The sequence below is a fragment of the Harmonia axyridis genome, chromosome 2, assembly GCF_914767665.1.
Source record: "Harmonia axyridis chromosome 2, icHarAxyr1.1, whole genome shotgun sequence".
NCBI lineage: Eukaryota > Metazoa > Arthropoda > Insecta > Coleoptera > Coccinellidae > Harmonia > Harmonia axyridis.
The window spans coordinates 25,899,875-26,188,232 of NC_059502.1; the positions used below are offsets into that span (position 1 = coordinate 25,899,875).

At 33.5% G+C, this 288,358-nt stretch overlaps 10 protein-coding genes and 1 non-coding gene across 20 annotated transcripts; 6 read left to right on the top strand and 5 right to left on the bottom strand.

Annotated features, from left to right (window-relative positions):
* Positions 1–10,215: 10,215 nt before the first annotated feature.
* LOC123673963 (E3 ubiquitin-protein ligase CBL) lies at positions 10,216–17,090 on the bottom strand. The gene is made up of 5 exons (XM_045608746.1): positions 16,317–17,090; positions 16,073–16,219; positions 15,584–15,853; positions 15,258–15,480; positions 10,216–13,018 (listed from the first exon to the last, which is right to left on the bottom strand). Exons 1-5 carry the CDS (start codon positions 16,859–16,861, stop codon positions 12,806–12,808), a joined length of 1,398 nt encoding a protein of 465 aa, XP_045464702.1. The 5' UTR covers positions 16,862–17,090; the 3' UTR covers positions 10,216–12,805.
* A 7,466-nt stretch (positions 17,091–24,556) lies between these two features.
* On the top strand, positions 24,557–40,101 carry LOC123673964 (toll-like receptor Tollo). Its single transcript, XM_045608747.1, has 2 exons — positions 24,557–24,775; positions 38,394–40,101. The coding sequence occupies exons 1-2, from the start codon at positions 24,767–24,769 to the stop codon at positions 39,921–39,923; spliced, it is 1,539 nt and encodes a 512-aa protein (XP_045464703.1). The 5' UTR covers positions 24,557–24,766; the 3' UTR covers positions 39,924–40,101.
* A 7,259-nt stretch (positions 40,102–47,360) lies between these two features.
* On the bottom strand, positions 47,361–100,244 carry LOC123673968 (circadian locomoter output cycles protein kaput). 2 transcript variants are annotated; one of them, XM_045608757.1, is made up of 10 exons: positions 99,882–100,244; positions 68,803–68,844; positions 68,601–68,746; positions 59,509–59,690; positions 57,252–57,435; positions 55,049–55,115; positions 54,597–54,983; positions 52,762–52,936; positions 50,376–50,594; positions 47,361–47,665 (listed from the first exon to the last, which is right to left on the bottom strand). In XM_045608757.1, the coding sequence occupies exons 1-10, from the start codon at positions 99,953–99,955 to the stop codon at positions 47,471–47,473; spliced, it is 1,671 nt and encodes a 556-aa protein (XP_045464713.1). In that variant the 5' UTR covers positions 99,956–100,244; the 3' UTR covers positions 47,361–47,470. The 2 variants fall into 2 exon arrangements, with proteins under 2 accessions (XP_045464713.1, XP_045464714.1); XM_045608758.1 differs by lacking the exon at positions 99,882–100,244 and adding an exon at positions 87,435–87,807.
* On the top strand, positions 93,834–93,905 carry Trnaa-ugc. The gene has a single exon. It is a non-coding gene; the product is annotated as a tRNA-Ala (tRNA).
* On the top strand, positions 94,780–104,241 carry LOC123673969 (phospholipase A2-like). 2 transcript variants are annotated; one of them, XM_045608759.1, is made up of 4 exons: positions 94,780–94,952; positions 102,125–102,284; positions 103,774–103,932; positions 104,047–104,241. In XM_045608759.1, the coding sequence occupies exons 1-4, from the start codon at positions 94,814–94,816 to the stop codon at positions 104,123–104,125; spliced, it is 537 nt and encodes a 178-aa protein (XP_045464715.1). In that variant the 5' UTR covers positions 94,780–94,813; the 3' UTR covers positions 104,126–104,241. The 2 variants fall into 2 exon arrangements, with proteins under 2 accessions (XP_045464715.1, XP_045464716.1); XM_045608760.1 differs by lacking the exon at positions 94,780–94,952 and adding an exon at positions 95,467–95,592.
* Positions 104,242–105,330: 1,089 nt separating this feature from the next.
* Positions 105,331–129,730, bottom strand: LOC123673966 (JNK-interacting protein 3). Of its 3 annotated transcripts, none has more exons than XM_045608749.1 (18): positions 129,584–129,730; positions 129,152–129,530; positions 128,775–128,901; positions 125,849–126,233; positions 125,308–125,518; positions 123,401–123,434; positions 121,501–121,536; positions 121,400–121,417; positions 120,350–120,407; positions 120,020–120,299; positions 118,822–119,056; positions 115,548–116,233; positions 115,183–115,490; positions 111,872–112,124; positions 111,063–111,198; positions 110,265–110,561; positions 110,090–110,203; positions 105,331–106,772 (listed from the first exon to the last, which is right to left on the bottom strand). In XM_045608749.1, exons 2-18 carry the CDS (start codon positions 129,371–129,373, stop codon positions 106,663–106,665), a joined length of 3,510 nt encoding a protein of 1,169 aa, XP_045464705.1. In that variant the 5' UTR covers positions 129,374–129,530; positions 129,584–129,730; the 3' UTR covers positions 105,331–106,662. The 3 variants fall into 3 exon arrangements, with proteins under 3 accessions (XP_045464705.1, XP_045464706.1, XP_045464707.1); XM_045608750.1 differs by having other exon boundaries at positions 129,597–129,673; XM_045608751.1 differs by lacking the exon at positions 121,400–121,417.
* Positions 129,731–131,291: 1,561 nt separating this feature from the next.
* LOC123673967 (transcription initiation factor TFIID subunit 4) lies at positions 131,292–151,603 on the top strand. 4 transcript variants are annotated; one of them, XM_045608752.1, is made up of 9 exons: positions 131,292–132,115; positions 134,431–134,613; positions 136,912–136,998; positions 137,059–137,274; positions 142,191–142,575; positions 148,067–148,282; positions 148,395–148,655; positions 149,937–150,202; positions 150,265–151,603. In XM_045608752.1, the coding sequence occupies exons 1-9, from the start codon at positions 131,315–131,317 to the stop codon at positions 150,412–150,414; spliced, it is 2,565 nt and encodes an 854-aa protein (XP_045464708.1). In that variant the 5' UTR covers positions 131,292–131,314; the 3' UTR covers positions 150,415–151,603. The 4 variants fall into 4 exon arrangements, with proteins under 4 accessions (XP_045464708.1, XP_045464710.1, XP_045464711.1 ...); XM_045608754.1 differs by having other exon boundaries at positions 137,062–137,274; XM_045608755.1 differs by having other exon boundaries at positions 131,292–131,965.
* Positions 151,604–153,984: 2,381 nt separating this feature from the next.
* LOC123673970 lies at positions 153,985–155,535 on the bottom strand. The gene is made up of 3 exons (XM_045608761.1): positions 155,171–155,535; positions 154,688–155,032; positions 153,985–154,610 (listed from the first exon to the last, which is right to left on the bottom strand). Exons 1-3 carry the CDS (start codon positions 155,233–155,235, stop codon positions 154,322–154,324), a joined length of 699 nt encoding a protein of 232 aa, XP_045464717.1. The 5' UTR covers positions 155,236–155,535; the 3' UTR covers positions 153,985–154,321.
* Positions 155,536–161,860: 6,325 nt separating this feature from the next.
* On the top strand, positions 161,861–192,024 carry LOC123673971 (unconventional myosin-IXb). 2 transcript variants are annotated; one of them, XM_045608762.1, is made up of 6 exons: positions 161,861–162,114; positions 184,641–184,969; positions 186,377–186,548; positions 186,722–186,894; positions 188,903–189,153; positions 189,590–192,024. In XM_045608762.1, exons 1-6 carry the CDS (start codon positions 162,024–162,026, stop codon positions 191,622–191,624), a joined length of 3,051 nt encoding a protein of 1,016 aa, XP_045464718.1. In that variant the 5' UTR covers positions 161,861–162,023; the 3' UTR covers positions 191,625–192,024. The 2 variants fall into 2 exon arrangements, with proteins under 2 accessions (XP_045464718.1, XP_045464719.1); XM_045608763.1 differs by lacking the exon at positions 161,861–162,114 and adding an exon at positions 162,780–162,927.
* Positions 192,025–193,621: 1,597 nt separating this feature from the next.
* Positions 193,622–199,400, top strand: LOC123673972 (glycosyltransferase 25 family member). Of its 2 annotated transcripts, XM_045608764.1 has the most exons (7): positions 193,622–193,987; positions 194,048–194,276; positions 195,207–195,859; positions 196,230–196,298; positions 196,449–196,506; positions 196,557–196,681; positions 198,494–199,400. In XM_045608764.1, exons 1-7 carry the CDS (start codon positions 193,815–193,817, stop codon positions 198,852–198,854), a joined length of 1,668 nt encoding a protein of 555 aa, XP_045464720.1. In that variant the 5' UTR covers positions 193,622–193,814; the 3' UTR covers positions 198,855–199,400. The 2 variants fall into 2 exon arrangements, with proteins under 2 accessions (XP_045464720.1, XP_045464721.1); XM_045608765.1 differs by lacking the exon at positions 194,048–194,276.
* Positions 199,401–257,057: 57,657 nt separating this feature from the next.
* Positions 257,058–258,708, bottom strand: LOC123673973. Its single transcript, XM_045608766.1, has 2 exons — positions 258,555–258,708; positions 257,058–257,415 (listed from the first exon to the last, which is right to left on the bottom strand). The coding sequence occupies exons 1-2, from the start codon at positions 258,624–258,626 to the stop codon at positions 257,125–257,127; spliced, it is 363 nt and encodes a 120-aa protein (XP_045464722.1). The 5' UTR covers positions 258,627–258,708; the 3' UTR covers positions 257,058–257,124.
* Positions 258,709–288,358: the final 29,650 nt, after the last annotated feature.

Below are 288,358 nucleotides of genomic sequence, written 5' to 3' on the forward strand. Positions count from 1 at the left end.
AGGTACTATTGCGCCTGTGACAATATACAGGGTGGCCACTTTTTCAATGGGATTGTATTGGTAACTTTTAAACCATAAGAGTTAGAAGGTCGGTCAAATGGAGAAAAAGTTGCATGCATAGAAGCATTATCAAGCAGTTCAAACAAATCGAGATTATCAGGGTCGATTATTGAGATATCATAAGAAAAGTAAATTCTGTCATTTTGATTTTTCTTTTTTTCCCACTTTATTTCAAATATTATCAAAAAATGTTACAGGAATTTTTTATTCGACAGTATATTGTTCTCAATTTGACGTAATCAGATTTCGTATCCAACGTTTCGTGCTCTCTGGGCCACCCTCAACCTCATTTTTTTCAATACGGATCTGTATATTTTATGACACTTTTCTAAATAACTTTTAACGCTGAATTCAACGATATATCATACAATGTCATTCAAAGTTGATTTTCAAGGGATTTTGACCCTTATCCAATTTTCTTTGAGTCGGATCTGTAGTGAATGCAATTTATCAAAAACTGCTGTTAATAAAATAGTCCAGAGACGCGAATACAATGATTTCAAATTTGAATACCAAGCCTTGCAAAACTTATATCGTAATGATATCAAAATAAAGTTCGATTCTGTAATTTGTTTCAACGGAACAAATGACAAATCCAACAATAGTGATTTCTCGCGAGAAGATTGAGAATGTATTTGAAGGTATTCAAGAAGACGAAATAAGCAAATGTATAAGAAGTATGGATTCCAGAACCGTTAAGTGCATTTTACAAAATGGTGGACATTTCGAACACTTACTTCATTCATTTTCATTTACTTTCGAATAATCATTCGATTTTTCTTTCATTAAATGATAATTCGTTTAATTATTATGAATTGAGATATGTAAATAATTATTACTTGTTTCTTGATTTGATTCTGATATGTTCCATTTAGTTCAAGATGAGTAAGTTGATTTTTTCATCGAAATGTATTGCATGTTGTTAATTAAACTAAAAGTACCTGAATGTAATACAGATCCGACCCAAAGAAATTTGGATAAGGGTCAAAATCACCTGAAAATCAACTTTGAATGACATTGTATGATATATCGTTGAATTCAGCGTTAAAAGTTATTTCGAAAAGTGTCATAAAATATACAGGTCCGTATTGAAAAAAATGAGGTTGAGGGTGGCCCAGAGAGCACGAAACGTTGGATACGAAATCTGATTACATCAAATTGAGAACAATTTACTGTCGAATAAAAAAATTCCTGTGAAATTTTTTGATAATATTTGAAATAAAGTGGGAAAAAAAGAGAAATCAAAATGACATAATTTACTTTTCTTATGATATCTCAATAACCGGCCCTGATAATTTCGATTTGTTTGAACTACTTGATAATGCTTCTATGCATGCAACTTTTTTCCATTTGACCGACCTTCTAACTCTTATGGTTTAAAAGTTACCAATACAATCCCATTGAAAAAGTGGCCACCCTGTATAAGACAGCGCCCCTCATTTTCAAAGATTTTTTTTTATCCATTATATTTTCTTATAGTATTTTTTTGTTCATAACTTCAGTCATATATTTTCGTTTTATATTTATATTTAGGCTTAGTACGCAAATTCTAAGGAAGGCTAGCAATATTTTCAATGTTTCCAGATTCCTCGGCATGGTTCGTTGCGAGGCGTTTACATTAGGGATTCACGGCTTGACTTGATATTCAAGCTACTTGTCTTGGCTTGACTTGAAATCAAGTCATGTTCAAGTCAACCAATAGTTTTTCAATCTCAAGTCGAGTAAAGTATTTGTTTATGAAGTACTTGAATTCTATCAAGCTACTTGGTTTTTAGTATTCTGTAATGTCACATCAAAAATAAAATAATGAAATGAGAAGGAACCTTGCAAAAAGCACTTTACACATTTATTAAACTATTTTGTATAAAAGAACCAGAAATATCAACAATTTTAAAATGGGAACCAAAATTTAATCACTATAAATAATAATAATAACAATATAAAAAATACAGTTTCTTAATATTTAGAAACCTTCAAGCACTGTTTGATTACATGATTAGGATTTTAGATTTTGCTAGCTTAACGTTGAGCTAGCCGAAGCCGCGATTTCTCCGACAATAGAGAGGAAAAAAATTTCAATAGGATAATATGAATATTAGGCTAAAATTATGACCAAAAATAAATTTAAAATTCCAAAAGTGGTTCTGATAAATTTATTGGGGTAAGCAATAAATATCGCAAATCAAGTCAAGTCAAGTTCAAGTATGTATGTAATATTTCACGAGCTTGATTTTCAAGTCAAGTAGTTGGTTAAAATATCAAGCTACTTGGTTTGATGAATCCCTAGAATACATGAAAACTGAGTTGTGGTCTTTCGAATTATTTCGCCTGGTGCTTCAATATTTTTTCTCTTGATATTTTTGGGCGCCCCTGCGGACCTTGCGCCCGTAACAAGCCAAACTGTTGCCCTAACAGAAGTCGAATGTGTGGAATGCAAAAAAAAAATAATATTGGGTAATCAGGGTCTTCCATCGAGAGATGAATAAATTGCAGACATCTTTCTGGAAATATTTAATAATAGCATAGAGGAAATATTCATTAAAGCAACAATTTAAAACCTCACAAATTAATTTTAGGATTGGTAAGAAAAAAATAAACCTTTGTCCTTTCCCCTTATATTATTCGCATTATCGTATCCCTGTATAGGGTGTCCTAAATTGGATGCTAACTGAAAGCATCTCGAGAATTATAAAACTTAGAGACATCCGATCTCTTTTTCGAAAAAATAAGATATCAGATAGCAGATCATAGATATATTGATTCATTCTCGAGTTACAGGGCGTTTCTGAAAAATGTCTGTTTCAAACATTTCGATATACACTCCGTAAAATATGGAACAAATTCATTTTTAGCTAAAAAGAACATTTTAAGAGATAATCCTGAAACATGTCGATTTTCGATTTCAATTTACCGTATTTCAAAATAATAATCTAATATACAGGGTGAATTACTTTCGAGTAATGACGTCACCGTCATTTTTTTTTTTAAATGGAACAGCCCCATTTTGTCTCAATTTTGCGATTACTCTAGCTGAGTTGATTCCAAAAATGTATTACATGTTGATTCCAATTGGCACAGGATGGACAAAATACAATAGTTTTGTGTGTGCTCATAAAGTAACGCGTAACATTCTTCATTAGTTAAATTAAAAATATTATCTTTATCAAAAATACTTATTGTCTAGCGGCAATTGGTTTAAATGTAACACCCTGTAGTTTGTTACATTTTTAAATTAATGAAAATGAGCTGTTTCCTAATATATGATAATATTGTTGATTTAACTAATAAGCACACACAATACTATTTCATTTTTGTTCACAAGTAATTGGAATCAACATGTGATACATTATTGGAGAGTAATCGGAAAATTGAGACAAAATGGGGATGTTCCATTTGAAAAATGACGATGACGTCATTACTCGAAAGTAATTCACCCTGTATATTAGATTATTATTTTAAAATACGGTAAATTAAGATGAAAAATCGACGTGTTTCAGGATTATTTCTTGAAATGGTCTGTTTAGCTAAAAATGAATTTGTTCCATACTTTACGGACACAGTGAATCTTGATTTATCTTCGAGATATTCGAAAAATTTTAAGACGTTTTTTTCAGTAATTTTTATGGTTTACATGATACTCATTGCTGATCATAGAAATTAATTACCGTTCAAGAGATATAGAGGTGTTTTTTAAATGGGACTCTCCTCTATATCCCTAAAATGGTAATTGATTTCTATGACATGTTATGAGTATCATATAAACCATAAATGAGAACATGCCCGATGAAATTTATTATAATAAGTACCTATCTTATTTCATAATGCCCAAATTAGTCCAAAGTTTTTTATTAGGAATAAATAATAATCAACTTATATCCATTTTATTGATGAGATCTGGATGGAATTTGGTGTTTAAACTGCCTTGGTACTTAGAGTTCGATAAATAGGTTCAAAATCAAGACTCATGATTTTTTAAGAATAACATTCGAGAAATCAAGTTCTGAAACATTAAACATGCATTGCTATCATAGTACTGATTCACCTTATCAACTTTAGAATCAAGTCTTTGAATTTTCCTTGGGTTATTTACAGGGCGTCGAGGAAATACCTAGAAGAAAAAAAACAAAAAGGACTGAATTTTCGTGGGGTTTCGGGTTCATATAAAGAAGACGCGGCATTATTTCTTTTATAATTTGTGAATTTCAATAAAAATAGACAAATTTCAAAGCAGAATATCCTTCTTCGATAATGAGGTACTGATGAGAGCATAGCATATATCAAAAGAGGAAGAATTGAACCTTTCATGATTGCATCTATTATTTCATATGCTTTTTCGTTTCTTCAAGAAAATATTTTCACAGACCAGAAAGTTATAACTTCACATTTATGTTCAGAAAAATAATTGGAATTAAGTAGGTATATTGGTTTATCAAATTAAAAAATTATATCTAACTTTCGTGAAAAAATTACATGAATAACAATACGAACAAGCGCGCAAAAGCTCCTGACTTCTAGTAAGTGCCGGAACAGGGCCAGCGCGAAAAATGTTGGCGCTTGAAGCAAAGAATTTTTCGGCGCACCTGCTGAAACAGCATAAATAACATGACCCTCTTTGAATGAGGGTAAAAGGAAATTCCGTTTATATTGGTTGGGCTGCTAGGTTTTTTTTATTATGCACAGGCGGCTTAGTGCTTTTTATTGCAGGGAATGTTGACAAACGCAGCGGAGCGGAACAACCTCTGTTGTTCTTAAAAAACAAGGATGAAATAATCAAAGGTAGTCAGCAAACTGGGCTGAATTGCCGCCTCTCAAATAAAGGGCCTGAAACTGTCGCTGCACTGTTTCACCACTAACGCCGGCCCTGTGCCGGTGTCATGTCAGGGGAATACGGTGGTTGTTTGATGACCCTCATCAGATTACCACTTGTTTCATGTTCTGTACACAATGCGAAGCTGATCCAGGCGCGGATCCAGGGGGGGGGGGGGGGAACTGGGGGAACGTCCCCCCCCCCAAATGGCCCGGGCACCTCTTAAATTTTGCCTGCCCTCCTAGAATTTGACAAACTAAGGCTCAAATAATCACTATTTTTCTATGAATGCAGTTCTTAAATATTTTTGCCAATGGTGTTTTTATTGGGAGCTACTCAATTTATCATTCTCCAGAATTCCAGTATCTTTTGGCTTTTGAGTATCTAAAAGTTCCCCCCCCCCCCAAAAGTGGGGCCTGGATCCGCGCCTGAGCTGATCATCATCATATCGTCAGAACCATAGAAAATTCAATAAGAATATTGGAAAAAAATGTCTAATATAATATTTCGTTTGACCGCAAAGAAATGTATTGTATACACTGTGTCCGTAAAGTATGGAACAAATTCATTTTTAGCTAAACAGACCATTTTAAGAAATAATCCTGAAACACGTCGATTTTTTATTTTAATTTACAATTTTTTTTATTTTAATTTACCATATTTTAAAATAATAATCTAATAAACAGAGTGAATTACTTTCGAGTAATGAAGTCACTGTCATTTTTTATAAATGAAACCCCCCATTTTGTCTCAATTTTCCGATTACTCTAGTTCAGTTGATTGCAAAAATGTATCACATGTTGATTCTAATTGGTACAGGGTGGACTCATTTTCTCACCCAAAAATCACGGCGCTAAACAGCCGTCGCATTTTTTCAACGATAACAAAGGTTTATTTTAACGAAAATAAAGGTAACGAACCAATAGTAATCGAGTTTTCCATTTAATCTATTCTTATACCAAATGAAATCAAAAAGTATATGAGCGAGTAGGTACGTTGAAATCGATTCGTTTTCCTTAATATCGAGATAGGTTAGTCCCGTTCTGCTCGTTTTGTTGGTTGATGTTTTCATAAAACAACAAATTCATTGGTTTCAATATCACGAATTGATCGTGTGTTGAGAAGAGTTTCTGAAGCGTTAAACGCAATTTTTTCCAGGTACTTTCACAAGTAAAGACGAATTCTTGTCATCTTGTCATTACTATTTCAATTTGGGGCGCGAGATTCAGCCATTCTTCTCACTTGCACCTGACACACTTCAATCATTCTCGATTCTAATGTAGTAATGGTTTTCAAACTACATAGCTTATGAATAATAAAATATAAATAATATAAATAATAAAATATATATTCGTAAACACGATAAAAACGTATAATTATAGGGTGAATGCACTGGTTAGCCGACCGGCACTGGTTCTCGACCATTCCGTGATTTGAGATAAAATAATAATAAAAATATATCATGTAGTGCAAAATATTTTCGCGGTACGTGTTCTCGACCATTCTACCCTTCCAAGATAGTTTGCATAGTAGTGGTATAGGTCAAAGTTTTCGCGCTAAAAATTAGTTTATAATCGTCTATCATAGAAAAGGGTTCTTTCTCGTCCTCTCTTAGAAAAGTACTTTGTGATATATGACCAGAAAATAGTAATTATTTCTTATTTTAAATGTTCCATATCAACTATAAGATATATTTTTGAGTGTATTTCAATCAAGAAGCAAATAAATGTATATTTTTTTGTTCAATATTCGGCGGTCGCGAACTGGTATTGGAAAATTTGTATCTTTTATTTCTCGACCAAAGTGGTCGAGAACCAATATGTTACTTCAATAATTGTTTATTTCAACCGATATATTTCTGTTGGATCATTTTCGTTTTTTTTCGATACCCTGATTCATTTATATATCAACTGTCTGAATATTAGTTTGCGACCACCGAATTAACGTCGAAACACTTATTTTTACCCTTTATTTATTCGCGGTCGAGAACCAATTTGATTGTACTTAATTCTCGACCACTGGTGGTCGGTGTTTTATATTTTATTTACTCATTCACGGGCGTAGCCAGGGGGGGGGGGGTTTCGGGGTTCAAACCCCCCCCCGAAATGTTAAAGATGTCAAAAAAACTTTTTTTTTTTCAAAATCACGAAAATATTTTTTAATGGATTTTGTAAAAAGTGAATGAAATTATCACTCTCAGTTCAATTAATTTGTAATGTGAAATTTGAATTGAATCACCTCTACGTAATCCAGTCAATTTGTGCTCACATGTGCCCCTCAAAGGAAAGTTATGGGTTAGTTTGATTTTTTCGATCGTATGTAACGGGTGTTTTTTTTCGAGGTATATAACTTTAAGTTGGCATTACTGTTCAAGATAGCGACCGATTCAACAGCTGTCAAGTGAATTTATTCTCAGTTCGGTTTGGCAATTCCTCATGAATGGACTGACGCCTGAACAACGCTTGAAAATAGTGCAATTTTATTTCGAAAATAATGGTTCTGTGCGGAATATGTATCGCGCACTACTTCCATTAGCGATGAAGCGCACTTCTGGTTGAATGGCTACGTCAACAAACAAAACTGCCGCATTTGGAGTGAAGCTAATCCTCCAGTGTATGTCGAAACAGCGTTACATCCAGAAAAACTGACTGTTTGGTGCGCTTTATGGGCTGGTGGAATCATTGGTCCGTACTTCTTCAAAAACGATGATGGCCAGAACGTTACAGTCAATGGTGATCGGTATAGAGCCATGATTACTAACTTTTTCATTCCTGAATTGAACAACCATGATGTCCAGGAGCTGTGGTTCCAACAAGACGGCGCAATATGTCATACAGCTCGTGCCACAATCGATTTATTGGAAGACACGTTTGGTGACCGCCTAATTTCACGTTTTGGACCAATTGGCCTCCAAGATCTTGTGATTTAACACTGCTAGACTACTTTCTGTGGGGCTATGTAAAGTCATTGGTCTATGCGGATAAGCCACAAACCCTTGACCATTTGGAAGACAACATTCGCCGTGTTATTGCCGATATACGGCCACAAATGTTGGAAAAGTCATCGAAAATTGGACGTCCAGATTGGACTACATTCGAGCCAGCCGTGGTCATATGCCAGAAATCATATTTTAAATGTAATGCCACAAGATTATCTTGCGGATAAATAAAATTCATATCAATCGAATAATCCATCGTTGTTTTATTGCAATTTAAAGTTCTATAGCTCTAAAAAAAACACCCTTTATTTTTTTGGGTTCTGAATCCGAATCTGAGATTTAGCACCAAAATTCTGTGACGGAACATTAAAAAAAAATACAAAAAAAATTTAATCTTCTGACGTTTTCTTCCATAAAGTTTTTTGTCCGAAAAACCTGGCTCAAACGATAGTTCAAAATTGGCGTATTATATTTATCTCTGCTGAAACTCAGTTGATGGGGTAGTTTTAATTTCTTCGATTTATTATCTCTGTTTCTGGGGTACAGAATTCAAATCTGAAGTTTGCCACCAAAGTTTCATGATAAAACATTGAAAAAAATGCAAAAAAGGTGATAACTATCATTTTTTACCGGTTTTTTGCATATAAACTTTCTACTCATAAATTTGAATTTGAGTACTCTGTTGTATAAATACTACGACGGTATTTTTCTCCTAAATATATTCATAGGAATCGATGTAAAGAAATAAACTAAATTTCAAAAAGTGATTTTGAAAATGCTTTTTTTCTCAAAACATACTTGAAAAATAAAACTAGTGAAAATAGACTGAATGGGTTGGCTCTTTTAAAGTTGATATATTTAAAAAGAAAAACATAAGATTTTTTTTATAATATGTGCATCAGACCGGGGACTTTTCAATGGGCCTAATACATAGCTTATAAATAATAAAATAAATTATATTCGTAAACACGATAAAAGTATAATTATAAAGATTCCAGAAAAGGAAAACTTGGTATGACTTTTGAGTTCTCTTTCTTTCAAGCGCCTATTTTTCTAGGGGGCCATTTGAGTTTTTTTATATGACATTTGTTGTCGCAATCAAAACAAGATTTCATATTTCCAAAATTTCAACCCGGTCTGGTTTGATGTCCCTGAAATGTTGGATATTCCTCTTGAATTTTCTCTGGTTCCTAGATGACGCGATCATGTCGAAAATATCTTATAGATTTGAAACTACCAGAAAAACAAAATCCCAAACGGTCATACTCACGCCGAAATTCCTAGTCATTTTGTCCATTAACGAACTGGTCCACAGCAATCGAGAACATAATTAATACTCTAAAACTTTCAAGTTTCTATGTTTTTCCGTTTGAGTTTCGTATTTACGGACGGGCAGAATTTTACCTAAGCCCAGATTCGTTTCAGATCATTCAGACGAAATTAAAAATAGAACGATGTGTCGCTGTTGAACGAGGTACTCAAAAACACCGATATATTTTCATTGTTTTCGTTTCATTCTTATTGCGCTCTTGGAATATTTCGTCATATGGTTCCTATGGTGACCAGTCGTGACCATATACTATGTCAATAATTAAAATACCTAGTTGAAGAGGTTACCAAAATTATTTTTGTTGCTGAGTTTGGACCGCTATTATTTAAAATCAAATGATCATTTAAATATCGAACATAACATTTCAAGAATTACCCGGCTATGTTCAGTTTTTGTTTAAATTACACTAGAATTCATTGGACACAGCTTTTCCAAAATAAGGAATAGAAGATCCCGAAACTCTTATTATTATTAATCACAAATCCGAATCCTACATGGGTGCCGAAAGTTGAAAACTAAAAAAAAAATAAGAAAAGCACCGAATTCTGTACCCAAAATTTCCATGATTGCAGATACGATCGGGTGTGTATTTGAGCGCTAGTTATCATGCGTAATTTGCTCTCTTCGAGACCGCATGATACATATACATATCGGTCTACTGTTGTGAATTAGATGGTCTTTTAAGTCAATTTTTAGTTTTTTCAGTAAATCTCATCTTCAAAAATTTATTTAATTTTGATCCTTTCTTATGAACAAAGTCTCTGAATAATATTTGAAAGAGAAAACAACAAAGATGAGTTATATATTGAAGATGTTGGATATGTAAATTTTTTCGATATATTGTTGTCTTATAATGAAATTCTGCGTAGGCGTCGTCAATAGAATCCAAGCCAACAATGATCAATTGAAATGCAAAGTAACGGCAGGGGAAATATTTCATCTATCATGTGAAGATTAGATACATGTTATTGAACTATAGCTACCTAAATGCTTCAGAATTGAGTCATCAAAAAAGTGAAGAGGAATAAAGCATTCAGCTATATCAAACTATTCAATAGTGATGAAATAATATATCAAATATAATTTCGTTATAATTTATTAACGAAGTATAATTATAATAATGATAAAATATAGATACAGTATTCAGAAGATTAAAAATAAATAAATGATTTTTGCATAATAAATATCAGTACCTAAACGATTTCGTAATGTCCTGGCTCGAAGATGGAAAAGTCAGAAAGAAAGAACAAAAAAATTAGACAATCACTGATCAGAGTAATAAAGAAAATTCAATCATGAGAATATTGATTAAGGCTTCCAATTTGGTGTTTTCTTTCTGATTTTTCCATAACCTACTTGAAATCTACATCACATGAAGAAACAACTAGGAATCGAACGGAAACCCTAAGAAAAAAGAATATCAAAATTAAAGCAATATAGGTGAGAATAAATGCAGAATTGCATATTCTCTTGAATATTAGAGTCGAAACCCATTCAATTCTGGCCTCAGATAAGATACTATTAGGTACATACTCTACTTAATACAAAGAATATTTTACCTTTTCCCGCATAAAATGATCATTTACAATACATAAATGATGAATACTAAAACCAATAAATAATTGAAGGATGCGTAAGAAAATACATTTTATCGTCGAAATGAGTTTTAAAAAAATACATACAGAAGAAACAACATATCGTTGGACAATTTATTGCACTGAGAATTTTATCACGCCAAGTTGGAGTTATTAAGGAAATAGGTATGAATGCATTGAAAAAAGCAGAGTGTTTTTGAAAGTTTTCTTCTTGGAAGACACTACATGGTGTCCTCCCTCTTCTTGTTTGGAAATAATTCGTACAAATAACCTGCCTAGTGAACAAAAGAAACTACTTTTGTGTATTGTTATAAAAAGCTTTATCCAAGGGTCAGTGAAGAAAATGGCACATTTTTACAGCACTAGTATTTCACAATATGGATATAAACAAGACAAAATAGTATTTATTGATAATTGGGAAACTTTGTATTCCCTATTTTTACTAAGAGCATATTTATTTATGCTGCATTTGTAGCTACAAATGTTTATTTTGAAATTTTGATTATTTTTGTATAATTCCTGAATTTTTGAGTCATCTTGTTTTTTGGCAATTATGCTACACCTAGATTTTTAGATTACTTTCTAAAACACTCTCAAAGTTTCAATAAAATTCAAATACATGAAATTTAACACTGAGAAATACCTGCACTTGAAATATTATTTAGAATTTCTTTGAAGACTGCTGCAGTGCATCAGTTCCATTTCTTTTTCGATCTTCACAAAAAATACATCTTCATTACATTTGGGAAAAAAAATTCCTAACTTAATGCAAATAATATAATTTTTGATATGTTTCATAATTTATTACATCAAAGGTGAGTAGGTTTTGAATGATATGATTATTCCTCACTTTGTGTTTATTGTTTGTTTAAAAGATTGATTAAATATTATTTTTATTTCACTGATCCTGAAGAGCACTATTGAAATTTAACAATGTATTGAAGCAGTCTTCAATGACGTACCTGAACTTGAAATATACACATCATTGTATCAAGTATCTATTTGATTTTGAAAATATCTGAATTACGTTGAAATTTTTAGAAAATGATTGAAACGAATGTTATTTGATTTCATGTTGAAGGGTTTGATCTAAAATTAAAAATTTCACTTAGTCGGAATGCACCATAGTATGTAAGAAAATAAACAGCCTAACAGAATAGCAACCAATATTTCTTAATAGTCAAGCTGCAGCATTTTGCATCAGTCATTATTATGTCTGTTCTGCATCGACATACTAAGTGAACAAATATTGATGCAGAGCATGTGGTGAAAATCTACCTTACCACATAAGAGATTTATGAGAAACTTCAAAAATTGGTTGTTGTCAAATGATAATTTATTCAATGGATATCAGTAATATAAACTTAACAAATGAGATTTATTGGAAAATTATTCCATTTTGAAAACGGCAAAAACTTGTTCACTTTTGGATACTAATAATCAAAAATATATAATTATGATAATTTAGTTATTTCAAATGGAATCTGAACTGGAACTTTTAAATTTGGGAGTGTAAAAAAAAATTTTGATTGTTTCACTAAAAACATATTTTAAAGGAAAGAGTATAGAAAAGCATGACAAAAGACTTATTTATGAATAGAATCTGAATAGTTGATGTGTTTCATTTATTGTATTAGAATGAATTGCTAACACGATGAAAACATTATATTTAACCCTTTAACATAAAATGTTCTAAGAGGAAATGCCCTCAAATGAAAATCATATTATGAATTCCTATATTGATCGACCTGAAGAAAGAGTATCAATTTATAGAGGACAGTTGAAATAAAAGGATGAAGTTTGTACTTGTATCATAGTGTGGATCCAACGAAATTCTTGACATATATTTCCCTTAATATCTAAATGAACCTTTAGAAATCAGCATCAATGGATATTGAACTTTTTCAGCAAAGCAGTCCTGCTTAAACCAAACCAACCATTTTGTACATATACAAATGAATAATGTGGTATCCCTCTGAAAATTACCGTTACCTGTGTAAGGCCCCAATTAATAAAGAATGATTAAAATTGGCCTTTGCCAAAAGTAAAGGTACATCCTATAGTAGTACTTGAAGTCATTCAACATAGCTATGAGCATTGTTGTGAATATTATGATCGCTTGACATTTCCATCTCTACATCGTCTTCATCGAGTATACATACATTATTTGCATTCTGTGAAATCCTTTGTAAATTATGAGATTTTTTTGGGTCGAAAGGATCAACCACGATTTGTTCTGTGCCTTTAATTTCTGCTCTGCAAAATGGACAGCCCTGGCCTTCTGAATCCTGTAAAAAGTTTATCAAATGGATACAAAGTTTTTTCCACAAATAAGGTTCAAGTTGTAATTGCAAATTTTGTATTATTTTTTCCGTGATGTAGAGTTAATATTGTTTCTTCTTTATGGTCTATTTTTAATTCATATTTTATTTGTTGCGATGACATTCTTTATTAGGTCAGAGAATTGAAGCAGGTGTTCTAAACTAAATGGGGAAAATGCTCCATGAATTGAACTATAGTTTAAGATGAGGAGTAATTCTGTAGAAATGGGAATTCTGTACAATATCTATTTAAAAAAAGATGAGCAACATGTTGCGAAAATTTCTGGCCAAATAACATGTTGCCTCTTTTTCAATAGGTGTTTATACTGGTATGGGTAAACAGCCCTCATGCCAGCACGTTTTTTCCATAGTATGTAGATGTGTACTGTCAGAATTTTGGGCGCTCATTCCTATCGCAACTACCGAATGGATACCCTTAAGAACTTCCCAATTTTCATACTGAAAAATATAATGTACATCCATAATGAAAAGGATGATTTCTATTTACCTCAGATTTACATCATCATGGTAAAACTGGACTCGGGAGGTATATACCCTACCACAAACCTGGATTGCATTTTAAAGGAGTAAATAAAAATATTTTGAAAATCTTTCTTTGCGAAGCAGAATTTACAATTATCTTCATATATACAGGTATTCGAAAACAATGATATAGACCAAAGTCAACCTTTTTTCAATGTAACACCCTGTATATGAATTCAAAAATGGAATGGCAACTCAAGTAATCATGAGTTTCTTCAGATCACTTTATACCTTACAAACATCATTTACGAGGAAATGGCGAAACATTGAAAATATGGAATTTTTTCAATTGGTAATTAATAAAGAAACCAGTTATGCAGCCAATACAGACAATGTTTTTTCAAGTAAACATATTGGCTACTGCTATATAAAGAAAAAATAATAATTCTGGATCATACAGAATGATAATAATTAATATTAAAACATTTAACTACAAATAATGGCCAAAAACTTTCTTATTTCAAATGACACACCCAGTATTTCTATATCTTATTGAATGTAAAAATTAATTCTGAAACTATCTTTATTAGGTTTTCCTATACTCAAATCTCAAAGTTTTTCAAAGGATGCCATTTGAAAGAAGACTGTTTTTGGTCATTATATGTAGTTTCTGTTTGAATATTAATTATGATCACTCTGTATAATCCAGAATAGAAATTTTCTGTTCTATGTAGGAGTAGCCAATATGTCTACTTGATTCTTTTGAGCCATTTTCAGAAAAAACTTCATATGTTATGTCATAAACTTTTGATATACAACCACATTGCTATTGCGGATATTTGAATTGGGTATATGAAATTTAGTACATGTTTTCACTGTATCAAATTACATTTTCTGAAGGACAAACAATTTTATAATTTTCACCAGTGACGTCTGTATGGGTTTCACATTGAATATTTTTCAATCGAATTTGTTCAGGAATGAATGAGAATTTCAAAAATAATTTTTAATTTAAGAAAAAGCAGTGTAGTACCATTTTTTTCTCCAAATATATTCAATGCAAAACCCATACACACACCACTGGCAAAAATATTGTTTCTACATCAAGAAATTTATCTTGATAATATAGGTGAAAACATTACCAATTTTCATAAAAATATCTGCAATACCATCATTGTGGTTATAAAAAAAAAAATTTTTCTTGAAACTTCACCACCTTTTATCTCAAAAATTAGTATGTTTACGACATAAGTTCATATGAAGTTTTTTTAAATGGCCCTAATGAGTGCACCCTTAAATATTAGCATATCATTTAGGAACATGCTGTATATTATATGTAGTTGAAATCGTAAAATGGTGAGACCTAAATAAGTTGAAAATCAATAAAGTAAAGATAACAAAAAGAAGCTCTTTCCATTGAAATGTTAATCAGCCTAGTCTCGAGTAGCTCGGTATTCTGTTTTGTGATGTCTCCAAATTAAACAGGTCCTTTCTAATAAGAGATAACTAGAGGTATTATATGGCTTACAGATTATATGTACCAGGTGGTCCACCACAGACATGTATCTCATTTCAAGGGTGTATATATTTGGAATTTTTTTATGAATAATACACATTTTCCAACTTTAAAATGAAAGTATTATACCTCACTGGCAGAAATCTCTTTATATTTATTGGCCTTGGATTAAAATATTTTTTTGAGTAATAGTAGGTATGTACTTACAATTTGCCATGATGTGAGACAAGGTGTGCAGAGCAAATGTCCACATGGCTCTATTCGAATGTCCTTGTCATTTTCAGCACATATCTTACATAATTGGAATGTGCTTCCCATTTCACAGTAAAGTTCATATTGTTCTTGAGTGACAGCAATGTGGTCTTCTGGTGTAGGCTGAACCGCAAAGGATAGATCAGGATTTACAGGTCTACCATCTGGATATAAATAACTGAAAGACAAAAACTAATCAGAAAAAAAACCAATGAAACTATTAAGAACCCAAAACTAATCAACTGATTCTTCAATCAATCCTCATTCGATCATTTACTTACAATCTCTCTTTGTAACCATCTCTAAGTGCTTGTATCAAACTTTTGTTTTGTGGTATAGTTTGAAGTATATCTCCTTCTGGAGTTACATAACCAATAGCCCATTGACCTAACCTTGTACAAGAAAGTCGAAAAACGTAGCTCCCGGCCTTTCCTATGTATTTTTTCAGTCTTGCCTTTACTTCATCATAAGTCAGGAATGCAACATACCCTGGATGTGTTACCGCCAGTACCTGCCAGTTGCTTAACAGTGTACTCCATGGTTGGAATAGCCTGAAAAGAAATGCAAATCAGGATGTGGAAAATTACATCATTTTAAAATCTTTTATTTAAATTCAGTTGAAATATTAATTGAGCAGAAAACTATAACTTTATGAATTTCAATTATAAATCTAATAATGCTACAGTACAAATCAATGGGGTTTTTCTCCTAAAAAACCTCTTCATCAATAAGTTAAATATCAAAGTGAAAAATAAAATGAGAATACTAACCTTGTAAAAACATCAAACTCAAAATTTGATATAAAATCATTACATGTTAAATCTATTGTTGACTTCAACGCCATTGCTTCAAGTCCTGAACGAATAGGATGAACACTGTGAAGTTCTTGTTTGAATACTTTCCATGGAACAAGAGTGCTACAAAAATATTCAAAAATTATATAATTCAAGACATCTACAAACTGGTGCCTCAAAACATAGAATTATATATCAATCTGATGTAATATTAGCATACCTATTATTAAATCTAGTTCTCCAAAAGTCTGCAGCATCAGATTTAGTAATACGGAATTGGTCCCCTGCAAACACACCATTTGGAAACAAAGCTTTCAATTCACTCAACATGTGGCTAAATACAAGGCTTAATTTTGTGAGATTTCTTCGATAATGGGAGTTTTCATCAAACATCTTCTCTTTACCTTCTTTGAATAACTTTATAGCCTGTTTACATTTTCGTATCAAATTGATGATGAAGATATTGAAATATTCTATATTATGTAATACACTTATATTATCTTCATATTTAGAGTAAATGAGTCTTAATCTCTGGTAGGTATCAGGTAGAATATCCAATATAAACGGTGGAGAATTTTTCAATTTCATTTTGGGATGTTGACACAGTTTCACGACTCTATCCATTAATTTCCAGGTTTTGTCTAGAGATTGTTTATCAGTAACATATTTAGGATGACTGACGACATCTGAAAAAGCTCCTTGAAGTTTCCAAAATATCGTTGTTAGATTCTTATGGGGCACTTGACGATTTCTACCAGCCATCATAGGAAATACTGAACCAAATAATAACAACAAAACGAAATTCCAGTTACATTCAAAAACAAATAACTCAAATAAAGAATGATCAACGAAGAATATTAGATAGTTCCAACTTTGTATATCACAATAAAATCATTCAGTTGGAATAACATGAGGTTAGAATTTGTGTCAAATAATTAATTTTTGCTTATGCCAAGCTTCAGAATTCAGTTTTCATTTTCTGGACAAGTCGATCTAACGTTACATTTCGTTTCAGTGTTGCCAACTAAATTACTTAAAGCAATGTAAAATCTGGTATAATGACCAAATCAATAACGATTAACAATACGGATACTGCGATTAAATATGTAAAATGTTTATTTTATTGAATCAGAAACATTTTGATGATGTTACATTGATACATATTACTTAATGAAGAACAATCATTGAACTTATTACACTCAAAAACTAAGGCCAAGGAAGAAGAGCATGTTTAAATTAGTTGCGTTAATAAAATTTGTAGGAACTCAAACAAGATCTTTTTCAACAAAGTTTTTTCTATTAGTTATACTTTGTAACTTTGTAATTACAATATTTTCGCAATGAAATTTTATACATCTTTTCTGTACCACCAATATTTCTGATTGATATTATTTTTAGAAGATATTCATTGTAAGATAACATAAAATAAAATGTTTCTACCGAAACCTATTGAACTCATTAATTTACTGAATCATGAAATTCAATCAGAATCTTCGAATTGGAAGCTGGGTCCTGGCTGTTCTCTCGGTTTCAAATACTCGTGGAAGAAATTACGATTGTTCATTCATTATACAGAGTGTAACATAAGTGGTTGGCCATAGCCTAGTGATGAATACAGGATGAAGGTCATCCTGCCCTTTCAGAAACATAGCTTAATTGTTGTGTATCCTAAGTCTTAGTTCCGAAAATACAGGGTGATTAATGAAAATGGGCTTGAAATTTCTGATATCCATAACTTGAAAATCAGTATGTAGTTCGATTTTATTTAAATTTTGTGGGGTTTGTTCACTTCATACAACCCTTCGAAACATTTCATGTAATTTTAATCAGGGCCAGCTCTATATGCCGGAATTTTGCCGGGGCGGCAAATATTGGAGGGCGGTATTTTCTAATTCTTTCAAGAAATCCGAATTGCTAAAAGGATGTATTGAAATTTTTTTTTATTTCAACGAAATGTTCACTTCAGAATCGTGATATTTATCTCCTTAAGGAAATGAATATCACGATTCTTATTGCGGCGTGGTAATTACCACGCCGCAATAAGAATCTTTCGGTGCACAGAACTTCTTATCTTGTAAAAAATTTAATCTCGTTTCCAGATTTGTGATCAAATTTGATGTCGCTACAAGGATGACTGAAATATAATTGATTTAATGAAAAAACTTGAAATATTTCGTGAAATGAAAAAATTAACTAAAGAATAACCATCAACATTTCGACAATGTGTGACAAAATTTTTTGTTGCAAAAATCTTGTATGATCTTCCCTTGAAGTTTGGAATTTTTCAAAAGTAGACACCTTGTATATACATATAGCTTGCCTTAGAGATAGGCACATAAGCACATATCGAAATTATATAGAGTCCCCTATGATTGGTAAATATTTTTCACAAAAGAAATAAATTGTTGAAATGAAACACATTATTAGTGTTATCTGTGATTTGTCGTTTTATTCTCCTAAATGGGGAATTCCGCAATAACTAATAATATGTCTGCTGACACTCGCCGCGTGGTTTTCACATACGTCGTGTTGACCACTTTTAGGTGCTTGCTTATGTCAGAAAGAAGAGGTTTCTTTTATTGACTTTCGAAAGTTTTTCTAATAACTAGTCGGAATTATAAAGTAATTCGAAGTAATATGAGTTTTTTTTTTATGGAATTATTGGCCCTACAGTTATTTTGAAAATCTTTAAATCTCGAACATTCAATAATATACAGGGTACCTTAGGTACCTACCTACGTCTAAATGGAAGGGAACCATCCCAAATGTTTTTCATATATATTATGATGTTATTACTTGGTTATCATCCATTGTTATTTAATAAATAAGAAAATATTGGGAATATTGGACACAATTTTATTCTATTGTTTAATTTGTAACAACGCCGACGTTTCGAAACAGTTCGTTTCTTTTTCAAGGCTAAAAAATATAAATAAATATATAAGGCATACAATATGACATAACATGATAACACATTACCTAGTTACGACAAACAATATTGTACGTTTATTAAAATCATTAAGATAATCTTAAAGGAATCGAAATTCTTTTACACCGCAGATAATCAACATCAACATCCATTAAGTTATTTCCAATACGACAATGACATAAACATATGATTACGATAAAAATATTAAATGGACTTAACACTATTGACGTGGCCAGCACTCATCTTCTAATTATATTGTTATATATCGTGCTTAGGTGTTGTACATCTTCTCTATGATTAACTGTGTTATTTACTTTTATATTAATCATTTCGCTTATATTTCTTTTATAACCAACCTCTTCCCTATCAAGAATCTGTACATTATCAAAATCAAATTTATGGCCCGTAGTCATTTGATGTAAAGTTAAAGCTGTTTTATTAAAATTTATAACACTCTTACTATCATATTTATGTTGTTTAATTCTATCTCGTAAATATTGTTTAGTTTGGCCAATATAACACTTGTTACAGTCAGCGCAAGGTATCTTATATACTAATCCCGATTCTAAGCTATGAGGAGTTTTATATTTTAAATAGGTGAAAAATTTTTTTTTGTAGTGAGTAAATTATAGAAAGCACACTTGACATTTAATTCCCTCAACACCAAATTTACTTTATGAGAAAGGCCAGGTAAGTACGGAAACTTGAAGTACGAAGTAACAACTGCGTTGGAAGGAACATCAACTATATATCCAACATTAGAAGTGTGTTTACTTATTGTTCTATTTATCAAGTATAAGGGATAGTTATTCTGCTTCAAAATGTCTCTAACCCTATCTAAGTTCTTCGTATGAAATTTTTTGTTACTTAACTCTAATGATCTTTTTATCAAATTACCCATTATATTAATTTTTTGTTGCATGCTGTGATTGCTGAAGAAATTTATGCATCTATTAGTACTTATCGGTTTGGTGTACCAATCTGTGATAATATCAGAGTTTTTTCTAATTATTAACAAATCCAAAAAAGGTAAACTGAAGTAGAGAAAAATAATAGTTTACCTTTTTTGGATTTGTTAATAATTAGAAAAAACTCTGATATTATCACAGATTGGTACACCAAACCGATAAGTACTAATAGATGCATAAATTTCTTCAGCAATCACAGCATGCAACAAAAAATTAATATAATGGGTAATTTGATAAAAAGATCATTAGAGTTAAGTAACAAAAAATTTCATACGAAGAACTTAGATAGGGTTAGAGACATTTTGAAGCAGAATAACTATCCCTTATACTTGATAAATAGAACAATAAGTAAACACACTTCTAATGTTGGATATATAGTTGATGTTCCTTCCAACGCAGTTGTTACTTCGTACTTCAAGTTTCCGTACTTACCTGGCCTTTCTCATAAAGTAAATTTGGTGTTGAGGGAATTAAATGTCAAGTGTGCTTTCTATAATTTACTCACTACAAAAAAATTTTTCACCTATTTAAAATATAAAACTCCTCATAGCTTAGAATCGGGATTAGTATATAAGATACCTTGCGCTGACTGTAACAAGTGTTATATTGGCCAAACTAAACAATATTTACGAGATAGAATTAAACAACATAAATATGAGAGTAAGAGTGTTATAAATTTTAATAAAACAGCTTTAACTTTACATCAAATGACTACGGGCCATAAATTTGATTTTGATAATGTACAGATTCTTGATAGGGAAGAGGTTGGTTATAAAAGAAATATAAGCGAAATGATTAATATAAAAGTAAATAACACAGTTAATCATAGAGAAGATGTACAACACCTAAGCACGATATATAACAATATAATTAGAAGATGAGTGCTGGCCACGTCAATAGTGTTAAGTCCATTTAATATTTTTATCGTAATCATATGTTTATGTCATTGTCGTATTGGAAATAACTTAATGGATGTTGATGTTGATTATCTGCGGTGTAAAAGAATTTCGATTCCTTTAAGATTATCTTAATGATTTTAATAAACGTACAATATTGTTTGTCGTAACTAGGTAATGTGTTATCATGTTATGTCATATTGTATGCCTTATATATTTATTTATATTTTTTAGCCTTGAAAAAGAAACGAACTGTTTCGAAACGTCGGCGTTGTTACAAATTAAACAATAGAATAAAATTGTGTCCAATATTCCCAATATTTTCTTATTTATTATATTATGATGGTTAGTGAATGAGATATGTTCATTAATGTCCGTAGGAGAGGATGCAACATAATTCGATATGCATTTTGAAAGACTTCTTCTAGTCCTCCTGAATGATCTGTTCTTATGAGACTTTCATTTTCTTTCAAGTATTTTATAAGTGTGGTATCTACAAATTATTATTCTTGAAGAATTCTGTGGCGAAAAAGGAAAAGGATGATTCTCTCTGAACATTCTTGCAGCCGTCCTGGTCCTACATTTTTTATTTGATCTTTTCGATTTTTTTCGATTATTTGGAACAAGGGTTAGGGAGATCAGATTAGAAGAAGATAGAAAGACGGAATTTTCATCTGGTTTCAAGGACATGGCGAAAAGGCGCAGCACTAATTTTTTTAAAAATTTGTAAATTTCTTTATAGTGATAAGTAGAATGATTCCAGCTGTAGGTGTTCAAAAATCAACTGTTTGGAAAACATTAGGTTCATGTTGTTTTTTTTTCTTACGCCCCTGAATACATTTTCCTTTCGATCTAAACACCTTCAATGTCATATATCTCCTTCAATATATCATCTTTTTCATCTTATTCTCTCGAATAACTGTAAATGTTGAATTTTAGCTATATGTATTCTGTATGTCTATCTCCCAGTTGCAGGAAAGTGCATTGAAATTTAATGCCTTCATAAAAATTTCAATCTCCCACTAGGTATCCTATTGGCTACCTGGAGCGTTTAATGAATGATTAAAATTTTAATGCGGCATTAAATTTTAATGAAGATTCCTGCAACTGGGTGTATACTCATTAAATTCTGGGTAAATTCCCCATAATATTCATTCGGATAAATTTATTCCCCTTCAGTATCAACAGAGTGGTATTAGCAGATGAATCAGAATTAAATTCGCCTAATGGTATCTTTTTGTAATTGCTCTATCAGTTGGTCATCTTCGTGATATTTTCGATTCTCAAAACAGGTCATTCACACCAAATAGTAGCCAGCCTTCCTGTATAGCGCCTCTTACGGCAAAAAAGAGAAGCTTTTTCACTGTCGTTTTTCTGGCCATTTCATTATAACTCCACCTGTGGAAGGAAAAAGGAAATGCCAGCAATCCTGAGTTCGCGTCGTCTGTATTGTCAAAAAACCACAATAAGTGGACTCTCCAGTCCTATTTCACTCAATAATTCGCGAATCTAATAAGTAAAAACACTTAATCCTTAAAAATTCTACATTACCTATTCGTCAACAAAGTCGCATTCAAGAGTGATGCATCTACTTCAACGCTTCTCTATATAACTTTCAATAGGTACCTCTTCTATAGAAAGATGCCGGCATTTTGCCAGGGTGGCAAATATTGGATATAGAAAGATTCGAAGTAGGCTCATATTAGAGTCATATTTAAAATCAGCAAACTACTTTTTAACCATTGTTGTCGATGGAGAAGTATAAATATTTTTTTCATTAAAAAAAATATCTAATCAATATTCGTTTTATCCATTTTTCAAATAATAACAAATGTAGCTTTACTAAACTTCAATATCTTGATCCAGAATTGACTTTATGTTCCAATATATGCCACGCATCTTCTGAAACTAAGAACTAACAATATAAAAGTGGTATGGCACTGACCATGCCATCTAAAGGCCAGGCTTGGGACTTATTAAGTGACGTGTTACTTATTATTTCATGATATCTTAGTATTCTGGTACAATTATCCGTAGCCCACTGTTTAAAATATCGATGGCGTCATCATAAGCATGGTGTTCTCTCATTGCCGACTGGTAGCTCTATGTCTAGGTGATAGCCGAAGTACCCTTAAAGGTATTCTTGCCCTTAAATTTGATGTATGTAAACGTCTCCTTAAGGTTCTGGCGGTGACTACCCGTCTATAGGTCCTCAAAAATGACTTTGAAGGGCTGTTACAGATACCGTTCGATTCCTTCGAGTTAAATTTGCGATATAATAGTCTTCCTTTGTAGATGTTACTCTGGATCGACCAGGCCTTACTGAAGTCCGTGGAATATTCAAACGTTGCACAATCCAGTGGTTCGACAAAGCTTATTGCAGCAGGAGCCAGTGGCGTACCCAAGGGGGGGGATATATCCCCCCAGGAGGAATATCCATTATATGTAACAACCTCATATATCACAATCTTATTATAAGTAAGCAAACTTCTTCGGAAAACTTCTTCAAAAGAAGGAAAATTTGAATTTTTTTTCTTTATCACCCCTAAAGCTTATGTCTGGGTACGCCACTGAGCAGGACTACTATTTTTTGCCCGGTCCAACTGAGATATTGGATGTCCCGGCATTTTACATTTTACACGGAATATTTTCAATATTACAACTTCACTGAAAACTGATTAACATCGAATACACCTGTATTCTCCCGAACAAGAAACATTTTCACTGGTTTATTGTTTTCATTCAAGTGATAAGATAGTGCAGATTCCACACACAAAAGGTTGTCATGTTACATTGAATAAGTTGAGTATTGATAGGGGAGCGGGGGGTGAGTAAGACTTTTGACGATGTGTTTATATGATGAATATATATCATCTAATTCTGTGATAAATCTGATTATTCTGCCATGCCTTGTAGAACAAAAGCATGCGGGAATATCTCAAATTATCACAGATTTCATGGTTTTATTTTATTTTTGTATGTTGGTACACGGAACACCTCTGTCACGGATTTATCTGTCATCTCTCAAATTTGTGATAGAGAAAACAGTCCTGCCAATCAACATTTTTCAATGCAAAAATCACTAAACGATATTGATGGAAATATTCCGTTAATTCCTATAAAATTCAGTTAATTAGAGAAAATAATGTAAAGAAGGTTCATTCTACCACTCGCTCATTAAAAAACTCGACACTTCGTGGCTCGTTTTTGAATATTAAACTCGTGGAAGAATATCAATGCCTTCTGCACTTGCAGTATAAAAAACTATTCGCTACCAAGTTTTTTATGAAAATTTATCACCAGAAACCAAAATCATCTTTCATCTATCTAGGTCACTCTCGTACCTACTACCTATATTCATAGTTAAGGAGTTCTTTAGAAAATATAGGTATATGATATAAGAAGGTAAAGGTTCTTTAGGTATATAATGGTATATTATTGTTTTCCAACCGTTTTTGATAATCTCTCATGAGGAATTCGTTACGTCTTTACTTACTTCTAACATTGATAAATCGCATAATGCTTATTCGGTAGCAGATAAACATGTGGAAAAACGTATAGATTTCAGTGAAGAATGTTGTAGGTAGGTATACTAGTTTCTTCGACTTGTAGGAATACCGTCGCTATTTAGTTTTAGAGAAGAAATTATTATTCGCAGTTACAGAAATATTTGGGGCCAATATTCCTAATCAGCAATGATTAGACCCTCGTATGGGGCTCAGTCATCTTTTATCTCTTCTTTCTTCCTGTTGTGTGCCACAAGAAATGATCTCCTGTTAGTTGATAACAGTGCTTCAGCCTGAGTTCACTTCTGCTGATGGATTCCTCCTCCAACTATTTGTCTATTTCTGCTTGAAAGATCAAAGGACCAAAAAAAATGTATACGGTGAGTAGATTTTCATCTTACATAATTCAACAACTTTTTTGTCGATATTGATTATTTTCAATCAACACGTCACTTAGGTGATATACATAGGTACCTAACTACATTTTGTGATAACTCTTTCAACATTCCGCATTTTTTCTTGAATAGGTAAGCTATTATTATTAGATAAATATCCAAAATTAAATTATTCAATAATAATACGTGAATAAATATCGATTATTTATGGGCGTTTCTTCAATGAAGGTTGTAGCTTAAGCGCTTGGAGGTGTGGGAATGTTTTAAACTTGTGCACTTAGAATTTTTGATGTAGTTAGATTTTTTATACATAATAATATTGTGACGATAAAACATATGAGTTGGAGCAATTGATTTTTTGAAATTAAGAATGGCAAATGGTTTTTCTCCTGTAACTTTGTAAAAAAAAGTATTGACATGTGTCACCTAGTTTCATAATTCAATATATGTAGTACAAATGATCTTTTTTCAAATTTGGTGTTTTTGGCGCATCATATAACTTTTACATCGTCTTGATCCCTTTTGAATGCACTATAGTCTATACTAATCATAAGCACGTATATTCAAAAGATAATTTCGCAGTATATCAGCGATTCGATAGATAAAGCTTCATTTGCACCGCAAAATCTCTGTTAGATATATGTTACATTTATAGCATCTTGAAATATTAGGTATTATTGTTATCGGGATAATAAAATGACCTCTTTTCTGTGACCTCGAACCACATCGCTAATTCCATATATACCAATGTTAATAAATCATTTTCCATCTTTTTTTTTATAGGTAGGTTAAAAAAAACAATCAAGATGTCAATTTCACTTCCATTAGTCAACGAAAAACACGAAAGTACTGACTTGATATCAGGATCTTTGGGGCGCTTATTAATTTATGCGCCTATTAGATATCACAGGGTCTTTATGAATGATTGAAAAATCGTAGTGGCTTTTGAAATGTTTATTACCACTTTTCACTAATACTGGCAACAATTTTATAAGGATTATAAAATTTCATACTTGACAATTGAAAATTATGTAGGGATATACATTCTTATTCAAATTTCGTGAACTCCCTGTTTCCAAACCAGTGAACAGTAAGCACTAGCGCAGCTAGAGGGGGCTTTTGGAAAAACAGTGCAATTTTTGTGCCAAAATTAGAATTTTCTTTGAAATTTTATTTTTAACTTGAATTGTATTGCGCACGCAAGGACGTTGAAATGGGGGGGGGTACTGGAGGTAATTACCCCCCCCCCCAAGATTTTCAAACAATAAAATTTTAGAAACCTCGCAAAGACGAAGAATGAAAATTTCTCCATGAAATGAACCAATAATAATCATTTTACTTTCCTTTGAATCGACACGTCTTTAAAAAACCGGACCCCTTTACGGTTTATGAGTTTATTATAGCTTTCAAGATGAGTACTTTTATTGCACTACGAGCTCGTCTTTGTCCGAGGTTTATAATTTTCATTTATCTATCCGCTTTCTCGGCATCGCTCTTTATTTGTCGTCTGTGATTTTTGCATTCGTCATCGGTATACACTTACCCGTTGTTTTCGGTTTTTGTATCTTCTTGTCACAAACTTTCAATATGTAGTTATCAAAGAACTGAACTGAGTAATTCGTATCGAAAAATTGTCTGGGCTGTGTTGTACAATGTTCGTGTTTCATTCAAATTGCAATTTATATGTGAAGACATCAGTTTTGAATTGACTACAGATATCTACAGGGTGTTCCTAAATTGGAGGTACAAATGATAGATTTCTCGGATCATCTCAAGAGAAAAAGTCTTATAACATGAGTCCGCAAACGCTTTGTTTTTGAGACACTGGTGTTAAGGTTCAGGTTTTTCTCTCATATCACCTTCCCTTCACAAGATATTTAACTTGAATTGATACAGATATTCCAATTTAAAATTTTCATCATGTGGTATTCTAATCTTAAATGCAAATCTACAGGGTGCATTTTTTCTTCCAGAATTATTTTTTTGTGAACCACTGGTAGTTTAGAAAAATTCGAAAACAAACTCTAGTTCAGTACTACACTTTTTGGTTTGTTGTAGTTTTGTGGTATCTGCAATCGATTTCGAGAAAAAATTCAAACAGCTCTCTCTACAGCAATTCTCTGGAAAATCCAAACGAAGCGTTTGCGAGCTCTTGTTTATGGGCCATTTTATTTTTAAAATTATCCAAGGAATTTTCCTTCTTAACTCCAATTCAGGAACACCCAGTATAAGATAAGACCAATCGAATTGGTAATAAAAAAATTATTTCGAGTAATTTGGTTCAAACTTCGTTATCAAAGCTCTTCTTCTCATCTTATAAATACGAGTAAACAAAGTCGTTAAAAATTATTTTTTTTGATTACCCCCTCCAAGAAAAAAAAGATTGTGCGCACGACGATAATTTCGCATTGTCTTCTTGAGCGTAATTAGCGTCTCGACGCTAAAAGACACTCTCAATGATATAGTACAAATTTATCGTCTTGTACAATAAATAACTAATATGTAATTCCATATTTTATTCTTCTCGAATTATCTCTGGTTCTGGTAAAGCAATCAACATGAAATTTTGCATGGAGCTTGAATTTGTTATTTCACATCTAAATGTCAGACTTCATCAGGATCAAAAAGTAAAGTTTGAAATAATTGCCCATTAACCAACTCAACATCGAATTTCCAGACAAGAGTTCTAGTTTTTTTGTGAGTTTTCACGAACGTTTCGTCCAACGGACGGACATAATTGAATTTAATACGGATTCGTCATCAGAGAGTCAAATCTAATCGTTCGGGACCGTTTCAAGGGCAAAATTCGAAAAGATAGACATCGTGACGAAATAATAAAGCGCTCTGCTGAAATTTACAATTCAAAGGAAACTGCAAATATGTCATATATGTTTATTATTTCCATTTCAAACATTTTCTCCTATTTGATTACTATTTCTCCCATTATGTCAACTTATCATCCAGATAAAAATTCTCTGGAATAAAAAAACGGTTACACGTGTATCCGATGGATGGAGCAACGGAGCAAGAGAAATAGAGCTCTTCGCGATAAGAAATATTTCATTCATAAACATCCTACGGATACATCTTCTAAATTCCCCATTCATTTGTTGAACAGTTTTTCTGATCTTCATAGATAATCAAACTAAAAAGAAAAATATAAATTCTTGAAAATTTCAATTTTACACTGTTCACAGTTAAATCAGGGTTATGATATGCTTGACGAAACCACACCACAAAGTATGGTTAGCCACTGTTGTGGTGTGGTTATGTTCAACCTTAGGACATAACCAGTGGCGTACCCAGACATAAGCCTTGGGGGAGGGATAAAGAAAAAAAATTTCAAATTTTCAAAAGAAGTTTGCTTACTAATAATAAGATTGTGATATATAAGGTTGTTACATACAGGATGTCCCGTAAAGTCCACGTCAAACCGAGTGAGAATGTAGATCAGAGGATAACCCACCTGCTATGACCAAATTCCCATAATAAAAGTCTTACCGTTTTCGATATTTTTTTTTTTTGAGAATAATGAATTTTTGCCACTTTCAATAGTTTTGCCCTTACGGTTGGTACAATTTTACATCTTTCTGGTTAAATTTTTCACTAAAATATTGCTGAAGAATGATTTTAACGTTTACATTAAAATCAAAATAAAATGTTTTCAATGTAAATGTTAAAATCATTCTTCAGCAATATTTTACTGAAAAAATTAACCAGAAAGATGTAAAATTGTACCAACCGTAAGGGCACAACTATTAAAAGGGGCAAAAATTCATTATTTTCAAAAAAAAAAAAAAAATCTCGAAAACAGTAAGACTTTTATAATATGCTTTTGTCATAGCACGTGGGTTATCCTTTGATCTACATTCTCCCTCGGTTTGATGTGGTCTTTACAGGACACCCTGTATAATGGATGTTCCTCCTGGGGGGATATATCCCCCTAACGCCTCCGCTTGGGTACGCCACTGGACATAACATATATCCAAATTATTAAAAAAACGAAGCGCATTTTCAGCAATTGTCTCGTATGTTTTCTTTCCACTGAAAACGTGTGCCTTGACTGATAATTTTAAACCAGGATTGGTCTCAAACCAATAAATAATAAAGTTCAATTAACTGATGACGAATTCATCATCGAATTCAATTCTGTCATTACGTTAACATGATAACTCTGGATCGAAAAGACTTAGAAACTTGAAATTTTGTTTTCCTGCTAATTTCAAAACTGTTGATTCGATCGAACTGAAAATTTTCATTTCGATTCAAAGTGACAATTTCAAGCCCCTTACAATATGTGCAGACCACAATACCTATTAGGTGGTCTCCAGAACTGTCGCTAGGGGGTAGGCAAAGTAGGCGCCAGGCGGTCGCCTTGGGCGCCAAACTTCAGGGGCGGCATCAACAAAAATCCCATGTGTCGAAATTCAAAGTACCGAATTAGAAACAACAGGAAATATTACTGACAAAAACATCAAAAACTATTAGAGTTGCCGCATTATGCATTATAATACGCGCAAATGAAGAGAAAGAACAATAGTTCATTTTTTCTCACCAATCCTTAACTGAATTTAATTTTTTCTACAGGTTTGAAATTATGTTTGAAGTGATCATATCTCATTTGAATTAATTTGAAGATTAATTGATAAGAGAAGCTTTTCCTCCACAATTTCGTGCCAACGTACGGTTTGAAATTTTTGGTTTTTTGTCAATGAATACTTCCCCTATTATCAAAATTTTTAATTTGTTCATATGTCGGTAGAAGACCCTGATTACCCAATACCTGCATTCTTAAAAGATGAATTCTGTTAGAAGAGTAAATTGTGTCTCTGCCTAGAGCAACAGTTTAGCTAGCGACGGCTCTGGTGGTCTCCAAGGGCTCAATCAACTCTTGAAAAAGCTCCCGAATTGAAATCTTTCATCTTTTATCGATGCTTGTTTCAGATATAATTACAAAGCTGCGAACCTTCAAGGAATAATTGAGGTTATTCTTTGTTCATGACTATTTGAGAGATTACCTAATATCACATTAATTTATACTAGTACGCGCCGTAGATCTACCTTGTAGGTAGATCAATGTAGCCCATAGATCAATAGGTAGGTAGATCAATGTTGCTCATAGATCTACCTTGTAGGTAGATCAATGTTGCCCACAGATCCGCTTTGCCCGTAGATACACCTTGTAGGTAGATCTACATAGCCCATAGATCCTCTTTGTCCATAGATCCACATTGTCCATAGATCTGCATTGGCCACAGATCTAGATGTACACCCTATATAAAATTCATTCAAATACTGCATACCTCCTGTATTATCGATATCGGACTAATATACAGCGAGACTCAAAGGTTTCAGTAATTCCATAAATACGCGTTAGCAACGCACAGTCTCTATGTAATTTGAGGAATAATTTTGATCAAGTCGACATGAAACATCCTGTATATGAAGTTATTGTTGAAACACAAAAAAGGAACCAAAAACACCAATGGACATGCCCGACTCGTTAATCGAATACCTTCAAGATGGCAGAAAAAGCAAATGCTATGAAACCAATTTTCGAATTCCATGCAGAATGAATTCTTCAGGAATGTCTAATTGGGACATTCTAAATTGTACACACTGTATTAACTTCATTCATACTTATTTTCGCGAATTATGTAAAAGAAAGAAGACTAACCTAAAGCTGTTATCCAAATTTATAGATTTCAGGTTGCCTATTTTTCCAAAAATATCAAATTGGTATCCCAATTTTATACACCCTATATAATTTTAAATCAATTATTATATATTTTCTCACAAATTATGCAAAAGAAGAATAACCTTAAGCTGATAATCCGATGTTTCAATAGGTTACAATTTTGCATAAATGTCTGATTGCCACTCAAAAATAATACACCCTGTATGAAATCGTCAACCACTCAGTGTATACCTCCAAGAATTATGTAAAAAAAATAACCTGGATCTAAAATCTCAACAATCAGATTTCAACAGGTTTCAGTTATTCAGAGTCGTCCAATTGGAACTCGGAAATTGTGCACTCTGTATAAAAAATATTCATCGCACGTATATCTTCGCAAATTATGCAAAAGAAAACTAACCTGAAGCTCTACTTCCAATTTTCAGATTTATAAGGTCTCGATTTTCCAGAAATGTATAATTGACGCTTGAAAATTGTACCCCCTGTATGAATTGGGAATGTGGGAATCCCTATTATTTTAAAATCATCATTGACTTCATTTGATCCATTTCACTATTCCAAAGTATTCACTGCCAAATAATATAAAAATTAATAAGTGGCGAAAAAATACGAAAAAAATTTCAACCAGCAGCGAGATTTGAACTTGCAGCCCATAGAGGCTTCATATCATTCGACCGCATCATTAACCACCCGGCCACAATGGCATTGCGTAATATGGTGCATTTGTGCTACTCATAGGGAATCATCAAATTCACAGGTTTCAGAGATTCTATAAATAGGAATAATTTTCATGATTTTCGTACAAAAAACCGTTAGATATGAAGGAAATCGAATATTTATATCTGTAACTACCGATTTATCAGTCCTATATGAAAAATTCAAGTCTCTCCTTGACAACTTACATGAAATGGAATGCTATAAGATTTCACCAATTTCCATGAAAATCTCAACAAAATGCAAAAATACCATCAGAAAAAGACGTTTCCTACCATTTCCGTTCATTATTTGCTTGAATATCTCGTTGAAAACACTTCAAATAACCAAAATGACTCCTATAAAAGCTTCAGCAAACCAATGTATTCGACTGCCACAAAATGATTCTGTTTGAAAATATCATACCTCGAAAAACGGATCTGAATCGAATCTGAATCATCGTTTCTTGAATTTTCCCTCTGAATTCGTCCAAATTTCAATGTTTCTAGTCGAATATCATCTGACGTTTCGTATTTATATCATAATTATGGAAAGAAATCACGGCATGAATAAATTTTGACATTTGTCGTCTTCTGTCCAAGTATTGACTTATTGCAGCTTCTAAAATTCGAAAAGCATCCATCGGGGCATATTTAGTATCGATATTTCAGTCAAATATGGAATTTCTGTAATTGAATCGATATAATTAACTGAATTGATCATTATTTCTGGTTCGATCGACAATTAGAAATATTCTAGAAACGTCAATTGCCGCGGACGTTGCTAGGCCCGTTGCTACCCAAGGACATCGTAGTATTTTCCTATTGGTCGTTCACGTCGACGTGAATCTGGAAATTCGTCGGGAAATTTCCCAAACTTTATCCGTTCATTCCCAGGTAATCCCGAAAAATCGGGAAACGGGAATATCCGCGGGAGTTAATTCGACATTTTCTCTTTCTTCCCGTACTTTTAGTTTTTCTCGTATCTCTCCCGGAGCCGAGAACACTCGACCGCAAAATCGGTCCAAAATCGTTCGATTTTCGGTGGGAGGAGCGCTTACGAGTTTAATATAGTATACTAGTACGCGCCGTAGATCTACCTTGTAGGTAGATCAATGTAGCCCATAGATCAATAGGTAGGTAGATCAATGTTGCTCATAGATCTACCTTGTAGGTAGATCAATGTTGCCCACAGATCCGCTTTGCCCGTAGATACACCTTGTAGGTAGATCTACATAGCCCATAGATCCTCTTTGTCCATAGATCCACATTGTCCATAGATCTGCATTGGCCACAGATCTAGATGTACACCCTATATAAAATTCATTCAAATACTGCATACCTCCTGTATTATCGATATCGGACTAATATACAGCAAGACTCAAAGGTTTCAGTAATTCCATAAATACGCGTTAGCAACGCACAGTCTGTATGTAATTTGAGGAATAATTTTGATCAAGTCGACATGAAACATCCTGTATATGAAGTTATTGTTGAAACACAAAAAAGGAACCAAAAACACCAATGGACATGCCCGACTCGTTAATCGAATACCTTCAAGATGGCAGAAAAAGCAAATGCTATGAAACCAATTTTCGAATTCCATGCGGAATGAATTCTTCAGGAATGTCTAATTGGGACATTCTAAATTGTACACACTGTATTAACTTCATACTTATTTTCGCGAATTATGTAAAAGAAAGAAGACTAAGCTAAAGCTGTTATCCAAATTTATAGATTTCAGGTTGCCTATTTTTCCAAAAATATCAAATTGGTATCCCAATTTTATACACCCTATATAATTTTAAATCAATCATTATATATTTTCTCACAAATTATGCAAAAGAAGAATAACCTTAAGCTGATAATCCGATGTTTCAATAGGTTACAATTTTGCATAAATGTCTGATTGCCACTCAAAAATAATACACCCTGTATGAAATCGTCAACCACTCAGTGTATACCTCCAAGAATTATGTAAAAAAAATAACCTGGATCTAAGATCTCAACAATCAGATTTCAACAGGTTTCAGTTATTCAGAGTCGTCCAATTGGAACTCGGAAATTGTGCATTCTGTATAAAAAATATTCATCGCACGTATATCTTCGCAAATTATGCAAAAGAAAACTAACCTGAAGCTCTAATTCCAATTTTCAGATTTATAAGTTCTCGATTTTCCAGAAATGTATAATTGACGCTTGAAAATTGTACCCCCTGTATGAGATGGGAATGTGGGAATCCCTATTATTTTAAAATCATCATTGACTTCATTTGATCCATTTCACTATTCCAAAGTATTCACTGCCAAATAATATAAAAATTAATAAGTGGCGAAAAAATAAGAAAAAAATTTCAACCAGCAGCGAGATTTGAACTTGCAGCCATAGAGGCTTCATATCATTCGACCGCATCCTTAACCACCCGGCCACAATGGCATTGCGTAATTTGGTGCATTTGTGCTACTTATAGGGAATCATCAAAATCACAGGTTTCAGAGATTCTATAAATATGAATAATTTTCATGATTTTCGTCTAAAAAACCGTTAGATATGAAGGAAATCGAATATTTATATCTGTACCTACCGATTTATCAGTCCTATATGAAAAATTCAAGTCTCTCCTTGACAACTTACATGAAACGGAATGCTATAAGATTTCACCAATTTCCATGAAAATCTCAACAAAATGCAAAAATACCATCAGAAAAGGACGTTTCCTACCATTCGCGTTCATTATTTGCTTGAATATCTCGTTCAAAACACTTCAAATAACCAAAATGACTCCTATAGAAGCTTCAGCAAACCAATGTATTCGACTGCCACAAAATGATTCTGTTTGAAAATATCATCAAATATACCTCGAAAAACGGATCTGAATCGAATCTGAATCATCGTTTCTTGAATTTTCCCTCTGAATTCGTCCAAATTTCAATGTTTCTAGTCGAATATCATCTGACGTTTCGTATTTATATCATAATTATGGAAAGAAATCACGGCATGAATAAATTTTGACATTTGTCGTCTTCTGTCCAAGTATTGACTTATTGCAGCTTCTAAAATTCGAAAAGCATCCATCGGGGCATATTTAGTATCGATATTTTAGTCAAATATGGAATTTCTGTAATTGAATCGATATAATTAACTGAATTGATCATTATTTCTGGTTCGATCGACAATTAGAAATATTCTAGAAACGTCAATTGCCGCGGACGTTGCTAGGCCCGTTGCTACCCAAGGACATCGTAGTATTTTCCTATTGGTCGTTCACGTCGACGTGAATCTGGAAATTCGTCGGAAAATTTCCCAAACTTTATCCGTTCATTTCCAGGTAATCCCGAAAAATCGGGAAACGGGAATATCCGCGTTAGTTAATTCGACATTTTCTCTTTCTTTCCGTACTTTTAGTTTTTCTCGTATCTCTCCCAGAGTCGAGAACACTCGACCGCAAAATCGGTCCAAAATCGTTCGATTTTCGGTGGGAGGAGCGCTTACGAGTTTAATATAGTATAGATTAGCATTACATCTAACTTTTGAAGACACTAGAATATATTGAGTTATACATAGCAAATTGATTGCAGCCTTCTTTTTGCCTATGGAAGGTGGTTTACTTAATGTGTCTTATTTGTATAATTTTCAATTTGGGAAATGAAAATAAATATCATTAAATAACTAAAAACTGGTGAAGAAGTGATGGTCGACTTGCCTTTTAACATTTCAGGGGGAATATAACTTTTGAATTCCATGCTTGACTCAAGACATGCGCATTTCATACACACACCGGCATTCTCAGAAATTGACTTGTTTTATCATGACTCATGCCTTCAGCGACCTTTATGCGAGTTGATTACGAGTTTCTTACCAAAAAAAAACCACATCTTGACGCGTTTGAATGCATTGTGTCATTCATAGCTACGTATTTTCGATAAAGTAAATTCTTTGTGACCCTTTGCAAAATTTCTATTAATAAATACGAAATTTCAACAATCGTTTTCAGCGTGTTTTTGGATTGAGCATTTCTGTTATGAGTATGAATACTCAAACTGAATATTCATATTCCAATTTAAAAATGATTTTTCTGTTCAAATATGTTTATTATTTCCCACGATATTTTCTAACGCAAAGGCCGATCTTCAATAATTCAGGAGTTGTTTTTGAAAACGGCCTAAACCCTTGTATGGAAATATGATAGTGTTTTGATTTATTATTTTCAATGAAAAACGTTTGAAATCGGTCAAGGGAAATAGATTTACAGTCGCTGAGATTTTGACTGTTGACGTACGTTGTTCGTGCTTTCTTGGAAACTGTAAAAACTTGATTCTTCTAATATTTGGAATAAACCTTCGTATGGCAGTTTTATATCACTTTGAGAATTGAAGGTTTTTCAATCGTATCCCAATTATTTCAATGATTATGATTCAATTGTCTTTTATCGCTTTCTCATTTGTAATATTTCCATTTATTGATATTCTGAATTCTCAAATTGAAATACACGAGAGTTTTTTTGAGAAACTCTTAATGGCTTGTTTTTATTTTTTCATCAGAATTCAAAAATTTGGGAAATTTCGGAATCCATCCTTGAGATGATTGAATATTGAAATATATTAAAAAAAAGGGGAAATTATTATTATTTTTTGATTCAATACACATCTCGCAGAATCTTTCTGTGTGAAATTATTTCGAATAATTGGGGATATGAAAAGAAAATGAAATTGAAACATAAAACAATTCCTCATTAGGAATGCATTGTTCGTTATCGAAAACGGAAGGAATCATATCAATAAAATGTTAGTTTAATGCGATACTTCATTTTTAACATATCATTGATTCTGCATTGAATTCATGTTTTTTATTAACCTTCTGAGAATAGTTTTGTCATCCTCCCGTATCTATCAATATATTCATATCAACGTCATATAATATAATGTATGTTAATAATGAACGCATAACAATCCTTTACCTTGAAAATGACATTGGTAATTGCAACCCCTTCTTATAATGTTCAATAAAATAATGAAAATTATTTTCAAATATATTTCACCAAATGACCGTCAAGTTTCAATAATAAGTGAAAATTCATAAAATTCATATAGCTTCATCCGAAAAAAAGAAAACAAATCTACTTATACAACTGATTCATTTAAAAGAATCAACTGAAGCAACCAAATATATTTTATGGGGTTGAACGAGAAATATATTTCAAGGTTTGTTGGTGGATGATAAAATTTCACTAATCTGAGCCACCTTGCTTCAAATAAGATGATATGGGTTTGAATTCCTCTAATTTTTGGTTTCTACTCACCGACATTTTGAATAATCAGCACTTAAAGTTATTGATAAAAAGATTATTTTGACAAAAAAAATCAAGACAAATTTTCACAAAAAAAAAATTTGTAAAATAGGTAGCTACAAGCCGTCGCAAAATATTCACAAATGTAAGTTGAATATTATATCATCACAAGTTAACATTATATTCCATATTATTTTCATTTCTTTACTGAGTGAGGATGATATAAAATTAATCTATTTTCGATCCATTTTATGGATTTATGTTTGTTATTACCCATGAAAAACAGTTTGTGGATTTTCTTCCTACACTTCCTGGTTCCTCGCTTCCATGAAACGAATACTGGTAAATGAAGTCTAGTGTCAACTGAAAATATGCTCATTTCGGACCTTCAGAAACAAACCCTAACTAAATATCCATTAACATAGTCCAAATAACTCTGAAATGATACAATGAAACCTTGGATCAACTGATGATTTCAAATGATATCTTCCTCAAAAGCATGTATGGATTATCTTCTAATTGTACCTATATCTACATATGCGATGCGACTATTTCTTAACAGGTTTCTTCAATTAATTTTGTTAACTAATTTCTCAAGATAAAAAATATCTTTGGTTCCATATAGAAAGTTTATTTTTCAAATTGATACAAAGGCGAGTTTTAATTTTTTGTCTACAGTGCCTAGACATGGTACTCCCATAATTCAGTTTTTTTGTGATAACTTCCGAACGGCTCAACCGATTCTGGTAATTTTTTTAATGTGAGTTAATACAAAAATTAATAATGATTTATTTCCAATAATTTCCTCATACGTCTTCTAGCCCGCTAGGGACGGACTAACCCTAGCAAACTTATTTGTCAGAAACATTTTTATTTGGTTGAAAATATTTTTGAACCGGAAGTTTTCATTCGAATAAAAAAAAAATATTTTCATATTCATAAAATGCGTGTAATTCGAAAACGGTGAATAATTTCAATGTGGCACTGGTATACCTTTTTTGCTGAAGAAATGATAAAATACATATATGGAGGAATTTCACCGATATATTCAACCAAAAAAAAGTTTCTGACCATTAAGTTCTAGCGTCAGTCCGTTCTTGAATACGCATTAAGAAAGTATTGAAAACAAATCCTTACTGATATTTGTATTTATTCAAATTGAAAAATTATGAGAATTCGTTGTGTCGTTCGAAAGTTATCACAAAAAAACTGAATTATAGGAGTACACTTTATTCACACCTGAGAAAGAGTCACGTACTTTCAGGACAACCCTGTATGCACACATCATAAACTTACAAAATTGAAATACAAACATTCAATTAAGTTTATTTTATCATATCAAGAGAGGCAATTATGTTTTAATATAGTTCAAATAATAGTAAAATTATTATCTGATATTCTAATATTTGTTATAATATATAAAACATTGTGGATTTCACAAAATTAACATAAAAAAATAAATAACAAATTATGAGGTTTGAAATTCAAATTCCGAATGAACTTTTTGAAAATTAATCAGTTAAAAACTATTAATGCTGAAACTTTCGAGTAAAAACATTTAATCTAATAACAATATACCTATAGTCTGTCACCAGGAGTTTATCATTCAAAAGTAAAAAAAAATCCTCGGAAACTATCAACTTTTCTCTATATTTATATGTATTTTATGGAATTTTAGCCTCATACTATGTTTTCTACTTTGTATGAAGTGCTCCATGGTGTCAGTTCATACAATTGTCTTATGCACTTTCTCTAAGAATGCATCCTGCTTCAAGCCACTGCTATTCTTATTTTTTCCTTGACCGATTCCGAGTTGATTGTTGAAAATAATAGACCGAAATACAAATCTCATTATTTGTGTCCAGTACATATATTGAATGTCAATTTGCGAAAAATACCTGATTTGTGTTCAAAATTTTGTTACAGGCGAAATTATGGAAATACTGGGCGGTGTTTTTCCTGAGCCACCTTTACATTGCAGAATCCTACCGAATCTATATCGGACGAACCTCAAAAAGATGCTCTTATGGTGAAAGAGGATCTCTCACGGCAACATGTGAAAATATCGATACAGCCAGCTTCTTCAAGAGCACACCATACAGGTTCGACCATTTGGATGAAACCCTGCAATGCGTCAACTGCTCTCTAAAAACCGTCGAACCCAACACATTTGACATATCCGGAAATCAGATCAAACACTTGGTCCTGAAGAACAGCGGTATCGAGGAACTCCAACCAAGAGGATTCGTTGGTCTGGTGTTCGTCATGGATGTGGATTTGTCCAACAATAGAATAAAGAAGGTCAATGCAAGGACATTTTCCGGTATCAAAAAGATCGAATCGATCAATCTGAGAAATAATTCATTGGAATCGCTACTCAATGAAGGGTTTGGTGAATTGACCAATTTGGTTACCCTCACACTCAGTGAAAATAAAATAAGTGAAATGGAGCATTATGCTTTTCAAGGACTGAAGAGTCTGAAAGTTTTGAAACTGAACAATAATCTCATACGAAATGTAACTTATGTTTTCAATAATCTCACTACGCTTGAGCATTTGGACTTGTCAAATAACCGTATTAGTGCTATTACGAAAATAGAGTTCAGCAACTTAACTTCACTCCTCGAGTTGAAACTCGACAAAAACAAGATAAAGTATTTGCCATCATTGGTTTTCTACGGGGCGCCACAATTAGAATTATTAGGATTATCCTTCAATTTGCTGGAAGGCTACGATCCTGAAGCCTTCGAAGGTTTAAATAATTTGGAAACTCTAGATTTGGGTAGCAATCTTTTGACGGATATACAAGAGAAATCAATGACCAGTTTGCAAGGACTACTCAACTTGAATTTGACCGGAAATGGCTTTACCATTTTCCAAGTGAAAAGGTTTGCTGGTTTGCCAATACTGAGAGTCTTAGATTTGTCCAGCAACCAAATTGAAGATATTGATGTATCAGGGATATTTCCCTTACACGATTTACACACTTTGGACTTATCAAAAAATAAACTAGACGATTTCGACTACGTAAGTCTTTTACATAGGATGCCAAGGATCACATATCTATATTTACAAGGTAACAACTGGCGTTGTGATTTGGAAGATGAGATGGAAAAATATTTCGATGGAGAAAGCTTCAAGTTCCAACTTTTCGATAAGAAAAATGGTAGCGTGGTATGCAACGACAGCATCCAGAAAAAGAATCATTCTTTCCATGCAGCTCTTCCAATTCGTTCCGATACTTCCCTTTCAGCTGACAAGTCTGACTCCACTCAGCTGATGATTATTTTTGGTCTAGTCTTCTTAGCTTTCGCCGTCATACTGCTCAGTTATGGTCAATACCAGATTTCTAAAGAAATACGTTTCAATCCATTGATGACTAGAAAAAGGACTGTTTCGGAAGTGAAACTATTCCAATCAGAAATCCGTGATGACGACAGTGATTTTCCCAAGTAATGATTAGTCTATTTATTCGTGATATTTTTTTGATTTATTGTGTGTATTGTTTATTCAGTAAAGTTTAGTATTGATTAGAAATTTGCAATTATGTTCTTGTTAACCTCTCTGTTTTGATATATTGTAGATGTTTTGTTTGTATTGAATATTTTCAGAATAAATGTAGACATAGAAAATGGAGGGTGAGTCATGTCAAAATTTATGAGAAATGTTTTCTGCAAACATTGACTTCAATGTTAAGAGTTCGATTTCACAAACAGAAACATCGTATGAAATAGTATATTAAGTATATCAAGCATAATTTACCGATCGAAGACATTTGTCTTCTGACAACTTTCATAATGCTTATATTGCTTATTGCTTTTTTTTGGACGAATCTATTAGCTATTTATTCTAAACCAAACTTCCAAGTTTTAAATTCGGAATTGCAAAATGTCGAGTTATTCTATAATTTAAATATTTATAAGTCGAAATTTAACAGAGGATTTTTGTGGATTCCTCAATATTTCAGCTTCGAAATAGCCTAATAATTTCTTTCTTACCATGGAACATTGAGTGTAGCTATATTGGGTTATACCTCGGGTTCTACCTATTATTTAACCATAATAATAAAGTGAATAATATTTATTTACAAAATATATTTATAATATGTACCATGAAGTTCTCCGTGCATTGTAGGTATGTGATCTACTACATTCATGAATGAATTTTTGGTTGGAATGAGATTAAAATAGAAAAGTATTAATAAAGCTAATAAAGAGAATAAAATCAGTGAACTCCTAGATTGTTCGGTGGTATCCTTATTTTATATCAGTAAGACTTAAGTACAAGCGCGAATCCAGGGAAGGAACGTGTCCAGGTCCCCTTAAAATTTTGCTGACCCCTTCCTAGAAAAATTTAATTTGACTTAATTTCTGAAACAAAAGGATGTCTGAAATTTCCTTCCCCAAATTCGGGCCTCGATCCGCGCCTGCCTGCGTAGTAATACATAGACATACAACTTTGCTTCCGCCATTTTTTTGCAAAACTAGAAGCTTCATTGTAAAAAACTGGTTATACATTTATGATTCCAAGTATTTTCCATCGCTGGCCACTACTTTCTCCCATCTTTCGGGCAGCGAACGAATCCCGCATTGAAAAATATGGTCATCTTTTTTTTTAGCGATCCACGAAACGATCCAATTTTTCACTTCGTCAGACCGGAAATGCTGGTCAGCCCGGCCTTGTGCCATTGACCGAAACAAGTGATAGTCCGAGGGAGCAACGTCTGGAGAACACGGCGGGTAGGGTTGGACTTCCCATTTCAACGTTTTCAAGAATGTCTTGACCATTTTCGCAACATGGGGTCGAGCATTGTCGTGCTGTAAAATCAGTTTATTATCATGTCTCTCGTGGTATTGCGGCCGTTTGTCTTTCAATGCTCGGCTCGAAAGCATTAATTGCGTTCGATAACGATCGCCTGTGATTGTTTCAGTCGGTTTCAACAACTCATAATACACCACGCCGAGTATTCAGATTATTATTAGATAATACGTTTCCATTTGCTTTATCTATCAAATTCTCACTAATTTCTTTCTGTATTCTCTCTAAAATTTCGTTACCCGTGGCATTCTATTCATTCAAAATATCATCTCTTGCATATTAGCTGTAAAACTGGACACAGGTTGAAATTCAAGTTCACATTGCTGCATTGAAGTTACGTTCCCATGCCCCCTCTTTTTCCAAATTCTCCCTTATTTCTTTGTATATGCGGATCATTGTGACTTTACCGTGGGTTTATATCCCAAGCGGTTGCAGTCTTCCGAAATATGCGCTGCCCACTACACCATCCTTGGGTCAAGCAAAGGTTCACTACACTTTTTGGTTTAATGTGTCAAGTCATTTTATTAATGAATAAATCGAGTTTCTTATTTTCAGTTCTTATTTTTTGTGGAACTGAATATATTATTATGGAGGCGTCGGTAAGTAATATTGGCATCGGCATAATTCTTTACCGACGTTTTTGGCCTAGAAACCAGTAAAAAGGCCTTGGAAACGCGCACGGTCAAAAGTTATCCGCATTTCATTCCATGTTCCATAGTGTCAGTACTGTGACTAAAGTAATTCACGGCTAAGGACAAATAAGAGATATAAAAGAACGGGATAAAAATACATATTCAATTTATTTCCAACCCTCTAAAAATGTGTGAAGAAGATGATATTTACATCTAATCGTTTTTTAAGGGTAGCTGGACACTTGGGTCGTTGCGATTCGGTCGCAGGTACTTTTTCGCCGCTCTCGGGAACAGATGTGAAAATATTTACTCTTCTCGTTGTCGGTGCAAGTGTTGCACATATGTTGTAGTTGTAGACTGGACTGAACTCAATTGAATTATTCGCCCTGAAATGCCGCTTTTCATGGGCATTCAGGCCGTTCTCCATTCGACAGTTAGCGAAGCCTTTCTACAGATCCATTAGGGGTGTGGCTTTGATCATTCCAAGTTTTTACACCGAGTTCTTCTGTTTTTAGCATTTTGGTTCGAAATTTAACTCAACTCGAATATTTTCGAGGGAATCGATAGATTCCCTACAATAGATTGTTCAACATCCCTCTCAGTCCTACCAATTTTCAAAAGGAGTTGTTTATTATAAAACAGATTGAAGAAAGAAGTGGCTACCCAAAACACGCAATCGAGAGAATATACCAAAAGCACATGAACAGGCAGCTGTTCAAATCACTCACAGATGGAGTTCAACAGAAGACCTAAAGAAGCGTAAGGTTTTTTGGTCAGATATCAGGAAGCATCGCAAAACTGTTTGGTGCAGAAACCGAAAATACTCGGATCACTTTCAAGACGGTTAATACCCTCCCAATGCAATGTCACTTATTTAGGTCAAAGTGGGAGGAAGATAGAAACAAGGGTTGGTGAACATGTGAAACAGATAGAGAAAAACAAAGATAAAGAGATCGTCAACACCCCATCGCAGTTCGCCAATCACATTTTGGAGTCAGGACACAATTTCGACCCAAGAACTGGTGTCAAAGTGTTGCAAGTTTGTGAGAAAGGTCTTCAATCTTCTGGAGATCTTGAAGATCAACAGAGCGTTGAGGTCTCAATAGTACAACTCCGTCAATGAGCAGATTAACTTTGATTGTTCAGCATTTTTCAATTCCATACGAGGTGCCTGATTTTTGTTGAATTTTAATATTTTTGTTTGTTCGTGTACAAATCATTGTTGTAATTTTAGACAATATTGAAAAACGGAACGACATTAAGTTTTCTTTCTTGAATTTCATGTGTTTCCGCATGTTCCCTTTATTGAAAATGTGATTGTGGGTAAGTTTTATTTTGATTTTAATCGTTAAATATAGATGTCGTTATTAGTGTGATCTTTTCGTTTCTTGATGATTTTATTTGTTTTTATTTCATATTGCTCTTGATACATCGTTGACGTCTTAACCACTGTACCGGTAGGTTATAATTTATTTAATTTGTGTACCTTTAATTTGTTTGATACCATTTGTTTGATTTTAGAGCACCTGATGATGGCAAGTGTCCTTGCCGAAATGTATAGTGCATAAATTAAATATATATATAGTGGAGTAGACCATTTATTTACTTATACCTATTCTACAATGTGTATCCGATTCTGATGAAAATCTATGAATCATGATGAGAGAATAAACTAACTGCAGCAATCGAGATTCGAACCTACCCTGAAAATTTCTAGTTTCTAGGTGTTTAATAATAATAATAATAACACACATATTTATTGTTATAAAAAAAGAGAAAATAAGTCAACAATTCACAATTCAAAAGAAAGGAGAAAAAAACGAAAAATTCTTAATACACTTCAACATGCAGTATTCCTTGAACTCTGTTATAGAGTTCAATCCATAATCAATGAAAAAATTGCTACTTTGATAATATTTAAGTCTAATATATTAATTTCTCTAATTCTGTGGTTATTCCGTTCATTCTTCCACATCTTGTAGAACAAAATCGTGCGAGAATATGTCAGAAACGCACAGTTTTCATGGTTATATTTTATTATTCTATGTTGGTTCTCCGCACTTTCCGCCACGGCTTTATCTGTCAATTCATCAATTTGCCTTGAAGAAATCAGTTCTGCCAACCAACATTTTTCAATGCAAAAATCACTAAATTATATTTATAGAAATATTTCATTAATTTCAATGAAAATGCAATGAATTAGAGAAAATAATGTATAATACTCGTACAGAAGGCTCATTCTACCACTCGTTCATTCCAAAACTCGCCACTTCGTGGCTCGTTTTTGAATTTTGAACTCGTGGAAGAATATCAATGCCTTCTGCACTTGTATTATAAATAACTATTCTCTAATTCTGTGGTTATTCCGTTCATTCTTCCACATCTTGTAGAACAAAATCGTGCGAGAATATATCAGAAACGCACAGTTTTCATGGTTATATTTTATTATTCTATGTTGGTACTCCGAACTTTCCGCCACGGCTTTATCTGTCAATTCATCAATTTGCCTTAAAGAAATCAGTTCTGCCAACCAACATTTTTCAATGCAAAAATCACTAAGATATATTTATGGAAATATTTCATTAATTTCAATGAAAATGAATTGAATTAGAGAAAATAATGTATAATACTCGTACAGAAGGCTCATTCTACCACTCGTTCATTCCAAAACTCGCCACTTCGTGGCTCGTTTTTGAATTTTGAACTCGTGGAAGAATATCAATGCCTTCTACACTTGTATTATAAATAACTATTCTTAACATTCTAGACAGATAGTTGAACACTTTAAGGCACACGTAAAAAGTACCATGTTCAGTACCTGAGAGTTTGTGAGGTGGACAAAAATACTCGTATATTCTCCGAGTTAAATTCATATATTACAACTTTGGAAATATAATTTGTTCTTGTGAAACAATAATGAGAATCTATAAATATATGTATAGACCAGGCAAAGTACGAACTTTATTTTCTTTGATTACTCCACGACAAGATTACCGAAATTTCATGTGAAAAATTGTTCTTATAGCCAGTTTCTGAGTGGGGAAAACTTTCTGCAGAAGCACTGGCCCCCCAACAAATTATTCCATATGACATATTCGATTGAAAAATAGCGAAGTATATTATTTTCAATGTGTTAATATTCACTTGGTTTCTTAGAGCTCTTATAATATATATATAATTGAATTTAATCTGGTTGTTAGCCTTTCACAATGTACCAGTTCAAATGATTATCGATAAACTCAGAGGAGTTTGGTTTGGCAGCCTATCTCAACTGTTCCATTATGAAAAGTTATATTGTCAGGAACTTCCAAATTAGAACGACTACTAGAGAATATAAAGACACTTTTTTTGTTCATGTTTAGCTGCAAGTCGCAGTCATCACACCATTTTACGATCATAGACATAGATGTTGTCAAATTGATCATAACCCTTCCAATATCCGTGGAAGATACTATAATGTTGGTATCGTCAGCATATAGATAGGTATCTATGTACAACTTCTTCGGCTGTCAGTTCAAGCTATAGTGGCTGACTTTCTTCTTTTGTTTGGAAAATATTAGGTAAATCATTTATGTAAAGTATAAATAAAATGGGACCCAATATGGTCCCTTGTGGAACACCCTTTACAATTGTCCCTTCGTGAGACATATTATTACATATTTTCCCATCTCGCAATACAACGATCTGTTTTCAATTGATGAGGTAACTTTCGAATAGTTTGATCTCTTATCTCTTATGCCAGATCTTTCAAGTTTCGACAATAATATTTTATGATCGACGCTATCGAAGGCTTTAGAGAATAGTCCTGCAGGGATCTCACCTCTTTCCAGAGAAAGTGAACGAATTTTAGGTTTTCGACGAACATAATCGATTGTTTACTTTCGATGCCCACTGAAAATTAAGAAACTTTCTTTTAAGAAATTTTCGATCCAGGCTCTCTCCAAAGAGTTATTTCAGTGGAACTTTTAAAATAGGTCTCCCTGATAATTTCTTAAGCATCGTGTAAAAAACAATATCAAGCTTCTTGCGATATTTCATGTTGGCAGCATCGTCTGAGACATAGAACAAGAATATCGAGCAAAAAACGAGAAAAGCACTGACGTGAAGTCATAATTGCGTTCTTGGAAACCAATCGACTGTATACAGTTCTGTGGTCCCAAAGGGTTCTCTTCTCGTCAGAGTTCTGTTCGTTTCTTTAACGACTACATCTACCTTTTCTACTATCATAACATTACTAGCTGCTCGCCCCGGCATCGCAAGTTCTGTCAGTCAACAAAAAATACATCCTTCGAAGTGTCAAATATACTCTACGATTGTTTCTGTTCCGTACGATTTTTACGAAGATACACAACAAAAAGGAATTATCCAATTTTATGGAATCGTTCCAATGTGGTGCCCTTACATAATATCCATAGATCCTCTTTTATTCAAAAGATTATCCAAAAATAGTCCCGGGTTCCCGGGAGTAACTGTACAGGGTGGGCAAATTTCGATGTTATAGCACTACAACTTTTAAACCAGAAGAGATAGACAAAATCTGATACCCTATTCTCGGTCTCTTTTTCTAAGAAACTAACAAAAGTCGTATTCATTTTTGGCCGAGTTCTTTTGTTTTCGAGTTATAAGCGAAAATAGGAAAAATGGCGATATCGAAAAAATTTTATATCTCCGATAATAATGATGCTAGAGCTCTGATATTAAAACATTATATAGGCACTTTTCTACGTAGAATCCATTGGCGTGCTCGTATTTTCAAAAGGATTTTTAATAACGAAGCCATGACCGAAAGTTATGTTTTTTCAAATGGAAACACTAATTTTCTGTGCCCTTTTTTGAAAGCTTAATTTTTGCTGATTTCAAAAATATAAACATTGTATGGTTTGTATCAAAATAAAAAACAGAAAATGGTCAAAAACCTTTTTTTACCTAAGAGTCTCAATATTTCTATGGTTTCAACTGTTGATGAGCACATAAAAATTGAGCTTTCTATAACAAGAGCAGTGTCCTTCCGTCAATCTCATTATTTCTATGCTTTTCACTCATTTCTACAAAATTCGAATCTTTGAATTTTTGAAATCAGGAAAAATTAAGCTCCCAAAAAATAATGAGTCCAGTCCTGGAATATTGAAAAAATTAATATGTGCCTGACTCGACCTCGGCATGTCTCAATTACATTGCAAGTTTCAATAAATTCTGCCAATAATTTTGGTTCTGATGATGGTTTCATTATTTACATGAATATGCAAACTCACCATGTAGCTTTCTCAGGAAAGGCAGAAATTAATTTTTTGCAGTCAATCCGTACTCACCTAATCCGCTACCTCTGGTAAGAGTATGTACAGTTACTCCAGAGACACTCTGTATATAGATTTGGAATTATTCGATCGAAAATATTTAGGTTTAGGTATCTACCTAAACGTATAAAAAATAAAAAATTAGGGTATTTATTTATAGAATTAAAATAAATATTATCTTTATCAATGGTGTGGGGCTTACAATGAAATTAGTCTTCTGTTCATTTACTTTTTTTGATTTTACATTTTACGCAACGTATCACTCAGTCACATTTGTTTGCTGCTCAGGCTGGGATGGAAGAATACCAAGCCTGGCCATCACAAGCTGTTCAGAGATACGCCTCAATTCGGCTTGTTTCTGTTCTATTGACGCCTGCAGTTCGGCTTGTTTTCGTTGAAGGTCTGTCTGTACTTGATTTTGTGCAGGGGCTGACATCATTAAGTTGTTTCCAATCTGTAGGAAAAGTTATTTTACTAAGTATTATTATTTTCTAAAATTTAATTTTTTCAGTTAGTTTTTATTTAACCATCAGTGTTAAATGGTAAGTCAAAATAAACATATAAAAGGGTAATTCACAGAGAATTTGTAGAGCAACAACAGGTAACAAGGCACGATAACACATTAAAATTTTTGAAACTGAAATGTCATACCCTAATCAACAGAATGAAAGCTTTTTTCAATGAGAATGAAAATCTCTTCAATCACTTGCATAAGGTGAAGTGTTATAAACAAGTAACCTCTTTTCCTCGTATTAAATTGATGGAAATCCCCTAGAGGAAAACATTTTTGGCTATTTTTGAGAGTACCTATATAACAGAATACACACAGTATATACACAGAGGGTAGAGTATTCTTCTTAGAAAGGGTCTCTTCAGTTTGTTGTTCTTGAGACCCAACATAAGGCTGATATTGCTTCCTTTTGTTTGAGAAATACTCTCTTCCCTGCTGAGCTGTATCCCCACAGTAAAATACTGTAGGTTGCTATGGAACGGAAATTGGTGTAGTATGTTAGTCTGCAAACGTCCGGAAAAGATATAACCTTCATTCGTCTTACAGAAAAAATAGCCCTAGATAATTTATTTAACATCTCCTAAAGATGTTTCAAGAGAGGTAGTTGTCAAAAACTACTACAAGCAACTTTATCCTTTCAGTATCTCCGCCACATCAAGAATAAATTTTCTGCGATTTTCTTCGTTCAGCTTTAGTTCATTAGTAGCGAACCAATCCTCCGTCATCTGCAACGACAAAAATGACAAAGATGAAAGTTGTTTTAGTTAATTTGTTGAATTTTCCTTATTCGCTGGTAGATCGTTGGTATATAAATGATAAAAAGAAGTAGAAGAAGATGCAGCCCTGGGGTACACCTTGCAAAACCCGAAATCCTTCCAAAGTATTTCCCTTCCAATCAGTTATTACTACTATTTGAACTGCGACCATGTACATAGATCTTTTGTTCTCTACCCTACTCATTCATGGAAACCCAAGGAGGTCGTCAATGACGGTTATAAAACTGACAATCTCCTTAGGGCCCTTGACCGTTACCTCTCTGGTATCCAGGACCGGCTTACCCATGTGAATGGTTCTTAGGCCAGCCAGCTCCAAACACATGCATACCATGTGTTCGGCTGTTTCTGCTTCCGATCCACAGAGCCTGCAAATCTCGTCTGCTGACTTTTCCATACGGTACAAATGATGTTTTTACCGACAGTGCTCCGTCAGCAGTCCCACCATCCCACGAAGCTCGGCTCGTGACAGCTTCAAGAGCTTTTTGGCGTAGGTAGGTGAAATCGTTACGAATTTCTTTGTCTGAACAAGTCTAGGAGTGTTAGTCCAGTGGATTATCCTGTTGTTCAACTCCCAACGCTGGACCGCAGCTTTATATTGGTCTTTTCCTAGCCCACAGATAGGCTCAGGTCCAGCAGGTGTTAACCTTGATGCACTTTTTGCAAGTTCATCAGCTTTTTTATTTCCTTCAACCCCACAGTACCCTGGTTCCCATAGTAGAGTCACCTTATTGCCTCTGGCCAGTTGCTTTATGGTGTTACGGCACAAGGGGGTCATGAGCCCCCCCTTCCCAAAATGGAACCACTTAATATGCGTTTCTTCTTCTTCATACGTTAGGACAAAGTCCTGTGTTTTCCTCAATATTCCTCATTCCTGGGATGCAGAGGTCCAATTCTCATACCAACGCTTTGGAGGTTTCCCTGGAAGTCTTGCGGTGTTAGGCCTTTTCGTTTTTGCTATTTTGGGCAGTCGGTTATCAGGCATCCTATCCACATGGTCTCACCAATTTCTGCACCTTATCCTTGCCCATCTCACTAGATCTAGTATCCCGCAGATATCTCTAATCTCTTCATTTCTTTTATGGTCGAGTAATGAATAGCCTGCTATATGTCTATCACTCTCATCTCAGTTGTTCTTAGCTGTCTTTTAGTTTCGGCATTTTCGGCTCTTGTTTCAATACCATACGTCATGATTTTGCCTAACACAAGTCTTGTATATTCTGACCTTGCTAGATAGGCGCATATATTTGTTCCTCCATATTATGTCGGGCAAGTATCCCGATATCAACGGGGCTTTTGTAATTTGGTTGTTCACCTCCTCTTTCAGATTTCTTTAGATTTCTTTTACTTGTTATATTGGAACCAAGATATGTGTATGACATAACCTGCTCTATGCTTTCATTATATACCTCTAGCTTGCATCTTCTTGGTTCCCGTAGAGGAGTCTCTGGAGGTTATCTTCATCTTCTGAAATTATGACGGCATCGTCCGCATAACACAAAATTTTAATTTCTTTATTTCCCAATCTATATCCTCGGCCTTTGATCGTAACCTGTCCTATGATTTCGTCCAGAATAATGTTAAATAATATTGGACTATCTCCTTGTCTTATCCCTGTTACGATTGGTATTTCCTTCGTCTTTCCTGAGTCTGTCTCAATGAATGTTGACGCATCAGTATTAAGCTCACTAACGACCCTAATTATGCTTCGGTCTACTTTTCGTTGTTTCAGTAGCCTTACTATGTCGATTAGACGTACTCTATCGTTTCAAGCAGATAATGTACGAAATGGTCCCATCAAAAAACTTGAAGCCCATAACGGCAACCCCCCCAAAATTTAAGTCTAGGACCGCCCTTGAATACAACTGAATTTTACTTACAGTTAGGACGGTTGGAGCAGGAAAAGTTGCAATGACACTGGTCACGGGAATTGCCGCCACGTAATGTTTTGGCTCTAAAATCGGTTGAGGCGCAGGTGCAATGTGGACAACTTGATGCTCCACCTGTTGATCCTGGTATTGTACTTGATGAGGGGTTTGTATGCGTGATTGCGCTCGACGGATCTTACCATTAAAACCATCGAAGCTCTCTCCTGATTTCTAGATTGCACATAAAAACAATTCAGTCTGGGATATGAGTAGGTAAGTTTCTTTCAAAATATTTGAAGAATATAAAGAAAACAAAGGAATTACCGATATTATGCAGAGTGTGTATATTGGAGGTACAAATAAAAAGCGAAAAGGGAATATTTTAATAATTTTAACAGAAAATTGTTTTTCAAACATGGGATCGCGAACGTTTTGTTTTCGAGAGATTGGTCATTGTAGTCATATACTTTATTATGATGATTATCAAATCTTCGTTAATCTTCACTACAGTTTAGGTAACGTAGATACCAACACTTATAATTGATTTATTCATAACAGCTCACTAACTGGATCTTTATAATAACTTGGATTTTCTTCACGAAATCGGTAGCAGATACGACAAAACTACAAGAAACCAGAAAATGTAATACTGAACCAAAGTTTCTTTTTGAATTTTTCTAAAGTACCAGCGGCCCGCAAAAAAAAGATCTAGAGGAAAGAAGCGGGCACTGTTCCGGAAAAAAATTACCTTGCATTCAAAATAGGCATATCACATAATGAAAACCTTTTTGTCTAAGAGTCAGTGGACGGCAGACCAGACATATTTTAGGAAAGCCTAAAATTTCCTCAGTGAGTCTGTTGTACCTACTGACCATGATATGGGGCCTCAGCTACCATCAGGAGCGACAGGTGTGAAATTTGTATGAATCAAAAAAGAATTTTAGGAAAGCTGCCGATGTAATATATCAAAATACACTCTTATAGCTTTTCAAAAACGAAACGGCAGACGATTATCGCGGTGGTGGAGTGGCAGCAGAAATTGTCGAAATTAAAAAAAAAATTTCAAGTTACAATAGACGAAGCACTGAAGCAGCAAGAAGTTTGGAAGTAAATTTCAGGCGGAAAGTAACAACTGAAGAAATGAGAGAGAGGGCACGTACTTGTATAAGATATGGCGGATGTCATTTCAAATATAATTTATGAATACATTTTTTACTGAAATTTTGAGTTCAATTGAAATAAAAACTTTTCCTTCATTTACTTCTTTCCCCTTTCAAATCAAAATCTTCTGAAACAAAACTAGTGCATGCATTCTAACGAAAACTCTTTAGGAAAAATGAAGGAATTTGGCAAGATTTTCAAATAATTTTGTCATACATAAAATGTGGAATTCGAAAGTTTCAGTCGAAATTATATTAAAAATTTACTATTCTTTTTTTCAAATACCAACTTTTAAATTGAACCAATTCTTATTCAACATCAAATAGTATTGCTTTACATATTATATCCTTTTCTGATGAAAATAATCCAAAATTCAAAGTAAACTTGTTCAACGTAGATAAAATTGACGAAAAACGAAGTAAGGTGAGAAATTTTTTGAAGAACATAATAACTCAAATATCTCTAAAACTAGTGATTTTCGGTTATCAATGAATATGGCTCAATTGACAGCAAATGAGTAATACTAACACCTTCTCCAAGGTTCACGTTTAATTAGGAAACACCCTCTAAAGAGGATCTTCAAAAAATGCTTGCAAGCATACCTTTGGAGTCTGGTAGCTTTTTCGACAAAAGTTGATAACCATGATGAAACATGAATCTATGTTTGCTAGAAGTATTCTAACATTCACGGAATCCTTTCAGAATTGCCAATTCCATATTAATTCAAATGAAAAGTTTTCATAATTCGTTGAAATTTTGTTAATAAATCTTTTCAATAACCTACATATAACAATTATTTCTCTATTTACATTGTATTTATCAAGTGCTATAAACTATTCATATTATGCCCAAGGGTCTATAATGTACTCAATAATTATATTGGTAACGAAGGAATGAGAATCCAATAACGAACAGGAGTGACAAAAATATCAAATAAAATGAGCTTTGGCGCTTTGGTTAATCTAAATATAAATCTTTGTGAAGCCTCAAATAAAATCGAAACAGTAGGCATAATAATATTTCAGAACATAGTAGTCTGGATCTTCAAAAATCACATTTTACACAAAGGAACTGATTCGAAAATGCTGTTAAACAGTTTTGTTAGTTGCACATTATGTTTATCAGGCTTGAAAATCGATTTGAAAAATAATTGCGATATAATCAAAAGGTGTCGAGCAAATCAAATGGAAAAATTCATGAAAAAAAGGATAAGAAACAACTAGATGAACATATTTACCACTGAATTTTGAGTGAGGACAGAATGTCTAGAGCTAGGTGATTCAGCTGACATGGAGGTACAATCTGAAACCGTCTTCTTTTTGCTGGATTTACACCAAGGCGTTGATGAAGAACTTTCCTCGGTAAGAGGTTCATCATCCTTATCTGAGAAGCAATTCATTACGTCCAAATAACTAAAAAAAATTCACAAATTATGATGTTACTTACAAGGATATAAAACCAGTATAATGTTTATATATTTATGTTATGTTTTTGCTAAGTACAAATGAGGATCCCCATTATATAGGGTGATTCACCGGGATGGCCTATTAGATGTTTGTGCAAAACTAATCATTATTTTCAGCTGAAAATTTGCATATTGGGGTTTGAGACAATGATCTTTCTCCCTAAAATATTTTCAGATCTCTACAACTTCCGGTTGTATCGGAGACAGACTACTACTTCCTTATATCAAATTGCACACCCAGTATATTATTGCAACATAAGATAGCTTTTTTGACGACAATTTGGGCAATATGTAGATATTACCTTGGGTGAAAACTCATGTGTTAATAGGAATCTTATAAAAAAAAATTTTAATTCTTTCTGTGTTTTCCGGAAGTCACAGACTACTCCACACAGATATAAATTGCAGTTTTTCCTTATTTAAAGTTCTTCCTCGATAACTCTTGAAGTATTCATTTCAGTTATAGGGTTTGCTTAAGTAATCCCCACTATTTTTGTTCGTAGAATCGACTTTGAATAATGAAAAATATAGGTTCTAAGTGGAAAATCGTGATTTTTTTTTATGATTTTGGGTTGTCCAAGTTCATGATCTTCTGGTAAACACCCAGTACATTTTTGGTCCAAAACGCAAGCAGTTTTATAATACTACGTATCTATTTGCAGAATCGAAAAAAAAATTTTTTCTAAAAAAGCTTTTTCTGCTGAAACATTTAAAAAATGTGAGTCCTAATCGCCGCTATTTTTTTTATAAGAATCCTATTAACTCATGAATCGTTAAGTTTCTGCCCAAGGTATGGCATATTCCCGAAATTGATGTCAAAGAGGTATGTTATAATGTAATAATATACTGGGTGTGTCATTTGAAATAAGGAAGTAGTAGTCTGTATAACCAGAAGTTGTAGAGATCTGAAAAAACGATTTCGCCTAATAGAGTTTTTGGAAAACGACTTAGTGTCGCAGAGGTAGAGGAGCGTCTACACAAGGCACCGTGCCCTCGCGAAATAATTTCGCTAGGAAATTGTGTCTAGTGTAAACGCAGTTTTGGATTGTATAAAGCCCAATATTTTCTTGGTTTAAGTACTATGGTCTCGGTTTTGGAACTGTGTATTTCATCGCCATTATATTAAACTTAAACCCTCAACATTATTAGAGATGCCAAATTCACTTACACGTTCGTTTCGTTACACAAACTTTTCATGATAAAGCAGACTAAACTAAAACTAAAACAGACTACTTTCTACTTGAGCCAACTATACAGTTCATTTTCCAATGTCCTTATTGTTATTGGAGCGAAAAATGTACGAATTGAGACAAATTGAACAATCTCGAATCGCCCATGGTTTGAAGACCAAGAAATTTGAAGCATTTGACTGAATTGGCAATTACACATTATTATATTCATTTGCTGTTTTCGTCACTCATTATGCTTGCATTCAATCCTTCAACTGTTAATAAATAAAAAATTTGAATTGTTTCTTTAGAGCTATATCCCAATATAAGGTGTTTCAATTATTATGTTTCATGAATGTCACATCTTATATTTTCTCAGAACTGTTTTAACAGCCAACAGGTATTAGTTTACACCTTGTAATTAGAATTTTAACTTACCTAACAACCCTATGCGAACAAACAACAAACTCAGGTTTTGAATTCCACTGATGATAAGTTATATAAAATCTAGTTTGCAACCATATCCACTGTTGTCCCTTGGTCAAAAACCTATAGTAGCAAGATGTTCCCTCTCCTCTCTGCATTAACAGTTGATGACATTTCAAAACTTCGTTCAAATCATCAACATGGTAATAATCATAACCTGAGGTGCCCAGAAGTTCAAAAGGTAGGTATCCTATGATAGGCGGTGCCCTATGGTCTAGAAACAGAAACTTCCACTCAAGACTGTGCCTCGATATGAACTCCGCTTTGGTCGAATCCACAAGAGCAGTCTCTTTGATGAGCTGGGGGGTTTGTATCCTTCCTATACCCATAAAAATCAACCTGTAATTGGTGAATTACAAACAAAGCATAAGGAGAATACTTTAAATCATTTTTTAAACACACACCTCACATTGTTTTCATAGGAGTAGTCCTTGAATTCATTATCGTTGGCGAGTCTATTCTTTTCTGGACCTGAAGTGGAATAAATATTAGTAAAATTTAATATAATGCAGACAAATTTAGAGTCGTACGAACTGAGATATATAACTTGGCGAGACAATTTCTGATGTATCTAGTATTTTTGCAATTGCCACTACTCATCTTATGAATGAAAATGCAATATAAATCTGGAAAACGAGTCTACAGCATGCTTAGTGCCGAAGGAAAATCATTTAATCCGTAAACAATAATAAGATCTCTTCAGTCTGTGTCCCCAGTCTTTCATAAAATTTAGAAGCCAGTACAAGAGCTAAACAAGGAGCACAAATGCTTCTTACCGACTCCTATACCTTTCCTTACACCCATAAGGAAGTCATTTGAAGAAGAAAGCGAAAAAGAAATGCTTTCGTAGAATTTTCTAGGGATAGAACCCTCCAAAAAGTTCTGTTGGAATTTTAAGGTCGAAAAAGTATCTTGAGACCAGTAGAACACCTGCACACTAGTTTCTTTGCAGGAAATTTCCCGCTCCAGGAAGCATCTAATGTGAATGTATAAATCAGAAAATGTGAGTGGAAATTCAGTAGCGAGGAGGCAGAAACTTCTGATCATATGTTCAAAGAATACTCGACATTACAATGATCTGGACAAGAATTTTTTAGGTGCGAGGATATAACCTCTTTGAGGGCGAGTTGTAGATGGAGCATTGAGAAGAAGAGCTTTTATGGAGAGCACAATAGATTTTAAGGTCATGGTGCAATGTAACCCCTTAGACTTGGTTAATGGGCAGAAAAAGTCAAGATAGGAATTGGGTACCTACCTCAACATGGCAAGAAACTATAGGATATGTGAAATAGCGATACAATCCGATAGGCAGGCTGCAATTAAAAAGAAAAAAAAGAGTTTATTGGTGTTCTTACAATTTCAAGAATTATTTACACAGGTCATAACTATAATGAAAAATATGAAGGTACAAAATATCACAAAACTCAGAACAACACTAAAACAAGCAAAGAGCTCACATACCATCTATTCTAAGATGGTATTGGAGTTCCGAAGAACACTTAATGAAATGGGTAAAAATAAGAGGGTCTTTTTAATCTGGGTCCCCGGCCATTCGGGAATCAGAGGGAATGAGGAGGCCAATACACTTGCCAGAAAAGAAGCACAAACTTCTTTCATCGACCCGGAACCTTTCTGTCGTGTAGACAAATTCACCTACAAGAAAGAGTTTCAGGAAAAGTAGGTAACAGAAAGAGAAAAACTCTGGCGGATTCTTCCTGGTCTGGATCACTCCAAAAAGTTTCTTCGAAACTTTGACTCTACAAGATCCAAGAAGTATCTGGATCTTAGTAAGAATATGCTACACCTCCTCACTGGATTCCTCACAGGGCATTGCCGCCTTAGGAAACACCTCATCAGAATGGGTCTAACAGAAAATGACGAGTGGAGATTCTGTGGGGAGGAGGAAGAAACTCTGGATCACCTGGTGACGGAATGCCTTGCCATCGCTAGCCAACGCATAACCTGCCTTGGACACGAAACTTATAGAAGTGAGGAATTAGCCTCCTTAAAGCCATCCCAGATATTGGAGTTCAGAAGTGAGGAATTAGCCTCCTTAAAGCCATCCCAGATATTGGAGTTCATCAGAACTCTGGAATTGGAAGGCGAGCTGTAGATCACGTTATGGAGAGAATAGCTCTGATGGGGGGCACAATAGACCATTAGGTCGCAGTGAAAGGTAACCTCCTTAATTAAATCTAAATCTACCTCAATATGATATGGTGTGAGCTATTTGTATGAAATTAAGTAGGAACATTAATTATTGCTATACCCACCGCATTGATCTTTCTAGCTCGAGAATACGATTAATGAATTTTTCGAGTAAAGAGTTTTACAGAAATAAAATAAAAGAAACAATTTTTTGAAAACTTAACAAGGCATGAAATGAAAAAAACATTGCTAGAATGATACTGAATATAATATTTTTGATCACTTGTTTTCAACACATCTATAAAGTCCAGCTTGACAATATTTAGATTTTATGTTATTGAAATCGGAAGTGAAAGGTAGTGATAATAATAATTGTTCTTTATTGACCACTAATAATAGACATCGAACGAAGTGTCAAATATATTTTATTGCATTGAATTAAGTAAAAAAAATACATACGGAAATTTCCAACAAAATTGATTAATTCATAAGTCGTTCGGTTGCTATCGGAGCCTTTTCTTTGAATATAACATGAAAAAGAAACTTGCTCCTCCTCTTTTGGTGGATTCATCAAAATATTATACAAGTTGTTTCTTTCTGCCTCGTGCGTTATTTCGTATAATGTCATTTTGATGAGGTTTTCCTAAAAAAAGAGAAATGAAAAATTGAAGGAAAAAAAAGGTTACATCAAGGCATTATATTGTATATGGAGGATTCGGCAAAAAGTCATACGTATTAAAAAAAAAACTAGTATCCTTTTGTTAGTGAATGACAAAAATTTGTCTGAATTGTTTAGTTTTGAAATTTTATTATTGAATAAGGGACATATCTTATCAATGGATTCTTTGTGTAACAAGAGGGTCTTCACAAATTATTGAAACCTCGTTATGGTGCCTTTGAAATATTTTTGAATCGCTTTTCTCGGGTTTGGGACTCAAGAATTGAAAAAATGTTAATAAGAATTGTAAATATACATTTATTTATTATTGTCGAATCCGAGATTTTGTCCTATAAAGAATAGTTTGCCAGGATTAGGTGGTTCTTTGCTAGCCCGATAGATGGAATCGAATGCTGCGCAGTTCTCGGAAGGACGCTTGAGACATAAACCCAACCGTCCTACGGCAAAGTTACCACCACACTTCAACTGGCAACAATAACTGACCAAATAACAAAAAATTTTAACTACAATAAAATCACAACCATGCTTAATTTAGTTATAGAAAAAGCTTTCGACACCGTTTGGCACGAAGGTCTGATCTACAAACTCATAAAAATCAACTTTCCTCCACATCTAATTAAAATCATCCACTCATACCTCACAAATCGAACTTTTCAGGTAAGAGTAGAAAAAACGCTTTCAACTAAACTAGCATTAATAGCAGGGGTACCACAAGGGGTCTTACTATCCCAATCACTATTCAATTATTTTATTAACGACATTCCAAAAACAAATAGCACAAAACTAAAAATTTTTGCCGATGACACTGCAATAGTAGCCGAATCATCAAATTCTAATCAAGTGAATAAATACATTCGAAATCATTTGAACGAGTTAGAAAAATATTGTCAGAAATGGAAAATCAAAATTAATACGAGTAAAACTACCCTAATCCACTTCACGCTTAGAAATAAACTTGCACCAAATCCAAATCATCTAACATTCAACGGTGAAATAATAAACGAACAAAACACGGTCAAATATTTAGGTCTCACCCTAGACAGAAAATTAAATTTCAATGACCACATAAACAACATTAGACAGAAGTGCTACATACTACTTCGCAGTCTGTACCCACTTTTGTCTAAGGGAAGCAAACTCAGCAAAAAATCAAAAATTCGAATATACAAACAATGCATCCGTCCGGTATTCCTGTATGCAGATCCAATATGAAGCAAAACTTCATTGTCAAATTTAAGAACATTACAAGTATAACAAAATAAATTCCTTAGAATCATTCTAAATGAATCAAGGTATACACCAATCGAAGAAATTCATAAAACAGGAAACATTGAACTAATTCAGGACAAAATAAAAAACGATACTATAAAATTCTTTAAATATACTGCCAAGAAACTTGAGAAAACCAAATACCTAGGCACTACTACTTCACAAAATACTGATATCAGAAAACGACATAAATTGATACATCACATTACTCTAACGTAAGAAATTCTGAAAAAATGTATATCATCTGAGGCGAATATGTATTTTATTTGGCTCAACATACCTCTAGAAAGAAATTATACTAACCACCCAATATTGTTCATACATTATATTAATTAATTAATCAATAATAATTAATTAATACATTCAATTAATTTAATTTATATAAAAATATTAGGTGCGATCCCAGAGATCAGGTACTAATTTTTAATTGAAAATTTTTTATCTATCCTGTATATTTCTCCTTGTAAATATTCTTGTATATATAATTTAGGAAAATAATAATAAAAACGCTGAAAAGCAAAAAAAAATATATGCGTTTTATTTGGCAAAGGTACCAAGCTCCGATATGAAGATGGCAGCGTTATATGGCAGGGACCACTGAGTGGTCATACCAATTCCATCAGTGATGAAATACCTACCGCAAACCCCTGATTGTGAGATCACACCATAAAAATTGGCTGGAGAATGCCTATCCAAGAGGGAAACTGGTAAAGAACATTTCAATGGACACTACGATGTCACAATCATTCACAAAAACCCTTAACTTACTGGTAGGTATCCTAAAAGAGATATCACACTTTCAGATGTATAAAAAATTTGTCCTGACGTTGAAAATAGGATCATAAAACCATCTATGGCTTCCAGCTGTAGATATATGAATTCTTCATTCGTTAAGAATGTTGGCTTCCAATACTCCTCAATCTCCGTTACTTTAGATTTGGTAGTCAATTCTGAAATAAAAGTTCCATACTTGAGGGTATATTTGCTTGAGTCCTTAAAAACTAATATGAAACTAGATTTAGATGTTCTTCTAAACCAAAGATCAGATCTGAAGTACAGATAAAATCCAGGATAATCAGGTATAATAATAATAAAGGCCTTTATTTATAGAAATTATGATATAAAAATGCAACAGATTTGGGGGCGAGATTTAGTTCGCGCTGTCTCAGGTATTATAACTTGAAAATAAAACCTACTAAAAGTCCTGAGACCTCACGTCTATTCTTCCACCTAACCCTCTGTAATTGAACTAGAAACAAGATAAAAAAAGAAAGAAAAATATGTTCGAACATAAGCCAGTAACTTAAATCGAATGAGCTCACCAATGCAGCAAAACAAGCAAATCTTTGTTATAGTTTTTTTTTTCTGAAAATCTAAGAAAAAACCAGATATTAGAATGATAGAACTGATTTGATTCATAATACGAAAGTAGATTATAGAAAGGGAGAATAATATCAATTTACTTCGCTCGATCTGGATGGAATTGAAATACCTCCAATGTAAATGTGTGATTCTCGTCTTTCGCTCCAGAAAAATTTAGCAAGTGGGCTGCTTCGGTTTTATAACACTAGTTTCTACCGACAAGTTCTAATTTACACTAGATTTTTGCATTCATCATCGGTTCACCTACCAATTGTTTTCGGTTTTGTGTTCATTCTAGATATCAGAGATCAAAGACTGAACTGAGTTATTCGCATTCGAAAAATTTATTGGGTCTCATTCAAATTACAATTTATTTCTACAGTTTTGAATCGATTATACAGGTTGTTCCTTAATTGGAGGTACAAACAAATTGACAAAATGACAGTTTCCTCGGATCATTTTAAAAAAATTCCCATAACATGGGCCTTCGAATGCATTGTTTTCGAGATGTAGGATGTTAAAGTTGGATTATTTTTCAAGTTTTTTTCCCCTAGCACCTTACCCTCACAAGATATTTAACTTAAATTTGGCATAGATATTCCAATTCGAAGTGTTCGTCATGTGATATGCTAATTTTCAATGCAAATTTACAGATTGATATTTTTTTCTGGAAGATTGCTCACTATCAAAAAAATCTCTGGTCCAGTACTAAACTTTTTGGTTTCTTGTAGTTTTGTCGTATCTATGTAGGCTTGGTTAATCGATCGTCTAGAGGTATGATTCGATTACCTGGCCTTTCGTCTTCTTCTTCGTTACTTTGTCGGATTTGTAATAATCAAACTCTTTTCAATTATATACATCTATTTACAAAGCCACACTTATACAGTACAAACTCAGTATTGAGAAGATCCTAATTAGGTCTTAATTACAAGTTTCTCACTACGGTACTGAATTTCGTATTTAACTCGTTTGTTGATTACTCGAAACGTCTTCGTTTATCACGTCTTCGTCGTACTTCAAGTTTTCGGTCGTCACGTCTCCAACTCGTTCGCGACTCGTCTTAATCTAGTCCGCGAACCATCTTTTCATCTTACGTCTTAAGTTGACCGACCGAACTTGACTCGTCTTAGACTTGCCTTGAACTCTTCCCGTCTCCGGCTTAATTTGAACTAACTCTCTGCCGATTTGAACTTACCCTGTCTCGAATATCGACCTCCCTTCTTTCGGCTTGACCACACCCTTAGGGAAAGTACCATCCCCTAGTCCAATAAAAATTTTGCCGTACCGCCCACAAAGTTCTTCGCGGATTCCTGGAAATCGAATATTCTCGAAGGACTAGAACCTGATACACAGATGTGACACATCTGGTACGACCGTATTGTCTTCGAACTTTCCAAACCCCCCAGTAAATCTCTTCAAGATTTACAACTCCATGACATATCTTCGACACCTCGAAGAATAACACATCCTTTTTACATTATATGTACAATAACAATTCGTTCCCTGTAAATTGTTATTGAAATTGTCATGCCCTCGACACTTGAAGAACTAATAGGTCTTCAAGCATCCGGTTGACCATCTCAATTACTGGATCCTACATATATACTACCGATTTCGAGAAAATAAATTCAAACGGCTTTCTGGTAATTCTCAGGAAAGTCCAAATTATTTCAAAGATCCAGTTAGTAAGCTGTGATTAATGAATTAATTATAAGTTTTGATTTTTAATTACCAAATCTGTAGCGAAATTAATAAAGATTCGATAAACATTCGATAAGCATCACAAAAAAGAAGGTACAAGTAACACCCTGTATTTGTTTGCGGACCCGAGGTTCAAGAACTTTTTATTCTTAGAATTATCCAAGTAATCTTCCAATTCCTTCGTTCCTTCAATTCAGGAACACCCTGAATAAGGAACGAACAATCGAATCGGTAATCAAAAACATGCTATTATTTCAATTATACAACTCATGTTCTGATGAACCAATAGAATCCGTGAATTTCCCATAGTTACGGCGTATTGATAAGTGAATACATAATATACTAATTGTCGACGTGGTTTAATCGTTTTGGTGTTTCGCCTCCTGCCATATTGTGATCATTTGCATTTCCATAGTACGATTCATGGACGTTCGCCGAAAAATAAAAGTCAAGCTCAGTGAAATGTAATTGAATTATCAAAATGCAGTGCTTTGGTTATAGTTATTGAATTTATTCGTTATACACGGTGTTCCAAATCAAGTCGGCACCATTGCCAACTCCGTTATTATTAATGCTACGATGTCGTTTAAATGGGCAAACTGGTAGCATTTTTAGTGGCCTTCTCGATGCAGAAAACAAAACAAAAATTGACAATCGCGTTGTCATAATATTTCATAAAATGAAATTTTTTTCATGCATTTCGATTCGTTATAACATTCTCAACAACAAAGCTCATATCACCTTTCTTCCTAAAGTGGAAAATGATCGAATTATTTTGAAATATTCATTTCTTTCACTAGTACAAAAAATTTATTTGTTTCGGCGAATAACAACTCATGATTGTCCAAACACCCATTTTTTGCACGATATAAAGAAAAAATTGCGCTGGGATGTGAACTCGTGAAGCCCATGATCATCATGTCGCACCACTTAATTTGCACCACTAAGCTATTTTGCACTATTTGGTATTAATATACAAAACGGTAATTTCCATCTTAAAGCCATTTCGCTAGCCGCATTCATTTTGTGAATCAATAGTGTCAATAGAAGGGCCCAAATATGTGTTCAACAAGAAGGCGGTGTTTTTGAACATTTACTCGATATTTTATAGCGTTTCCTATTAATACAACTGTTTTATTTTCACCTTTACGAAAAAAAGTCAAATGAACTTTGTTGTTGAGAATGTTATAACGAATCGAAATGCATGAAAAAATATAGGGTGTTCCATTGAAAAAAATATCATTTTATGAAATATTATGACAACGCGACTGTCAATTCCTTTTTTGTTTTCGGCATCGAGAAGACCACTGAAAATACTACCAGTTTTCCCATTTAACCGACATCGTAGCATCAATAATAACGGAGTTGGCAATGGTGCCGACTTAATTTGGAACACGAATGTATAACACCCGGTGTAACGAATACCACTCGAGCATAGACAATATATTTCGATTATAGGAACCTCTTCACTCGACGTAGTTGTCAAAAAAAATTCCGATGTCGGCCACGGGAACGTTTGCAGCAGTCTAGAGATGAGCGATATTTCACGAACTGTGATTTAATCACTGATATCAGACTGTCACAGGTAGTCACAGTTCCGCAAAACGAATACAGAGCGTGACGGGATCACTGTTTGAACATTTCACAGATATTTTCAGGGCGTATCAACGTCCGTGGCAATCGTAAATTATGAAGCCCGCCTGATGTTTTTATTGCTTCGGAACTTATGTCGGTAACTTCGCAGGAAGTATTTTTGTAGGACTTGTTAAACAAAAATACTTGCTACAAAGAAATAATAACTACTGAATTACTACATAATTGGTACTGTATTATAAAAAATAAACGAAAACACGTTAGAGACGTTATGGTTTTTCTATTGACAAACTTTCTTCGAATCGTCGGTATCTTTGAGGGGGGCTGCAGCCCCTGATATCCCTCTTCTAGCTGCTAGTGGATTTGAATTGATATTATTTCACAGTTCATTTTAAAATATTTGAGCTGCTGAATATTAGAAGTGTTAGAATTGACCATATTCACCGTCGCCATATTGTTATGCGACAATACCAACTACCCAGTGTTCCCAACGAAGAAATATTGAGTTTACTAGAAAAATTCCACAATATAAAGTTTATAAGTGAAGTTTATGTGTACCTTTTCTGGCTGCTACGCCAGATAGGCTTGTTTGGGACAACATTGTGCAAAAATTTCACCTTTTGAAAATAAAAAGATTAGTGAAAGGTGGTTTTCTGAACAAATTAATTGTGGCCGAGTGTATAAATGAATGCTTCGCTCCATTTTTGGAAATAGTCAGTGGAAGAATAGTCTTTATGGCTGATAGTATTTTTGATATTAGCGGTATTTTTGTAGTAAACTCAATATTTCTCCGTTGGGAACACTGGGTAGTTGGTATTGTCGCATAACTATATGGCGACGGTGAATATGGTCAATTGGCACTGATATTGATTTCGCAGTATTCTCTGTTGATAATCGAAGTTAATATTCGTTAACGTTATCGTTCGTTAGTCGTGAATTTGTGAATTTTCACTATTAGAGTTGGTGTGTGCGATTTGTGTGAACCAGTTCTAAAAAATGAATAGGCGAAAGACCAGCGATCTTTGGGCTTTCTTCACAGAAGTTGATGGATTATGCTACTTGCAATTTATGCAAGTTGAAATTATCTTATTATTATTATCACTTCAAATTTAAGGAAACATTTGAAAAATCGGCATCCTTCTGTTACGTTCCAAACCAAAGCTGAAACAACGAAAAGAGTTGAAAATGTAAGAAAAATGAATGTTTTCATAATGATTTTTCATTAATTTTGCTTTCAATTCTATACAGCTCCCAACAGTTGAAGCAAGAAAAGTGATATTTGCAGTATCAGATAATGCTGCGAACATCCAAAAAGCAATTCAAGATATAGGATGGAAACATATCGGCTGTCTAGCGCACACAATAAATCTGCTAGTGAAAGATGGACTCAAAAATGGGGACATCGAAAAAACTATTGATAAAGTTCGGGGAATAGTTAAGCATTTCAAAAAAAGTAACATTTCATTCCAAAAATTAATAAAATATGAAAAAAACGTAGGAAAAACGCCCTTAAAATTAATATTGGAAGTTCCGACCCGATGGAATTCCCCGTTTGGCATGCTAGAAAGGTTTATTTTTCTAGAAGAGGCTGTGAAAAGTACTGTAGCCATTATTGAAAAAGAACTGCCTGTACTTACAGCTACAGAGTGGAACATTAAAAAAGAACTGTGTCAGATATTAAAACCTTTTGAAGAAGCCACAAAATCTCTGAGTGGGGAAAATTATTGCACCTCTTCGTTAGTGATCCCCATTTGTAATGGATTGAAGAATATTTTGGAAGAGTTACTGAGGAAAGAGTTATCGGAAACTGTGACGAATATAGTGCAACGACTTCGAGGCAGTTTTCAGGAACGTTTAGGGAATGTGGAAAACAATAACACATTAGCAGTGAGTACTTTTCTTGATCCCAAATTCAAACAATTTGCATTTTTGAATCCGTCTATGGCTGAAAATACGAAAGAAAATATAATGAAAATGATTGTAGAAAAATTCTCCGAAGAGTCAAGTGAGTTATACCTATGCAAGTACCGCAGCAAAAGAATCAAACGATAAACCCATGGAAGAAATCGAGAATGCGAATTGTATGTCTATTAGGGGTACTTTCGATAAAACCATTGCTTCTGTGCAACCTAAAGGCACACACAATTCTCGTGCAATTATTGAAATGCAGGGATACATTGAAGAGGGTGTTATATCTCGCCATCAGAATTCACTCTCGTCGTGGCAAAAGCACTTAGAAAGGTTACTAAAATCGCACGAGATCAATTATGCACTCTAGCAACATCAGTTCCGTGCGAACGATTGTTTTCGAAAGCCGGACAAATATTGACAGAACGTCGAAGCAGGCTAACTAATAAAAAAACTCAAATGATTCTCTTCCCCAATTGTAATATGTCGTTGGTGGAGAATGAATAGGAATAATTGTATTTTCTTCTCGAAAAATTTGTCAAATATAGTTAGGAAATTCGATAATTCAGAGACTGTTTTTACTACCCATTTCTGAGTTTTTTGTTGTAAAATTTTTAATTTTTCTCTTATCTTTTGTTACAGTATTAGCCCCTTAACTATTTTGATATATAAAATTATAAAATGAGTGTATTTTGTTTGGAGGTTGATTACTCATCATTATTATTAAATAAATAAATAAACATCTGAATATATGCATATGGCTTATTATTTATTATTCGATGTCCTAAAAATCATACCTTTTCATTTAGAAATTTCACAATTTGATTAGCTCAGAAATTAATAGAAAATATCAAATATATTTAGGAATTTAATTATTCAATAACTGGTTTTACTATATTTTTGTACATTTCTGATTGTTGCTTTTTCGTTTTTCTCTTATTTTATTTGATGCAGTATCAGCCACTTAATATTATCAATATATATTCACATGTGAATTATTGTATGTGTAGGCATTATTTATTTTTCGATGTCCAAAATTATTCATATCCATATTCTACAAATCTGTTACCTCTAAAGAATTAACAGAAAGACAAAAGAGCTGAGGTTCGGGTGATCCATACACATAATAATAACGAGCACGGTCCGTGCTTAGCCCCGGTGCACACATACGACTTTTGCAGTTACGACACCGTTGCTGTGTCGTACTTGCGGCCTGTGGTACAGAGAATCAAATGGGAGCATGCACACTACCCGCCGTGCCGTTCCGACGTCGTAACTGCCATCATGCGGGCTGTGGTACAACGCCCGCAACGGTGTCGCAACTGCAAATGTCGGATGTGTGCACCGGGGCTTAGGCCCGGTGCACACATCCGACTTTTGCAGTTACGACACCCGTTGCGGTGTCGTACCTATTGAATGCACACTACATACTACACCGGTGTGGTTACGGAGCCGGATCAATTCAATGAGCACTAGTTTCCCATTCAGCATCATGAATGTAATACTTTCTGGACTTATTTGATTATAATCAAATATATGTGTGCACAGGCCAATATAGAAAAGGGTACTGAGAGATCGCATGTACGACTGCGGCACAGTTGCGGCCTAGAGGGACATGCTACCAAAAAACGACCGTATGCTGGCAGTTACGACGTCGCAACTGCACGGCGGGTAGTGTGCATACTCCCATTTGATTCTTTGTACCACAGGCCGCAAGTACGACACAGCAACGGTGTCGTAACTGCAAAAGTCGGATGTGTGCACCGGGCCTTATGATATCAGTACAGCACGGACCCCAGTGCTGCACGGACGCTAACCGAATCCGATACCTAAACAGTGATCACGTCATGCTTTAATTTCACTGATATCATAAAGGAACGTTCACGTTTCACAACGTGATCTAGAAATCACGGTAACGCACATCTCTATGCAGCACCATATCCTTTTCATGAAATTTTCCATGGCCAAATCAAATTGCGGCAATATTTCTTCGATATCTTCCATCTTTTTTGATTTTGAAATTGTAGAGCATGGGCACAAACCTCATCCTTCACATGGACCCAAAAAAAATCTAAAGGTGTTAAATCACAAGATGAACTTGTAAAAAGTGCATCAAGGTTAACACCTGCTGGACCTGAGCCTTTCTGTGGGCTAGGAAAAGACCAATATAAAGCTGCGGTCCAGCTAAGGGAATTGAATAACAGGATAATCCACTGGAATAACACTCCTGGACTTGCTTAGGCACAGAAATTCATGACGATTTCACCTACCTACGCCAAGAAGCTCTTGAAGCTGTCACGAGCCGAGCTTCGAGTGATGGTGGGACTGCTGACGGGGCACTGTCGGAACAAACATCATTTATACCGCATCGGAAAGTCAGCAGATGGGATTTGCAGGCTCTGTGGATCGGAGAAGAAACAGCCGAATACATGGTATGCAAGTATCCAGAGCTGGCTGGCCTAAGAACCATTCATATGGGTAAGCCGGTCCTGGATACCAGAGAGGTAACGGCCAAGGCTCCTTAGGAGGTTGTCAGTTTCATTAACGTCATTGACGACCTCCTTGGGTTTCCTTGAATGAGTAGGGTAGAGAACAAAAGATCTACATGGTCGCAGTTCCCGGAAGGCTTTCCGAACCACAACGACCCCAGTTCAAATAATAATAATAATAAATCACAAGATCGGTAGCCAATTGTGATCGCCAATTTGAAAAAAAACACGCCAAAAAAAATTTTCTTGCAAAATTGCTATAATACGGTGAAATATCGTTTGGGAAATGCCTTATTCTCAAAATTCAGGAGGAATCGACAAACCTGGGTTTTCGTCAACTATACGTGCTACACAGCAGCAAAATGATCACTTGTTCTTGAGCGATGTAAACGTTTTCGATTCTTCACATCACTAACTTATCTTAACACTTTAAATTTTTCCACCAGTTCCACTATTGGCAGCAGAGAATGTGTTTCACGACAAAAGTACTTTAGTTTCGCGAATTGTGACTACAAAAATTTTTTGTAGTGAAGTTTAACAATTTCAATGCGTAGTTGAAGCTTGTATCTTTCCATTTTTAATAAAGGTGTAATTTCTACTTGCCAAATGTCAGAAGATGACAGCTTCAAAGTGACAGCTGCCTCGAAAGCGGGCTATTCAAAATGAAATATTTCATTCAAAAACCCTTTACCAATATAAATCGTATAAAAAAGTTTTATAACTTCTGAAAAGGCTCAGGATCAGTTTTGAACAACGAAGAATCGATGTCTGACTTAATAATTAAATTTACTAGTAGGATTTACTCACCATTGTGCTTTTTCAACAGAGATATAGCTGTCTTAAGAACAGAGGATTTGTCCATTTTTCGATCAGGTGACACCATTGCATTCAATTCACTGACTAAAGTGTTGAACTGATCTCTCCGTTTCTTCTCGCTTAAATTTCTAGATCTTCTGTGAATAATGGAATATAATAAGAACTGAGCAAAAGCGTTCAGATGAATAATCACCTTTTGGAATCCTTGTCATCGGATCCGTCATCCATGTTATCACTAAAAAAGTATAAAACCATATAATTATTGATTTACTTTTCAAAAAATTTTGTTTTTCTTTGCATTCATTCACATCATCTGATGTCCTCTCTTTTGATTTCATTTAATTCATTCATACCATGTCATACCATATTGTTTTTTTTTATTCAATATATCTGTTCATTCTATTCTGTTCATTCTATTCATTTCATATATTCATTAATGTGTTATGTTATTATGTATTATTATTCTTAGCTTTTTGGAACATCAAAAATGAAACGCGTTCAGAATCAACAGATGAAGGGTTGTATTCCTCTGAATAAATTATGATTGATTTTTCACCATTTTCCTATAAATTTCAAAATCCCCAAAAAAGTTATAAACACCACAAATTTTATATTACCGACATTGAAACATGGATCATTTTTCAAGTATGATATTCGTAGAAGTTCATGAATTTTTTCATACATTCATGAAACTATATTGATAATCATTTATATGTGAGATAGCAACGGAATTCGAAATACTTGGAAAATGGCAATTAAACCATCAAAAATATTATCAGAAAGACATCAAAACTAACTCAACCAAGGTATTCGAAATATTGTAACGAAGTCTTATCACAAAATAGACCAAAACGCAATCACTTTGTTAACACTTCATTCGGAATATGCAGATATTCGAATTCTATAAAAAATATGGAATATCTAACGTTCCATTTGAATTTTTTCTCTGCAGATAGCATAAATCATATAGGTCGCAAAAAATAATTTTCAGACCGAAAATTAACTAAGCAAAATGATCCTTCTTTTGAGTAGAATATTTTTAACTCCCTTTAAATATAAGTTGTATTATATTATTCAAATTATTACATTAATTTTTGAGACAGGAAATATTTCATTCATAAAAGTTGAATAAAAATCATCATATACAAACATATGTTTGTACTTCTATTTGTGAAAATAAAGTTCATTATTATTATTACTATTATTATTATATCTTTATTATTTATTAAATGCAAAGCCCCAGTTTCCTAATGAGGGAATTCCCTAGATCCCTTGATGCCCTTGACATACTCAATTGAAGGATGTTGGCAATGTTCCAAGGTTAGTTGTACGTTTGTGTCAAATGCACGTTCATTATCTGAATAGAAGAATACAATCGAGCAATTATCTTCAACTTAATGTGTACTACGAAATATAAGAAAAATTTCACTGCTGGAACTCTGATAGAATTTGGTAGTTCTCAGAATGAATTAGAAGAGCACAAAAATATCATTTGATGTTTGTTCTCTTCGACATTACGTTTGAATAATAAATTCTTGACGAAGAAACTTTAAAAAAAAGTTGTCTGGAAAATTTAAGTAAGTTTAAAGTATGTAACCTGATTATCAGAAACTAAGTACCTAATAAATGTAGAATCTTTTATTATTCTGAATATTTCGTCATATACGCCATTTTGGAAAACTGTAATATTCATTCAACTTATGGTGATTAAATGAATATCAGTAGAGCAAATAATAGGTAAATTAATCCCAATAGTTCTTTTTTCAAATTTCGATCCCCTAACAGGGCACTCTATCATTTCGTCACGATGAATGTATTTTTAGAATTTTGAGACGAGATTGGCCTCAATCGATAAGACTTGAATCACTGATGACGAATCCGTCCTCAAATTCGATTACGTCAGTTTTTCCGGTGCGTTACGAAATGAACACGATAATTCTCGAAGGGAAAAACCAAAGAACTTGGCTTTTTCAGGTTTATTGAAAATCATAAACCATTTGGGTAATCGATTTTTACCAACCACAGATTTGATTGAAATAAAATTAGCACTTAGATGCAAAATAACATTATAAATCTTCGTGCAAAATACCTTGTTGATCACGTTAACATAACTAAGAGATAATTCAAAAAATATTTTAGAAAAATAATAGTCAATTTTCGATTCAGATCGAGTTGTATGCATAAAATGAAAATTTCAATCTTTGAATCTCGCACAGAATTTCGTATTGATGGTATTGATTATTTCAACAGAATATAAAATCAAGCAGTCTCGAAAAAAAAGCTAATATTTCCATAACAACAGATGCGACCGAATTGAAAATTTATAATAGATTTGATCGAAGGTTGAAATATACTCCCCATGAGCAAAATAATTCCCGATTGTTAATACCAAATTTCATGAGGAACTTCTCATCCAGATTAAATAATCGACAACAATAACATCGTAATAAACCAAATATCATATAATACATAGAACAGTTTTTCGCATAAAAAAACGACCACTCAAAAGCTGAGAAATGAATTCGGTATTCAGCGAACATGACTCACGTTCAGGGTGAAATAATTGGTTGGTTGTGATTTAAAAAAAGACTATTCAGCAAAAAAAGAAAAAAATATCAGAAATTGGACTCGAAATTCAAATTAACAAAAATATCATTGGAAGAACTCCAACAACAATTTTTGATAGGAAAGTAGTTATTTAACAGAAAAAGATCTATAATTTTCCCAAATATTGTCAAAAAATTGATATAATAGAATGACTTATTATATTAAACACTAATAAAAGAATGTTTCGAACTGAATTTGTAATCGTTTAGAATCTACGACCTAAAAACCTCTGAAGACGACTACCATATTTCTAGAAGGAGGTGAAAAACCGACCAACCCACAGCTAAGACATACCAAGAATTTTCTAACTCTGTTGAACAATCTATCCATGAAAGCGTTCAGTATTAGAATAAATTAGTTTCATCAACATAACGGGGAAAACCATATCAGTAAGAAGGTGAAATTCCCAACTATATAGAAAATTTTGATTTTGATTGCATTCTTCGAAATTTTATAACCATTTCAATTAGAGGTTATAGAACTCGACATGAGATGTATAAGATGAGAGTCGAGGATTATGGAATGGAAGTATGAAAAAAAGTATGCACTACGCAAATCTAGTAACGCACCATTAAAAATTCGGCAAATGTTTAAGATACATTTTCCTCAAAACTACTTATCCGATTCGGACGGTTTTTTTTTAATGACAAGTTATTTTCTCCTGAACTTTAGTGTGCGCAAACTCTATGTTTGAAATACGGGGTGTCGCAATTATAGTATGTTTTTTTCATGAGATTTGTAAGATTCTGTAGAGTGTAACAGTTACATTATCAAGTTGGAATTAGAGTTACACTTCAGCTTTATCTTTTTTCAACATTTTCATTCATGATTCACTTCATTATCTTTCTTTCTACTCGAGAAACACCATTTTATATCATAACATGATTTTTATGGAAAATTAAAATCTAAATTTAACAACGAAACAAATTTTTAAAAAATGAGTTAAACGATAGTGTCAGTTTCGAGTATTTCCATATCTGGCACGAATAACTTCTTGGCAACGACGGCCCATACTTAAAATAAGAGAGAGACTTTACGTCATTTTGGTCTAGCAATCGGTATCTGCCGTACGTATTCCAAAGTATTCAAGACACGTTCCTCTCTTAATCTTCTCCCAAGAATATCCCAGAGATTCTTTATGGGATTTAAATCTGGGCTCCGCGCTGGCCATACCCTGGTAACGACACCGCCTTTCTTCTAGATAATTTCTCACAACTTGAGCGGCGGGAGTCCTGGCCTGGTATCATCTTGCATCAGCAAACATCCATGCTCTATATAAGGCGCAAATGCCATTACATGTGGCTTTAAAAGCTCCGTGCGACCAGTCAACAGGCGCGGATCCACGGGGGGGAGGGGGTTGGGTGAACTGGGGGAATATCTAATTTCTAATTTCAACGACAAAAATCACAAATGAAACTACCCCGTTCAGTATCGACGCACAATTCGTGTGAATTATCAATATGCAGTGTTTTGGTTATAGTTATTGAAATTATTCGAAATACATGGTGGCCAAGAGAATGACGTCATAAAGAAAAAACAGGTCCCTCGTTTCAAGGGCTATTCGAATCACCCCCACGTATGTTATGCGATTTTTCACGGTTTTCGAGTTATGAACTTTGAGAATTTTCGACTTGACCATTTAAAAAAAAATATATTAAAAAAAAAGTACAAGACTTCTCTGTTAAATTTTTTTTTGTAACTTAATCTCCATCAACTGTACTTTTATACATAAAATTATCAGCTTCGTAACTTTTATAAAAGTTATGGAAATGTTGGTCTCAAGTGACAAAGTTACGTGAATTGGATTATGATCTGAATTTTCGAATGGAAATTAAAAATGTAAAAAGGCTAATTCACGGTTTCTCAGTATGCTTAAAAACTGCGCTCAACAGTCAGATTTTAGAATCATTAATAAAAAAAGTACTTAACAATCTACTTTTGCTAGAATTAGCCTTCAAAGTCAACGAGGTGGAAAAAATCAAAGAAGTAGAAATTTACTCAAAAATTATATTTTGCCATTTTGAGATTTTTCTGATCAAGTTATGATAGAAAATGCTGAAAATTAATGAAAATCAGCTTTAGATGTTGGTCAAGAAAAGTTTTAGATAAAAAACAGAAAAAGGTATGGCAATAAATCTCACATCATAATGTAAATAAAAAGAAATGTGTTAGAATATTACTTCATCCGAACAGATTACGAGAGAGACAACCAACCCTACACTTGAAAGTATTACTTCATGTCGTACGGTGGCGCGGCGAGTCTGCGCGTGGCGAGGCCATCGAGGGCCATCGAGAGAGAAAACAAGAATAGATCTTCGATGATCGAGAGCGAACGCCAGGGACATAACCTTAGTGTTTCAGTCCTTCTGCCCGGCCTTCTTACAGGCCTTCGGTTCTGCCTTCTGAACTGTACTTGTTTTAGAGATAGAGTTAGACTTACTAGAGTGTCTTGAGAATGAACGATTAATATCATCATCTGTGTTTTAGTGAATACTCTGTATTTTATATAACCCAAATATTCCAATAGGTTATGGGCCCAGTGCATGCTTAACTGCGTGACCAGGTAAACAATTATTCTGAAAATCTATTGTATACACAACGAGAAAAATATTGAGGTAAGTTGAAATTTCAACTTAATTAACGGGGCTAGAGGAGATATTTTATTAAGTTCAGTGAATGGAAATGATTTATTTCATATTCATTGCTGAAATAGAGAAATCCTGTTATACAGTATATATTGTATTTGGAAATAATGTGTTTACCTATCTATTAGAGTTAAATCATGTTCACAACCTAGGAAGTTGATTTCAAGTGTAGAGACCTTGCAAATCTGATTCTTAACGGTTATTGAACGTTGATGTTTAGAGAAATGAGATATTTTACTATACACGGGTTTTAATAGAATTAAATCATGTTCACAACCTAGGAAGTCAATTTCAAGTGTAAGAGACCTTGCAAATTTGATTCTTAACGGTTATTGAACGTTGATGTTAAGAGAAATGAGATATTTTACTATACACATGTCTTATAGATTTAGATTATGCAGATGTAGAGATTCTGCATACTCATTGTATCAAATCGATTTAGATGTTCGTGAATTCAGAGATTTACATTCAGCATTTGAGAAAATTATGTGAATTTAGAGTTTTTCAGAGTCATAATTTGGGAGATGTACATACATCATTCGAGAGGTATCGATGAGAAAATTTCAGAGACTTTGCTAACATACTTTCTGTTTTAGATTGGATAATTTTAGAGAATTTACATACCACACCCAGAGAATTGGAGCATGTAGATTTGAAGATTCTACATACATTGCTTGGAGCATGTAAAATTGGATGTTTCACATTCCATAAAGATAATCCAGAGATTGAGATATTTTGAGAGTATATATATTGATGAAAAATTTGGGGAACTATTTATTTCACTAAACTACAAAAACTGCAGTATGGTAAGATAAGTGATAATCAATATTTCAGGGCTTCTTTCATACAATGCTTGCTGTGCTGTGTTGTTTGTTTGTAAACTAGGGATATTATAGGATTCAAGTATTCATCCCGTACATGCACAATGGCCATACCTAACTCAATAGGTTTTCATTGCAGTGCGTGATACCGCTTTTGTAGTAAGGTGTACATGTACGAGGTGGTGTTGCTTGAAAACTTGATAGTCCTGTTTCGAATTGTATCAGATTGCTGTGCGTCTGAGGTAATTCAGAAGCACGAAACAAAATTTTATATCTTATACCTGGTAGTAGATGTACTAAGAGAGCATATAATGCACAAAAATCTTAAAATACATAATATAAATATTTTGTTTCATAAATCCTGAAATAGATGACAGCCAAAGGAAATCAAGGAAAAACATTGGTGGAGTATGATAGCGATTCCACCATTTCCGTAAGTGCAGAAGATATAGGTTTCACGCATTACGAGGAAAGAGAGAATTGTCAGAACCAATTAAGTTTTTCATGCAATTAATAATTGCCATTTCCTTGATTTTAGCTGACTAGAGCAGTATCAACGAGTGATACGTAAGAGACTAGATGAGAGATGCTAGAGAAATTTTAGAGTCATTACACAAAACCCCCTTTTGAGAAATTAGAGATCTGAGAGAGGAGAAATTGTCGACAATGGAGAGAGTACAATAGAGAGAGTAGAGAAGAGAATTTTAGAGTATGAGAAAACCCAGGTATATATAAAAATTAATCCATGTTACAGAGGTAATTAGAGTTATGAAAATATTTTTGAGGTTGAATTTTAGAGATTTTGGAGTACGAGAAAACCCAGCTATATTTAAAATTTATTCATGTCACAGAGGTAATTAGAGATATGAGAATATTTTTGAAGTTAAATTTCAGAATTTGAGAAAACCCAGGTATTCAAAAATTAATTCATTCAACAGAGGTGATTAGAGTTAAGAGAATACATTTTTGGGGTTAAATTCTAGAGTATTAGAAAACCCAGGTATTTAAAATTAATCCATGTTACAGAGCAGAATTCAAATTTTAAGATCTGGATGGACAGTCTATGATCAGAGCTTTTTTACAAACGATTTGTTGGATGTCATAGAGCCAAGTACGAGTAACCAAACTTTTTCAGAGGCCAACAAATCCAAGAGAAGTAATTAAGTACGAGACATTATCATAAACAGAATTGAGGAGAATTATTAAAAGAAAACTTTCAATATCCGAGACCCTGTTGAAGTAAGTAGAGGTTTGAGGTTCTCCAGGAAGTGCAAGTCAAATGCGACACACACTTCAGGTAAGAGCCCACTTGTAATCCATTAAAATGGAGAAACACGAATCGGTCGATGATTTCTGTGAAAGATTCGACTCGATAGTATGAGAGTATGAAGCATGTGAGGTGTGATTGAGCTAACTGCTCAAAAGATAAGATCTGCACTTTATCATGCTGTATTACCAGTCATATCCGAGTTACGAGATGCAGATCTGACCAGGAGACAGACCCCAAACCAAGAAGGTAATTTAGACGAGATCAAGACCTTCATCAGAGAGAGAGAGAGAGAGAGAGAGATCAGAGAGATTAGAGGTTGAGAAGAGGTCTGAAATTGAAGAGGATATTCAAAAAGTTCAACGGGAACATAAATTAAAATGCTTCCGTTGTAACAAAGAGAGACACTGGTCAACTGATTGCAATTTGAGGCAACAGAGTAAGTAAGTGATTCTGCTTCGGTTGTAGGACAATCAAGTTAGAGGATTGCATTAACAATGGTGGCACGAACGAGACTAGGCCCGTTAAATTTAGAGGATCGAGTAAAGGTAGGTTGAACAAGCCAAGTTTCAACACTAAGAGACGAAGCCATGTAAACCAGAGGAGAATGAGAGAGAGTAAGAGATTCAACAAAGAGGGTCGCTCCAAGGCAAGAAGGGTTGGAAGTATAGAGCATAGAGAAACTAGAACAGGTAAACTTGATCCAATCATTAACTTCTTTGCAGATTCTGGAGCAACAGACCATATCGTAAATGGTTGTCTGATTTTGAGAAACTTTGAGAGATATCAAAATATGAGTATAGAGAGCGAATAAAACGAGATAGCAGTCATTGTAATCGATGAGGACAATTCCAAATTCTAAGAGTTTACAATAAAGTTAATAATGAGATTGTTTTAGAGAATCAAGCAACGATAAGCGAAGAAGATGAGATGAGCTTGCAATCGCAGACACATTCCAATAACGAGTTATTAGGTTCGGAGGGAGAACCGGAATCTGCGATTGGGAGGGAGAAAGAGTATGATCTCATCTTTTCACCTAAAGAGAAAAATCACTAGTTTCAACTGACAAAACAGATGAAACACAATCTGAGCAACAAGAAAAATTGGGATTGCAGTCATATCAGTAGAGAGGCAATTTAGATCGATAACTTGGAATCAATCCAAAACTTAGAACGTGAAGTATGTATCATATCGACAATGGAGAAATTACACTTTAAAGAGACAGAATGAGAGCTGAGAAACAACCAGTTGACACACACTGACACGATGGGACTTATTAAACCACCATCTCATCCAGGTCAGTAAAGATTCATTAATGTCTACATAGAAGACTATTGGAGACTTGCTAAAGCATATTCATTAAAACAGAAGATGAGTTGGCTGAAGCATTAGAGAAATTCTTAATATCAACAAGAAACTTGTTGGAGAAAAATGAGAAGGTATATTATATCACGTCAGATCAAGGTACAGATTTACCGAAAGGAAATTCCTAGAAGTACTGAGTAGAGAAAATATAGAGAACGAGAGAGCGGAGAGGTTTAACTCGACGATCCAAAAGAAGGTTCGTACATACATGTTTGATTCCAGACTACCTAAGAGTATGTGGGAGATTGGTGTTGATGCATCTATAGATGTGTACAACAGAACACACAAGTCTATCAGATATCAAACACCATTGACAAAGTTTGCACCAAATGCAAAATGCCACTTTGATCAAATTGAGAGATGTGGATGTATTGGATGTATTTGTAAGTATTATCATGTATTGTGATGTTCGCATACATTAAGATTCCAAAACCCAGCTTGAAATTTGGAGAATGTGCCCTGAAAGCTCCCAGTGGGTTATACCGTGGTTACTTGACGTGGCATTCAAGCTCGAAAAAGTCCTTTGAATCTCAACATGTGAGATTTAACAAGAAACTTGCCTACAAAGATGTTTATAGAAATAAACAACTTGATGACACTAGAGAAAAATTAGAGACCCAGGAAAATATAATTGACTGGGATTGGATGAAAAACTCGAAAGAGCCAAAATAAGGGAACTGCCGATAAAAAGTGTTTGATTGTCTCAGTCTTTACTTGTCGGAAATTCATCTTGATGATTAAAAAGTAAAATAACTTATTTCCGCTTATAAAAAGGCCAGTAACCTGCTACACTTAGAGAAAACTGTAGAGGACGTAAGCTATGCAAGGTTTTTTAATTACTCAGAGAATAGTATTTTAGAAAGTGGGCTGAACGACCTCGGTCGATTGCCTTTGGATAACTAGTTATCAATAAAGATTAGCTATTAATATTATTATTTTAGGTAAATATGAGAAAACCGATAGAGAAGAAGATATGAGACTTTGTCTTATTTCTTCATCAAATAGAGAACCAAAAATTTCGAGGAAGCTATAAAAGAAGAAATTGATTCCATGAACAAAATAAGGTTTGGATATTGGTAGATAAAAAGTATCCTCAAATATCTGGAAAACAAGCTAATATTATAGACCCGAAATGGTATTCGAGAGAAAATTAGAGGCAAATGGTCTTATACGATACAAAGTAAGATTAGCCATACGATTCTTTAAGGTCAAAAATATCTATGACACTAGACTTCCTGTAATTAGAGCTACAATAATTAATGAGTATGATTTACATGCTTGTCAATCAGAAGTAAAAACCTGATTGGCACTATAGAGGAGATCTATATGGAGATTCTTGATGGAGGAGACATCGACAATGAGATCAAACGATGTAATAAGAGATTCACCGAAGAGATCTAGAAACTTGGTTCAGAGAATGATATACATGGACCTTGTCTATATACTTGGAGGGGAAATGATATAAATATAAAGAGAAACTGAGGAGAGAGGTATATAAATCGATCAATAAAATTATACCAATAATATGTTAGAGAGATTAGATATGAATGACTGCAATGCTCAAAATATTCATAGGGTAACCAGACAGATTAAAAATAGGATTAAGAGAAATCAAGCAGAGAATTTACAAGATGACTCAGATAAACTAGAGGTGAAAAGAGTTCCTTATAGAGATGAAAAGAGTTCCTTATAGAGATGAAAAGAGTTCCGCTTAGAAATAAAAAGAGTTCCTTATAGAGATGAAAAGAGTTCCTTATAGAGAAGCGATTGGTAGCTTAATGTATCCATCAAATGGTAGACACTTCGTTTACTGTTAACTATTCAACGAGAAAACAAATGAAGCTGATTGGAAAGGTGTAAAGAGAATCTTCAGGTATTTGAAAAGTACTGTTTGAATTCACAGCTCAAACTGAATACTAAGAGGCATTTACCGATGCAACAATTAGAGACCATACCGACTTTTCATCAACTGAAAGGTATGTTATTAGATTGTTTGAAGATGTAATAGCTTGGAGAAGCCATAATCAAACCTATGTCACATTGTCCACTTGTAGAGCCGAATACCTAGCCATGAATAATGCCTATCAAGAATTAATAATTCTTGACAAGGTACTTAGATTTGTGGTAGGAAAACTGATGTTTCCTATAACAGTCTGGTGTGATAACAAATCCACTGGAGACTGCACCAAGAAAGATGGTAGTCACAAACTAAAAGTATTTGATGATCATTTAGAGGTAATAAATGACGACCTACTAGATAGAAAGAAATCTGGACCTAGACGACATATGGTTGAAACAAATGGTGATTTCAAACAATGTGTTGAGCATAAGAGAACCACAGTGAGGTGGACTCCAACGAAAGAGAATGTGTCAGAGATATCATCAGACGGTCATAAGAGATTAACTCAAGAACTAATGATTTATTACTAACTCATTGAATTTTTGTTTTCAGAGTATTTCTAGAGACTAGAGTATAAACTAATTGAGTTCAGTTTATAGATTAGACTTGGAGTGGAGAATGCTGGTTGTAGTTCGATGAAGGGAGGAAGTGTTAGAATATTACTTCATCCGAACAGATTACGAGAGAGACAACCAACCCTACACTTGAAAGTATTACTTCATGTCGTACGGTGGCGCGGCGAGTCTGCGCGTGGCGAGGCCATCGAGGGCCATCGAGAGAGAAAACAAGAATATATCTTCGATGATCGAGAGCGAACGTCAGGGACATAACCTTAGTGATTCAGTCCTTCTGCCCGGCCTTCTTACAGGCCTTCGGTTCTGCCTTCTGAACTGTACTTGTTTTAGAGATAGAGTTAGACTTACTAGAGTGTCTTGAGAATAAAGGATTAATATCATCATCTGTGTATTAGTGAATACTCTGTATTTTATATAACCCAAATATTCCAATAAAATGTATTTATAAAATTCACAGTAGGTTTCAAAAGTGGCCACCTCGAGCCTCAATGCACATCTTACACTTTCTTAGAAAATTTTCTTTAAATCGATTAAAAGCTGCCCTGTTTTCTATTAGGACATGTTCGGCTTCTCTTAAATTAACCATGCTCTGGGCATTCCAAGAACTTCTATCCAAGATATACTTCACGCAGTAGGATACCACGCATTCCACATTCAACAAAAAGAGAGAGAAGATCCTGGGTATTTTAATAAAATTTTGTGGACAGATGAGTCCAGATTTCAGCTATGAGAAATCTTCAATATTCACAACTACCACACGTGGGCGATTGAAAATCCTCATGATGTGAGAGCATCAAATTTCCAACAACGCTTTAGCGTTAATTTGTGGTCTGGTGTCCTCAATGGTGAACTAATTGGTCCATATGAATAACCGTCCAGACTTGATGGAGAAACGTACAAAAATTTCTTCGAGCATGAACTTCCTTCGCTCCTGGAAGATGTGAGTTTAATGTGGAATGCGTGGTATCCTACTGCGTGAAGTATATCTTGGATAGAAGTTCTTGGAATGCCCAGAGCATGGTTAACTCAAGAAAAGCCGAACACGTCCTAAGAGAAAACGGGGCAGCTTTTCATCGATTAAAAGAAAATTTTCTAAAAAAGTGTAAAATGTGTATTGAGGCTCGAGGTGGCCACTTTGAAACCCTACTGTAAATTTTATAAATACATTTCTTTTTATTTACATTATGATGTGTGATTTATTGCCATACCTTTTTCTTTTTTTTATCTAAAACTTTTCTTGACCAACATCTAAAGCTAATTTCCATTAATTTCCAGCATTTTCTATCATAACTTGTTCAGAAAAATCTTAAAATGGCAAAAAATAATTTTTGAGTAAATATCTACTTTTTTGATTTTTTCCACCTCGCTGAATTTGAAGGCTAATTCTAGCAAAAGTAGATTGTTAAGTACATTTTTTATTAATGATTCTAAAATCTGACTCTTGAGCGCAGTTTTTAAGCACACTGAGAAACCGTGAATTAGCCTTTTCACATTTTAATTTCCGTTCGAAAATTCAGATCATAATCCAATTCACGTAACTTTGTCACTTGAGACCAACATTTCCATCATTTTTATAAAAGTTACGAAGCTGGTTATTTTATGTACGAAAGTATAGTTCATGGAGATTAAGTTACAAAAAAAATTTCACAGAAAAGTCTTGTACTTTTTTTTTATATCTTTTTTAAGATGGTCAAGTCGAAAATTCTCAAAGTTCGTAAAAAAATTCATAACTCGAAAACCGTGAAAAATCGCATAACATACATGGGGGTGATTCGAATAGCCCATGAGACGAGGGACCTGTTTTTTCTTTTTGACGTCAATCTCTATCTATAATCGTAATGAATACCAACTCGAGCTTTGCGCTCTCGTGATGTTTCGCGAACTACGTCGCGTTCCTAATTGGTTTAGAAAACTGGTTTTTTTTTTTAGGTTTCTGAAAAATTAATCACGGCGTTCCAAAACGATTTAGTAGATCTAATGACGCTTCCCTACTATGCCCTGCTATCCCACAATACTCCTTTTTTTTATTCTTCCTCCTCATTTTAAGACTAATTTCTTGTTATTTTTCATTCTCCAACTCTCATACCAACTTCTTGGTGCTCGGCCGGGTGGGCGTCTCGAATTTGGACTTTTGCTCTTATACTTCCAGTCCCAATACTGAAAAAACTTTTATAGTATCTACCTAATCCTAGATCTGCGAAATTTTTTGAGCGCTCTATCCGTAAACACGATAAAGAGAAGCCTTAAAAATTTTTCAAGCTTCATGCAAAAGGAGTTTGAAATTTCAGTTGAAGATATAAGATAACAATTTAAATTTAGTGGATAATTTTGCGTTCATTGGGCCAGCAGAACCATAAAAAATTGTAGTAGGATATCGAAAAGAATCCTGAGCAACAGATCTGAAGTTGAAATTTAGTTCGTAATACCTAAAATAATCACACGAATTCATGCCTAATTTTAGGAGGATCATCTTCAAGGTCTCCAAGAACTCAATAGGCACATGATAAATAAATAGATAGATAGATAGACAGATAAATCTTCTTTATTTCAGATCTTACAAAGTTGTTACATAAGAAATGAAATGACTTCAAAATACAGAACAAATATATCCTATGACAGACTATTGGAATTAAAATATTCATCAAGATTATAGGTTTCCAATCGAACCAGCATTTTCCTTATTGAGTTCTTAAAAGTCCCTACATAATTACATCTCTTAACGTTATCAGGAAGTTTATTGAATAGTTTTGTGCACATATATAGTATGGACCCCTCTCTGCCATGGTTAATCTGTTGCGGAAACAGAAGATCTAGATTTTCTGTATTATAACTACATTCTCTATTAAATTCAAAAAAATTTTTATCATTGAAAACAAAAATTTAACATTCATAAATATATAAACCATAAATGGTAAATAAATTATTTTGGCGGAAATTTGCTCTACAAGATTCCCTAAAATTCAATCTGTACATAACATACATCTCAAAGTTCTTTTTTGAATGACAAATATCGAATTAACATTATAACGACCCAAAAAAATTATTCCATACCTCATGACTGATTCGAAATTAGCATGATATATCATTTTCACAATACTCTCATCCAAGTGATCCTTATTCCACAGCCATCACTGGATAATTTGAGACAGACTCTATCTATATGAATTTCTCAATTAAGGAATTCATCCATATGAACACCCAAGAATCTGGTGTCTGATGAAAGTGTAACACTGTTACCATCCAGAATAATACAGTCTAGCGATGTGTTCAGAGTTTGTTCACGATAAAAGAGTACCAGATGGTTTTTTCCCCATTAATCACTAATTTGTTCATATCAAACCAATATTTCACCTTAAAGAACTCATCTTTTGTTTTGTAAACAGTCTTCTTTAAATCACTTCCTTCAATTTAAACATAATTAATATAAAATATAAACAATATTGGAACAGCTATAGTACCCTGAGCAACTCCCAATTCCACATCCAGAATATCTGATTTTACATCACCACCGAGAATAACCTGCTGCTTCCTATTTGACAAAAAGGATTGTATCCAATCATTCGCTTTTCCCCTTATTCCACATTTATCCAACTTCCGAAGTAGAAGCTCATGAACAACTCAATCAAAATCTTTGCTTATCAAGAAAAAGACCCAATGCCAAATTCTTATTCTCTGTCTGGTGATCATATCTAATTCAAAAATCTTGAGAGAATACAGGTAATAAACTAATTGGTCTATAGTTACTCAAGACGAGTGGATCACCCTTCTTAAGCAATGGTTTTATCAAAGCAAATTTCAACTGATCTGGATAAATAGAGTACTTCATGGAATTATTAATTATGTAACACAGCACATCTGATATTGTCATGAATGAACGAGCGCTCGAAATCTGAAACTAGTCAGTGCTTTCCACGATTCTTTTGTTTGAATACTCTCTAGACTCTAGGAGAAAAGGCCTGTCCTGAAAACTATCGTGGTATAAGCCTTCTTAGCTCAGTATCCAAGGTCTTTACAAAAATTATATCAGAGGAGATAAAATCAACAGGAATATCTGAGGAACAGCAAGGCTTCAGAAAAAAACAGATCGACAATCGACGCCATATTTACCATTAGGCAGATCACTGAAAAAGCCATAGAACTCAACAAAACGGCATTTATGTGTTTTATTGACCTTACCCAGGCATTCGATAGAGTACGTCTAATCGACATAGTAAGGCTACTGAAACAACGAAAAGTAGACCGAAGCATAATTAGGGTCGTTAGAGAGCTCAATAATGATGCGTCAACATTCATCAAGACAGACTCAGAAATGACGAAAGAAATACCAATCGTAACAAGGATACGACAAGGAGATAGCCTGAGTCCAATATTATTTAACATTATTATGAACGAAATCATAGGACAGGTTAAGATCAAAGGCGGAGGATATAGAATGGGAAATGAAGAAATTAAAATTTTGTGTTATGTGGACGATGCCGTCATAATTTCAGAAGATGAAGATAACCTCCAGAGACTCCTCTACGCCTTCGAAAGAGCAGCTGATTCATTCAACATGATTATTTCCACCAACAAAACCCTATGCCTCTCAATATCCAGGGAACCAAGAAGATGCAAGCTAGCGGTATATAACAAAAGCATAGAGCAGGTTATGTCATACACATACCTTGGTTCCAATATAACAAGTAGAAAAAATCTGAAAGAGGAGGTGAACAGCCAAATTCCAAAAGCCTCGTTGATATCGGGATACTTGCGCGACATAATATGGAGGAACAAATATATGAGCCTATCTAGCAAGGTCAGAATATACAAGACTTGTGTTAGACCAATCATGACGTATGGTATTGAAACAAGTGGATAGGATGCCTGATAACCGACTGCCCAAAATAGCAAAAACGGAAAGGCCTAACACCGCAAGACTTCCAGGGACACCACCAAAGCGCTGGTATGAAAGTTGGACCTTTGCATCCCAGGAATGAGGAATATTGTGGAAAACACAGGACTTTGTCCTAACGTATGAAGAAGAAGACTCTCTAGACATTATAGGCAAAACAAGAAATTCTAATGGTAACCCCCTTCATTCAAAAGCTCGTGAAGAATACTTCTCAATGATAAAAGCGGAGCTAGAAAGGTTATTTAAATAAGAATTCAAATGTTAGACTAATCGTGAATTTATTTCTTGTCGCTGTATAAAAATACAAGCACTGTACCTAATAACTTTCCAAAACGTAATTAAAGACATTCTTGACAATTTTTGTAGAATTCACTCGTACCAGTGATTGCCTAAGAAAAAAGTGATGATTGATAGATCCTTTCAAATTTCACGAAATGACCAGAATTTACAATGTTTTTTCAGATTTTTCATTTATTATTCTGAAGTATTCTTTACGAGCTATTAAATGATGCAGTTTTTCAGAGGGGTTACGGAGCGCATTACCCCTTCCGAAATATAACCGATACCTCCTGTAGTAAAAACACTTTCTCCCGAAATCAAAACTAATTTTTGACTACCCTCTATAGATATTGAAATTGCACCCAGAGAAAATTGCCTGGACACAAGGAGGGGGTTGCCATAAGAATATTTTGCTTTGGGGTGGTTGGAGCGCAGGGGGTTGGCTCAGCTCCTAAAGGTGTTGTTATTGTTCCCCATCTATACTATTGAAAGATTTTCAACTGTTTTTTATAACACTTATAATTTTGTAGGCATATCAAGTTTTTAAAAACCCACCCTGTATATTGATTCTAATGTTTCGTGCTGTACAGGATGTCTCAAATTCCATGATCCCAGATCTCTTTCTTCAAAATAATCAGGTATCAAAAGGCAGATCATAAATATCTTGATTAATTCTCGAGTTTCAGGGCGTTTCTGCAAAATTACTGTTTCAAATAAATATTAAGTATAACGAAACAGTTATACTGGGTTTCTATTCGAGATATTAAAAAAACTCTAAAAACGTTATTTTTTTTTGTAGATAATTTTCGAAATAAATTAACCGATAAATTCAAGATTACTTGATGAAATTTCTTTCATAATCTTTCAGTTCATTGATCACCCTGTATGACGGTGCCAAGCAGAGATTTCGAATTTTGATTATGAACTAATTCTTTATGGTTACGAAAACGAAAAAAAATTATAATATTAACGGACAGGGTGATTCAATATTCACGAAAATATAAAAAATTAAAAATTTTCCTAGTCCGGATCTGATTCATTCGATTTCAGAAATATTGAAGGAAGGCGATAGTAAAGGGTGACTAAACTTCAAAATTTGGAATTATTCGGTAGATTAGTTGAAGAGTTATTGAAAACAAAAAATTTCATTCATAAGAGAATGTTAATTGATCACCCTATATGACGATGCCAAGCTAAGATTAAAAATTTTCATCATGAATTAATTCTTTATGGTTGAGAAAACGAAAAAATATACATTATGTTCACGTACCGTGTGAGCCAAATAGAAAAAGTCTGAAATTTTCCTAGGCCGGATCAGATTTATTCGATTTAAGAAATATTGAGGTAAGACGATAGTAAACGGTGACAAAACTACAAAATTTTAAATTATTCGGTCGATTAGTCAAAGAGTTATTGAACTGTAAAATTTCAATTATAAGGTGAACATCACCCTGTATATCCTAATATCTGAAACGAAGGCACTCAAGCGATTGAAATCTCTTAATATAAGTACTCCTGGAAGACCTTCATTCATAGTATCCGTTTATCGTTCTTACCGGGACACCTTGTACTTATATAAATATTTTTTATTTATTTCGAAATTTATATTATCCATTGTATCAATTGTATAATTGTAATCAAGTCATATTTAGAGTATCCCATATGAACAACATCAACTCTCTATTTATCTCTAAAACGATAATTAATTTTTCATTAAATGGGACACTCTATATATGAGTTGAATACAATTATGCAATGGATACAATAACAATTAAATTCCGAAATAAATAAAAAATATTTATATAGGTAAGCTGTCCCATCAAAAAAATTATGATGACGAAAAACGCAACATTTTTGAAACGGATGACATTTTTGAAAAACCGATAATGGGATTTTTTTCTACGAATCTGCGGTTAAAGAACTGAATTGTAGAGTAAAGGATTAATAATTAATAAAACACCAACTCTTGTTTATATCTCTAAAACGGTATCTGATTTTTATTATCTGTTTCGAGTATCGTATAAGCCATAAAAATTACTGAAAAAAAACATTTAAGAATTTTTTGAATATCTCGAACAGAAACCAGATATGGCGTAATATTTAAAACATTTCATTTTTAAGAAACGCTATCTAACTCGAGAACGAATCGAGATATCTATGATCTACTTTCTAATAGCTTATTATTTCGGAAAAAGAGATCGGAGTCCTCGAAGATTTTTTCTCATAGTCTCATAGTTCTTGATATGCTTTCAGCGAGAATCGAATTTGGGACAGCCTGTACTTATTGTTAGACAATAAGGAATCAACGGATCAAGGGTAAACATTGACCTAGCAGAGGTTGTGTCCCAGCAGTTAAACGAAAGAGAATAAAACGTTAAGATAAATTACATAAAGTGTCAAACTAATCGTGGTACGTTACAGAGAGTTTGAGCACAACAGATTTTACATTCCTCCACTCCAATTTCATTATTTTACCTCTCCCCTAATGCATATTGCCATTCGTCATTGGTCATTGTGGGCTGATGGGCATATCTGGCACCACTGGGACGATACTCACTTGAAGCAATTTTCCGAAACGCGGGTCAGACAAGTCATCACTGCACATACTGTAAACAGTAACTGGCGTCAGTTATACTCGGAGCGATGGGTTTTTCGTGCTTGGCAAAAAATCTTGTCTGCGAAAGGAAAAAACTAAAATCCGAACCCATTCCAGTTGAAAAACTGAACCGATACGTAATATCCCGTCCTGGATTAAACGGACGCAGGAGGACCTGTTGCACCGTCGAATGGCGTCGTTTGGCGTCTTTCTGTCAAAGAGCCAATTACTTTCAAGGATTCGCCGTCTATTGAGTCCATTTCAATAAGTGAGAATACCTGTACACCGAACATTTTACCTGTGCTTGGGCGCAGACGCAGGAAGATGTATTCTTTGTTTCCAATCGATGCGGTAATAAAGATGTAAATAGTCAATAATTGGCATTGTCTTGCGGTCTCTACCCAGGCAACGCCAAATTCACTCACGGCGGTGTTATCCACCCCAAATCGAGGGTGTGAATTTCTAAACTGGGTCGGTTATTCGCCGGTAATCTTATTTTCGCCTACTTGGCTCAAGCTTCTTCGCGATAATTAGTCGATATTGGAAACAAGGATGTGTGGTATACACTGTGTCCGTAAAGTATGGAACAAATTCATTTTTAGCTAAACAGACCATTTTAAGAAATAATACTGAAACACGTCGATTTTTTATTTTAATTTACCGTATTTTAATAATAATAATGTTTATATAATATCATAATCTAATATACAGGGTGAATTACTTTCGAGTAATGATGTCACCGTCATTTTTCTTAAATGGAACACCCCCATTCACGCATACCAAAAATATTGTAGTACTAAACTGTCATTGAACATCAATAAATTTCTAAACAAATAATGACATTTCACAAAAAACTAGACTTTCATATTCTGTCTGCTAGACCACAAGTACCAAACATGTTTGGAAACAGCTCATTTTTATTGATCTAAAAATTTAACAAACTACAGGGTGTTACATTCAAACCAATTGCCACTAGGCAATAAGTATTGTTGATAATATTGTTAATTTAACTAATAAAGAATGTTACGCGTTACTTTATGAGCACACGCAAAACTGTTGTATTTTTGCCCACCCTGTACCTATTGGAATCAACATGTGATACATTTTTGGAATCAGCTCCGCTAGAGTAATCGAAAAATTGAGACAAAATGGGGGTGTCCTTTGAAAAAAATGACGGTGACGTCATTACCCGAAAATAATTCACCCTGTATATTAGATTATTATTTTAAAATACGGTAAATTAAAATCAAAAATCGATGTGTTTCAGGATTATTCATAAAAATGGTCTGTTTAGCTAAAAATGAATTTATTCCATACTTTACGGACACAGTGTATGTAGTTCTTCCAATCTTACCTGAACGATTCTATAGAAACGCTTGTCCAGTTTTCATTTGATGCCATACCGCAACCATGGACGCACGCTTTTTAAACCCTAGAATTAAAAATATAATTTATGCGATTGTATTAAATTCTGGTGTCAGTTCTCTTTCAGATAATTTGAGACGTGAATAGCTCTTTTTATCACATCATTAATTCTTCTGTGTTGAAAATTGATTTTTCTATATTCTCGACTTGTATAGACCATGGGCCACCTATATGAATGTGAATATAAGATTTCTTTTTTTTTGTGATTTTACCTACCAGTTAAAAAATTCAATTATTTGCCTTTTTAAATTTCAGCATTTTCCAGAAAATAAAAAAAACTGAAAAATCAAAAAAAAATATTTTTTCTCCGATTGACAGCAAATATTAATTTTGCAGACACATATCAATCAGCGAATTATTACTTTTCCTGCCTAGGCAGCAAAATGATTATTCTCAATGGGAATAAAATATTCGACATTTTTTGACAATCAATTATTTTTTGCCACCTCCCTTATTTTTGGAGGAGTAAGTACTTACTTCTATGTCGCTATCACTGTCCATAATATAAATATACCCGATATTTTTCCAAAAAGCTGTCAGATATTTCATCAGTTGTCAAACTATACAGTAACCAACCATTGCAACGATTGCTGATTTCTGTCAAACTTCGTTTCAATTTATCACTACAGGAAAAATAAAAAGATTGTGGAAATTGTAATAATTTGCAAATACAATATCCTACATTTATCATTATAAACAATCGAAGGAAAAATTATATGTTCAACTCGGCAGTAAGTAGATTGACTGCCTTGGCTGAATTCCTAGCCTCGCTACGCTCGCTATACATATACTATCAGCCGCGGCAGTCAATCTACTTCTCTTCTATAGTAAAACAAATAACTATTGTTCAATTTTAAACTACGAGGGGTACATTAATTACCATATTTTTTATGTACATATTTAGTTTTCAAGGTGTTAATAAAAAAATTTTCCATAAAAAACTCAACTAACAGCATATGATTTTATAGTAATTTTATTGTGATCAATATCCAATTATGCAGGGCCCCCGCAACCGCGCGTGCACCGCAAAAAGGGCGCCAAAACCTCTTATAGACCGCATGAAGAACCGATAGACCAAAGGTTTTCGAAAAAGATTCTTTCAAATTTTTCAAAAATTTTTTTTTCCAAACTTCTTTCTTGCAATTTATACAAGTTTCCGAACGTCGCAATCGGCATGAAATAGCCAGATATTGGTTTACAAAAACGCATACTCGATGCTAATCCTAGGGCATTTTTTGCGCTATGTGCTGCACACAGCTTAAATTTAACTGAAAATGATGCTGCTAAAGTTTCAAATAAAACAGTGGACTCTTTTGATATTGTAAAAGAACTTTATATATTTTCTCTTCATCCACAAAAAGATTGGAATGTTACAAAAAAGTATGATCCTCAGTTACGTCTAAAACCCCTAAGTGATACTAGATGGTCAAGTAGAATTGATGCTAAAATTTCATTTTATTCAAATATGTGATAGCCTTTTAGAAATAGCAGAAAATGATACTTTTAACATAAAAACTAGACATAAAGCAAGTTCTCTTTTATTAACTATTCATTCTTTTAAATTTATTTGAAGTATCATAATTTCTTATGATGTTTCATTCCAGATTAATATTGTAAGCAACATGATGCAAAGTGTAGCGATTGACATCAAAGTATGCCAAAACCATTTGAAGAATTCAGTTGATCATTTCAAAAATTATAGGGATGATAATGTTCTCGAGGAAAAACTTGTGAGAGCTGGAAAACTAGCGGCTGTTCTCGAGATAGATCAAGGTTTTTCTCCATTATATGCTATAAGACGAAAGTATAAACCAAAATTGTTGGATTATGAACAGACGGAAGATCCAAAAATCGCTTTTAAAATAAATTTCTTTTAGAAAATAATTGATCAAACACTAAGTTCCTTAAATAGTAGATAACGTTAACGTTTTTTGTTTTATTTGTGATATTCTTAAATTAAATGACAAATATCTATTGAAATGTTGTCACGCTCTTCAACAAAAGCTAACTGACGACAGGAAAAAAATAGACTGACGTGAAAGAAAATGATTTATTCAACGAGATAAAAGCCCTAAGATTGTTTTCATTATCTGAAGAGAAAATCCTCTTGAAATTCTACAATATATTTTTGAAAATAATCTAACTTCTTCTCTACCGAATCTTAGTATTGCCTCAAGAATCCTTCTCACTTTACCTGTGTCCTGTGTCTGTTGCTTCTGGTGAGAGATCATTCACTGAATTAAAAATTTTTAAAAACTATTTGAAGTCTACCAAAGATTTTCTGGATTGGCAATCTTAGATGTAGAGCAAGAGATACTCGATAAAATTGATTGATTGATAATATAAAAGAATTTGCAGCCAAATCTAGAAAAACATCCATTCAATTTCTGGATTGATCCTAATTAAATGTTTATGCCTTTATGAATAATTTATAGAAGAATACAGCTTAAGTTTTGAAACACATTTGAAATGTATTATGTTACAAATAACACCATAAAGTTCTTAAGGCAATGAAGGTTGCTGATAGATTTTCAACCATTCTACACTAAATTCTCAACAAAACTTCCGATTATACAGTAGTCCTTTTCTCCACCTCCCTCCTTTAAGGGGCGCCAAAATATGTTCCGCACGCGGGCGTTGATTTCCCTTGCGGGGGCCCTGCAATTATGCAATCATTTTCTTCATCCTCGTTTATTATGTCATCTAAGTTCAGTATCTCTGGTTCATCTTCATCTCCGAATTCATCCAGTGTTAAATCCAGAGGGTTCCCGGGGAGGGGGAGGAGGAGGTGGTTGTTAATACCCCCGGAACATTACCGATCCCCCCTCCTGAGCACGATCGATACCCCTCCGAAGAAAAAACTATTTCCCAAAATCAAAACAAATTTTTGACAACCCCCTAGATATTCAAATTCTAATGACGTTTTGCATGGGGGCAGTAGACTTAAATCCACACCTTGATTGTTTGGCAGAGAAAATTCAGTTGTGTGAGGATACTCCTCATTACTGTTCAAGCAACCGACGAATTCCTTTTTGCCGGTCGATAACGAGTCTGTAATTGTCGCTGATGATTGTAATGATGTTAGGATAGGTACAAACTTTGCGAATTTTTTCAATTTAGATTTCACAGACAACCGTTCCATGACGAACAAAGAAACTGTGAATATGTACCAGATAAAGAGTTCCTTCCAGTTAGCTAAGTTAGCAATTTTTGTGAAGTAGATAAACAGGTTGTAAGTTGGTAAATTCAGTTAGTGTTTTCGAAATATAAGGCTATGATGATTATAAATAAAATAAATAAATTGTATAAAAAAAATTCCGAAACGTAATTCCGTTTAGTTTAATTTATTAATTTTTTTTACCGTTTACACGATTTTTACAGTTTTGGATATTTTGAATTTTTTTGGTTGGTCATTGATATTTTGCCTTTTTGGAATTGTATTTTGAGATAATAATCGTATATTCCATAAAGGTATATCATATTCTGAAATTCAATTTTCCTTTTCTGAAATACAATTTGCCTTTTCTGAAATTGCATTCACTATTTTGAATTTCAACTTTGATTTTCTGAATTCCAACTTCCTGATCTGAATTTCAATTTCGTTTTTCTGAAATTAAATTAGTTATTCTGAAATCCAATTTTTTTTACAATTATACTCATCTATACTCAAATACATGTTCCCTTTTCTGAAATTGAACTTCAATTTCCTGAACCATAATTGAAAATTGTGTAGTATTGAAATTGATCAGAAAATGTTGTGGAAATTTTGGTGGTTAATCTCACGTAGTGCTTTTCATATTTTCATATTGGCGTATCATCACCAACTTTGAAAGTAACCAGAGAAATAGATTTGATCGTTAAATATTCATTTTGTGTTTTTTAACATGCGTCACAAAATTTAGCCAAACATCATCATCGAAATCATTAAAAACCGCTCTCATTTTCCTACCCTCCACTATATACTTATTAGCGTTTGAAACTTTCAGCCCCTTTCAGTATATGGCTCAGAACTTTTCGATGGATTGATATTGAGACAATTCTAGCACAAGTGCACAATTCAGGACATTTTAAAATTGCCAGTCATCTTTCATTTCTAACTCAAAAGCAATATTTTTCGAGTATATCAAAGCAGTACAAAAATCTAACTTAATCCTTAACTTTATAGTTAAGGATTAAGTTAGATTTTTGACACCTTGAGATCTTATGATCTCAAGGTGTCACAAATCGTCAGTATTTGATTGAATTTTACCCAAATCAATTTTAAAGATGAACACAACTGCCGCCAATAAGAGTGATCAAATTTCCACGCGATAACACATGTTCTATTTCGGGCAATGAAAGTGACCAAATCGACACATACTTTTCCATATAACGATCAACTAGCATACTTGGATATATTCGAAAAGACTGGTGAGACAATGAATTCCCTGCTGACCTTGCTGCCTACTAAATTTCTGGTAACTTGGAAAACTATTGAATATTAGAAATATTCTGGCCTTTTCGAGTGAGTTCGGATTTAATTCATCCAAATAAAAAAAAAATCAGTTACACACGAAATAAAACCGAGTAAAACTCATTTTATCAATCCAGCTACGAATCGCACTGTTCTATGCAAATCATTAAAAAAATAATCAACAAGTGCCAATGAAAGTAACCAAATCGAAATGTGGTGGAACGTAGACAATATTAGCCAATAGAAACAACCAAATTAACATTCTCCAAAGACTTAATCTATGGGTGAGCCGTGAGCCATTGCCCACTGGTATCATGTCAAAGTATTTTTTGAGCAGAAGAAACAAAAGTAGTTTTCTCTACAGATTCAGATATATATAAAATCACAAGAATATTATCTAGGGGATGTAGCTCAGTGGTAGAGCGTTCGCTTTGCATGTGAAAGGCCCCGGGTTCGATCCCCGGCATCTCCAATGAAATTTTTATTGACTAATATCAAATTACGTTGATTCGAATATTATAGAAAACTCTATTGAATATATTTTAAGAAATCAAGAAATATTTATACCCCATTTATTGACGGAATTACATTTTATTTTCAACGGCTAATTATTAACACTAAGGGCCAGTTGCACCATTTGCCTAAACATTGATTAAAAATTTAAACGTTGATTACTCTATGATTTCTTAAGAGAAATCAGAAATTAATCGACGTTTAAATTTTAATCAATGTTTAGGCAAATGGTGCAAATGACCCTATGTAGTTCACAAAGTATTGAGTAATCAGATTTAGAAATAACAATCTAGCGAGTATCACTGAGCAGGAATTCAATCCCAAATTCTGTGTCTAGTGAGGTGATCTCAGAATCCCTTTGGGCCATTTTTGAGAGAATTAATTTGGTGAAAACCGAAACCTCATAGGTTCAACAGTTTTCAAGCTATTAGAGAAAATTGGAAAATGGCATGAAATGAAATTCATTTTTTTCTATTTCATAGGGATTCTGAGATACCCTCACTGGACAACAAGTTTGGAACACCCGATATGTGTTCGTATCATAAATATTGTGTCGACGAGTAATTTTTCCCTTTTTCCTATTTCCATTAAAGGTCACAACCACAAAGTAATAAACATAGATGTTTATAACTCTGAGGTCACAACTTAAAATAATCTTGAAAATGACAGTTTTGATTAGGTGGGATAAATATTATATAAGTAGGTACATTGAAATAGAGAATTCCCACTTGACCGCGCAAAAATGTGGAATGCTGATAAAACCGCAGAGAAAATTTTCAAAATGGCAAGTATTTATGTGATCATAAATTTTTTCCATATAAATAAACGTGAATGGGTTACTTGACAATACTGTCCGGTATTATCAAAATGATTTTAGTTGTATTTATACTTTTTGCTCAACTGGTCGCAAAAAGTTGTGAATCTGATATCATCTTCAAAAGAAAGGTTGAGAATACTGGCGATGAAGACAAATCTAGAGAAGGGAGGATAAACATTATTTTTCCAGGTAAATTATCAGACAAAATCGAAGTAATAGACTTATTTTTCACAGTGACATGATAATTATTATGATTAACGATCAAAAACGGACAGTTATGAACAAGTCTATAGGGAGAAAACCAAGAATTGGTCATGCAAATAGCACTGAAGATATTGTATCTATAGGTTTTCTTTTGCTTCTCAATCAGCCAGAGCTAGAGGAAGCTTTGTACTCACTTTGAGGGTCATCCTTAACAATTTTGATTTCGTGTCTGTCTATCCGTGTGTTCCCAAATCTTCGTAACGGCCTTAACTTTTACAATTTATGTCTGATTAAATTAGTTACAGTCATTCAGGCCGTAGATTGACCTCTACTGAATTCAGATTTTTTCAGATTAAACATGCGCAAGCATGAAATCCCCAATATTTTCACCATATCTCGTTCTACTAGTTGGATGTTAATGAATATTGCTATGGATATTTACCTACTCGTTAGTAGGTATTTAACTAAGTGGTTCAGCTCCTTCGAATATAGGTACGGTGTGCGTTGTGAATATGTAAATTATAACTTCTCGTGAGAGAATAGTGTTGAGTTAGGCCCTAAATGACGTATGTAGTGTTGACCTTTCCAAATACAAGGACCAGGAAGCATAGTGCTACAAACTTTGGTAAAGTTTTCATTTGTCGCTAAGTTGTGATAACTCTAGACTACTACTACTACTAGAGTTTACTAGAGTCTAGAAGACTGGAGTTTGTACGTGATTTAGTTTGGTTAAAATGTTCTCTCTTGTGAATTTATTTCAAGTGAGTGACATATTTAATCGAAAAAGACTGGATTCTTGGAAAAAAATCATAGAGTTTGTACCACGATTAAGAATATCTAACCAATAATACTCAACAAAACTGTTAATAATAATAATAATAATAAACTTAATTTAGCACTCGGCTATTGAAAACAATACAAACAAACAACTATTGCCGTATTCCTCTGAAAAGACTACAGATTTTCAATTAATTTCACTCTTAAAAACTTGAAACCTATGCATAAGAATAAAGGGTCTTCTATTTAAAAAAAAAACACTAACTTTCCTTTATAGATCTTTTATGGGTTTTCCAAAAAAACTTTCATTTTGATATTGAAAAAAAATTGGTGTTTTTCATGAGAAACCAATGGATTTTTATTTCATTGTTAAGAGGAAGGTATGTCCTTAACCACGAAAAAAGATATCAGCCAAATGGCCGCGGTTGCAGCACCATATCTTTTTCATGAAAATTTCCATGACCAATTGCCTCATTTTCGATTGTATGTCCTCGATAACTTCACGAATTCCATTTTTAAGGTAGTGAATCGATTATGGAGCATTGGTATAGACCTTATCTGTCCAGTGGCCTCAAAGAAAGAAGTCTAAAAGTGTTATATCACAAGAGGTCGGTGGCCAATTGTGATTTTTTCTTGCTAAATTGCGATTGTTTCGTCACTTATGTGATACGTAGTTCACAACAATACCTTCCGATTCAGGCCATAAAAAAAACATTAATCATAGCTAATTCCCGATCGACAAACCTGGGTTTGTCACACAGGCCACAACATCAATATTCTCAATATTGTTCTTGAGCGACACACATGGTTTCGATTCTTTACATCACTAACATTTACTTGTGCCAACAGTTCAAATTTGTCCACCAGTTTCACTATTGCCGATCGATCTGCTTTAGTTTTTCGAACTTTGACTGTGAACTTTTCACTATTTATTTAGTGAATTTCAACAATTTCATAACCTTGTTGAAGCATGTATCGTTCCATCTTCAGTAAAACCGTAGTTTTCAATTGTCAAATGTCAAAAACGACAGTTTCAAAAGTGACTGCTGTCCAGATAGCGGGCTATTCAAAATGAAACATGTTTTTGGAAAAGCTTCTACCTAATATTTGAGTGATTAGATGCATTCTTTATTTTCAAATATAGTTTTTTCAGCCTCAGATTCGTAGAAAAACCTCAATTTAATGGTTTTTCGAAAATGTCATCTACTTCGTATTTATAGTGTTTCGATTAGAGGGAAGAATGCTTCCACTACATAAAAAGTGAAAACCAAGAGATCACATTTGTACAGGGTGAGCAAATAAGCGAGGTAAGCGGCTATATCTCAGGAACCACTCATCGTAGAGACTTGCGGTAAAAAATTTTACCACTAAAGTAAACCAAAGAAAACACTGGAAATTGTTTTGAGGTTCATACCTCCACCGCTAGGGGGCGTAATAGTTATCGTCAAGTAGAAAAATGCATTTTACTCGAAAAATTTTCATATTAAGTTGGAAAAAAAATATCATCACTGTGAACCTTGGAAAATTCTCTATCTGTTTGAATTGTCACTTTCGATTTTGCGACATCGAATAAGGGTGGGGGAAAGATAGAAATCTGACTGATTGAAATGTCTGTAACTTCAGTTTGGCTCAACATTTTTGAGCAAATTAGATCTTATTTGAGAGACAACATCTTGTTGATCAAGGAAAAAATATACTCATGATGAATTTGATTCAGCTGCTTCCGATAGGGAGCGCTAAGTCAGAAGTTCATTGTTTTGTTCATTTTTCTCTGAAATTTCAAATGTAATGATAGGATTTTCTTAACAGAAACAAAAATTTCATTGAATTTGCATGAAAAAACCTAAAGGTCGCAAAGCGATAATTTCAGGCGTTCTGAAGTGATGGCCGAAAGAAGATATTCTTCAACTGATGCACTGCGAAAAACCAAATTGAGTCTTCAAGTTCTAACAGAAACATAAATCCCATCCAATTTGTATGAAAAAACCAAAAGGTCGCAAAGCGATAGCTTCAGGGGTTCTGGAGTTATGGACGAAAAAAGATATTCTTCAACTGATGCACTGAAAAACTAAATTGTGTCTTCTTTCGGCCATAACTCCAGAACGCCTGAAGCTATCGCTTTGCGACCTTTTGGTTTTTTCATACAGATTTGATGGGATTTCTGTTTCTGTCAGAACCTAAAGACACAATTTGGTTTTTCGCAATGTATCAGTTGAAGAATATCTTCTTTCGGCCATAACTTCAGAACGCCTGAAATGATCGCATTGCGACCTTCAGGTTTTTTCATGCAAATTCAATGAAATTTTTGTTTCTGTTAAGAAAATCCTATCATTACATTTGAAATTTCAGAGAAAAATGAACAAAACAATGAACTTCTGACTTAGCGCCCCCTTTCGGAAGCAGCTGAATCAAATTCATCATGTTTGTTTGGATTCCGAACACTGACAGGAGAACTAAAATGGCGGTGTGTGACGTCATCACTATAGAGCGTATTCCGTTAGGAAACGCCTCAACATTTCGTTCCCTGGTTTACGCACCTCATACGCCCTCTGCGTACATGCAAAAATATGTATCGGGTGTCCCTAATTCGTTCTTTAGCGCGGGGATCTCAGAATCTCTTCTAGAAAAAATAAATGGCACAAAAATTTTCATTTACTGCATATGATACAAATCACTTATTAGGCCAATTGAAAAGTCCCCGGTCTGATGCACAGACAGCGGTGCTAAAATTTGACAGCAATCCTACCATTAGTTTGTGAGATATTGCGTTGAGTGTTGCTACTTTTGATATTTGAAGAAAGATGAAAAAAAAGAATTTCGTGTGCTAACAAAATATTGCTTTTTGAAGGGAAAAAAATACAGATGAAGCAAAATCTTGGCTTGATGAAGAGTTTCCTGGGTCTGCACCAGGAAAATCAACCATCATTTATTGGTGTGCTAAGTTTATACGTAATGAAATGAGCACCGAAGACGGCGAACGCAGTGGACGCCCAAAAGAGGCTTTCACCGACGAAAAAATCAAAAAAGTTCACAAATTAATTTTAAATGACCCTGAAGTGGAGTTGATCGAGATAGCAGACATTGTGAAGATATCATCTGAACGTGTACATCATATCATTCACGAATATTTGTGAATGAGAAAGTTGTGTGCAAAATGGGTGCCGCGCGAGCTCACAATCGATCAAAAGCAACGTGTTAATGATTCTGAACAGTGTTTGAAGCTGTTTAAGTGCAATAAACCTGAAATTTTTCGTCGATAGGTGAAAATGGATGAAACATAGCTCAATCATTTCACTCCGGAGTCCAGTCGACAGTCAGCTGAGTGGACTGCACACGATGAACCGAATCAAAAAGCGAGGGAAAATACAACTGTCAGCTGGAAAGGTGATGGCATCAGTATTCTGGAATGAGCTCAAGGTTTAATATTCATTGATTACCTCCAAAAAGGCCAGACCATCAACAGCGATTATTATATAGCGTTATTGGATCGTTTAAAGAATGAAATCTTTAAAAAACGGCCCCATTTGAAGGAAAAAAGGTGCTATTTCATCAAGATAATCCGCCGTGTCCCAAATCAATGAAAACAATGGCAAAATTGCATGAATTGGGGTTCGAATTGCTTCTGCATCCACCGTATTCGCCAGATCTGGCCCCCAGCGACATTTTTCTGTTCTCAGACCTCAAAATAATGCTCGCTGGAATAAATTTAGCGCTAATGAAGAAGTGATCGCAGCAACTGAAGCCTATTTTGAAGAAAAAAAAAGTTGAAAGAACGCTATAATCGCTGTATCGCCCTCGAAGGCAACTATGTCGAATAACAAAATCGAATGTGTTTTACTATGGTAGACCGGGGACTTTTCAATTGGCCTGTTAGTAACGAACCAAGAACCAATATTTTTAACTACATATTCCCCTCAAAACATTTCAACAAATCATATTAACGAATATGATACAAATCTACGCCCGTTTGCACGGCCTTTTTTTTGAGACAGTCATCTAACAATTAAATTAATTAAACTAATTAAACCCACAGCTTAGGGTGCCATATCAATTCATTGGCTTTGAATTGAATAACTCAATAAATAAATAAAAAATGAACTCAAGTTTCATTACTGTAGGCTTTGTTATCCTACCTACCTTCTGAAGAAGTCCATTTGCGACATCTCCTCATAGTAATTTGGCCTGATGAATGTTCGTCTTGGATAATCCATCTTAACAAAATCAAGGACCTCTAAATATCCTTCAAAGAAACACTTCGTTAGAACCTGAGCAAAAGTTCCATTTAAGGGTCGAAAATAGGTCAGTTAGCTGAGGCTGGTTTAATGGGTGCTTTAAGAGTCTCTTAAAGTCGGTGCAACACATTTTGACCACTAAATGTGACGTTTTAAACCTTCGAAAACTTTCTGGATGATTGTCAAATAGTATATTCTAAAACAAGTTGCAGAATGGGCTCCTATTCCAACACGAATGCGAAATTCGAAAACGAGCGACGAAGGAGCGAGTTTTGGAACGCATGAGTGTTGGAATTGCCTTCTGCAACGAGTATTAGACGATATTTTCTCTATTTCAGTCAAGTTTTGCGAAATATTGTCGAAATTCAATGAAAAATTCAGTGACTTTTGTATTGTATCTTTGGCAGTTGGTGTGACTGTTACGAAAATTGACAGATTATGGAATTTGAATATGAATTGTATGTTTCGAATTTAGACATAATTTACAATTACACATTAAATTCGTGAATTATGTCTGACGAAATCGATTGCACACTACCAAAATTATGAGAATTTGCGAATATGTAGCAAATCATTTCTCTATATCCCCAAATTATATAATATTGACAATTATTGACGTTTGTTGATATTTGATAGGATTGGAAGTCAGCATAGACAACCACAAAACGAAAAATATATCTGAAAACGATGCTGTAATGAGTTCATTACATCACTGTTTTTTAGAACTGTAATGAACTCATTACGATACAGAAATAGAGAAAAGATTTTATTTATTCAAATTAAAAGTTAATATTTGAACAATAAATTGAGCGAAATTTTTTTCCGGAAATAGGCCTTTAAAGGTACCCCTTGTCCTTGTGCTTGCCAAATTATTTATTTAGTATTTGGCAATAACTCAAGATCAGGGCCGGCGCGAGTAATTTTGGCGCCTGAAGCAAAGAGTATTGCAGCAGCTTGCATCCCTGCTGAAAAAGCATCAATGACAATATGACCTCCCTCATTATTTATTATCAATACTTACCAGCAATTAACTACAATTGAGTCAGTTTATGACCAAATTAAGTGGAATATTTATGGATGCCAATTTTTTTACTGCATAAATTATTAGTCTGAATTCTAAAGAAATATTGGCAAAGCATAACAATCTGATAACAATAATTTATTCATATTCCTGAACTAGTTGTTATGAAAGGAAAAATTATCTTGTTGTCGATAAGAAAAGTATAAAAGAAAAACAATCATTAAAAAACTAGGTTGATAATATTTTTTTGTTTTCGATACATGGATTACGACGTATATTCCACTTCCTGTCTCATTAACAACAAAACGCCAGTGGTATATTTGCCTTAGGTACAAAGCAATATCTGAGTAACACATAGCGTGAGATGCCATCTATTGAGCGGATAACAAAATTGTAGTTACCACTAATTAGCTTCCAGATAATATAAATTTTCCGAGGAATTTAGATTTTAACTTCATTATATTAATAAATACCTATGTTCTATATCTTAGTAAGTGAGGTTTGGAATTCATTTTTCACTTCTATGTGAAATTCAGTGTAAGTCAGGTTTTTGTTTTCTCAACAGATATTTTAAAATTTCGTGAAATTAAATAATATGTAATTAAGAAGATATATGTTCAAAGAAAACTCTTTGTTCATGAATAAAATAAAAACAAAGTGATTTCTACTACTCTTTGTTCGTTTTGTTCTGAACATATAAGTTTACATAGGTTTTATTCTGCTTAATTTTAAGTGAAATTCCAATGATCACGGTTCCTTATTAATTCAAGCGATGCGTGTATTTTTCAAATTATATTGCATTTTTTTTATTCGTGAAAATGAACTCCCTGTGAGGATTTTTGCACTCCTCTGTTGCCAAAAATCTTTATTTTTTTCCAATCATATTTTTATCTGTTATTCTGAATAGTACTTATGTAACCTATAATATATAATTCTAACCCAACATGGAAATAACAGATTCAAAATTTTCTTCTGAAAATTAATATAGAATAAATGAACAAAGTATGCACCTAACGCTTCAAAATTTTTTTAAATATTTTTCATCTATTCTCATCCCCTAATTCGATTTTCGAACTACTTATTTATTGTATTCCTTTTGATTGATTTGACATTAAATCCAATTGAAGGAACGAAATGGTGTGGAAAAGGAGATATAGCTAGAGGTGAAGAAGATCTTGGGTTGTTCAAGAAAACCGACGCATGTTGTCGGACGCACGATAACTGTCCAGATTTTATGAATGGGCACCAGACAGTGCATAATTTAACAAATCCAAATTTTTTCACTCGGTAAGAATGCTTTTCTTTAATTTATATATAAATAATATTTATAATTGGCTAATCATCTGTATCTTGGCCACATTATTGTGTATGTACATAATATATGGCCAAGATACGGATGATAAGCATTGCATAAAGACATATAGTAGATACGTATTTGCCTTAACTTTCGGCTTTCGAATCTAACAAAGGTGGGAGAGGCTTTATGATCACATTTAGGATAAAACCAATTTTTACTTTCCTATTTAAAAATTTAAGCTCGAAAAATTCTTTTTAGATCGTCCTGAAAAACTTTTAATTGACGTTTCTGTATGTCCGCAAATCCTTGTAACAGCCTCAACTTCTTCGAAATTCGGTAAATGTATAGTTATCGCACTCCACGCCAAAATTGTGTTAAATGGAACTTACGTATTTTGGTCTCCCGAACAAAAACTTCCAATGAAAATTTTTGTAGTCTCGACTAGTTTCGGAGAAATGGCCCCCAAAGTCAGGAGAACGGGGTTTTTCACGTATCTTTTTCTCTATCAAATTTAGCACAAATTTCTTCTTTCTTTTCATCAACACAATATTAGGCAAAAGTCCCCGGTCTCGTGCACAGATGGCGGTGCTATTATTAAACCCATATGATTGTTAGTCTCAAAAAGAGCCGTCACCGAAGAAAAAATCAAAAAAGTTCACAAAATAATTTTGGATGGTCCTGAAGTGGAGTTGGTCGAAATAGCAGACATTGTGAAGATATCATCTGAACGTGTACATCATATTATTCACAAATATTTGTACATGAGAAAGCTGTGTGCAAAATGGGTCCCGCGCGAGATCACAATCGATCAAAAGCAACAACGTATTAATGATTCTGAGCAGTGTTTGAAGCTGTTTGAGTGCAATTAACCTGAATTTTTGCGTCGATATGTGACAATGGATGAAACATGGCTCAATCATTTCAATCCGGAGTCCAATCGACAGTCAGCTGAGTGGACTCCAAACGATGAACCGAATCCAAAGGGCGGAAAAACACAACGGTCAGCTGGCAAGGTTATGGCATCAGTATTCTGGGATGCGCAAGGTATATTCATTGATTACCTCCAAAAGGACCAGACCATCAACATCGATTATTATATAAGTAGCGTTATTGGATCGTTTGAAGGATGAAATCGTTAAAAAACAGCTGATTTGAAGAAAAAAAGGTGCTGTTTCATCAAGAAAATGCGCCGTGTCACAAATCAATGGAAACAATGGCAAAATTGCATGAATTGGGCTTCGACTTGGCCAATTTTTTTTTCCTTTAAACCGTGCGTTGTCACAAATTTTCCAATTACTCTGAATGCTAGACACTTATTTTCAACGTTTTGATTGTCTCTTTGTTAATTGCTGAATCACAAATCAGTTTTTCTGATTTTTTTCACTATTTGACACGTGGAGTCGTGTCATTATCGATTATTTACCGAATACTACTTTGTCAATGAATATTTCGTCTCATCGGAAGTAAATTTGATTTTAGTTTGTCCTGCGACTGCGATATGAAATTCTACAATTGCTTGAAAGATGCTGGTGGTCCAGTATCTCGAGATATCGGAGTGCTTTATTTCAACTTGCTGAATACACAATGCTATAAAGAAGATTTCCCTATAAAAGGATGCAGAAAACATTCATATTTTCCGTGAGTATTAAATATTATGAATTACGAAATGTCAAAATTAGATTCTATAATTGTAAACTTCTTTTCAAAATTCGATTGATCAAATCTATATAAAAATTTCTCATTTTTTTTCAGACGAAAGAAATGCCTGGATTATGTACTAGATGGGAGTAAAGAAAAGGTGTACCAATTCTTTGATTTGCCGAGATATTGAAGTGACAATGATAACATTTAGAGAATGTATTCCAATAATAACAAACAATTTGATGAAAAATATTTCAATTTGACGATATGCTCAAATTATAATCGACTTTCAGCATTAAAAGAAAACCTCTTATTAAATCCCATTCATTCACAATAAATAATTTCTGGTTCACTCACATGAATATTAAAATGGTAAAATTAATTCAAAATTGATTAGGGGTTGTCCATTAATCACGTGAGGCTTGAAAGGGGGGGGAGGGGTTTGATAAAAATCACGAAAATATCACAAGGGGGAGGGGCGGTGTAGTAAAATATCACGTGTATTTATTTTTTCGTCAAACGCGCGATTTTTAAACAAATATTAAGCGGCACGGCGCGGCGTGTAGTGACCTTGACTACATTAAATATATTCATGTACTAGTACAATACATGTTTTTCCTATGATTACACTTTACGTTTATTATTATTGTTATGGCAATCAAAAAAAACTTGCAACCTGGTGTAGACATTTTTATTATGGTCCTTAATTTCAGAAGAAAGATTATAGTTTATACCTGTATTTAAATTGAGTTAATATTCAGAAAATTTTAAGATTCGTTGTAGGTACTAAAAATACACGTGATGTTGAGAAGGGGGAGGGGGGGTGGTCTTAAACCTCACTACGTATCACCAATGGGGGAGGGGGGTTTAAAAAATGCTAAAAAAAGATCACGTGATTAATGGACAACCCCTTATAGATTTTGGAGCCTCAATGGTGTAATCTGACACTCTTCATTGACCTTCAGATAATAACAAAACCTTTTTTTTTATTATATATTTGTGTTATAACAATATTTACACTCAATTCAATATTATACACACTAAAAATCGGTATACAATACAATAAATATCACTTTACTCTAGCTGTATATTGATCCTATATATTAACATTCAAAAACAACAAAATTTACAAAAGCACAATTCAATAATTAACATGAAATGATAACCTTCTAGTTTTCAAAGATGAAAATGTTATTTACTGATAAGGAATAAATTTTATCGGCAATCATTATCATAATATAAAAATTTGTTACTAATTTTCAAGCTAAATTAGATCATAACAATACTGCACTAGTTCGCCAGTTATATCAGGTTGGAAAATTTAGAAAAAATTACATCTACTCAGGATAAGCATGAAGTATTGATCTGTGTGTAAGAAAAATGTATTTTTTTTTATTCAATCACCTTTCAATTTTATATGACAGCTTTTCACAGTCCAATTATATTTTATCTGTATATGTGTACTATTTATCAGTTAACATTTAGGAGATTGATTATAATTCGATCATTGTTTCGAAAAATTATTCAAGGAAAACAAAAAACTAAAATCAATCAATACACACACAACCTATAAATAAATTCACGCAGTATATTGTGGAAATTAATTATAATAAGCATATAAGGCTTCATCATCATTTAAAAAATGTATATACCTATTGGTTATTATGTAATAAAAATTGTTAAATAATTATGAGTATTCTGTTCGAAAGTTAGCTGCAAGTGGAATTAAATTCTGAATGAATGTTAATACTCACTTTTATTATTGACTAGTCACGAGTATATTTCCAATGCTTCGAGAAATGAAATTACCAACTTCCCTTCACATAATAAAATGTATAAATTACACTATTAACTCCAAAGTGAGTAGTGTGCATTAGAATTTCACTATGAAACACTACCAAACTAGATTTTTTTTTTCGATATATCCATAATAAATATTACATTTTGGCACCTGCAGATTATTATCAAATATCGAACAAAAATTTTGATTTACGAAATTGATGATTGTCACTGTTTGTTTTCGAAAACAAGAGGGTATGTTTTTTGTAAATACAAACTGATCAAGGCATATTAGGTCTTTCATCTAAACCTAATCTCATCAAGTTTTTTCAAAGTAGAAATTTCAATTATAATTCTAATGGAAACTTTGAATTTTATGAGCATAACTTCCCAACAAAAACAATTATTTCGCAACAGAACTAATCCATTTGTACATTATCACCAAGATTAGCTTTGAATTTTCGGATATAAGATCCTCTGCTTTATGCTTCTTTTAGTCACTTGAGGGGCTGATGTAATGAGTGATATATTTATAACGTTTGATGAAATAAATATTTAAAAAAATTCAATTATAAATCACAGACTGACGATATTGCTTTGAAAATTCCTTATAATGTGATAAATACAACAATAAAAATATATTGCTAAAATTCAAATAAACTAAAATATTCTTCAGTCAATAAAGAATATGTAATCAAATGATTTCCATATTCTGAAACTTGAGCAATATTCAACTCTTTGATCCTGAAGATAACAGAATAAAAACAGCATTACATACTTGTACAGCATGAAATCAATGTCGGATAAATACAATCAAAAATTACAAGTCTAAAAACAAAATATTCTTTCCACACAGAACAATAACACATCAATCTTATTCTTGGCAAGATGCCAGTATTGTTACTATAATGTTTTGATGGTTTTTCATGAAAAATATCTTGAATCCCCTCAAAGTTTGGAAGTTGATACTTGCCATACAATTAAATGACTCATTAAAGAAGAGTTTTCTTCCTGAGCAATTACCTCACCTTTAGTTGAAATGTCAGAATCTTCATCACCTGCAATAATCAAATACAGAGCACTGAAGAATAAGAGTTAAAAAAACCAGAGAAATTAATTAATGGAGAAAATATAATGGGAATGTTTCTCTTTTCTTTATACATTATATAATAAACGTATATACATTTAATGAATCAATCAAAAAAATAATGGGGGACAAAGGGACAAATAAAAGAAGTAAACTTTTATCTGTCTGTAAGTACATCGAATTTCCGAGAATACGGATTTTGTTGCGGTTTTGACAGGTAGTCGTATGAATGTAAAAAAATTAACGTCCTTCACACGGACAGAGTCCCACGCTGAAACCAGAGCCGTATCTAGGTACTATTGCGCCTGTGGCAAAATATTAGACATCGCCCCCCATATTCAAAGATTTTTTTTCATCCATTACCTATATTTTCTTGTAGTATTTTTTTGTGACATATTTTTGTTTTGCTGATCTTGTGATTATTTTAGGCTTAGTACGCAAATTCTAGGGAAGGCTTGCAATATTTTAAATGTTTCCAGATTTCTCGGCATCGCTCATTGCCAGGCGTATACATGAAAACCCAGTTGTGATCTTTCGAATTATTTCGCCTGGAGCTCCAATATTTTTTTTTTTATACTTTTGGGCGCCCCTGCGGACCTTGAGCCTGTGGCAAGTATGTACCACCTTTGCCACGCCCTAGATATGGCCCTGGCCGAAACTAGTCTATATATACATAAACTAAATCAGTTGAAACACCGATCTATGAAAGTACTGAACAGATTTTTCTCGCAATTTTAACATGTAGATTCACCTCCGCTTGGAACAGCATTTCGGCTTTGTTTCATTGGAATAGGAAGAAAGTGAAAAATGTTATCATCATTTAAACTTCACACCAACAAAGTCGTGAGAGAAACTAGTAATAAAATATGAGAAAAATTTTGAAAATTATATTCTTCATTTTGCAGCGGAATATGAACTCACATATTATTTTATAGTTATGAAATGGACTGAAAACCAGTAATATAAACTCACATGAAAAAAAACGCAACCAGTTGGTACATATTTGATAAAATTTGAAGTCTCATAAGTTTTTAATTTTAGTTCAATTTTCAACATTTCTTCGGAGAACTGTAGATAAAATCATTAATTTCCACTTGCATAATCACTATTTTCCCAGAAAACAGAATGTTGAAAAGAAATTCTTCTCAATGAAAATTGTTAATTTAAAAATATTTGACAAGGAAATTATTTCACAAGATGTTTCAAAATTAGGCCTTAAAACAGACTTCCGATTAACCCTGTATAATAACTAATTAGCCAGCATTTAACCAGAGAGTGGAAGGTTGCAGGTTAATAGTTTTGACGATAGTTTAAAGAGAAAAAATTGAAAAATGAACTGAAAAAAAACTATGAGACCTCACATTTTACCAAATATCAACTGGTTAGGTTTTTTTTTTGCACGAGTGTGTATATTATTGGTTTTCAGTTCCATTTCATAACTATAAAATAATTTGGTCTGCGTATGACACTTATGCAAATAAAAAATTGCAATTAAGAAGTAACAAATAGCCAAAATGTTACCATTTATGCACATCAAATAACAATTTGAAGAGATTTTTGCGTTTGCATTGCTACTGATAAATATTTTTTTGTATTGAACCCTTGATACGAGCACCAACACGAAATGTAAAAATAATATAATTTATGTTAAGAGGGAATACCACCACGTGACTTCTCGTGATATTCCAATATTTTCCCAGAGGAGGAGAATAAAATTAATGTTCGATGTTGGAAGGGCGATTGAACGATCATTATAAGTTAGGAATATTATTTAGTTTAATAGCTTCAACTTTCGTCGAAAGGAAATGCTTCATTAGTCCTTTCAAAATTTTCCACAAAATTAGATGTAATGATTTTTTGTAGTTTTTTTTTACGAATATTTTTTAATTACATTAGTGGTTTGTTGGAATATCATATCATCACTTATTTTGCGAAAAACGAAAAGTTACCAACATTTCTTTTTCATTCGCAAATTGAAAATATTGAAATACTACAATGTAGGTTATTGTTTAAAAAAATCATGAGAAAAAACCCATAAAAATCGGTGATTTCTATGAAGAAATATCTCTAATTTCGTTTTGAATTGAGCAGTCACACGTGATGGTGTTCCCTCTTAACAGAATTTCTGTCAATCTTCCTGTATTTGCGTAATTGCCAGTCAACTTCAATTTTCAAATGTTAATTAATAACTTGGTTGCATAAGCACTGTCATTGAAAAATAACTATAAAAAGTAAATATGTTTATGGTTCGTATTTCGCTGATAAATTCATGGCGGTTACTAGCGTTCAATGTTTCATGCTTCGTATACAGATTCTTAAAGTTTTACAGTGAATTTAACTATAGCTTCCTCTTACAAAATAAAACACTTTTTTCCCTTTTTTTTGGGAGGGAAGAGATAAGGAGAATAATCTTCCGGTTTCAAAAGTATCTGTTGAACTGATATAAATTGATAGTGTTAGTGTAGCTAGAGGGTGAATTTCATAGGAAACGTCAAAAAGTACTGATAGAGATAAAGCAAGAAGTAGACAAAGATGGAGGTATGTCCGCCTTCTTGGATTGGTTACCCTCTAGCTACACTAGCGCCACCAATTTAGGTCAGTTCAATGGACACCTTCTCAATAGTTCTACCATAGTATAAGGAAATATATACTATGGTTCTACCATAAGAGATTATTCTCCTGATCTCTACCGTCCATATCTCTGCAAATTGGACCTTGCGAAATATCTCCAAGGTGGGCATGTATAAGTCATGACCGGACGAGTGGTGGACTTGTGGAGAAGAAGATTGTTGGAAAGAGACATTTTGTTATTTTTGAAAGGTAGCGATTGCAATGACGCCGCTGTTGACTTTCCCTACGCCACAGCTGATCTGACGTCTTGTTCCAGGTGAGTTTCTTGTCATGTATCACTCCTAGATACTTGACCTCGTTTTTCCATTCGATTTTCCAGCCGAACATTACAACGTGACCGTGGGGATATTTTCTCTTACAGTCAACTACCGATTCTTTTTAGAATTGCTTTTATGGATAAATCAGCTTCATGCAACCCTACATTTCGACCCCTTTCAAAGTCACGAACTAACTTGACAAATTCTTCGCCCTCTAGGTATTTCGATAGAATCAAAACAAATTTCTGGCAAATCTCTTAATCACTGAAGATCATTCAGCCACCTCCCAATTCATTGGCTTGTTCATGATTTCTCAACATGCAGAAATGATTCAAATCTGATAAATATATAGGAGTATTTCCCTTTTTTTACTCAGAATATGTATAAATATGTCACTTACCTATCCGGAAATCGATATATCCCTCCCCACCGGACATAACCAACATGTTATTTGAGTGCTTCAAAGATACAGGTGAATCTGAAGGCGAGGCCGGTTTTGATGATGGACTTGACCCTGAAATAATTTTAAATAAGTGAACCAAGACAAACGATCCAGAGGACTCTATGTTACTCACCAACATTACCAGGGACCGCAATGAAAAATTTGACATTTGTCTTGTGTCCGTGAAAACTGAGCTGAGCATGGGATAAAGAACAGTAGGGAATGAAGCCAGTTGTTGGTACCGGGGGCACGCATTCCCATTCGCTTGACGCATTTGGTAAATCGGTGGAATGAATAATTTTCTCATTGGGATATTCTCCTGATAGTGGGACTGATATTATGACTCCATTAGAAGTTCCTATCCAAAGCCTGTACGATGATACCATCAGGCAAGTGATTCGGACAAATGTGAAACCTAATTTTCCTGTACCTAAAATATATTTTTCAGAGAATGTAATCTTCAGTAGTTGTTAGTGTGTAAATATAATTTGATATTCGAAACCCTTCACCAAATAGCCTATTCTTGTCTAAGCCGAGAATCTAAAACTTTCTGTCTCAAAATATCAGGTACATTGTGAGAAGTGAAACAATTTAGGTGACATAATTTTTTTTTGAATAATCGTTCAACTTATGTGTGTTAAAAAATGAAATTAATTTCATGGCATTCAGACAATTTTTTAATTCTGAAAAAAGTACCTCCCCGAGCGGAACTCGAACCCGCAACCTCCGAATTACTAGTTCGAACTTGTAATTTGTGAACTCTGAAAATTTTATGTTTTAAGTATCTTTTCAAAGATTTTGTTCACCTAATCTCAAAATTAGTAACTCATTATCAACAATAATGCTTCATGCTTTTTCAAATGAGAAATATACTATTGTGAGTTTCACACAATCAGTTCCATTCCAACTCATAATTTTGATAATTGCTTACCCAACATTTTACTGACATATGGTTCGATATCGACGTCTTGCAAATGTTGATGGGTTTCTGCATGATACAACCTCAGGGTGGAGTCTAACCGTATTGAAATCCATACACCAACTCCTAAACATGCCATATGTCTCACCTAAAACAAACACTTTCTTAATGAAATATTCATTCATTTCATAATATTTATAGACTAATGAGGGTGTCGCCAATGAGTTCGCCTCTAGAGACGTTAGTGTAGCGTAAGGTATCGGATATTTCAAATTTTCAAATGTCATTGTGTTGATGGTCAATCATAACACTGTTGTGTGTAGTTTTCAATAAATATTTAGAATAAGTGTAATGAATGTAATGAATAATGGTTCAATGAATATCTTTTCAAATGCCAAATTAAGCGGAATAAAGGAACATCTAATTCAAAGGTACGTTTGTTGTGTTTCAAAACACATTTATTGTCGGAAGTATTCTAATTTACCGAGTTTACAGCTATGGTTTTCACTATGTCAAACCGTAGAAAATATATTTGATTTGTTGAGTGGCCCTCTGATAGTTTATATAGTAGTGTTGCGTAGCTAGCGGAGATATAATTTTTTTTCGATATCGCTATTTTTCCAATATTCGCTTATACATAATTCGAAAACAAAAGAAGGTGGCCAAAAATGGATACAACTCATCTTAGTTTCTCAGAAAAAGATTACGAGAATGGAGTATCAGATTTTTTCGATCTCCTCTGGTTTTAAAGTTGTAGTGCTACACCATCGAAATTTGTCCACCCTGTGAAAGAATCATCCTGAATAGTATATATCACTTACAAGACTTTCCGTTCTTGGATGTGCTTCTATAGTGTTGATAATTTTCAATCCATTCGGTTGAAGAATATGTATTTTATTCCTATAGCCACACCAAACCGTATTATCCACAACTTGCAGGCATCTGATGGGTTGCTGAGGAAAACCAACTTGCACCAAATAATAATTTGACAGGTCCCACTCTCCTTCAGCATTTCTCTTGAAGACAGCCATCATTCCACAAGCCAAAGCTACCACAACTTGGCCTTTGATGTGCCTTTATAATGACAAATTAATTAAATTATGGTTTAAGATCAATGAAATACTGCTCAAAATTTATAGGACAAAAGCTTGTGGACGTCATTCTTACGTCTTAGTATAAAATCTGAAAGTTTTTCAAGGCCATGTCCCCAACGTGGGCAGACACAGATACCTGAAATGATAATTAACAAAAATCTGAACATACGGGGCTAACTTTTGATTGGTCCTGTTAGGAAGATTACGTTGAAAAAATTCGGCTTGTATACTATGACGTACGTCCACAGGCTCTTAAGGTTGGAATACACTGCTATCCTATCACGTGAGCTCAAGTCATATCATGTGCTGCATTACTTAAAGTAACGTCATGCTTTAAGAGCGTAATGGTATCACTTGTCAAAGTGCGGTGTGTAAGTAGACGCTAAGCTGTGCCGAACACTAATGGAAATGCACCTAAGCAGCAAAAAAGTGCGCCGGAAACGAGGTTTCCGGCGCACTTTTTTGCTTTTAGCATGAAGGTTACTGAACACTTTCAGAATGTAATTGTTGACGTCTTTCTCAAAATATGAAAACAATAAGCATTCTGATCAAAAATAAGGGATCACCTTTCAGCAATTTTTTAGCATAGTGAAGGGATTGAAAGATGCTTCAATCAATAAAAGTTCATGTGAATGATTAATGGAACAGATATTAAGGTCGTTTAGACAGAAAGTTCAAACTCGATTGCAAAGTCATATTTGGCGATTGACGATTTAAAAAATTTTTCGTGCAATACTTTTGTATTTTTTGTCATAGAATACGAATCTGCAATAAAAAACAGGGGTTTTCATTTTGAATTCCAAAGTTGACCCCCGCAGCCCCCACAAGGGGGAATTCACTGGAAGAGGTTCTGGCATAAGTGGACTTCCCCCGCAAAACCATTAACCTTTTATTCGCAAAATTTTTCCATAAGATGATTCCTTTTCGAGGTTTTTGAATGATTCAACTTGAAAAAATCACCTATTATAGGATAATTTTATAGTTTTGTACAGTTTTATTTATTCACGTATATATATATTTATTTTTCATACTTCTAATATTTAACTTATCATGGAATTATTCATGTTATGACTACTTCATTTTGCGAGAACTTCAACTAATTAATCATAAAAAGTGGCCCGGAGCCCAGCTGTGCTCGGTAACACTTTTGGGGATTACTAAGATTTTTCGGTAAACCCTTGAAACATTAAGCACTGGTTCAAAATTGTGCTTTAGAGCACAAAAGTGTCTGAGTACTTTCAGGAGCACTAAGAATTAGGGGAATTTCATAAATCGTACCTACAGCTGTTGAAAGACTGAATCGTTTTCGAATGTAATGGGTAAAGCAGATTGAGGTAATGCTTATATGTAGTTAGTATTGCACCGAAAGTTATATCTCTTTCCTTTTTTAATAAGAAGTTCTTCTAACATTTCGACAAACCTACTTAATAATAAAAAATTGAGAGATAAAGGGTGTTTTTTTTAGAGCTATAGAACTTTAAATTGCAATAAAACAACGATGGATTATTCGATTGACATGAATTTTATTTATCCGCAAGATAATCTTGTGGCATAACATTTTAAATATGATTTCTGGCATATGACCGCCACGGCTGGCTCGGATGTAGTCCAATCTGGACGTCCAATTTTCGATGACTTTTTCCAACATTTGTGGCCGTATACCAGCAATAACACGGCGAATGTTGTCTTCCAAATGGTCAAGGGTTTGTGGCTTATCCGCATAGACCAATGACTTTACATAACCCCACAGAAAGTAGTCTAGCGGTGTTAAATCACAAGATTTTGGAGGCCAATTCACAGGTCCAAAACGTGAAATTAGGCGGTCACCAAAGGTGTCTTTCAATAAATCGCTTGTGGCACGAGCTGTGTGACATGTTGCGCCGTCTTGTTGGAACCGCAGCTCCTGGACATCACGGTTGTTCAATTCAGGAATGAAAAAGTTAATAATCATGGCTCTATACCGATCACCATTGACTGTAACGTTCTGGCCAACATCGTTTTTGAAGAAGTACGGACCAATGATTCCACCAGCCCATAAAGCGCACCAAACAGTCAGTTTTTCTGGATGTAACGGTGTTTCGACATACACTTGAGGATTAGCTTCACTCCAAATGCGGCAGTTTTGTTTGTTGACGAAGCCATTCAACCAGAAGTGCGCTTCATCGCTAAACAAAATAAAATGGACGTAGTGCGCGATACGTATTCCGCACAGAACCATTATTTTAGAAATAAAATTGCACTATTTGCAAGCGTTGTTCAGGCGTGAGTCTATTCATGATGAATTGCCAAACCAAATTGAGAATAAATCACTTGACAGCTGTTAAATCGGTCGCCACCTTGAACAGTAATGCCAACTTAAAGTTGTATACCTCGAAAAAAACACCCGTTATAAGGTCAAGCCAAGATGTGTTTTCCCAGATTTCTAATCGCGTCATCTGACGCGTGAATATGATGACATAAGATACCGCCAATGTAGCTCTCGACACATTAAATACATCATATTTATAATGTGACACGACTCCAAAATGACACGTGAGAGAATCACGGAAAATCATGGAAAAAACTGAATTGTAGAAAAAAATTGTGGTTGGAAAGATAAATCATAACTGTTTTATGTTCGAGCATATGAAGTAACATAAGTACATATTATGCTAAAAATGTTGAAGCATAAATACATTAATACTATATGTATATTGATATAATGCATGTTGACTCTTTAAAGAAAATTAGATATCAGTAATGCAATTACTGGTCGAGCAGCTGTCAAAAAAGCAATAGTTGTCAACATGATAGCCAACATGATGACCAACGATCGTTGAATAGTCATGGTACCAGAAGAAGAAGAATGCAATTTCAATTTTCTTCTATATTTTTGAAGAAAACTGTCAATAGACGATTTATTATAATTTGATTTTGAAAGTCCACTATTTCTAAAATACGTCCCTTGACATGTGAATTCCATTAGGAGTTTCAAAATAATGTTTTAACAAATTTGCAGAATCACTTCAGATAGCAAACAAGAAATTGCAAATACTTACACAATGCTCATGATAGTATCTCTCAATCTAACAGAATGTAAACATCTCCTACACTGAGTTACAGCTGAATGGACATAAAGAGAGCCATTTTCAGTACCAATCCACATAGTAGTTAATTTACTTGAAACAACATTTTGCTGTGGTTCAGTTTCACTTTCTACAGCATCTTCTGTTTTCACATCCTCATCGACTGGTTTTGTCTCTTCTGTTTCCATCTGTTCTTCAGTACTCACTTGTTCTGCACTTACTGAAGAATTTCTTTTTCTACTTATACTTGGTTCATTTTGAACATAATAAATTTTTCCAAGCTAAAAATTACAATGTAAAGACCAATGAAAAGACGACTAAAAATATAGACAACTTACATATTTCTTTTCTTCTTGTAGTTCAGCATCTTTATCAATTTGTTTAGCTCCTTCAGTGATGATGGTGGGAATCGAGACAAAATCATCTGGTTCAGTTTTAGTCTCTTCCACTTCTTTAATTGGAGAACTCAAACTGCTGACACTCAAGGGGGTGTTACTCACACTATCTGTTGAACTTGCAGAGGGTACACTAGCAATACATAAGATCCTAGATGTACAGACACCAAAGCTGTCTAATATCTCAGCAGGATTATTAGCATCAATTATAGTTACTATGCTAGCAGTATGTGTAAAACTACATATCCAAACTTGTGAGGATAATGGTGTCTTCTGCTCCTCTCTTTTGAACTGTTCGTAGTAACTATCATCACTTGCTTCTCTAGCCGAATCTAGTTCTTCTTTGTCCAGATCGCTTATTTCATTCAAATATCCTTCCATTGAAGTGACCCCAGCTGCACACCAAACATTCATTTCAGGACTTGCCTCTGTTAAGGGCCTACAATAAACAGGAATGGGGACAGGAACGCCAGTAACACTGCCTTTTGTTGCAGGCGTTATTTTTCCTGGGAGGCTCCAACCGTAAGCGTGCATTCGTCCATCTTCTTTCCTTACATGGGCTTTGAGGCTTCGATACTGATCTGGTTTATCGATGGCTCTCTTCAACGCCAGTTTATCAGAAATCAACCCTATCAAAGAATAGTGTAAGTTCATTAATTATTCTATTAAAATAGAAGCAATTAAAATTAAAAATGATTCTAATTACACATTTTGTTTAATACAGTTTTTTCAACAATTCCAGTTTAAGAAAAAGAAAGTAACATAAGTATATATGACTAGTGAACTGAATTTGAATATACAGTTTTAACATACATAATTGTGATAGTATTAAAAATATATTGAATAAATAATCTATTATAAGAAGTGAAATTTGAAGTAGAGAAAAACTAAGTTTGCTTTGTGATAACTTTGAATAATCAATAAAATAGAAAATTCTTTGTTATTCAGATTCAATTCTTAACGCTGCTATCATTTGAAGGAATAGTAAATGTATTGATATCTTATCAGAATAATAATAATATAAATTTTTTCTCCATTGAAGTTTTCATGCTAACAGAAAGACAACAAGCTCGCAAATACGACAACATTCACATAAAGTTCAATCATTTTTACACATTGAGGTATTTCTTTTGCTAAACTTTTTGCTCAATCAATGTTTAAAATATCAAAACTCACAAACCATTGAATTTTGACGGAAGTTTTTTCAGAAAGTTTCGCTAAATCTTTAAGAATTCTAATTTAATGGTTCTGTTTCCGCCATGAATATTTCTGAATTTATTTCCTTTGAGTTTTTGTTTCATTGCAAAGAGTTGATGATAATAAAAATGATAGAACGAAATACTAAAATAAGAAGATACTGCGTAAGGTTATAGGGAAAATTATGTTAAAGAAAAATACTATTTTATAAACATGAAAACAAATAGTATTTTTCTTTCGGATAATTCTGCTATCTGTGAACATTCTGGTATAGATATGATTAACAAAAATTTGTTTATTTGTATGTTTTATCATTTCAACTATCCAAGCCTAAGAGATTTGTAGAAATCCAGATGATTTGGCATTGAAAAATGTTGTTATGACAAGAAAACACAATGAATTTACCTTTGAAAAAGCAAAAAGAAACTATCCTTTATTTACTATATATCGTATTGATATATTTTATCCAGTTCAGAAACAATCTATTCTTCCATTAATTTTCTTCAAGCAAGTAATACTCTATTATTTTATATCTTTGTACAAATTCCTGTTTATTTCGAAGTATCCTTTATTTTTCTTTTATTCTTTTTTCTTTTCGCCCTATTTATATTTCCTCTGCTAATATATATCGAGATTTTATCTACACATGCTTTATTGTTTGAAGTTAATAATTTTTTTGTATTGCTCTATCTCAAAAGAATATATACTTCTTTTCATGCAGGAAATGGTGTTTCTTTTAGTTCTCATTACAAAAATAATCATCAAAGCTGAAGTCAAATAAATCCATCTAACAAAATATCTGAAGAGAAGCAATATATTCATCAATTCTCAAATTTCTTACTCAAAAATGAATGTCAGTAAGAATTGTAATGATTAATTATAGAATATTTTTGTTCTCAATAGATCAATATTTCATATGAAAATGTTGATTTGATAGACACATTTAATGAAGAAATCATATCAAGGAAATTGATATCAAACTGAATATGTCTTCAATGAACAGGTACTTTATTTTTATTTGAGGTATTCACAGCCAATAGTCAATAATTAACAAAATATAAAAAATAAAATATAAACAAAACATTCATGGTATCTACTAAGAAAGACTAGATTAGGGGATATAAATAATTTCAAACTGAAAACAAATTTGGCTAAGCTGTTCACTCCTTTCAGTTGTCAGGGTAACTATATGATACCTTACATCTAGTGAGTATTCTTTATTCAGTTGTTGAAGTTTTAATAAATAAACTGAGAATATGTTTAGGATCTAAAATTATCTTCAACAACTTTTCAATTCGATTAGGATAAAAATTCCTTGGAAAAAATTCAATACCATTCTGTTTTTTTATTTCCATTTACAAAATATTAATCAACTTTCTGAACCTATCAACATATTCCAATGATTTCATAAAATACATCAATTTATTTTTATGAATAAATCTTTGGATGACAATTACATTTTTTTCAATTTATTGACCAATTTGATACCTCTAAAATTCAATGATTTGATGCAGTAGGAATAAAATCAAGACTTTCTAATAAAATTTCTTACTCCTCTGATTGAACGTAATTTTTTTTTATGATTTCATTCATGAATTTTTGGCATGTAGGTAGATTAAAAAAAAAAGTTTCTAAATTGACAGGAGCATCCTAACCATTCTTAACAGCAAATTGAGGAATACATAAAAGAACGACTGAAACTTCATCTTTCACACATAGGTAATACAGATTATGAAATTTCACAGTTCAAGAGGATACAACGACTTCCAATAGAAATTGTCACCCATCAATGTTCGATACTCAATTCAATATGTATTAAAAAATTATGAAAGATTTTACACTACCCACTAGGAAATTTCCAAGTATGGCAACTGTGTGGCAGTCAAGTTTGTGTCATTGCAAACTTATTCACTTAGTAGGAGATTACCCCAACCAAAAGAATTGAATGCTTTCTATAATAAGATTTTCATAAAATAAAGGCTATAAAAGTATAATGATAATTATTCAGTTAATTCCATACCCATTTCTGTTTCGATTGTGTCTTGTCCTGATCTTGGCAATGCTCTCATACTAGGTGATGCGTTAGTCGATGAACTTTGGTAAGGTAGATTCGATCTTGGCCTATCAGAGCCATTAAATAATTTGTTGAAGAATCTCCAGATACCTTGACTCTGCTTTTTGTCGTAAGCTTCGCCTTTTTGGGCTCGTATCATCTCTGTCCAACGTAGGGCGTCTTGAAGTTCCATAAATCTTTCCTATGAATGGAAATGTATTATATACAGGGTGTTCGTAAATAGAGGAGCAACGAAATGTCGGTGATAGAGGGGGTTATTAAGAACACGGAATAATCAATTTTATTATCCTAGGCCCATAAGAACAGTTCCCGTGTCTCACTCTGAACATGATTTGAAAGATTTGAAATAATGGAAATATTGGGTATTTGTATTCCGATATTCTTCTTGAATTTTCTTTGTCTGATAATATGGATCATCTTGAAATTTTGCATGGATCTTCAAACTGTTATTTCATATCAAGACTCAAAATCGCAAGTTCGTCATTTTATGTGTTCATGAAAATATTGGATAATTTTTTGCTTAGATTCATCTTGAATTTTCTATGGTTCTGGTTCTGTGATAAACATGAAATTCTGCATGGAGCTTTAAATTGTCATTCTACATCTGCTCTCTGAACAGATCGCTGTATTATTTCATCACAATGTTTGTAAGACAGTCTCAAACGATAAGGTTCAACATTTTATTCACTTTCATCACCCACTACTTTCCAAAGCAACAAACATCTAAATTTTTAGTGGCCATTTCTACTTGGGATATAGACAAAATGGAAAATGTGATCGCAACCATTCGTTAACGGATAGCATACAAAGAAGAAGAATTTCTACTTGACCCCATTGGAAACACTATGCACAGAAACTTTCAGCATTTATACTAAGTCTGGTGTCCACAGGCTCTTAGACTAATAGTCAAAATTTCAGGTGTATTTACGTCAGATAGTAAGTATTAAAGCTGAATTTTGCATATGTTGCAACTATCAAGAGATTTATATTACACACTTTGAATAGTGAAAACTCTATGATGATCTAATTTTTTAAGATGCCATTTCTAGATTATTCTTTTTGGGATATTGAGTACAGAAACTTTCAGCTTTCATACTTTAACATAAATCTGGCATGTACAGGTTCTTACTGTAAAAGCAATTACCTTGTACTGATTACGTTCCATCAACACTCTTGCCATTTCTACCCTAGTAAACCTCTTTCTTTGAGCCATTGGCACATCAGAATTATCCTCTCCAGCTTCTATCCTAGCTTCATTAGCCTCTTTAACCTTCTTCAGTTCTTCCTCCAATTCGCTTACTCTCTCTTTTAATTTGGTCCTAGACATTTTCAAGGACAATATCTCCTCCCTCAACATTTCTTGTTCACCAGTCAATTCATCAACTTTGGCAATTAAATCGTCTTTGACGACATTTAAGGCGTTTCTGAAATAATCATTTTTTAGGTTTTTTCTTCTCAGAATATTGTAACTTACTTGGTGGCAAGAAGTTCATTATTTTCCATTATAAGATTCTCGACTTCCTTACCCATACCTTCAACAAAAGTAATTATGAAAATTGCAATGTGTCATTATTCAATTGTTTTAGAAATTAGATATTCGAATTTATTTGAGTATTGTAAAAAGTAAAATCAGAATGAGATAGGCTAAGGCTCATTTTAAATTCATAAAAAAGAATATTTCTTTGTATAAGAATAGAAATTCAATAATCAGATAACATACATTATCAAAAGTTTGTTTGCAAAAAGCATGGCCGTATCATGCTGCTATACGAGGTGACGTTAAAATAAACATATAGTAATAGTTTATTAGACTTGATATCTGATCAATCAATAATTCAAAAGAGTACTGACTTGAATCAGGAGCTTTGAGCACTCGTTCATTCACCAACAATAATGATATAATACCTCACATCTTGTATATCCTACATATAGTTCTTTTGGTGCCCAAGTACACAATAGATGCATGAATGAACGAATGCGTGAAAACTCCTTACGCCAAATCAGTGTTTATCTGGAATTTTCATCTCATGATATATTTTTGTGAAAATGAATCTCTGAAAAATTTGAATTCTCAATTTTTGTTCTAGGAAGAATAAATACGGTCAGAGTACAATTTTTAGTTGAATTTTAAAGCAAGTGCAGCCATAAATTCCAAGGAAAAAAGGTCTATACATGCATGGAGTACCATTTCAATCGATTTTTGGATTCTACATACTCCCAAAACAAATAAAATAAGAAAATTACAGAAGGATAGATTTTTTTTATGAATGAATCTTGAGTTATATTCATTCAATCAATATTATGATGTTCAATATTTGAAGTAGAATAGAATATTTATAATATTGAGTTTCGTAAAAATAATCATGTGCCTTTATAGTTGAATATTAGTTCTAGCATATGGCTGCGCTGTTAACTGTTATAATATAGCATGTTATTTGATTTTTAGAGCATCCAGTATTCATTTTCCAAAAATTGAATGAAAGGCATGATATTTAAAATACTGAAGCAAATGCAATAAGCTTACCATAAAAATTATCGTTGACTGGAGCATTAGCAGATGAATGAATGAAAGAAACAAAAAACAAGTTAGTATGTTATATGCATTCAAAAGCTCGTTTTTTTTACCTGATGATGCATAGTCCCCTGGATGGACCCAACCACCTATAAAAAACATAATTTCAATTTATAATCACTTCAACTATGTATAGTTATAAAAGGCTAGTTAGTTATATGTGCTGAAGCGGCACCGGGCGACCAACTACCTAATCATGACTCAAGAACTAGATAACTGCCTACATTCTTCTTTACATGGTGTCAAGGGCGTAGAAATGGGGTGACTGGGGGTAATTACTTCCCCTTCCTCATGATTTCCAAAATATTAAAATTCAGAATTCTCGCTGAGACGAAGAATGAAATTTTTTTTCATAAAATGAAAATTTACTTTTCTTTGAAATAGACAATGCAGTTAAAAGTCCTTTTACGTTTTACGAGTTCATCATCGCTTCCAAGATTATTATGCTCGTCTATGTCCGAGGTTTATTATTTTCCTTTATCTATCTATCCGCTTTTTCGACGTCGCCCCTTGTTTTGCCATCTGTGATTTTAGCATTCGTCATCGGTTTACACTTACCCGTTGTTTTCGGTTTTTTATATCATTCTCGTCACAAAATTTCAATACTGTACTGCAGTTATCAAAGAACTGAACTGAGTTATTCACATCGAAAAATTGTCTGTGCTGTGTTGTACAATTTAATGTATTTCATTCAAATTGCAATTTATTTGTGAAAACATCAGTTTTAAATTGACTATACAGGGTGTTCCTAAATTAGAGGTACAAACGAAAATGATAGATTCCTTGAATCAATTTAAGAAAATTCCTATAACACGGGCTTGCAAACTCTTTGTTTTCGAGCTACAGGTGGTTGCAGGGTGTTTGATTTTTTCCTCATAGCACCTTCCCTTTAAAGTTTTCATCATGTTTTATGCAAATTTTTATAACAAATCTGAAAGGTGATATTTTTTTTGGAAGAGTGTCCGCTTCTTTCCTCCAGAACTTTTTTTTGGAGAACCACCGGTAGTTTAAAAATATGAAAAAAGAAACTCTGGTCCAGTACTACACTTTTTGGTTTTTCGTAGTTGTATTGTATCTGCTATCGATTTCGAGAAAAAAATTTCAAGCAGTTCTCTAGAAATCCTCAGAAAAATTCAAATTATTATAAAGATCCAGTTAGTATAAGCTGGCAGGTTAACATTAATTTTAAGTTTTGGTTCTTATTTACCCAATCTGTAGTAAAGGCTAAGAAAGATTTGATAAACTGGTATAAGCATCACAAAAAAGAAAACTACAAGAAACATCCTGAGCCTTGAAAACAAAGCGTTTGCGGGCCCATGTTTATAGGATTTTTTATTCTTAAAATTGTCCAAGGAATCTCTCATTTTCCTTCGTACCTCCTATTTAGGAACACCCTGTATAAGGCAAGATGGTAAGACAATCGAATATGTAATCAAAAAAATGCTATTATTTCGAGTAATTTGGTCCAAACTTCGTTATCAAATCTCTTTTCTCACATTGCAGATATGAGTCAAAAAATTTTTTTACTCCCCACCCAAAAAAAAGATCTTCCCCTTGCATAGTGTGTTCAAGTACTCATATTGAGTTTATAATGCTTTTTACCTTTAGGAGATTAAATACGTTAGACAGGTAAGTTATATTTATAATACGCATACATTAATAAAATTGAAAAATTGTGAAAATAAAATTCTTGATTTCGAATTAAATAATGTAAGATATAGCAGAAAGACCTGCATAATAAGGAAACATTCACATTACTAGATGTAATTGTTTGATATTTGTTTTTCCATCTGTTATACTTTTTCTAGGTTAATAAGCATGAATCATTCAACTTGAAAAATAATTTTTTTATAACTATATTGCACTACCAACCGGTGCTTTAATTGACTTATTTATAAGGTTAGTGCTGATGAGAAATCTGACTACTCAATTATTTTTGGTTTATTAACTCACCTGTAATTTCAGAATCTTCCTCTGCATCAGCATCCTAAAAAACAAATAATAAAAAATCAGAACAAACTTCATTATTTTGATAATTACTATTTTTTTTTTATAACAGATGAAATTTCAGAAGACTGACTTTATTATACAATGTGTATTAGAAACATAATACAGGATGTCAATCTTCAAATAACATACTCCTCGAAACAAATGAATTTTTTTGTGAAAATGAGTTTCATTAACACCTATGGAATTTCAATTACTAATGTTATGGAACCATTACAAGTGATCTATAATTTCACTATACATTTCATTGCTATACTATAATTACATAAAAACACAACAAGTTATGATTTATCAATTCATTCTCATAGAATATCCAAATCGTTGAAAAAAATAAGTGTATTTTCTTTTGGGACCACTCAGAATTTCTGGTCCAATGCAACCATTTGGATACGGAAGCAGTAACATACGTTGGGTATGCAGAAGGTATTCCAATACTTTGAATTCAATTTGTTTATGAAGTCAATTTTTGAGATGCAAATCTTCAAAAAAATGCAAATTTAATTACTTTATTTTTTGCCTTTGAAATTCATCATGTTTTCAAGCCAGGAGGCTTAAAAATTTCATGCAAACGGTTTGGATTACTGAACTTACTGAACTCGACACCGCAGTTAACAAATAAAATAATTACAATAAGATAAATAGCACTATCTCACTCTCAGATGAACAACAGGGCTTCAGAACGGGCAGATCTTGCACTGATGCAGTCTTTGTTATAAGGCAAATTGTCGAGAAATCTATTGAGTATAATAGACCTGCCTACATGTGTTTCATCGACCTACAGAAAGCATTTGACCGGGTAAAGTTACAGGATGTGGTCCATTTGCTATATAGTAGACGGGTGCCCTTCAATTTGATTAAGGTGATTGAAAATATCTATAGGGCCAACAAAATACAAGCCAGAATTGAGGGAGAAGTGACCGAATTAATCCCTGTAGACAAGGGAATACGTCAGGACGATTCACTCAGCCCACTCCTTTTCAACATAATCATGGACGAAATCATAAAACAAGTACGCCATTTGAAAGGTTATAAAATGGGTAACCGTAATATAACTATCCTATGTTACGCCGATGACGCTGTGCTTATTGCTGAAAATGAAGACGATCTTCAGAGGTTGCTGTATCGCTTTAACTGTGTAGCCAAGTCCTTGAACATGGTCATTTCTGCATCCAAAACAAAAAGCTTGACAACATCTAAAATACCAATCAGATGCAAACTTGTTGTCGATGATAAAATTATTCAACAGAAAATGAAGTTTAAATACCTAGGTATTGAACTCTTTGGATATGGGGACATTGAGTTGGAAGTTAGACAACAAACAAACAAAGCACTGAGGGTTGCTGGTTGTTTGAATGACACGATATGGAAAAACAAATATCTACACACTGAGACTAAGGCACGAATATATAAATCTGTCATAAGACCCATAATGACGTACACAGCGGAAACACGACCAGATACAGCAAAAACAAAAAGGATCTTGGAGGTCGGCGAAATGAAGATTATGCGGAAAATCGCTGGAAAGACTTTATTCGACAGAGAACGAAGTAACATTCCCTTCCCCCATTGGAAGAAGAAGTTTGGGAAGACCACGAAAGCGATGGAGTGATAATCTCAGGGTCCATTGAGAGTAGGCGAGTTATGAAGTATAAACAGGCAATTGTGCCCATCATAGAGAAAGAAGAAGAAGAAGGTTTGGATTCGGATTCTACACATTCCAAGACAAACCTTTTTCCTCAAATGATTTTCTAGATTTATTATTAGACATAATAAACCAATTTCTATATAAAACAACAGTCAAGATGAAAAATCACTGAAACTCATCAAATATGCAAGAAGGAATTTCAATTTACCTGAAATGTTAGTTCTTCGTACAAGGTGTTGCCACTCCGATGTTCTTTTTTTGTCTGAATTCGGCTTGGAACATTGTTTATAGATGGTGGGGGACATTCTGGACTAGTTGGTGAGGTAACTGTACTTTTGGCTTCTGGTGATAATTGATTACTACTGGGTTCATCTGTAGGATTTATGTCTTTGGGAGGAATATCAGCTTCACTATGTAGACTGGAATGAAAATCATCAAATATAGATATCAGAGTGATGCACATGTTGAAAATAAAACTAAGTCTCAAAAAAAGTACTAGGGGTGATATCTAAATCATTGAACAACCATTTCTAAACGACAATGTGTTTCACTAGGTAACAATTATTCATTTTAACAAACTTTTGCTTCAGAAAAATGGCGGGAAAGTTTCATATTATGTTTTCATAATTTGAAAATCCGCCCTTCTAAGAATAGTCCCCACTAAGCAATTTTTGGATTAAAAATACTACTCAAAACCCCGAATTTGGAAACTTTGAAGGTTGTTGAAGATAAAAAATTTTAAAGCTTACCTAGGTGATGACTGTGTGCTACTTATTGGTGACGATGGTACACTATCTACGATTTCTGCATTTTCTAATGAAGCAAATCCAAAGGATATTGGTCCTGAGCTTCGTCCAACAATATTAAGTCTATTACTATTTAGTCTATTTATCTCAGCTTTTTCATTGGCTAATTGTTGACCCGAAAGCAAAATTTTGGTACGTTCCATGTAATCTACATGTGTTTTGAACAATTCAGAATATCTATCATGCAATTTGGAAAATTCCTTTTTCAAATCGGCTTCTCTTTCTTCTAATCGACCAGCATGTTCCAATGAATTCTTATGTTTCAGTTCCAACATACGCACAATACTTTCTAAGGACTCCAAACGAGTAGTAAGATCTTTTCTTTCCCCTATAAAAGCAAATATATTGATAAATATTTATTTTGATGCATTTGACAGAATCATGAAAAAGATTGTTCTTCTTTTCTCTATTCCCAAAAATTCCCTAGGATTTGTGAAACTGTTTTCTATTATTTGCCAACTGTCACTTATTTCTGTTTCAAACGCCAAATCAAAGAATGAGTGAATTAATACCAAATACCAGGTGTCAACAATGTATGTAAAATTGATTTTACAGATTCTACAGGGTATTTTAAAGGTAAATGTACATGCGGCAACCTGAGATAAAGCTCCAATAGGTCCAAAAGACCTATATATGATAGGTCTAATCAACTACATAGCGGAGATACAAGGTCGTTCATGAATTCACCAATATTTTCAATTCCTTATAACTTTTGAACCACACAGTACATTCGATCGATATTAGAAACATATGATTCACTCCATTTGGTCCATCAATTCATCTTCAAACTGATCAAAAAAATTCAGGTCTGTATTGGAAAAGTACAGAACTTTTCTCAAGCTGAGAATATAGTGGAATTTTGGAATTTGATAGAAAATTTTGAGGCATAAAATTTTCAATGGGTTGCAGTAGATTTAAGTTGTCCAATAGTGAAGTTAGCACAAAGTGAAAACTTCATTGGGTTTGAATATATTAACTAACTGAGCACCATCCACTTCACTGGCAAGAGCATTCCATACACCAAATATTTGGTTTGGAAGAAAGTGCTTCCTCTGCCTTGGTCAAAAACATTTCCTTTTTATTTCTAATTTGGTCATTTTCAGAACTGATAGAGTTTAGAAGATTATCACGTAAACAAAATAGGAAAAATAAAGAGATACCTTGATTTTTCTCCTTTTTAAGATAATCAAATAACGAACTATGTATTTTGTAATAATGCTTAAAGTTCTTGGAGATCACTTATTCTGAATTAACCCTGACTCAAAAGGTATTAACCGCCTGTTTTCACCACTAAATATCTCACAATTGTAAAACTAAAATAAATTCCAAACTTGTCCTTATACAGAGTGGGCCATTGAAAACGAAACAGCGGCTCTGTAGGTCGGCAGAACCGAGTTATATAAAAACGCTCGGACACGTCAACAACATTTTCGAGGGGGACATCGTTCGCGATGAAATTCACCCGAAATACATTCCATCCCTCGGAGCTGTGACCGCCACCCCTAAATTTTTAAATGACATCATATGGCAAGTGATACCTCATTTGAAAGGTAGTTTCCTTCTCAATATCAATCAACAAAAATAAATTTATTTTATCGATTCATTTTCGAGATATAGGAACTTGAAGTTGGGAAATAACTTTTTATTCACTCAATCAATAAAAATAAGATCTAACATTGCAACTGTTGAAAGATAATTATCATTGTCAATGAATTAAATGTTCAAACTGTCTACCACCCATTTCCATACAATAGTACAAGTTTTGTTCAAAATGAGACCTCACATTTTGCAGCATTTCCGGCGTTATTCGACGGCATTCTTCAATAATTCTACGTCGTAAATCTTCCAGAGATTCTGGTTCGGTTGCATAGATTTTGTTTTTCAAGTGACCCCACAGGAAAAAGTCGAGTGGGGTTAAATCTGGAGATCTGGCTGGCCACTCTATAGCGCCTCTTCTTCCAATCCAACTTCCAGGAAACATTCTATCTAAAAACGCCCTAACAGTTATTTCCCAACTTCAAGTTCCTATATCTCGAAAACGAATGGATAGAATTTATTTATTTTTGTTGTTTGATATTGAGAAGGAAACTACCTTTCAAATGAGGTATCACTTGCCATATGATGCCATTTAAAAATTTAGGGGTGGCGGTCACAGCTCCGAGGGATGGAATGTATTTCGGGTGAATTTCATCGCGAACGATGTCCCCCTCGAAAATGTTGTTGACGTGTCCGAGCGTTTTTATATAACTCGGGTCTGCCGACTTACAGAGCCGCTGTTTCGTTTTCAATGGCCCTCTCTGTATAAATTTCTTGTGTGTCCTGTAATGTGCAATAATACATGATTTTTTTCTCAGAAACTTAGGAAAAATAAGTAAAAAGTTTCTTCTTAATGTATTAATTCACAAAAATCTGTAACATACATATCGTATTCTCAAAATTAGGAGTTGCTCAGGATATATGGAGATTAATAAAATGAATAGACTTAAGGCTAAATGATCTCAACTCCTCAAAAAGCACTTCCTAATTATAACAAAATGGGATAAAGACACTCTGTGTCCTGGAATGAAACATACAAACTTGTGTTAATGGAAACTTTTGTTTTGAAATTACTCTTCCTTTGTTGACTTTATTGTATATTAATAACATTTTTCAATGCTGAGGGCATTTTATACATACATAAAAACGTTAGATTTTAAACAAGAAAAGCAAATTGTTTATAATTACTTTCATTTTCTTCTATCATAAATAGAACTATTGTAAAAACCCAAAGCTCTCTTAATTTTTTTCTATTTGATAATATTACCAGCAAAAGTAAAATTTTATCAAATTTATCACCCAGTTAGATTTGATAATATGAAATTGAGCATACCTTCAGCAGCATCTTCAAATTCTAATAATTTTTGTTCAGCAACTTTTCTTGCTGATTTTTCTCTTTCATATTGGGTAACTAATTGTTCATTGTCTTCACGTAGTAGTTCCAGTTCAACATCATGTTCCTTTAAAAAATTATAATTATTTTATTATTTACAACCATGGTTTATGAAACATGAATAATTCAACCGACTAACAACTAATGACAGAATATAAACAAAATCAATATATGTATTTATTTCTTATAAGAATATCAAGTACAAAATGGAATGAAACTCATGGTGTAATAATACAACCCCTAGTTTTATGACTAATATCAATTATATCTTGGTCAAATTCAAATAGTTTTATTTATTCAATTAAGTAGATATCTACCTGATTTTGTTGATAGGCTGCATCCAAGCATTCTAATACATTAACCAAGAGAGGCATTAATGACTTGACAACATCTTCATCATATCTAGCAATCATTTTTTCGAATTCCTGGTATATACTACCAGCTAATGACTGAACTTTTTCAGACATAACTAAAGGGGAATCTTCTTGTGTTACATAAACAGTTTCGGGGCCCACACACCCACTGTCACTCAGTTCCATGATGGAGTTTAGATTAATTTTAACAAAGAAACAAATTCAGAAAGTTGATCCTACAGATTAAAATGTTTATACAATTGTCCATTTAACATGATAAATCATCAATTCGAGTATGGTATGAACCATTACAACGAAAGGAATGAAGACCAAAAATGCAATTCTGAAAGAGTGAACATCATAAATAGTTATAAAGCAAATAATTCGAAAATCCACCTTCAATTTTTACCATTGCGACAAGATATTTTTCCTATACAAAAATACAAATGTTGAAACTGATAGACAGCTCAGTTGTCAGATCTGAAGCTGTCAGTTTCATAGAAGGAGGAGAATGGTTTATTTTCTTTTTATACCAATCTAATTTCGTACCTAAGCGCTTAATATTTTCCGCTCTCTCATTTCGTCACAATTTTAGAATGTTGGGACGGAAATGGTCTCAAACGTTATGGTTTGACTCACTGATGATGAACCCGTCCTCAAATTCGATTCTCTTCGTCTGGCCGGCCGTCCGATTGTCCGAAACGGATAGTTTTTGAGCGGACGCACCTAAAAACTTGAAATTACATTTATAAAATAAATTGCAACAGAGCAAATGGTGTTCAAGCTCTTCTTCAATTACTCTTTGTATACTAGTAAGCATGAAGGAATTGAATAAGGCATTTTTTCTCTTTTTATGGAAATTATCAATTTTCTGGACTAGTGGAAATCAATGGCACAGCCAGGATTACTAAAGATAATAAAATTAAGATAATTTTAAATATTCCGTTTTCTTTCAGATATCTTATACATTCTCAATCTCAATTCTGGGTTGTCTCATTTTAGTTTAGTCCATATTTTTATCAATATTATTTGGAAAAATAATATACATATATTTATAACTAGAAAATAAGAGTTGTTAACGTCTTTAATGATTAAATAATAATATATCACGGCATAGCAGACAAATTTTCAATTCCGGAAAAATAAATAAAATATTGAAACTTGATTGAAAGTCCATACTTCAGCATGTAAGGCTCAAATAAACTAAATAGCAGCATCGATGAAAAATAGAGGTTTCAAATTTCTTGGCATTATGGAGAATTCAAGCAACGCGAACTCAGCGAAACTTCCTATCCTTCTGACGGTTGCGGTATTCAATCAAACGGCCATTCCACATTTATGTTAATGATGCTCCATCAAAATATTGCAGACAATTTTCTCCCGGGACTCCTAAGCCGAAGGTTACCAGGTCGAGCCCCAGAGCGGAAAAAATTTTTTTGGTTACGGGGGACCGTCCAACAATTTACCACTGTTGGATAAAAAATTAATAGTGCTGTACCTGAAGGGCACCGTAACAAAGACTACAAGAACACAACCAGTTATTCTAACTAGTACAATCTATAAGCTTCTGAGAGGTCTAGGAGAGTTGGGATAGAAAAACATGAACATTAATACGTTTACAATTTAGTTAAATGATCTTCAAATTGATCTATTGCTGATAATTAGTTAGGGTCAGGGATGAAGGAAATCAATTAGTTGAAAATTCCTTCATCCCTGAGCTCAACCAATTAACAGCAATAGATTAATTTAATACGTTCTTTCCTCTTATCAGATGTCTTTCGATTGGAATTTGATTAAAAGACGTTTTGAATCAAAACAAAACATCAAAAAAGGTTACCCCGATTTCTTTTGCAACCTTCATTAAGACTAAAGCGCCGCTAACGGCGTTTGTGTTCACTAATATAAATTTTTCCAAATATATCATTTTTAGAATCAGTGGAAGCAATAAATAAAACTGTTGTGCATTTTGTCCTTGCATTTTTGTTCTCAAAAAAAAAATACATTATTCAAAATCAGGGAGGTATTTGAAAAAAGAAAAACAAATTGCATTATCACCATTATCAAGTATGCATAGAATTTTCTTCTACATTGTTATGAAACGCTTGCGCATTCTGTGGACTCACAAAAATGGCGTCTGCTAAGTTTCTTGAGGAAGCTCTAAGTACAGACGTTGATGAATCAGTTGTGAGTGCCATTGTAGGCTCTCTAGAAACTCAGTTAGTTACTTCAGCACCTCATGTATCAAGTCAAAGCGGTTCACCTATAGTGATAAATCATAATCATATAAATAGTGGTATATCAAACGGTGGAACGGTTGTCCGACAGAAACTCGGTACTAGTGCCAACGATGAATCTATGGATGTGGTTTCTACAGACACAAATGAACAAGTGATAAATAATGCAATGCAAATAAGTGGTACCCATGTGCAAACTGTCGGAGGGGCAGTGACTACAAATTATATTCAACAAAATCCTAATTCTATAGATGCCACTAATAAGTGTAATGATGGTGTTAGGGTAGTTTATAGTCAAGGAAACCAAACAATATCTAGTGCTGGTGCTATTATGACGAATAGAGTAGCAGTTTCGGGGCAATCTTTGCCAAATGGAACTATTGGGATTTCCCCACACCAGGTTCTTCAATCTTCCTCAAATATACAAACTCTACAAAATAAACAACCTACTTTAGTGATAAAGACAAGTGGAGCCCCTGTTGGCACCCCTGGCTTAGTGACTGTGCCTATGAATGTTACCTCTTCGGTTCCACAAGCAAATAATGTAGGTAACCCGAGCACTCAATCTCCAAATGTCTTATCCAATCTTCAAGTTGTTAATGTTCGACCGAGTGTTTCTACTGCACAGAAAGGACAACCAGCTCGTGTGGTGCTCAGTACACCTCAAATTGTAGGGTCTAGGCCCGGACCTGCAGTAAGTGAGGAAAAAATGTTAGAATGGGAAGCTTCTCTATACCTACCTTGCAATTGAAGGCAAGGTATAGACGTTCTCTTGTGTGCATGTATAGATCTTTGTTCTAGTAGGTCTGGATGTCCTGCTTCTAGCATTGTTTACTGTTTTTAATTTTGAGCAACAATTCATTTTTGTTCTCCCCTTATTTGATTCTGATGTCTATAGTTGTTTTTTGTTGGGTAGTTCAGTAGATCTAGGAATATTTTAGTTGTCGTTTATGTTTTGTTTTTGTATGTTCAACAAACATCTGGGATGTCCATGGTTGATTCTTCAAATATATTTTGTTGATCCCATGATTTCCTTGTATTATGTGTAGTTAGATATTCTTGAATTGCTCAGTTTCTATCGACTCTCAAATTCTTCGGAAATTCAATTCCTTTCAGTTTTTTTAGAATATTTTCAGGATTTGAGGTTAGAGATTCAATTACATGGATACTTCTAAATCTCTTTGGTTATGTTTACCACATTCTGATTAGTTTTTGACATTGGTTCATTCTAATACTCGCAATATTGTATTTCTACAGTTATATATTTAGTTACACCATTCAATCTTCATCAAAATGAAAATAGCTCTTGTTTTTTATCATTCTATCATATTTTTCCACACTTCCATTTGTTTGTGATGACTTATAAGTTTAAGCCAAAGTTATAGGAGTGAAATTCTTCTTATATTTGTGTTATTTTGGTTTATACGAAAACCTATAATTTTTCAAATTGTATTTGAATTAGTTCTTTTTAATTATTATTTTGGTAAAGTATCTTGTTTGAAAAGTTTTCGACCTGAAACTAACATAAAAATACTAATTTTGAAATGCTATAGTTTTCAGTTAATAATGGTGCTCCCTACTTTTCTGACATTTTTCTCCCTTTTTTTTTTTTAATTTGTTATTGACTGCTTTTTTTACTTATGCATTGGCTTTGCTTGTTTCACAAGATGCTTCAGTATTAAACAAAAAAAAGAGTTTAATTTTATGAAATATTACGAGTTCACAGTGGACTAGCACTCTTGTCCATAGAATTTGTACAAATGTTTATCCCAATGACAATATCGTTGTCAAACAGTATTTAAACATAACTAAAAATTCTCTGTGAACAAGAGTGTGAATACTTCGATCTTAATGACTTTTTGTTTTGTTGATGTTTTATTGCTTTTTTGTTGTGTGAGCTTTCTTACTTATTTAATAATCAATAATAATTGGTACTTATTTGGCTTTTGAACTTTTTGAGGTTATTAAAATTTTCAGTTTTTTTTCTTGAAAATAAATATTTGCTACTTCTACTAATTCATTAAAATAATTATCTTCACATAATAACATGAATACTTGCTAGAATGACTAAATAATTAATATTACCAAGACTTATCGAAGACATTGCTTATTCCAATTTTATTATATCTCTGGTGCTTAAGTTGATGGGTATTTATTTTATAGAAAATCTTCTATTTTCTAGAATATATTCTATTAGCTTAGATTTATTTGTTCATTTTGAGAAAGTAAAATATCTCATTGTTTAAATAGTGATAAAAATATATTCTGATCTATGGTTTCTCCAGTTTTTACTGTTACATATTGGTGTGATCTTCATTTTGTTTCCGAGGAAAATGCATCTGAATGGGAAATTTTTGAGATTAATTTTGAAGGTAGTGCTACTTCAAAAATTTGAGACTTGGTCAGAATCTTAGAATCCCATCTGGCAGAAAAATATGTTTTGATTATGATTTGAAGGGGCATTGAATTATTGATTTTGATTATATCTAATGAGATATTCAAGCTCCAACTGTATCAATTATATTCCATCGAAATGCCACTACTAAGAACTTCGATATATTGAAGGATAAAGTCAAATATGTTATTGAGAATCTTGATTCCTTTTACTTTCTTCTTTAAAAATGAAATGTATCATAATTCATTTATCTTTATTTATTTCTCAATCACTTCTCGAAATTGAAATGTCTCTTTTCGTTTTACAATGTGTATTGTTGAGCTAACTAGGTCAGAGATAATTTTGTATGAGCAATGTCACTCACATTTGCTCATCACATTTCTGGAATCGTTGACATTTGAGTGTCAGTTATAAAGTACTCTTCTATCAAGGCATATTTTAGAGAGATAAGCAGTTCCAATTCTTATGGGTTTTTGTTCCGAAGCAATATGTAGAGATTGTTAGAGGTACTGAGCGGCTGGTATTGTAAATATTTAGAATTATTTTGTGAAGTAGAAACAGCGTCCTGATCATTTAGTATTTTCATAATATCAATGGTTATTTATTTCTTTCAGCAAATTACACTACAGTCATTCCATGGGTTGCAACCAGGTCAGCAAGGTCATTTGCTATTAAAGACTGAAAATGGGCAGTATCAATTACTACGAGTAGGACCTGCTCCAGCATCTGCTAATATTGCAGGTAGCTCAAACCCTGGTGGACAGCCTGTTACTTTTCGTATGCAGACAGTTGCTCAGGTAAGCAGAATTTAATTTTAATTAGAAGTATTGCTCTTTTTACCATGTATCTAATATTTTACTAACACCAATATCAAAATATTGATACATATTTCCCAAAGTATTGTGACAACATATGTTTTTTTACAGGACCAACATTTTTTTGTTATGGTGGGAAGCATTTATGTACATTAATCCCAAATATTTTTTTTAGTCCTTTAGAGGCATATTATACCCTCTAATGAACTACCTTACATATGCTTTCCGCAGTAACAAAAAAGGTTGGTCCTGTAAAAAATGTATGGTTACATTAGTTACGTTACTTTGGCAAATATGTATCGATATATTTCCAATTTTAAAAAAATTATTAATGGAAAAAATAATTAAGCAGAATTTGATTTAAATTAGAAGTATTGTTTTTTTTACCAAGTATCTAATATTTTACTTACTCCAATATCTCAAAATATTGATACATATTTCCCAAAGTATTGTGACAACATATGTTTTTTTACAGGACCAACATTTTTTTGTTATGGTGGGAAGCATTTATGTACATAAATCCCAAATATTTTTTTTAGTCCTTTAGGGGCATATTATACCATCTAATGAACTACCTTACATATGCTTTCCGCAGTAACAAAAAAAGGTTGGTCCTGTAAAAAATGTATGGTTACATTAGTTACGATACTTTGGCAAATATGTGTCGATATATTTCCTATTTTAAAAAAATTATTAATGGGAAAAATAATTAAGTATGATGATCTAATGTCTACTAATTCACCAGTGTTAATGGAAGTTAGACAAAAGTATTTATTTTGAGTATTATTTTTTACTTAAATATTAACTTTGAGTTTTTCCTCAGATTTTCAAAATCCATACTGAATATCTTTTAGTCAATATAACTCACGACATATATTATGTCTAATATTGACTCGTAAGGAAGTATCTCTTCAGAGTTTCTGAAGAATATTTTGAGCATGGAGTCCCTTTGAGGGCTTCAGAGCTATCAGTTATAATATGTAGTATGTATGCTTCAAGCACATTTGCAGTACAGTTTTAATATTTTCAAGTTATAAGTAATTAATGCACAAATGATATCATGTTTTCAAATAAACAGAATATCACTTAAAGACCAAATTGTGTTCCTTCATCTTTTTACTAGATTCATATATGATTTGAATGGTATTTGTCTTAGAACAAGTTGTCCATAAATCTAGAACTAGATAAGTTAATTTATCTTTGGTAACACTTCACTCAATAACCCCCGGGCCTAACCAGTAAAAAACCTTTTTTCTTGAAAATTCAACTTTATTTGTCAACATAGTCTTCAAGAGTGATACATGTAGGTACTTCAACGCTCCTAACTGTTCAGTACCTTTTCTGTAAAAAGATTTGTCTTTGCTTTGAAAATAGTCTTTAACTATGGCAATCACTTCTTCATTAGAGCCAAATTTTTACCTCTGGAGCACCTTTTAACTGTTGTTGTCGAGGTTTTTTTCCAGATCCTCATTAGAGCTTCTGGAAAACGCCTCTGCTCTGAGAAGTCTGAATAGTACTTATCAACCTATTGCTTTTCTTACACAATATTTTTTCTCATCAAAAACAGTTTTTATAATTTCTTACATTTCCTCTGCTAATACTGTGTTTTTATTTACACATGCTTTTTTGTTTGAAGTTAATAATTTTTTGTTTTATCCATTTTCCAAACAACAAATGTAGCATCCCTTAACCTTCAATATCAGGATCCAGATTTAACTCTCTCGAAATTTTAACGCTCATCTTCTGGAGCTTGGTACTAACCAGAAAAAATGATTTGGCACTGGCGGCGCCATCTGTGGCGCCAGACCCAATATTTATTGAGTGACCCGTTACAATGAATATCCAATAAAATACATTCGGCTATGATCGTTTTGGAACTGAGTAAATAATAGTGATTCAGATAAATTCAGATTACCTTCAATTCAATTCCAATAATTTTTTCATCTTGTTGTTAAACAGTAAACTACAATTCGGTGCTTTATAATATAACTGGTCTTAAAATCCTCACATTATCCTATTATTCTTATATATTCTGTTGTGGATTTCTTTTCTCAAGTAGTTCCACATAAATAGTTGGGGAATAATAAGTAGTAAGCCACCACCAGATTAAAATGAAGTAAATCCCATTGTTTAATGAATTATCGGAAATATGTGATCTCCAATGCCAGTAACTATTAAACATACAGGTAATTTTTGAGTCTCCTATTAATTAATGAATTTCTGAGGCAAATTGTTAAAATCAATACTGTCCAGAAATGAGGGATATATACTAATTTACAGGCAACAACCACAGCAGCAGCTACTACTCCTAATCAGCAGGCTCCAGGTACCATTAGTGTAACCTCAACCGGGCAAATTGCGGTTCAAGTGAGTTAGTTAATCAAAATAATATCGACATTTGTTCACTTACGCAATTTTTTATAAAAGCAGAGAACGGCCAATGACAATACCAAAGAGAAATGTCGAAAATTCCTCGCGAATTTACTTGAATTGTCAAGTAGGGAACCTAAAGCTGTTGAGCGCAATGTTAGGACTTTGATTCAAGAATTGATAGACATGAAAGTCGAGCCAGAAGATTTTTGTGATAAACTGGAGAAATTGCTAAATGCTTCTCCTCAACCTTGTCTAATAGGATTTTTGAAGGTATGTTAATACAAGAATCTGTTGCATGTGAAAAAGTTTCTGAATCCATTTTGGGCATTGGTGTTTCGGAATTGATATTTTTATTGTACAAAGATGAATCAAACAAAAAAGACAAAACCATTATTAAGGTACCGACTAATGTAGCAGTTATGATTTGAGAAGAAAGTAAGTACCTGCAGCTTTCGTAATGTCTTCCATATGATAATGAACGACATAGATGACAGAGAAGAGCTGCAGAAAATCCAAAGATTAATTCGATTGCAACAGCACCAAATAGTAAATTGGATTAACTTAAGAAGGCAGTCTTCAAGAAGTGTTGGTTATTGACATCACTAAACTTAATAATGGTTTGGTCAGGCTACACAACAGAATTTCAAATATATCCTTCATGTATTCATTGCCATATTGAATCTTCATTTTTTCCATCTATGAAATGTTTCATCATTATGTAGCAATTTAAATTTTTTTATCAAAATAAAAATTTTGTTTACTGCATTTTTATGGTGGTTTGGGTTGATTTCTTTGAAGAAAAAAGCTTGATGTTTAAGTAAATAAATATGGAGTATGTATCTTTTACTTGTTCTTGTATGAGGAAATAATTTTCCATTTGCCATTTTCTCAAACTGAGCTAACACTGCATGATATTCTATTATGTAAAGGCATCAAAAATATATTATTTTATTTGTATATAATATACTTATATGGGTGCATCAATAGTTCTCAATCGGTCGATAACTCCTGTAAATTTTGGGCTTGGAGAATGATTCAAATTTTGACGGAATCTACAGCATTCATCGCATAGACTTAAATTATTTTTGACTCTACAGGCTGGTCCGAAAGTGGTGAAAGACGATACCACCTTGTTTTTTTTAATGCCCAATTCTTATATCATACTCATAATGAATAAATAAATAATATCCATGAAATTCTGAATTCGTAATACTCGAATTGTTATCATTAATCTGTGGTACTTTTTGACGAAGGCCACTTTTTTCGAAAAATTTCATGGGTATGATGGTTTAAACTAGGGATCATATCTTGAAAATCCTTCGAGATATTTGTACGATTTATTTTTAATTGAATTCCTAAAAAGTTTTCAAGTCTTCTGCAAATTTACGCATCACTATACAGGTATTCCGAAAGAAATAATATCATTATTATTTCTGAATCGGGGTCGTTGTGGCTCGGTAAGCTTTCCGGGAACTGCGACCATGTTCTCTACCCTACTCATTCATGGAAACCCAAGGAGGTCACAGTCACCGTCGGCGTAAGCCTGGGCGTTAAAGCCACCTGCCGTAAGCCTCTCCAAGAGACCGTCCACGACCAAGCTCCACAGCGAGGGTGAAAAACCCCTCCTTAAGGGCATCCCCCGCACGTTAGCACGGTAACTTCGGTTACTCCCAGATAGGCTGTAACATAGCTGATATCCACTTAACAGTGGAGGGTTCTATCCCTATCCGTTTGGCAACATTGCATAACGAAATATGTAGGGTATTATCAAAGGCACCACACCCCCCCCTTTCTGAAAACCTACTCTGGTGGAGTTGTTTACCTCCTCAGCGGGAGCTTCATCTTCAATGGTTAACTGCTTGGAGCCAGAAAAGCAGAGCTTTTAGGCTCTCTTTAGGATCATTCGTAAAGTCCCACATGGCTAAGAAGCCATGTGGAAGACCTGAAATACAACAGCAGCTCTAATGAGGATCTGGAAAACGCCTCTGCTCACTTCACATCATGTCTGAAGAGAACATTCGAAAACTGTTGCCCACTCAGGAAGGAAACGATCTCAAGAGACGTCCCCTGGTGGAATAATCATCTTGAAAACCTCAAAAGAACGGCTAGGAGAGCCTTCAACAAGGCTAAGCGAGAAGGCAGCTGGAATGCCTATCGACTGGCCTTGACCAATTATAATAAAGAGGTCAGGAAAACCAAAAGGGAGTCATGGAGAAGTTTCTCCAAAGAATAGATAAAACAGCAGCCAAAACTTCAAAAGATACTATCTAAGGATCACTTCAACCCAATTGGCCAAATAAAGATCTTTGGCCAATTGGGTTGGTGATTAGGATCTCCGGGTGAGGCAGTTCTGCCTCTTGGGAGATCCTCAGATCAGCTCTCTCCCAGGGTTTAAGTTTGGGCTGGGTGCTCCTGAGCCACTCAACTGTGGCTTTATCAGAGCATGTCAGACCAAGCCAGCCTGGCCTCATGTGGGATTGCTGGATCTTAGGCTTTATAGAGTCCTCTTTTCGCAGCGCCATAATTTTCTCCAGAATTGCAACCTAATGGCCTTCAGTTGGTCCATTTAGGGATCACCTCTGGATATTTCTTGTCCATTATGCCCACTTTCAGACCAGCAGCAACCTGGCCATAGGTGGCACAATTCGTGCAGAAGCCTTGGAAGCTCCTGAGGACTATGAAGCTACTATCCTCCGACCTGTTTCTTTTGGTTGCCTGGCTTGTTGTCGACATGGGACCAATTGGTTTGGAGGCTACTGTCCTGGCTTCATCAGGCGCCATCGCCTCCTTTATGAGGAACTTCATCCTCTTTCTGGCAGCCCTAGAGAGTCTGGGTCTCTTTTCGAGGCCATTTACGACCTCTTCATCGCTGCTCCTCAGCAGCATTTCCTGTTTCCCAGGCTGTATGAGGCTTTGTTAGATGAGATTACTCAACTCTACTTAATGCCTACTAGTGATAACAATAATTCTGAATTCTCTCAAGGAGTTCGAAATGATTGCATATTTTGAGCAATTTATCACAGGAATTTATTATTTCTGTACAAATTCCTGTGATAAATTGCTCAATTTTGAACATGGACGTGAATAGTACAGAATCTTTTATTGCATATTTTCAGCTGAAAAAGTCCTATCAATATTTATCGTTCATATGATCTCTTCAGATGTCTTCAAATTTTTCTAATAATTTCAATATTGTTGAAATGAGGTGTAATTCGATCTGAAAAAAGTTTGCAGACATCTGAGCAGATCATATGAGCGATAAATATTAATAATAATTTTCCAGCTGAAAATATGCAGTCATTTTGAACTCCTTAAGAGAATTCAGACAATGTTCCTGTTTTTCATGGGGTCTCTATTTCATTTTGTCAAAATGAATGTTTCCAAAAGTGTTGACGATTTCTTTGATTTGGCTTATTGATATTACTAGTAGGTATTAAGTAGAGTTGAGTAATCTAATCCATTTGAAATTGCATGAGTGAAAAGTATGCTGCCAATCCCAGTACAAAACATAAAATGCGAAGCATTTTGAAAATGATTCATTTTGGACATATGTCTAGACAAAAAATGAAGACTATTATTATTATTATTTGAACTGGGGTCTTCGTGGCTAGGTAAGCCTTCCGGGAACTGCGACCATATGGATATTTTGTTCTCTACCCTACTTATTCATGGAAACCCAAGGAGGTCGTCGATGGCGTTGATAAAACTGTTACTTCTCGGGTATCCAAGACCGGCTTACCCATATGAATGGTTCTTAGGCCAGCCAGCTCTGGACACTTGCATACCATGTGTTCAGCTGTTTCTGATTCTGATCCAAAGAGCCTGCAAATCTCATCTGCTGACTTTCCGATACGGTACAAATGATGTTTGTACCGACAGTGCCCCGTCTCACCATCACCCGAAGCTCGGCTCGTGACAGCTTCAAAAGCTTTCTGACGTAGGTAGGTGAAATCATCACGAATTTCTTGGCCTGGGTAAGTCCAGGAGTGTTTGTCCAGTAGGTTATCCTGTTATTCAACTCCCATTGCTAGACCACTGCCTTATATTGGTCTTTTCCTAGCTCACAGAAAGGCTCAGGTCCAGCAGGTGTTAACCTTGATATACTTTTTGCAAGTTCATCAGCTTTTTTGTTTCCTTCAACACCACAGTGCCCTGGTACCCATATTAAATTCACTTTATTGCCTCTAGCCAGTTGCCTTATGGTGTTACGGCACTCCCAGGTCAACAGAGACCCCTGGCAGTACGATTCCAGGGATCTCAGCGTGGTCTGGCTGTCCGAGGTGATGTAGACATGTGCCCCCTTGAGGTTCATTTTAAGACAATCCTGAGCGCATACGTAAACAGCCAGTATCTCGGTCTCTAAAATAGAGGGCTTACTTCCTATGGCTTTAGAGATCCTCAGTTTAGGTCCATATAACTCAATGCCAGTACCTCTCTCTGATTTTGATCCATCGGTGAACCATGTGGATGACTTTTTGTTCAAACGATTTACGATATTTATTACAGTAGGACGGTCAGTTATGACCGTTTCAAAAATAATTTCAGGTTATGTGCTGGGTTAAAATTTGAAACATTTTCCTAGCCCAAAATTTACTAGAGTTATCGACCGATCAAGCAGTGTAAAACATTGCCTAGATGTATTTATGAATATACATAAATTGGTATCAGTCGTCACTCATTCCATACTTAATTTTATTATATATATATTCAACTATGTAGTGGCAAATAAAGAGGCAAATATATACATTTTGTCTCATTAACATTTTATGGCATGGTTCGCTTTTCCTAAATGACTAGCTTAGTTTTCAAATATTGAAGATGCCTATGGAGATCACAACCACTTCTCTTAATTTTCATAACCTCTTAGCTTCTTAAAAGTCTCAAAGAAACTTTTAAGTGTCTAGATAAAAAAGCATAGTAAAACCATGACCAAGCCATCTCTTTATAATTTCTCTTCAAAAAAAGCTATTTTTTTTTCATGCAGAAACCAATTTTATGCGAATTATACATGAAAAAATTGTTTCATTAATTGAGTATTGTACTATATACATACTAGTAAAAGTTACATAAGCCATATCTTCTTCAACATTCTTCCTTGTAGTGTAAGCATGTTTCTTGGGTTCTTACTAACGCAATCAACAAAATATTCTTAGATCTGAATTAACACTTTTCGTTTAATTTCACAGAAAAGCTTACCACTGCTACGACACTCGTTGGCAACAAAGGAATTATCAATTGATGGCATTCGACCTCCTCCATCTAATTTAGTGTATTCTGGGAGTAATTCGGCAGGAACAATTCAAACACAAATTCGACCCGGTATAGCTTCTAATCCTGTAAGAATAGTTGCCCCTGGTACCACTGTAGTTCGTGGAGCAAATCAAGTTTTGCAACCAAGATTGGTTGCTCCTATCAGAGGCCAAACTGCCACAAGGATGGTAACTGCCATAAGACAACCGGGTGTTTCTAACAATGTTATTGTTACAAATTCTCAGCCACCTGCTCTACATCCTGTATATCCAAATACTCAGATACGGCCAGGTGTTGTTCGACAGCCATTGCAGAAAATAGGTCAGTTTTTTAGTTACTTCAATACATTTTTATGGGTTCCTCATAATTTATTGGGTTTGAAAGAACATCAACCTTAAAATTAGGAATATTATAAATTAAGAATTCAAAGAATATTCTCATAACGGCTGATAAAACTTACCAAAGTTGCCATTTACAAATATACAAATAAGTTTATTCCCAAAACATCACAAAAAAATTTACAAGTCGTCAAAATATCTCATTATGTATATTGGTTTATTCAGCAATAGTTTGATGATTTTTTTTCTACACTTGTACTGTAATAATACACACATGCCCAATATCTGTTATAATGAGATCCATTAGATACAGATTTTTAACCAATAGAAACTAATAATTTTTTAATGAAGCATGCTGTTCTTTTGAGTTGTGTCCAAATTGTTTCATTTGTCAAAATGTATTGAATTTTCATGAAATTTGGCTAAACTTCGATTATTATATCAACAAAATGTCTAATACCAGCGATATAGAAGAATTACCATCGACAAGTCTTAATTGTATATTATGCAACGATCATGTAATGATGGTTATACATACTGAAGCAATAACCTATAGACGAAACTCTCCTTCAGCTCATTTCGTATCGTTAATAACCATTACATGAGAGTTGCATGGCTATTTTTTCTACACCTAATATATGTATATCGGATGTAGAAAAATAGCGTATGCAACTCTCATGTATTGGTTGGCTTTGAGTCGATGATATGGTACTAGCAAGTCATCTCTCTTCCAATATATTGGACAGCGATTTTCATCTTTGTTCTTATGAACGTATAATATACATTTTTTTTTAAACATTTACTTCAGACCTCAAATCAGTTGAACAAAACTGGCACCCAGGCCTTTAACTAACAAACTATAATAAGTTTAAAAATATCAAGAAATAAGCAAATCAATAAATTATTCTTGAAATTAACTTAACTTATTTTCTGTTCTTGAAATATACTCTTAAATTTCAAAACACAGCCCTTTTATTTCCACTCAACAATGTCTTTGGTATGTTGTTGTATGTTTATACACTTCGATAGATTGGCGAGTTTTGTGACTGGAATAGTCATTTCTCATTCTATCCCTTGTTCTCAGGTTATAATCATGATAGTCCACATTCTGCTTTAACTTTGTGTTGACTTTCATTCATTTTGCATCTTATAGATAAGCTTGAACTGTTCAAGCATTTTTAGGATTTTATCTTCAACATTGAATACTTCCTATACAACACTTCACTAATTTCTATTGCCTTGGTCTGCAGTCTTTCTAATTTAGTCATCACATTTTTCGGAGTATTTCCAAAACATGTCGTTAGATACATACCTTAAATGCGGCTCACTTGACAAGATATAATAGTATTATGTGAATATCCTAGCATCTGAAATAATTCTCTACGGCACATTCTTGTTGGCCTTTTACATTTAATCCTCGCATATTTTTTTGTGACTTCAATATGGTATCAATGTTTTTTCTGTTGCCCCACAATATGACACCATAACTGATTCTGCTATGAAAATTGCTGTAGTACTTGCTGAAAGCGGCTTCCAGTGTAGCTTACTCTATGATCCTCTTAATCCTGTATGTCACTTTTGACATTTTTTTGCCAGCACCTCTATATGGCAGCATAGTATAAGGAAAGGATAGTAAGCCAACCGCCGTTTGACGGCAAGGAAATAGTCACCAGAGGTCGCTACTGTAGTTGGATTTCGTGACTACCCAAAGTGGAGAAGTAACTCGATAATAGATGGCGCTGAATCATGAGCTATAGATGGCGCAGAAATAATACGATAATTCATTCAGTGGTGTGGTTGAAAAGGGGTCGCATGACATTGCCAACAATTTTTATGTTATTATTAAGTTACCACTACATTTGAATATTTGAATATTCATTGAATATTTATTCAAAATATAGAAATCTTTTGACCACTCTATTTCAAATATTTTAGTTTTTCAAAATAACACAAATTTTTTCAGAGGGCTCCACTTTACGGACCAATTTTTGACAGTAAAATTCGAGTTAAACGTGAGTACAACTAGATGGCGCTCAACATCAACAAAATCGAAAAAAGCACTACACTGGCTTACTATCCTTTCCTTATACTATGATGGCAGTTCCATTTGAAATTTTGTTGGTTCATAATGTATTGTCAGCATGTATAATTTTTTGTATAATTTGAAAAAGTCGTTTTGGATATAAACCAAAAAGCTGTTTTTACCAAATTCAGTATTTATTTGGGAATATAGACCATATGTATATGCCGGATATAGCTCAATCTAAATCTGCATTAACTCATAATTGAAATAGAATAAAACTATGACCTATCCAGTGTATAATAGGTCTATACCCATATATAAATGGAAAAGAAAGACGTAAATATATTGTTAAACTTGCTTTTATTATTTGAAAGTAACAGCTTTTTTTCAATATTCAAAATAATTCAACTAAAATCTCACTCCTTGAATTAACATATTTTCTTATTACACAGTAGTTTTAAAGAATAGAATGACATACTAGATAAGGCACCCTTAACTGATTATTCTTTGATGATTTATTTGGAATTTTCTTTGGACTATTTGGAGGATTTGGCTATTGTCTTGACTTAGTTATATCATTTTCGTCAGTTTCAATTCCTGATGGACCTTCCCTATCATCCTTCTTTTTCAATGGTTTCGTTTTCTTTGCTCTTGTGCAATTTCTCTTTCCATTAGTTATGATTGTAACTCTTTTTCCTACGTGTTCGTACTTCTTCCGGTCCCTGTGTCGCTGTGTGTCTGGTGTCCTCCCAATTTACTGGTGATATCTTTCTCTGTGTCACTTCCGGTTTTCTTAGTATGTGTTTTCAAAAACTACTATGTACAGGTTACCCGAGTTCTTCTTGTAAGATTTCTAGATCTTTTGCATGTGGTGAAATTAAGAAATACTGAAGAGTGATGGTCATAATATAATTCTTGTTTTGTGGAACACAACTGTCTGACCACAATATAATTTTGTTATCATTCTTATTATAATTATAATTCTGGTTATCATTCATAACTTCTCGAATTTTCACCTAAGCACATGATTGCAACCACAAGTTACTTCGTGCCCCACTGCGTTATAAACTACTTTTGACTTAATTAAGTGGGCGATTAGGTTATAGACACATAATTTTGATTTGTAATAAAAATTACTGATGTTCGATGAAATATTTATTCAATTGAAGGAAATTTCCTGTATTTTTAGATGGAGAATGATTATTCTAATTACATTTTGATGTATACAACTCAATTCTTCGAAAAAGTGGAGATAGACCAATCTAGGCGACGTTATGTCAATGTTGAAATCACCACAGACATAAAGATATTTTTGGTTATATCTCCTGGTAATATAATCAAGAAGGTTATCTATTTTTCCAAATTCTGCCCCACAACCAAGTTTATCAGATAGACTTTTGCACGCCATCAAAGCTTTTACTGATTTACAAGTTGTGGTCTCATTATGCTTATTCCACAGAAACTTGCGGTCTAGGATTATTCCTATCATATGTATCTATTGAACTTCAGACTTCCTTTTTGAAGCATGTGTTTAGGGAGAGAGTTCTCTGGGAATTTAGTTAGTTCTTTAAAATAAATATTAGTAATCTACAAATCCACGACACCATTTGTATTAGCTGATATGCAGGGTGCATATCGTAATTTATTTTTCTGCTCATTGAATTTAGCGGCCCAAAAAAGCTATGAAACAATTAATTTTAATATACTGATCTATTCCAGTTATCACAGTGAAGTAAGACTGTACCATTCCTTTCAAAGCTGATATATTCTACAAGATCAATAACTTTTATTCAATGTCAATGTGCGGTATAAAATGATTGTAAATGTTTATATTTATTATAAAATTCTAAAGTTCTGTCCCTTGATTTCCAGTTGATATGATTCCAAGTCTCTGATAATTATATAAGTGATGTATATCGTAGCTTTATTGGACTGGTTATGTCTTGAGAGAAAAACTTATATATGAAAAGAAAAAGGAAGTGTGACATGCATGCACCCTGTATATTAATACATTTGATGTCATAGATAAATTGAAATTATTGAGAACAAAGGTGTATCATACTGAAATATGTATCACCAAATTCTATCAATGCTTAGAATCCTTCTTATAGACGTGCCTAGTCTTGTATTACAGTAATTATTATGTGTTTGTTATACAGTAAAACCTCGATTATCCGTTCTCCTATTATCCGTTTTACTCTGTAATCCGTGCTCGTCGACATTTTCACTCATCCGTTCCTACGAGCAGACATCCACTCGATTATCCGGGATTCAATTCATTACGCATGCGCCATAGTAATAATTTGGTATAATTTGAAAATGTTTTAGTCGATGTTGTTGAGGAATGGCTAAATTCGGATTTAAATGAACCCGGTTATCAGATACTGGATGATTCAGAAATCGCATCAAAATTTTCCCAACCTAACCACTGTATGGATACAGACGATTGTCGATTAAAGTGTTGAAGAATTTTCCACGCAGGAAATAGAAATTCATAATACAAGTGCAGAAGGCATTGATATTCTTCCACGAGCTCAAAATTCAAAAACGAGCCACGAAGTGGCGAGTTTTTGAATGGACGAGTGGTAGAATGAGCCTTCTGTACGAGTATTATACATTATTTTCTCTAATTCATTGCATTTTTATTGAAATTAATGAAATATTTCCATAAATATCTTTTAGTGATTTTTGCATTGAAAAATGTTGGTTGGGTGAACTGATTTCTTCAAGGCAAATTGATGAATCGACACATAAAGCCGTGGCGGAAAGTTCGGAGTACCAACATATAATAATAAAATATAACCATGAAAACTGTGCGTTTCAGATATATTCTCGCACGATTTTCTTCTAAAAGATGTGGAAGAATGAACGGAATAACCACAGAATTAGAGAAACACTGTTTCTGCCAAAGACGCGTTGAGATTTGCAAATGGTCTGATGCACTATTTAGAGCAGGAAAATGATACGGATTATATTGATGTCCTCCACTTGAGGAAAATTCGGGCTCACATTTGTCTCAAGATGAATAATAAAAAAAAGACAGACAAAAATTACATAATTTTTCAACTGAAATATATACATTCGATGTATTATAGGTACCAATGCAATGATTTGTTTTTCATTTGTATATTTTTATATGGTATTATGATTCTATTGATTTTGTTGCTTAATAAATAATTGTACCGCATACATTTCTCTAATTTTCATAGTTGTTGTGCGTATTTTGAGGAATTTCGATTGTCCGTGTTTTTCGATTATCCGGGAACCGTTTCCCCTCCATTAGGCCGGATGATCGAGGTTCTACTGTATCTATGTTTTTTCTCTTTCGAGATTGATTTGTTGCAAATGTCAAAATGTGTTTTATGAATTATCAATATAGTGTGGGAATTGTGACGATTTGTCAAAAATGATCAGTTTTATCAATTCACTTATATATTTTATTTTGATATAGGTGTTTCTACAATCCGACAGCCTATAACTGTTCGTACCGCAGTGCCTGCAAACAAAATGCAAGGCATAAGACCATTAGTGCCTTCTATCAGTTCACGACCTACCACAAAGGATAAAGAAAAAAATTCGTTTTCTACGTATGCTGGTGATGATGATATCAATGATGTGGCAGCCATGGGTGGAGTGAATTTGGCCGAAGAAAGTCAGAAAATATTAGGTATGTTTGACTATTATATAATTATTGATAATTTGCACGGATTTTTTATGACCAGTCAGATGATTTGCAACGTCAAAAATTTATCTGAAATTGAATGTAATTTTTTATGTAGGTTCTACAGAATTTGTTGGAACTCAAATACGATCTTGTAAAGAAGAGATGATGTGCTCCATTGGTCCTTTACAGCAAAGGATTAAACAAGCCTTATTAAAGCATGGTTTGGATGAACCAAATCCAGAGGTGGCAGCCTGTATTTCACACGCTGCTCAAGAAAAATTAAAGAATCTTCTGGAAAAGTTGGCAATTATAACTGAACATAGAGCAGATCTTATAAAAACCGAAAGACGATATGAAGCCTCAAATGACATTAAAGGTAAGATTTGATATTTTCTTTTTAATTGGAAATGTTAATATAAACTGGTGTGAATTCATTCATTTATTAACTTAGGTTAACATACTGCGCGAATATTTAGAAGAAGAATGTTATTATTTTTGAGTAAATAACGGTGATACTGTGCACGAAAATGTCCAATCCAATATGACAAAAAAGGTAAATTAGTAATAACCATAGAGTATTAAAAATAGATAGAAGAAGTGTACGCAATTTTTGCATGTCCCAACATGGTTAGATTACGTTGTCGGATTGTGATATAATAATAATGAAGGCTTTTATACTGGAAACAAAATATATATTACCTCGCAGAATGGGCAAGATCCAGTGCATCCAGGCCGGATGCACTGTTCTATCTAACCCTAAATATATATATTTTCAAATCCACAATTTTACTGCATCATTATGAATGTATTGAATGAAATATATTTATTTAAGTGATTCCCGATTAAATGCAAATTTGAATATTTGGAATTCGATAATTTTCCTGATTGTCGAATTTATAGTCGAATATTTATTATTTTCTGTAGATACTTGCTGAAATCCAAGGTTTGGTAACTATTGCCTCCTTGTGTCATCGGTTGTTTCACGTCGTTTGGTTGAAGTTTGGTTTCTGAATTTCTGATATATGTAGATATTTATCTCAATATATTTTAAGTAGATATGAAATTTAGTGAAACATCGTATAACTGATGAGCTTTCATTTCCGCTCCACTTATGTCAAATTTGATATTTTGTGTTGGGAACAAAATTCTCTCACTGAAAATGACTTATGCTCCCTCTAGCTATGTTTGATACTCTGAAGCAATAACAATTAACTAATATTCTTCTTGTATAATGTCTGTAAATTTCTATTATCACTGAAATTTGTAAAATGTTTTAATTGCTATTTGTAACCGGTGTGATTTTAGCATCATTGAATGGACTTTTTGTAGTTTGGGGCATTTTTTACCCTTATAATGAGGTTTATTAGTTTTGGTTCGGGATGTATTTTCCTTATGATATAAAGAGTACTTTGTATAAAGTTTATATGACAGAATGGTTTGTATATAACCATTTATACCGCATTCCACTCTGATTACGCATTTTACAACGCCACTGATAGTTCGGAAATTGGCTGCCAAAATTGATAAATTATACTGGTATATTTAAATTCTTGATTGCAAAATTTTTTTTAAGACAAAATATGAAATGTACTTGCATGTGAAAATACTACTTCTAGAAATAATTAAAAAATATATTTTCTCCATTTTCAATTTTCAGGTCAATTAAAATTTCTGGAAGAAGTGGATAGAGCAGAAAGAAAAAGGCATGAAGAATTAGAAAGAGAGATGCTTCTGAGAGCAGCAAAAAGTCGATCAAAAACGGAAGACCCTGAACAGGCAAAATTGAAAGCTAAAGCAAAAGAAATGCAAAGGGTTGAGATGGAAGAAATGAGGCAGAGGGAAGCTAATGCTACTGCCCTCAAAGCGATAGGTCCAAGGAAAAAACCTAGATTAGATTTTGATTCACAACATAACGGAGTACAGGTATGTAACTTCAAAAACTTGGTGGTTTCTTCAGGTGTTCATTGTTTTTTTTTTTTTTCAAGAACAATTTAAATGGCGGAAACAACTTCAGAACTGGGCAACCATTACGACAAAGGATGAAAAAAATCACTCTGAGAGATATTCAATTTCTTTTAGAAACAGATAGAGAAACGTGTAGGAGCAAGTTACTTTTCAAGTCATATCTCAAGTGATGTCGGCTCCTCAACTTTGTGCTGTCAAAAAATAATAGGGAAAAATGGATTTTCATTTGGAGGATTACATTTATAAAAACGTCAGTACTTTTTCCAGAAGTTGATGTGAATCTTGACCACTCAGATATTATGCTCAACAAGACCATACATGAGTAATTCTGTTGAATTTTTCATTAAGAAATAGAAATGACTTTGAATTTTTTTTATCGAGAGAAGACTTATAAAATTTTAAATAACTACAAAATCTGTTAACAGTTTATAACAAAAATCTGAGTTACTTGAATAGAAGTAAATAACGCTCATCATTTTTAAAATCCACTAAGACATGCATTGCAAATAGCCGCATTTTAATCAAGAAAATATGAGGAATTGAAAGTAAACACAATATCATAAACTTATTTTTTTACAATAATTTTTGTAATGCTAATTTGCATTGATTGAAAAAAGTTTCCTCATAAATTTATATATCTCTTACTTTTGAACATAATAAATTAAATTAAATATTGTTATTGATAGGTTCTTGATTGAATTGTATTATTCTGAAGAATATTATATTAATATTCAAAAATATTGAGGAGAGGAAAAGAAAATTGAGTTTAGAAATATATAGAATAAGTGCACTCTGCCGAGAAAGTGATATATTATATAATCTTCATTCAGAAATCTAACACAAACTCAATTTTCTATTCCCTACCTTCTCTTTATCATCATATATGAAAAGATATCATTTCATTCAGAGACAAAAATGCCTAAAATATTTTTAAAATCAGACAAAATTGTGTACGACCTACATTAGAAATGAAGTTTGGGGTTTTTGAATGAAAGCTTCATAGGATTTATACTTTCCTTGAGTATGATTAAAATTGTTACAATTTCGAAATCAAGATTATTTTCAATGTTAATTTGTTGTTATTATGGGGGCCATTGATGACAAAGTATATGTTTATCACTTTTGTTATTTTCATTTCTTATACGTAAATCTATACCTTGTAAAGTGTATTTTAAAAGATGTCTATGTGCGATAGGTCTATATTGAGAGGCTAAAGATTTTGTGTACTTTAGTACAAGAACTATTGAATTATTCGATGTATATAATATTGTTTGTATATATATAATATAGATTGTATATATGTAAATAACTGTATTGCTATTAATTAGAAAAAAACATCGAATATAATTTTTGTTAATATGTTTGTGTTTGATTCGGTGAGTTTTGGAAAGCCCCTCCCTAGAAAAGATCGCTCCATTATTTCGCCACGATGTGTATAATTTTCGAATATCGAGTCGGCAATAGTGTCAAACCATAAAATTCGACTATGATGAATCCTTGGCATAATTTAATTATGTCGGTCCGGCCGTAAACACGATAGTAATCGAACGGAAAGATCTAGAAACTTGAAATTTCGGGTTTCATATGCCGCGCTTCGTTTGTTAATAATAATAGTTTATTTTACCCAACAGGAAATTTCCCAATAACAGGGTAACATATTGATAATATGAACTAATGAACTAAACCCGACCAAGAGTTACTTACACATAATCGTTCGAAATTTTGTTTTCTTGTAAATTATAAAACCAGATTTGTTTCAAATGAAAATTTGTATTTGGAGGTAAAATAACAATTTCAAGCTGCGTGCGAAATTTCATATTCATCATGGAAATTCAAGAATATCGAAAAAAATTAACCTAAATTTCTGCGACCACAAAAATGAGAAATTTAAGATTTACTTAAATTTATTAATTGTTCACTATATTTACTAATTTTATGGGCCAAAAATTTGGGAAGGGTGCCTTTGCTTTGACGGCCCTAGAGCAAAAATTATACATTCGATTTCTGCTGTTATGCTGATGTTGATCATGTACGAGGAAGAATCATGGGAAGATCTAAAAAAAAGGTTACACATGATCTGAAAATTTCAAAGAAATGATTTCAATCGAATGACTTACTTTAAATAAACTAAATACTTAACTTTCTCATTCAATATGGCTGGACTTCAAGTATTGGGGATACTTGGTGTGGACCAACTGTTGGATATTCCGAAGACAAGTTCAACAAAATATCTTCGTATTTTTACAGACCAACATTCAAAATGGGATGACCATCCTTATTATTTGATTAAAAAACTGATAGGTATCGTGTATAGATTACGATTCGTAAGGAAGAACAAAATCTTTAAAACATCTTCGAATACGACGCATTAGTACAATCGCAGCTTACATATGGCATTGTTACATGGGGCTTAGATGTTATTCAGAAGTGCATCCTGAAAATTATATATGAAAAAAAATACACATTTTCTAGTAAAGAGATATACAAGATATCCGAATTGAACTAGATATGAGACACATATATGCTCAGACTATATAAGTGATATATAGTCTAAGCTAGTAAAAGGGTAATAAATATTCACTAGAAAAACACACGTACCTCTTATAATGTAAGCATGTAAATATTCAACCATAACAGAAAGGGACAATTAAGAAAGACCAATAACGGAAAAGAGAATAGGACAAAGATGCAGTATACAACACAGGTATGTATCAAGACTACCTAAAAATACCAAGAGAAATAAGGAAAAAGTTCAAGAAAGAAATTATAAACTTGTTAATCATAGAAGAACAAAAATATTGGTATACACAGACTAATCAACTCTTCACAGCAATGAATTAAACCTCGCTGCCGTGGAGTCTCCTGAAATGGGCGTCTTGTGTTTATTACTTGGATGTTATGTTATGAAAAGTCTCGAGATTTACATGCGAGATTAATTCATAAATTGTTGGTGCTAAAATAATCTGAGTTAATATAATAATGATATAATATGTCAGGTAGGTATTTCAAAGGGTAGATTAACATAAATATTGATAATTCAATTTTTGTAGTTCGTTTTTAGGTTAGGACCTTAGATTATTTACAACAAGATGGAGCAATCCCTTACTAGATGAACTGAATGTTTTGTTCCCATAATAAACACTGTTTGTTTACAAACAAAGTGTGTTGTCGTAAATAGAAGTCAGTGGCGTGGATCTAAAAATTTGTTAAGAATAGAAATAAATCCTTCAAAGGTTATCGAATCTTTAATTATTATTTCATTGGATGCATAATTAATGTCATTATTTTTATGAATTTTGTTAACCTTCCCGATGTTTTCATCTTATTCTAAATCATTGTTATACGCAGAATTTTTATAGTGCAGGCATATTTTCGATTCGAAAAAATATTCAATATGAAAAGAGATTTGAAATAGCAAATATGATATTCAAATATTGTTGTTCTGGTTTTAATAATTACAAATACCTATACAATTGAATGTTATATCATTATCAATGATTTTATTAACAATCCTATTATATCGAATACATCTATTCAGGTCACTTTTCAATAAGGCTGCATGGTAGGTTATTACCATACAAGATGATGCTGTATCTAAATTTGGATTTTAACACAGCTTGATATCTTGTTCTGAGGTGAGTCCAGATTTTTATTGGGGACCACCATGTTATTACAAATGGAGCTCATTTGACTGCAAAGGTTTGAAATTTAAGGGTATTACACCTGAATACTATGTTAAATTGAATAACAAAAATAACAATAAATTTATTGATCCAGTTCGACATGAAAATGTATTAGATAGGTCAGTTTTACATCAAGTGTGAAGTATAATCATATCAGTTCTCATTAATGCTGTAATAGGCCTTACTTACTTACTGAAACCTTGTCCATCCATTACCTGCACCTTTGAGAGCAAATGATATTATGAATGTATAGTTTTGTTCCACTATATAAGATAGATGATTGGAATTTTGTGAGTTTTGCAATGGAATGGACGGAGAATCAGTATTTATAGTGGAATAGCAATTGAAACTTGAAAGCCTGCATAATCAGGATTGATTATCAAGCAAGGATGTATTAATAACTTCCATAAAAAATAACATGTAACATAAAATAAATGATTTTTACAATAATGATTTGAAGAAATACGATATTCAGTAGTCCTGAAATATCTGAAATTTTCTGTTGCAGTCTTCTGTTCTTCATCCTCAATGCTTTCAGTTTCTTTTTCTGTTCTGCAATTTTTCGTTTAGCAAGGGAGAAGGCAAATTTTCCTTGTTTTGGTGTCCTGAAATCTTCATCCCTTACATCACCAACAAAACATTTTCTTTTTCTTGGTCTTGGTACAGAACTTTTAGCTTCAGAACTGAAATAAGAAGGTTTTATATAATGAACCAGAATATATTTTGCAATATTATAAATATAAAATTAAGTAAAACTTACGTAGTTGGATGTGCTACTGTTAATACTTCCGAGGATACCAAGTTGCTTGACGATTCTGAAGCTGTCATAGTACCGGACAATTCTGAAACTGTCAAAGCACCAGAGGATTCTGTATCGGTCAAAAAAGCAGATAAATCTGAAGCGGTTAATGTATCAGATAAATCTGAAGCAGTCAATGTAGCAGATAAATCTGAAGTAGTCAGTGTAGCAGACAAATCACTAGCTGTTAAAGTTCTGGATAGTTCAGAATTACTCAGTTTTGAGGATTCCCTGACACTACCTAGCTTATTAGTATCTAATGGTTCTGGAGTCACAGGCCTTTCATCTGGAGATGTGCTACTGGAACTGAAATTAGAAATATTATATTTAGATGTTCATATTATCCAAATCAAATTTTAAAATAAGTTTACAATATGCTTATATTGAGAGCTAGGTATTCCTAGCTACGCCTATGGTAAATTATTATTTGTTGTGTTTACTTACCGATGTATGGATCGCCCGCAGTCTTTACTGGTGCTTTTTTTACATATCACACAGGAATTAACCATTTTTCAGCTTAATACAGCAAATAATTATTGTCCAACCTCGTTTTCACTACAAAAATCACTTGGTTAACTCAAAACGATGAGTTTGAACTTGTTGCACCTAAGCATCAGCTGTCAAAGAAGGCGGCCATAATGAAATTCATTCGCACGTCCAGGTCACGTGGTAGAAAGCCACCAATAGGGAGCTGCGGGAATGTGTTTTGATTTTGACGAAAATAATAAACATATTGCTATCTTATTTCGGCCACGTTTTCTCTCTCACTATGCTCTATCTTGGTGTAAATAATCTAAGGTTAGGACCCTTAATAACCTGCCTACGGGGCAAGTGCGATACGGTAAGTGTGTTTGCAAGCGCACTTGCCCGAAACATTTTTGTATGTTGAATGAATAAGTAATCTTGAGCACGAATACTTGTTGTTTGCAGAATTTAAGTGGTGCGCAACTATAAAAGAAAAAGTTATCGTGGCTGCATATATTCGAAAGAGAGACTAAAACGAGCAGTGTATGAAATGATGGCAGCAGGTCTTCCCTACAGGGATGGCTAGAAGGATATTATATCATATTCCAGAAACTACATTTAAAGATCATGCTAAATGAAAAAAGGATGTAAAAAGGTCTATATTTATGGTCGTCATACTGATCTATTTCCAGATATAGAATCATTTCTAGCATTTCATCGTCATCATAAAGCTTATCCGTCCACTGCTGAACGAAAGCCTCCCTTAAACTCTAGCCATCTGAATCCAGTTTCCAGCATACTCTTTTTATATCGTCAGTCCACCGACTAGGAGGTCGTCCTCTACTTCTATATGCCTCATGTCTAGGTCTCCACTCCACAAGTTTCTTCGTCCACCATCCATCACTCATTCTCGCCACATGTCCAGCCCAGCTCCACTGTAGCTGTAAGCTAGCTTCAACTGCGTCTCTTACTCATGTTCGGCTCCTTATGGTTTGGTTAGGTATCCCATCTCTGAGGGTAACTCCCGCCAGCATTGACCTTTCCATTCTCTGTTGCATCACTTTGTATTCTGCAGATGTTCCTTTTTGTTAATGTAAGTGTCTCAGCTCCATACGTGAGAACAGGCAAAATACACTGATTGAAGATTATCCTATTTAAGCACAGTGGGACATCAGCTGTTTTCAGTACATGTCGGATTTTACCGAAAGCCGCCCACATCAAACCTATTCTTCTTTGGATTTCGTGAGTCTGATTATCTCTTCTAATGCCGATCTCATGGCCAAAATACTTTAATATATGCACTTGTTTTGAGTTAAGTCTTAAGTTGTTGTTAATTTTTAGAGGGCTACTCAGTACCTACCAAGTTTGTCATCTACTGAGTTTTTGATAGATTCATTTTTAAACCGCAAGCAAATCCAACATGTATTGTGCTTCTCGTATGTTGTTGGTTATAAGCACAATATCATCCGCAAAGCAGAGATGGTTTATCTGCTCACCATCGATGTTTACTCCTGTTGTACCCCAGTTCACTCTCTTCAACATACTCTCCATCAACGCAACAAACAATTTATCAGTGCTCTGATCTATGGATACTCTAACGTTTGGTGTAGCATTGTTATAGCTTTTGATGTATGGAAAAGTGAGGATTTGGTCTTTCTAGAACAGACATTTTAGACCTTGTAAAGCAGTATGTAAAAGTTAATAAAACAAAACGCAACTTAAGAATAATAGACCAGGACCAGATTGGTATTAATTTCATAAAAACTTTCATAATTGAAGCCTATTTGAGGCTTTTCAATAAGAGCCTCAAAATTTTGAGATGGCTCGAAGAAGTATTAATCCATTTTTCATTTAAAAGTACTTTGATCTTTCAAAATCAAGAATGAGTTAGGACTCCATGATGAACCAGCTCAAATATGAAATCTCGACGAATCAAGCTTTATCACTGATACCTCAAGAACAAAAGTGGTTAAAAAATTAGCGTTCCTGCTGCAAGAACAACCAGTGGACCAGGACGCGAGAATATTACTATTTTGCTGGCTGCTGATGGAGACAAGGCACTCCCGTATAAAGGAAAAAGTATTTGGAGTGAATGGGTGGGGACTGAAGGGCTTGAATAACCAGGAACATTGTATGCAGCCATAAAGAAAGGCTGGATGGGAACCGATGTATTTACCAATTAAATCAGGAACACATTCATCAAGAACATTGGGGACAAACGGCCAGTACTTTTGATCTACGATGGCTTAAAACCATGATTTCAAAAGAGTAAATATATATCAACTTTTTCTTAAGTTCCCTAACTTTTGAAGAGCAGTATATTTTTGTATCCGTTCCTCCCATATTCTGACATCCTCATTTCGTACTATACCTGAAGGTGAAATTCTAGATGATCGTCTTAGTGCATCCATTTCCTTATTCTTCAGAATTATTTTATTCTTTTCGTTATTCTCTCGGAATTTTATATAAATTCCGTGAAATCAAGAAATGTTAAATTGAAGAATAACCGCCAACATTTCGACCATGTGTTTTATGACATTTTTTATTGCAAATTACTTGTAAAATCTCCCCTCAAAGTGGAGCATGTAAACTCTTAATTATTGCATTGAAGTTGTGTATATACCTACTTTTCTTTCCTACGTCTTGTTAACTGATTACTCCATAGAATTCATTTAAGGCAAATTGTTCTCCTTGTCTATATAATTATATCTCTTATTTCCTTATATCTCATATCTGTTCCGGTCTAATCGAATATTACTTCAAAATACTTGTAATTATCACATTCATGCTTCTATCACTTCTGAGCCACTCAGTTGTAAGTTTCAGTATCTGGCTACCGATGCTCAGTTATTTGGTTTTTTTAATGTTCATCGTATTCCTTCTACTTGCGAATGCGAGTCATATACTGAAAGTAATCCAAATCTGCTTGATCGTCTTACGTCTGCAAGTTAAGAACTATAAACTGTCATAAGTTCTAGTTATATTCCCTTATTCCAGCATTTTTGTTCATTTCAAGGGTGCTACTTTATTAAATATTTTGAATAAAAAACAGTGTTTTTGGAGACCTTTTGATATATGGAAACGGTGTTGAAATAGTTATTTATAATACAAGTGCAGAAGGCATTGGTATTCTTCCACGAGTTCAAAATTCAAAAACGAGCCACGAAGTGGCGAGTTTTGGAATGAACGAGTGGTAGAATGAGCCTTCTGTACGAGTATTATACATTATTTTCTCTAATTCATTGCATTTTCATTGAAATTAATGAAATATTTCCATAAATATAATTAAGTGATTTTTGCATTGAAAAATGTTGGTTGGCAGAACTGATTTCTTTAAGGCAAATTGATGAATTGACAGATAAAGCCGTGGCGGAAAGTTCGGAGTACCAACATAGAATAATAAAATATAACCATGAAAACTGTGCGTTTCTGATATATTCTCGCACGATTTTGTTCTACAAGATGTGGAAGAATGAACGGAATAACCACAGAATTAGAGAAAATTGTTTACTAATATATAAAATACACTATTAGGTTTGGGAATTAATTTCTTATACATAATGTCGTCTTAGGGATTCATCAAGCCAAGCAGCTTGATATTTTAACCCACTACTTGACTTGAAAATCAAGCTCGTGAAAAATTACTTACTTGACTTGGCTTGATTTGAGATATTTATTGCTTGACTTGATATCAAGCTACTTGATATTACTTTAGCTTGATACGCACGAGTCGCACGGCATATATATCTGCTCGTGCGCGCTTAAACAAAGTAAGGGGATTCCCCAAGCTCCGAGATGAACTGAAGCGATCGCCGGCAGTGGCGCAACTAGAGTTCACTCATGGGGGGGGGGGGTTTACCACACAATTTTTCAAAATTTATAAAAAAAAATTTAATTGTTATTCAGATTTTTTTTATAATATAATATAATAACCCCCTCTCGTCACGCCTATGATCGCCATTGTGAATTTTTCAGTAGTTTTCTCAAATTTATATAAAATTTTTAGTATTCAGAAATCTCTTGGTAGATGTTGCTAGTTTTAGAAATCTCACATTTTGCGTATAAGCTGTAGCAAAACAAAGGTACAGGGACGGTTGGGAATTGAGATGCCCAGACTGTTCCCATGAATCAACTCATTGTTCATTGAGGTTCTGCGTGATTCTAGAAGAATCTACGCAAACATAATAGCATAAACTTCTTTTACGGAGGGCACCTCATTAAAGATAGATGGTGTGAATTTCAGTAGAGAATAATAGAATTTTGCCATTGTTTTCATTGATTTGTGACCCGGCACATTGTCTTGATGAAACAGCACCTTTTTTTTCAAATGGGGCCGTTTTTTAACGATTTCATCCTTTGAACGATCCAATAACGGTATATAATAATCGCTCTTGATGGTCTGGACCTTTTGGGGGTAATCAATGAATATATCGGGCGTCGCCGGGACTCGGACCCGGCACCTTTTCGCATTTCGGTGAGTAAGTCTACACACTTACCCACTAGGCCACCGAGTGCGCTGTGTTTATAGTTGCTACGTGGAGCTTTATGAGAAGCCGCCACATGACTCCCTCCCCAGTGACGGAGGAACGAAACTTATGCGTGTTACGAGGTCATCGGTGCAGCCGGGTGATTGCCGCCTAATCAGAGCTGCACCTCGCGGTATCGTGCGGACGGTGAATGCCGCCTATTCAGGTCCGTTATACCGCGGCAGACCAAGGAGCACGTATTGCACGTCATGGGAATGGGCGTCTAGAGTTTCGTTTGGAAATTGCAGATATATGGGAGCTACGCATCAACCTTCTGCTTTCCAGGACACATCGTTAAGATGGCCATTCCCATCACGTCGGGCTTGCATGCTGTGACGACGGAAACACGAGGCTCGGCGTGCCATCGGCTCTAGTGTCCGACGGACACCCCAGTAGCCGTAACGTTGAGCGGGGCAGTGAGTCGCCTCTGCGCTCCAACGCCGCAGTTTTCCGCCATCACGTCGGGGTCACCAATGTAGGATTTCACGTATACCTACTTATGCGTTTCGTCCCTGGCACACACACCGGACTCATCAGTGTGACTTTGGTATAATTGTGTGTGCCGTGTCACAGACGCTTGGGGAATTTATTATTATCGGGCGTCGCCGGGACTCGAACCCGGCACCTTTTCGCATCTCGGTGAGTAAGTCTACACACTTACCCACTAGGCCACCGAGTGCTGTGTTTATAGTTGCAACGTGGAGCTTTATGAGAAGCCGCCACAAATATTATACCTTGCGCATCCCAGAATACTGATGCCATAACCTTGCCAGCTGACTGTTGTGTTTTTCCTCACTTAGGATTCGGTTTATCGTGTGCAGTCCATTCAGTTATTGAATCACGTTATTTACTCTTCTCATTCATTCATCCGATCTTGTCACTTATACCTCAGATCTTCTTTTTGTATAAGGACTGGAATTTTATTTCTTACGCCTCTACCTTCATTTCTCATATTTCCTACCGTTGTCTGATTGGGAGACTTTCCTCCCTACTGCATGTCACAGTTGTCTTCTATTTGATTCTTTGAAAGAGGTATTTCCTCTTATCTGTTATTCTTATTTTGGTTTGTAGCATCTTTCTTAATTCCTTATTATCTTGCTCTTTCAGCGTCTCTATTGTCTTCTTTCTCTGTTTGTTAACTATTTACTCAATAGTTTCAATTTTCAATTCTTCTCCGAAATATACCATGGGGCGCCAACCGCTGTTCTCATTAATGTATTTAGCGTACTTTGCAAATTATTATTGTCTTTCGTATTAAACCAGTTTACTCCTGTATACGTAATACTTGGTACGTATTAGCACTATTTTTATTATCTTCAGCTTGTTTTCTATAAGGAAAGTTTACTTTTAGGGTTGAGCAGCGGGTACAGTCTCCAGTGCAATTGCCTTGCCTTCTTTCTGGTTTCTTCTATCTGTTTGTTAAAGTTCATTCCTTCATCTAGTATTACTCCCAGATATTTTGCTTCCTTTTTTCATTTTATCGTCTGATTTTCTATCTTACTATTTTATCGTAACTTATACCTTTTTAGAAAACTAATGAATTTAGTAATTGAAGTGCGTCATTTTGGACGCCAAGTTCTTCAGCAGATCCCATCTAATATTTTTTTCTCAAGCAATGTTAGGTTATATTAGGTTAGGTTTGGTTAAAATTATCTTCTAGACTACAAGCTCAATTGGAATTTCCACCTCTACTGAATGTTTCTCTATATTGAGGCAAGAAACATTAGCTTCCAATAAAGGCGTTCAATTTAGGATATCTAATGAGCAATCTATTTTCATTTTTAGTCGCACCTTATATTTTGTCGTTGGGTCATTATTGAAATTTGCTCTCATTAAGAAACTTCCCTATATCGAGAAAATAAGTATCATTTACTTTCAATAAAGTGGAAATTTCACCCTTTATTACAAGGGGTGAGGTGTATAAGTTTCACGTGTACCTTGTAAGTTGTAGGAATAAGATATAGTAACATACATTCCTGAAGGCGCGTGTTATCCAAGCACGCGCCTCTGTACCACCGGTCAAGCTTCCAGTTGAAGCGCTCCCCCATTCTAATTACACGTTTTTTTTGGACGATGAGCGCTAGTTACCGAATGCTCATCTAAAATATGCAGGTGTTGAGATTTGAGAGTGCAACGGCACAGGTGAGCGGCGAAGGGCAGATACATAGAGAGTAACGTCGATTGGTCGCAGGTAGTACCTGTTGGATCGACTATACCACGGTGTTGTTTCTGTGTTTGTCTAGTTCCAAGTGGACTATGTCTGAAATATGGCGGTGTGTGTTTCTATTCAGCCCTGATTGAGTAATATGGCTACCTTAGGATTAAGTAAAGTATTTATATTAGACAAGTACTTTACGGAACTCCAGAAGTTCTGGGAAACGGAAAAGAAGCTGCAAGGTTGGTTTACTTTGTTTATACTGCCATCTCGGCTCTTCCTTCTCTTAAGTCTAGTCAGTTTATGCTAAGTAGGGTGATTATGAAGATGACAGCATCGCTTGACCACTGTACACGAAGTCATCTCCAGAATATATTCGTATAATCGACATATGATCTCAACAGATCTCTCTTTCACCAGTAATAATTCAAATTATAACGTTATCTATTGAGCCTCCTTATAAATCTAGCTATATTCCTGAAGGATCTCTATTCGTTTGGGAACTCTGTATGAAACTATATTTGAAAAAAATAGACAGTAGATTGAAAGTAAATATAACCCTAATTTCAAATGAAATCTGGATAGATTTGAGCTATAAGAAAATCTATACACACATATGATATGGGCAGATACTCAAAAAAACTTTTTTGAAGAACGTTTGAATATCATAAGAACTCATGATGCCTACTATTAGAAAATCATAGCTCAATAAATATAGATAGAATGTCTGAATTACTCTTAATTACATTGTCAACAAACTAGAAATACCGTTATATTAACGAATTTTTAGGAATTAACCTTGAAATGTTGGTTCAATTTCATACTTGTCGAAAATAGAACATCCATAAAAAACAGTTCATTGATAAAAATACGAATAAGCCATGAAGTAATTCACACAATCAAATTCAATATTATAATAATATGTGTGGGTACCTATGTGTGATACGGATACACAACAGATACAACAAAAAAGTTACTGACGTTACTGAGTGTAAATATAAATAATAATTAGTAATTTAGATTATTATGATTTGAAGACCAACTTTATTAAATGGGTATGTATCTATTCCATGATTAATATTCTCGTTCAATCGGAAATGTTACATGAATCAATTTTTTCATACTCGAAAGTAATTAGACGATAATGTTACCATCTTTTAACGTTTTTCTCAGATATCTCGTTGTATTTTCTTCTACCCCAGATAATCTTTTAAGTTGGTTGGAATCTTTAGAGAACTGGATTTGTATCCACTATCCACTCAAAGGAATCGAGCATCCCTTGTCAAGGACTTCTTGACGAAATGAGGTTGGGTCTCATACTTCACCTACATGATAGAGGTGAATGAAGATTCCAAGAAATGTGAAATAATACTACCTGCTACCTTTGCTATCTTTCGACATTCAATACTAGCGAAATTAGTACAACAAAAAAAATGAAAGGTCGAAATGTTTTTGAATTATCGTCTGACCAAAGGTACTTGAAAATGAATGGTTTCTTGCGAATTTTGAAGGATACCGTAAAAAATTATTTGTTGTTGAAGTGCGTGGTAAACTGTGCTAGGCTATAAAAAGTTTACCTTTTTTGTTGAAGGATGTTCTACCTTTCGAGTTTTGCATTTCCTTTGAGAGTCAATAATTATGAAAAATAATAAGGAATTTATTTCGATTACCTACATTGAAAAATATTGTAGAAAAAAATGTCAAAATGTGTTTATTGGGAGTCTTCATTACCTACGCATGTATCAATTCTGGTTTATTATTTTTTATTATTAAACTTGAGATTCGTTTCAATTAAACATTTTTCTAACCCAGCTGAAACTTAAATATGTCAAGTCTGAGCTTTATCGTAGACTATAAGAGCTAAAATTTGCATTGAATTTGGTATTGCGAATCCATTGTTATATTGTGTTTATCATGCTAAAAATTGTCGATTTATTGAAAATGCTACTGAATTAAATATTTTCAAAGAAAATCACTTCTCACTTTTTTCGTTATTATGAATTTTATGTCAATCGTGCCATCAAAATCAGGGAAAATTCAAGCAGAATATCGATACGATTAGATTCAATTCTTAGTTTGTACAATTTTTACAAAGATCATTTAAATATTTATGCCGAATTTTGGGAGAACTCCTCTCTACATAACCGACATTAAATTTAATCATATTTCTTCAAATATTTATATACATCAGTTATGTGGTCTCCAACAGTCCCATGAATGAAAGAACGCTCAAAAGCTCCTGAAACCAACTTATGCTTCTTAAATTTGTTCATGCGAGTTTGGTGGAAACATTTGAGGAATTGCGAAAAATTTGTATTGTGTTTTGATACGTTATCAAACTATAACTAAACTAAAATTGTTTCTTCGAAGATTCAATAAGTAAAACTGCCTTCCCTTATGAAATCAAAAACAATACATCTAGTAGGCACGTTGGCACGCCAATGCGCTATCACAATATTACGTTGGTAGTTGTAGGTGAGAAATTTAACGAGAAAAGGCATATTTCACAGCTGTGATTGTACCTACATGTTACCACACCCTAGGACTCATAACTGGAGCTTTGAATATACAGCATTAATCAGATGTTTAGATGAAAGCAAGTTGTAGTTTGAAATATACTTACGAATCCTACATCTTTTCATAGGTATACATGAATTCTTGATAGATTGATGCCAGGTTTACTTGCTTTCTCTTGATTCCTTAAAAACTCCTTGATAATCTTTCTGTTTTTTTTCGGTTAGAAATCCCCTTCAAATTTGGCCAGTTCACTTTTAAGCAGTCTGTAGCCAACCAGATTGCCGATTTTAAACATTTTAAACTCAGTTGCCTATTTTAAACATGGTTTTTTCGTGTTTTCTCACAAAACAGTTTCACTCATGTGAAAAAAATTCTTAGTTTTCAAATGATTTATTGCGACATACAAATTATAAGGTCTAAAACTTTATAAAAAATGTTTATCTCATGTCTCCAACATACATTCATGTATGTTCTTTTTTTTCGCTAATAAATCCCCTTCAGATTTAGCCAGTTTACTTTTTAGCAGTCTGTAACCAACTCTATTGTCGATTTAAAATATTTTAGACATTGTTTCTTCGTGTAATTTTGCAGAACACTTTTACTTATATGAAAAAAAATTCTTAGTTTTCAAATTATTTGTTGCGACATACAAATTATAAGGGCTGAAACTTTATAAAAAATGTTCATCTCATGTCTCCAACATACATTCATGTATTGTTCTACCTACGAATTCAAGATGATAGTATTTTTCATGTTTTTTAAGTGGACAATAGGAGTCAACTGATATAATCGAAACGTCAGCAGAGATTTTCATCTAATTGATTTCCTTCACCCTTAAAAAAAATTAGGCAATTAATGCATAAACAAATTAAAAAAAAAAAAGACTTGCGGACTCACAGACCGATAAGGAGACATAGAAAAAACCAAAGATGGTTGGAATTGCCTGAAATGCATTTTGAGAGAGAAAATTTTGAATTTAAAGATATAAAAAATTTTATATGGCAAGCCACACCATCATTTGTAAATAAAAGCTAAATAAATATGAAAAAAAATTAAAAAAGGTAAACCCTTTTCTAAAGATAAATATCCAATTTCCGAGTAGAACGATAAAACGCAGATAAATAATGTTTTTTTCCTATAATATCCAAGTCCTTGATACAACATATCTTTTCAAAGCAATATGATATTTTTGCACATTACAGAATACAATGAGGAAAACTTTCATTTTTATATCAGAACATTATTTCTTATTGGTTTGGTAAATGTTTATCTTCAGAAGTGCGAGTAGTGATTACAAAGCTTCCTTCTGTCTTCGGTAGACTCGCAAAAAATTACGAATGAAAACAATATTTTACTGCCGCTATTTTTATTTCTACCATGACTTCTTCTGGTGAGTATCACTGGATACTGATTTTACAAATTTTGGGCATGTCTATAAATCCTGAAAATGTGTACAAAACTGTGGTAGAGGGAACTGAAGAGGTGAAGGGGATTCTTTAAAAAATGTTTAGTAGAGGGGATCGGTTCAAGTCTATTTATTCATTCAATAAAATTTGTTTTTTATGACATCTATTAATTTCGAAAGTTTCTAATAGGTTGAGCCTAAGGTTTTTATTTCAATGTTTGAAATTTCAGAATTATGATCAGAATTATGTGCTGTATCTAATAAATGTTCTGCATATGTGGAATTTCTTTTTTATTAATGTAACATTTTTCGTGTTCCTTAATTCTTATTTGGCCAACACATACATATGGCCAAGTACCACAGATCAACTTTACAGGGTATGTCCTAATTGTGAGGAAAACTTCAGGGGGTGATGACACTCATCAAAATAAAAAAAAGTTACTATCAACATATGTCCGAAAATGCTTCATCCTTTTTGAATTACAGCCATCCGAAGACTTCATTTTAATCATACATGCTGTAACTTTTGAACACTTCGATAGGATGAGCCGTTCGAATAAAGGCTTCTGAAAAAATTATGTCTTCTTTAATTCACTGAAGAAGTTAGCCAAAATTAACGTAGTGGGTAAATAACCATTGTAATCACTTCAACATAATAAATACAGAAGCCTATGTCTCGAGAATAGCTCATCCTATCGAAAAAACACAAGATAAATTTTCTTGAAAAACTGTCGAAATTTTTCTCGTATGTCAGAAAAATAGTAAACAGAAGTTTTATGCATTACCATTCAATTTTTTTCAGAAAACTACCCCTAAAATTTGTTTGTGAAGAAAATATAATCAGTATAAGATTTTTTTGGGAAAAGTAGCGTCTATGACCAAATTTCCATTCAAATAAATTGAAGCGTTCAAATGTTATAGGAGAAAATGTTTGAAGATTTGGCATGGCTGAATTTGAAGAGGAAGCATTTTTGGACATATGTTTATAAGAACTTTTTCTCATTTTGATCGGTACTTTCGCCTCTTGCAGTTTTGCCCCACAATTAGAAAACACCCATTGAAAATAACAACTTTAGACTTATCCTATTAGAAATTTTAGAAATTAATGGATACCATGAAAAGCAAATTTTATTGAATGAACAAATAGACTTGAATCGATCCCCTCTACTGAACATCTTTTAAGATTCAGAAAAATTTTCAACCCAGTCAGCCTCGTCTACTACATTTTTGTACAACTGTTTAGTATTTATAGATATGCCCAAGATTTGTTAAATTGTTATCTAGTGATACTCATCTGAAGAAATCATGGTATTACGAAACAATCGTCATAGAAATAAAAATAGCGGAAGTAAAATAAATATACAAATATTTGTATTCATAATTTAAAAATAAACTTTCGTCAAGTAAAGACCGAATCAATCAAATACCAGGAAACTTATATTCTTTTCTTCTTTTATTCATAGCTTACCAAAAGCATGGATCGATTTCTCCAGGAAGAATTTAATGTGAATTGCTCTCATAGTTTGCAAACAAAGCTCTGAATGACATAATTTAGCTCTCGTTCTGCGAACATATCATTCTATCATTTCGTCGCAATGTCTGTAATTCTCGAATACCCATACCAAATTTCATTAAAATTGGACCAGGGACCAGTGGAACGCGAGACATGGAAATTCCTGGAATTTCAACTTTGCGCATGTTCGACACAAGCATAATAACCGTACCAAATTTCATTAAAATCGGATTAGGATTGAATGAGTTGAGGCTGTTACAAGGGGTATTCGAAAAAAAATTTTTTTACAACAACGTTTACTCATATTTGTTATGTGAAAAAAGAGGTTTGATAACGAAGATTGAACCAAATTACTCCAATTAATTTTTTTTATTACCAATTTGATTGTTGTTAACTTATACTGAGTTTTCCCCAAATGGAGTTACGGAGGAAAATGAAAGATTCCTTAAATAATTTTAAGAATAAAATGTCCCATAAACATGAGCCCGCGAACGCTTTGTTTTCGAGATAGAGGGTGTTTCTTGTAGTCCTAATTTTTTGTGATGCTTAACCAGTTTATCAAATCTTCATTAGGTAATATTCGCTACATAATGGGTAAATAAGTAAGATAATTTATAATTGATTCATTCATCACAGCTTACTAACTGGATGTTTATAATAATTTGGATTTTCCTGAGTATTACTACAGAGCTATTTGAATTTTTTTTCTCGAAACTGATAGTAGATACGACAAAACTACAACAAACCAAAAAGTGTAGTACTAGTCCAGAGTTTCTTTTTACATGTTTCTGAAGTACCATAGCTTCACCAAAAAGTTCTGGAGGAAAGAAGAGGGTACCCTTCCAGAAAAAATATCACCCTGTAGATTTGCATGCAAAATAAGCATATCACAAAATGAAAACTTTAAATTGGAATATCTATGCCAATTCAAGTTAAATATCTTGTGAAGGAAAGGTGCCTTGAGAAAAAAAATTGAACTCCAACACCGGTATCTCAAAAACAAAGCGTTTGCGGCATGTTACAGGACTTTTTTCCTTAGAATGATCCGAGAAATCTCATTTTTATTTGTACCTTCAATTCGGGAACACCGTTAAGATTCAATCAATTCAAAATTGATATTTGCACAAATGAATTGCAATTTGAATGAAATACAATAAATTGTATAACACAGCTAAGACAATTTTCGATGCGAATTACTCAGTTCAGTTCTTTGATAACTACAATATTGAAATTTTTTGACAAAAATGATGCCAAAAACCGAAATGAATCCGAGAAAGCGGATAGATAAAGAAAATAATGAACGTCGGACATAGAAGTGCTCGTAGTGCAATAAAAGTACTAATTTCGAAAGCGATAATAAACTCATTAACCAAAAAAGGGTCCGATTTTTTACTAACGTGTCGAATTTAAAGGAAAGAAAAATTATTATTGGCCCATTTCTTGGAAAAATTTTCGTTTTTCGTCTTTGCGAAAATACTGAAATTTTATGTTTTGGAAATCTTGGAGTGGGGTAATTACCCCCAGTACCCATTTCTACGCCCTTGGGCTGTTACATGGATATGCAAACACACAATTGTTCAGGATAGTCTGAAATGCAAGTTGCAAGTGGAATATTTCAAATAGAAGACCTATAATATTTCCCAAAAGTTAATACAATGCTTTTTCTACCTTAGGTAGACTACGAAGTTAAAACCGTTCATTCTCTTATGAAATGAGTATGACGTGCTATATTGAAAACTCCTATTTTAGACATACAGATAGCTTATAATTGAGTATATGTATAGGTAATACGCTAAATTAATTTCACGGCTTATCAGACAATTAAAAATTAATCAATAAATTTCATATTATATTAACACACAGACGTGAAAACTATTATTTATTGTATACTTAGGTAATGTTTTTGAAACAATTTCAAGCAAATTTCAATTCCAAAAAAGCAAGTCCTGTGTCGGCAAACGGTAGTTGAGATTAGAGGTCAAAACATATTTCAAAGAATATGTTGAATTGAGGAGTTTTGCAGAACTGGTATGATGCTACCATTAGAGCAAGTACTCGAGATCGTACATAATCTTCATCGCATACTAGCGACCAGATTTTTTTACTGAATAGTCCAACATTTTCAAGAGACACTCCTTTGAATCCCTCTCCAGAGTAAATTACCAAGAAAGATTAAGATAGTTTCGAGAAATTCAAAACTTAGATGACAAGTACAGTCGCTGGATAAAATCTAAATGATATGCTTCCATCTGATTGTCGTTGAATGAAAAATGTTGAAAGAACCGGTTGTAAAGAACGTTTCCAACATATCCAAGAGGCTCAAAACTGAAGAGGTGTCCCGTATATTGAATAAGCTGGATTTAGGACCTAAATTTATTTATTGGACGTCGGAAGAATTTGAATGAATGGTAGATACGAATGTTATTGAAATTAGATCCGTTGTTTATGATCTAGTGCCTAGGGGAATAGAAGAAAGTCATTTAGGTTTTTCTTTTTCATAAATTATTCACTGAGTATTTTGACTTATCACCGAAAAAATTACTGAATAGCTGAATCCAAAATTATCAAATGATGAAATATTGAATTGGGATGAAATTTCCAGATTTTCAATCTTTGAAATCCGACGACAGTACAAATAATTTCAATGGCGTACTCAGGATTTTGTTTTGGAGGGGTTGAACCCAATGTTCAGACGACAGAGGGGGCAGGGTTGTTGGTTTTTGGTTGCATACAAAAAAATTAATATGAAAAATTCATTCTATAACTCGGAGTAATTACTGAAGATAATACAAATGAATAATTTTAAATATTCAGTATCCTTTAAGATGTTCCTAGGATATCTAATACATTCATTATATTGAATTCAAAATCATAAATAAATATTCAACAGAGCAAGCCCAGTTATTCTCTCATTTCACATTCTACTTATTAAATACGTTTCAGTTTAGTTTAGGAACATTCTGTATACACGCGAAATCTCAGCTCGATCGGATATGTTGATAGGGAATTAGGTATTTCTTTTCCTATATTCCTCTTGAATTTTCTATGGATCTGAAGATCTGATCAGCTTGAAATTCGCCAATAAGTTTGAAATTGTCATTTTATATCTACACTCATGAATGCTATGATATCTTCGTCACGGAAATATTGAGTAATTTTTTTTTCGATATTGCTTTGAATTTTCTCTGGTTCTGGTCAAGCAATTAACATGAAAGTTTGTATGAAGCTTAAAATTGTTATTTTGAATCTAAATACAATATATCTTTCTTATCGGATTTGCAGTTTTGAAAATATCAGGAGGACGAAATTTCGAACGACCATATTTCCGGAATATCTAGTCGGATTTTCACAATAAAAGAACTTGACTGCAACATTCAAAATTCAAACCTACTTAGAAAATTTCAAACTTCTAGGTCCTTCCGTTCGAAAGTTATCATGTTTACGGTCGCATCGACGCCGACGGACAAAATCGAATTTAGGGACTAGAGCTCGGACTAGGGTCTAACCTTATTATTCGTGACCATTCTCGACTCAGAATTCGAAAAAAAAGACATTCTGACGAAGCGATTTGTTCAAAGGAAGCAACGAATTTTTTTTTTTTTTTGGATACCGGATATTTGCATCATTTTGGTGTTCAATTAACCCGCATTCTGTATGAATTACCTACAGATAATCTGCGGTTTGGTAAAATCAATTTTCTCCATCGAATATCATGTTTTCTTCAGAGGATTCACACAATCAATATATAACATACTTCTTGCGGAACCTGGTGGTATGCACTAACTAGATATTTACCAAATTATCAGTTGAATACCAATTCAATAACTTGGCTGTTACTTTGGGAGCGATAGCAAAATTCGAATCAAGTCCATCATCTAATTGGGGAAGAACCACAAATTCGATTCTAATTTCATTATAAAATATTTCTTTGAATTGAATTTGTGGGAAGTCTTCGATATCAGCATGAACAAACATGAACATGAATTATTTGAAACAACTGGAAAACGATCAGATCGAAATAGAAAATATACCGTTATTCGATATATTTCAGAATTAATTAGGTAAAATTTGAATAGATAAGACTGAACGATAATTGTGAAAACATCAACGAAACTTGAAAACTTCGTTTAGTTAAATGGTTGATTTGGTATTCGAAATACCGAAAACATGTCCACTATTTAAAACTAATTGAGATTGGATTCGAAATGTACATGGTCCTTTGGGCCACACCATTTCATTGACCTTTGTGACAATCTTTATTTTATGTTCGATAATCTTCATATTCAATATTTTACTACTACCTATATGTAAAAAAATGAGGAAAACACTGAAAGTATAAAGTTAGGAGTTTTTGAACGCTCGTTATTCATGCGCCAAATGCCTCCTTGAATACCAAATAAATGTAAATAGCTCCTGGCATCAAGTCAGTACTTTTGTCAATTTTTTTCGGTGTTACACTTGTTTTTTTATATGGTTGTGACGGCGCTCTAAAGACGAAATTTTTCACAGATCTTGGAATGGTTATTCTTGATGTAGACTCAAAATCAGAACCCGATCAGATCTGTAATCACAGAAATATCGAATTCTATTTTCCAATATTCTTCAAGAATTTTCTATGGCTTTGGCGATGTTATCAGCTCCGAATTTTGCGAGGAACTTGGAATTGTTATTTCATCAATGTCTTCTTCTTGTGACCACTGAAATATTGATTTTTTTTTCGATTTTCTCCTCAGACTTTCTATGATTCAGGTTGAGCTATCAACATGAAATTTTGCATGAGGTTTGAAACTGTCATTCTTCAAATTTATTTAATCTCAGCTTTAAAATTAACAGGAAAACAACATTTTGAGCCGCCATATTTACAGAACCGCTAGTCAAAACTTGCCCATTTAATTAACGAACTTAAACTGAAATTTTTGAGTTTCTACGTCCTTCTGTTCGAAAGTTATCGTGTAGATATGTCGACAGACAAAATCGAATCAGATTCGGATAGTCAAACATTATAGTTCGAGACCATTCCCTGCTAAAAGTTTAAAAATATCGACAGAAATTAATGAGATGACAGATCGATCGGCTCAAAGACGAGTGAAGCTTTTGAGCGTTCGTTTATTGATTCGCCAATTGCGCCCTTGGGGACCACATAACTATATAGGTATATATGTGATCTACCTATTTAGTCAGTGCTTTCCTCATTCTTGTTGCCATTAGGTCCTTTTTTCGATAATCTGTTTGGATTAAGTAGTTCTGATGACTCTATCAACACAAAATTTGTCGTGATTATTCTTCATAAAGGTACACTTCAAATTTCAACCCAATCGGATTCCCAATCGCGGAAATATTGGTTATTTCTTTTCCAATATTCTTCTTCAATTTTATGTTGTTCTGGTCATGTGATTAGTTTGGAAGTTTGTTCGAAGCTTGAAATTGTTTTTTCATATCAACAGTCAAAATTCCAATTTTGAGTTCCGGCGGTTTTGTGGTAACGGAAATATAGGATTTTTTTCCAATATTCTTCTTGAATTCATTTTGACATTTTGCGAAAAACTTGGAATTGTTATTTCGTATCAACACTAAAAATCTCAACTTCGTCAGTTTTGTGGTCACGAAAATATTGGATAATTTTTTCGATATTATTCTTGAATTTTCTGTGGTTCTCGTATTGCGATCAATATAAAATTCTTATGAAGCTTTGAATTGTCGTTTTACATATAAATGGAAAATTTCAACCCGATCGAATCTGCAGTATTGAAATTGAAAGGAAAACAAAATTTAGAACGATCATATTCACAAAACCAATAGTCCGATTTTGCTCAAGATAAGAACCTACCCAGTATATTTTCCTGAGTCTTTCCGTTAGAAAGTTAGTGTAGGTATAGTATACCCAAAGTCACTTGAACTAGTCCATAAAAACGCTTGGCTATAGATATCTTTTTGAAGTGGACACCGCAATCCGCTAAATACCCGGGTTCATTTGCAGGGCCCCCGCAAGGGTCATCAACGCCCGCGTGCCGAAAATATTTTGGCGCCCTTTAAAGGGGGGAAGTGGAGAAAAACGTCACAGGATAATTAGCAAAAAATGTTTCAGTTTTTGTTAGGAATTTTTTTGTAGAAGGGTTAAAAAAACTATCAGCAACCTTTATTGAATGCCTTAAGAACTTAATGCTGTCAGTCGTTGCATAATAGTAATACATTTTTTGAATTTTTCATTATTTTATTCAAGCATTCGATCAAAGCAGCATTTTATTTTAATTTTGTAATGAAACTACAGAATTTTCAAAACCTGAGCTTTTTTCTTCTTTAAATTATTCATAAATATATAAACCAAACAAATAACAAATGAAATATTCAATTATAGGATCGAATTAAAAGGAGGTTTTTCTAGATTTGGCTGCTGCGAATTCGTTTATTATATCATCAAAATCAATTTTATCGAATATCTCTTGCTCTATAGCTAAGATGGCCAAACCAGATAATCTTTCTTGTGACATAGTAGACCTCAAATAATTTTTAAATATTTTTAATTTAGAGAATGATCTCTCACCAGAAGCAACAGACACAGGTAAAATCAGAAGGATTCATAAGGCAATACTTATATTATTATATTATATATAAGATTCGGTAGAAAAGAAGTTAGATTATTTTCAAAAATATATTGTAGAATTTCAAGAGGATTTGACGCTTCAGGTAATGAAAACACTCTTAGGGCTTTTATATCGTTTAATAAGTCATTTTCTTCCACGTCAGCCTCCTTCTTTTCCTGATCAGTAAGCTTTTGTTGAAGAGCATGACAGCATTTTAATAGATCTTCGTCATTTAATTCAAGAATATCACAAATAAAACCAACAACGTTATCGTATTCAGATATCATATCGAACCTACTATTTAAAGAACTTTGATCAATTATTTTCAAAAAGAAATTAATTTTGAAAGCGATTTTTGGATCTTGAGGTGCCTCATCCGTGTGTTCATAATCGAACAATTTTGGTTTATACTTTCGTCTTACACTATATAATGGAGGAAAACTTTGCTCAAGAGCAGCCGCTAGTTTTCCAGCTTCAGAAAGTTTTTCCTCAAAAACATCTCTATAATTTTTAAAATGATCAACTTGATTCTTTAAATAGTTTTGGCACATTTTAATGTCAATCGCTACACTCTGCATCATTTTGCTCACAATATTAATTTGGAATAAAACATCATACCAAATTATTACACTACAAATAAATTTGAAAGTTTGAATATTTGATAAAAGAGAATTTGCTTTATGTCTAGTTTCTATGGTGAAAGTATCATTTTCAGCTAATTCTAAAAGGCTATCACATATTTGAATTAAATGAAATTTTAGCGGTTTTATAGCATCAATCCTACTTGACCATCTAGTATCACTTAGGGGTTTTAGATGTAACTGAGGAACATGCTTTTTTATAACATCCCATCTTTTTGTGGATGATGAGAAAAATGTATATAGTTCTTGTACAATATTAAAAAAAATTCAGTGTTTCATTTGAAATCTTAGCAGCATCATTTACAGTTAAATTCAAGCTGTGTGAAGCACATGGCACAAAAAAAGCCCTAGAATTAGCATCGAGTATGCGTTTTTGTAAACCAATATGTTTTCCGCGCATATTCGCCCCATTATCATACCCTTGACCTCTCATGTCTTTGATATCTAAATTTAAATTTTGCAAAAATCCCATAACAAAATTGAATAGCCCTTCCCCTGTAGAGTCGAATATTGGACTAAACACTATAAAACTTTCTTGTATTTGAACCATTTAAGAACTATCATTTAAACAACATAACGCAAAACAAGGCTTATTTGCTCTGTATGGCCTGCATCCGGTGTACAATCTAAAATTATTGAATAATATTTGGAACTTCGAACCATATCCAAAATATTATTTTTTACTTTAGAAGCCATCAATTCAGTAATTTCATTTTGTATCTGGTAGCCTAAATAATGGGTCATCCTTAAAGAATTTTTTTGTGAGTTTTGCACTCGACTAATGTGCTCTCTCATCACAGGATCAAAAGATGAAATCATTTCGACAGTTTTAAGGAAGTTCCCATTATCATTTTCAAAAAGTTTTTTAGAAGAACCTTGAAAAGCTAGACACTGTCTGGATAAAAATTTAACAATTGAAATTAAGCATATAATATGATGGTGGCCCCAGGTAACCAATTTAAAATATCAAAGTCGATTCAATTTTTTCACGACAAACAATACTTCCCTATTTGAAGCAAATAAAAATAATATTATAGTATATAGGTATGGGCTAATTTAGGATGTGCACTATTTCAAACAGAAAAAAAAATATCGAATTTTATAGACTAATAGAAATGCTAATACTGTATGTGGATAGGTACTTACCATTTCATAAAATTTAATTTAATCACCACAAGAAACAGTAAAACAAACCACAATTACACAAAATACAAATCTTCTCAATTATCTGAGTATTTTAATTTTTTGCGTCTTGACCTCAACCCCTAAACGTTTCGAAACAAAAAAACTATTCTTTGGATAGGCTTCTACTGTTATAGCATAGCAAGCAGATTTTGGTAGTTTCAGCATAGTATAAGAAATCCTTATACTATGGTTTCAGAAATTCTCTGTAACCTGTAGTATTTTTCTACAGATGGTGGCGAAATTTTCAGTAATTCCTCTGGCTAAAAGCTATCGCTTCGGTATTTATGATTGTTTATGTGTACCATATGCGTTTTAGTGATGATCGAAGAAATGGTGCCCGCCGTCCGGTGCAGGTGGTCCATAAAGAAATCCCGTACCGACAAAGGGATGATTATTTATGATTTGTTTACTCGAAAAGAATCGTATAATTGCAATCTGTGGCCGAGGTTATTTTATAGGGATTGCGACGTTCAGGAACTTGCATAAATTGGAAAAAAGGAGTTTGGATGTGTAATAGATGTCTTTGCACGTTGAAAATTGTTGAAAAAATAAAAAAAAAAATTTCAAAAACCTTTGGTCTTTCGGTTTTTCATGCGGTCTATAAGAGATTTTGGCGCCCCTTTAGAGTGGCGCCCGCGTGCGGTGCACGCGCTGAACGCGCGGTTGCGGGGGCCCTGTTCATTTGAAAGTATTGCTAGGCAATAAATTTCTGGAAACTTGGACAAGCCAAATATAATCGAAATATTCAGCTTCCTCCAAGTGACTTTGGATATACTATACCTAGGTATACACTGTGTCCGTAAAGTATGAACAAATTAATTTTTAGCTAAACAGACCATTTTAAAAAATAATCCTGAAACACGTCGATTTTTTATTTTAATTTACTGTATTTCAAAATAATAATCTGATATACACGGTGAATTTTTTTCGAGTAATGACGTCAACGTCATTTTTTTTAATGGATGCCCATTTTGTCTCAATTGCAATGTTGATTCCAATTGGTACAGGGTAGACAAAAATACAACATCTAATACAATAGATCTAAAAATGTCACAAACTACAGGGTGTTACATTCAAACCATTTGCAGCTAGACAATAAGTATTTTTGATAATAATTTTAATTTAACTAATAAAGAATTTTTCGCGTTACTTTATGGGCACACACAAAACTATTGTATTTTTGTCCACCGTGTACCAATTAGAATCAACATGTGATACATTTTTGGAATCAGCTCAGCTAGAGTAATCGGAAAATTGGTACAAAATGGAGGTGTTCCATTTAAAAAAAAATGACGGTGACGTCATAACTTGAAAGTAATTCAACCTGTATATTAGATTATTATTTCAAAATACGTTAACTTAAAATAAAAATCGACGTGTTTCAGGATTATTTATAAAAATGGTCTGTTTAGCTAAAAATGAATTTGTTCCATACTTTACGAACACAGTGTATACATACGGTCGGTCGCACATAATTGAATTCAAGAGCAGATTTGTCATCAGTTAGTCGAATCTTATCATTTGAGTTCATTCCCTGCTCAAAAAGGAATGGATCTATTAAAAAAATAAAAGAATATTATTCATCCTAATTTATAGTATCCATCTTTCGAAATCATAGACAGATTCACTCACGTTAATGATTAATCTAAACGTGAAAACATTTTTTGTACGCATTCTCGTTAAAGCCTCATAACATCCATTTTAGAAAGAACACCATTTTTGTGATTTGCCAATAATTGGCCAGAGGAGAAAAAATAAGAGGAAATAAAAATAATGTTGCCAGAAAGATTGAATGATCAGTAGAAGTTAGGAATATTACAATAGTTCCAACTATTTGGGGAACCATGACTGATGATAGAATCCTCAGAGAGATTCTGCATACTCGTTTTTATGCTCGATAATACCCGACTTTTTCCCACCAGAGCTGAGAATGAGTATCTTGAAACTGAAGGCATCAATCGTTTCGACTCTATCTCCAGACAATAATCCCATAGTACATGCTTGGCTGGTCAGTAGCAGCACGGAGGAACCTGCCCAAAAATTTACAGGACCTTGCTCAAGCCGCTCAGGAGAAATGGCTTACATAATATTTTTGACGATGTGTGTATGTATATATATACAATTTTCAATTGCATTTTAATACATAATTGCATATCAAATTTCAAAAACTTTTCTGCGATAGTGCGAATATAAACTACTATTACCTACAACAAAAGTTGTATCGAAATGGTTCATTTGTTCCCTCAACAGCTGTGTAGAGAAGTCAGAGATTTGGAATTCGACCTCACCATATTAAATGCATATTTCTTAGAATTCAATCAATTTGGCCACTTTGCTGACTTCTTATTTAGACTGATTTGAAACCCTGTCTATAGGTATGTGGTTTGAGTAGCGAACATTTCCTGGATTGCTAGATATAAATTAATAAGAAGCTCTCCTTCCTTGTGAAGCTACCGCAGGTTATAGTAATCGTCAGCCTTAGGAGAAAACACAGTGTATCTCAACTATTATTATGAAGAATATACTTATTCATTACTTAGGAGCGAGTCCTTGGAATTCACTCACGTGTTGTCGAGGATAATATGTACGGCTTAATTATTATTCATTTGTCTACTCGTTATCATGGAAAGACGTTGGCTGCGAAAAATATGAATTTTCATGTAGGTAATTGAAGTTCATTTCACTTTGCTTCCAATTTGAAATAATTTTAATCTATTCAAAACTATTTTAAATTATTAGAATATAATCAATCAATTATCAGTAATTGATTAATGATAATGAATTACCTTTGTGAATTATAAATTTGAAACGTTACAAAAAGTGAGAAATGCGCTATCTGAAGTAAGAAGCTTCGGTGACAAGCCACTGAAGTAGTGGTAGGAGCTTTTGAGTGCTCGTTTATTCATGCGGGAATTGTCCCCTTGGGTACCCCATTCACATATATTTTTGTGGTCTCCAAAGTTTTTTTTTATATAATTCTGATATGATATGGTTATTAAGAAATTTTAAATGAAGCTTAAAATTTATATTTATTTGCAAAATCTCAAGAAGGTCGAATCTGTTGTAAGGAAATTATTGGATAGTTTTTAGTATATTATTTGATTTTCTATGGTTTAAATAAGGCTATCAACATGAAATTTTGCATATGAAGCTTGAAATGTATATTCAATTGGTATATAGGCATAATCTCAAGACGGATCGGATCTGTAATAATGATGATATTGGGTCTTTCTTTTCCAATAATCTTCTTGAATTTTGTATGGCTTCGATAAGGTGATAAGCTTGAAATTTGCATTTTATATCAACATCCGAAATTTCAACTTCATCCGTTCTGTGTTCACGGAAATAGTGGGTAATTTACTTTCGATATTGTTCTTGAATTTTTATGGTTCTACTTAGGAGATCACCATGAAATTTCGCAGGAAGCTCTGAATTGCCATTCTTTATTTTCACCTCTATAAATATTGCGTTTTGAAATTTACAGAAATACTAAATTTCGAAAGGTCATATTTACGGAACCCCTAGTCTTAATTTGGCCATTAACGAAATTAACAGTGGCATTCGAGATCCGAACATATCCTGAAAGTTTCTAGGTCATCTGTTCGAAAGTTACTGTCTAAATGACCGGATGGACGGAGAGAATCAAATTTGACATTACAGACATTGTCACGAAATGATGAAGAGATCGGTATGGAGAACAAGGGCTTAAAAAGTGAAATATGAAATTTATCATGGCATGCTTTAAATATCAATATAATTCAAGTTCAAAGATTATTAGTTTTGGATTTCACACTTATAAATTCGATATTTTTCCTAATTGTCGAATTTATAGTATGCAGAATATTTATTATTTTCTGTATCTACCTGCTGAAATCCAAGGTTTGGCAACTTTTGCTCTCCTAGTGTCATCGGTGGTTTCACGTCGTTTGGCGCGCTTGAAGTTTGTTTTCTGAATTTCTGATATATTTAGGTATTTATTCCAATATATTTTGAGTTAATATGAAACTTTGATTCAATATGAGACATAAAAAGTGCGTTCTTTGTGGAGAAACTTGGGAATTGAGTGAAATATCGTATCACTGATATGTTTTCATTTCCGCGCGCTTCGTGTCAAATTTGATAGTTCATGTTGGGGACAAAATTTGCTTACGGAAAATGACATATGCTCCCTCTATCTATGTTTATTACTCTGAGATATACCTTTACATTTTTGTCTAGAGATATCATTTCAACTGATTATTAAAACCAATCAAAAGAAAAATAAATTATCCAAAACTGTACAAATTGAGTAAACGGTTAATAAATTGAATAACTACATTAATACGAAGACGGACATACGTTTCAGAATTTTTGTATTCTTTCATACAATATTTTTTATCGGATAGTGAAGTTTTTCGCAGATTGATGTCATAATTTTGATATTTAGATTAGATTGCCTTCATAAAGCAGACTCATTTGACCTGTGTTCACAATATTGAAATACCTACCTGTAAAACCTCAATAATTTCAGCCTACTCAGCTGGATCAATAATAACCTCACAATTCAAATGAATAAATTTATAGATCTTGGATAGAGGAACATAAAAAGACGTTCTAAGTTTCAGTGATTGTGAGAGGCAAATAAATAAACGACTTCCCATTAATAATTCCTAAAGTACCACATCCTCTTTGAATTCTCAAATCTGTTGCGACACATCGACAAAATTCTCATAATGTTTGATTTTTGTTTATGAGCCTCTTTGTCCATATCCGTTTCTTTCGAGCCTATTCTGAATTCTTTTAACAACTGTACGACCTAATTCATTGATGATTTCATTTAACGGTCCATCGTGTCCAGTGCTTATCCGTTGATATTAATTATGGTTCGTGGTGTTTGAAGATCTAACCTTTCATTAACGATTGAACAATCTATGAAGTTCCTGTCGGTTTTGAATGCGCTTAGGAAGGCACGCAATCTTACAGCGTAAGGACCTTGTGAAATGTGCGATTGACGTGAAGATGTAAATACCAGGAGAATACCAGATAATAGTATTTTGCTAGTTCCATTAATGTTCTAGTAGATGCTTTTCCATAGTGAACATGCAAATTTTGTTAAATTTGTAGTATGCAAAATTGTTTACAGATCGTGTTACGAGAACCATAAAAATTCCAGCGGAATATCGAATATCGAAAAAAAAAACAATATTCTTCAACAACACACTCTCCAGGTCGAAATTTAGTTTGTGAAATCAAAATAAGATTTTAATTTTCAATGAAAGACCGCTCAAGAAACCTTGCTCAGGAGTTTAAAATTCATACAATATTTTGTTCAAAACCTTACCCCAAGAGCAGAAAAACGAATAGGTCAGAGATGCTTTGCCTACCTAGCCCCAAGAATATATGCGGCTGTTCCAAAGGACCTGAAAAATATCAGAGAACTCATTAAAAAGAGGAAAAAATTGAAAAATTGGGTAATTGACAAAGGCAGAAAATATTTCAATTTAATAATAAATCCCCAATAACTCACATCATTTTCGATGATTTTTACTGAAAGAAATAAATGGATAACTTACTTACCGAAGACAACCTTCCTCCATGTAAATATGTTGACGCAACTTGCAGTAAAAAAAAATGAGCTTGTGTTAGTGATATATTATATGTATAAAATTTGCACTCATCAGTGATCATTATCCTGTGGATGATGTACTCTTAAGTTTTTGTTGATTATTATATCTTTTGTTAGGATATGTTGTTGGAATTTGATTTTGATTTGTGGAATTATTTGAATACCGGCTATTGTATTATATTTTGTTGATTTAGAAGTCACGTACAGGCTCACGCCTCTGTGATTATATGTTTATACCCTGTAGCTTATTAATTAAGAATCAAATTCAAAAGTATTTTTGGCTATTATTGGGCTTCGAGGATTCCCAAATATAATTAACACACATTTCCAAATTTATTTTCTTGTGAAGGAATCATTTTAACAGCACAATTATATTGTATCTCCATCTATTCAGTGTCAATATAGCAAGAAGCCTTGAATTCGATGAAGTCCAATTGAACATGATATTGACCTGGTCAGAATTGTTGCCCATATAGTTGTTGTTTTTTTCTATCGCAAATTTGATCAGATTTTTTATTGTACACTAATAACAATAATACAAGTGTCCGGTAGAGACAGAAAAATAAGGGAATACGAATAAAATCAACTACTTAACCAAAGCGTAGGTACGTACTACCGATTATCAATCCTTACAGAGCCTTATGTGAGACTTTGTACTTTTCTTGTACTTTTCTTGTTCTTTGACTGCAAACTACTGGTTCAACGTTTAAACTTTTGAACAGAACGGCAGCATTAAGAGGCAAAATGGTATTATATCAGGGTAAACGCAGAAAAGTCGTGAAGGGTGACATCATTGACTATTGCGAGTGCTATCAAGAGTGAATAAATTTTGAAGTTGTGATTTGTCTAGGGTAGCCAATGTTCTCTCATCTTTATAAGGGGTTGTATGACAGATGCGCTTCATCTGTACCACAAGTACTTCAGTAGACAAAAAGCAGGAATTATTCGTTCAATTCCGGACAAGGTGCCACAAAAAAAATAGGGTAGCAGTTCTGCTTCGCATTGGCCTGTTGGCAAGTGACAATCAGACATACACAGTGCAAATGTCTAGAACTATCCAGTCCAGTATTTCTGGACAATAAAGTTCTAAATAGTCAAGGCTCCAATAGACGCTATGTCAGACTTACCATTCCCAAGATTATATCTTCTTGGGAATTGTGAAGCGTGGTATGGACCTACTTGTCTTGATTCTGGAAAGCTTCTTTTTGGTCAATTGACAGCTACAATCATAGTAAAGGACTACTATTGGATACGAACGATCTCATATTAATGATGTCTAGGTGTATACAAAAACCTTACCTAATCTTTTTTTTTAATGGTGGATTTAATAATCCACCTTATGGACATCCAACAAATCTCAACAAGTGTAAAACACCTGTCGGCACCTGTTGGGTAATGTAGGCTCTCCTGAAGGGCATACTGAATGAAAACCTCCATTACATCTTCGCCGAACCCATAGAGAAAGTTTCCAAGGACGCCAATCTTCCTCTTATGCGTTCAACCTCAGTGCGGCCGGCTCACTCACTGTTTGGTATTCTACAGCGGAATGTCCTTCTTGTTTCACGCTATCCTACCCTAGTGCTGTGTGGAATAGGCCAGGAACAATTCATTGAAGGTAGTAGAGTTATCTAGCAGATAGCCTGAAAAATGTGAGGCTTTTACTCCTTCTCACCTATGACCTCCCTCGTTCCGTGGTTTCCCCCAAAGCTCTGATTACGGAACTCAAGACTGAAGTAGTTCCCCGCAGGGACTTGATCGACAAGCCTCCTCCCTTAGAACTGATCCCAACAAGGAGACGCCTCTTGACCTTGGTCTTGCGACCTTCGCGAACATTCACAACTAACGCAAACCCTAAGTCCTCACATCATAGAATAAGCCTCAGTTTGTGAAGGGAAGTTATAAGGATGGCGGCTTTTGCAGGGAGTTTAGTAGTTATGACTGTGAGCAGTGGGGTTGAGCAGAGTGCTAACATACTTTGTTGTTATCCTCGTTTCCTAAGATTCGAGGGCATTAAAGTCAAAGTTACTCCTCGAATAGTATACCGAGAATAACAGTCTAGGTCCTGAACTGGTGGCCGCGGAAACATAAGTAGCTCCTATTCTACCACGTATTCACAACCAAATGTTGGCATCTTCTTACTTCCTTCTAGGCCTCTTGTTTCTCGTTCTGCTAGACCTATTAATGATATCCACCTACCGTTATGGCCTTCGTCTGGTCTGTTCTACGCCTCTATCTTCCTTTTGGTGGACTCAGTCGGTCGGCTGGCTGACTGCTCTGCTTCTCTTCTCGTGTTGTTCGTTCTATTCAGGTATACGCAGGAATTTGGTGTTTGGGGGAACATGGGGTTGTTGATGTATGGGGAATGTAGCAGTCTTAGTTTCACTGTCTATTTTATAGTTTTCAGTTACTACAAGCCCTCCCACCATGACAAGTGCTGACCTCGGAAGAGGACCAAACCTAACCTTCCCTTTTTTTTCCGAGTATATGTTAATGAAATTTCACGACGATGTTATGGTTTCATAGAAATATCATAAAAAGAATTATTGAATATTTTTATTTCGATACTAAGAAGTACAAAGTCTCACTCCTTTATATAAAGCTGACTACAAAACTGGATCTACCTAAAGGTGGTGCTTATCAGGGTTGATAATATGTATGGCACAAGTTATATATATGTAGGGTTTTTATATCGTTGTATAGGGGTTTATATAAAAAGGCCGCCGGTACTTAACTATTGTTTATTTACACTATGTACAATTCAACGTCAATTGAATGTACAGCCACTGAACTTTCGTCTATCGAACTATCGAAGTTATTTTATTTCGTATAATTCTTAATCGTCTAATTGTCTGATTATTCGAGTAGATCCGTCTATATCTAACGTCGAATTATCTAACTAGCTGCGTCTACTATTTTACGTCGAATCATTTGCGTCTATCACGTCGAATTCTTACTATGAATGTCCGTCTATTCACTTACGTCGAATTCCTCAACCTTTTCCGTCTAATCGGTAACGCCGAATACCACCTTCGTCCCCATGTATCGTGCTCCAGTCTCAGTCTTAAGTCTCAAGTACCTCTTCCCCTTACGTCTCCCTATATCGATAAGAACTGCATGGTCCCCCGTTTTAGGATCGATCGCGTAGTTTTCGTCTCGTAAAGTCAGTAGCGTATCATTCAGTTGGGTGTTAAGAATTTGGATCCCACATATATTCCTATTTTTGTAAAAATTTCTGAAAAATTTCGAAAGATGCATGTGAACGGAAAAACTTATTTAGTTGCTCACATTTACAAATTTCATGTGAGATTTCCTATTTTACAGATGCTTCATCCTCAAACGAAGCCGTTCATTTGCAACAGCGCCTCCAAAGTCTCAGCACGGAATTGTTAACCCTCAGAAACCGGCTACATGTTCAGGGATCAACTACGCCAACACCAACCACCTTGAAGCCTTCGCCACCTCTGACGGCTTCACAGCCACTATTACCAACCAGATTGCCGACTCCTGAGTTCTCTGCCATACCAGAATTGAGGGACCATATACCAAATGTGGGATCTGATTTGGACGACCTGATACACCTTCAGGGTCCACTGACGGAGGATGCTGTTATGAAATGTCTTCAAGCCAGGTTTGCAGTATCGAATTTTTATGTGAGTATTCGTCTTACATCTTTGCCGCTCGTTCTTCGAACCCTGTATAATGGCATACAGTGTGGTTCAACGAAAACTTAACAGCTCGATTTTCCGGCTTAAAATGAAAACGTGGAAATTCGCTCGGACCTGTCAATTTCTTATTCGAGGTGGAACAACTTTTCTGCTGTTCGCATCCCTGTAAGTGCAACCCCCTGACGGGGTTTAGTACAACCCCATCACTTTGAATAGGTATGAGGGGTGTTGCAATACCTCATATCGATGAACTTATCGAGTACTCTCTGATCCTGAAATTTCGCTGCAAAATGTTCATCGATAAAGAAATTACAGGTAAAATAGAAGAAGAGTACCTTTGAAATGTGTCGGATATGAATAATATTCTCGAGATAAATTCTACACTCCTCTTTCACTAATTTCGCTGTTATTTCATTATCGATAGATATTTTGAAGATACATTTTCGGGTCAGATATTGTCAATCAAAGAGTTGCTCACCCCCGTTAGGGGGTTGAAGTAACGGAGATCAAAAAAGTGAAAAAGTTATTCCTCTTCGAATCAAAAATTGATGGGTAGGTACGAGCGATTTTCCACATTTTCATTTCAAAGTTGGGAAATCGAGTGCATAATGAGATGCTGATTGCATGTAGGGCTCTTCTTTGAACTCATTGAGAAAAGATTTGAAGAATGCTTTATTTTCGAGCCAGTTACAGATTTTGTAGATGAGTTTCATTTTTGGTGATATTCATGATATATTATTTATGTTGTATTTCCTTTCATTGTTTTTGATTTTGTTTTTTTCTTTATTTGTATTTTGTTGGGGGTTGAGTGGATTAGCCTTGGCTAGACTTCGCCCCTAGAATTTGCCAAATGAAGACTCTTTTTTTTATTATTATTAAATTTTCGTTGGACCACCCTGAATATCGAAAGCGGAAAATCGAACCTTCTAAGCAAGAATTTATCATTTTTAAGCGCCGATTTTCGAACCGATTGCTCTTTTATTTCTTCAAAATGTGTGTAATATTCGAATTTTGAGCCGATACTGGTCTCGAACGAAATAGTTTGAGTCTCCGATGACGAATACGTACTCAAATTCGATTGAGTTATCTCAACAAAACCCGAAACTCTGAATGAAAACATAAGACATATTGTATCAACCAAATAACCAATTAATACTCAATCGCTGAAATTTTGAATATATCGATAATAGAAAAAAGTATCGTATACTTCAGGACGTTAAGACTAAAATTGATCATTGTTACCACTTGTATCTCTCTGAAAACTACTGAAAAATCACTTAACTACAAAAACAAAGAGTTTCGTCTTCTCTGAATGGCCTTGAATATCCTTTTGCACAAAAAAAATGAAGGGTAGATATGTTTAAATATAAAACGTTTATTATTTATTTTCAGACCAATGTGGGACCTATCCTTCTTTGCATCAATCCTTACCGAGATGTGGGAAACCCTTTAACCCTTAGTAGCACAAGAGGATTAGCTCTGAGCGCCCAACTCAGTAGCGTGGTACAAGAGGCTATAAGACAACAATCTGAAACTGGGTACCCACAAGCCATTATTCTTTCTGGTGAGTGAAAAAAACAATCTCAATAAATCATCGTACTCCACATTTTCTAATGATGTTAATTATAATCGGTAACAATGGGAATTTATGCATGAGGAAGCACTAATTTGTCTCGAATGGGAATATTAAATATTAAATTGTATTAGTTGATTTTAATTATTCCATTCTTGTTTTAGGCACCAGCGGTTCTGGCAAAACTCACGCCTCTATGCTGTTGCTGCGACAGCTGTTCCAGGTCGCTGGAGGTGGTCCAGAGACTGATGCCTTCAAACATTTAGCTGCTGCCTTTACAGTATTACGTTCCTTAGGCTCTGCCAAGACCAGGGCCAATTCAGAGTCTAGTAGAATTGTGAGTTTAATTTAGTAGCGAATAGCGATAAAGGCATCTGGGTGAAAGAAATTCAAAATAAGCTCGGCTTTTGAAATAATCCATATTTTTCAATCTTATTTTAGTAGAACATAGTTTTTTAAATAATTTTCAGCCCTTCCATTGTGAAGTTGAAATTTAAGTTTTTAATCATTCACAAGTATGTACCGGGTTTTTCACCATAATTTGACCTTCAACTTATAGAGAAATATACAGGGTGTTCCATTTGAAAAAATGAAATTGCAATCAATATGTTGCCCACCCTGTATATATTTCGTTTTGTGAAATCATTTAAAAAAATACTAGTCGAGTTCGTGATACTTTTGTAGAAAACATTTTTTTGTAGTAACAAAGTTAAAGGGGGGTCAAATTATGGTGAAAAACCCGGTACCTACTACACAGGTGTACAACTCTGCTTCCGCCGTTTTAATCGAAATTCGAGACCTTATAGTCTAAGATCCCTATATAAAACGACCTTCACCGAGATGCTTATTTGATAAAACGTATTTTATATTTAATTTAACATGTCAATAAATATATCACATATGGGTTGCCTAACAAATTTCAGTCCAGAGTAGGTTTAATTAATAATTAAAAAAAATTTTTTTTTAAACATTTCACCGCTTTGATTATTAGATAAATTCTATACCAATCGAAAGTATGAAGCCCATAGAATGTGCAAACGTTAGGTTGCCTATTTTTTTCCGGTCACAACTCTCCGGTAGCCAGGTATAAACAGGTAAATCTATAGTAGCATTTTGCAACGGCCTGATTATTGAATCAAAATCGATAAAATTAAAGATTATTTTATTATGAACACGGTGGTATAGGGTTGCCTGCGAAAAATCAGTCCCGAATCCCGGTTGTCGAATTTTAAAAAGTTAAATATTGCTGCGAGTGAATGTGTGCGACTGAGAGGTCCCAATCAACCATCTCATGCGATAGAAGACACAGCATAGCAGCTGTTTGAAGTCCGTCCAGTGAAAGAAAGAGATTGCGCATGCTATTTGTTCTTCTATTTTTTTCGGATTTCCTAAAAACGTTCTTTTCATACGAATTGAGGTACCTATTCCATTATCTATGAGGAAATAATAAATCATAGTGTAAAATTAGCAATGCAATATCCCATGAGAGAGAATATTTTCTCGATTCAAGTTGGGATATGGAACATTTATAGTGAATTAATTTTGAGAGGTTTATATTCAAATCACAATAATCTTTTGCCCTATAGCACGGTCTAACGTCGACACTTGAAGAATATATTTTTTGAGTTATTTAAATCTTTTTGTTACTTTGCAAATTACCAGTTCATAACGAGAATGTGTGGTTAGGCTCTGAAGAAAATGTAATAATGTTTTTATAATTTTCTTTGGAAAACCCAATGTCGTCAAGATCGACTGTAATAGCCATCCTTGAATATACCGTGACTCATTACCATTGAAATAACTGTTCTATCTGAGTACACATCCGAATTAAATTGATGTTTTCTTATTTATTTATACTATTAGTATGATTCATTACTAGACAAGATGTGAATTGTCTTTAGAGAAATTTCAGAATCACTATAATACCGGAATCATTATTATTTATTGTTGTCTTTCAATCATGTTGCATATTTGCTGTAGGTAATTTTTTTTAACACATCTCTATCTTTCGAATTTGAATAATATTGAATTTGAGTATCTTATATCATCACTTAATTTTAGTGATTTAAAATACTTACGTACATTAGATTTCTGAAAACAAGGGGGTCATGACCTCCTTGACCCCCCCTGGGACCGCGCTTGTAGTCTGGAAGGCTAGAGTTTCATAAAAAAGGAATAGATTCAATAATATATAGTTTTATTAGTAGAGTAATAGATGTTCTTATATTCATTTCAAATATATTTTGTTCATTATTTGTGAGCAAAACCTTCGGATAAAAAGCAATTTATAATATGAGAGAAATATTCCATTGAAACTTGAATTTAGTTGAATCATTTCCTTTCAGGGCCAGTTTATAGAAGTACAAGTAACAGATGGAGCCCTGTATAGAACAAAGATCCATTGTTATTTTCTGGACCAAACTCGCGTTATCAAACCACTCGCTGGTGAAAAAAATTACCATATATTTTACCAAATGTTAGCCGGGTTGTCCAATGAAGAAAGGGCTAAACTCAACCTTGAAGGTCACAAGCCGTCAACCTTGAAGTATTTGATGAGTGGAGATACCAGGCAAGATTTAGCAGAAGATGCTTCCAGGTAAACAACTTTCAAATTTCATAGAAATCTGAATAAATTCTGAAATACCAACTCAAAAAAATAAATAAAATAATTTACTGTTCAATGTCTTGATGTTCATTTATGTATTTTCTCAAGTGTATCATTTATGAGGTAGATATCACCTTCATCCTTTATTCTTTCTGATGTACTTTCTGCCTTTTTCGTTTTCTTTTTACTTGAGTGTTGCTATTCCGTAACTTGATTCATAATTTGCTTGTCAAGCTCTATTACAACTTTTATCACGTTTTATGAATGTGAGGTCATAACTAGTTCATTCTTTAGGTTGCCTTTTTAATGATCATTTGCATCATTGAATTCTTCAACATTGAACTGTTTTTTGTTATATTTTTCTGCTTCAATATTCATTTCGATCCTATCAGTACTTCTCAAATATTCACGTTTTTCCATATTTCAGATTTCTGGCTTGGAAAACATGCCTCGGCATCCTAGGCATACCATTTTTGGACGTAGTCAGAGTACTGGCGGCAGTTCTTCTCTTGGGCAATGTGCAATTCATCGACGGTAAAGGACTGGAAGTGGACGTCAAAGGAGAATCCGAGCTCAACGCTGTTGCCGGACTGTTGGGAGTATCTGGAGCAACCCTCTTCAAAGGTCTCACCACGCGGACCCACAACGCAAGAGGCCAACTTGTCAAATCTGTTTGTGACGCCAACATGTCGAATATGACGAGAGATTGCCTGGCTAAAGCTCTATATTGCCGCACTGTTGCTACAATCGTAAGAAGAGCGAATAGTTTAAAGAAACTCGGTTCCACCTTGGGTACTTTAAGTTCAGACTCCAATGAATCTGTACATAACCAAGCGGAAGTCACTAGCCAACACGCTTCAACATCTGGAGGAAGCACTAATGCAGGTAGCAAGTCGATGGCAGCACTGAACAACGCTGTGCGACATGCTACGGACGGCTTCATCGGTATTCTCGATATGTTCGGTTTCGAAGATTCGGAACCTAGCCAGTTGGAACATCTATGCATCAATCTGTGCGCTGAAACGATGCAGCACTTCTACAATACTCATATTTTCAAATCGAGCATAGAATCTTGCCGAGACGAGGGGATAAACTGCGAAATAGAGGTCGATTACATCGACAACGTGCCTTGCATAGATCTCATATCCTCCTTACGCACCGGTCTGCTGAGCATGTTGGACGTCGAGTGTTCCATCAGAGGCACTGCAGAATCGTATGTGTCTAAAATCAAAGTACAGCACAAACAGAATTCTAGATTGTTCGATCCTAAGGGCTCCCGCTTGTTTGGCATCCAGCACTTCGCAGGTCGTGTGGTCTACGATTCGACTCTCTTCCTCGACACCAACAAAGACGTGGTGCCAGACGATTTGGTAGCTGTGTTCTACAAGCACAGCTGTAATTTCGGATTTGCTACCCATTTGTTTGGGAGTGAGTTGAAAGCTTTATACGCCACTGAGAACGTACCACGTGGGGTTAGTTTCAGGATATCTCCCACCTCCCACACTGACTTATTGAATGGAGATGAACCAGTGTCGACTCTAACTCAAGACTTCCACACCCGTTTAGACAACTTATTGAGAACTCTGGTCCACGCTAGGCCACACTTTGTGCGCTGCATTCGCAGCAACTCACAAGAGATTCCAAATAGGTTTGATAGGCATGTAGTGTTTCGACAAGTGAGATCTTTGCAAGTTTTGGAAACTGTTAACTTGATGGCAGGTGGTTACCCTCATAGGATGCGTTTCAAAGCTTTTTGCGCCAGATATAGACTACTTGCACCCTTCACTAGAATGCACAGGACTGAAGAAAAGATTATAGAAGATTGCAACTTCATTTTGCAGCACGTTATAGAGGCTATCAGTAAAACCCAGTTAATGTCTACAAGTTGGGCAATGGGTAAGCGACATATCTTCTTGAGCGAAGGTCTTAGGCAGTACCTGGAAAATCTTCGAACGGAAACACGTCAAAAAGCGGCTTATCTCATACAGGCTGTGTGGAGAGGCTACAGATGTCGAGTGAGGTTATCCACAACCAAACGTGAGAAAAACAATCAGAACAATAAGAAAGCAATGAATAGATCCACAAATAATGGCACCATACGTCCAAGACCCCAACCAATAGCTGGAACCCCACCACCAGACATGAATGAGAAGTGTGACGCTAAAATCATTCAGCAGACTTGCACACTCTTCGGGTTGGACTTGGAACGACCTCCGCCAGTACCACCAAGTCGTTCTTACACGGTAGCTGGCAATACCAAGCTGGGTTATCCGCAAACGCGTATAATGAAAATGTCTTTTCCCGAAAATAATAGTAGTAGCGGTGTTATACTTGCAAAAGGTGATACAGTATTAGTTGTTGGTGCTTCTCATAGGAGAGGACATCTTATAGTGGAACATGACAACACTACCCTTCATGTTCCCTTCCAGTTTCTGGAGTTGAAGCAAAGTGTTAGTATCTGATACAATGTAACTGATGTGTAATAAGTTGAGCTTTTTAATCGTTATTCCTATACGACAAGGTGCCAAACTCTGACGGAAGAAATTTTATCAATGAATATGGAGGACCCCAATGAAATTGACTTATTGAGAGAAACATTTTCATATTTGTTTTGATACTCACCCAAATGTTTTGTAGATCAGTCCACAATTGGTCTTAAAATTCAGAAATCTCCATTTTTCGCATAACCATTCATATTCTGTCGGAGAAAATTTTAACGTAGTTCTTAAATATTTATTCCTCTACTATATTATATGTAGATCCTTGCCAGAATTCCATATATCCATAAGTTATTAATGATTTACTCATTTTGTACAAATTATCTACTATAAGAGAAGAGATAAATATATCCTTTTGATTTGATTTCATTGTATGTCTTTATTGTAACCTATTTTTTCAACATTCAATTAATATCCATCAATTTATTCATTTTTACGCTTTATTAAAATTGCTCAAACAATTTCAATATAATAAAAATAACATAGTATTGACAACCGTCGTGCTGCCCCTTTTTAGAAGTAGATGAATTTACAAAATCCTAATCCATACTATACAAATAATGTAAACAATAATTCTTATTGCACGTTTTTTCTACATTTTTTTCAATGATGGCACAGAGGAACGTTTGAATACAATTGCTTTCGAGTCTTCTAGATCACTTTTGGAATTTTTTTTTTTTACAGAGGGCAATAATTGCCACGATAAGATATGAATGGAGACATAAAACAAATAGTCAATGACTATATTCAAATTAAACGAATTTATTCAATCATAGCCATCTAAATGCATTTATTATATTAACTTTGTCGAATATGATGTAGATGTAGCTATATATCGGGAATAGTACAGGATTTTAGTGGTCAAAAATATACAGGGTGATCCTCAAATCACTATTACTTATTTCGAAGAGCTCTTATTCTCAACGCGATAATTGGATAAATAATCTTTATAGCTTAAAATTCTAAATTCTAAAATTCTAAAAATTGAAAACTGGGAATGACGCCATAGTTTAAATTTGGCGCTGTTGATATTCAGTTTGCACCCCGTTCTCAGAGGATGTTTTTTTGGCGTTAACTCTACTTAGGAAGGTATCACTTCTTCTAAGGGCCGATTTCACCAAACATCTAAAACCAAGTTTAGTTCTTCTAATCTTCGTTTTCTATTCCACCAAGAATATAAAAGGAGGTAAGAAAAATAACTCGTCGATTTTGGCCGTTTAGGCATCTTAACTTTGTTAACGATTGGTTGTGATATTCGAGTTGACATTTGTTATCTTTATCTCACATTACATTTCAATATTAATTTCGATTCAAGAATCACTGAAATTGTTTTTTTCTTACAATATAACCCCTGTTATTAGCGATTTAAATTCATCATCAAGCCACCTATCGGCGGAAACGGTAATTTCATACGTAGGATATATTTTAGTAGAAATATTTTAGTGTTCAGCGAGTTTCCGAGTTATAAGAGTTAATTTCCAGCTTTTGTTTTATATATATGTGAACATTATAAGTGATTATTGGCCTAAAATGTTGAAATCAATGGTATATTGTCCAATTACAAGTGCTGATTCAGACATCAGTTAAATGAAATTATACAACCTGGTATAATGTAATAGTGTAGCTGAGATATGTTTACATCATGCTTCTGGACCAGCCTTATAAGAATAGCTAAAATCTGATATCGCAGATCCTTTATGAATATTATGTTTCCTCTAATTTTCTGAGAATCAGTTGAGGGGGCTGAAGTTAATAAACATAAACCGAATAACTCTAAGCAGCGCTTACTCTCTTCCAAACCTGCATTCAAGACCTTTCTTCCTAAGATGTTCGTTTTTTGGATTGAATGTATGAGGACATTTTTTCGAGATCAAAAGCTTCGTTTGGATTTGGAACTTACCCTGTGTGATCATAGATAGCATTTCTATGGTTTTCCCTTAAATGTTAAATTGACACGAAGTATCAACATTAACCTAGAATTTTCAAATGAAAACAAATATTTGATTACGTTACAATTTATGCTACGACTGCTTTTCTCATTACTCATTTATTCTTCATAGCACCGGAATAATCTTTAGTAGTTGAAAAGAATGTTATGTTGAATTTTCACAGTTTATTGAGTTGGTGGTTCCTTGAGTTGATATTACAAGAACTATGTTATTTTTTAAACTGTTTTTATTAGTTTTCATAACAACACATACATCTGCTGAAAATAAAAGACCTACTATATTAATATCTATATTAGCTAGAAATAAGGCTCATACACTGCCATATTTCCTAAGTTACCTTGAGAACTTGAACTATCCAAAAGATAGGTTGTCATTATGGTAAGTATAGAAGATAGGACAGACAATGTTTGTTTATTACTGTAAAACTTGACTTTAAAGGATACAAAGTGATCATAATAGTGATGCAACCATAGAAATACTGGAAACTTGGATTTCTTCGGTTCAAAATAAATATCATTCCATAAAAAAAGATTTTATTGTTACTCCTCTTCGATATGAGGGAGAAATAGGTTTTGCACATTGGACAGAAGAACGATTTCAATATATAATCTCATTGAGAGAATCAGCACTTGAATATGCTAGGAGTTTGTGGGCTGATTATTATTTGGTGAGCTTAACTGGATGCATACTAGAGCTCGTTTTATGCATGATGCTTTCTAACCACTGCTAATATATTGCATAATTTTATTTACGTTTAACTTCTATAAGATTTGATTCGAAAATGGAATTTCTGTTATAAGAAATGAAATTTTTTTCATCAGTGGAAAAAGATTGCTCACTTGTATGTGTTATGCCAAAAAATATGTCTGGAAAGGTTTTTTCCAGAAACAAATATCTATCAACTGGTGATAATTCTAAATATGGATCAAATTCAGTTTGCCCCTACATGTTACTTCACAAGTATAAAATTGAAATAATAAATAAAAAGGAAACAACACAAAAATTCACGTATAGGTATATAGAATTGATAGAATTATTATTTTTGTATTTTTATAACGAAGCCCATATCGGAGTAAAAGTAGATCGTTCTAAAGTAAAGGATTTGCTTTGAATGAAAACTTTATGTTGTATAAGTTTTCAGTGGTGAATTCAAACTTAAATATAATACAGGTATCCAATTTCCTTCTATGAGAATATTTTCACCATACACAAATGTAATATCCAAGGATATAAATTCCTTTCCAAACTGAATAGCAAATAATTTGGTGAATCATTGCACTCCAGTTGAATATTTGTGTAGTATGTGATTTTTAATTATCCTCACTCCTCTTTTACCTTGTTCTAGACATTTTTGATCTAGTAGGATAAGTGAATATTATTTTCACTGAAACATTTTAGTTGTTGTAGATACAGATTTCTCCACGATTCTATCGGTTCGAATGTTCACGAATAGATGGCGCCATAATCAGTTTGTGTAGGCAATTTAAATATAACTAAGTCATATTCATTAGGTACTCACAAACACAATTTTAAATTAAACCATGCATGGAATAACTTTATTGATCAGTTCTTCATAAAATGAAAACATTTTTTTCAGACCCTGGACTGTGATGTCTTCTTAACCAATCCTGAAACTTTAAATTATCTCTTATCGAAAGATTTTGTAGTAGTGGCTCCAATGCTCAGATCAGCTGAATTATATTCAAACTTTTGGCACGGAATGACAAGTGACTATTATTATTACAGAACTGAAGAATACAAACCGATTTTATATAGAGAAAATAAGGGTTGCTTAGATGTTCCTATGATACATTCTTGTGTTCTCGTCAATCTGAAAAAAACACAGTCTGATTATTTAACCTATGTTCCTAATAAAGTTGCCCACTTTGATGGCCCTACTGATGATATAATAACATTTGCAATTAGTGCTAATCGTAGCAACATACCTCTTAAATTATGTAATGAAGAAGTGTTTGGCTTCATAACAACTCCTATAGAGAAAGAAGATAACGTTGAGATTGATAAGGAACAGGTGACTAATATAAAAATGGAAATATTAACTTATGAAGAGAATTTACTAGTGTCAAAAGTATTGAAGAAATATGTAAAGTTTCCTAGTAAGGATTTGATGGGATTTGATAGAATTTTCATGATCAATTTGTTGCGAAGACCTGAAAGGAGAAGGAGAATGGTTCAGTGTTTTGATGAGTTAGGTTTAGATGTGACAATTATTGATGCTGTCGATGGCAGGTGAGGAATGAAAAAATTAATCCACAATCACAAGAAGTTTATTCCACACTGATTCAATTCCTTAGAAATCACCTGCATTTAATCCCCAAAATTCATATTGAAATACTGAACTTAGTTGATGACCCAATTTCATGTACTATGTGGTCTACACTATATTCGATCTTAAGGATTTTTCATTAAGGAATATATATGTATTATAACATGAGATATGAATTCATATCACTTTCAATAGTACCCTTTTGGGTACAGATATAACATATTATCTTGTGCTAGAAATTCTATCGCCAGATGGGATTGAATATACTAATATAATATTCCGTAATGAAAAGCAATCTTAATATTCTCATCTTCATCTCTGCTAATTTTTCAGAGAACTGAATGATACTACTTTGAAGAGCATTTCATTCATGCCAGATTTTATTGATCCGTATCATAAAAGGTGAGTGTTGAATTCAGTTCTTCTATAATGTAATGAATTAGATAATTGACAAATTATTGCATTTAAAATTTTGGATTAATTTCCTTCACAAATGAGGCTCAATGATATATATGTATATATAGTGTATTTTTGAAAAGATCAATTTTTCAGACCAATGACTTTGGGTGAAATAGGATGTTTTTTGAGTCATTATAACATCTGGAAAGAGGTAAATGAATGATGATATTGTTTTAGAATGATTTATTGATTTAAATTTAGATTGTAGCAAATAAGTATGAGAAGACACTAGTGTTGGAAGACGATATAAGGTTTGAACCTTATTTCCGATTGAAAGTGAAAAATCTTATGAATGAGATTAATGTGAGACCAGATTGGGATTTGATGTAAGTATGAACATGGACTTGCCTGTTTGACCTTGAAAAAATGCAATGAGCAAAAATTGCTGTTGAATTTTCAAATAACTCGGAGTTATTGGACTAAAAATTAAATTTGCATAGAGGCAATACCTAATAGATGACTTCATACTATTTGTTAGTTCTCCAGAATTCGATCTTTTGATGCTTTTCGATTTCGAACAATTTTTCTCATTATTATCATTGTATAATAGTATATTCTGAAACAAGTTGCAGAATGGGCTCCTATTTCAAAACGAATGCGAAATTCAAAAACGAGCGACGGAGCAGCAAGTTTTCGAACGCATGAGCGTTGGAATTGCCTTCTGCAACGAGTATTAGACGATATTTTTTCTATTTCAGTCAAGTTTTGGGAAATATTGTCGAAATTCAATGAAAAATTCAGATTATACATCTTAGTGGCTTTTGTTTTGTATCTTGAAAGTTGGTGTGACTGTAACTAAAATTGACAGATTACGAAATTTGAATCGTACATTCCGAATTTTGAAATAATTTATAATCACGCATTAAAATTGTGAATTATGTATGAAGAAATCGATCGAACATCACCAAAATCAAAAAAAAATTGCGAATCAAGTTGTAAATCATTTCACTATATCCAAATTATATTAAATTGACAATTGATCATATTCACCGTCGCCATATTGTTGTGCGACAATACCAACTACCCAGTGTTCCCAACGAAGAAATATTGAGTTTACTAGAAAAATTCCACAATATAAAGTTTATAAATGAAGTTTATGTGTACCTTTTCTGGCTGCTACGCCAGATAGGCTTGTTTGGGACAATATTTTGCAAAAATTTCACCTTTTGGAAATAAAAACATTAGTGAAAGGTGGTTTTCTGAACAAATTAATTGTGGCCGAGTGTATACATGAAGGCTTCGCTCCATTTTTGGAAATAGTCAGTGGAAGAATAGTCTCTATGGCTGATAGTATTTTTGATATTAGCGGTATTTTTCTAGTAAACTCAATATTTCTCCGTTGGGAACACTGGGTAGTTGGTATTGTCGCACAACAATATGGCGACGGTGAATGTGGTCAATTGAAGTGTGTTAAAATTTGATAGGATCGAAAGTCAGTGTAGACAACTACAAAACGAAAAATATAACTGAAAACGATATCTGTAGCTACTCCAAAAGCATCTAGAAAGCTCCGTTCGAGAGTAATCGTGTTTACGACCGGCGCCTTAGAACTGTCATCGTGATAAAGCGATATGTTCGTGGAATGACCGCTCAAAAAGGCAGCAAAACAAAAACCGCATACTCTAAAATAGATTCATAAATTGGGTAAAATACCGGGTGGCGATTATACCCCTTTGGAGAGTATATTTTTTTGCTTTACTTTTTCAAGTGATAAACTTAGGGAAATGCAGTTTTCGGATGTGTAGATTAGAATCTAAGAATCAAATGGAAAATCCAGAACCTTGAAACTATAAGAACTATTTTGCATCAAAATTGTTATACAAATAGGTTGTTATCATAAACAAACTATGAATTTTGAAGGATTAAAAAAATAAATCAAAATTAAATGTAACCAAATTTGAATTGTTTTTTTTGGAACTATGACTACTTTACTTAGACGGAAACTCTGAGCTCCTATGCTTTCGAAGTATTAAATTTTTGAACATTTCATTCGGATTTCATATGGAATAACTTCAGAGTCATACACCGCTATTTTTAATAATTTTTAGAATGACGAAAGAATAACTCAAAACCATAATACATTATATAAAGTTTGTATTATTTTTTACTATCAAAATTTTTTCATTTTGAATTCACAGATATTTTGGCAGAAAACGTCTTCAAGAGAACGATGAGCCTTGGGTGGAAGGTTCCTATTTCCTAGTCCAGGCTGGATATTCCTACTGGACCTTAGGATATGCCTTGAGCTACAGAGGAGCCAAGAAATTATTAGACGCTGATCCTTTATCACGTCTTGTTCCAGTTGATGAATACCTTCCGATTTTGTTCGATAAACATCCCCAAACAAACTACAAAAAATATTTTCCGCAGAGAGATCTTGTTGCCTTATCTGTGGCACCATTGCTCTTATATCCCACTCACTATACTGGCGAAGACGGCTACGTAAGTGATACAGAAGATTCTAAAATTATAAAGAGGCCAGGTAGGGAAGAACTATGAACAAAAACAAGATAAGTCACTGATACACCTGATTAATGTACACATATGCTTGAGATGTTCAATTTGAATTAATGAAGGAAAAAGTAGCATTTTTTTCGATTCTTTACGTGCAATTAATATGATTTTTGTATATTCATCGATATATTCCACTGTGAAGTATTCATCCTGAATCACATTTACTAAAAGACTTTCAAAATCATGACTCAAAATAAAATAAATATCATTTGAAACTTTGAACTTTTGAGAATGTTTCAGAATTCTTTGCTATTAATTAATATTTGATTTATTTTATTATTACAAGTTAATATAATTTCTCTAGAGTGTTAGAACTCGAATGTTATAATGTAATGTTATAATTACTGATTTGAGTGCCATATTTTTAATATATTTATTCACAGTTTAATTTGGGTGCCATATAACTGCCTGCCATGTATTTTTGAAAATAATCAAAGTTAACATGTTAACTTGTGCCTTCACAATTTTATTACTGAAAAACTTTTCACTTTTACTATACTGATATTTTCTTAATAAATAATTTTGAGAAAATCCGTTTCTTTTTGAACCTTAATATAAAGATAAGGTGAATATAGCAAAAGAAGGAGATGCACTCTGTCAATGGTTGTGGGACTATGCTTCCTCTTCTTTCTCTACTTAAAAGTGAGTACTCCTTGGTAAGTTGTGTTTGCTGTTCCAATACTATGATCTTCCCAGGATATTTTACATACCAAATTTCTCAACAAAATCGGAAGTATAACGCGAAATATTGATATCCTGTGCATTCAAAATTTGTGCATATTTATATCCAAAAAAAAAGAGATGAATTGTTCACAGAATCAGTTATTCCTCTGTCAAAAGATTCATGTCAATTTTAATTAACATCGGATCAGTAGGACGGGAGATATGGAAATATGTCCAAGGAATTTCATGCTTGTGCATGCTCAACGCCGCCGCCAGACATTTTGGCGCCCTGCTTTGCCTTATTTATGTGAATTTTCTTTGAATGAGCTTGTGTTATTCCTCTCAGGCATCATTTCAATTTCACATTATATTTAATCATTTTTTTAACTTGAAATCACCTTGTCGAATTTATCAAAGGAGGTTTTGTCGATTCCTTCAGAAAACGTCCTGAATTGTTTCAAAGTACGATGCTCTATATATTTATAGTGAAAATACAATATAGTTTTTAAAGATGCATTTTAATGCCTATTTGTATTTTCATGACTATAGTTGAGAGCGCGTATTTGATTTCTAAAAAATTGGCCCTTTGGAAATTTTATTTTGTTACTACTAAGAAAACATGTTTGTGTCTTGTTTTATCAATTGACTTTGCGCCCCTAAAATTTGGTGCCCCGGCAAAATATCCGGTTTGCCGGTCTTGAATTTTATATTTTCGACTGAAACCGAATAAGAACTTATACCAAATTTTATCAGAATCAAATGTGAATTCTAGAATATACTTAAGGCTGTTAAAGGGATTTGAGGACACAGCCTGATAGATAGATACGAAACCAAAGTTGGATGTTTTGAAAGACATTTTGCGCTAGGAAATTTCCAAATCGGTATTCAGTAGAGTTGATGAGTGATCTTAACCCTTTGAAACTGTATGCGTGGAATCTCGGAATAATGAACATAGCTAGAGGGAGCATACGTCATTTTCAGTAAGCGAATTTTGTCCCCATACATGAACCACAGCTGTTTTTATAATAAAGAATGAATGAACTATCAAATTTGACATAAAAGGCGCGCAAATGTAAACATATCAGAGATACGATATTTCACTTAATTTGTAGGTTTCCCCAAAAAGAAAAAGCTTCTTATATCACATAATGAATCAACTTTTTATATTAACTCAAAATACCTATATTGAGATAAATACCTAAATATATTAGAAATTCAGGAAACAAACTTCAAGCTCGCCAAATGACGTGAAACAACTGATGACACACACTATAGGAGTGCATTAGTTTCCAAACCTTGGATTTCAGCATACAGATACAGAAAATAAAACATATTCTGCTTACCATAAATTCGACAATTAGGGAAAATATCCAATTTCAAATTTTCATATATGTAATCGGGAATCACATATTTCATTCAATACTGGCTGATTCACTGCGATGACCTATTATACGTTAATGGAAAACCAATCATAATTTCGTGCTGAAAATTTGCATATTGGGGTTTGAGACAATGATTTGTCTCTCTAAAATATTTTCAGATATCTTCAACTTCCGGTTATAACTGAAACAGACTACTACTTCCTTATTTCAAATGACACACCCAGTATATTATTGCATCATTGCTTTTTTTGATGGCAAATTTCAGCAATATGCCATACCTTGGGTATAAACTCAACGGTTCTCCATTAGGCTGCTATCTAGTGCCTGGCCCATTGTTGAAAAAATGGCCTACGTCAAAAAGTACCACTGATAAGTGATGATAATGGGGTATTTCGAAATCATAATTTCATGGGGATTATAAGTATGTTATAAAAATTCATTTTCATTTGAAAAAAACAAGGTGGTATCTTGTTTCACCACTCTCAGACCAGCCTGTGAAGTCATACATAATTTTTTGGTTTACGCTGAGTTTTGTAGATTCCGGCAAAATTTGAATAATTCTCCTAGCCCAAAATTTGCAAGATTTACCGATTGATCGAGCACTATTGGCTCATCCACCTGTATATTTAATAACAATTTCGAACTTCTTGCAAAATTTCCTATCGATCACCTAGTCACAACCATAGAATACCGAAAAAAAAACTTAATATTTCATAGTGACAACAGATCCGAACAAGTTGAAAAAAATAACAATTTCAATGAATGTATGGGATGTTTCCATGGGCGCCCGCAGGGGGGGGGCAGGGGGGGCCATGGCCCCCCCTGAGATTTTGATTGCCTCATTTTTCAGCACAACACCCCCATTATAACCTTCTCAATCCAAAGGGCAAGGAAAAACGGAGAGTAATGGATTCACAACAATTTTCCGGTTTTCAATGACAATCATGGACGCCTTATCGTTCCTCAATAATTTTCATTTTGCCCCCCCCTGAGAAATATTTCTGCGGGCGCCCATGGATGTTTCAGAAAACTTTCAAACTAACAAATATTCACAAAAATCTCACACAATCACTTATGTTTTAAGAATCTTAATCTACAAAAATGTGTCACTTTTAATAATAACTAACTACTCTTGAAGATTTCAGTCTTTTCTTGGTTAATTGAACAAATCTATTATCATCAAATTCACTTATCGTAAGTTGAAAATGCTACCAGGAAACAAGAAACCAATCAGAATCACAAAATCGGGTAATTTTTTCACTATTTCAAAGAATTTTATATGAGTTGTGTTTCAAAAAACCTTCGAACTTTCAAATATTCACAAAAATCACACACAAAATCAGGTAATTTTTTCACTATTTCAAAGAATTTTATATGAGTTGTGTTTCAAAAAACCTTCGAACTTTCAAATATTCACAAAAATCACACACAATCACTTATGTTTCAATGATCTCAATATACACAAGTGCGTCACATTTAATTATAACTAACCACTCTTGAAGATTTCAGTCTTTTTATTGCTTTGGATAATTTTATTTTCATTACATTCACTAATCATAAGTTGAAAAATTATATCAGGGATTGGCTCTTCTGTATATGAAGAGGCAACCAATCAGAACATAGTATCTTTTTCACCATTTCAAAATATGATTCTGCTACTCCACTTCTAAAAAGCCTACAAACGTAAAACAATCGAATTAGCATATTCTGACGGGAAGTGGTAGAAACAATATGTTACCTACCAACGAAAAAACTAATTGAATTTCTGTTGTGAAATTTTTTTTAACACACCCTTTTTGTTTCAATATCTTTTGTCTTGGGAACGTTACTTTCTGTTCGCAGGCTAAAACTGTTACCGGTCAGGGAGGAACTCATTCATGAAACAATTGTCACTGCATCGAATCACACATAAAAAACTTTTATCAGTTAAAACTAAAGCAAAAAAAGTCTTCCGCATTTGCATAACATGCATAGCTAACGATTCGTTCGAGAAGGGTGCTGCTAGGGGAAGGAAGGTCCCTTTTGTCTTTCGAAAGAGTTGAAAGGGAACACGGACTCTTTCTCAGAGCCGTGGACGGGCGAATCAAGAACATGTCCGGTTTTGAATTCGTACAGCTGCTGTTCCTGCAAAAAAAAAACATAAATAGAAAAGGTTTCGGCCAAGGTAGACCGGCTACTAATCATTCGTAACAATTGGATACTGTAACTGGGGTACTACCATCAGCGATCCCCTATGGATGTTCTGTTTTAAATTAATATTTTGAATAGGTGCACGACACGCAGGTGATTTGAATTTCATTTCCTATTCAATGATGTAGCAGTGAATAGTGACATTTCATTTTTTGCGAAATGCTTGGATCTGCGATAGGTGAGATGTGGTATTGTAGAATGGCAGGCACTTCGGATTGTACAGGGTGGGCAAATTTCGATGTTTTAGCACTACAACATTTAAACCAGATGAGATAGACAAAATCTGATACCCCATTCTCGGTCTCTTTTTCTGAGAAACTAACAAGGGTAGTATTCATTTTTGGCCACCTACTTTTGTTTTCGAGTTATAAGCGAAAATTGGAAAAATGGCGATATCGAAAAACATTTATGGTTTCAACTGTTGATGAACACAGAAAAATTGAGCTTTCTATAACAAGAGCAGTGTCCTTCCGTCAATTCGATTATTTCTATGCTTTTCACTTATTTCGACAAAATACGAATCTTGATATGTTTTATAAATTTTTTATCTAAAAATTGATTTGGAAATAACGGAGAAACCACAAGATCGAATTTTTCAATCGAAAGAGTTGTATTGAGATGCATGTATCAGAAGATTATTTTCATAGGTCTCCAGAATCAATACGCACAAGTCCAATCCATTTTAAACAGCATATGAAACAATGCATATATGATTGAACTCAACAATTTAATTACGAAGGGACAAACAAGAAATAATATTTAACCTAATAATGACAATTGCACAATGCACAGTCGACACCTCTTCTCGATATTTCAATAGATGAATATTTTAAACTGTGTTCGAGCTACCTAGGAAACTTTTTCCAAGTTCGTTTATTTTGTATTTGTATAAAATAAATATAGATTCGAATTTTGTAGAAATAAGTGAAAAGCTCGGTGAAAAGTATACAAATAATCAGATTTCCGGAAGGACACTGCTCTTGTTATAGAAAGCTCAATTTTTCTGTGCTCATCAACAGTTGAAACCATAGATATATTGAGACTCTTAAGTAAAAAAAGGTTTTTGACCATTTTCTGTTATTTATTTTGATACGAGTCATACGATGTTATATATTTTTGAAATCAGGAAAAATTAAGCTTTCAGAAAATGGCACAAAAATCTAGTGTTCCTATTTGAAAAAACATAACTTTGGGTCATAGCTTCGTAATTAGGAACCCTTTTGAAAATACGAGCACGCCACTGGATTCTACGTAAAAAAGTGCCTCTGTAATGTTTTAATTTCAGAACTCTATCATCAGTATTAGCGGAGATATAAATGTTTTTCGATATCGCCATTTTTCCAATTTTCGCTTACAACTCGAAAACAAAAGGAAGTGGCCAAAAATGAATACTAACGAAAATTGGCAAAATGGCGATAGCGAAAAAAAATTATATCTCCGCTAGTACTGATGATAGAGCTCTGAAATTCAAACATAATACAGGCACTTTTTCACGTAGTATTCCCAGATTTGCACTAAAAATTGGCATATCATGTGATTTAAACTATAAATTGGAATATCTATAGGACCAGTTTCAGATGAATATCTTTCGAAGTGCAGATGATATGGGAAAAAAACTTGAAGAGAAAATCAAAATTAAACACCCTGTTTTAAGAAAATAAAATGTTTATAGCACTTTTTTTCAAATTATCCGGGGAATCTCCCCCCCTCAGTTCGTACCTTTAATTTAGGAACACGCAGTATAGCTGAATTTTTAGAGACCTCACTTTATCCATTAACTTCATATAGGATGTTTTTAATTTGATGCAGCAGATAAGAAGGTGAGGCTTCGACTTTGAACCTTTGAAATTATGGAAAAAAAAATTTTTTAAGGAAAATCTTTTTTTATAGTATTTTCAATTCCAAAATTTCATCATAAAGGGGTGGAAAAATCAACTCCTACTATATTTTGCATCAGAAATTGTTGATGATTCAACATTATTTTAATTGAAAAATTTTTCAAGAAGACAAATTCAATAAGAAACTTTTTTGTAACATGGCTATTCATCCTGAAGTTGTTAGTCTGATTACATACAAAAGAAATAATGTTCAGACTTTCACCTTTAAAATATTTTACATGAATTTAGCTCTGTATACGTATACACACAAATTATTATTAAATGTCTTAAAAAGTATAGATAATTTTGAATTATTACAAGAAGATATTGAAAATGTCAGCATATGGTGTAAGGAAATTAAATGCATTTCAATATCGAAAAGTGCTGCGATTCAATAGAATAGAATCTCCGATCTAATATGATTATACTCTGGACTATGTAAAAAGTTGAATTCATATTTGATTAAAAAAGACTTAGTAAGACACCTCGACTTTAAATTGGATTTTATGCAGCATATTAATATAAATATAAATATAAATCAAAGAGCGTTGCTTTAGGATTGATTAAGAGTCAGATGAATGATTTCAAGAATATTTCTGTTTTAAAAATGTGAGACGTATTTTAGAATATTCTCCAGTAGTTTGCTCACCTTATTGCGAAATTGACAAGAATAATATTGAAATTGTACATTGAATGTTTCTCAAATGGGTCGGCTACCAAATGGACATCTACCAGGGCTTTATAAACTACGATTTTCTTCTTGATTGTTTAACTCTCAAATTTCGTGTGTATTGTATAGATATTTTCTTGTAAATTTAAAATGAATTATGTATAATTGGCTCAGCCGTATGTCGTAAATGAATAAACTAAAATCAGCCCCTACTATATTTTGTCAGAACTTTTTGAAGATTTAAAATTTTCAAATTGAAAAATTGTTTCAAGAAGACAAATTCAAATGGAACTTTTTGCAACAACCCTACTATTTATCCTGAAATTGTTAATTTGAATCCAAAAAGAAAAAAAGTATATCGCCCAGTCTCCCATATCCAAAAATACTTTACATGAATTTAGCTCTGTACACACAAAGTATGTCAATAAAAATTGAAATATAGATTCAGAGATAAGTAAATTTAAATCTCCCAATTATTCGATACTCACGAAATTTCCTCCGAACATTTTTCGTTACTATTTTGCAAAAGATTTTTCAATTTCAGTTCGATTATTGTGAAATTTAAGAAGAATAAATGCGGAACCTTTGAACTTTTTTTTGTACATTCCTTTCGACAGTTATCGTGTACATTCAAGGCATCAAGGCAGACTGATGGAATTTACTTTGAACTCAATCTCTTTATCATATAGCCAAACCCAATTATTTGAGACCACTATCGGCTCAAAATTTTAACCAAGACTTCAAGTCTCCATTCTCCAGACAGCAATTATAAAGAATTGCCAAAACATTAAGACAAAACTTTAAAATCCTGTTCAAAATTTATGTGTGAACGTTATAAGTTCAGAATGGTTGCAGAATGATGAATTTGTGACGTTCATTCGGTAGAAAAAAAATTCAATATGTATAGTTTTATTAGCAATTTTATGAAGGAAGCAACAGATGGCTCACGCAATAGTTATAAATAAACTCTATCCAGCTGAACAATGATGGACGAATAAATGGCAAGATATTTTTGCACAAAATAATTTTCGAAAAGTTGATAGTATCTGCCAATTACATATAAAATATACCAGCGGTTCTATTATCGCGTAATTTGCATATACTACAAACAAACAGGTGTTGCAAATTGCCACGAACTAGTTATACGACTTATTGCGAATAAAAATCATGAAAACAGATGCCACCTCATGATACCTGCCACATGAGTTTTTCTGCTTCAATAAATATATTACGATTCATCAGCATACGAATATTCTTTATTTGTTCAAGTACAAACGTACAGGTGAATTTTTTGACAGGTTCGCTTGGAGGCGTATCTGAAATGCTGTGCTAATTAAGGAAGGGTTTTATTGGCACAAGAACCAAATTACTTAATTTACTGCCGATCAGGAAGTGTTTGAACAGTCATTTAAACTTTCAGTTCTATATCGTTAGTGGAAATGCTTATCGCTAAATTTCAACCGGTGTCTGTAGACGAATGATGAACATTGATCTGGACTCTAGAAGATTTAGTTTAGTTTATTTAGCAATACAGCATCGACAACTAAGGTCGCTCTCGGTTTTTTGAAGATTCATACCTAGATACTTTTCAAGTAAGATCATTCCATGCTCAAAATTGGAAAAATTGTGACGAAATGATTTAGTCTTGGGAATGAGATTAAAAAACAAAGTACTGAAATCAATTATGTATACACTGTATCCGTAAAGTATGGAACAAATTAATTTTTACCTAAACAGACCATTTTAAGAAATAATCCTGAAACACTTCGATTTTTTATTTTAATTTACCGTATTTTAAAATAATAATTTAATATAGAGGGTGAATTACTTTCGAGTAATGACGTCACCGTCATTTTTTTCAAATAGAACACCCCCATTTTGTCTCAATTTTACGATTACTCTAGCTGAGCTGATTCCAAAAATGTATCACATGTTGATTCCAATTGGTACAGGGTGGACAAAAATACAATTGTTTTGTGTGTGTGCTCATAAAGTAATGCGTAACATTCTTTATGAGTTAAATTAACAATATTATCAAAAATACTTATTGTCTAGCGGTAATTGGTTTGAATGTAACACCCTGTAGTTTGCTACATTTTTAGATTAATAAAAATGTATAAAAATAAGAAATAATTTCTTTCATATTCTGTCTGCTAAACCACAAGTACCAAACATGTTTGGAAACAGCTCATTTTTATTAATCTAAAAATGTAGCAAACTACAGGTTGTTGCATTCAAACCAATTGTCGCTAGGCAATAAGTATTTTTGATAATATTGTTAATTTAACTCATAAAGAATGTTACGCGTTACTTTATGAGCACACAAAACTGTTGTATTTTTGTCCACCTGTTCCAATTGGAATCAACATGTGATACATTTTTGGGATCAGCTTTCATTAACTCGTCATTACTCGAAAGTAATTCACCCCGTATATTAGATTATTATTTTAAAATACGGTAAATTAAAATGAAAAATCGACGTGTTTCAGGATTATTTCTTGAAATGGTCTGTTTAGCTAAAAATGAATTTGTTGCATACTTTACGGACACAGCGTTAGTGGAAAGCTTATCGTCAAATTTCACCCGGTGTCTAAAAACGAATGAGGGACATTGAGTACTTGATTGAGTATTTACTCTCAGTTTGTTGAAGATTCATACCTACTTTTCAAGTGAGACCGTTCTGTACTCCAAATTCGAAAAACTGAAATCAATCATTTGCCAGGATTCATAATTCCTTGACAGTTCTTTTCGATAACTTCTTGTGCGTGAAAACAAGAGCAGCAGATTTATATTCTTGTTGTATAAATCATCTAGTGGCAAATTACCATTGGATTTTCATCTAGTGAAAGTAATAATAGCCTAGTCAATATATATTTTTCATAGGAAAGTTTTGGGGTAGTTTTGATTTCTTCGATTTTATATATTTTTTGGGGTGATGAATCCGAATCGAAAGTTTGCCACTAGAATTTCTTGTCGGAACATTGAAAAAAAGTGAAAATTCGAAAAATATCAATTTTTCGTGAATGACCTTTCTATACAAAAACAAAGTATATAAAATTTCCTACGAATTTCTTTCCTAAAGTTTATGGGGCGTGAAAGGGCTCGACCCCTGAAAAAATATCTCTCTTCAGCTTGTTACAATCACCAGGCATACTGGATGATGTAAACCCTAAAATGTAAACTATATTTCAAATTTGATCTTAATATCTCAAAAACTTAAAAAGCTATGAAAAAAAAACAAAAATTTTGAAACCTTAAACGAAGCGTTTGCGATAAAAAGGTCCTGAAATCTTGATACTGAATTTTGAATCATCTTGTAGTTATTGATAGTTTTCGAGGAGAACAAAGTATATAAAATTTCCTACAAATTTCTTTCCTAAAGGTTTTTCGTCCGATAAACCGTTCTGGCTCAAACGATAGTAGAAAATGTGCGTATTTTATCTGTATCTACTAAAACCCACTTTTCTCCCCTCCAAAAATTCAATTTATCATTAATGCCATATCTTCTACTCCATAATTTCTTCTTCCAATACAATCCAGATGGGTTTAATCGATTCGACAATTCTTCTTTCGTCGATATATTTGAATGTTCCTCGTTTTACATCCAGATCAAATTCAACTTTTTTTATTGATGTACCTACCTAATATTCAGCATAATTTTTATTGTCCACTTATGTCAATGTGAAGGAGTTAAAAAATATTCAGAGTGTGGATATATTTTTCTTGTCATTATACCAATTTAGGCATTCATTGTTCAGTGCACTTCAGAATTAAATTATATTTTTGAATATTTTTGTAGTAAGCTTATCATGATTTGTTTCTTTTTTTTTGGTAATATAATTATTGTATAATTTTATAAGATAGTTTAATTATGTACTACTGTAATTGGGTATTGGATGTATTAATTTCAAAATAAAATAAAATAAACCATAGTCATAATTTTTTTAGAAAAAAGCATTTTTAAAATCACTTTTTGAAATTCAGTTTATTTCTTTATATTGATTTCTATGAACATATCGAAGAAATAATACCATCGTAGTATTTCTACAATATGGTACTTCAAACTTTCGTATAGGAAGGTCATTCACGAAAAATTGATATTTACCGAGTTCTATGCAAAAACCTTCAAAAAATGATATTTTTCACTTTTTTTGCATTTTTTTTAAAGTTCCGTCATGAAATGATGATGGCAAACCTCAGATTCGGATTTAGTATCCTCAAAAATATATAGAATCGAAGAAATCAAAACTACACAAAAAAATGGGTTATCGCAGAAACAGATGAAATACTCCAATTTTCAACTATCGTTTGAGCTGGAAAGGTTTATCGGAAAAAAAAACTAAAGAAAAAATTCTTACTAAATTTTATATGTTTTGTTTTTGTATAGGAAGGTCATTTACGAAAAATTGATATTTTCCGAGTAATATGAAAAAACACCAAAAAATTATATTTTTTAATTTTTTTGTATTTTTTTTAATGTTCCGTCACGAATTTTGGTGGCAAACCTCAGATTTGGATTCAGTAACTCAAAAAACATATATAATCGATGAAATCATCAAAACTACCCCAAAACCTTCCCGTGAGGGTCCTTGTAAACACAAGTTGACTGGACTATAAATCTTTGTGAAAAATGTGCAGCGTTTTTGGAAGATGAACTCCTGACATTCAAGTAGGGTTCCTAAATCTGGAATTTCCATCGTTTAATCAATATCAAAAGCCTCCCCGATTTGTACACTAATCATGAAAATCAGCGATGTTATACATTCACCCCTAAAAAAGGGAAGAAAAACCTACAGGCAGTGAACTTCTCCCCAGATTTCCATTTCCTGAACGCGACGTGTTGTCAGGGTTACAAATAGATTTTTCTGCCATCTTTACTTAGTCACTCTTCCATACCACGCAAATATATTGGGGGCGGCCCTAATAAGTCGCCGAAGCGACCCTCCACCCCCTGCCCGCTGGGGTAGTTCGCTCAAGGCAAAGGCGTAGAAATGATGGGGTACTGGGGGTAATTACCCCCCAAGATTTCCAAATTACCAAATCGCGAATTCTTGCAAAGACGAAGAACGAAAATTTTTCCATAAAATGAACCAATAATCATTTTACTTTTCTTCGAAATCCACACGGCAGTAAAAAATCGGACCCTTTCACGGTTTGAACACTTACCCGTTGTTTTCGTTGTTCTCGTCACAAAATTTCAATAGTGCAGTTATTAAAGAACTGAACTGAGTAATTCGCCTAGAAAATTTGTGTGGGATGTGTTGTACCATTTTGTGTTTCATTCAAATTGCAATTTATTTGTGAATTCCTAAATTAGAGGTACAAATGAAAATGATAGATTTCTCGGATCATTTCAAGAAAAAAGTTCTGAGTCCTCAAACACTTTGATTTTGAGAGGCAGGTGTTAAAGTTCAAGTTTTTCTCTCATAGCACCTTCCCTTCACAAGATATTTAAGTTGAATTGGCATAGATATTCCAATTCAAAGTTTACATCATGAGATATCCTAATTTTGAATGCAAATCTACAGGGTGAATTTTTTCTGGAAGGGTGCCCGCTTCTTTCCTCCAGAATTGTTTTTTATGAACCACTAGTTTTGTCGTATCTGCAATCGATTTCGAGAAAAAAATTCAAACAGCTCTCTATAGTAATTCTCGGGAAAATCCAAAGTATTATGAAGATCCAGTAAGTTAGCTGTGATGAATAAATTAATTATAAGTTTTGGTACTTATTTAACAACTCTCTAGCGAAGATTAATACTGATAAGGATAAGGATAAACTGGCTAAGCATTACAAAAATTCGGACTACAAGAAACACCATGTATCTCGAAAGCAAAGCGTTTGGGGGGTTTATGAGCCATTTCATTTTTAAAATTATCCAAGGGGAACACCCAGTATGAGATAAGAACAATCGAATTGGTATTAAAAAAATTATTTCGAGTAATTTGGTTCAAACTTCGTTATCAAACCTCTTTTCTCACATTATAGATACACTAGGAGAAATCCATATTTTTTTATTAATAAAGCACTTATTTGGAGGTTATTTATTCACAACTATTACAGCAGATTTACATTTAATATATTCATTAATAGTTAAATTATGCATTCAAAAAAGTTTATTAATAGAGAATAAAATATTTGTTTACAAGGTAATTTGATAATATTTAATATATTTCGGTGATAAATATAATATTTATTTCCATTAAACTAATACCTATTTGTTTGTCCATATATCCAATAAATGATTTATTAACTATTATGCATTTTCGATAATATCAAATAAACACTTCTCTCAGTGTATGAGCAAACGATGTCGTCAAAAAATTTTTTTCGATTACCCCTCCCAAGAAAAAAAAGATCTACGCCCTTGCTCCACCCCCTGCCCGCTGGGGTAGATCGCTCAAGGGGGAGATATATTTTTCGGATAATAAATAAGTTACGAATTAAACTGGGAATAAGACGGTGGACGATTAAATTTAATTTATTGGAACATTTGTACTTGCAGAGTAGCGGGAATTTTATCGTTCAATTCATTTGTCTTTTTTACGGGGTCGTCTTCATTAGACTGCTTCTTGTGGAAGTGATGAAGCGGCATAATTGGGATATTTCATCTTGGCGACGGGAAAACTATTCCAGTCCACCCGTTTTTTATGTTGGTTACAATCCGGGGGTGCTTGATGATTGAAAATTATTAATTAGTTACATTTTTCGGATTACGGAGCACGGAAGTCGATGTAAATGTCGGAATGGAGATATATTTTTAATTAGGAAGCTCTGGAATTTGTCGAGAAGTAATATTTCACGGTTCACGTATTTGGTGTATACGGTCCTGCAACAGTGAATGCTGGATGCTCCATATTTCTTGTTGGCTAAGAGAAACAAATCTTATTTTTTCCTAAAGTTACAGGTTGTTCAGGTTCTAACTTTGTTTTATCCATACTTCATACCAACCCTTATTTTGAATATACAGGGTTATTCAAGATTGAGTAACAAGATTTCAGTTGAAAATAAGACTTTTTTTCATAAACAAACTCCGTAAATCTTCGTTACCGAAATGCAGAGTGTTAATGTTTCAAGATTTTTTAGTTGAAGTCGTTTTAGTCTTCATAGATCTTTTAGTTTTTGAGATATTGAGATTCAGTTCGAGATATAGGTTCGATAGTTTTCGCATTTTTTCAAAAAAACTTCTCATTCGAATACTTTTTTTTCATTTTGAGAATAGTTTCCTACCTTTTGTTGAAATTTTTCATTGAATATAGCGAATTCAATTCAATTCAATTCAATTCAATTTTATTCATCAATATATACAATAGATTAAAAGTTAAAACTGAATTACTAAAATGATTCTACCTTCTTATAAATAAAGTTCGGAGATGCGACAAAACAATTTATGAACAAAATATAGAATTAATTTCATATGTTAGAATCCACCAATGTCGTACTAAAAAAAGTTTATGATGCGTAGAAGTGCTCGATCTCTGAAAATTTATCTCTCTTAGCTTTGTTGCAATCAATTGGCATACTGCATAATGTAAACTCTAAAACGTAACCTATACAGGGTGTTAGTGCGAAAAACTTCAGGAGGTGATACTGATTATTAATCAATAATATATGAGGTATTCATTTCGAATATAGTACAAATACTCTATTTCTGATCAAAATCAGAAATAGAAATAGAATTCGCCAAAACTTTCTTTTTCCCTCTTCTCAATTTTCATCAATTACAAACGCGCAATTTTGAATTACAAATGGTTTCTAGATGGAAAAACTGTATGACAGCACATGTCAGCAGTTTTTTCGAGTTCACCAGCTTGACAGCAGTTGTCACCAAAAATTAAAATATCTTTGAAAGCAAGTAATTATTTAGTCTAGTGGAATGCCATTCGTGCATCTAATTTTTCCTTCGAAAAAAATCGAAAATAATGGAAAGTAGCTACAATTTTCAATTGTCAAAAAGCATTCTTGCAAGTGCAGAAATTTTCTTCTTTGACTCGGATTGTTGAAATAATACCTACTTAGCAACGTGTTTTTTCGTTTTTTTTTCGGAAAAATTAGATGTTCTATGATATTACTTATGAAAAAACACGTTTTTCATTGAAGAAACAAAGTTTGAACCAGACCAGGAAACACTGAACACTCTGTGTGACCGGAAGACCGGAAGCCAATAAGGTAACTTTATAAAAAAATGATTTTCTCTTGTATGTATTCCATAAAATCACTAACACTGGGTAAGGAGTTTTGGATTGCTCGTCAGCAATAGTTGAAATAATTTCACTGATGAAGTAAATTGAAAGATAATCTTTCCAATTATATGGTTGCAGAAAAAGTAGTTACTATCTACAAGTCCCTATTCAGCACCATGACGCCAGGCCAACAAATAGCAATATCCACAGATTCACTATCATCAATTATTTCGATATTCAACTTTTCCTCTTATAACCCACTACCTAATACAAAACATTCAGGAACAATGTCTTATACTCAAAACGTCAAAACCAACAAAAACATCTCTACGATCATAATTTGGATACCATCCAGGGCCGCCGCCAGACATTTTGGGGCCCCGGCAAAATAAAATTTCGCCGCCCTGCTTTGTCTAATTTCTCTGAATTTCGTTGAAGGAGCCTCTCTAATTCCCCTCAGGCATCTTTTCAATTTCATATGAAATCTTATTTTTATGTTAAACTCACCTTGTCAATTTCATCTAAGGACTTTTTGTCGATTTCATTAAAAAACGTCCTGCATTGTTTAAAAGTACTACGCTCTATAGGTCTCCATATAGTGGAAAGACGATGAAGTTCTTATAGGTGCATTTAAGGTTATATATATTTGTATTTTTAAAACAATAGTTGAGAGCGCCTATTTGATGAAAAAAATTGCCATTGATATTTTATTATTTTACTATTGTGGAATTTTCACTAAGTAATCAGTTTTGTTCCAAAAAATATGTCTTGTTTTATCAACTGACTGCGCCCCTAAAATTTGGCGCCCCGGCAAAATGTCCGGTTTGCCGGTCCTGGCGGCGGCCCTGATACCATCTCATAAAAGGAAATGAAGCTGCAGACCAAACCGCGAAAGTGGCACCATCCTCTGATCTTCTCACCACAAACTTTCAGATGCACTCAGACCTAAAGGCGACAATTAAGTTGAAATCCCTTCAAGACTGGCAAACCAGATGGAATAGCAGTAATAACAAGCTACATGCAATCCAACCTGAAATCGATTCCCCGATAAAAATGAGTTCAATAGAAAAGACAAAATATTAATGAGGAGAATAAGAATAGCACCTGGCTGACACACGATTACTAGATGTCATCAGAATATATCTCGGTGTCCCCATTATGATGAACTCCGTCGTCGAATGGGACTCAAAGAAAATTTAAAGGACAATCTCAGCTCAGAAACACAAATGAAGCAACACTAAAATTTCTTAAAGAATCAATTGTATAGTGATATCTAATTGATGTAATTTTATTACAACCTCTCTTTTTCTGTAAAAATTTTATAATTATTACCTGTAACACTTAGAGGAATAGTACATTGTACCATGTGTCAATGGCCACAGTTGTCGAGACACGTTAATTTAAATAAAAAAAAATATAATTTCCTTTGTATTAATGTGTTAAATATCAAATTGCTATAGTAAATATGCTTATAAACATAATGCTTTTATGATATTATTATGAAAATAAAATCCATCCAGAAAAACTTTTCCCAAAAACTATAAGAACCAGTTGCCGTATCGATGTTACCAACTTGAATTCATTGGTTTGAAGACTAGAAATCAATGGATCAAACAAGGAAAAATTAATTTCAAAGAATGTTTATGAAAGTCTAACCTAAAAATTTAAAACAAGTATCGATAAAATGATCCTGCATACAATATTTTCCACCGTTAAATCTGAATAACCAATATATAGGTAAAGAAAACAAAAAAAAGTTTGAGGTAATCTAACATTGAATAATAAAATAATGTTTGTAGTTAAACACGAATATTGACTCGACAAGTGAATAACACTTAAAAAGTTAGAATACTATTTTTAAATCAATTGATCAGGTGGTATTGTAGTGTAAATAATAGAATGGTTTTATTACCTGATAAAAGGTACGTTGAAAAACGTTCCACCCGAGCTTGAAGGTACCTACTTTATGCAAATTTGAATGAAGAATAAAGGTAAAGATAGTCGAACAAAAAGTTATCAATTAACATAGAAAATATCGCTTCTGAATTAATAAAAATATGTTGCATTCAATATTCTAATTAAAAACAATGTAATTTTCCCAGCCATTTTTGAACGCTCGTTCATAGTGTCATATGATAACCTTTCATTATAATATACGATAGATTCGTATGTGATAAATCTACCAAAAGTCGCATTAGTTAATTTTTGCGATTGCAATCCAAATCCTTTGTTGAATTTGTACCTGATAGAAAAGCTACAAAATTCAGGCAAATAATCGATTTAATCTTGTTTTGAAATATTCAGAAATAAAAATGTTGCTGTTGTTCTGTTGTATTAAATCATTTACTACCATTCCAAATTTCCAAACTTTCAATTAGATGGATTCATTATCTTTAGTATCAAACTTAATGAAACGAATTATGCAACTCGAAACAATTTCGTAGAATAGACGATATTATTTAGCATACTTCTATTTCACCATAGATAGCTGGTATCATTTTTAAGAGATTGTTGTTCAGAATACAGTCATTTTTTTCAAAAGTGGGAATGTAAAATATTAAATATTATAATAAATAATTTTTTGCCAGATTTGGCTAATTGTCTTCTCAAATACATGTATCAATTTTATTTTCACATTTGGTGAGAATATATTCACTGTACAAATAGGAAGGGATACCTAATATGGAGAAGTATTTCTTATTTCCTGAGTGGTTTTATTGGAAAATAGTGAATAATGAAAATTCCGATATACTGAAATCCATTTTTTATGTTCCACGGATCATAATAATATCAAATCGTTATGTTCATTTATTGATTAAGATTTGATTAACCAAAGATCAAGTTTCAGGGAAGAACGAATAAAAAAAGGACCAAACCCGCAAATTTTATATTTCATAATAGTTGTGGAAACGTTTTCAAGAAAAAGCTCATGAAATAATCTTAGTCTCTGAAGCATTCAATACAACAGATTTAGATATAAACCCCGAATTGTTACATTTCATAAAATAATTTTGTCTTTCTCAGAATTTCATATACCTAGCTCTTCATTTCATAAACATTCTGTCAACTGCTAAATAAATCAAAATATTGGCCTTATATAAGAACTTCATAAGGTTTCTCTAATGAACTTCCTAATGAAAAGTTTTCTACTTTTTTAGAATGTTTTGCGCTACAAAACTCAGAGAATGATCATAGGTTTTCATATTATGTTTTGGTTTATCTTCAAGAAGCAGCTCTTATATTGAATTTTTTCCACGTGCTTATGATTAACATAATTGAGAATATTTTAATACGAAATATTAAAACATTGATTCATTCAACGCGTCCCAAAATTATATGGATACGTCAATAAGTGATTTAAAAGTCGCCAAAATCTGCAGCTCATTATAAAATTGCAATTAGTTTCAGGGAGTTATTGCATCTCAACATTTTTTGGAGGATTTTTGTTATTTGGTGAATATCTTTCAATTTTAAATTATAATTTGCCTCATTCTGCTTCCCTTGATATATTTGCTAATATCTAATTCATGTGTGTTATTCAGTAATGAATTCATCATGAAATATTAGGATCACCTTGTTGAACTCCTCATTTTCAATTTGGTTGCCAATTCACAAGAATAAGCTTGAAGTATATTTCCGAATAGTATAATCATTTTTTTTAATTGATCCTAGAATGTATGTACATTCTGGTACTTAATAATGGAAATTTTGCATTTTGAGGCTTTGAATTAGGGCTGGGAATCATGAATGAATGATTTGAATATTCGAATAATCATTGAATAATTATTCGAATAATTGCATTTTGCATTATTCGAACAATCATGAATATTCACTGAATAGTTGAATAATCAATGACTACTTTTCTATTCATGAATAATCAGTGAATAGTCGAGTATTCACTGAACAGTTGAATAATCAATGACTACTTTTCTATTCATGAATAATAATCAGTGAATAGTTGAGTATTCACTGATTATTCAGTGAATAGTTTTCTATTCAGTGAGTAATTGGATATTTATGAAGTTACGAATGAAAGTTTGAATGATCACTTGACTCACTATTCAGGAATGATTAAAACAAGGTTTTGTGATTCACTACGGACAAATCGTTTTATTAATATTAAAATTACTGGAAATTACATAATATTGAAATTGATAGATACAATTGAATTAAAATTATAAATAAACTCCTGTCAGTGTTCGGAATCCAAACAAACAAATTGTCATTCAAATTAGTACGTTGTCGTTGAAGAAATTGGCTAATTTTGATAAATAAGATTATTTGAGGAACGGTTTTACTATTAATTGATAAACAGAAGAAACGAGATTAATGCCGTAAGTTCGAAATTGAGGTTCAACTAATGAACACGGCTTTTTACAAAATCTGGGGAATGATACAGGATTCAAAGTTACTGGTATTAACCTCGTTCCTTCGATCTATCAATTAATACTGAAATCGTTCCTCAAATACTCTTATTTATGAAAATAAGCCAATTCCTTCAACGAGACCGTACTAATTTGAATGACAATTTATTTGTTTGGATTCCGAACACTGACAGGAGAACCAAAAATGGCGGTGTGTGACGTCACACTAATAGATCGTATATGGCGAGAGGCAAAACACCAAAACGATTATACCACGTCGCAAAGGGTATATTCACTCATCAAAACGCTCGGATTTTATTGATTCATTAAAACATGAGTTCAATCACTGAATATTGACTGAATATTCATTGAATAATCATTGAATAATCACTGAATAATCACTGAATAATCAACGAATAGTTGAATATTCATGACTACTCATGAATAATCAAGCATGAATAGTTGTTTGAATGAATTATTCGAATAATCGAATAAATTTATGGATGAATATTCGATACAAAAAGGCGAAAAAGTCCCAGCCCTACTTTGAATAACTGACAATTACCTATACAGTTTCTGCAGGGCATGGTTCTCCATATTTTCAGTTATTGCTTAAGCAGTACTAACGTGTTAAAAATATTTTCGGTTACACAGGGTGTTGAGTTTTTCCTGGGCAGGTCCTAACAGGTTTTTCAATGTGTAACCTATTTTTCCACACATTCATTGATATTCGTTTAAATATTTGGGCCAGTGCAACAAATCGAAAACCAATCGATTCAAAACACCCTTCACATGCACCCGAGCTACTACCTACCATCGGAGGGTGTCCATCCGCCATTTTGTGCGCCCCCATCTTGTCGACCCTAGCGAAAAATATGCAAACAATCGAACGTGTGCAAACAAAAGTTGGACATTTCAATAACGCAGAATTTATCGATTTTCCGAACCCCTAAACAGCCCCCGCAGCAGCGGCCGTGCCTCAATTTTCAATTTCTTCATAATTATCCGACTGTAAATGAAAACGAAGCAAGGAACTCCGCGTGACTTTAAAAATGGAAACTGCGATTTAACGCCAATATTAGGGGGTGGTTAAAAGAGTAAGGTCGCTAGAAAAAGGGTAGCCATGGCAACCGACTAGGGTGAGAGTCAGAGTTGAATTGAACTTAAAGAACGTGGGAGGATGGCGTAGGTACGGCCAACGCCCTTATTCACGCCATCTCAGTTTTTGCCTCAATCTCCTCCTGCGATATTTCAATTATTTCAGATTGAATTCCATGACAACACGTCCGACTGAAGCCGATGTTCCAATTATTGGATATTATCGTTTTTTTTTTCAATTCCATCAACGTTTCCCACTTTGGGGTATTTTAATTTGGTGCTCCGAATAATCCTCAGAAATAACTAATTTTCTTTTCCCAAGACGTTTCGTGAAATATTACTGGAAGGGCAATTAGGTTAACAAGATGACATAAGTTCTGAATAAGTGAACACAACTAAACAATATAAATGTGCTGCTACATAACTTGCCTCCTTTCAAAACATAGTAAATCTTCGATTATTTCTGAGCGCTCACCACAGAGGTAATATTTTTATGAGCAAAGTCTGCCATTATCGAATTTTGAGCCGAAAATATTTCAATATTAGAATAAGGCATTACAAATTCAGGAATAACAAAATTTTCTTAAAACAAAGCTAAAGAAAGTAAACAACTCGTATCGGATGCAAAATACTCAATAAAAGTACGTGAATATCATATGAAAACCCAATGTTTTATGACAGCTGTGATTTTTCCAATGAACCGACTGAAAAACATTTTAATTGTTAGTTCAGTAAACAAGACATCTGATGAAAGATGAAAATAAATCGAATATCATATTTGTTTGCTCTAGAAAAGTTGATTTGAAAACCAAAAATATCTCCAAAACGTCTCTATCGCGGACCGATGGTTATATGAATTTTTTGACTTATGTTGAGGCCTATATTCAGCTACCAAAATATTAAAAATTTGAAATTTCAGCATAATATTTCCTAAATTGAAAGTACAAAGGAAAATGATTGATTCCTTGGATATTTTGAAGAAAAAAAGTCCTTTGAACATGAGACCGCAAACGCTTTGTTTTCGAGATACAGGATGTTTCTCGTAGTCCTACTTTTTGCGATCATTTAGTTTGTCGAATCTTTATTAATCATCGCTACATATTGCCTAACTGAGTATCAAAAATTTATTCATCACAGCTGACTAACTGGATCTCTATAATAATTTGAATTTTCCTGAGGATTAGGTACTAGAGAATTGTTTGAATTTTTTTCACGAAATTTGTAGCAAATACGACAAAACTTCAGGAAACCAAAAATTGTAGTACTGGACCAAAGTTTCTCCTGACATTTTTCTAAACTACTAGTGTCCATCAAAAAAAAATTCTGGAGGAACGGTTAGCGAGCATTGTTCCAGAAAAATATCACCCTGTAGATTTGTATTCAAAATTACCATATCACATGATGGAAACTTCAAATTGGAATATCTATGTGAAATTTCAGTTGAATATTTTGTGCAGAGAAATTGCTATGAGAAAAAAAACTTGAAAATCTTCAACAGCCTGTATATCTCGAACACAAATCGTTTATGGGACTTTTTTTTCTCAAAATGGTCCAAAGAATCTGTCATTTTTGTTAGTAACTCCTATTTAGGAGCACCCTGTGAATCAAAAAGAAAATTTCTTATAAATATCGTTTAAGTTCTGAGCACAAGCAAAGAATGAATATCACTGCTTTTTCAATGGCTACCTATGTCATTCGAGTATCTACATGGGCGCCCGAAGGGGGGGCCATGATTTTGATTACCTCATTTTTCAGCACAACACCCTCAATATTATTTTGTCAATCTAAAGGGCATGGAAAAAAGGAAATTAATGGATTCACAACATTTTCCGGTTTTCAATGACGATCGTGGACACGCCTTATCGTTTTTCAATAATTTTCATTTTGCCCCCCCTGAGAAAAATTTCTGCGGGCGCCCATGAGTATCTAGTTATATCTAATGGAAAAACTATCATCCCGTAGGCCGGCTTTTTATTACAAGATTTCCTTACGTGTTATTATTTCTTTAAACTCATATAAAAATTAATTGAATGGGTTCAACCCGTTTTGTAAATTACAAATAATAATTCAGTAATGAAACAAAACAAATGGCTATAGCAGCTATAGCTGCTCAACATTAGGATTGGGAGAATCGAGCTTGCAAAATCACTCTCTTACTAAATTAAATCGATTATTTTTAAATCTACTTCAAAGACAACTCAGGTCAACGCAAGAATTTTCATTTAGAAACCGCAATGTTCTAAGTAAATAAAAATGTTTGCGTAAATAAGTTCGCAGTACAGTAAACAAATGGGTATATCTCGTTCTCCTGACTGGAACATAAAAACATACTCTTTCTAATAATGGAGAAGAAAATACAAGTCCATTAATCAATTTTATATAAAAAAAGAACATCAGTAACTAATCTCCTATTGTTGTCTTTCAGTCTAGTTTATCTATGACATACGAATAGGTTTCTTGCTAACAGCAACCAATGGAATGAATACGATTGGAATACTCTGAGCTCTCGAATAAGTTAATACCAAACATCACAGGTTTTTATGGTCTGAAGGGAATAATGTCCTCAATTTCGCTATGTAGATTAGAATAAGAACTCTCATAAAGCCCTCCTTCTTAAAGTATTTAAATGTAAATTAAATGTCAGCTCCGAATTCAATGTGTTTTCAAGATTTGCACTTTGCAGAGTTCATAAACATTCGGTTAAGCGCACATCACGTAGACAACCTATCGAGATTATCCTGAAGTAATAACCAAGTGAGTTATTATTATATAAATTTCAAGATCATGAGCGAAAAAAAGAAACATACTTAGCTTAAAATCGAATGAATATCGTTTATAAATAAAAGTACCCAAATGGGACCCTTGCGGAGCACCTGAGAGGACGGGAAACTATTACGGACAAACTTTCTTGTAACTCACCACTTCAATTGAACCTCATATTTCTAAGACAAACAATATGCTTGTATAGATATTATAGAAGGAAGATACCTATTATTACCGATGATAAACGGTTTCAAGTGTGCGGAGCTCGTAAAAAAATTGGCGGTCTATCATTCGTCACGTTCTAGCTTTGAAGTTACCTCAGGTTCATTCTAACAAACCAACCACCATCACCGATAACAAATGCCCAAAGGCCGAAATTGGACATTATATCACCTTAAACTTTTTATATTGGAGATTTCATAAGACAATGAATATAACAAAGCTTGCTATATACAAAATATTTTTTTTTATTAAATCTTTCTTGCTCTTTAAATCTTCTTGATTTTAATTTGTCTCTATTCTCAGAAATGTAGATTGTATCCGACCATCGGTCTATAAATAATTATAATGTAGGTACTGAGAGTGGTTAATAAAGTACCTAGTAGTACCTACATTATTTGCATAAATGCGAAAAAACTTCAATGAATGAGATTTTTTTGAAGGACTTCTTCAGAAACTAACAGAGGTGGTAGTAGAGTATACTGAGTGAATCTTCTATAAAACAATTCAAAATATAACGGATATTCTATGCTCATAAGAAGATCATGCTTGATTATTTTTTCTTATGAAAAGCGAAAACGAATACTTTCTCCACTCAGTATATCAAATATAAAATAAATATCTCCAGAATAAAATCATATTGAACGATCAAATCAAATTCATAGTTCCAATATGGAAGTTATTTCGAAACAATATTCAAATTGTGAAAAATCTAAGAATTATTTCATGTGAAACGAATGAAAAAGGTCCTTAAAGAATTTTCTCGTTCCTTTAAACTTAATTATTCCACAGTGAGCTATTGGTTCGTAAGTAAATGACGAATTAATGCTAGCTCCATGTTAATTATCTATCCGGAAATCAGTAATTTTTGCTGAATAGAAGTGGAAATCCCAATGAATCTATATTCTGCTCTCATAATCTTCAGTTGATTAATTTCCACCTACAGAGCATTGGAGAGCTGTCAAAGGATCTGAACTTTTCTTATTAATTTTGAGCTTCTTTGATGTCTTCATTAGCTACTTTTATTAAAGAATATTTTGCCAATGGAAATTTTTCATGAACTCCGTTTTACGAGAACGGAAAAGACTTATAACTACATTTCCTTCTGTCATGCTGAGCCAGCTTAAATATTGGTTTAAGCCTGCATTTAATTGCGATAGTTATCAAAAATAAATGAATTTATGTTACTTCGTTCATCTTATTTGATTTTACTTACTCATAAAAGCTGTTTCATAACTTCGCACCAAATGTCTTTTCTATAAATAATAATATAATAAGAATAATTTCCAAAAATTTATTTCTAGATAAATGTTAATAAGATACATAAGGATGTCGGAATGATTCCAGACTAGAATAATAAATCCGAATGAGTATTCTTTATTTGTTTTCTACTTTTCTACACTTAAACGTCTGTTCTGATGACACACAAATAGTGGTCTAGTGAAGGAAGTAGATTTCATTAATGTAGAGGTAGTTAATCAATCAAAAATATTTTGCTATGCGAGAATTGAGGCACTTGCTCGATCCGTACACAGAAAGCTGACCACTTTTCTCCATTTCTAGAAAGAACTGAAAGTTAGGAACTCATAGAAGCTCATGGGCTCATCAATATACAGGGTGGCTACTTTTTTAATGGGATTGTATTGGTAACTTTTAAACCATAAGAGTTAGAAGGTCGGTCAAATGGACAAAAAGTTGCATGCATAGAAGCATTATCAAGCAGTTCAAACGAATCGAGATTATCAGGGCCGGTTCTCGAGATATCATAAGAAAAGTAAATTATGTCATTTTGATTTTTCTTTTTTCCCACTACATTTCAAATATCATCAAAAAATGTTACAGGAATTTTTTATTTGACAGTAAATTATCCTCAATTTGACGTAATCAGATTTCGTATCCAACGTTTCGTGCTCTTTGGGCCACCCTCAACCTCATTTTTTTCAATACGGACCTGTATATTTTATAACACTTTTCGAAATAACTTTTAACGCTGAATTCAACGATATATCATACAATGTCATTCAAAGTTGATTTTCAGAAAAATCAAAATGACAGAATTCACTCTTCTCATGATATCTCAATAACCGGCCCTGATAATCTCGATTTGTTTGAACTGCTTGATAATGCTTCTATGCATGCAACGTTTTCTCCATTTGACCGACCTTCTATCTCTTATGGTTTGAAAGTTACCAATACAATCCCATTGAAAAAGTGGCCACCCTGTATATGATGCGATATTCAAGATATTTACCGTTTCATTATTCTACAACTAGCTTATTTACTTACAGATTAAATTTCAATCGAATTCGGATATTTATTCCTCAAACTTATGGATGATCCAAGTCTCATCTTTAAAAATCTATTGATTTTCCCCTTTTGAGGAAGATGGACGAATTTAATTCATTCACAAATTCATTGAATTCAATCTAATTATTTGTGACCATTTTATGCAAATAACTTGTATTTACTATTTAGAGCGAATTATGGGACTTGTACTCTGAAATTAATTCTCCAAATTTCATCATCCCAAAAAGCAAGTGGGGTTGTGTCTTTCCCTCCAAAAGTTTGAATTTAACATTATCAGGTCATTATGAATTTCCATTTTCGCGATCTTATGTTATATGATTTTCGAGGAATGATATTCTTCAATTTAATTTTTTTCCAATTTTTACTGTTAATTATTAGAAATATTCAACTGATATTGTTTTTATTTTTTGGAATAAAAATGATAACATAATGATTAAAAAAATTTAGCGGATAAAAATAAGCTGTTGATTAAAATCATCTCAATTGAATGATTTCATGATTAATTGTTCTTCTGAATCATTTTGGAAACTTTTAAGTAAACATATTCTGCCTTGTCCAAGGTTTCAAGAAATCTTACTCAAATGTTTTCATTTCAGATTATGCATAACAGAATTACCTATTTTTTCAATAATTGTAGATTGTTTTTTAAATTCCGAAGAATAGAGGTTTGATCATTGAAAATATCTTTCATTATCTTTCAGGTTGATCTGATATTTTAATTGATGGAAATAGTTATTTTCCTAACAAGTGCACTTGTTAGGAAAATAATTCCACATGTGGAAAGTGATACTTTTCCGCAAGAGACTCCGCTTCGCGTTGTTCGGTCAAGCTGTCTATTGCGGAAAAGTCACTTTAAACATGAGGAACAATATTTTTCCTACTAGCGTAAATGAAACACTTTCACGGAGAGTTTTCCTCTTGTTACCGACTGACGTTTTAAGAAATTATATTTTTGTGCGCTTGAATTGAACTTGAAAAAGTAAAGTATACCAGTTCATATTTTTGAAGTCGCATTTGATTAAATTACTGACTGACAAAAAAATTTGTCACATGTCAAATGTCTAAATTGTTTTAAAGTTGTTTCACATCAATTCTTTTGAAAAGACTTATCTTAAAGGGATTATGAATGACGGAAAATGAGTAATATTTTTTCCCAATCTCCTGCGATAAGCTTTCAAAGCTATAATATTTCTTCGTCATCAAATTCTACGCGTTCTAATCAATGTCACTCTTTATCCACATAACCCTTTCTAGGGGGTTTCTATTAAACTTAGGGGAAACTTGATATCAATATCAGAATGGAACATACAGACGCCTATTAAGTGAACAAACTGGTTATCTTTTTAATTGTATGCATAAGACTTATGTGAGATCTTGGTTGAATGACAATTACCTTTCCCTAATTTTTTTACGTTTGGGAATCGTTTTTTTTCTTTCGTCCCAAGTCTTCGTAGGGTACGGCTATAATGGGAGTTAGTAAAGATCATCAGCAATCAGGAAATTAAGAAGCAAGAAAAAGTTCATGATTCGTTTCTTATTAGAATTGAATTTTTGAAAATAACAAACCAAATGTTGGTTGACTTACAAAATAATCTCAGACTTATTCTTCTACGAGTAAAACACTTTGATTCCGTTCATATTTTCTTAAATATTGTTAACTAGAAGTTATTGTTTCATTTTAGTCGGGAGGTATTTTATCCTTCGGATTCTAGGTTATAAGACAAAAATTTTATGTAAAATATAGAAATTCAAATTATTTTCACAATAATTTCAGAATTCTTAATGAGGTTTTTACAACAAATACTAGATACTTTTGTCGAATTCGTAAATTTTGAACTTCGCAATGTTGAAAGTTATAAATTAATCATGAAATAGTATATTCTAAAACAAGTTGCAGAATGGGCTCCTATTCCAACACGAATGCGAAAAACGAGCGACGAAGGAGAGAGTTTTGGAACGCATGGAATTGCCTTCTGCAACGAGTATTAGACGATATTTTCTTTATTTCAGCCTAGTTTTGTGAAATATTGTCGAAATTCAATGAAAAATTCAGATCATATATCCTAGTGACATTTGTATTGTAGCATGACAGTTGGTGTGACTGTTACGAAAATTGACAGATTACGGAATTTCAATTTGAATCGTACGTTTCGAATTTTGAAATAATTTATAATTGCGCAATTAGTGAATTATGTCCGACGAAATCGATTTAACACCAATAGAATTAAGAGAAATTGCGAATAATGTCGCAAATCATTTCACTAAATCCAAATTTTATTATATTGACAATAATTAACGTGTGTTGAATTTTGATAGGATTGGAAGTCTGACGTCTGTGTAGACAACCACAAAACGAAAAATATAACTGAAAACAATGCTGTAATGGGTTCATTACAGCACTGCTTTTAGAACTGTAATGAACTCATTGCGATACTGAAATAAAGAAACTATTATTCTGATAGGAAAGACTTGGCAGTCCGTTCTTGAATACACAATTAAAAATTTAAAGGAAATAAATATTTTTTTCATGTGAAATTTCACAGTTATTACACTTCCTTGTGGACAAGAATCACTTTGGACAGTGTCAACTGTGTTCAACTCATTTGAAAGATTTCCCATTCACAAGATTATACGAGTATATATATATAGTTTAATTTCTTGTTTGTTTCTAAGGGTAATAATTCTTGAACTTACATGCACGATGTTTTCACACACAAACTTATCAAATTTTAATGGTGTTGGTGTTCATCGATTCTTTGGCGAGTTTTGAATGATTTGTCATATAATTTTAAGCATTCTTTCCGCATTTTACCTTTGAAATGTGAAAACATATAGAAAATCTCAATAACCTTCGGTTCTCGACCACATCGCAGAGTTCTCGACCATTTTTGTGTTAGTTTTCGACCACTAATAATAGTGGCTACTCCACTTAAAATTTTTATAAAAAACGAGATGAGTGATTAGTACTTACTTTCGTACCGTACCATCGACATCACTCAGATGGGTTTCATATGAGGTAATCGAGTCAGAAACACTCGGAACGTAAAAAAAAATTATTTTGCAAAAGTTTCCACTTTCTATAAATATTTCAAAATAGCAACTCATACAACATTATTTGGTTATTTTGCTCTTAATATCTATTTAGAAACTAATGAGTAAATATAATATAAAGCACCGACCACCAGTGGTCGAGAATTAAGTACAATCAAATTGGTTCTCGACCGCGAATAAATAAAGGGTAGAAATAAGTGTTTCAACGTTAATTCGGTGGTCGCAAACTAATATTGAGAAAGTAGATATATAAATGAATCAGGGTATCGAAAAAAAACGAAAATGATCCAACAGAAATATATCGGTTGAAATAAACAATTATTGAAGTAACATATTGGTTCTCGACCACTTTGGTCGAGAAATAAAACAAATTTTCCAATACCAGTTCGCGACCGCCGAATATTGAACAAAAAAATTTACATTCATTTGCTTCTTGATTGAAATACACTCAAAAAATATCTTATAATTGATATGGAACAAAATATACACACATAATTCATTTAAAATAAGAAATAATTACTATTTTCTGGTCATATAGGATCAGAAAGCACTTTTCTAAGAGAGGACGAGAAAGAACCCTTTTCTATGATAGACGATTATAAACTAATTTTTAGCGCGAAAACTTTGACCTATACCACTACTATGCAAACTATCTTGGAAGGGTATAATGGTCGAGAACACGTATCGCGAAAATATTTTGCACTACATGATATATTTTTATTATTATTTTATCTCAAATCACGGAATGGTCGAGAACCAGTGCCGGTCGGCTAACCAGTGCATTTACCGTATTGCGAAAAAGACGTGGATTTTGACTACACTTCTGAAAAAGCTCTTTGTTTTTGAAGTATAATCACTCACTCATTATACATTTTGAGGAAACATTCTGCATACACAGTATTTGATGTTGTGGACTTAGATTTTAAGTGTTTTGAATAATAAACCGGAAACGAAACAAACTCAAACTGAACATTCCACAAAAACCACTGTTTTCACAAGCTACAAAAACCCACAAACCAAATCGTTTACCACCATAAACACAAATCTAGCTAGCAGTTACTTCATACAGTGGCGATAATTTTCAACGACTGAACCAGTTGCATCGAAACTTCAAAAGCAATCCTCCTTGTCCTCGTCCTTCTGGACTATGTCCCTATATTCGAACGGCCTAAACATATGCATACGAAAACAAAGGATAAAATAAAAGAATCCCACCAGGACAATCCGAAGGGTTAGGTACGCGAGGCATTCTAATGTTCATATATCAGGATTGAAAGTGACCCTAGGTCGACCCCTCCGTGGCCCCGGTCAGTGAATAAAAGGGAAGTATTTATTGTTTCCTGTACGCAAATTGCGGTCCACTCTTGTCGGCTATGAATGCCGAGATTAACCGAAATAAAAATGGGAAAGGATTATATGCAGAAGTTTTTGTGAGGTCACTGAAAGCGTTTCCCCTTGTGTTTTATCAAGCCACGCACCTTTGGGGCCTTGTAACGAGAAAAATTGTATGTGAGGGATAGCCGCATCCGCAAACATTCTTTTGAGGAATCGTTGGTCCATTATAGAGCTGCAGATGGTGGAGGTCAGTTGAGGGGGTTAATGTCAACATACAGAATCCAGGTGTGAGCTTATGTAGGTCGTTAGCGAGTTGAAAAAAATTGTTTTAGGAGAGTGCTTATCAAAAATTTGTTGTTTATGGAGTGTAGGGATGACCCATATTTGATATCTAATGAGGAAAGATAAAGAAGGCAGCTGCAATTTTTTTTGGCGATGGTTTATTGCATGTCATCTAGTTTCACATATGACTGAATTTTTTAGAATATCCCACCTAATTTCAGAAATCGAAAGTATTATGTGCGTTTTGATTACCTATATACCATCTCGTTAATTCTTCGTAACCAGAGGCATAGAAAATTTAATGAGAATATCAATAGAAAATTAACCAATCTTCATTTGATCGGAATAAGATTTTGGATATTTATATGAAATACCAATTTCAAGCCCTGTGCGGAATTCCAAGCTGATTACACTATCTGAGAAATAGATAATTCAAGAAAAATATTGGGAAAATTATTAAATACAAAATACTGAATATTTCCGTGATTACAAGTCTGATAGGGTTGAGATTTTGCCCGAATATTTAGAACTTTTTCATGATAATTATGGCGTAACCAGAGCCATAGAAAATTCAATAAGAATATCGATAGAAAATTATCCAATAAGTGATCACAAATCCGACGGAAATAAGATTTTGGGTGTTTATATGAAATACCAATTTCAAGCTTCCAGCGGAATTTTGAGATTAATACATCATCAGAATGTTAAAAAAAATCAAGAAGAATACAGAAAGAGAATCACAAATACACAATACTTTCGTGACCACAAATCCTTCGGAAATCAGATTTTGGGAGTTGATATGAAATATAAATTTCAAGCTCTCAATCTGATTACATTTTCAGTACTATAGAAAACTTAAGAAAAAGATTAGAAAAAAATCCTAAAAATTAAATATTTTCGTGGTAACCGATCTAATCGTGTTGAGATTTTGTCTGTATCTAAATATTGCTGGCAAGTCGGTATCTCAGAATTTGATATCAATGTGTCAGAAAGAAATGGATAAAGAATGCCCTTGCACAAACAGTGAAAGTTCAATTAGAAGCAGATCAAAGTCAACAATAGTAAGTCTGCACACATTACATTCACTCTTAGAAGAAACACTTGCCCCCAAGTATCACTCAAACATATTCCTATCCCCCGAAAATCAGAAGTCAAATATCTAGGGCTTCATATGAACGAGAAATTAACTTGGAGAGCACATATCAAGGCCAAAAGAACTCAACTAAACCTAAAAGTGAAACAAATGTACTGGTTCTTGAATAGAAAATCCACTTTAACCTTAGAAAACAAAGTGTTGATTTACAAAAGCATACTCAGACCAGTTTGGACATACGGAGTAGAGCTCTGGGGATGCAGCAAGCCATCATATACAAAAATCCTCCAAACATTCCAATCCAAGACCTTGCGAATGATAGCAAATGCTCCATGGTATGTATCCAACCAAACACTCCATATTGATTTGAAGATCCCTTATGTTTATGACATAACAAGACAACATTCCACAAAATACGAGACCCGCACCAATGATCGCGAAAACTCACTAGTCAGCGAACTTTTCAATCTCACTCATACAAGAAGACTTAAAAGGACTAACATGGCCAGAAGATCTTTGTGGATAGAACTCAGTCTTCCGTAACCGGATGGTAACTGTCTCAAGTCAAGACTACACAAAATATTTACTTATTACCATATTGAGTAGATAAAGAGAATAAATTAATAAAAAAAAAAAAAAAAAGAATAAAGAAGCGAAAAACATATCTTCCTCTGCAAATATTCATTTCAGTCAGTATCATACTGGTAGCGTATAGTTTCATTTCCACTTGACCTTTCGTGAGAGCCTTTTGCTAATCGATAATTTCCATACTGAAATAAATGTATTTAATTTCCGTAAACGAAATTGATATTATTAAATTCATTTTTTAAAGCTGGCAGTGCGATATATTTTTAATTATCCTGGTGAATAAGTTCCCTATGTTCAAAAAATTTCAACATTCTTTATCGTTTCAATAAATTCGGTTGCATTAACGTATGTATTAAATGCTATCTTCATCCTCTCTGGAAAAAGAGTTGAGAGGGATTTAAATGTATGTGTCTCTAATTTCTCAAGAAATTTATATTCCGAACCACTCAGTTGGGAATATTTTGAAAAAAAAACGAAGGTACCCGATGCATTTCCCCAGAAGATTTTATTAGGCTAATATAATTTTGTGAGATTCGTAAAATATGAACCATTATAAATTCGGAAAAAAAACATAAAATAAATTAAATCTATAAATTACTGAAAAATATTTATACATAAGATATCCCATTCAAACAATGAAGTCAATTTCTATGATCTGTTACGAGTATCATATAAACCATAAAATCACTGAAAAAACGTTATAGAATTTTTTGAATATCTCGAACAGAAAAAATGATATAGCGAAATATCTAAAACAGGCAATATTTTAGAAACGCCCTGTAACTTGAGAATGAATCAAGATATCCATTTTCAGCTTTTTGATATTTGATTATTTCGAAAAAAGAATTGGGGAGTCCTTGAATATTTTTTCTCTAAGCCTTATGCTTATGCTTTCAGTGATCGAATTTGGGACAACCTGTACTCCCCGGGTTCCAGTGTCATCTTACATGCAGAGCAAAAATAAGATACATAGGTACTCACGGGAGTATCAAAAGAGGTTCAATTACAAAATCACAAACTTGATAACAATTCAAAATTTTGATCTCCCGAAAATTTCTAAACAACTCATCGACATGAAAATTCTCACGTAAAATTACATTTTCAAGGATCATGCGAAATTTGATGTTGATTGCTTTACCGGAACCAGACGTATAGGATTTAGGCGGAAAATCTATCTATTTTGTGGTTAGGAAAGTAAACGTAAATAAAACACACTTTCATTCAGAATATCGACCAGATTTCCATTTCAATATAATGCTTAAACCGCGCCATTATGTGTGGAGAACATTATTTTAATGTCCTCCGCGTGATCACTAACAGAACTCGATCCTTGTGAGGTAATTTTCGAATACTCGCTAGCATGTTCCGGGCAATATCTATCTGATGTTTTATTTATTTATTTTATTTATTCAGTTTCGGGATACAAACAGGAATACTCCCAGAAAAGTATCCTCTAATACATAAAAAATTATTTTAACAACATCCTATAGTGTACATATGTAGCAATATAACATGAAATAATAAAATAATCATGTTAATCGCGTTACCTGAAACATTACCAGATGGATGTTGATTTTCAGATCGTCAATAGTTTGTGAATTATCGGCATAAGCCCGATCCTTCGCACAACCCAAATATATAAATCAAATATGATGATATATGGTGTTCAATCCAAAATACCGGATAGATAAATTACGCGTCCTGGGAATTTTTCTTGCCATAAAGCCCAATTGGTTCGTGTTATATGGCTTGTTGCACCATCTCGCTAGCACCACATCTTTTCCAATTCCATATCATTAATTTCAGATAAAAAAAAAAACCTAAACATTTGGCTATGTCGATGAGAATAGACAGTCTGAGTGACAACTTCTTCATTTTCAAAGTACGAGCTAATGTCTCCATACGTCCAAATTGCACACCGTATAGTGCCTCTTGTGGATATAATGGTCTCTCAGCAGTTACAACAGCATTTTCACTGTCCCACTTGCGATTATTTTTCGTGTTTAACTGGCTTTACGTCGGCTAAGAGCGTAAATCTGCTGTTCATTATGGACATAGCAGATTTACACTCTTAACCGACGTTTAGTATTTGTTCAACTAAACCTTATAAGGATGAAATTGCAAATCCAGATGCGAACTTCGCCATAGCGTGCCGTAAGAGAGGCCCAACTGTGCGTGCCGAAGAATGGATAAATTTGGATCTCCATCAACACTTACACTTACATCAACAATATTTTCGGTCAAGCGTGCATTTCGAAGACGTATGGGCCTTAAGACATCAGTAAAATATCCAGTCTTTTTGAATTTCTTCACTATCTTATCAATTGTACACTCAGATGGACTATTATGTCAACCATAATCCGACCGTAATGAACAAAATGTATTTACTACAGAATTATTATTTTTGAAGTACCTAAGTTTTCACAATTTTCAAACGTTCTGCAGTAGATTAACGATTCATATTGTTGAAAAGCTAACCTTCAACTAATTTTTTGACGTTTCGGATGACAGTTCTGTTTGACATAATATATCAAACAGCACTGTTTCAGTGACATATTATGTCACTGAAACAGTGCCGTGAAATTCGGACTATGACATGGATAACTCAGTATGTCACAACCGATCCGATCGACTTGGAATTTTACATATGTATGTAAAATAAAGATTTCAAGTCGTGTACACAATTTACCGTCATATAAAATTAGAAGAGACAAAAGAATAAAATATGTCTATATTTTCGTAGCAATAAATGCGAGGTGGTTGAAATTAAGTATGTATATTAAAAATAACCAAATTTCAAGAAGATAGTATCATAAGAACCATTGGCCAAGATAGAAGTGCATTGAGAAAAGAAATTCAAGAAAATACCTGCAATAGCATCACTACACCTTCTAGACTCTAGAGGGTAGGAAAACCGAGAAGAAGAATCATCAGAAAGAACAGAATAATCCAACGAGAAAAACGATTGCTCAAAAGTTACTGATGCCATGTCTGTAATTTTTTCGATTTTTACATTAAATTAATTTACAGCAAGTGAATATCGAAAAACCTACTCAAATATAGATGATATTCAATGGAAAATAGTTTTTTTTGAGGCAGCAAAATAGTAGAGTGACTGCCGCGGCTGATAGTTGATGCCGAGTGGAACATATAATTTTTTCTTCGATTGTTATAATGATATAATGTAGGATATTGTATTTGTAAATTATTACAATTCCTACATGGACGTGAATAGTACAGAATTCCTACAATATTTTCATTTTTCCTGTGGTGATAAATTAAAACGAAATTTTACAGAAATCGCAATTGTTGGAATGATGGTTTTGACAACATATGAAAATTCTTTTTTTTTTGGAAAAATATATTCTTATTATGGACAGTGATTTATTCCCATTGAGAATAATCATTTTGCAGCCTAGGCAGGCAAAGTAATACTTCACTGATTGATATGTATCTGCAAAATCAATATTTGCTGTCAACCGGAAAAAACTTCTTTTCCCAAAGCATCAAGAAGCAATTTTTCAATCTGGTCTCGACAAATGGCACGATTTGTAATCTAAAGAAGAACAACAAAGGAAACATTAATTCCTCTCCCAAACCCGATGAAGAATAGCCGAACAAGTCGCCAACAAAGAAACTCACGAAGAGGAAAATTTTCACAACTTTAATGCCTCCTCCACTCCGCAGATTCACGGATCAACTTTTAAAATCACAAAGAAGTGAAATCCATTCATTAGGGCAATTTGCAGGCGGCATACATGACTGAAGTCGAAAATTTCCCGATAGAAGGCCCCCACCCCCTGCTTGAAGCCATAGTTGGCGCTCAATTATACATTTTATAATGAAGAGTGAATCATCATCCTTCGGGAGTTTTCCCGATGGGATGGATCCTGCGAGGTTCCAATAAAAAGCAACTCCAACTAGGGGGAAGCCTTTTTGATGCCGATTTTTTCCAAGATGGCTGCCTCACCTCATCATCTCCACGTAAAGACGTTCAGTTTATTAAATTTCGGAGGGTTGATCGCCCCCAAGCGTTTCTTCTTTTCGAGTAGGTGGTGTTTTCATTATGAGGGGTTTATCAGCCCCTCTGATCGTTGTGGGGTTTTCGGGACTTCTTTCCGTGAATTTTCAGGACTGGCAGTACATATTTGGAATTGTTCATTTAGGTTTTAATTGAAATTTTTCAATGTAACAGCTGTATTGTTTTAGGAGGTTGCTACCATATAAAGGATTTAAAAACTCAATGTTTCATTTGATTCTTTCTGAAGATTCTATTTTCGATTATCATTTTCAATATTTAACTAGTACGCCCATAGATCTACCTTGTAGGTAGATCAATATATCCTGTAGATCTACCTAATAGATAGATCAATGTTGTCCATAGATCTACCTTGTAGGTAGATCAATGTTGCCCACAGATCTACCTTGTAGGTAGATCAATGTTGTCCATAGATCTACCTTGTAGGTAGATCATCATAGCCCATAGATCTACCTTTCAGGTTGATCAATATAGCCCATAGATCCATATTTTAATTCATTCATAAATACTTCCATATCTCCTGTAAAATCGATATCGCACTGTATAAAAAATATTCATCGCACGTATATCTTCGCAAATTATGCAAGAGAAAACAAATCTAAAGCTCTAATTCCAATTTCCAGATTTCATAAGGTCTCGATTTTCCAGAAATGTATAATTGGCGCTTGAAAATTGTACACCCTGTATATAATCGTCAATCCCCACCTGTATACCTTCAAGAATTATGCAATTGAATGATAACCTATAGAGCTAACATGACAACTATAAGAAAAGTTTTCAGTTCTCCAGAGACATCTCGGAAATTGTACACTCTGTATAAACGTTATTCATCGCACGTATATCTTCGCAAATTATGTGAGAGAAATCTAACTTGAAATTTCAATTTTCAGATTTCATAAGTTTTCAATTTTACAGAAAAGCATAATTGGCGCTCGAAAATTGTACACCCTGTATAATATGGTCAATTTATCGAAAAACCTCCAATAGGCAACTTGAAAAAAAACAATGTATAATCGTTATTCTCATATGTACTTTGAAAATCGGAAAAACATAATTATATGTGTATACTACGAAATCATTCACACAATAGACTAAACAAAAAATTGATCCATTTCAATAATCCGAAGCATTCACCGCCAAATAATATAAAAATTAATAACTGGCGAAAAATTAAGAAAAAAAAAATTATCACCTGCTGCAAGATTTGAACTCGCATCCCAAAAGAGACCTCAGATTGTAGGATCGCATCCCTAACGACCCGGCCACAATGCCTTTGCATAATTAGGTACATTTGTGCTTCTTATAAGAATAATGTCAAAATAACTGGTGACAGAGATTCTATAAATTGATGAATTTTCATGAATTTCGTTTGAAAAATCGATAAATATAAAGGAAATCGAATTAAAATATCTCTACCTACCAGTTTTTTTCGCCTCAAATGCTGATATCTTTCCAAAATGATATATTTACCTTAACAATTCACATGAAACGGAATGCTTCAAGATTTGACCAATTTCCATGAAAATATCAACAAAACGCAAAAATACCATCATAAAAGGGCGGTACATACAGGTGTAGTCTATTATTTCCTCAAATTTCTCGTTAAAAACTTTTCAAATAACCAACTCCTGTAGAGGCTTCTGGCAAACCAAGCTTTCCACTGACACAAAACGATTCCGCTTGAAAATATCATAAAATATACATGGAAAAAGGGATATAAATCGCATCTGATTCATCTTTTCTTGCATATTTCCTCTCGATTCGTCCAAATTTCAACATTTCCATTAAAATATCATCTGACGTTTCCCATTTTCATTCTGTATTTCGACGATTTCATGAATGAGCACAGAATTGGTTAAAACGTCAGAATATTTTGAATAGATTATTAGATTGATCCTTGATTTTATTATACAGTTATTCATATTTCAAATAGTTCTATTCATCAAGAGCCCTCTAATGGACACAGTAATAGTATATTATTCAACGAGCGGTAATGTAGGTCATAACTCACGCAGATGATGTTTGCAGCACGAGCCGCAGGCGAGTGCTGTAATTCATCAAGTGAGTTATGACCATTACCGCAAGTTGAATACTATACTTTATCTACGACTATATCAATAAATACTAAGGAAAAAATACAGACTTAGAATAAAGACAGAAGGAACGGGAAATAAACATAATGAGCTCGATCCCGTACAAGAGAGATGGAAACTTAGTGCTAACAATCACAATCGAACTAGCTTCGGCTAGCTCGAATCCAGTACAGACATAGAAATTTATTGAAAAACCTTAATAATTGCCTGTAAAAATGCATTAAAATATACCAAAAAATATTCCCTGTAAACGATGACTTAATGATCTTACTGCTACACCAATCTTGAAAATTTTTTCAAACTCCTTTATATTTTTTCGGGCAATTAATTCTGTATGGTAACATTAGCTGTTTGTCTTTTGGAAATATATACCTTTATAATATTTCATCTTCACTATCTGAATTAATCCTTTTCAGCAAAACATTCACAATAATTAGATATCAACTTAATTTGAAAACGTCAAAAGTGACATTCCCTCGGACATTCCTCCCCTCAATAACAATAATGGAATGTTCCCTTTCGGCCAATCGAATAGAAGCAGAGAAGTATAGAAGCACAGATCCATATTTTCCGATTTATAACAGTGAGTTATAGTAGTGAGTTATTATAAATCACGCTGTTTGTTAATAGATACTATTAATTGCTCAAAAGCAGTTGAATAATGAGTTTATAATTCAATAGGAGTAGATAAAAATAATATAAAACCTAAATATTCTAGAAACGTCAATTGCCGCGGACGTTGCTAGGCCTGTTGCTACCCAAGGACATCGTAGTATTTTCCTATTGGTCGTTCACGTCGACGTGAATCTGGAAATTCGTCGGGAAATTTCCCAAACTTTATCCGTTCATTCCCAGGTAATCCCGAAAAATCGGGAAACGGGAATATCCGCGGGAGTTAATTCGACATTTTCCCTTTCTTCCCGTACTTTTAGTTTTTCTCGTATCTCTCCCAGAGCCGAGAACACTCGACCGCAAAATCGGTCCAAAATCGTTCGATTTTCGGTGGGAGGAGCGCTTACGAGTTTAATATAGTATATAAAAGTTGGAGATTTGGATCTTTTGCAGGTAGTGAAAATATCATTGCTAAGAAAAATTACCAATGAAGCAGTTTCGAGCCGCTTGGGAATAGAAAAAATATTACGAAATAATGAAAGGAAACATCACTTGAAAAAGACGAATGTCCTCGCTATTTTCATATCCGCCACAACAGAAGTGAAGATAACTGTAATGCTAGCTTTAAGTTCTTGAATCGACTGTGGTTGGCATAGACCTTATGGTCTCAAAGTAAGAAGTCTAAAGTTGTTAAATGTTAAATCACAATATCTCGATGGCCAATTGTGATCACCTCTGCGAGAAATAATACGGCCAGGAAACTTTTCTTCTCAAATTGCAATTATTTCGTTAAGTCTTTATTGCAAAATACGATCCCATAAACGATTAGGAATAAACAAACCTGGGTTTTCATCAACATAACGGGCTAAAGCAGTAATATTTTCAGTTGTTCTTGAGCGAAACACACGGTTTCGATTCTTTACATCACTAACTTGTTCAACAGCTCAAATTTATTCACCAATTTCAATTTCAATGTCACATTTTTAAAAATGTGAATTTTATTGGATGAGGTAATGTGTTTGGGATCATACATAGGTTAAGCATTATAAATTGAGTGTTCAACATATCTATGTATACTATTTATATAACCGATTTCTGTAATAAATCATTTTGCAAAAGTTTTTGTGGAATAATAATAATAATAATAATAATAAGTTTATTCACCAAAAAAATGTTTTACATAGATAACAAAAGAATAGTTGAAGACAAATCTTTTTCGAATCGATTCAGCATTTTGAAACAGTATGGATTCAGGGAGGGGTAGTCGACAGCTGAAGCAATCGACAATTTTACCACCTATATTATAAATGTGGGGTTGAAGAACAGAAAAAAGAAGAATCTGTCAGCTTTTTTGTATTTAACCAATGCTTTCGACACCGTCTCTCGCGAACTTCTGCTGTTCTTGTTTCGGGATTATCTCTCTACAAGAAAACAGTGTGTGAAGATTGCGGGAAACTAGAGTCATCCACGGGTCCCAATCACAGGAATTCTTCAAGGAACTGTTCTTGGACCTGTATTATTCCTTATTTTCTTAAATGATGTTATGAATCTCCCTAATAATGTAAAAAATATAATAAATAATAATAAATGTCATCTCATATGCAGATGATGAACTTAAATCTCTCATTGTGGAAAACTATATTTTACTCTGTATTCGAGAATATGTCTATATTGGCAGCCTCTAGAGAGCTTATTTTTCTTATTTATAAGTTGTACACCTACTATAAAGCAGTTGTTTCTTAATGTAGCGAATACTTGTGTATTCATCTTGTTGATCGGAGTGTATACACTCCGTATATACACTTGTATACAAGCAAAGCTTGTACATACATACATTTCATATATGAAATGTATGAATGTACAAGCTTTGCTTAGGTCATACATTTCTGATTGGATACTTATGTATTCTTTTATATTGTGATGAATATATTTGAGTATGAAAATTTTAATTACAGGATAGGACCTTTCGTGAGTAGCAGAACAAAAAAAAATTAAATCCTACCCTATTCCTTGAAACCATCAATTAAATCACTACAATACAACATTCTTCTTACTTCAGGCTGGTCCACTGATCATGAGCTTATGCTTAAGGATCCAACTTCAGCTTTAAGCTGTGTAATTGCTCGTGTGTGAAGTATTTAGGCTTTAAAAATTTTATTTAATTTAAAATAAATTCCATCCATACTAACATGAATATTATTAGTAGGTGATGAGTCGCTCATCGTATAGACCCAAGACTATAGGTAAATCTATAGTCTTGGGTCTATACGATGAGCGACTCATCAACATCTACTTCATGGCACAGGCAGTTAAGTAGGTCGCTGATGTCTTCGTCATCAGTGTCGTTCTCGTTGATGTTGGACTTGGTGAAATAGTTGTACGCGGTACCAAAGCTTTTGAGCAAATCATTTGAGCTCTTCCTTTTTGCATATCCTCCCTGTTGAACTACATACAGTTGTACACTTCCAACTTATGATTCGCAATATTTTTTCAAGAGCCACGTCGATGGTAGTCGTTAAGGGTAAAAAGGACACTTTGAAACAGATTGAAACATTAATTGGAAATGTACTGCAATTTGAATTCTTCTTCACCTCCTGTCCAATCGCTAGCTTTTCTGGTTCCCCATCTACGTCAGTACTTACAGAGGCGTCCTGAGAGCTGGCATCGACTTTTTACCATTACGGTGAGAATAGTCCAGTACTTCCGCTCTTCGCCTCTTCCCGATTGCCAATATCACTTCCATCATAAAATTTAACCAGAAATCTCTTAGCAATCCCAGCTTTTCAGATTTGAAATTCTTCAAGATCTTACAAGATCTCCGATTTGAAACTGAAACACAAGATTTTTTTTTAATTTTAATTTTTTTTTAACTAGCAGCACTTTCCTTAGGACGGTATCCATATGTTGTTTGTAGGAAAAGAATATCCTTATTGTTACCTCTACCAATCTTTTGGAAATATGCGTTGCGTTTGGAACCAATTGCAGTGAGAAGAAATCATTCATCTATGTCTTCTTTAGTGATGGTAATGCTGCTCCTCCTGAAGCCTTCTCGACAATAATGGCATCTAATTTTTTTTGCCAGATTTACTTGAATATCCTCAACCTTCATTTCAGTCATATACAGGATGATGATTCTGATGTTCATCTCATTGAAATTATCCGAAAGGAATTTGATATGAGGAATTTCATGGATCGAGGTTGACTAGAAGAAGAAAAACTTCATGCACTGAATCTAGAACAAAGAAATGGATCAAATCAGCTTGCCCGTTTTACCATTGTATTCTTTTTTTATTACGTTTCTACCGATTCAGAAAAACTAAGTTATCCGAAAATGCAGATGTACCAACTAAGTAGATCTGCTAGCTTAGGTACCAAACATATAATGTATGACGTGCATCTATGCTCGCTTGAATACTAAATTTTTGATGGAGAACATATTTCATAACCACAAAAAGAAGCTTATTTCCACTAAAATCCACATTCATCGAAATAAACCTTTCTTTCAAAATGCTGTATCTCAATACCTATTCGTTCAAAAAAAGGAATGACCAGTGATGTCTTTAGGATATTTGATGCTTTTCAACTTTTTTCGGTTTGACGCGTAGTTTTCAGGCAAAAGGCCGAAAAAAAAAGGAAGATCATGACGTCGAAAATTCAGCATTGACATCCCAAAGGACCTCTACTCAACATTTACAAACTTCATCAACTTCAAAATACTTCAAAGATCGACCTAAATGTTTGGACTTGGTGTCGGGACTATAACCGTCATTCAATCAGAATATTTGTACGTTTCAACCTATTTCATTAGTTGTAAAGTAATGTCACCCTTTTTCTGGTAATCGTTGCAATGATACATTCTTTTCAATCAAAGTGAAAATGTTATGAATAAAAAACTAGAACAAATGATTTCGCCTCTTCCAAATGATCAATGACAGTACCTACATGTAGCGATGTAGGTACCTACTGAAAACAAACAGTTCAACAAGAAACGTTACAATATCACATGTGAATGATTAATGGAACGGATATTTTAAGATCGTTCTGACGGAAAATTCAAATTCGATTGCAGAGCCATCTGTGGTGTGGTGAACCGTAAAAAATTGTTTGTACGAAACTTTTGTATGTTTCACCATCATAGAATTCGAATCTGCCGAAAAAATAGGGATTTCCGTTTGAAATTCCCCACCTCTGACGAGGGGAAAATAAATGAAAGAGATTTTAGCATAAGTGGTCTCAGCCCTAAAAATCATCAACCTTTTAATCGAAACAATCTTCCGTAAGATGTTTCTTTTTCGAGATATTTGACTGATTCAACTCAAAGAATTCACCCATTATACATAACTGATATGAGCAACAGAAATTCTTAATTGCTTTCATAATTTAGTTTCGAAAATATTTTGTTCTTGAAAACAACTGTTTGACTTTTATTAAATTTTTTAATTCCACCGATAGATATCACAACAAGTTCTTTATTGATAAAAATCAATAGGCCATGACCAATTATTGTCAAGAATCCTAACGAAATAGGTATCAATTATAATTCATAAAAGGTAAATTTAAGTTATTGGAACAAGTGAAATTTGAGTTTCCTCTATGTTTTACGGAAGTCACAGATTAGTCCATACAACTGTATGGACTAATCTGTGAAATTGCGGGTTTTCCTCATTTGAAGTTCTTTCTCGATAACTCTTAAGGTATTCATTTTAGGTATAGGGTTTCTTCTCGTACTGGTAAATTCTTGAATTAGATTTTTCAATCGAGGATTTGGAATATAGATTTGATAAAAATTTATGAATATTTTGAATTTCAATATTGCGTTACCGTCAGTGTTCTCAAAGTTATGCGCGAAAGAGGTAAATACTTGAAAAATTCATCCGAATTCCTTAGCGAATTTCGCATAGATTCCGAGTTAATATAGGAAATAAAATTAAGAGCTGAAATTGTATTGTGGCACAAAAACATCTGAAATAAAGACACTGCCTTAGAAGCTCCCGCTCATTTTTTTACACACAGTGTTATAAAGAATTTTTTTCCATGTAAAAATGATTCTTCAGATTTTATTAACATTTTTCCTGACCGTTGAGTCTGCAAAAAGATCATTCTCAGCTCTAAAAAAAACGTGGCTTCGGTCAAACATGACGCAGGTTTGGTTTGACACTTATGGACATTCAAAAGGAAATAATAATGAACGAAGAAAAAATAATCGAAATGTTAGCAAATAGCCGTAGACGAGTGACCAATTTTATCATACAGAAGCATTTTATAAGATAATTAAATTTTATTAGTCCATGGATAACTGGATCATTTTATATATGTATTTTTTTACATTATTTGTTGTTTGCTATCTCATTGTAGGAGATATTTTAATTTTTTTGTATTCCCAACCCATAATATTTTATATAATATTTACTTTTTGTCGTATACTGATTTTTTTTGTATTCTAGTTTAGTTTTTAGTCAAGTTTATCTGAGGTGATTATTCGTTGTATACAGTCCATTCAGGAATTATTGACATCCCGGGTGGCTTTGGAAAATCGAAATTAAGTTGGTACTGGCTCTTTCAGTAACATTTTGAATTGCAGATTTCGGGTTGGCATTGGAAATGTCATTGACAAGAGGTTAGATTTCAGTTTGTTTGTGTTATTGGTTTTGATCGAAGAAATTTTGAAACTTAAAAGTTGCATCAATTTCAAACACATATTGATTAGTTTATTTGAGTATTTCTCACAGTACTGTTTGATAAAAGAAGAAGGCAAGTTATTACAACCTGGATTATTAGTGGAAGAAAACCTGTGCAATACGATTTCACCTTCAAAGAATCATTGAAAGATTTGATTGTTACCAAAAGCCGAGCCAAAAGCAACCAATATATCAGCCTGGATGAAATTTGACCAAAAAGCATCTGGATTTTAATCAATCAAAGACAACATTACATAAACTCAATTGGTTACAAGTTCAAAACAGTTAATAAAAGGAAAATTCTTATTGATAAACAGAAAAATATAATAAGTTGAGTACGATTTTATGGTGAATACAGAGAATATTTGCAACAAAATGTGAAATTTATTTATCTGGAGGAAACTTGGTGATTTGAAAATGGCAGCATTATTCAACAGTGGACTCTAGAAAGAAAACGAAATGTTTTTCAAGTATATTCAAGGGTAAAAGTAGAAGGAGCACTATTTTGAATGCTGGATATTTGGATTTTTACCTGGATGTTTTGTTTTGACAGTGGTGATCATGAGGATTATATAAATCTATGAAGAGAGAATTATTTTATGATTGGATTGCTAAACAAAGTCTTGGCATTGCATCTATAGTTTATTTATAATCTATATTGAAATTAAGTATTGTTATATCTGTATTTTGTTCTTCAAAAATCTAATTAATTCCAATTGCTTTATAGAATTTTTACTGAGTATTTAATCAAAAATATATTCAGAAGAGTAACTTCAAGAATTTCTTCACCTCTTACCCCCTTGAAGATAATAATAGAATGCAAAAAAATTTTAAAATTCATAAATTAAAAATAATTGCATGCAAAAATGCTTTTAGTAAGTGAGTTAAGGCTGTTATGGGCAAAATAATTTATGTAATTTAATAGAAACTAGTATAAAAGCATTTCAATAAAAAACAGAAAACTCAAGTACAGATAGTACCTATATTTTTCATACAAGTTTAATCAATCATTCATGTCATGAACAGTTTCAATAAATAGTGACTTTAGAAAGTAATTTACACATCGGCTGATAAATTGGTTCCAATTTTGAAAGTTACAGTACAACTGTGATGTCAAAATTTTTCATATACTAAATGGATTCTTTGAATTTTATTTCTGTCTTGTTATGATATGGCTCTTCCATTCACTAAGCTACACTATTTAAATTTATCAACCAGTTTTTTCTGTTTTCTTCACCAGTTTAGACACCACAGTTAAAATGATCCATAAGAGTTATTTGATAAGAATTTTGCAAGCAGGTTGGTATCCAGTGTCCATCAGTAATGCAACAATTTTTGAAGAGCCTTTGGTGAAAAGGAATATGCATATTTTAATGATCTTCAATGGGATCTTTCATGAGCGACTCTTAAATGAATAGATATCTCTTCATTGCATTTCCTTGAAATGAGATAGCATTTCACTATATTTTTACGTTATATAATCTGAATTTCAATTTATGAAATCATGACTGTATGCGTCCCTTCGTAATAATCGTAATTTCGAAAATTCAGGATCTTTCGTATACAAAAATGATGAGAATAATTTAAACTGGTCATTTCTATGATGAACCATAGCAATTTTTAGTGATATTTTTGTAACCAGAAATAAAGCCGCGACTAGACGTTCATGGCCTACTTCGATGTCAATAATTCCTGAATGGACTGTATGTTATTATAGACATAATATCAGTGTGAGGGTATCTAAGTGTGTACCTGATTCATTAGTTCTCAATCATTATTACCCCTCTCACCAGAAAAAGCTATGTCCGCCCTTGATCAGACTTTGGCAAAACTCAGTAATTTGTAATCAAATTGTAGGAGATGAGGTGAGCTTATTCAAATAACTTCATTTTCAAATTAAGTTGGCTAGTGTTTCAATTCTGAAATCTGATCTGTTACAACATAGCAAATATTCATTTCTGTAGGTTTTTTTCAACAGAGTTGCATTCAGCCAAGTACCCAATTTTTATGATTTCACAGATAATTTCTGTTTATGATCGAAATACTAGAAAATATTACGAGAGAATATGAGGAATAAGTAAGTTTGTAAATTTAATAATTCCGTTGAACTATAAGGCACTGATGAGGAAAAATTGTATTATTAAATACAAAAATTCCGAAACGTACGTCTGTCTTTATGTTAATTTAGTTGTTCAATTTATTAACCGTTTACTCAATTTGTACAATTTTAGTCATTTTGAATTTTTATTTTGGTTGATTATTAAATTTGTCATTTTTAGAATTGGAATATATTCCAAGACAAAAATAAACTGAATATATCATACAGATATATTATTGTGAAGGATTAGACACAAAGTTGTCAAATTATTTGATTTATATTAAATATCCTTCATCAAGAAGACTCATTAAACTTTTATAATTTGATGTAATCATTTATTGATTAGAGAGTCATTATCAACCAATTGATAAATTTAAAATTTCTGAAATTGTTTATTCAATTGTAAATGTCGATTTGTATATGTATTTCAAAAAGAATAACAATGAAGAAATCTATGACTACCTTAGGTAATGGCTTGTTCTGTGAATCCTCACCAGAGCAATCGATACGTTTAGTTAGTTTGTAGTTTCTTACTTGCAATTTTGTTGAGGTAGATATACACGTGGTAAGTTTGTAAATTTAATAATTCCGTTGAACTATAAGGCACTGATGAGGAAAAATTGTATTATTAAATACAAAAATTCCGAAACGTACGTCTGTCTTAATGTTAATTTAGTTGTTCAATTTATTAACCGTTTACTCAATTTGTACAATTTTAGTCATTTTGAATTTTTCTTTTGGTTGATTATTAAATTTGTCATTTTTAGAATTGGAATATATTCCAAGACAAAAATAAACTGAATATATCATACAGATATATTATTGTGAAGGATTAGACACAAAGTTGTCAAATTATTTGATTTATATTAAATATCCTTCATCAAGAAGACTCATTAAACTTTTATAATTTGATGTAATCATTTATTAATTAGAGAGTCATTATCAACCAATTGATAAATTTAAAATTTCTGAAATTGTTTATTCAATTGTAAATGTCGATTTGTATATGTATTTCAAAAAGAATAACAATGAAGAAATCTATGACTACCTTAGGTAATGGCTTGTTCTGTGAATCCTCACCAGAGCAACCGATACGTTTAGTTAGTTTGTAGTTTCTTACTTGCAATTTTGTTGAGGTAGATATACACGTGGTAAGTTTGTAAATTTAATAATTCCGTTGAACTATAAGGCACTGATGAGGAAAAATTGTATTATTAAATACAAAAATTCTGAAACGTACGTCTGTCTTTATGTTAATTTAGTTGTTCAATTTATTAACCGTTTACTCAATTTGTACAATTTTAGTCATTTTGAATTTTTCTTTTGGTTGATTATTAAATTTGTCATTTTTAGAATTGGAATATATTCCAAGACAAAAATAAACTGAATATATCATACACATATATTATTGTGAAGGATTAGACACAAAGTTGTCAAATTATTTGATTTATATTAAATATCCTTCATCAAGAAGACTCATTAAACTTTTATAATTTGATGTGATCATTTATTGATTAGAGAGTCATTATCAACCAATTGATAAATTTAAAATTTCTGAAATTGTTTATTCAATTGTAAATGTCGATTTGTATATGTATTTCAAAAAGAATAACAATGAAGAAATCTATGACTACCTTAGGTAATGGCTTGTTCTGTGAATCCTCACCAGAGCAACCGATACGTTTAGTTAGTGTGTAGTTTCTTACTTGCAATTTTGTTGAGGTAGATATACACGTGGTAAGTTTGTAAATTTAATAATTCCGTTGAACTATAAGGCACTGATGAGGAAAAATTGTATTATTAAATACAAAAATTCCGAAACGTACGTCTGTCTTTATGTTAATTTAGTTGTTCAATTTATTAACCGTTTACTCAATTTGTACAATTTTAGTCATTTTGAATTTTTCTTTTGGTTGATTATTAAATTTGTTATTTTTAGAATTGGAATATATTCCAAGACAAAAATAAACTGAATATATCATACAGATATATTATTGTGAAGGATTAGACACAAAGTTGTCAAATTATTTGATTTATTTTATGAGGAATACTTTTATTTTTTAAAATGGATCAAAGACCAAATTTTCTTTAACGAGCGTTCAAATTCTTGGATTTTTCGAATTTCTGGCATTTGTATGAAATGTAATGATCATAAAGAAGAAACTGGATGGAATTTCGTGTTGAGAGAAGATGCATTTGAAAACAATATTCCAAAAATCATTTCTTTCCACAAAACCATTTGAGGATATAATTGATAAATAATTCTTTATGGACTTCCAAGAAACTGTTTCTTTTCAATTGAGCCGGAAAATGGTGTGGGAAAAAATATTTCTTTTGATCTCAGTAATCTACTGTTAAGATATATGTACAAGTCGAATACTCACCATGTATAACTAATATTTTGTTTTATTGGGAATGTATTTTCAATAATAATAAGCATTTGTATATTTGTAATCATTCGAGAAAGAATCTAATAACTCCTGTGGTTTTTATAGCTCACGTTTTGTGATCTATTGAATCGAATCTTCCGGATCATCGTTAATTTTTTTTTTTTTCAAGAAGGTATGAGACACTTTTTCATGAATTTATGTTGGGATAATCGTTTGCTGCACAGCGTTGACTCTCAGAGTATCAGCATAATAATTTAGTCAATGATATTATTTTGAAGAGTGAAAATGAAGAAAATGGTTCAATTTAATTTACCTTGTGAATGAGTTTATGTTTTGATTGTATATGAAATATTTTTTAATGTATTTGCAATCTCATGCTCACTTCATATAATTTAGAACTAGTTGGGGTCTGAGGCAATGATCCTATCCTCCCAAAATATTTGAAGATCTCTATAATTTCTCTTTACAATAGACCACTACTACAATCATTAGATTGCTTTTTTGATGAAAATTTCAGCAATATATGCCATAACTTGAGTGGAAACTTAACGATTTATGAGTTAACGGGATTTTTATGAAAATTTTTTTCGAAAAAAAATTTTTAATTTTCGTTCCTGCCAAAACGTAGTCATACAAGACTGTTTGCGGTTTGTAGATGGTGATCATGAGGAGAATATGAACTTGAACAACTCAAATTTTTCAAAACTCAAGATTTCTTAATTACAACCTATATTTTTTACTCTTTCTGTCAATTATAAGTGAAAAAGAGGGAGTGGGTTACTTAAGCAAACCCTATACCTAAAATGATAACTTTAAGAGTCATCGAGGAAGAACAAAAAAATGACTTCAATTTCTAACTGAGTGGAGTATTCTGTAGACCGGAAAACATATATAGAGCAAGTTAAAGTCGATATTTCGATACCTAATTGAATTTAATAAAATATAAATTGCAATTAATTGCTCGTATTTGATACTCTTTATTGGGTTATGAATTACCAATAATCCCAATTAATTGTAATTCATGAAATGTCAAATTTAATAATTGAAACACCATATTTCAATTTCGATCTATGTTTTCCGGAAGTAACTTTTCCACTCAGAAATTGTGGTTTTTCCTCGATAACTTTTAAAGTCTTCATATTAGGTTCAGGGTTTGCTTAGTTAACCTCTTTTCTTTTCATACGTAGAATTGATTGAAAAATAATAAAATAATATTAGGTTGTGATTTGAAAATCTAGAGTTCTGGTGAATTTGAGTTGTCCAAGTTCATGATCTTCTCATTAACACCCTGTAAATTATTGATCCCAACCGTCTTACATTTTGGTAGGATCGAAATTTAAAAAAGTTTTCCCAAAAAGTCCTCGTCCCATTTTTTTATGGGAAACCCGTTACTTCATGAACCGTTGAGTTTTTTCCCTAGTAATGGAATATTTCTAAAACAGTCAACAAGAAAGGTATCCGATTATGCGAAAATATACTGGGTGTGCCATAACAAAGTAGTAGCATGTTTCTGGCATAACCGGAAGTTGTAGAGATCTGAAAATATTTTAGTGAGAAATATCATTGCCTCAAACCCCAACATGCAAATTTTCAGCACAAAATTATGATTAGTTTCTTTAAACGTCTAATAGGCCATCGCGGAGAATCACCCTTTATATTGGTACTTACTGAAAGGAAAATTCAAAATATCTTAACATTCAAATCAATTATTCGAAAGAGAAATTAATGTTTTCTGTAGTAGATTCGATTATTCAAGCAACTTTGTTTTATCTTCATTTAAAAGAAAAAAAATCTTTCAACATCAAGTAGTGTAATACTAGTCTTAATATAAAAATTGTAAGCAAATAGCTCAAAATGTTATGAATAATAATTGAAGTAACATCCCGACCCTGTATACAATGTGTCGAGTATTCAAACATAATATCTAACCATGTATTTTATAATATAACGCATCCTGGTTTCTTTGTACACCCCTAACCATCGACACTGATAGGTAGGTAAAGTAGATCCCTTCTAATAGAAAAAGTCACATACTAATCGTTGCCTTCCCGGCAATTCAAGAGTGAGTTTCTCTACCGTCCATCAGATGTCGCCACAAACCCCGATTCTCGGGGTGTAAAATACCTGTTTTTGATGGGGAAGAGGTAGGGTAGGTCGATGCTCATCATTTGTTACCTATCTCGTTACTTATTTATAAATCAGACTGTTGGTGTGACAATTTGTGATAAGTGTTTGTTATTTGTATGATCTGTTCAATTTGTATGATAAGGTTCAATTTTGTGATAATTAGTGTGTGTTGATTGAATTTGGTTCTTGGAGAAATGAGATGGGAAGATGAATCCAATAATTGATCGATAATCAATGGACCAACTGATTTGAATATTGCCATTACTCGAATACATTCGATCGAAAGTGATGAATTAAGCATTTCTTGATATACCTATTTGTTTATACATATTTTATGTGCAATTTAAAGTAATCTATTTTATTTCAATTAGAATTATTTGAACCAGCTTTGCTGAATCGTAAACATTATTAATCATTATATTGACTACTCTGATCTAATTTACTACATTTTTCATTGTGGCCAAATAATTTCAAAATTATCATTTTCAAGTAAAAATTGACCAATTCTTTAGATTAGAGAAAATATTGCTCATTTATATACAAGGTCCCTATTTAGTTACTAGGTATATATTTGCTACTTTTTACAATGGGTATGTAATGAAATTAATTCACGTTTTCAATATATTAATCCTCTTTGTAGTAAAATATATTAAGCATAAGTACACCCGTCGGGAATAAAATAATTAAACGATGAATAAACTACAGTAGTTTTTGTCAACAATGATGATTCAGTAATAAAGCTCTTGGATTAAACAAGCAAAAATATTTCTAACCCATCTTGAAATTTCCACAGTTCACATCTCGAAATGTTTAACATCTGAAAACCGAGTAGAAAATATTAGAGAAAAGTACTGACTTTTTAGCGCTCGCTTTTTCATGCGCCATTTTGGAGATCAAATAATATTTGAATATATTATAGCATACCTATATGATTAGATATATGATTTATTGATGTTATTGTTTTTCATTCTTTTATCTTGATGTGGCGTTCTGATGATACACATTCAGATTAAATTACGACCTAGTAGGTACCATTCGCCATTTCTCTTCAATATTTTGCTTGAAATTTCCATGATTTTGGTGACGCGATTGACATGAAATGTTGAAAAGAACTTGAAATTGTTATATACATAAAATTTCAGCTCGTTTGAATCAGTCGATATCTGCTCGATTTTTATGTTTCTGACGACGCTATCATTACTTTATTTTGGACAAAGCTTGAAATTATTACCTTATACATTCATACAATATCTCAACCCGATTCTATCTTTTGTCGTAGAAATACGAATTGGGTTTTGCTTTCTGAATATTCTCTTTGAATTCCCTATGGTTCTATAGATGTGATTAGTTCAAGTCTAGCATGAAGCTTGAAATTATTATTTTATATCAACACCCAAAATCCAAAATCCGTCGGTCGGAGAATATATAGGAATATTTTTGTCGAAATTCTTCATTTTCTCTGGTTCTGGTGAAGCGATTCACATTAAACTTTGACTAAAGCTTGAAATCATCATTTCACATATAAATATCGCATTTCATCCTGATAGGATTGACAATTTTGGAATTATTTGAAAAACAAGGTTTTGAACTACTATATTTGCAGAACTGCAGGATTTTTTTCTGCCTTGAAAAATCGAGTTTCTAAGTGTTTCTGTTCAATAGTTGTAAGATATTAAATTTTGACATTCAAGATAGCTTTGGAAATGAATATTTGTGAAATAGTCAATTGAAGATTGCAGCATAAACGCAGTTGATCATTTATTCGAAAAATGAAGAGGATAGATTTGGAAATATTTCGCGAAAGAATCAATGAACTTGTTAATTTGATGTCTCTTTATATCACGAAAACCAGAACATCTGTGTGGAATTCGTTTTCAGAATTCCTGATGAACAGAAGCTACTTCTTTGGTGAAATAACTCCAGAAATACTCGTACAAATATAAGAAAACTACATTTTTAATGTGAAAAACGGAGAAGATTAAAAAGAATATTGTGTGGAATCTTTATGGAATATCACTGCTCACATGATTCAAAATTTTTTTGAAAGAATATGATAAAATTATCGATTCGTTCCATGGTCTAATTTTCAAATCAGCTCGTTTGGAGGGGGCGTCAAAGCACAAAAAGCTGTAAACTTTACCAGAAAAAGGAACATCAATTTCCAAAGTTTATTCCGCCGAAGATTTTTTTAAGAATGGTCATCTATAGTTCGATGAAAATAAGCCAAATGGATTGTAAAAGAAAATTTTCCATATTTGGCTTAGCGTGGCAATGCTCAATCCATTATTGTCAAAAATAGATTAATATTCTGAGGAACTTCACTGAGCGGGTTAAATATAACCCAATATTTTCTAAAATTTTAAAGGTCATTCGAAAAACTTATCTATCGTATAGTAAATTGTTAGCAGAAAGTAAAAAAAAATGGACATTTATGTCCCGTTCACTTATACCTTAAATTGATGGAAAAAGATCCACGAATTAAAATAACGAATAAAATATTCGAGTGTAAACGTATTAAAACCATGACTTCAACAAGATGCAGAACATCATTTGAAACTTGTTCAAAATCTTATATATGTTTGTTATATTATTTAATTAGATTTTCGTAGTTCTAAATAAGTTAGGTCATAAGACATTAGTGGAATGAAATGCATTTCTTGAAGAATTAAGATGAACTGTTTATTGGTTCTCTATACATACATGACATTATACACGAATAATAATTAAGGTCATCATACATGATCTTCTATTTTAAAAAAGTTTCAACTTACATACTTTCATTTCAATCAGTCAAATATAGAATACAAATACCCTATTTAAAGATACCACTCATAACATCCAAAATGAAATAATATTGAAACGATGCCATTCATATCACTACTGATCCTGCAATAAACTCAAAATTACTCTAGAAAAAAAACAGAAACAATATTATGACAATATGAAGTATATTTATGTTGAAACTAACGTGGTTTCACCACTCTTCCATATCTAATTATATATAGTAATATCTTTATTTCTATCTTTCTATTCTTCCTTTGTGTTATACAATATTTTCACAATCAGTATTTGTTACAGTTATATCTTCATTTCTCTTTTTATCTTTCATATTTTCATAATCAGTATTTGAATTTTTATCATATGACTCAATATCAGATGAGTTCCTACCATCATTACAGTCATTATATTTTATTGTCTGCAATAAACGATCATTTAAAACTCTCTTAAAAATATCACCATTAGAAGATTCGGAATCTTTATTTGGCGAAATCGAAGTTATTGTCGATGATTTACATCAAATGAATAGTAACAATAAAGACTGGACGTTTTCATTGCAAATAGAATATGTAAAAATAAAACTAAAAATTGATACTGGTGATTGTGTAAATATAAAATATAATTGATTAATTATAAATATTTTTTTTAATGTCGAGAAAAAACAAAATAACTTAAAAATATTTAGGGTGGATAATAATTTGATTTCATATAAAACATCTTCTCTTTTGGAACTGTTTATTGGTTCTATCTACATAACATTACACATATAAACGAATTATAATAAAGGTCATCACTGTTCGAATCAGATCATTCATCATAATCCCCAAATAATTAATTACAACAATGGTAATTTTTACTTTGAAACTAAATTAAAAGAATAAATATATTCCAATTCAATACTTCAAAACTCGGTTTTTCCACAGATGATTTCTGGATTTCTCAGGCATTATCATATTATTTCTCGACTAAATTTCTCTTGAAATCGTCATGTCGAATACCAATCGGAATTAAATTGAGCAAGTAAAATTTCACCTCTAGTGGTATTGGTATTACATATGAAAGTAAACATTAGGTGAATTTTTTCAATATGGCAATATGTAATTATGGGAATTCATTGGAAATAAATGTGTGATGATTATATATTATATGCTTATATTTTCGAAATAAATTGTACCACTGAAATGATAACCGAATATCTGAATAAAAAAATGTCAGCAAAGCCTACAAATATTCATAAATTCATATGAAGAACTGCCAAAACCCCCTCCAAATCCACTAGCTCCCTCCCCTATCTCACAACACCCGATTGAAATTTTAATAAATATCGAAAATGTTTCATCTGGAGGCTGCAGATGGCAGCACCGTAGCCTCGCATCATTAGTCTGATGCGAGGCAGGACCTGGGGCAAATCACCGTCGAAAATTTCCTTCCATTATTTTCTTCGGCGACGTCGCCGAGAAAGATGTCACTCATTAATCAAATGGGCTCTGTGGGAATCATTTTCTTCCTAAGTGATATTTTCGAGGCGCTAATCATTCTGTGCAACCACCCCCTGATCAATTACAGCATCCATTGCGCTCTTGTCAGCTGCGCTTTTTCATTGTTAATTTTCTCTTGGTTTAGGCGACAACGGAATGGAACGAACCAGAAGTTATACTCAATTTTTTTTGAGTGGGTAACAGTTCACTGTTTTGGGATAACGATATAGGATACTCAATTTTTTCTTTATGATTTTTTTATTGACTCGGTCTCTTGTTCATGAAGGTCCGTAGTTATTGAATAAATGAAAACACGCAATTAAATTATCATGAACTTTATTCATCATAGAATGAGATTCTCTAACATAATGGCTATTTTATGTAAGATAACCCTTAAAATAACATTGATAACCATTATTAAATCTTGCGAGGTCTGATACACGAGAGTTATTTGTTTTACTAGGCAGCAAAGTACTCGTAGTTCGTAGTAGACTGACTGCCGCGGTTGATAGTTCATAGCCGAGCATAACAAGGCTAAGAATTCAGCCAAGACAGTCAATCTACTTTGCTGCCTCACTCATTTGCTGTCGATTGAGCCATATTTATTTTCAACCGAAATCAACAGCATCCAAGATATTTGAGTTCTTGTATTTTTTGAAATATTTCAAACCTTATTATTATTCGTCAATGTTTGATTTAAATTTTGGATTATTTCCATCAGAAAAGGATAATATATGTATGAAGAAAGCAAAACTTGATGTTGAATAAGAATTAGTATGATTTGAAAGTTGCATAATGAAGAAAAAAATAGTAAATTTCTAATATGAATTTACCTGCATCTTTCGAATTCCACAATTTATGTATGACAAAATTATTTCGAAAGCTTGCTAAATTCTTGTTAGAATTTCATACGATAATTAAATTCCTAAAAATGTTTTCGTTAGAATGCGGGCACTAGTTTTGTTTCAGCAGATTTTGATTTGAAAGGGGAAACAAGCAAAATAATGGAAAGCAATGAGTATTTTTTTATTGGTAAACTCAAAATTTCAGGGGAAAATTCATGGATTATGTTCGAAATGACCTCCACCATTCCTCATACAAGTACGAGCCCTTTTTCTTATTTCTTCAGTTCTAACTTTCCGCCTGAAATTAACTATCAAATTTCTCGCTGCTTCGTCTCTATTCTAACGGTGTTAGATTCTGACTTCTCGCTGGCCACGAAAATAATAGAAGATTGTAATCCAATTTGATTAACGTAGAAAAAAATTGAATAAAAATGGAGTCAGGTGAGGAATCTTTTGAAAATTACAATAACCCATATATTTCGTAAACTGTTGATTTTCGGTAATCACTAAATATGGTTCAGACGACAGCAAATGAGTCATACTAATACGTCCTCCAAGGTTCAAAACGGACAAAACGAATTTTGTGGTTCATTTTCTCCTGAGCCCTTTGCTAGAGAACATGCCATTCTCAGTTCGGATAATTTCAATGACCAATGAACCATAGAACCCTAGAGGTTGAAATTCCCCTTCGGAGAAAATAGTCTGGATTCATCACTGGATGTGTGGTATTTATTTTAGGATTTCTTTCAGATTTATCCCTAACATTCAACTATTTTTTAAATTACTGATGAAAATTCAATTAAAAGTGGAAAGTCTTGGACAATATCTATTCACTCATTTAAACACAATTTATTAGAAAAAATGTGGTCTCTGCCTAATTTCACAATGAGAAATAACCACAGAAATTCACCGCAAAAATAAATCATTCAGTTCTAAAGTGGTCGTGGTACGAAACTGATTCACGATAAATTTCGAATTCATGAATTATTAGATCCTTTATCATCATTATTCATGAATTAAGTAGATAATTATTATTTATTCATTGAATAATATTTTCATATTTCTATAATAAATATTTTCACAACCTTATTCAGCATGACATATTTTTCTCTATTTCAGTATCGTAATGAGTTCATTACAGTCCTAAAAACAATGCTGTAATGAACTCATTAAAGCATTGTTTTCAGTTATATTTGCTGTTTTTTGATTGTCTACACTGACTTCCGATCCTAGTGAATTTCAACACACGTCAGTTGTCAAGTGTTTGATTGTCTCAGTCTTTACTTGTCGGAAATTCATCTTGATGATTAAAAAGTAAAATAACTTATTTCCGCTTTATATATTTATTTTCACAACAATTGTTTCGTCATGATAACATGACTTCGTCAGGTGAGCATGGTAACGTCAGTTGTCAATATTTGCAACATCATTCGCAATTTCTTTTAATTCTAGTGGTGTTAAATCGATTTCGTCAGACAAAATTCACGAATATAATGCGTAATTATAAATCATTTCAAAATTCAAAACGTGCGATTTAAATTGAAAATCCGTAATCTGTCAATTTTCGTAACAGTCACACCAACTGCCAAGATACAATACAAAAGTCACTAGAATGTATAATCTGAATTTTTCATTGAATTTCATATTTCACGAAACTTGACAGAAATAGAGAACATATCGTCTAATACTCGTTGCAGAAGCCAATTCCAACACTCATTTCGCATTCGTGTTGGAAATTCCCCCATTCTGCAACTTGTCTTAAAATATACTATTATCTGTGATATGAAGAAATAACTTTTTCGGAAAACTTGTCTCTTTTGTTCATCCGATCATTTGGAATTTAGGAAGGAGTTGAAGTTTTTTCTAGGATATTAAACATATTGAAATGGAATCAACTAATGTTTGCACAATCAGTAGTCACTCAGTTAAGGCAATAGGTACCGTATGAAAATTGTATGAAGGGTTCTCAACAATGAACATACATAAATATTAGCAGCTTATTTTATTGGAAGGAATGTTCAAACGATTATCAAAAGTTATGCTAAGTATTCTGCCTATTTGTCCCAACCGCCGAAAATATTGTCAATTCCACGTTCTACATGTTCAACAGCTTCAGCTGCTGCTCTGCCAGTCTCTCGGAGAGCTTCAGCGGCACCCCTTCCAGCCTCTGAAACTGTTTTGGAAACCAAAGTAGCTGGTACATCAACAATACCCTTTGCAACTCTTCCTGCAGTATCGGCAGCATCGGCAGCTAAGTCTCCTACTTGGGTGGCAACAATTGATAAGATACCTTTCTGTTTTGGTTGTTCTGATGGCTGCCCGGGAACGATCTCGTCTTCCGGTACCTAGAATCAAACGTAGTTTTATTTTTACTGGGAAGCATAGACTAGAACATAGATCGAGGAAGTATACGCAATTTTTACATGTCACCAACATGGTTAAATTACGTTATCGGATTGTGATATATTTTCAAATCCACAATTTTATTATATCATTTTGAATGTATATTATATTGAATGAAATATTTCTTTTTGAGTAATTCCCGATAAAATATGCAATTTGTCGGATTTATAATAAGCATAATATTTATTATTTTCTGTATCTACCTGCTGAAATCCAAGGTTTGGCAACTTTTGCTCTCCCTATGTCATTCGGTGGTTTCACGTCGTTTGGCGCGCTTGAAGTTTGTTTTCATGAATTCCTGATATATTAACGTATTCATTTCAAGATATTATGAGTTAATGTGAAACGTTGATTTACTATGACACATAAGAAGTTCGTTCTTTGTGGAGAAACTCGCGAATTGAGGGAGATATCGTATCACTGATATGTTCTGCGCGCTTCATATCAAAATTGATAGTTGATGCTGGGGACAAAATTGGCTCACTGAAAATGACATATGCTCCCTCCATCTATTTTTATAACTATGAGCTGTGAAGGAATGCAAACAAGCAACGAATTACAAACTTTCACGGATCGTCTTGACTGAAAGATTTTGCATAAAAATTATGATTTTTCTTAATTCCCAAAAAATTTCGTCTATTTCATTTTGAACACATCTTTGTTGGTTTTCGTGTTTGAAATAATTCATAATTATTTACTGAGAAGTCACTCTTGGAAAATCTTGTGTGAGAAGGAGAATTTTAGTGAATACGATATTCCAAATCAAAGTTTTGCAATTATGCATAGGGAGTCCCAAATTCGATGCTCAGTGGAAGCATCTTGAGAACAATAAGACTAAGAGAAAACATTTTTAAAGACGCTCGATCTCTATTTTTCGAAAAAATGAGAAATCATAAATCAAATCTTGAATATCATTTTTCATTCTCTAGTTACTCTAAAATGCCAAATATTTCACTTTTCTAAGTTTCTCTTCGAGATATTCGAAAAATTCTAAAACGAATTTTTCATGGTTTGAATTTTTTATTTAAGTAACTATATGTAAAGGTATTATACATGAATAAATTTTTAATTTTGTACTCACATATTTGATGACTATTTGTCTTGAGTAGGCAGATGCTACAAGGCAAGCAATAAGAACAATGAACACTTTCATGTTGATTTTGTTTCAGATCTTCTCTAGATACTGAATATTTCACCTGAATCCACCGTTTTTATACAATTTCGGATTGTGAATTTTCCTGAAAAATTTGGTTAAAATTACCGAATCGAAGTAATGATATGGCATGAAATTTATTTCAATGTTTCCTGTATGATAAGGCCATATCCCGAATTTTGATAGTATAATTCATTCAAATTTACAGGTCGTGTGATTCACTAGGTTTAATTGATTAAATTTGAAGGTAATATGAGATTAACAATATTCTGATAAATTGATTTTTTTAATTGTCCGCAAATTTCATTTAGTCAGGACGTCTTCATTTTTTAGCTGAGATGTTCTTGAACGATAAGGCTCGACTCACTGATGATAAATCTGTCCTCAAATTTAGTTACGTTCGTGAACACATAAATTCTCTAATGAAAGGTTTAGAAACTTTAAATTTTCGGGATATGTTCGCCAGTTTTTCGAATGCCGCGTTAAAGTAGTCAGGCAAAATCTAACTTCGACCATTTACATTTATATGTTCAATAGAAATTTTAAGCTTCAGAATTGTCGATCATATAGCAACAATCAGAGAAAATTCAAGTACACATATCGGAAAAAATAGATCCAACATTTTGCGTGAATATAAGAAACAACAAGTTTAAGCTACGCATAACAGTTCGTGTTGATCATGTTTTTAGATAATTTGAAATTAGAATTAAAAAAGAATGTCGAAAAAACCTAATATTTCGGTGACAAGAAACCGACAGAGTTGAAATTTAATGTATATCAACAAAATGAAGCAAAAATTTCATATTCGTCACTTAACCAAAAACCATACGAAATTCATGCAGAATATTGAAAAAATTACCCAAAATTTCAGCGACAATAGCTAGGTCGGCTAGGTCAGTCAAGTCGGTGTTTATCTCGAATTTTCTATGATTTGTTGATATCTTAGTACACTATTTATAATGAAAACAAGACCATAAACGAACAGAAATAACTGTATCCATTACGGACGTCAGAAGTTTTAAAAAAATCACAGTCGAAACTTTCATTGAAATTAATAATGAAATATTTCCATGAATGTCATTTAGTGATTTTTGCATTGAAAAATTTTGGTTGGTAGAACTGTTTTCTGTATCTAAAATTTGACAGAAATGAATTCGCGAGAGTGGTTTCGAGTACCAACATAATAGTTATTCATTTTTTATTATTATAATTATAATTTTATTCATTAACAAGTGCAGAAGGCATTATATTCTTCCTTGAGTTCAAAATTTAAAAAGTATCCACTAAGTGGCGAGCTTTTGAACGAACGAGTGGTAAAATGAACCTTCTTTACAATTATTATACATTATTATCTCTAATTAACTGAATTCTCATTGAAATAAATGAAAAATGGTTTAAACATCTGTGTGTTGAAATATAAAATTAATTTCACGTCATTCAGACAATTTTTCAATTCTAGAAAAAGTCCCTCCTCGAGCGGGACTCGAACCCGCAACCTCCGAATAACTAGTCCGAAGCTCAATCACTAAGCCATATATTGAAATTAATGGAATATTTCCATAAATATCGTTCACTGATTTTTGCATTGAGAAATAATGATAAAAATAATAATTTTTATTGAATAAATCCTACATGATGTCAGGTAGAACAGTTTTCTGCATCACAAATTTGACAAATAATAGATATATTCATGGCAGGAGAGTTTCGAGTACCAACATATAATAATGAAATATAACCATGAAATCTTTGCGAATCTGCGATATTCTGGCATGATATGGCAGAATCAAAGGATTTGCCACAGAATTAGAGAAATAACTATTTTGGACTGTTTACAAGAATGGTGTTTAGATCCCAAATTGACATCTTTCAACCCCAGAAGAGACATTGAATTGATACTATCAGAGATTTTCCCAACTCGAATAAATATTAAAACAATCAATTATATTTGAATGAGAAGTTGCAGGAGTCTTGGAACAATATTTCAAATTTCTTATTTTCCCATCAGAACGGCGAATGTGAAAACTTCCTTCGATACAAAACAAACGACGTTTTTTCATCGAGAGCGATAGAGAGAGAGAGAAGAGCTTGCTATTCCGGCAGCACTGAATTAAGATAACAAAAACCCGTGGAGCATATCAAAACAGGAACATCGAGGAGAAATAGCAAACAGGCATTCGATGCCGAAACTGCAACGCTGCACGACACTACCGTCCTACGTAATCTGTAAAAAGCCCAACTTCAAAGCTCAGAGGGGAGACAAGGAAAGAATGGAGGCTGGAAACTTTAAATCAATACTTCACATATTCCCGGACTAGTCCGTGTGTTACCCCGAGACAGCTTTCTTTCTCTTTTTCTTCCGCTATCCCATTCGGAGTATTTAGAGCTTTTCTTTTTCTTACTTTCGGCAACTAGAAGTCATTTTTCACGTTCGTGAGGTATTGATTCGAGCTGCTTCTGGGACGATTCCTTATTTGGTTTTCCTCTATTGAATTAGGTGGGGTTGATGTTTTGCCGATTGTGTAGCAGTTGGGGAAAATGAGTGTTAATGGGAGAAGGGAGATCATTTATTCATTAGGTTATTCATAGTTTGGGTTACAAACAGGAAGGTTTACAAACTAGTATTATCTAAGGTTAATGTCCCAATTATCGACGCAATAGCTAGTGAGAATCACTAAGAGTTTTCTGATACAAAGGAAATTTTTATGTAGTTGCAATATACATTTTCACATTCTTTGAACCTTCAGTTTTTATAAACAGAAAAAAAAAAGAATTATGAAATAGAAAAAACAATTTGATTCATATAAATGAAAACGCAAAGCAGAAGTACCAATGTTCGACACCTGAAAAATTTGAATAACCAATCGCCGACATGTAAGAGGATCAATGATTTGTGAATGAAACAGTATAACAAGATTTATGTCAATTTATGATAAAGCAGATGAATACAAACTCTTGAATAAACTTAAAAACAAAATGAAAAACTTTGGCAAACAATCAATTTTTATGACTTTTTTTCTCCATTTCAGATACTTCATATATTTCTTGTTTATTCAGTTGTTTTGGTTGCGCAATTAAACATACGATTTCTTCATACTCTAAGAAAATAACATCGACCTTTGGCCATATCCAGTTCTTACCACTCCTTGTCATAGCTTTTTTAGTATATGATTGTTAGGACATGCTTATTATCACTAAACACAATCGTATTCAACGATCATGTAGTCACCTTTGTCATATTGGTTAGTTTCCGAAAAATATTAATTTTCTTTCTCAATCTTTCCCTTATTTTTGGTTTTCTGTCTACTTCTAGTTTTTTTCTGCTAATTTTCTCTCTTCTTCTGTTTTCTGCACTGTCCCTTTCTATCCATTTTTTTTTACGCCTATTTGAAGAAAATGCAACTACATACTAAAAAAAAGCTATCGAAGTTGCGAAACTGATGTACACTGCTTGAAATCGTTATTGAACAAATCCCATAAAACTTTTCAACTCGGTTCTGGTCTCATCGAAATATTAGGTTTTTAGAAGTTTTGGTTGAAGCTGAAACTGATATTTAAAATCTGAAAGCAAAATTTCATATCGAACAATTTTTGTAATTTTGAAATCATCGACACTTCAAGTCGCATTTTGTCCATTAATCTCGGCATTCAAGTTCTCATCCTACCTTGAAAATTTAATGTTTATAGAATGTTTCGTTCGAAAATTATCACTCCTAGAACCACAGAAGATATAAGGTCAGATAACGATTGTTCAATAATCGAAATAGGAATTGAGTTTAGGTGTTTGGGGAATTAATTGCGATTAAAATTCATTGAGAATATTTTCCCTGCTATGAATAGTCCAATTAATTCCTGTATCTGCTTAAATGTTAGTTCGAAATTATCTAAGTGCCTGCCCATAAGATTAAATTTGGTTGAAGATATTCTTGTCATTATATGTATGTATAGCGAACTTCGAAATTAATTTGGGGAGGCACTCAAACCTGCGAATTCGCGTAAACACAACTTGCTCCATTTAAGGGGGATTACCATCACGTGGTTTTTCACGTATCAGTCAAACTTTGGTAACTATCATTTCCCATTCCCATGTGGAGTTCCTGCGATGACCAAACTTTGTACGGTGTACGAAGTTCTACATTCAATTCATTTTCTTTCTTTTTTTGAGGCAAATAAGTAGGGGCACCTCTGTACACGACGACTTTCACGAAATTATAATTTTACCTCTTTTGTTATGATTTTATTTGGTAGGTTTTTTTTAAGGATACTTTAAAAATATTTCAGTTCTTTGCTCAAAGTAGGTACATATCATCAATTTTCTTTTTGCGAAAAGCGAAAGGTTACCAAAAAAATTTCATTTTTCATTCGCCAATTGAAAATATTTACGTTCGTCCATTTAAATTATTGACATTATTGTTTGAGGAAATCATGTAAAAATCCCATAAAAATCGGTGATTTGTAAGAAGAATATCTGTTATTTCGTTTTTAACTGAGGAGCCACGTGGTGGTGTTCCCTCTTAAGACCACTCTCCGCCCAACAATAGCAAATATTTCGTAATAATGAAGTTTTTACTAGGATTGAGTTGAGACGGAACTTATTATACAGGGTTTTTACAAATAAGACGTGAACCTTCGAGGACGTGTTAGTATGACTCATTTGCTGTCGTTTGAGCCATATTTAGTGATAATCAAAAAATCAACATTTTACGAGATATTTGAGTTCTTGTGATTTTCAAAAGATTTCTCACCTTACTTCATTTTACGTCAATTTTCAAACGTTGACTAAATTTGATTATAATTTAGAATTATTTTCGTGGCTAGCGAGAAGTCTGGATCTAACACCGTTTGAAAAATCGAAGTAGCGAGAAGATTGAGAATAAATTTTAGGTGGAAAGTAACAACTAAAGAAATAAGAAATATGCTTGTATAAGGAATCGTGGAGGACATTTCAGCCATACATTATTTATGAATACATTTTCAACTGAAAATTTGATTTCAATTGCAATAAAAATACATATATCTAATTCATTACTATCCATTTTTCGCTTCTCTCTCCTTTCAAATCAAAATCAGGTGAAACAAAACTAGAGCCTGTATTATAACGAAAACTTTTTAGGAAATGAAGGAGGAATTCGACAAAGTTTCAAAATAATTTTGTCATACATAAATTGTGGAATTCGTAAGTTATGGCGAATTTATATTAGAAATTTTGTATTCTTTTCTTCATATATCTACCAATTTTCGAATCATACTAATTCTCATTCACCATTCAATGGGTCAACATTGAAAAAATTGACGAAAAATAAAGGTGTGAAATATTTTAAAAATCACAAGACTTCAAATATCTCGTAAGCTGTTGATTTTCGGTGATCAATAAATATGGCTTGAATTGCAATTGACTGCAAATGAGTGATATTCATACCTCCTTCAAGGTTCACGTCTAATTTGGAAACACCCTGTATTATATTCCTCATCCTACTTGGGAAATTATATAATATAAAAAAAATAATATCACATATTGCAGAATCTGCAATGTTGCAACAGACTTCCACTTCAAAACCAACCCTGAGAAGTAAGGTCAACATTTTTCATCTCATCTGAATACTAGACTTTTTCCCATTCTTTTTTCACATCAAAGGTGTTACACCGTCACATTTCACAATACCCAAGGTATAAACTCACCTCCTTGCCGATTTGCATAAGTATATCTAATATATGAAAATATTGCTTATTTTATTCATAGGGGTAATCTCTAAAACTGGCATCTCAAGCGTAGCATCCCTAGCCGAGGCACTGTGGGAATATTCGCGATGCTACAACTGAATAGAAAAAAACCAATAAAAAGTATCTTCCATATCCGATATTCAAATACGCCAGATATAAATATTCAAATTTGTTCTGGGAGAGTATTCCCGGTGGCACAGGTAGCGAAAAGGTCCGAAGGGTTGAGGGAAAGGGCTGAATAAGACCATTTTCAAAGGGCACAAAGCATAGGTGTCACTGGAAGAATAATATCGTCTAAAGAAAACCCAATTCATTCGAGACGGTCTGTTGAACGTGTAGAATATAAATTATCATTTTGTTATAGGATAAATATGGTTTGTAGATGGCTCTTGTTGACTTTGGTTATATTGAGTGTTTATGTATTGTACCCTCACAATCAGTACTCGAAGTTTCTCGAGCCTTTGATTTATTGAATGTATCGGGGTTTTGATCGATAAAATATTACGATTTTATTAATTGATCTGTACGGGGGGTCGATTGAGAAATATCGATGACTTTGGTTCTTGAGTTTGGGGTTAGGTAGAGTTAAATAATATATTCATGAAGTATTGGATTTTTTATATTTTGTCCATTAATCTTTATGTTATTGGTATAACATTTTTATTTCTTGAGGGGAAAAGAGTTTGAATTTCAACTTTTCTCGGAATTAAATGATTATTCGATTATTTCATTTCTATGAAAAATACCTTAAAGATAAGAAAATAATTGAATCAGAAATATGTATATAAAATTCACTCTACTGTGAAGTTTTTTAACAAAATATAAAAATATAAACATTAATGTGTAGTAAGGTACATTTATACTTCGAATCTAAACATGAAAATTTTAACTGTATTCCTTGAGATTATTATTTTTGTGGTTTTGTAGTATTTTTGAAAAATGAAAAATTATATTGTAGTACCAAAAGTCTCGAAAAATATTATTTTTCCTCCAGAAACGAAATGGCAATTACAAATGACTGCTTAGAAGCTTTCTACGGTTGAGTAGATCAAGGATGAGTAACTCATTTGGACTTACCTCATTAATAATATTGATTTGTGATAATTTAAATTATGTTTCAATATTCTTTTTCTCTTCCATTGGTTAAAGCTCCATAGATTGGTTCAAATTCAAATTCAAATTTATTCGTCACCCTCAAAATTTCACAGGGAATGTCAACAATCAAGAAATATTAATACATATTTCAAGAAAAATCATCCATAAATGTGGAATACTAAATAATGTCAATTCTAAAATATATAAATTAATAAAAAACAATACTTTAACATATTGGACAAACTAAAAACACAGAGATATATAAATATATACACACAATTCAAAATTCAAGTTCAAAATTTTTCTTAAGGAAAATTATGTCCGAATTTGGGTAAAACTTATTTTATCTCAAGTGTATGTATATTTATCGAAATAAAAAAGACTTATTGTTTGAATTATGTTTAATAACTCATTTTATAAATTTCAACTCTGAATCAGGAGATTCATGATTCATGACGTATCTCCTGATTTCATCATTACCTTATACTTACATCAATATTATTACAATAATATTGATGAAATAATTGATAAATATAAGGTTATGATGAAATTCTCAATGACAAAATATTCATACATATATGCATAAAACATGCTTATTTTCTGTTTCATTGAAACTATTCGTGAATCTTCTGAGTACAAAATGAAGAACACCAGAAGGTTCAAAAGTTAAATTCAATTGGTTTTACATCACAATTTGTCGATACTTTTACTACAATCTTCAGATGTTATCAACGTGCAGACTAGAATGCTTTGTCTGGCATATGAAATGACCATACATAGCCCAGTGCACCTGCCAAGGCGATCCAGCTTCCTATTTGCAGATGTTCTTCAGGACCATCAGGTTGGTTGAATGGTCACTGTCCTTCAACTTCCATATAGGACCTAGAATACATTTTTCAGATTATTATTTCCGTTACGCAAGTATTACCATTGTTCAGGCCTTATTACAGAATTTGGAAAACAAAAACTGTGAACTGAATGTGTACGTTGTGTAGACCAAGAAATATTTGAATTATAAGGTGATTGATCGAATATTGGAATAGATGAGAAGCATTTTGTATTTATAATTCAATTTCTATTATGAAGAAAAATTGAACCTTTTTTTGAATGTTGAGATTTTGTGATTTTGGAAAAGGGAAATGAATTTAAAAGTTGTTATTATTTCTGAAAATGATTGTTTCTTTCTGTGAAAAAGTTTAAAATACCATGATTTGATATTGTTCATTCTGTAATAACAAAATTGGCAACAAAAACAGAAAAAATATGAATTATGCACTTATAGTTTCGGGTTAAAAATTTTGGAATGCTTCATTGTGAGTGAAGGGTAGGAGATAATAGCAAAACTTTAAAGCGTTTTAGAGTAATTTTCTTAAATTGTAGATAGGTAGATGATTTAACACTTCAAGATATAGTTCGCTTTTTTCTCTAGACAGGCTCACAAATTTTCCTTTTGGATGACATTATGTCTTTTTTGTTGGATCATACCACAGCCATCTAAAGTCTTTGCCTGGAACAAGATAAATTTGGCAACGTCAACGATAGTGGAGGTCTATCGCAAAATGTCACAAATGTTTTTGCTTGTGTTAGGTTAATAGTTGTTTTTTCGTCAATAGACGGAATGAAATAAGTGTGATATAGTTTGAAGTGGGATGCAATATATGTACCTTTGCAGTTTTCAGTGGAGTTTTTTCGGTAATTTGAGTCCATCTACGGAGAAACATAGTGCGGACAAACTGCATCTCAAAAATTTTTATTGTAATGAGGAATTACGAATTTTGTAAAACTTGAGAGACATCACAATAAAAAACTCCAAGGATTTTAATTGTGATGGGGATTTTTGTAGAACTTGAGACTTGAAAACATAAAGCCATCGAAATATTAGTCGATTTGTGCCTGCATCATAAAGTTATTCTCGATTAAACATGTCAGCTTACGAGCCAAATTCTCGTCATTTGGGAGAGGTTCGAATTTCCTGCTTTAATATGAAGAAATCTGCGCTTGAGGCTCATCAAATGCTCTTAAATAGCTGTGGTGAGGCCGCTATAGTAATAGAACGTGCAGAAAGTGGTTTCAACGTTTCAAAGAACGGTGACCAGCATGGCAGTGGAAGTGAGAAGGTTTTCGAAGATGCAGAATTGGAGGCATTATCTGATCAAAAATCGTGTCAAACGCAATAAGAATTGTTAGGATTATTGGGAATGACGCAACAAGCCATTTCAGAATGGAAGTCATGGAAATGATTCAGAAACAAGGAAATTGGGTGCCGTACGAGTTGAAGCCGTTTGTTTTCTTGTGAACAGCTGCTTGCAAGGCAAAGACGAAAGGGATTTCTATATAGCATTGTGACTGGAGACGAAAAATGGGTTCAGAAAATCATGGGGATATCCTGGCCATGCTTTCACGAACGGCCAAACAGAATATCCGCGGTTCCAAGGTCATGCTCAGTATTTGGTGAGTCCAGCTCGGCGTAATGTATGAGTTATTAAAACTGACTGAAACAATCACAGGCGATCGTTATCGAACGAAATTTATGCGTTTTAGTCGAGCATCGAAAGACAAATGGTCGCAATACAACGAGATACATGATAAAGTGGTGATTTACGTTGAAATGGGAAGTCCTACCCCACCCGCCGTATTCTCCAGACGTTGCTCTTTTGGACTATCACTTGTTTAGATCAATGGCACACGGCCTAGCTGACCAGTACTTTCGGTCTTATGAAGAACTGAAAAATTGGATCGATTCGTGGATCTCTTCGAAAGATGACCAGTTTTTTCAATGCGGGATTCGTACGTTGCCCGAAAGATGGGATTAAGTAGAGACCAGCGATGGACAATACTTTGAATCGTAAATGTGTAACCAGTTTTCTACAATAAAGCCTCGAGTTTCGGAAAAAAAACGGCGGAAGAAAAGTTGTACGACTATGTACGATTCCCAGCGTCTTGCGTTCTAAAACCCCTTCATTACTCCCTACTCAAAGAACTCTTAGACAAGGTGCATTACCCCGCAGTTATTTGGCTCAAATGAGATGCATTATTATGTAACCATCCGACCGAATGGGGCAAAAACTGCGAGAAATTAAGCGTCATTACCATTCTGCATTATTTGGTCATTTATTCACCAGTTCAGAGGTACAGGGGCGGTAAGCGTCATTAGCAGTGAAAAAGTAAGAAGCGGGCCACGATTCGAGGTGCGGGGAGGGGATTAAGCTCGCGTAATTGATAATCAACAGGAAGATTCGGAAGATGTCCCTTGGACTACATAATAATGAGTGTCGTAATCCATTCCCCGGCTTGCTGGCAAATAGGGTGCTGTGGAAGAATGACAGATTCCATTTTGTCTTGTTTACAGTTGACGAAGTTCCGCAATTTTGCCAACATCCTGGTTTGGAAATTAGTTCCCCATAGGAGGCTGTTACTTTCAGTCTTTCGATCGGCTTACGAAGGGAGGTTTTTGGCATTGCGAGAAATCAAGACGGAGATGAAGTTTTCTACTGTAATTCTAAATTTCTCTATGAAGTAACGATAAGATATCACATTTAAGCTTTTGAATGCTCGTTCCGAAAATTTTTGTCCTCACGTCACCGCTATTTTCATTTCTTCACGATATTCTGCTTCAATTTTGCAATTGAAATTTTTAATTTTTTAACTTGCGAAATATGAATTGAGTTGGATCTGTTGCTACTGAAATATATATTAATTTTTTTAATTGATATTCTGTTTGAATTTTCTATGCTTCTTATAACGCTTTCGATATGAAATTCTGCTCGAAGCTTCAAATTGATAATTTGAATAACTCGCAGAATCTCGTATCGATGGGAATTGGAAATCTTCCAATTCCTTTCGAAAAATTCGAAATTGTTATTTCCTATCAGCTCCCAAAATCGCAACTAAATCGGTTTTGTGGTCACGGAAATATTGGCTGATTTTTTCCTTTTTTTTTGATTATGCTGATTTTGTACGTAGTTTGCAGTTTTTGAAAAGCCATCGTTTGAGTCTATCTCCGGCTCAAAAATGTATTTCATAATTGATTTTCGGTTAAAGCCTATAGAATTCATGGAAACGAGAAAAAAATTTAATCCTGTGCTGCAACCGATTCTGATACCAAATTTCTAGCAACAAATAACTGCCAAAGGTAATCATTGAAGAAAATAAACTTTAATTGAACAAAAAAATCCACACGAACTTTTGTCGAAGAATATATTAAAACTGAATACTTTTTTTTAAGAATTGATCAAAGCTGATTACTTTCAAAACAAAATGTGTGATGTTAGGTTAGGTTAGGTTAGGTTAGGTTAGGTGATGTTAGGTTCAAAATCTAATTGTAAAAAATTTTCCGAATCAAATTTGAGGAAATAGGGAATATATTAATGGAGTAAATATGAATTATGTCTCAGAGATGAAATATCTAGGTGCTGAATTGCCACAAAAATCAGTCAAGCTCATTGAAATGTCATTGAATTATAAAATGCAGTACTTTGGTTATAGTTATTGAAATGATTCGATAACGAATATCAATTAGAGCATAGACAATATATTTCGATTATACGAACCTCTTCACTTGAAGTGGATCGCGGAATATCACGAGCGCAGCTCTAGTGGTCTGGTGAATCGGTGTTGGTATAATCGAATATTGTCTTGTGATATATCTTGTGATATAATAACTGATTACATATCCGATCACTTGAGTGGCATAAATAGAATAACCATTTCAAGTTTCATCAAATCATCAAGTTTCATCAAATTATATGTAAACAGCTTAAACTCCGCTGTACCAGTCCCAAGCCTGGGGTTTCATCACTCAAGAGATGAGAAAGGAGGAGGGGGAGGAGTAACAACCTCGTTAAAAAACCTGAGTTCATCTGGCCCGGGTGATAGCACTCTGTGAGGGCTCCTACCTAGGATACAGGTAAACCGGTCAACGGCAGACAGGCCAGTTGAGATATTGCATTTCAAGTAGTCTGGAAGGCGGAAGAACCACAACTATAGGGAAGATTGATCTCTCGAGTTACGGAAATAACAATCAATCTAGTGGAAAACAACCATGAACAAAAATATCTGGTCCTCCAAGCCTGGGGGTTGGGGCGATGGGCCTGCTACCCATCACCTTTAAAAAAAATCTACAAGCAAAAAATTCTAATCGAATGCCTCGGAAACGGACGGATTTACATCGGAAACGAAATAAGCTTAGAAAAAGGACAACGATTTGTGGAACATGGAACGTACAGGGTCTATCTAGGAAGGTCAATGAAGTTGTGAGTGAGCTCAAACACTTGAGGGTCGATGTCGCTGTATTGACGGAGACAAAGAAGAAGGGCAAAGGGTCGGAGAGCTGGGGTGACTATGACCACTTTTTTAGTGGAGTATCCAAAGATCAACGGGCGAAACGTGGAGTTTCGATTCTGGTCCACAAAAGATACAGGAAAATGATATCTAATTGGGAGCCTATTAACGAGAGGCTCATTAAGATCAACCTTATATTGAACGGATACCGAGTCACAGTATTGGGTGTTTATGCTCTAAATGACGATGAAACAGTCAAGGAAAAAGACGCCTTCTTCGAACAACTACATCAGGAGATAGGAAAAATCGGAACATCCAGAGAACTTATTATATTAGGAGACTTTAATTCAAGGGTTGGGAGAAAGAAAGGAAACTACGTCGTTGGAGAATTCGGTGAATCAACAGAAAATGATAATGGCAAAAGGTTAATATCGGTATGTGAACAAAACCAGCTAAAAATCTTGAATGGATTCTTCCAACACCGAGACATCCATAAGTTCACATGGACTCAAAATACGAAAAACCTGAAAAGTATCATAGATTATGTGATTACACGACAGAACTCCCGATTAATCTACGAGGACGTGAGGGTGAACAGAGGCATCTCTTGTGGAAGCGATCATTACTTTTTAAAGACCAGAATTACTGCTTCTTATGACAAGAAACTACGCAAATCCTCTTCAGATTCTCAAAATGATACAGAATACGAAGTGCTATCACCTATCCGATACAACTTGGAAGGATTCGATCACGAAAGCATCAAACTCCTATATAAACAGCGATTGGACACAAAATTGAACATTGAATATTTTGACACCATTGAGGAAGAATACAACCACTTAAAATCTTGCTTACACTCAGCGGCATCGGAAGCATTAGGCACTCAAAACCAACAGAGCAAACGAAGAAAACCATACTGGTGGGATGATGAAATAGAAGGTGAGATAGAGGCGAAACGAAGAGAATACCAGAAATACCTAAGTTCTGGAAACGCTAATGACAGAGAAAGATACAAAATTCAACAGAAAAAGGTTAGGTATATGATCGCAAAGAAAAAGAATGATAAGTGGGAGAACACATGCCAGCGACTAAATGCCTACCTCGGGGGGAAAAGGAGTACTGAAAGCTGGAGAGTACTGAAGAAAATGAGGAACGACACAACTAAGGAAATCATTTCACCTATAACACCTAATGAATGGAAACAACATTTCGCTGACATGCTCAATGAAGATAGGCAAGAATTCACAACAACAGGCTATGCAGATGTTAACATAACAACTCAAGGAACACCAGTTACGATAAATACAAGAGAAGTTGAAAATGTATGTCAACAGTTGAAAAATGGTAGATCTCCCGGACCTGGTAACATCCCTGCTGAATTGATAAAGTATGGATCGGACAAACTGTATGAGAGGCTGAGAAATCTCTTTCAAAGGTGTATAAACGAGTCAGCGGTGCCCAGTGAATGGAACACATCTTACATCACAACTATTCATAAAAAAGGCGACAAGAGTAGATGTGACAATTACCGTGGTATATCCGTCTCGAATACCTTGAGCAGGACCTACGGAAAAATCCTCAAAAAGCGGATAGAGGAAGAATACGGTGAAATGGAGGCAGAAGAACAGGCCGGTTTTAGAGCGGGCAGATCAACGATTGATCATCTTTTTACAGTCACTCAGTTCATTGAGAAGAAACTGTCCTTCAATCAAGAAGTACATTTGCTCTTTGTCGACCTTAAAAAAGCATACGATAGTGTACCGTTGGCGAAACTTTGGGAGATCTTGCAAGAAAGCAACATCAATGTGGAAGTACTCAAAGCTGTCAAATCGCTGTACGAGAATTATGGAGCGAAAGTTAAATTAGGAAATAAGCTTACTTCGAGATTCAGCGTGTCAAAAGGATTGAAGCAAGGATGCTGTTTGTCACCTTCATTATTCAAAATATACCTGGAACGAGCACTTAAGGTTTGGAAAAGCAAATGCCACAATATGGGTACTCCATTGGATGAGGAAACAACACTCTACACGCTTTCGTTTGCGAACGATCAAATTGTGATAGCCCAGGATGTAGATGACCTGAACTACATGACACGCAAATTAGTAGAGGAGTATGCCAAATGGGGCCTGGAGGTGAACATCCAAAAGACACAATACTTGTGCATTGGTGGTGGTCGGCAGAGCTCTGATCTGGACCTGACTTTGTCTAGCTCTCAATCAATAAAACAGTGCAAGGCCTACAAATACCTGGGATTAAGAATATCGGAGGATGGAGTTCTCGATGAATCGATACGAGAAAGGAATACCCTCGGCAGGAGGGCGATATCGATGCTCAATGGTGTTTTATGGGATAAAAATATATCCAAAGAAAATAAAAAAAGGATTTACAACACAATTGTTAAGAGCATTGTAACATACAGCTCGGAAGTATGGCCAATAAAGGCTAAAACTGAAAAAATGCTCATGGCTACCGAGATGGACTTCTGGAGAAGATCGGCGGGCAGATCAAGAATAGAAAGAATTCGTAATGAAAGAATAAGAGAAATAATGGGTGTCAAAAGTAACATCGTGAATGACATCCGAACTAAACAGCTCATATGGTTCGGCCATGTACAGAGGATGCCGGACAATAGAATTCCGAAGAAAATCTTTAAATGGACCCCACAAGGACGTAGAAGAAGAAGAAGACCTAGAAAAAGTTGGAGGGAAGGCGTCGACAAAGAGATGAGAGACACCGACCTAGGCGAAGAACTATGGAGAGACCGGGCCGAATGGCGATTAGAAATCGGAAGACGTCGGAGAACGTTTTGACCCGATACTTATATATAGCTTAAACAGGTCCATGGATCTGTCGAAGTGACAACTGTTGTATTCGAACGCAAAAATCGCAAGAACGCAAGATTTGCCTGCATCAATCTTTCTTCTTTTGAAGAAGTTTTCCAGAGAACTTTGCTTACTCGAAGCATTATAACTTAAAAACCTATACACCAAACTGTAGTAAATATTTCCTCCTGCTGATCGCATAAAATTAGCTCCCTAATTTCTTGCAGATCACCTCAACCTGTCGATTCCATCTGAATGAGCAATCCAAGTGAATTCCCAAAAATTTAACTGATTGGCCGGATGTTATCTGCTCACCAAAACATTCAACCTTCAGTCGTTCCCTTGTAGTGTTTCTAAGACGAAAGTATAAATATTCCGTTTTCTCGATGTTGAGTATCAGTGCATTAGAGCAACACCAGCTCTCAAACCTACTAATCAGCCCATTGCACATTGTCCTGAGCCCCCCAGGACTTTGCGCTGAGACCGCCATTGATGTGTCATCAGCAAATATGACCAATTTTACCTCCAGATCACGACCTATATGATCCGGTAAATCATTTATGAAAAGAAGAAATAAAAGCGGCCCCAGAACAGAGCCCTGCGGAACCCACAGTAACATTTAATTTTGTAAGATGTTAACATCTTGGGTACGCCACTGGTGTGAAATTTGAATTGATATTTGGAAATGAGAACATAGAACACCAAAATAAAGTTCTTCATTTGCACCCATCTTATCCCAACTCAAATATCGGAAAATTTCTGAAGAGTAACGAACAAAACCTCCCAAACCATTCCAAAGATACAACAACTCAAGAAACCCGACCAGGTTCATCCATTGCCCCTGTATCTAAACCGTATCCTTCGCAATAGAAGCGAGCATGAATCTAAGAACTTACTCCGGAAAAATTAAATTTCCATCCTCGTCCAAATCCAAAGGAGCATAAAGAGCGCTCAGATCCCAAAGACATAATTGGGCCTCTGTTGGAAGCTTGTATACCTGATGAAATGATATATCCCCTTTATCCCCACTTAGGTACGCCACTGGTGTGAAATTTTAAATGATATTTGTAAATGAGAACATAGAACACCAAAATAAAGTTTATCATTTACACCCATCTTATTCCAATTCAAATATCGGAAAATTTCTGAACAGTAACAAATAAAACCTCCCAAACCATTCCAAAGATACAACAACTCAAGAAACCCGACCAGGTTCATTCATCGCCCCTGTATCTAAACCGTATCCTTCGCAATAGAAACGAGCATGAAACTAAGAACATACTCCGGAAAAATTAAATTTCCATCCTCGTCCAAATCCCAAGGAGCATAAAGAGCGCTCAGATCCCAAAGACATAATTGGGCCTCTGGTGGAAGCTGATACCTGATGAAATGATATATGAACGCATCTTCTCCCAGTCCCGCTGTGTTCTTCTTCCATTTTTCATTTCGCCCGGCGAGATTATTTCGCGTACGCATGACTTCACATAGGTATTGTTATGTTTGTTCCCTCCATCTTGGAGAAGAGATGTGTTTTCCGCGCGCCTCGCATCGATCCATTCTCTACCCCTACACCCATTTTCTCGACATTCAACCCCTCGCCTCCCTCCCTCTCTCTCGTCGATTTCCACCCCCGTTCGGGGCGATGTACACACGGCACCGCGAACGTTTACTCATTTAGGGCGAAGAAATTCTCGTTAACAGTGTCATGGTGTTAGTGAGTCTTAATTAGAACAGGTTTGGCACACTTTCGGATTTCTCCGAAGTTGGTGGTATTGGATTAGCCTAGGGAGATTTGCATATTTTGACGTTGGCGTCCTGTTGTCTTTGGTTTCTGGGTAGAATGTAATTCAGGGACGTTAATAGGTCGGGAGTTGCTGTAAAATATAAAGGGTTTGACAGTAAGAGGTTTCATTTTGAATAGCACACTATCACTATATGGTTGTCTTTGGTTTCTGGGATTCTGGGATGGAATTCAGGGATGCCAATAGGTCGGTAGTTGGTATAAAATATACTAACTGACGAAGAAACTGCAATACCCAGAAGGAGGTGTTTAAATTTTCAAATTTTTTTTGGTAAAACATAAATAGTATAGCAAGGAGTAAATTAGTGAAATTTGGAGAAAAAACGAAGGGTTTACAATTGTTTTCAATAAGTCTGTCAATAATGTGCTTATCCACCGCGATTATCTATACACACTCCAACACGACTTGGCACTGATGCAATAAGATGGTCTATTTCTTCTTGAGGGATACTTTCCCAAGCTACCTGTACTTCATGTCTCGGAGCTTCCAAAGTCCTTGGGGGCAAGCCTTCTTCCCATGATGTTCCAAACATGCTCTATTGGCGAAATATCGGGGGATTTGGGCGGCCATGGCAAAAGATTCACATGGGTCGCTTCGAAAAAGTTCAAACTAACTCTGGCAACATGAGGTGAAGCATTATCTTGTTGAAATATTGGATTCTCGAGCTGGTTAAGGTTAAGAAGAACATATGGCTCCACTATTTGTTGAAGGTAACGAAGCGCTGTCATGTTACCTCGAATAAAGACTAAAGGTGACCTACTTGCATGTGCAAAAGCACCTCATACCATAAATCCTACTGTCCGGTATACATGACACTCAACATAAAACTGAGGTTCACGTCTTTCTCCCCAAGGTCTTCCAACCCATTTGCACCCAAGGAGAATCGAGATTCATCAGAAAAGACAACCTGATACCATTCTCTACGCCACTGTAATCGTTGTCGGCGATGCCCAACCGTCAGAGGTAACACAAGATGGGGTCGTTAATGCTGCAGTCCAAAAGACCTTATCCGGCGGTAAACCGTTCGGACAGTTACAGCATGGCCTTCTTCTCCTAATCACTCATCAACCAAAGATTGAGTTGTTGCAAATCGGTCTCTAATGGCAGTAAGTCTTAGACGTCGATCTTGAACTTTATTTGTGCCCTTTCGACGTCCGGTGCCTACTCTTCTTCGAACTTGGGCATTATAAAACCACGCTAGACAACATCTCCTAACAGTAGTTGGATTTCTGTTCGTACGGCGATTTTTCGAAATGACAACCCCGCCTTCCGGAGACCAATAATTCGACCTCTTTCAAATTCACTTAGCTGGCGATAAATTCCGCGTACACGTCCTCTAGGCATTTTAACAACAACTATACATCGACTTTGGATCTCCTTGAACAGCTGGTTCGTTGTAAAAATTTGCAAAACTTGCAAATAACGACTACAATATGCAAGTAACTATTAATCATAGGCTTTCACACATTCAGAACGAAGAAGTTTTCCTTAATACTGTCATATTGTTAATGAATGTTAATTATAACTGGTTTATCACACTTTCGGATTTATTTGAAAAAGATGTTGTTGAATTAACACTAGCAGATTTGCATTTTTGCAATTAATGCTGTGTTCACTTTATTTTCTGATATATATGGACGTCTAGAAGTATGTAAGGTATATGAAATATTTAAGGATATTAAAAAATAAACAACATGAACAACGACAGGTAACCAGAAGTACAAATCAGCATAGAATAGGATACTCGCTCTGCTCGCCGAAGGGGCTCCGCCCCTTGGACCCCGTCACTATGCCGGTAGATCCTTCACTGGGTATCCGGCTAGAAAATAAAAGCTTTTTTTCCGAAACCTTGTATCGTTAGCTGATTTCAGACGATTCACTCGGTATACTATGCTGATTCTAGGTTGGAATTCTATATGATTTTTTTCCTAGAATATACCGTTTCGCCCTTGCTCACATGAAAATATTTGATGCAAATAACTTTTCATGACGACAAATCAAGGGCGGTCCTAGCCTTAAATTTTGAGGGGGTTCGCCATTTTGGGCTTCGAGTTTTTCTATGAGACCAAATCCCATATTACACCGATACCAAGCCTAACCTCTCAAAAATATTTATATTTAGATATTCATATGAATATTTATATAAGGCGTACAACTTTGCTGCCGCCGCGGCAACGGCGCGCCGTTTTGCAATAGATGGCTGTAACGGTAAGTGGTAGTAGAAATAAATATAACGTAGATGTCACACAATAAGTTTAGGTATTTGTGAACATAACGCCATCGACATGTTAGTCGATTTGTATCTGCATCATAAAGTTATTCACGATTAGCTGCCATACGTCCCGGTTTGGACCATTGAGTCCCCGTGTCCCGGTTAGTTATTCAATTGTTCCGGTCAGTAATTTGACCGTTATGAGATTCATATTTCCTTATATAGTGTAGGTGAGACAAAATTTGTTTTCATGGAATCTCAACGGATTCCAGTAATCATAAATCTGAAATGCTGTTTCCGTTGCTCAAACATTATTTTTCAGAAACCGAAGGATTGAAAATAAAATTATTAAAATTGTCCAAAAAAATCATCTTATGCAATCACTTTATTTTATATTGAATCCTTAGAGTACCTTAATATTTCCATATAAAATATTTTCGCTGTCAGTGCGGTACTTACTTCGAAGTAAAATAAAGGCGAGTTTTTTTTTAATTCGACAATGAAACTATCGGTTGTCCAGCGCATAGACTTCACAATACTGCTTCCACTTCCGCCGATATGATTTTAATTTCTGTGCATTCTATGGGTCTTAAAATTTTCAAATATTTTTCGATATTTTTTGTAAGGGTCGAACGATGAAAGGTTTTCGTGAGTATGCAGAAACAACTTACAGCAATGTTCTTTCTTATTCTAGAATTCGATGGCTTTCACTAGTTCTAGCTATTGAACGCTTGCTGAAGCTATGGGTGCCATTGAAAAAAAATTTCTCAGCTGAAAAAAAGGCCTTAAAAGCTGTAACCGATTTTTTTTGACTCTCTATTAGAACTTTATACTCTATTTCTACAGTCAAGCATTTCTGATTGACAAACCGATTGAAAGTATTGAAAAATCATTAATTACTGTTATTAAAGATTAAAGTAAAAATTAATTGAGAGGATAGGTACTAAGAAAGAGTTGAATGGAAGATTACTAAAGAACTATTTTGGAAACCAAACAAGACAAGTCTACAGGGTGGCCACTTTTTTAATGGGATTGTATTGGTAGCTTTTAAGCCATAAGAGTTAGAAGGTCGGTCAAATGGAGAAAAAATTGCATGCATAGAAGCATTATAAAGCAGTTCAAACAAATCGAGATTATCAGGGCCGGTTATTGAGATATCATAAAAAAAGTAAATTATGTCATTTTGATTTTTCTTTTTTTCCCACTTTATTTAAAATATTATCAAAAAATGTTACATGAATTTTTTATTCGACAGTAAATTATCCTCAATTTGACGTATTCAGATTTCGTATCCAGCGTTTCGAACTCTCTGGGACACACTCGGGGACACCCTCAACCTCATTTTTTTCAATACGGACCTGCATATTTTATGACATTTTTCGAAATAACTTTTAACGCTGAATTCAACGATATATCACACAATGTCATTCAAAGTTGATTTTCAGATGATTTTGACTCTCATCCAAATTTAATGTGTATGTAAGAAAAAATAAGTTTATTAACGATATCAATGTTCTGACCCAAATTCAATCGAACCCAGAAAAAAATCGAGAACTGTGGCCAGTGAATGGAATTTTTCAAAAACTGCTGTTAATAAAATAGTCAACAGACGCGAATACAATGATTTTGAATTTGAATACCAAGCCTTGCACAAATTATATCGTAATGATCTCAAAATAAAGTTCGATTCTGTAATTTGTTTCAACGGAACAAATGACAAATACAACAATAGTGATACCTCGCGAGAAAATTGAGAATGTTTCGAAAGGTATTCAAGGAGACCAAACAAGCAAATGTATAAGAAGTATGGGTTCCAGAACAGTAAAGTGTATTTTACAAAATGGTGGACATTTCAAACACTTACTTCATTAATTTTCATTTACTTTCGAATAATCATCTGATTTTTCTTTCGTTAAATGATACTTTCGTTTAATTATTATGAATTGAAATATTTAAATGATTATATTATAAAAGAAGAACCAAGAAACCAGTATACTGGTTTCTTGCTTTGATTCTATTATGTTCCATTTAGTTCAAGATGGGTAAGTTGACTTTCTTATCGAAATTTATTGCATATTGCATGTTGTCAATTAAACTGAATAAAGGTAATACAGATCCGACCCAAAGAAAATTGGATAAGGGTCAAAATCACCTGAAAATCTACTTTGAATGATATTGTATGATATATCGTTGAATTCAGCGTTAAAAGTTATTTCGAAAAATGTCATAAAATATGCAGGTCCGTATTGAAGAAATTGAGGTTGAGGGTGTCCCAGAGAATACGAAACGTTGGAAACGAAATCTGATTACATCAAATTGAGGATAATTTACTATCGAATAAAAAATTCCTGTAACATTTTTTGATGATATTTGAAATAAAGTGGGAAAAAAAGAAAAATCAAAATGACATAATTTACTTTTCTTATATCTCAATAATAATGCTTCTATGCATGCAACTTTTTCTCCATTTGACCGACTTTCTAACTCTTATGGTTCAAAAGTTACCAATACAATCCCATTAAAAAAGTGGCCACCCTGTAGACTTGTCATGTTATGAGTTTCCATACAGTTTTATAAAACGTCATAATCTCAAACAATTTATTAATATGAATTTCTACCAAGTAAAGACCGATCCCATCAAGAAGATCTGGGCATACTGGTAAGATGCATAGAATACCTGGTGTGTTTACTGATTCGATTTTGTTTCAGACTTTTTGAGAGACCCACCTGTTGCTTTGGTGGTGTGCTTCACCAGAGTGCTGTAAGGTGGCGCTCTTTAAAATTTTTCGAATTCCCGCATCTGCCTGGTGCCGTTTAAAAAGGAAATACTGATTTTAGACACTTCAAACATTCACAATAAATTACAATTCAGTTCATATCGAATTTTTACTCAAATGAATGGAATATAATGACAGACCATAGAATATAAAATATTATTGTTCTATACTCAAAGTTCACGACAAGAGCGTAGAAATAGGGGGATACTGGGGGTAATTACACGGTGCTCCTAAATTGGAGATACAAATGAAAATGACAGATTTTCGGATCATTTTAAGAAAAAAAGTCCTATAACATGAGTCCCCAAACATTTTGTTTTGAGATGCATGTGTTGAAGTTCAAGTTACTTTCTCGTATAACCTTCCCTTCACAAGATATTTAATTTGAATTGGCCATAGATATTCCAGTTTAAAGTTTTCCCTATGTGATATGCTAATTTTGAATGCAAATCTACAGGGTGATATATTTTCTGGAAGGATGCCTGCTTCCTTCCTCTAAAACTATATTTTGGTGAATGGCTGTTAGTTTAGAAAAATGTAGAAAAAAATCTCTGGTCCAGTACTACACTTTTTGGTTTGTTATAGTTTTGTCGTATCTGCTATCGATTTCGAGAAAAATCTCTAGTAATCCTCAGGAAAATCCAAATTATTATTAAGATCCAGCTAGTAATCTCTAATGAATGCATTAATTATAAGTTTTGGTATTTATTTACCTTATCTGTAGCGAAGATTAATAAATATTTGATAAACTGTACGACACACTAGAAACAACCTGTATATTGAGAGCAAAGCCTTTGTGGGCTCATATTCATGAAAGTTTTTTTGCTCAAAATTATCCAAGTAATTTCTCATTTTCCTTCGTAACTCTTATTTGAGAACAAGGTAAGAACAACCGAATTAGTAACAACAAAAATTATTTCGAGTAATTTGGTTCAAACTTCATTATCAAACTTCTAACATTACAGATATGAATAAAAGTTGTCGTCAAAAATTTTCTTTTCGATTATCCCTCCCCAAGAAAAAAAGATCTACGCCCTTGGTTCACAAGTGTCGAGAAATGTCAAGTGTAAACGATGTATGCGCCATCTGAAAAGCCCGCGATCCCTCGAAATCAAGTAGGTATAAATCCGAAAAATCTCCCGTTTTGTCTGAAAGTTTTACAGGTATGAGTAGACACACCAGGTATTCTATGCATCTTACATACTGGCAACGTTGCAGATTGTTTCGCATTTGACAGACGTTACGTATTGAACATAATGGCCGCCACCGGATATAAACAATGAATAAAATAGTAGTTTTTGACGAAAAAAAGCCATTTTTTTTTAGGGAAAAGCTTGAAATATGATTAATTAATCATTTCTAACGAGAATCAGTTGATAAAATACAAGAAAACTAGCTATTAATGTGGATAACCTCACCTTCATCAAGCCAATTTTACAAATTTAAAAAAAAAAAACCAGCAGGATTGAGGAATTTATGTCACCAAATTCGTGATCTAATACCCAAAATTAGTAAGTAAGCAAAATTTCATCACTTTTGAATCATTATTAAAATTAATTAATATAGTAAACATTTACCTTAAAGATTAAAATTAATTCTATATAGTAAACATTCACCTGTTTTTCTTTTCAGAAGATGGATTATTATACAGGATTTGGATGGATAATTATACAGGATATTTTTTTGTCGAATATCAATTAGAAATATCTAGAGATGTTGGACCAATTCAAGTCTGAAAATTGAGATTAAAGCTTCAAATTATTTACTAATTTGTAAAGAAATACACAATATTTGATCAACTATTATATATATTTGAAATAGTAATTAGTCATTTTTGGAGAAATGAGACATTTTGAGATCTGAAATTCTCATTTCTCTAGAAATGGCAATTTCTTTCTTTAAAAAATTTGGGAAAAATGCATAATCAAAATGTGAGAGTTATTATCAGTCAATAGAAATACTACCTGAAATAAAGAAACTGCATTCAATGTTTATTTTCAGTTTTGACAAATATTGAATTTAAATAATCATTCGATAAGATCTATGAAAAGACCTACAGTGAAATGTTGTTTTAGGAATATTCAGTATAGCTATAATGAACTGAAAAGAGGCAGAATGAATAGATCTACCTTTCAAAAACCCATGGCTTATGTTGCCTTACAAGCAATCATATTTAGGTATAACATCTTTGAGAAATCAGGTTATAAGAAGTCCCTCATTTCCAAGGTTCATCAATACTTTTTTCAGTTGAGCAACAAATTATTCTTCTATTCCATAATTTATTAAGAAATACAATATATAATCAACAATTATATAGGGTGTATATATTTAGAATACAAGGAAGGACACCTTTTGAAATCTAAAAATTTGGTTAATAGTAGGTTATTGCATATTTCTGTTGCATATTTCTTGAAGGTATAGGGACAAAAATGATTTTTATGGGTTCTGGTGAATGATCAAAGGGATACAGGTAACAATTTCATTAATACCAGTCGAGATGTAGTTATCATAGATAAGGGATGATATAGAAATTTCACTAGATAATTCTGATTTAGTGGAGGACAGCTGAATGATGGTTCGCTACGTTATAGAGCAAGCTTGTAGCTCTGGGTTTTACTCAGAAGTAAATTGAACAGGGCAATATATATAGTAAATAAAATTTTGATAGATATTAGTTAAAAAAGATCAACAATTGAGCATTGTATCTACATAAAATCAAAAAATAACTTACTAACTGTTGCTGCATTGTACGTGGATTACTTTTTCGTTTTAACTAATGTTAATTCTGAATGAATATAATATCTGATAGAAAATTCAAATGATAATTTAATCATAAAGAATTTAGGGAAAGCTAAAAAATGTTTAGGGCTGAATATCACTCCTTTGAAAACTTAATTGAAATTTGATTCAACAAAAGAGAGTTGTAATGATGAACCATATAAGAAATTAATAGGTTTATTAACGTCTTTAGCAGTATTAACTAATCCTGATAAAGCATATTGTTAATCTCTTGAGTCAATTTAATAATTATCTCATTATTGAACACTGAAAAAGTGCAAAATTCATTTCAAGATGCAAGTAAAAAAAGATCATTGTTCAAGTTTTACTTCAGTCAGAAGATGTGTTGAGTATTTGAAATGACTGCCTCGGTACTAAAATTGTATCAGCCAATACTATTGACCCATGTTAGTGGGTTCGATATCTACAGTGACTTGAATTTTTTCAAATGTTAACTTTGGATATGAATCAATTAATAATTTAATTTTCACCAAAATTAAAAGCAATGAATAAATCAGTAGGATTTTCGAACTGGCCATAGAGCAACTATTCCTATAACGATTGAAAACTTTAGTGAAATAGGTATCTACATGTTTATACAAGTTTAATCATTCATTCATGAAATGGAAAGTTTTGATGAATAGTTACTTTTCAAAGTATTTTATACCTACATTGAATTGCTGGAAAATTGATACCAATTTCAAAAGTAACTGCCATGTTGAAATTCTTCATATACTGAATGATCCTTTGAATTTTATTTCTTTCGTAACATTTTGACTAGTATTTCAACTGATTTTTTATATGTATATCCTAGTATAGCTTTAATAAACAAACTAAAAAGAGACAGAATGAATAGACTTGCCTTTCAAATACCCATGGCTTATGTTACCTCATAAGAAATTTTAATATCTTGGTGGAACCTTTTTGAGAAATCAGGTAAAAAGTTTGAGTCTCTAATTTCCAAGGTTTATTACTACATGTTTCAGTTGAGCGGCAAATAATATTATAGATAATATATAGTTGAAATTATTCGTATGGAAGATTTCACAACGATTTGACTTATTCATTATAAATTCAACAGCACTGCACTCAAATTCTTCAAAAACGGATTGATCATTTATATTTTTGCACTCTTCTGTCGTAAAAGTGTATATTTTAGATATTCCAAAAACACATGGAAATTTTTAAATGTCATCTGACTAACTTGGCTCTTTTTCCAGTAATAAAGCCAATTGTGAATTATCTATAAGGAGTTTTTCTATCTGTTTAATACATGATCAGATGAAGCTTCTGTTCTCTTTTGTAGTTCCATCTTCTGTCGCAATAGATTCAAATTCTCACGAAAGAGAATGTAGTTTTATAGTTTGTGGAAAATAAACGAAAAATTCCTGAAATAAAGTAACATTCATATCCAATTGAATGATACAAACACTTAAAACAAACCTGAATTGAGGAAAATGCATTCGATGATATAAATGTTCATTTCCAAATTTTGACAAATATCTATCGAATTTTCGATTCGCCGAAGACTTTGCATTTTATCTGTCGGCATTTATTTAAATATTGAATAACAATTTTGGAAACTGCAAACTTTTTCAACAACTTTCATATATCGAAATGGAATATTTATTAACATGACACTGACAGCCAAATTGTCCACAGATACCACAGAAATATGGGACCTAAAATGTCAAAATGATCCGAAACACCCCGTATACTCGAAAACCGCGGGGAGAATCGAAGGTTTGGGATTTTTCCCGGGATCTCCAGACGATTTTGAGGGGGGTCTTATTCTTGTCATTTTTGCTCTAGATGGTCCCGTTTGGGCTGTGATTTTACGTTTAGAGTTTGACGTATATGTGCAAGCGGTTTTATATATACTTAGACTCGCTCTGCTCGCCGAAGGGGCTCCGCCCCTTGGACCCCGTCACTATGCCGGTAGATCCTTCACTGGGTATCCCTCTAGAAAATAAAAGATTTTTTTCGGAAACCTTGTATCGTTAGCTGATTTTAGACGATTCACTCGGTATCCTATGCTGATTCTAGGGTAGAATTCTATATGACTTCTTTCCTAGAACATACCATTTCGCCCTTGCTCACATGAAAATATTTGATGCAAATAACTTTCCATGACGACAAATCAAGGGCGGTCCTAGCCTTAAGTTTGAGGGGGTTCGCCGTTAAGGGTTTCGAGTTTTACTATGGTACCAAATCCCAGATTACACCGATATCGAGCTTAACCTCTCAAAAATATTTATATTTAGATATTTATATTAATATTTATACAGGGTGTTTCAAGTTCGAAGGCCTATTAGACGTTTCTGGAGAACGGGGCCGATTTGAAATCTGAAAGTTCAGAATATGACATTGTTCATGATGCCCTATTCAGCTAAAATATTTTAGAAGTTCTGGCACTTCCGGTTATACAAGAATTAAAAAAAAATTCTTCGAAAAAAATATTTTTTTCCATTTTATGTCTCAGATATTATCAAGATTTCCATTCTCAATTACTCTCTGCTGAAATTATTGCGTTAGTTCTCATAGTTTTCAAAATATTAAGAAAAAACCGTAAAAAAGAGAGAATTTCCATAGTCACTATCACGTGAATTATTTTCACTGTGAATATCCTATGCGTATACTCAATTCACTTTCACAAACTAGAATGATGTTGGAATATCGTGCATATCTTGAATTTGAAAAATATCATCACAGGGTGTTTCAAATATTGTGCCAAAAATTGTGAACAAAATTTGATCATAACTTTCGATTTTCAAATCAGAACCCTATTTTTTTGTGATTTCGTTGAATTCTACGGTAAAAATAAGGGTAGTGTTCAAACATGATTATGCTCTCAAATTCAATAATTCAAGAGTTATTCCAGATTTTATGAATTTATGTTATACGTAGGGTCAATTTCATTCAATCTGTTTCTAGAGTGCGTTTCAAATATTCAATTATCAGGTGTACTCATTATTGAATCTAGTAGATTAAAATTTGATGATATGAATCCCCGTTATTCAAATAATGAAATTCTGGATCTATTCCATATCCACGGTGAATGCAACAGAATTGTTTCGAGAACTTGTCGAGCATTCAATCAGAAATATCCACATTTACCACCAATTGACGCGAAGATAATTCGGAAGGATGTTTCAAACTTTCTGTTACTCCCTTTTCATCAACACTCTGATTTTTTCCTGAATTCATAAAATGTATGCTACCGCTTTTTCATATGAATAGAATTGGCACACAGGAGTCCTGCATGATTTTATTTCATTTGGTAGGTAGAGGTTTTTTCTTCAAAGTAGGTACTCCATCCAGTATAATGGATATTCATGAAGTATGCAACATCCTTTCAAGAAGATGTGGAAATTTCTGATTTAAAATTTGATGAGTTCTACCAATAATTCTAATGCATTCATCGTGAATATGGAATTAGATATTTATAATACAAGTGCAGAACTTATTGATATTCCTCCAAGAGTTCAAAATGACCGAGTGGTAGAATGAGCCTTCTGTACGAGTTTTAAACATTATGTTCCCGAATTCACTGCCTTTTTATTGAAATTGACAGAAATTTCCATAAATATCTATTAGTGATTTTTGCATTGAAAAATGTTGGTTGGTAGAACAGTTTTCTGTATCACAAATTTGACAAATAATAGATAAATCCGTTCCAGTCTATTTTGTTCCACAAAATGTGCCGGAAAAAACAATTCATAATTAGAGAAAAGTATATCCAGAATTTTGTCATTTGAATATCGGAAATTCAATTCGTGAAATCAAATTAGTGAAGCTTTGATAATGAAAATACCTGTCACATGTAAATTAATTAGATATTTAAATTTCTATGGTCATAGAGTATTATTGCTAGTCTGTCTGGAAACAGATCGAATAAAATTGACCCTACGTATAACATAAATTCATAAAATCTCAAATAACTCTTGAATTATTGAATTTGAGAGCATAATCACGTTTGGACACTACCCTTATTTTTTACCGTAGAATCCAGCGAAATCACAAAAAATAGGGTTCTGATTTGAAAATCGAAAGTTATGATCAAATTTTGTTCACAATTTTTGGCACCCTGTGATGATATTTCTCAAATTCAAGATATGCACGATGTTCCAACATCATTTTAGTTTGAGAAAGTGAATTGAAATAGGCATAGGATAATCACAGTAAAAATAATTCAGGTAATTGTGACTAAGGGAATTCTCTCTTTTTTACGGTTTTTCCTTGATATTTTGAAAACTATTAGGACTAACACAATAATTTTAGCAAAGAGTAATTGAGAATGGAAATCTCGATAATATCTGAGACATAAAATGAAAAAAAAATTGTTTTGAAAAAAATTTTTTTAATTCTTATATAACCGGAAGCGCCTGAACTTCGAAAATATTTTAGCTGAACAATGTCATATTCCGAAATTTTAGATTTAGGCGTACAACTTTGCTCCTGCCGTTTTGCAATAGCTGGCTGTAACGGTAAGTGGTAGTCGAAACAAATATATCGTAGATGTCATACAATGAGTTTAGTTATTTGTGAACATAACGCCATCGACATGTTAGTCGATTTGTGTCTGCATCATAAAGTTATTCACGATTAACCATGTCAGCTTGCGAGTCAAATTCTCGTCATTTGAGGGAGGTTTTAATTTTCTACTGAAATATGAATAAATCTGCGGCTGAGGCTCATCGAATGCTCTCAAATACCTATGGTGAGGCCGCTATTAGTGAAAGAACGTGCCGAGAGTGGTTTCAACGCTTCAAGAATGGTGATTTTGATGTCGAAGACCAGCATCGCGGTGGAAGAGAGAAGGTTTTTAAAGATGCAGAATTGGAGGCAATACTTGATCAAGACTCATTTCAAACGCAACAATAATTGACAGGATCATTAGGACTACAAGCCATTTCAAAACGCCCGAAAGTCATAGGAATGATTCAGAAACAAGAAAAGTGGGTGCCGTACGAGTTGAAGCCGGGAGGTGTTTGAACGGAGTTTGTTTGTTTGTGAACAGCTGCTTTCGAGGCAAAGACGGAAGGAATTTCTGCATCGGATTGGGACTGGAGACGAAAAACGGGTTCATTACGATAATCCCAAGCACATAAAATCATGTGGATATCCCGGCCATGCTTCTAAGGTCATGCTCAGTATTTGGTGGGACCAGCTCGGCGTAGTGTATTATGAGTTGTTAAAACCGACTGAAACGATCACAGGCGATCGTTATCGAACGCAATCAATGCGT

Excerpts from the sequence above, each read along its gene's own strand:
- LOC123673973 (XM_045608766.1), bottom strand. The coding sequence starts at position 258,626 with ATGAAAGTGTTCATTGTTCTTATTGCTTGCCTTGTAGCATCTGCCTAC. Across the intron at positions 257,416-258,554 it reads GACAAATAGTCATCAAATAT|GTACCGGAAGACGAGATCGT; the intron begins GTGAGTACAAAA and ends GTTTGATTCTAG.
- LOC123673972 (XM_045608764.1), top strand. The coding sequence starts at position 193,815 with ATGTTATTTTTTAAACTGTTTTTATTAGTTTTCATAACAACACATACA. Across the intron at positions 196,507-196,556 it reads ATTATAACATCTGGAAAGAG|ATTGTAGCAAATAAGTATGA; the intron begins GTAAATGAATGA and ends ATTTAAATTTAG. Across the intron at positions 196,682-198,493 it reads AGACCAGATTGGGATTTGAT|ATATTTTGGCAGAAAACGTC; the intron begins GTAAGTATGAAC and ends TTGAATTCACAG.
- LOC123673967 (XM_045608752.1), top strand. The coding sequence starts at position 131,315 with ATGGCGTCTGCTAAGTTTCTTGAGGAAGCTCTAAGTACAGACGTTGAT. Across the intron at positions 137,275-142,190 it reads GTCTAATAGGATTTTTGAAG|AAAAGCTTACCACTGCTACG; the intron begins GTATGTTAATAC and ends TTAATTTCACAG. Across the intron at positions 150,203-150,264 it reads CACAACATAACGGAGTACAG|AACAATTTAAATGGCGGAAA; the intron begins GTATGTAACTTC and ends TTTTTTTTCAAG.
- LOC123673966 (XM_045608749.1), bottom strand. The coding sequence starts at position 129,373 with ATGGAACTGAGTGACAGTGGGTGTGTGGGCCCCGAAACTGTTTATGTA. Across the intron at positions 128,902-129,151 it reads CAGCCTATCAACAAAATCAG|GAACATGATGTTGAACTGGA; the intron begins GTAGATATCTAC and ends AATTTTTTAAAG. Across the intron at positions 112,125-115,182 it reads GATACTATCATGAGCATTGT|GCACATCAAAGGCCAAGTTG; the intron begins GTAAGTATTTGC and ends GTCATTATAAAG.
- LOC123673968 (XM_045608757.1), bottom strand. The coding sequence starts at position 99,955 with ATGGATTATCCAAGACGAACATTCATCAGGCCAAATTACTATGAGGAG. Across the intron at positions 68,845-99,881 it reads CAAATGGACTTCTTCAGAAG|TGATAACATGGATGACGGAT; the intron begins GTAGGTAGGATA and ends ATACTTTTTTAG. Across the intron at positions 55,116-57,251 it reads CAATTTTGTTGGAAATTTCC|GTCCAGAAAAGAATAGACTC; the intron begins GTATGTATTTTT and ends ATTCCACTTCAG.
- LOC123673963 (XM_045608746.1), bottom strand. The coding sequence starts at position 16,861 with ATGATGGCTGGTAGAAATCGTCAAGTGCCCCATAAGAATCTAACAACG. Across the intron at positions 16,220-16,316 it reads AGAACTAGATTTAATAATAG|CACTCTTGTTCCATGGAAAG; the intron begins GTATGCTAATAT and ends ATATTTTTGTAG. Across the intron at positions 15,481-15,583 it reads GATGGTTACAAAGAGAGATT|TTATTTATATCCAGATGGTA; the intron begins GTAAGTAAATGA and ends TTTGTCTTTCAG.
- LOC123673970 (XM_045608761.1), bottom strand. The coding sequence starts at position 155,235 with ATGGTTAATTCCTGTGTGATATGTAAAAAAAGCACCAGTAAAGACTGC. Across the intron at positions 155,033-155,170 it reads TGCGGGCGATCCATACATCG|TTCCAGTAGCACATCTCCAG; the intron begins GTAAGTAAACAC and ends TTCTAATTTCAG. Across the intron at positions 154,611-154,687 it reads ACAGTAGCACATCCAACTAC|TTCTGAAGCTAAAAGTTCTG; the intron begins GTAAGTTTTACT and ends TTCTTATTTCAG.
- LOC123673969 (XM_045608759.1), top strand. The coding sequence starts at position 94,814 with ATGATTTTAGTTGTATTTATACTTTTTGCTCAACTGGTCGCAAAAAGT. Across the intron at positions 94,953-102,124 it reads GATAAACATTATTTTTCCAG|GAACGAAATGGTGTGGAAAA; the intron begins GTAAATTATCAG and ends ATCCAATTGAAG. Across the intron at positions 103,933-104,046 it reads AGAAAACATTCATATTTTCC|ACGAAAGAAATGCCTGGATT; the intron begins GTGAGTATTAAA and ends ATTTTTTTTCAG.
- LOC123673971 (XM_045608762.1), top strand. The coding sequence starts at position 162,024 with ATGGCTACCTTAGGATTAAGTAAAGTATTTATATTAGACAAGTACTTT. Across the intron at positions 186,549-186,721 it reads ACAAGCCATTATTCTTTCTG|GCACCAGCGGTTCTGGCAAA; the intron begins GTGAGTGAAAAA and ends TTCTTGTTTTAG. Across the intron at positions 186,895-188,902 it reads ATTCAGAGTCTAGTAGAATT|GGCCAGTTTATAGAAGTACA; the intron begins GTGAGTTTAATT and ends ATTTCCTTTCAG.